Consider the following 288,358-nt stretch of genomic DNA (forward strand, 5'->3'; position numbering starts at 1 on the left):
TGCCCACGTGATTCCCACGTGATGGCCACGTGATTCCCACGTGATTCCCACGTGATTTCCACGTGATTCCCACGTGATTCCCACGTGATGCATACGTGTTTCCCACGTGTTGCCCACGTGATGCCCACATGATTCCCAAGTGATTCCCACGTGTTGCCCACGTGATTCCCATGTGATTCCCACTGTTGCCCACGTGATTCCCACGTGATGCCCACGTGATTCCCATGTGTTGCCCACGTGATGCCCACGTGATGCCCACGTGATACCCTCGTGATTCCCCCGTGATTCCCACGTGATTCCCACGTGATGGCCACCTGATTCCCACGTGATTCCCACGTGTTGCCCACGTGATACCCACCTGATGCCCACATTATTCCCACGTGATTCCCACATGATGGCCACGTGATTCCCACGTGTTTCCCACGTGATTCCCACGTGATTCCCAAGTGATGGCCACGTGATTCTCACGTGATTCCCACGTGATTCCCACGTGATACCCACCTGATGCCCACATTATTCCCACGTGATTCCCACATGATGGCCAGGTGATTCCCACGTGTTGCCCACGTGATTCCCACGTGATTCCCACTTGATGCCCACGTGATTCCCACGTGACTCCCAAGTGATTCTCACGTGATTCCCACGTGATTCCCACGTGATTTCCACGTGTTGCCCACGTGATGCCCACGTGATTCCCATGTGATTCCAACGTGATGCCCACGTGATTCCCACGTGACTCCAAACTGATTCTCACGTGATGCCCACGTGAAGACCACGTGATGCCCACGTTACACCCACGTGATGCCCAAGTGATTCCAACGGGATCAGAGAAGCATAAAAGTGTAAAAATACGAGGAGCAAGAAAAGTGTGAAAAATCCCAGGAGGAGAAATAGGGGAGAAAAATATGAGGAGCGAAAAAAAAAAAAAACACAAAAATACGAGGAGTAGAAAAGTGGGGAAAATAAGTGGAGCCTCAAAAGTGTGAAAATACGAGGAGAAAGAAAATAGTGAAAAACACGAGGAGCAAGAAAAGGGAAGAAATATATGAGGAGCAAAAAACAAAAACAAAAACAAAAAATACGAGGAGCAGAAAAGTGTGAAAAATAAGAGGAGCATCAAACGTGTGAAAATACGAGGAGCAAGAAAAGTGTGAAAAACACGAGGAGCAAGAAAAGGGAAGAAACATACGAGGAGCAAAAAAAAAAAAAAACAGAAAAATACGAGGAGCAGAAAAGTGTGAAAAATAAGAGGAGCATGAAAAGTGTGAAAATACGAGGAGCAACAAATGTGTGAAAAACCTGAGGTTAAGAAAAAGGGGAGAAGAATACGAGGAGCAAGAAAAAAAAGCAAAATACAAAAACGAGGAGAACACAAGGGGCGAAAATCAGAGGAGGATCAACAGTATGCCACTACGAGGAGTAAGAGAAGTGTGAAAAAGCTGATGTGAAGAAACAGGGGAGAAAATACGAGGAGCAGGAAAAAAAAGCAAAAAAAAAAAACGAGGAGAACACAAGGGGCGAAAATCAGAGGAGGATCAACAGTATGCCACTACGAGGAGCAAGAGAAGTGTGAAAAACCCGAGGCGAAGAAACAGCAGAGAAGAATACGAGGAGCAAGAAAAAAAAGCAAAATACAAAAACGAGGAGAACACAAGGGGCGAAAATCAGAGGAGGATCAAAAGTGTGGCACTAGCTGGAGTAAGAGAAGTGTGAAAAACCCGAGGTGAAGAAACAGGGGAGAAGATTACGAGGAGCAAGAAAAAAAAAGCAAAATACAAAAACGAGGAGAACACAAGGGGCGAAAATCAGAGGAGGATCAACAGTATGCCACTACGAGGAGTAAGAGAAGTGTGAAAAAGCTGATGTGAAGAAACAGGGGAGAAAATACGAGGAGCAGGAAAAAAAAGCAAAATACAAAAACGAGGAGAACACAAGGGGCGAAAATCAGAGGAGGATCAACAGTATGCCACTACGAGGAGCAAGAGAAGTGTGAAAAACCCGAGGCGAAGAAACAGGGGAGAAGAATACGAGGAGCAAGAAAAAAAAGCAAAATACAAAAACGAGGAGAACACAAGGGGCGAAAATCAGAGGAGGATCAAAAGTGTGGCACTACGTGGAGTAAGAGAAGTGTGAAAAACCCGAGGCGAAGAAACAGGGGAGAAGAATACGAGGAGCAAGAAAAAAAAAGCAAAATACAAAAACGAGGAGAACACAAGGGGCGAAAATCAGAGGAGGATCAAAAGTGTGGCCCTACAAGGAGCAAGAGCAGTGTGAAAATCCTGATGTGAAGAAACAGGGGAGAAGAATACAAGGAGCAAGAAAAAAAAGCAAAATACATAAACGAGGAGAACACAAGGGGCGAAAATCAGAGGAGGATCAACAATATGCCACTACGAGGAGCAAGAGAAGTGTGAAAAACCCAAGGCGAAAAAACAGGGGAGAAGAATACGAGGAGCAAGAAAAAAAAAGCAAAATACAAAAACGAGGAGAACACAAGGGGCGAAGATCAGAGGAGGATCAACGTGTAGCACTACGAGGAGCAAGAGAAGTGTGAAAAACCCGAAGCGAAGAAACAGGGGAGAAGAATACGAGGAGAAAGAAAATAAAAGCAAAATACAATATCGAGGAGAACACAAGGGGCGAAAATCAGAGGAGGATCAACAGTATGCCACTATGAGGAGCAAGAGAAGAGTGAAAAACCCGAGGTGAAGAAACAGGAGAGAAGAATACGAGGAGCAAGAAAAAAAAAGCAAAATACAAAAACGAAGAGAACACAAGGGGCGAAAATCAGAGGAGGATCAACAGTGTGGCACTACAAGGAGCAAGAGCAGTGTGAAAAACCCGAGGCGAAGAAACAGAGGAGAAGAATACGGGGAGCAAGAAAAAAAAAGCAAAATACAAAAACGAGGAGCAGACAAGTGGGGAAAATCAGAGGAGAATCAAATGTATGCCAATACGAGGAGCAAGAGCAGTGTGAAAAACCCGAGTTGAAGAAACAGGGGAGAAGAATACGAGGAGCAAGAAAGAAAAAGCAAAAGACAAGAACGAGGAGCAGACAAGGGTTGGAAATCATAGGAGAATCAACAGTATGCAACTACGAGGAGCAAGAGCATTGTGAAAAACCCGAGGCGAAGATTCCCACGTGATTCCCAAGTGATTCTCACGTGATGCCCACATGATTCCCACGTAATTCCCACGTGATTCCCACGTGATGCCCACCTGATGCCCACGTGATGCCCACGTGTTGCCCACGTGATGCCCACGTGATTCCCACGTGTTGCCCACGTGATTCCCACGTGATGGCCACGTGATGCCCACGTGATTCTCACGTGATGGCCACGTGATTCCCACGTGATGCCCACGTGATTCCCACGTGATTCCCACGTGATGCCCACGTGATGGCCACTTGATGCCCACGTGATTCCCACGTGATTCCCACGTGATTCCAACGTGATTCCCACGTGATGCCCACGTGATTCCCACGTGATTCCCACGTGATGCCCAAGTGATGCCCACGTGATTCCCACGTGATGGCCACGTGATTCCCACGTGATTCCCACGTGTTGCCCACGTGATTCCCACGTGATTCCCACGTGATGCCCACGTGATGCCCACGTGATTCCCACGTGATGGCCACGTGATGCCCACGTGATTCCCACGTGATGGCCACGTGATGCCCACGTGATGCCCACGTGATGGCCACGTGATTCCCACGTGATGCCCACGTGATTCCCACGTGATGCCCACGTGATGCCTACGTGATTCCCACGTGATTCCCACGTGATGCCACGTGATGCCCATGTGATGGCCACGTGATTCCCACGTGTTGCCCACGTGATTCCCACCTGATTCCCACGTGATTCCCACGTGATGGCCACGTGATTCCCATGTGATGCCCACGTGATGCCCACGTGATTCCCAAGTGATTCCCACGTGATGGCCACGTGATGCCCACGTAATTCCCACGTGATGCCCACGTCATTCCCACGTGATTCCCACGTGATTCCCACATGTTGCCAACGTGATTCTCACGTGATTCCCACGTGATGGCCACGTGTTTCCCACGTGTTGCCCACGTGATGCCCACGTGTTTCCCACATATTGCCCACATGATTCCCACTTGATTCCCACGTGATTCTCACGTGATGCCCACGTGATTCCCACGTGATTCCCACGTGATGGCCACGTGATTTCCACGTGATGCCCACGTGATGCCCACGTGATTCCCACGTGATGCCCACGTGATTCCCACGTGATGGCCACGTGATTCCCACGTGTTGCCCACGTGATTCCCACGTGATGCCGACGTGATTCCCACGTGATTCCCACGTGATGGCCACGTGATTCCCACGTGATGCCCACGTGTTGACCACGTGTTTGCCACGTGATTCCCACGTGATTCACAGGTGATGCCCACGTGATTCCCACGTGATTCCCACATGATGCCCACGTGATTCCCACGTGATGGCCACGTGATTCCCACGTGATTCCCACGTGATTTCCACGTGATTCCCACGTGATTCCCACGTGATGCATACGTGTTTCCCACGTGTTGCCCACGTGATGCCCACATGATTCCCAAGTGATTCCCACGTGTTGCCCACGTGATTCCCATGTGATTCCCACTGTTGCCCACGTGATTCCCACGTGATGCCCACGTGATTCCCATGTGTTGCCCACGTGATGCCCACGTGATGCCCACGTGATACCCTCGTGATTCCCCCGTGATTCCCACGTGATTCCCACGTGATGGCCACCTGATTCCCACGTGATTCCCACGTGTTGCCCACGTGATACCCACCTGATGCCCACATTATTCCCACGTGATTCCCACATGATGGCCACGTGATTCCCACGTGTTTCCCACGTGATTCCCACGTGATTCCCAAGTGATGGCCACGTGATTCTCACGTGATTCCCACGTGATTCCCACGTGATACCCACCTGATGCCCACATTATTCCCACGTGATTCCCACATGATGGCCAGGTGATTCCCACGTGTTGCCCACGTGATTCCCACGTGATTCCCACTTGATGCCCACGTGATTCCCACGTGACTCCCAAGTGATTCTCACGTGATTCCCACGTGATTCCCACGTGATTTCCACGTGTTGCCCACGTGATGCCCACGTGATTCCCATGTGATTCCAACGTGATGCCCACGTGATTCCCACGTGACTCCAAACTGATTCTCACGTGATGCCCACGTGAAGACCACGTGATGCCCACGTTACACCCACGTGATGCCCAAGTGATTCCAACGGGATCAGAGAAGCATAAAAGTGTAAAAATACGAGGAGCAAGAAAAGTGTGAAAAATCCCAGGAGGAGAAATAGGGGAGAAAAATATGAGGAGCGAAAAAAAAAAAAAAACACAAAAATACGAGGAGAAGAAAAGGGGGGAAAATAAGTGGAGCCTCAAAAGTGTGAAAATACGAGGAGAAAGAAAATAGTGAAAAAAACGAGGAGAAAGAAAAGGGAAGAAATATATGAGGAGCAAAAAACAAAAACAAAAACAAAAAGTACGAGGAGCAGAAAAGTGTGAAAAATAAGAGGAGCATCAAACGTGTGAAAATACGAGGAGCAAGAAAAGTGTGAAAAACACGAGGAGCAAGAAAAGGGAAGAAACATACGAGGAGCAAAAAAAAAAAAAACAGAAAAATACGAGGAGCAGAAAAGTGTGAAAAATAAGAGGAGCATGAAAAGTGTGAAAATACGAGGAGCAACAAATGTGTGAAAAACCTGAGGTTAAGAAAAAGGGGAGAAGAATACGAGGAGCAAGAAAAAAAAGCAAAATACAAAAACGAGGAGAACACAAGGGGCGAAAATCAGAGGAGGATCAACAGTATGCCACAACGAGGAGTAAGAGAAGTGTGAAAAAGCTGATGTGAAGAAACAGGGGAGAAAATACGAGGAGCAGGAAAAAAAAGCAAAATACAAAAACGAGGAGAACACAAGGGGCGAAAATCAGAGGAGGATCAACAGTATGCCACTACGAGGAGCAAGAGAAGTGTGAAAAACCCGAGGCGAAGAAACACGGGAGAAGAATACGAGGAGCAAGAAAAAAAAGCAAAATACAAAAACGAGGAGAACACAAGGGGCGAAAATCAGAGGAGGATCAAAAGTGTGGCACTAGCTGGAGTAAGAGAAGTGTGAAAAACGCGAGGTGAAGAAACAGGGGAGAAGATTACGAGGAGCAAGAAAAAAAAAGCAAAATACAAAAACGAGGAGAACACAAGGGGCGAAAATCAGAGGAGGATCAAAAGTGTGGCACTAGGTGGAGTAAGAGAAGTGTGAAAAACCCGAGGCGAAGAAACAGGGGAGAAGAATACGAGGAGCAAGGAAAAAAAAGCAAAATACAAACACGAGGAGAACACAAGGGGCGAAAATCAGAGGAGGATCAACAGTATGCCACTACGAGGAGTAAGACAAGTGTGAAAAAGCTGCTGTGAAGAAACAGGGGAGAAGAATACGAGGAGCAAGAAAAAAAAAGCAAAATACAAAAACGAGGAGAACACAAGGGGCGAAAATCAAAGGAGGATCAACAGTATGCCACTACGAGGAGCAAGAGAAGTGTGAAAAACCCGAGGCAAAGAAACAGGGGAGAAGAATACGAGGAGAAAGAAAAAAAAGCAAAATACAAAAACGAGGAGAACACAAGGGGCGAAAATCAGAGGAGGATCAAAAGTGTGGCACTAGGTGGAGTAAGAGAAGTGTGAAAAACCCTAGGTGAAGAAACAGGGGAGAAGAATACGAGGAGCAAGGAAAAAAAAGCAAAATACAAAAACGAGGAGAACACAAGGGGCGAAAATCAGAGGAGGATCAACAGTATGCCACTACGAGGAGCAAGAGAAGTGTGAAAAACCCGAGGCGAAGAAACAGGGGAGAAGAATACGAGGAGCAAGAAAAAAAAGCAAAATACAAAAACGAGGAGAACACAAGGGGCGAAAATCAGAGGAGGATCAAAAGTGTGGCACTAGCTGGAGTAAGAGAAGTGTGAAAAACCCGAGGCGAAGAAACAGGGGAGAAAAATACGAGGAGCAAGAAAAAAAAAGCAAAATACAAAAATGAGTAGAACACAAGGGGCGAAAATCAGAGGAGGATCAACAGTATGCCACTACGAGGAGTAAGAGAAGTGTGAAAAAGCTGATGTGAAGAAACAGGGAAGAAAATACGAGGAGCAGGAAAAAAAAGCAAAATACAAAAACGAGGAGAACACAAGGGGCGAAAATCAGAGGAGGATCAACAGTATGCCACTACGAGGAGCAAGAGAAGTGTGAAAAACCCAAGGCGAAAAAACAGGGGAGAAGAATACGAGGAGCAAGAAAAAAAAAGCAAAATACAAAAACGAGGAGAACACAAGGGGCGAAGATCAGAGGAGGATCAACGTGTAGCACTACGAGGAGCAAGAGAAGTGTGAAAAACCCGAGTCGAAGAAACAGGGGAGAAGAATACGAGGAGAAAGAAAATAAAAGCAAAATACAATATCGAGGAGAACACAAGGGGCGAAAATCAGAGGAGGATCAACAGTATGCCACTATGAGGAGCAAGAGAAGAGTGAAAAACCCGAGGTGAAGAAACAGGAGAGAAGAATACGAGGAGCAAGAAAAAAAAAGCAAAATACAAAAACGAAGAGAACACAAGGGGCGAAAATCAGAGGAGGATCAACAGTGTGGCACTACATGGAGCAAGAGCAGTGTGAAAAACCCGAGGCGAAGAAACAGAGGAGAAGAATACGGGGAGCAAGAAAAAAAAAGCAAAATACAAAAACGAGGAGCAGACAAGTGGGGAAAATCAGAGGAGAATCAAATGTATGCCAATACGAGGAGCAAGAGCAGTGTGAAAAACCCGAGTTGAAGAAACAGGGGAGAAGAATACGAGGAGCAAGAAAGAAAAAGCAAAAGACAAGAACGAGGAGCAGACAAGGGTTGGAAATCATAGGAGAATCAACAGTATGCAACTACGAGGAGCAAGAGCATTGTGAAAAACCCGAGGCGAAGATTCCCACGTGATTCCCAAGTGATTCTCACGTGATGCCCACATGATTCCCACGTAATTCCCACGTGATTCCCACGTGATGCCCACCTGATGCCCACGTGATGCCCACGTGTTGCCCACGTGATGCCCACGTGATTCCCACGTGTTGCCCACGTGATTCCCACGTGATTCCCACGTGATGGCCACGTGATGCCCACGTGATTCTCACGTGATGGCCACGTGATTCCCACGTGATGCCCACGTGATTCCCACGTGATTCCCACGTGATGCCCACGTGATGGCCACTTGATGCCCACGTGATTCCCACGTGATTCCCACGTGATTCCAACGTGATTCCCACGTGATGCCCACGTGATTCCCACGTGATTCCCACGTGATGCCCAAGTGATGCCCACGTGATTCCCACGTGATGGCCACGTGATTCCCACGTGATTCCCACGTGTTGCCCACGTGATTCCCACGTGATTCCCACGTGATGCCCACGTGATGCCCACGTGATTCCCACGTGATGGCCACGTGATGCCCACGTGATTCCCACGTGATGGCCACGTGATGCCCACGTGATGCCCACGTGATGGCCACGTGATTCCCACGTGATGCCCACGTGATTCCCACGTGATGCCCACGTGATGCCTACGTGATTCCCACGTGATTCCCACGTGATGCCACGTGATGCCCATGTGATGGCCACGTGATTCCCACGTGTTGCCCACGTGATTCCCACCTGATTCCCACGTGATTCCCACGTGATGGCCACGTGATTCCCATGTGATGCCCACGTGATGCCCACGTGATTCCCAAGTGATTCCCACGTGATGGCCACGTGATGCCCACGTAATTCCCACGTGATGCCCACGTGATTCCCACGTGATGGCCACGTGATTTCCACGTGATGCCCACGTGATGCCCACGTGATTCCCACGTGATGCCCACGTGATTCCCACGTGATGGCCACGTGATTCCCACGTGTTGCCCACGTGATTCCCACGTGATGCCGACGTGATTCCCACGTGATTCCCACGTGATGGCCACGTGATTCCCACGTGATGCCCACGTGTTGACCACGTGTTTGCCACGTGATTCCCACGTGATTCACAGGTGATGCCCACGTGATTCCCACGTGATTCCCACATGATGCCCACGTGATTCCCACGTGATGGCCACGTGATTCCCACGTGATTCCCACGTGATTTCCACGTGATTCCCACGTGATTCCCACGTGATGCATACGTGTTTCCCACGTGTTGCCCACGTGATGCCCACATGATTCCCAAGTGATTCCCACGTGTTGCCCACGTGATTCCCATGTGATTCCCACTGTTGCCCACGTGATTCCCACGTGATGCCCACGTGATTCCCATGTGTTGCCCACGTGATGCCCACGTGATGCCCACGTGATACCCTCGTGATTCCCCCGTGATTCCCACGTGATTCCCACGTGATGGCCACCTGATTCCCACGTGATTCCCACGTGTTGCCCACGTGATACCCACCTGATGCCCACATTATTCCCACGTGATTCCCACATGATGGCCACGTGATTCCCACGTGTTTCCCACGTGATTCCCACGTGATTCCCAAGTGATGGCCACGTGATTCTCACGTGATTCCCACGTGATTCCCACGTGATACCCACCTGATGCCCACATTATTCCCACGTGATTCCCACATGATGGCCAGGTGATTCCCACGTGTTGCCCACGTGATTCCCACGTGATTCCCACTTGATGCCCACGTGATTCCCACGTGACTCCCAAGTGATTCTCACGTGATTCCCACGTGATTCCCACGTGATTTCCACGTGTTGCCCACGTGATGCCCACGTGATTCCCATGTGATTCCAACGTGATGCCCACGTGATTCCCACGTGACTCCAAACTGATTCTCACGTGATGCCCACGTGAAGACCACGTGATGCCCACGTTACACCCACGTGATGCCCAAGTGATTCCAACGGGATCAGAGAAGCATAAAAGTGTAAAAATACGAGGAGCAAGAAAAGTGTGAAAAATCCCAGGAGGAGAAATAGGGGAGAAAAATATGAGGAGCGAAAAAAAAAAAAAACACAAAAATACGAGGAGTAGAAAAGTGGGGAAAATAAGTGGAGCCTCAAAAGTGTGAAAATACGAGGAGAAAGAAAATAGTGAAAAACACGAGGAGCAAGAAAAGGGAAGAAATATATGAGGAGCAAAAAACAAAAACAAAAACAAAAAATACGAGGAGCAGAAAAGTGTGAAAAATAAGAGGAGCATCAAACGTGTGAAAATACGAGGAGCAAGAAAAGTGTGAAAAACACGAGGAGCAAGAAAAGGGAAGAAACATACGAGGAGCAAAAAAAAAAAAAAAACAGAAAAATACGAGGAGCAGAAAAGTGTGAAAAATAAGAGGAGCATGAAAAGTGTGAAAATACGAGGAGCAACAAATGTGTGAAAAACCTGAGGTTAAGAAAAAGGGGAGAAGAATACGAGGAGCAAGAAAAAAAAGCAAAATACAAAAACGAGGAGAACACAAGGGGCGAAAATCAGAGGAGGATCAACAGTATGCCACTACGAGGAGTAAGAGAAGTGTGAAAAAGCTGATGTGAAGAAACAGGGGAGAAAATACGAGGAGCAGGAAAAAAAAGCAAAATACAAAAACGAGGAGAACACAAGGGGCGAAAATCAGAGGAGGATCAACAGTATGCCACTACGAGGACCAAGAGAAGCGTGAAAAACCCGAGGCGAAGAAACAGCAGAGAAGAATACGAGGAGCAAAAAAAAAAAGCAAAAAACAAAAACGAGGAGAACACAAGGGGCGAAAATCAGAGGAGGATCAAAAGTGTGGCACTAGGTGGAGTAAGAGAAGTGTGAAAAACCCGAGGTGAAGAAACAGGGGAGAAGATTACGAGGAGCAAGAAAAAAAAAGCAAAATACAAAAACGAGGAGAACACAAGGGGCGAAAATCAGAGGAGGATCAAAAGTGTGGCACTAGGTGGAGTAAGAGAAGTGTGAAAAACCCGAGGCGAAGAAACAGGGGAGAAGAATACGAGGAGCAAGGAAAAAAAAGCAAAATACAAACACGAGGAGAACACAAGGGGCGAAAATCAGAGGAGGGTCAACAGTATGCCACTACGAGGAGTAAGACAAGTGTGAAAAAGCTGCTGTGAAGAAACAGGGGAGAAGAATACGAGGAGCAAGAAAAAAAAAGCAAAATACAAAAACGAGGAGAACACAAGGGGCGAAAATCAAAGGAGGATCAACAGTATGCCACTACGAGGAGCAAGAGAAGTGTGAAAAACCCGAGGCAAAGAAACAGGGGAGAAGAATACGAGGAGAAAGAAAAAAAAGCAAAATACAAAAACGAGGAGAACACAAGGGGCGAAAATCAGAGGAGGATCAAAAGTGTGGCACTAGGTGGAGTAAGAGAAGTGTGAAAAACCCTAGGCGAAGAAACAGGGGAGAAGAATACGAGGAGCAAGGAAAAAAAAGCAAAATACAAAAACGAGGAGAACACAAGGGGCGAAAATCAGAGGAGGATCAACAGTATGCCACTACGAGGAGCAAGAGAAGTGTGAAAAACCCGAGGCGAAGAAACAGGGGAGAAGAATACGAGGAGCAAGAAAAAAAAGCAAAATACAAAAACGAGGAGAACACAAGGGGCGAAAATCAGAGGAGGATCAAAAGTGTGGCACTAGCTGGAGTAAGAGAAGTGTGAAAAACCCGAGGCGAAGAAACAGGGGAGAAAAATACGAGGAGCAAGAAAAAAAAAGCAAAATACAAAAATGAGTAGAACACAAGGGGCGAAAATCAGAGGAGGATCAACAGTATGCCACTACGAGGAGTAAGAGAAGTGTGAAAAAGCTGATGTGAAGAAACAGGGAAGAAAATACGAGGAGCAGGAAAAAAAAGCAAAATACAAAAACGAGGAGAACACAAGGGGCGAAAATCAGAGGAGGATCAACAGTATGCCACTACGAGGAGCAAGAGAAGTGTGAAAAACCCGAGGCGAAGAAACAGCAGAGAAGAATACGAGGAGCAAGAAAAAAAAGCAAAATACAAAAACGAGGAGAACACAAGGGGCGAAAATCAGAGGAGGATCAAAAGTGTGGCACTAGCTGGAGTAAGAGAAGTGTGAAAAACCCGAGGTGAAGAAACAGGGGAGAAGATTACGAGGAGCAAGAAAAAAAAAGCAAAATACAAAAACGAGGAGAACACAAGGGGCGAAAATCAGAGGAGGATCAAAAGTGTGGCACTAGGTGGAGTAAGAGAAGTGTGAAAAACCCGAGGCGAAGAAACAGGGGAGAAGAATACGAGGAGCAAGGAAAAAAAAGCAAAATACAAAAACGAGGAGAACACAAGGGGCGAAAATCAGAGGAGGATCAACAGTATGCCACTACGAGGAGTAAGAGAAGTGTGAAAAAGCTGATGTGAAGAAACAGGGGAGAAGAATACGAGGAGCAAGAAAAAAAAAGCAAAATACAAAAACGAGGAGAACACAAGGGGCGAAAATCAGAGGAGGATCAACAGTATGCCACTACGAGGAGCAAGAGAAGTGTGAAAAACCCGAGGCAAAGAAACAGGGGAGAAGAATACGAGGAGCAAGAAAAAAAAGCAAAATACATGAACGAGGAGAACACAAGGGGCGAAAATCAGAGGAGGATCAAAAGTGTGGCACTAGGTTGAGTAAGAGAAGTGTGAAAAAGCTGATGTGAAGAAACAGGGGAGAAGAATACGTGGAGCAAGAAAAAAAAAGCAAAATACAAAAATGAGGAGAACACAAGGGGCGAAAATCAGAGGAGGATCAAACGTGTGGCACTACGTGGTGTAAGAGAAGTCTGAAAAAGCTGATGTGAAGAAACAGGGGAGAAGAATACGAGGTGCAAGAAAAAAAAAGCAAAATACAAAAACGAGGAGAACACAAGGGGCGAAAATCAGAGGAGGATCAAAAGTGTGGCACTAGGTGGAGTAAGAGAAGTGTGAAAAACCCGAGGTGAAGAAACAGGGGAGAAGAATACGAGGAGCAAGAAAAAAAAAGCAAAATACAAAAACGAGGAGAACACCAGGGGCGAAAATCAGAGGAGGATCAATAGTGTGGCACAACAAGGAGCAAGAGCAGTGTGAAAATCCTGATGTGAAGAAACAGGGGAGAAGAATACGAGGAGCAAGAAAAAAAAAGCAAAATACAAAAACGAGGAGAACACAAGGGGCGAAAATCAGAGGAGGATCAAAAGTGTGGCCCTACAAGGAGCAAGAGCAGTGTGAAAATCCTGATGTGAAGAAACAGGGGAGAAGAATACAAGGAGCAAGAAAAAAAAGCAAAATACATAAACGAGGAGAACACAAGGGGCGAAAATCAGAGGAGGATCAACAATATGCCACTACGAGGAGCAAGAGAAGTGTGAAAAACCCAAGGCGAAGAAACAGGGGAGAAGAATACGAGGAGCAAGAAAAAAAAGCAAAATACAAAAATGAGTAGAACACAAGGGGCGAAAATCAGAGGAGGATCAACAGTATGCCACTACGAGGAGTAAGAGAAGTGTGAAAAAGCTGATGTGAAGAAACAGGGGAGAAAATACGAGGAGCAGGAAAAAAAAGCAAAATACAAAAACGAGGAGAACACAAGGGGCGAAAATCAGAGGAGGATCAACAGTATGCCACTACGAGGAGCAAGAGAAGTGTGAAAAACCCGAGGCGAAGAAACAGCAGAGAAGAATACGAGGAGCAAGAAAAAAAAGCAAAATACAAAAACGAGGAGAACACAAGGGGCGAAAATCAGAGGAGGATCAAAAGTGTGGCACTAGCTGGAGTAAGAGAAGTGTGAAAAACCCGAGGTGAAGAAACAGGGGAGAAGATTACGAGGAGCAAGGAAAAAAAAGCAAAATACAAAAACGAGGAGAACACAAGGGGCGAAAATCAGAGGAGGATCAACAGTATGCCACTACGAGGAGCAAGAGAAGTGTGAAAAATCCGAGGCGAAGAAACAGGGGAGAAGAAAACGAGGAGCAAGAAAAAAAAAGCAAAATACAAAAATGAGGAGAACACAAGGGGCGAAAATCAGAGGAGGATCAAAAGTGTGGCCCTACAAGGAGCAAGAGCAGTGTGAAAATCCTGATGTGAAGAAACAGGGGAGAAGAATACAAGGAGCAAGAAAAAAAAGCAAAATACATAAACGAGGAGAACACAAGGGGCGAAAATCAGAGGAGGATCAACAATATGCCACTACGAGGAGCAAGAGAAGTGTGAAAAACCCAAGGCGAAAAAACAGGGGAGAAGAATACGAGGAGCAAGAAAAAAAAAGCAAAATACAAAAACGAGGAGAACACAAGGGGCGAAGATCAGAGGAGGATCAACGTGTAGCACTACGAGGAGCAAGAGAAGTGTGAAAAACCCGAGTCGAGGAAACAGGGGAGAAGAATACGAGGAGAAAGAAAATGAAAGCAAAATACAATATCGAGGAGAACACAAGGGGCGAAAATCAGAGGAGGATCAACAGTATGCCACTATGAGGAGCAAGAGAAGAGTGAAAAACCCGAGGTGAAGAAACAGGAGAGAAGAATACGAGGAGCAAGAAAAAAAAAGCAAAATACAAAAACGAAGAGAACACAAGGGGCGAAAATCAGAGGAGGATCAACAGTGTGGCACTACAAGGAGCAAGAGCAGTGTGAAAAACCCGAGGCGAAGAAACAGAGGAGAAGAATACGGGGAGCAAGAAAAAAAAAGCAAAATACAAAAACGAGGAGCAGACAAGTGGGGAAAATCAGAGGAGAATCAAATGTATGCCAATACGAGGAGCAAGAGCAGTGTGAAAAACCCGAGTTGAAGAAACAGGGGAGAAGAATACGAGGAGCAAGAAAGAAAAAGCAAAAGACAAGAACGAGGAGCAGACAAGGGTTGGAAATCATAGGAGAATCAACAGTATGCAACTACGAGGAGCAAGAGCATTGTGAAAAACCCGAGGCGAAGATTCCCACGTGATTCCCAAGTGATTCTCACGTGATGCCCACATGATTCCCACGTAATTCCCACGTGATTCCCACGTGATGCCCACCTGATGCCCACGTGATGCCCACGTGTTGCCCACGTGATGCCCACGTGATTCCCACGTGTTGCCCACGTGATTCCCACGTGATGGCCACGTGATGCCCACGTGATTCTCACGTGATGGCCACGTGATTCCCACGTGATGCCCACGTGATTCCCACGTGATTCCCACGTGATGCCCACGTGATGGCCACTTGATGCCCACGTGATTCCCACGTGATTCCCACGTGATTCCAACGTGATTCCCACGTGATGCCCACGTGATTCCCACGTGATTCCCACGTGATGCCCAAGTGATGCCCACGTGATTCCCACGTGATGGCCACGTGATTCCCACGTGATTCCCACGTGTTGCCCACGTGATTCCCACGTGATTCCCACGTGATGCCCACGTGATGCCCACGTGATTCCCACGTGATGGCCACGTGATGCCCACGTGATTCCCACGTGATGGCCACGTGATGCCCACGTGATGCCCACGTGATGGCCACGTGATTCCCACGTGATGCCGACGTGATTCCCACGTGATTCCCACGTGATGGCCACGTGATTCCCACGTGATGCCCACGTGTTGACCACGTGTTTGCCACGTGATTCCCACGTGATTCACAGGTGATGCCCACGTGATTCCCACGTGATTCCCACATGATGCCCACGTGATTCCCACGTGATGGCCACGTGATTCCCACGTGATTCCCACGTGATTTCCACGTGATTCCCACGTGATTCCCACGTGATGCATACGTGTTTCCCACGTGTTGCCCACGTGATGACCACATGATTCCCAAGTGATTCCCACGTGTTGCCCACGTGATTCCCATGTGATTCCCACTGTTGCCCACGTGATTCCCACGTGATGCCCACGTGATTCCCATGTGTTGCCCACGTGATGCCCACATGATGCCCACGTGATACCCTCGTGATTCCCCCGTGATTCCCACGTGATTCCCACGTGATGGCCACCTGATTCCCACGTGATTCCCACGTGTTGCCCACGTGATACCCACCTGATGCCCACATTATTCCCACGTGATTCCCACATGATGGCCACGTGATTCCCACGTGTTTCCCACGTGATTCCCACGTGATTCCCAAGTGATGGCCACGTGATTCTCACGTGATTCCCACGTGATTCCCACGTGATACCCACCTGATGCCCACATTATTCCCACGTGATTCCCACATGATGGCCAGGTGATTCCCACGTGTTGCCCACGTGATTCCCACGTGATTCCCACTTGATGCCCACGTGATTCCCACGTGACTCCCAAGTGATTCTCACGTGATTCCCACGTGATTCCCACGTGATTTCCACGTGTTGCCCACGTGATGCCCACGTGATTCCCATGTGATTCCAACGTGATGCCCACGTGATTCCCACGTGACTCCAAACTGATTCTCACGTGATGCCCACGTGAAGACCACGTGATGCCCACGTTACACCCACGTGATGCCCAAGTGATTCCAACGGGATCAGAGAAGCATAAAAGTGTAAAAATACGAGGAGCAAGAAAAGTGTGAAAAATCCCAGGAGGAGAAATAGGGGAGAAAAATATGAGGAGCGAAAAAAAAAAAAAACACAAAAATACGAGGAGTAGAAAAGTGGGGAAAATAAGTGGAGCCTCAAAAGTGTGAAAATACGAGGAGAAAGAAAATAGTGAAAAACACGAGGAGCAAGAAAAGGGAAGAAATATATGAGGAGCAAAAAACAAAAACAAAAACAAAAAATACGAGGAGCAGAAAAGTGTGAAAAATAAGAGGAGCATCAAACGTGTGAAAATACGAGGAGCAAGAAAAGTGTGAAAAACACGAGGAGCAAGAAAAGGGAAGAAACATACGAGGAGCAAAAAAAAAAAAAACAGAAAAATACGAGGAGCAGAAAAGTGTGAAAAATAAGAGGAGCATGAAAAGTGTGAAAATACGAGGAGCAACAAATGTGTGAAAAACCTGAGGTTAAGAAAAAGGGGAGAAGAATACGAGGAGCAAGAAAAAAAAGCAAAATACAAAAACGAGGAGAACACAAGGGGCGAAAATCAGAGGAGGATCAACAGTATGCCACTACGAGGAGTAAGAGAAGTGTGAAAAAGCTGATGTGAAGAAACAGGGGAGAAAATACGAGGAGCAGGAAAAAAAAGCAAAATACAAAAACGAGGAGAACACAAGGGGCGAAAATCAGAGGAGGATCAACAGTATGCCACTACGAGGAGCAAGAGAAGTGTGAAAAACCCGAGGCGAAGAAACAGCAGAGAAGAATACGAGGAGCAAGAAAAAAAAGCAAAATACAAAAACGAGGAGAACACAAGGGGCGAAAATCAGAGGAGGATCAAAAGTGTGGCACTAGCTGGAGTAAGAGAAGTGTGAAAAACGCGAGGTGAAGAAACAGGGGAGAAGATTACGAGGAGCAAGAAAAAAAAAGCAAAATACAAAAACGAGGAGAACACAAGGGGCGAAAATCAGAGGAGGATCAAAAGTGTGGCACTAGGTGGAGTAAGAGAAGTGTGAAAAACCCGAGGCGAAGAAACAGGGGAGAAGAATACGAGGAGCAAGGAAAAAAAAGCAAAATACAAAAACGAGGAGAACACAAGGGGCGAAAATCAGAGGAGGATCAACAGTATGCCACTACGAGGAGCAAGAGAAGTGTGAAAAACCCGAGGCGAAGAAACAGGGGAGAAGAATACGAGGAGCAAGAAAAAAAAGCAAAATACAAAAACGAGGAGAACACAAGGGGCGAAAATCAGAGGAGGATCAAAAGTGTGGCACTAGCTGGAGTAAGAGAAGTGTGAAAAACCCGAGGCGAAGAAACAGGGGAGAAAAATACGAGGAGCAAGAAAAAAAAAGCAAAATACAAAAATGAGTAGAACACAAGGGGCGAAAATCAGAGGAGGATCAACAGTATGCCACTACGAGGAGTAAGAGAAGTGTGAAAAAGCTGATGTGAAGAAACAGGGAAGAAAATACGAGGAGCAGGAAAAAAAAGCAAAATACAAAAACGAGGAGAACACAAGGGGCGAAAATCAGAGGAGGATCAACAGTATGCCACTACGAGGAGCAAGAGAAGTGTGAAAAACCCAAGGCGAAAAAACAGGGGAGAAGAATACGAGGAGCAAGAAAAAAAAAGCAAAATACAAAAACGAGGAGAACACAAGGGGCGAAGATCAGAGGAGGATCAACGTGTAGCACTACGAGGAGCAAGAGAAGTGTGAAAAACCCGAGTCGAAGAAACAGGGGAGAAGAATACGAGGAGAAAGAAAATAAAAGCAAAATACAATATCGAGGAGAACACAAGGGGCGAAAATCAGAGGAGGATCAACAGTATGCCACTATGAGGAGCAAGAGAAGAGTGAAAAACCCGAGGTGAAGAAACAGGAGAGAAGAATACGAGGAGCAAGAAAAAAAAAGCAAAATACAAAAACGAAGAGAACACAAGGGGCGAAAATCAGAGGAGGATCAACAGTGTGGCACTACAAGGAGCAAGAGCAGTGTGAAAAACCTGAGGCGAAGAAACAGAGGAGAAGAATACGGGGAGCAAGAAAAAAAAAGCAAAATACAAAAACGAGGAGCAGACAAGTGGGGAAAATCAGAGGAGAATCAAATGTATGCCAATACGAGGAGCAAGAGCAGTGTGAAAAACCCGAGTTGAAGAAACAGGGGAGAAGAATACGAGGAGCAAGAAAGAAAAAGCAAAAGACAAGAACGAGGAGCAGACAAGGGTTGGAAATCATAGGAGAATCAACAGTATGCAACTACGAGGAGCAAGAGCATTGTGAAAAACCCGAGGCGAAGATTCCCACGTGATTCCCAAGTGATTCTCACGTGATGCCCACATGATTCCCACGTAATTCCCACGTGATTCCCACGTGATGCCCACCTGATGCCCACGTGATGCCCACGTGTTGCCCACGTGATGCCCACGTGATTCCCACGTGTTGCCCACGTGATTCCCACGTGATTCCCACGTGATGGCCACGTGATGCCCACGTGATTCTCACGTGATGGCCACGTGATTCCCACGTGATGCCCACGTGATTCCCACGTGATTCCCACGTGATGCCCACGTGATGGCCACTTGATGCCCACGTGATTCCCACGTGATTCCCACGTGATTCCCACGTGATGCCCACGTGATTCCCACGTGATGCCCACGTGATTCCCACGTGATTCCCACGTGATGCCCAAGTGATGCCCACGTGATTCCCACGTGATGGCCACGTGATTCCCACGTGATTCCCACGTGTTGCCCACGTGATTCCCACGTGATTCCCACGTGATGCCCACGTGATGCCCACGTGATTCCCACGTGATGGCCACGTGATGCCCACGTGATTCCCACGTGATGGCCACGTGATGCCCACGTGATGCCCACGTGATGGCCACGTGATGCCCACGTGATGCCCACGTGATTCCCACGTGATGCCCACGTGATGCCTACGTGATTCCCACGTGATTCCCACGTGATGCCACGTGATGCCCATGTGATGGCCACGTGATTCCCACGTGTTGCCCACGTGATTCCCACCTGATTCCCACGTGATTCCCACGTGATGGCCACGTGATTCCCATGTGATGCCCACGTGATGCCCACGTGATTCCCAAGTGATTCCCACGTGATGGCCACGTGATGCCCACGTAATTCCCACGTGATGCCCACGTGATTCCCACGTGATGGCCACGTGATTTCCACGTGATGCCCACGTGATGCCCACGTGATTCCCACGTGATGCCCACGTGATTCCCACGTGATGGCCACGTGATTCCCACGTGTTGCCCACGTGATTCCCACGTGATGCCGACGTGATTCCCACGTGATTCCCACGTGATGGCCACGTGATTCCCACGTGATGCCCACGTGTTGACCACGTGTTTGCCACGTGATTCCCACGTGATTCACAGGTGATGCCCACGTGATTCCCACGTGATTCCCACATGATGCCCACGTGATTCCCACGTGATGGCCACGTGATTCCCACGTGATTCCCACGTGATTTCCACGTGATTCCCACGTGATTCCCACGTGATGCATACGTGTTTCCCACGTGTTGCCCACGTGATGCCCACATGATTCCCAAGTGATTCCCACGTGTTGCCCACGTGATTCCCATGTGATTCCCACTGTTGCCCACGTGATTCCCACGTGATGCCCACGTGATTCCCATGTGTTGCCCACGTGATGCCCACGTGATGCCCACGTGATACCCTCGTGATTCCCCCGTGATTCCCACGTGATTCCCACGTGATGGCCACCTGATTCCCACGTGATTCCCACGTGTTGCCCACGTGATACCCACCTGATGCCCACATTATTCCCACGTGATTCCCACATGATGGCCACGTGATTCCCACGTGTTTCCCACGTGATTCCCACGTGATTCCCAAGTGATGGCCACGTGATTCTCACGTGATTCCCACGTGATTCCCACGTGATACCCACCTGATGCCCACATTATTCCCACGTGATTCCCACATGATGGCCAGGTGATTCCCACGTGTTGCCCACGTGATTCCCACGTGATTCCCACTTGATGCCCACGTGATTCCCACGTGACTCCCAAGTGATTCTCACGTGATTCCCACGTGATTCCCACGTGATTTCCACGTGTTGCCCACGTGATGCCCACGTGATTCCCATGTGATTCCAACGTGATGCCCACGTGATTCCCACGTGACTCCAAACTGATTCTCACGTGATGCCCACGTGAAGACCACGTGATGCCCACGTTACACCCACGTGATGCCCAAGTGATTCCAACGGGATCAGAGAAGCATAAAAGTGTAAAAATACGAGGAGCAAGAAAAGTGTGAAAAATCCCAGGAGGAGAAATAGGGGAGAAAAATATGAGGAGCGAAAAAAAAAAAAAACACAAAAATACGAGGAGTAGAAAAGTGGGGAAAATAAGTGGAGCCTCAAAAGTGTGAAAATACGAGGAGAAAGAAAATAGTGAAAAACACGAGGAGCAAGAAAAGGGAAGAAATATATGAGGAGCAAAAAACAAAAACAAAAACAAAAAATACGAGGAGCAGAAAAGTGTGAAAAATAAGAGGAGCATCAAACGTGTGAAAATACGAGGAGCAAGAAAAGTGTGAAAAACACGAGGAGCAAGAAAAGGGAAGAAACATACGAGGAGCAAAAAAAAAAAAAAACAGAAAAATACGAGGAGCAGAAAAGTGTGAAAAATAAGAGGAGCATGAAAAGTGTGAAAATACGAGGAGCAACAAATGTGTGAAAAACCTGAGGTTAAGAAAAAGGGGAGAAGAATACGAGGAGCAAGAAAAAAAAGCAAAATACAAAAACGAGGAGAACACAAGGGGCGAAAATCAGAGGAGGATCAACAGTATGCCACTACGAGGAGTAAGAGAAGTGTGAAAAAGCTGATGTGAAGAAACAGGGGAGAAAATACGAGGAGCAGGAAAAAAAAGCAAAATACAAAAACGAGGAGAACACAAGGGGCGAAAATCAGAGGAGGATCAACAGTATGCCACTACGAGGAGCAAGAGAAGTGTGAAAAACCCGAGGCGAAGAAACAGCAGAGAAGAATACGAGGAGCAAGAAAAAAAAGCAAAATACAAAAACGAGGAGAACACAAGGGGCGAAAATCAGAGGAGGATCAAAAGTGTGGCACTAGCTGGAGTAAGAGAAGTGTGAAAAACCCGAGGTGAAGAAACAGGGGAGAAGATTACGAGGAGCAAGAAAAAAAAAGCAAAATACAAAAACGAGGAGAACACAAGGGGCGAAAATCAGAGGAGGATCAACAGTATGCCACTACGAGGAGTAAGAGAAGTGTGAAAAAGCTGATGTGAAGAAACAGGGGAGAAAATACGAGGAGCAGGAAAAAAAAGCAAAATACAAAAACGAGGAGAACACAAGGGGCGAAAATCAGAGGAGGATCAACAGTATGCCACTACGAGGAGCAAGAGAAGTGTGAAAAACCCGAGGCGAAGAAACAGGGGAGAAGAATACGAGGAGCAAGAAAAAAAAGCAAAATACAAAAACGAGGAGAACACAAGGGGCGAAAATCAGAGGAGGATCAAAAGTGTGGCACTACGTGGAGTAAGAGAAGTGTGAAAAACCCGAGGCGAAGAAACAGGGGAGAAGAATACGAGGAGCAAGAAAAAAAAAGCAAAAAACAAAAACGAGGAGAACACAAGGGGCGAAAATCAGAGGAGGATCAAAAGTGTGGCCCTACAAGGAGCAAGAGCAGTGTGAAAATCCTGATGTGAAGAAACAGGGGAGAAGAATACAAGGAGCAAGAAAAAAAAGCAAAATACATAAACGAGGAGAACACAAGGGGCGAAAATCAGAGGAGGATCAACAATATGCCACTACGAGGAGCAAGAGAAGTGTGAAAAACCCAAGGCGAAAAAACAGGGGAGAAGAATACGAGGAGCAAGAAAAAAAAAGCAAAATACAAAAACGAGGAGAACACAAGGGGCGAAGATCAGAGGAGGATAAACGTGTAGCACTACGAGGAGCAAGAGAAGTGTGAAAAACCCGAATCGAAGAAACAGGGGAGAAGAATACGAGGAGAAAGAAAAAAAAAGCAAAATACAATATCGAGGAGAACACAAGGGGCGAAAATCAGAGGAGGATCAACAGTATGCCACTACGAGGAGCAAGAGAAGAGTGAAAAACCCGAGGTGAAGAAACAGGAGAGAAGAATACGAGGAGCAAGAAAAAAAAAGCAAAATACAAAAACGAAGAGAACACAAGGGGCGAAAATCAGAGGAGGATCAACAGTGTGGCACTACAAGGAGCAAGAGCAGTGTGAAAAACCCGAGGCGAAGAAACAGAGGAGAAGAATACGGGGAGCAAGAAAAAAAAAGCAAAATACAAAAACGAGGAGCAGACAAGGGGGGAAAATCAGAGGAGAATCAAATGTATGCCAATACGAGGAGCAAGAGCAGTGTGAAAAACCCGAGTTGAAGAAACAGGGGAGAAGAATACGAGGAGCAAGAAAGAAAAAGCAAAAGACAAGAACGAGGAGCAGACAAGGGTTGGAAATCATAGGAGAATCAACAGTATGCAACTACGAGGAGCAAGAGCATTGTGAAAAACCCGAGGCGAAGATTCCCACGTGATTCCCAAGTGATTCTCACGTGATGCCCACATGATTCCCACGTAATTCCCACGTGATTCCCACGTGATGCCCACCTGATGCCCACGTGATGCCCACGTGTTGCCCACGTGATGCCCACGTGATTCCCACGTGTTGCCCACGTGATTCCCACGTGATGGCCACGTGATGCCCACGTGATTCTCACGTGATGGCCACGTGATTCCCACGTGATGCCCACGTGATTCCCACGTGATTCCCACGTGATGCCCACGTGATGGCCACTTGATGCCCACGTGATTCCCACGTGATTCCCACGTGATTCCAACGTGATTCCCACGTGATGCCCACGTGATTCCCACGTGATTCCCACGTGATGCCCAAGTGATGCCCACGTGATTCCCACGTGATGGCCACGTGATTCCCACGTGATTCCCACGTGTTGCCCACGTGATTCCCACGTGATTCCCACGTGATGCCCACGTGATGCCCACGTGATTCCCACGTGATGGCCACGTGATGCCCACGTGATTCCCACGTGATGGCCACGTGATGCCCACGTGATGCCCACGTGATGGCCACGTGATTCCCACGTGATGCCCACGTGATTCCCACGTGATGCCCACGTGATGCCTACGTGATGGCCACGTGATTCCCACGTGTTGCCCACGTGATTCCCACCTGATTCCCACGTGATTCCCACGTGATGGCCACGTGATTCCCATGTGATGCCCACGTGATGCCCACGTGATTCCCAAGTGATTCCAACGGGATCAGAGAAGCATAAAAGTGTAAAAATACGAGGAGCAAGAAAAGTGTGAAAAATCCCAGGAGGAGAAATAGGGGAGAAAAATATGAGGAGCGAAAAAAAAAAAAAACACAAAAATACGAGGAGTAGAAAAGTGGGGAAAATAAGTGGAGCCTCAAAAGTGTGAAAATACGAGGAGAAAGAAAATAGTGAAAAACACGAGGAGCAAGAAAAGGGAAGAAATATATGAGGAGCAAAAAACAAAAACAAAAACAAAAAATACGAGGAGCAGAAAAGTGTGAAAAATAAGAGGAGCATCAAACGTGTGAAAATACGAGGAGCAAGAAAAGTGTGAAAAACACGAGGAGCAAGAAAAGGGAAGAAACATACGAGGAGCAAAAAAAAAAAAAAACAGAAAAATACGAGGAGCAGAAAAGTGTGAAAAATAAGAGGAGCATGAAAAGTGTGAAAATACGAGGAGCAACAAATGTGTGAAAAACCTGAGGTTAAGAAAAAGGGGAGAAGAATACGAGGAGCAAGAAAAAAAAAGCAAAATACAAAAACGAGGAGAACACAAGGGGCGAAAATCAGAGGAGGATCAACAGTATGCCACTACGAGGAGTAAGAGAAGTGTGAAAAAGCTGATGTGAAGAAACAGGGGAGAAAATACGAGGAGCAGGAAAAAAAAGCAAAATACAAAAACGAGGAGAACACAAGGGGCGAAAATCAGAGGAGGATCAACAGTATGCCACTACGAGGAGCAAGAGAAGTGTGAAAAACCCGAGGCGAAGAAACAGCAGAGAAGAATACGAGGAGCAAGAAAAAAAAGCAAAATACAAAAACGAGGAGAACACAAGGGGCGAAAATCAGAGGAGGATCAAAAGTGTGGCACTAGCTGGAGTAAGAGAAGTGTGAAAAACCCGAGGAGAAGAAACAGGGGAGAAGATTACGAGGAGCAAGAAAAAAAAAGCAAAATACAAAAACGAGGAGAACACAAGGGGCGAAAATCAGAGGAGGATCAACAGTATGCCACTACGAGGAGTAAGAGAAGTGTGAAAAAGCTGATGTGAAGAAACAGGGGAGAAAATACGAGGAGCAGGAAAAAAAAGCAAAATACAAAAACGAGGAGAACACAAGGGGCGAAAATCAGAGGAGGATCAACAGTATGCCACTACGAGGAGCAAGAGAAGTGTGAAAAACCCGAGGCGAAGAAACAGGGGAGAAGAATACGAGGAGCAAGAAAAAAAAGCAAAATACAAAAACGAGGAGAACACAAGGGGCGAAAATCAGAGGAGGATCAAAAGTGTGGCACTACGTGGAGTAAGAGAAGTGTGAAAAACCCGAGGCGAAGAAACAGGGGAGAAGAATACGAGGAGCAAGAAAAAAAAAGCAAAATACAAAAACGAGGAGAACACAAGGGGCGAAAATCAGAGGAGGATCAAAAGTGTGGCCCTACAAGGAGCAAGAGCAGTGTGAAAATCCTGATGTGAAGAAACAGGGGAGAAGAATACAAGGAGCAAGAAAAAAAAGCAAAATACATAAACGAGGAGAACACAAGGGGCGAAAATCAGAGGAGGATCAACAATATGCCACTACGAGGAGCAAGAGAAGTGTGAAAAACCCAAGGCGAAAAAACAGGGGAGAAGAATACGAGGAGCAAGAAAAAAAAAGCAAAATACAAAAACGAGGAGAACACAAGGGGCGAAGATCAGAGGAGGATCAACGTGTAGCACTACGAGGAGCAAGAGAAGTGTGAAAAACCCGAATCGAAGAAACAGGGGAGAAGAATACGAGGAGCAAGAAAAAAAAAGCAAAATACAATATCGAGGAGAACACAAGGGGCGAAAATCAGAGGAGGATCAACAGTATGCCACTATGAGGAGCAAGAGAAGAGTGAAAAACCCGAGGTGAAGAAACAGGAGAGAAGAATACGAGGAGCAAGAAAAAAAAAGCAAAATACAAAAACGAAGAGAACACAAGGGGCGAAAATCAGAGGAGGATCAACAGTGTGGCACTACAAGGAGCAAGAGCAGTGTGAAAAACCCGAGGCGAAGAAACAGAGGAGAAGAATACGGGGAGCAAGAAAAAAAAAGCAAAATACAAAAACGAGGAGCAGACAAGTGGGGAAAATCAGAGGAGAATCAAATGTATGCCAATACGAGGAGCAAGAGCAGTGTGAAAAACCCGAGTTGAAGAAACAGGGGAGAAGAATACGAGGAGCAAGAAAGAAAAAGCAAAAGACAAGAACGAGGAGCAGACAAGGGTTGGAAATCATAGGAGAATCAACAGTATGCAACTACGAGGAGCAAGAGCATTGTGAAAAACCCGAGGCGAAGATTCCCACGTGATTCCCAAGTGATTCTCACGTGATGCCCACATGATTCCCACGTAATTCCCACGTGATTCCCACGTGATGCCCACCTGATGCCCACGTGATGCCCACGTGTTGCCCACGTGATGCCCACGTGATTCCCACGTGTTGCCCACGTGATTCCCACGTGATGGCCACGTGATGCCCACGTGATTCTCACGTGATGGCCACGTGATTCCCACGTGATGCCCACGTGATTCCCACGTGATTCCCACGTGATGCCCACGTGATGGCCACTTGATGCCCACGTGATTCCCACGTGATTCCCACGTGATTCCAACGTGATTCCCACGTGATGCCCACGTGATTCCCACGTGATTCCCACGTGATGCCCAAGTGATGCCCACGTGATTCCCACGTGATGGCCACGTGATTCCCACGTGATTCCCACGTGTTGCCCACGTGATTCCCACGTGATTCCCACGTGATGCCCACGTGATGCCCACGTGATTCCCACGTGATGGCCACGTGATGCCCACGTGATTCCCACGTGATGGCCACGTGATGCCCACGTGATGCCCACGTGATGGCCACGTGATTCCCACGTGATGCCCACGTGATTCCCACGTGATGCCCACGTGATGCCTACGTGATTCCCACGTGATTCCCACGTGATGCCACGTGATGCCCATGTGATGGCCACGTGATTCCCACGTGTTGCCCACGTGATTCCCACCTGATTCCCACGTGATTCCCACGTGATGGCCACGTGATTCCCATGTGATGCCCACGTGATGCCCACGTGATTCCCAAGTGATTCCCACGTGATGGCCACGTGATGCCCACGTAATTCCCACGTGATGCCCACGTCATTCCCACGTGATTCCCACGTGATTCCCACATGTTGCCAACGTGATTCTCACGTGATTCCCACGTGATGGCCACGTGTTTCCCACGTGTTGCCCACGTGATGCCCACGTGTTTCCCACATATTGCCCACATGATTCCCACTTGATTCCCACGTGATTCTCACGTGATGCCCACGTGATTCCCACGTGATTCCCACGTGATGGCCACGTGATTTCCACGTGATGCCCACGTGATGCCCACGTGATTCCCACGTGATGCCCACGTGATTCCCACGTGATGGCCACGTGATTCCCACGTGTTGCCCACGTGATTCCCACGTGATGCCGACGTGATTCCCACGTGATTCCCACGTGATGGCCACGTGATTCCCACGTGATGCCCACGTGTTGACCACGTGTTTGCCACGTGATTCCCACGTGATTCACAGGTGATGCCCACGTGATTCCCACGTGATTCCCACATGATGCCCACGTGATTCCCACGTGATGGCCACGTGATTCCCACGTGATTCCCACGTGATTTCCACGTGATTCCCACGTGATTCCCACGTGATGCATACGTGTTTCCCACGTGTTGCCCACGTGATGCCCACATGATTCCCAAGTGATTCCCACGTGTTGCCCACGTGATTCCCATGTGATTCCCACTGTTGCCCACGTGATTCCCACGTGATGCCCACGTGATTCCCATGTGTTGCCCACGTGATGCCCACGTGATGCCCACGTGATACCCTCGTGATTCCCCCGTGATTCCCACGTGATTCCCACGTGATGGCCACCTGATTCCCACGTGATTCCCACGTGTTGCCCACGTGATACCCACCTGATGCCCACATTATTCCCACGTGATTCCCACATGATGGCCACGTGATTCCCACGTGTTTCCCACGTGATTCCCACGTGATTCCCAAGTGATGGCCACGTGATTCTCACGTGATTCCCACGTGATTCCCACGTGATACCCACCTGATGCCCACATTATTCCCACGTGATTCCCACATGATGGCCAGGTGATTCCCACGTGTTGCCCACGTGATTCCCACGTGATTCCCACTTGATGCCCACGTGATTCCCACGTGACTCCCAAGTGATTCTCACGTGATTCCCACGTGATTCCCACGTGATTTCCACGTGTTGCCCACGTGATGCCCACGTGATTCCCATGTGATTCCAACGTGATGCCCACGTGATTCCCACGTGACTCCAAACTGATTCTCACGTGATGCCCACGTGAAGACCACGTGATGCCCACGTTACACCCACGTGATGCCCAAGTGATTCCAACGGGATCAGAGAAGCATAAAAGTGTAAAAATACGAGGAGCAAGAAAAGTGTGAAAAATCCCAGGAGGAGAAATAGGGGAGAAAAATATGAGGAGCGAAAAAAAAAAAAAACACAAAAATACGAGGAGTAGAAAAGTGGGGAAAATAAGTGGAGCCTCAAAAGTGTGAAAATACGAGGAGAAAGAAAATAGTGAAAAACACGAGGAGCAAGAAAAGGGAAGAAATATATGAGGAGCAAAAAACAAAAACAAAAACAAAAAGTACGAGGAGCAGAAAAGTGTGAAAAATAAGAGGAGCATCAAACGTGTGAAAATACGAGGAGCAAGAAAAGTGTGAAAAACACGAGGAGCAAGAAAAGGGAAGAAACATACGAGGAGCAAAAAAAAAAAAAACAGAAAAATACGAGGAGCAGAAAAGTGTGAAAAATAAGAGGAGCATGAAAAGTGTGAAAATACGAGGAGCAACAAATGTGTGAAAAACCTGAGGTTAAGAAAAAGGGGAGAAGAATACGAGGAGCAAGAAAAAAAAGCAAAATACAAAAACGAGGAGAACACAAGGGGCGAAAATCAGAGGAGGATCAACAGTATGCCACTACGAGGAGTAAGAGAAGTGTGAAAAAGCTGATGTGAAGAAACAGGGGAGAAAATACGAGGAGCAGGAAAAAAAAGCAAAAAACAAAAACGAGGAGAACACAAGGGGCGAAAATCAGAGGAGGATCAACAGTATGCCACTACGAGGAGCAAGAGAAGTGTGAAAAACCCGAGGCGAAGAAACACGGGAGAAGAATACGAGGAGCAAGAAAAAAAAGCAAAATACAAAAACGAGGAGAACACAAGGGGCGAAAATCAGAGGAGGATCAAAAGTGTGGCACTAGCTGGAGTAAGAGAAGTGTGAAAAACGCGAGGTGAAGAAACAGGGGAGAAGATTACGAGGAGCAAGAAAAAAAAAGCAAAATACAAAAACGAGGAGAACACAAGGGGCGAAAATCAGAGGAGGATCAAAAGTGTGGCACTAGGTGGAGTAAGAGAAGTGTGAAAAACCCGAGGCGAAGAAACAGGGGAGAAGAATACGAGGAGCAAGGAAAAAAAAGCAAAATACAAACACGAGGAGAACACAAGGGGCGAAAATCAGAGGAGGATCAACAGTATGCCACTACGAGGAGTAAGACAAGTGTGAAAAAGCTGCTGTGAAGAAACAGGGGAGAAGAATACGAGGAGCAAGAAAAAAAAAGCAAAATACAAAAACGAGGAGAACACAAGGGGCGAAAATCAAAGGAGGATCAACAGTATGCCACTACGAGGAGCAAGAGAAGGGTGAAAAACCCGAGGCAAAGAAACAGGGGAGAAGAATACGAGGAGCAAGAAAAAAAAGCAAAATACAAAAACGAGGAGAACACAAGGGGCGAAAATCAGAGGAGGATCAAAAGTGTGGCACTAGGTGGAGTAAGAGAAGTGTGAAAAACCCTAGGCGAAGAAACAGGGGAGAAGAATACGAGGAGCAAGGAAAAAAAAGCAAAATACAAAAACGAGGAGAACACAAGGGGCGAAAATCAGAGGAGGATCAACAGTATGCCACTACGAGGAGCAAGAGAAGTGTGAAAAACCCGAGGCGAAGAAACAGGGGAGAAGAATACGAGGAGCAAGAAAAAAAAGCAAAATACAAAAACGAGGAGAACACAAGGGGCGAAAATCAGAGGAGGATCAAAAGTGTGGCACTAGCTGGAGTAAGAGAAGTGTGAAAAACCCGAGGCGAAGAAACAGGGGAGAAAAATACGAGGAGCAAGAAAAAAGAAGCAAAATACAAAAATGAGTAGAACACAAGGGGCGAAAATCAGAGGAGGATCAACAGTATGCCACTACGAGGAGTAAGAGAAGTGTGAAAAAGCTGATGTGAAGAAACAGGGAAGAAAATACGAGGAGCAGGAAAAAAAAGCAAAATACAAAAACGAGGAGAACACAAGGGGCGAAAATCAGAGGAGGATCAACAGTATGCCACTACGAGGAGCAAGAGAAGTGTGAAAAACCCAAGGCGAAAAAACAGGGGAGAAGAATACGAGGAGCAAGAAAAAAAAAGCAAAATACAAAAACGAGGAGAACACAAGGGGCGAAGATCAGAGGAGGATCAACGTGTAGCACTACGAGGAGCAAGAGAAGTGTGAAAAACCCGAGTCGAAGAAACAGGGGAGAAGAATACGAGGAGAAAGAAAATAAAAGCAAAATACAATATCGAGGAGAACACAAGGGGCGAAAATCAGAGGAGGATCAACAGTATGCCACTATGAGGAGCAAGAGAAGAGTGAAAAACCCGAGGTGAAGAAACAGGAGAGAAGAATACGAGGAGCAAGAAAAAAAAAGCAAAATACAAAAACGAAGAGAACACAAGGGGCGAAAATCAGAGGAGGATCAACAGTGTGGCACTACAAGGAGCAAGAGCAGTGTGAAAAACCCGAGGCGAAGAAACAGAGGAGAAGAATACGGGGAGCAAGAAAAAAAAAGCAAAATACAAAAACGAGGAGCAGACAAGTGGGGAAAATCAGAGGAGAATCAAATGTATGCCAATACGAGGAGCAAGAGCAGTGTGAAAAACCCGAGTTGAAGAAACAGGGGAGAAGAATACGAGGAGCAAGAAAGAAAAAGCAAAAGACAAGAACGAGGAGCAGACAAGGGTTGGAAATCATAGGAGAATCAACAGTATGCAACTACGAGGAGCAAGAGCATTGTGAAAAACCCGAGGCGAAGATTCCCACGTGATTCCCAAGTGATTCTCACGTGATGCCCACATGATTCCCACGTAATTCCCACGTGATTCCCACGTGATGCCCACCTGATGCCCACGTGATGCCCACGTGTTGCCCACGTGATGCCCACGTGATTCCCACGTGTTGCCCACGTGATTCCCACGTGATTCCCACGTGATGGCCACGTGATGCCCACGTGATTCTCACGTGATGGCCACGTGATTCCCACGTGATGCCCACGTGATTCCCACGTGATTCCCACGTGATGCCCACGTGATGGCCACTTGATGCCCACGTGATTCCCACGTGATTCCCACGTGATTCCAACGTGATTCCCACGTGATGCCCACGTGATTCCCACGTGATTCCCACGTGATGCCCAAGTGATGCCCACGTGATTCCCACGTGATGGCCACGTGATTCCCACGTGATTCCCACGTGTTGCCCACGTGATTCCCACGTGATTCCCACGTGATGCCCACGTGATGCCCACGTGATTCCCACGTGATGGCCACGTGATGCCCACGTGATTCCCACGTGATGGCCACGTGATGCCCACGTGATGCCCACGTGATGGCCACGTGATTCCCACGTGATGCCCACGTGATTCCCACGTGATGCCCACGTGATGCCTACGTGATTCCCACGTGATTCCCACGTGATGCCACGTGATGCCCATGTGATGGCCACGTGATTCCCACGTGTTGCCCACGTGATTCCCACCTGATTCCCACGTGATTCCCACGTGATGGCCACGTGATTTCCACGTGATACCCACGTGATGCCCACGTGATTCCCAAGTGATTCCCACGTGATGGCCACGTGATGCCCACGTAATTCCCACGTGATGCCCACGTGATTCCCACGTGATGGCCACGTGATTTCCACGTGATGCCCACGTGATGCCCACGTGATTCCCACGTGATGCCCACGTGATTCCCACGTGATGGCCACGTGATTCCCACGTGTTGCCCACGTGATTCCCACGTGATGCCGACGTGATTCCCACGTGATTCCCACGTGATGGCCACGTGATTCCCACGTGATGCCCACGTGTTGACCACGTGTTTGCCACGTGATTCCCACGTGATTCACAGGTGATGCCCACGTGATTCCCACGTGATTCCCACATGATGCCCACGTGATTCCCACGTGATGGCCACGTGATTCCCACGTGATTCCCACGTGATTTCCACGTGATTCCCACGTGATTCCCACGTGATGCATACGTGTTTCCCACGTGTTGCCCACGTGATGCCCACATGATTCCCAAGTGATTCCCACGTGTTGCCCACGTGATTCCCATGTGATTCCCACTGTTGCCCACGTGATTCCCACGTGATGCCCACGTGATTCCCATGTGTTGCCCACGTGATGCCCACGTGATGCCCACGTGATACCCTCGTGATTCCCCCGTGATTCCCACGTGATTCCCACGTGATGGCCACCTGATTCCCACGTGATTCCCACGTGTTGCCCACGTGATACCCACCTGATGCCCACATTATTCCCACGTGATTCCCACATGATGGCCACGTGATTCCCACGTGTTTCCCACGTGATTCCCACGTGATTCCCAAGTGATGGCCACGTGATTCTCACGTGATTCCCACGTGATTCCCACGTGATACCCACCTGATGCCCACATTATTCCCACGTGATTCCCACATGATGGCCAGGTGATTCCCACGTGTTGCCCACGTGATTCCCACGTGATTCCCACTTGATGCCCACGTGATTCCCACGTGACTCCCAAGTGATTCTCACGTGATTCCCACGTGATTCCCACGTGATTTCCACGTGTTGCCCACGTGATGCCCACGTGATTCCCATGTGATTCCAACGTGATGCCCACGTGATTCCCACGTGACTCCAAACTGATTCTCACGTGATGCCCACGTGAAGACCACGTGATGCCCACGTTACACCCACGTGATGCCCAAGTGATTCCAACGGGATCAGAGAAGCATAAAAGTGTAAAAATACGAGGAGCAAGAAAAGTCTGAAAAATCCCAGGAGGAGAAATAGGGGAGAAAAATATGAGGAGCGAAAAAAAAAAAAAACACAAAAATACGAGGAGTAGAAAAGTGGGGAAAAAAAGTGGAGCCTCAAAAGTGTGAAAATACGAGGAGAAAGAAAATAGTGAAAAACACGAGGAGCAAGAAAAGGGAAGAAATATATGAGGAGCAAAAAACAAAAACAAAAACAAAAAATACGAGGAGCAGAAAAGTGTGAAAAATAAGAGGAGCATCAAACGTGTGAAAATACGAGGAGCAAGAAAAGTGTGAAAAACACGAGGAGCAAGAAAAGGGAAGAAACATACGAGGAGCAAAAAAAAAAAAAAAACAGAAAAATACGAGGAGCAGAAAAGTGTGAAAAATAAGAGGAGCATGAAAAGTGTGAAAATACGAGGAGCAACAAATGTGTGAAAAACCTGAGGTTAAGAAAAAGGGGAGAAGAATACGAGGAGCAAGAAAAAAAAGCAAAATACAAAAACGAGGAGAACACAAGGGGCGAAAATCAGAGGAGGATCAACAGTATGCCACTACGAGGAGTAAGAGAAGTGTGAAAAAGCTGATGTGAAGAAACAGGGGAGAAAATACGAGGAGCAGGAAAAAAAAGCAAAATACAAAAACGAGGAGAACACAAGGGGCGAAAATCAGAGGAGGATCAACAGTATGCCACTACGAGGACCAAGAGAAGTGTGAAAAACCCGAGGCGAAGAAACAGCAGAGAAGAATACGAGGAGCAAAAAAAAAAAGCAAAAAACAAAAACGAGGAGAACACAAGGGGCGAAAATCAGAGGAGGATCAAAAGTGTGGCACTAGCTGGAGTAAGAGAAGTGTGAAAAACCCGAGGCGAAGAAACAGGGGAGAAGAATACGAGGAGCAAGAAAAAAAAAGCAAAATACAAAAACGAGGAGAACACAAGGGGCGAAAATCAGAGGAGGATCAAAAGTGTGGCACTAGGTGGAGTAAGAGAAGTGTGAAAAACCCGAGGCGAAGAAACAGGGGAGAAGAATACGAGGAGCAAGAAAAAAAAAGCAAAATACAAACACGAGGAGAACACAAGGGGCGAAAATCAGAGGAGGGTCAACAGTATGCCACTACGAGGAGTAAGACAAGTGTGAAAAAGCTGCTGTGAAGAAACAGGGGAGAAGAATACGAGGAGCAAGAAAAAAAAAGCAAAATACAAAAACGAGGAGAACACAAGGGGCGAAAATCAGAGGAGGATCAACAGTATGCCACTACGAGGAGCAAGAGAAGTGTGAAAAACCCGAGGCAAAGAAACAGGGGAGAAGAATACGAGGAGAAAGAAAAAAAAGCAAAATACAAAAACGAGGAGAACACAAGGGGCGAAAATCAGAGGAGGATCAAAAGTGTGGCACTAGGTGGAGTAAGAGAAGTGTGAAAAACCCTAGGCGAAGAAACAGGGGAGAAGAATACGAGGAGCAAGGAAAAAAAAGCAAAATACAAAAACGAGGAGAACACAAGGGGCGAAAATCAGAGGAGGATCAACAGTATGCCACTACGAGGAGCAAGAGAAGTGTGAAAAACCCGAGGCGAAGAAACAGGGGAGAAGAATACGAGGAGCAAGAAAAAAAAGCAAAATACAAAAACGAGGAGAACACAAGGGGCGAAAATCAGAGGAGGATCAAAAGTGTGGCACTAGCTGGAGTAAGAGAAGTGTGAAAAACCCGAGGCGAAGAAACAGGGGAGAAAAATACGAGGAGCAAGAAAAAAAAAGCAAAATACAAAAATGAGTAGAACACAAGGGGCGAAAATCAGAGGAGGATCAACAGTATGCCACTACGAGGAGTAAGAGAAGTGTGAAAAAGCTGATGTGAAGAAACAGGGAAGAAAATACGAGGAGCAGGAAAAAAAAGCAAAATACAAAAACGAGGAGAACACAAGGGGCGAAAATCAGAGGAGGATCAACAGTATGCCACTACGAGGAGCAAGAGAAGTGTGAAAAACCCGAGGCGAAGAAACAGCAGAGAAGAATACGAGGAGCAAGAAAAAAAAGCAAAATACAAAAACGAGGAGAACACAAGGGGCGAAAATCAGAGGAGGATCAAAAGTGTGGCACTAGCTGGAGTAAGAGAAGTGTGAAAAACCCGAGGTGAAGAAACAGGGGAGAAGATTACGAGGAGCAAGAAAAAAAAAGCAAAATACAAAAACGAGGAGAACACAAGGGGCGAAAATCAGAGGAGGATCAAAAGTGTGGCACTAGGTGGAGTAAGAGAAGTGTGAAAAACCCGAGGCGAAGAAACAGGGGAGAAGAATACGAGGAGCAAGGAAAAAAAAGCAAAACACAAAAACGAGGAGAACACAAGGGGCGAAAATCAGAGGAGGATCAACAGTATGCCACTACGAGGAGTAAGAGAAGTGTGAAAAAGCTGATGTGAAGAAACAGGGGAGAAGAATACGAGGAGCAAGAAAAAAAAAGCAAAATACAAAAACGAGGAGAACACAAGGGGCGAAAATCAGAGGAGGATCAACAGTATGCCACTACGAGGAGCAAGAGAAGTGTGAAAAACCCGAGGCAAAGAAACAGGGGAGAAGAATACGAGGAGCAAGAAAAAAAAGCAAAATACAAGAACGAGGAGAACACAAGGGGCGAAAATCAGAGGAGGATCAAAAGTGTGGCACTAGGTTGAGTAAGAGAAGTGTGAAAAAGCTGATGTGAAGAAACAGGGGAGAAGAATACGTGGAGCAAGAAAAAAAAAGCAAAATACAAAAATGAGGAGAACACAAGGGGCGAAAATCAGAGGAGGATCAAACGTGTGGCACTACGTGGTGTAAGAGAAGTCTGAAAAAGCTGATGTGAAGAAACAGGGGAGAAGAATACGAGGAGCAAGAAAAAAAAAGCAAAATACAAAAACGAGGAGAACACAAGGGGCGAAAATCAGAGGAGGATCAAAAGTGTGGCACTAGGTGGAGTAAGAGAAGTGTGAAAAACCCGAGGCGAAGAAACAGGGGAGAAGAATACGAGGAGCAAGAAAAAAAAAGCAAAATACAAAAACGAGGAGAACACCAGGGGCGAAAATCAGAGGAGGATCAATAGTGTGGCACAACAAGGAGCAAGAGCAGTGTGAAAATCCTGATGTGAAGAAACAGGGGAGAAGAATACGAGGAGCAAGAAAAAAAAAGCAAAATACAAAAACGAGGAGAACACAAGGGGCGAAAATCAGAGGAGGATCAAAAGTGTGGCCCTACAAGGAGCAAGAGCAGTGTGAAAATCCTGATGTGAAGAAACAGGGGAGAAGAATACAAGGAGCAAGAAAAAAAAGCAAAATACATAAACGAGGAGAACACAAGGGGCGAAAATCAGAGGAGGATCAACAATATGCCACTACGAGGAGCAAGAGAAGTGTGAAAAACCCAAGGCGAAGAAACAGGGGAGAAGAATACGAGGAGAAAGAAAAAAAAGCAAAATACAAAAATGAGTAGAACACAAGGGGCGAAAATCAGAGGAGGATCAACAGTATGCCACTACGAGGAGTAAGAGAAGTGTGAAAAAGCTGATGTGAAGAAACAGGGGAGAAAATACGAGGAGCAGGAAAAAAAAGCAAAATACAAAAACGAGGAGAACACAAGGGGCGAAAATCAGAGGAGGATCAACAGTATGCCACTACGAGGAGCAAGAGAAGTGTGAAAAACCCGAGGCGAAGAAACAGCAGAGAAGAATACGAGGAGCAAGAAAAAAAAGCAAAATACAAAAACGAGGAGAACACAAGGGGCGAAAATCAGAGGAGGATCAAAAGTGTGGCACTAGCTGGAGTAAGAGAAGTGAGAAAAACCCGAGGTGAAGAAACAGGGGAGAAGATTACGAGGAGCAAGGAAAAAAAAGCAAAATACAAAAACGAGGAGAACACAAGGGGCGAAAATCAGAGGAGGATCAACAGTATGCCACTACGAGGAGCAAGAGAAGTGTGAAAAATCCGAGGCGAAGAAACAGGGGAGAAGAAAACGAGGAGCAAGAAAAAAAAAGCAAAATACAAAAATGAGGAGAACACAAGGGGCGAAAATCAGAGGAGGATCAACAGTATGTCATTACGAGGAGTAAGAGAAGTGTGAAAAAGCTGATGTGAAGAAACAGGGGAGAAGAATACGAGGAGCAAGAAAAAAAAGCAAAATACAAAAACGAGGAGAACACAAGGGGCGAAAATCAGAGGAGGATCATCAGTATGTCATTACGAGGAGTAAGAGAAGTGTGAAAAAGCTGATGTGAAGAAACAGGGGAGAAGAATACGAGGAGCAAGAAAAAAAAAGCAAAATACAAAAACGAGGAGAACACAAGGGGCGAAAATCAGAGGAGGATCAAAAGTGTGGCACTACGTGGAGTAAGAGAAGTGTGAAAAACCCGAGGTGAAGAAACAGGGGAGAAGAATACGAGGAGCAAGAAAAAAAAAAGCAAAATACAAAAACGAGGAGAACACAAGGGGCGAAAATCAGAGGAGGATCTACCATATGCCACTACGAGAAGTAAGAGAAGTGTGAAAAAGCTGATGTGAAGAAACAGGGGAGAAGAATACGAGGAGCAAGAAAAAAAAAGCAAAAAAAAAAACGAGGAGAACACAAGGGGCGAAAATCAGAGGAGGATCAAAGTATGCCACTACGAGGAGCAAGAGAAGTGTGAAAAACCCGAGGCGAAGAAACAGGGGAGAAGAATACGAGGAGCAAGAAAAAAAAGCAAAATACAAAAACGAGGAGAACACAAGGGGCGAAAATCAGAGGAGGATCAACAGTATGCCACTACGAGGAGTAAGAGAAGTGGGAAAAAGCTGATGTGAAGAAACAGGGGAGAAGAATACGAGGAGCAAGAAAAAAAAGCAAAATACAAAAACGAGGAGAACACAAGGGGCGAAAATCAGAGGAGGATCAAAAGTGTGGCACTACGTGGAGTAAGAGAAGTGTGAAAAACCCGAGGCGAAGAAACAGGGGAGAAGAATACGAGGAGCAAGAAAAAAAAGCAAAATACAAAAACGAGGAGAACACAAGGGGCGAAAATCAGAGGAGGATCAAAAGTGTGGCACTAGGTGGAGTAAGAGAAGTGTGAAAAACCCGAGGTGAAGAAACAGGGGAGAAGAATACGAGGAGCAAGAAAAAAAAAGCAAAATACAAAAAAGAGGAGAACACAAGGGGCGAAAATCAGAGGAGGATCAAAAGTGTGGCACTAGGTGGAGTAACAGAAGTGTGAAAAACCCGAAGCGAAGAAACAGGGGAGAAGAATACGAGGAGCAAGAAAAAAAAAGCCTAATACAAAAACGAGGAGAACACAAGGGGCGAAAATCAGAGGAGGATCAGCAGTATGCCACTACGAGGAGTAAGAGAAGTGTGAAAAAGCTGATGTGAAGAAACAGGGGAGAAGAATACGGGGAGCAAGAAAAAAAAAGCAAAATACAAAAACGAGGAGAACACAAGGGGCGAAAATCAGAGGAGGATCAACAGTATGCCACTACGAGGAGAAAGAGAAGTGTGAAAAACCCGAGGCAAAGAAACAGGGGAGAAGAATACGAGGAGCAAGAAAAAAAAAGCAAAATACAAAAACGAGGAGAACACAAGGGGCGAAAATCAGAGGAGGATCAAAAGTGTGGCACTACGTGGAGTAAGAGAAGTGTGAAAAACCCGAGGTGAAGAAACAGGGGAGAAGAATAGGAGGAGCAAGAAAAAAAAAGCAAAATACAAAAACGAGGAGAACACCAGGGGCGAAAATCAGAGGAGGATCAATAGTGTGGCACAACAAGGAGCAAGAGCAGTGTGAAAATCCTGATGTGAAGAAACAGGGGAGAAGAATACGAGGAGCAAGAAAAAAAAAGCAAAATACAAAAACGAGGAGAACACAAGGGGCGAAAATCAGAGGAGGATCAAAAGTGTGGCCCTACAAGGAGCAAGAGCAGTGTGAAAATCCTGATGTGAAGAAACAGGGGAGAAGAATACAAGGAGCAAGAAAAAAAAGCAAAATACATAAACGAGGAGAACACAAGGGGCGAAAATCAGAGGAGGATCAACAATATGCCACTACGAGGAGCAAGAGAAGTGTGAAAAACCCAAGGCGAAAAAACAGGGGAGAAGAATACGAGGAGCAAGAAAAAAAAAAGCAAAATACAAAAACGAGGAGAACACAAGGGGCGAAGATCAGAGGAGGATCAACGTGTAGCACTACGAGGAGCAAGAGAAGTGTGAAAAACCCGAGTCGAAGAAACAGGGGAGAAGAATACGAGGAGAAAGAAAATAAAAGCAAAATACAATATCGAGGAGAACACAAGGGGCGAAAATCAGAGGAGGATCAACAGTATGCCACTATGAGGAGCAAGAGAAGAGTGAAAAACCCGAGGTGAAGAAACAGGAGAGAAGAATACGAGGAGCAAGAAAAAAAAAGCAAAATACAAAAACGAAGAGAACACAAGGGGCGAAAATCAGAGGAGGATCAACAGTGTGGCACTACAAGGAGCAAGAGCAGTGTGAAAAACCCGAGGCGAAGAAACAGAGGAGAAGAATACGGGGAGCAAGAAAAAAAAAGCAAAATACAAAAACGAGGAGCAGACAAGTGGGGAAAATCAGAGGAGAATCAAATGTATGCCAATACGAGGAGCAAGAGCAGTGTGAAAAACCCGAGTTGAAGAAACAGGGGAGAAGAATACGAGGAGCAAGAAAGAAAAAGCAAAAGACAAGAACGAGGAGCAGACAAGGGTTGGAAATCATAGGAGAATCAACAGTATGCAACTACGAGGAGCAAGAGCATTGTGAAAAACCCGAGGCGAAGATTCCCACGTGATTCCCAAGTGATTCTCACGTGATGCCCACATGATTCCCACGTAATTCCCACGTGATTCCCACGTGATGCCCACCTGATGCCCACGTGATGCCCACGTGTTGCCCACGTGATGCCCACGTGATTCCCACGTGTTGCCCACGTGATTCCCACGTGATTCCCACGTGATGGCCACGTGATGCCCACGTGATTCTCACGTGATGGCCACGTGATTCCCACGTGATGCCCACGTGATTCCCACGTGATTCCCACGTGATGCCCACGTGATGGCCACTTGATGCCCACGTGATTCCCACGTGATTCCCACGTGATTCCAACGTGATTCCCACGTGATGCCCACGTGATTCCCACGTGATTCCCACGTGATGCCCAAGTGATGCCCACGTGATTCCCACGTGATGGCCACGTGATTCCCACGTGATTCCCACGTGTTGCCCACGTGATTCCCACGTGATTCCCACGTGATGCCCACGTGATGCCCACGTGATTCCCACGTGATGGCCACGTGATGCCCACGTGATTCCCACGTGATGGCCACGTGATGCCCACGTGATGCCCACGTGATGGCCACGTGATGCCCACGTGATGCCCACGTGATTCCCACGTGATGCCCACGTGATGCCTACGTGATTCCCACGTGATTCCCACGTGATGCCACGTGATGCCCATGTGATGGCCACGTGATTCCCACGTGTTGCCCACGTGATTCCCACCTGATTCCCACGTGATTCCCACGTGATGGCCACGTGATTCCCATGTGATGCCCACGTGATGCCCACGTGATTCCCAAGTGATTCCCACGTGATGGCCACGTGATGCCCACGTAATTCCCACGTGATGCCCACGTCATTCCCACGTGATTCCCACGTGATTCCCACATGTTGCCAACGTGATTCTCACGTGATTCCCACGTGATGGCCACGTGTTTCCCACGTGTTGCCCACGTGATGCCCACGTGTTTCCCACATATTGCCCACATGATTCCCACTTGATTCCCACGTGATTCTCACGTGATGCCCACGTGATTCCCACGTGATTCCCACGTGATGGCCACGTGATTTCCACGTGATGCCCACGTGATGCCCACGTGATTCCCACGTGATGCCCACGTGATTCCCACGTGATGGCCACGTGATTCCCACGTGTTGCCCACGTGATTCCCACGTGATGCCGACGTGATTCCCACGTGATTCCCACGTGATGGCCACGTGATTCCCACGTGATGCCCACGTGTTGACCACGTGTTTGCCACGTGATTCCCACGTGATTCACAGGTGATGCCCACGTGATTCCCACGTGATTCCCACATGATGCCCACGTGATTCCCACGTGATGGCCACGTGATTCCCACGTGATTCCCACGTGATTTCCACGTGATTCCCACGTGATTCCCACGTGATGCATACGTGTTTCCCACGTGTTGCCCACGTGATGCCCACGTGATTCCCAAGTGATTCCCACGTGTTGCCCACGTGATTCCCATGTGATTCCCACTGTTGCCCACGTGATTCCCACGTGATGCCCACGTGATTCCCATGTGTTGCCCACGTGATGCCCACGTGATACCCTCGTGATTCCCCCGTGATTCCCACGTGATTCCCACGTGATGGCCACCTGATTCCCACGTGATTCCCACGTGTTGCCCACGTGATACCCACCTGATGCCCACATTATTCCCACGTGATTCCCACATGATGGCCACGTGATTCCCACGTGTTTCCCACGTGATTCCCACGTGATTCCCAAGTGATGGCCACGTGATTCTCACGTGATTCCCACGTGATTCCCACGTGATACCCACCTGATGCCCACATTATTCCCACGTGATTCCCACATGATGGCCAGGTGATTCCCACGTGTTGCCCACGTGATTCCCACGTGATTCCCACTTGATGCCCACGTGATTCCCACGTGACTCCCAAGTGATTCTCACGTGATTCCCACGTGATTCCCACGTGATTTCCACGTGTTGCCCACGTGATGCCCACGTGATTCCCATGTGATTCCAACGTGATGCCCACGTGATTCCCACGTGACTCCAAACTGATTCACACGTGATGCCCACGTGAAGACCACGTGATGCCCACGTTACACCCACGTGATGCCCAAGTGATTCCAACGGGATCAGAGAAGCATAAAAGTGTAAAAATACGAGGAGCAAGAAAAGTGTGAAAAATCCCAGGAGGAGAAATAGGGGAGAAAAATATGAGGAGCGAAAAAAAAAAAAAACACAAAAATACGAGGAGTAGAAAAGTGGGGAAAATAAGTGGAGCCTCAAAAGTGTGAAAATACGAGGAGAAAGAAAAGAGTGAAAAACACGAGGAGCAAGAAAAGGGAAGAAATATATGAGGAGCAAAAAACAAAAACAAAAACAAAAAATACGAGGAGCAGAAAAGTGTGAAAAATAAGAGGAGCATCAAACGTGTGAAAATACGAGGAGCAAGAAAAGTGTGAAAAACACGAGGAGCAAGAAAAGGGAAGAAACATACGAGGAGCAAAAAAAAAAAAAAAACAGAAAAATACGAGGAGCAGAAAAGTGTGAAAAATAAGAGGAGCATGAAAAGTGTGAAAATACGAGGAGCAACAAATGTGTGAAAAACCTGAGGTTAAGAAAAAGGGGAGAAGAATACGAGGAGCAAGAAAAAAAAGCAAAATACAAAAACGAGGAGAACACAAGGGGCGAAAATCAGAGGAGGATCAACAGTATGCCACTACGAGGAGTAAGAGAAGTGTGAAAAAGCTGATGTGAAGAAACAGGGGAGAAAATACGAGGAGCAGGAAAAAAAAGCAAAATACAAAAACGAGGAGAACACAAGGGGCGAAAATCAGAGGAGGATCAACAGTATGCCACTACGAGGAGCAAGAGAAGTGTGAAAAACCCGAGGCGAAGAAACAGCAGAGAAGAATACGAGGAGCAAGAAAAAAAAGCAAAATACAAAAACGAGGAGAACACAAGGGGCGAAAATCAGAGGAGGATCAACAGTATGCCACTACGAGGAGCAAGAGAAGTGTGAAAAACCCAAGGCGAAAAAACAGGGGAGAAGAATACGAGGAGCAAGAAAAAAAAAGCAAAATACAAAAACGAGGAGAACACAAGGGGCGAAGATCAGAGGAGGATCAACGTGTAGCACTACGAGGAGCAAGAGTAGTGTGAAAAACCCGAGTCGAAGAAACAGGGGAGAAGAATACGAGGAGAAAGAAAATAAAAGCAAAATACAATATCGAGGAGAACACAAGGGGCGAAAATCAGAGGAGGATCAACAGTATGCCACTATGAGGAGCAAGAGAAGAGTGAAAAACCCGAGGTGAAGAAACAGGAGAGAAGAATACGAGGAGCAAGAAAAAAAAAGCAAAATACAAAAACGAAGAGAACACAAGGGGCGAAAATCAGAGGAGGATCAACAGTGTGGCACTACAAGGAGCAAGAGCAGTGTGAAAAACCCGAGGCGAAGAAACAGAGGAGAAGAATACGGGGAGCAAGAAAAAAAAAGCAAAATACAAAAACGAGGAGCAGACAAGTGGGGAAAATCAGAGGAGAATCAAATGTATGCCAATACGAGGAGCAAGAGCAGTGTGAAAAACCCGAGTTGAAGAAACAGGGGAGAAGAATACGAGGAGCAAGAAAGAAAAAGCAAAAGACAAGAACGAGGAGCAGACAAGGGTTGGAAATCATAGGAGAATCAACAGTATGCAACTACGAGGAGCAAGAGCATTGTGAAAAACCCGAGGCGAAGATTCCCACGTGATTCCCAAGTGATTCTCACGTGATGCCCACATGATTCCCACGTAATTCCCACGTGATTCCCACGTGATGCCCACCTGATGCCCACGTGATGCCCACGTGTTGCCCACGTGATGCCCACGTGATTCCCACGTGTTGCCCACGTGATTCCCACGTGATGGCCACGTGATGCCCACGTGATTCTCACGTGATGGCCACGTGATTCCCACGTGATGCCCACGTGATTCCCACGTGATTCCCACGTGATGCCCACGTGATGGCCACTTGATGCCCAAGTGATTCCCACGTGATTCCCACGTGATTCCAACGTGATTCCCACGTGATGCCCACGTGATTCCCACGTGATTCCCACGTGATGCCCAAGTGATGCCCACGTGATTCCCACGTGATGGCCACGTGATTCCCACGTGATTCCCACGTGTTGCCCACGTGATTCCCACGTGATTCCCACGTGATGCCCACGTGATGCCCACGTGATTCCCACGTGATGGCCACGTGATGCCCACGTGATTCCCACGTGATGGCCACGTGATGCCCACGTGATGCCCACGTGATGGCCACGTGATTCCCACGTGATGCCCACGTGATTCCCACGTGATGCCCACGTGATGCCTACGTGATTCCCACGTGATTCCCACGTGATGCCACGTGATGCCCATGTGATGGCCACGTGATTCCCACGTGTTGCCCACGTGATTCCCACCTGATTCCCACGTGATTCCCACGTGATGGCCACGTGATTCCCATGTGATGCCCACGTGATGCCCACGTGATTCCCAAGTGATTCCCACGTGATGGCCACGTGATGCCCACGTAATTCCCACGTGATGCCCACGTGATTCCCACGTGATGGCCACGTGATTTCCACGTGATGCCCACGTGATGCCCACGTGATTCCCACGTGATGCCCACGTGATTCCCACGTGATGGCCACGTGATTCCCACGTGTTGCCCACGTGATTCCCACGTGATGCCGACGTGATTCCCACGTGATTCCCACGTGATGGCCACGTGATTCCCACGTGATGCCCACGTGTTGACCACGTGTTTGCCACGTGATTCCCACGTGATTCACAGGTGATGCCCACGTGATTCCCACGTGATTCCCACATGATGCCCACGTGATTCCCACGTGATGGCCACGTGATTCCCACGTGATTCCCACGTGATTTCCACGTGATTCCCACGTGATTCCCACGTGATGCATACGTGTTTCCCACGTGTTGCCCACGTGATGCCCACATGATTCCCAAGTGATTCCCACGTGTTGCCCACGTGATTCCCATGTGATTCCCACTGTTGCCCACGTGATTCCCACGTGATGCCCACGTGATTCCCATGTGTTGCCCACGTGATGCCCACGTGATGCCCACGTGATACCCTCGTGATTCCCCCGTGATTCCCACGTGATTCCCACGTGATGGCCACCTGATTCCCACGTGATTCCCACGTGTTGCCCACGTGATACCCACCTGATGCCCACATTATTCCCACGTGATTCCCACATGATGGCCACGTGATTCCCACGTGTTTCCCACGTGATTCCCACGTGATTCCCAAGTGATGGCCACGTGATTCTCACGTGATTCCCACGTGATTCCCACGTGATACCCACCTGATGCCCACATTATTCCCACGTGATTCCCACATGATGGCCAGGTGATTCCCACGTGTTGCCCACGTGATTCCCACGTGATTCCCACTTGATGCCCACGTGATTCCCACGTGACTCCCAAGTGATTCTCACGTGATTCCCACGTGATTCCCACGTGATTTCCACGTGTTGCCCACGTGATGCCCACGTGATTCCCATGTGATTCCAACGTGATGCCCACGTGATTCCCACGTGACTCCAAACTGATTCTCACGTGATGCCCACGTGAAGACCACGTGATGCCCACGTTACACCCACGTGATGCCCAAGTGATTCCAACGGGATCAGAGAAGCATAAAAGTGTAAAAATACGAGGAGCAAGAAAAGTGTGAAAAATCCCAGGAGGAGAAATAGGGGAGAAAAATATGAGGAGCGAAAAAAAAAAAAAACACAAAAATACGAGGAGTAGAAAAGTGGGGAAAATAAGTGGAGCCTCAAAAGTGTGAAAATACGAGGAGAAAGAAAATAGTGAAAAACACGAGGAGCAAGAAAAGGGAAGAAATATATGAGGAGCAAAAAACAAAAACAAAAACAAAAAATACGAGGAGCAGAAAAGTGTGAAAAATAAGAGGAGCATCAAACGTGTGAAAATACGAGGAGCAAGAAAAGTGTGAAAAACACGAGGAGCAAGAAAAGGGAAGAAACATACGAGGAGCAAAAAAAAAAAAAACAGAAAAATACGAGGAGCAGAAAAGTGTGAAAAATAAGAGGAGCATGAAAAGTGTGAAAATACGAGGAGCAACAAATGTGTGAAAAACCTGAGGTTAAGAAAAAGGGGAGAAGAATACGAGGAGCAAGAAAAAAAAGCAAAATACAAAAACGAGGAGAACACAAGGGGCGAAAATCAGAGGAGGATCAAAAGTGTGGCACTAGGTGGAGTAAGAGAAGTGTGAAAAACCCGAGGCGAAGAAACAGGGGAGAAGAATACGAGGAGCAAGGAAAAAAAAGCAAAATACAAACACGAGGAGAACACAAGGGGCGAAAATCAGAGGAGGATAAACAGTATGCCACTACGAGGAGTAAGACAAGTGTGAAAAAGCTGCTGTGAAGAAACAGGGGAGAAGAATACGAGGAGCAAGAAAAAAAAAGCAAAATACAAAAACGAGGAGAACACAAGGGGCGAAAATCAGAGGAGGATCAACAGTATGCCACTACGAGGAGCAAGAGAAGTGTGAAAAACCCGAGGCAAAGAAACAGGGGAGAAGAATACGAGGAGAAAGAAAAAAAAGCAAAATACAAAAACGAGGAGAACACAAGGGGCGAAAATCAGAGGAGGATCAAAAGTGTGGCACTAGGTGGAGTAAGAGAAGTGTGAAAAACCCTAGGCGAAGAAACAGGGGAGAAGAATACGAGGAGCAAGGAAAAAAAAGCAAAATACAAAAACGAGGAGAACACAAGGGGCGAAAATCAGAGGAGGATCAACAGTATGCCACTACGAGGAGCAAGAGAAGTGTGAAAAACCCGAGGCGAAGAAACAGGGGAGAAGAATACGAGGAGCAAGAAAAAAAAGCAAAATACAAAAACGAGGAGAACACAAGGGGCGAAAATCAGAGGAGGATCAAAAGTGTGGCACTAGCTGGAGTAAGAGAAGTGTGAAAAACCCGAGGCGAAGAAACAGGGGAGAAAAATACGAGGAGCAAGAAAAAAAAAGCAAAATACAAAAATGAGTAGAACACAAGGGGCGAAAATCAGAGGAGGATCAACAGTATGCCACTACGAGGAGTAAGAGAAGTGTGAAAAAGCTGATGTGAAGAAACAGGGAAGAAAATACGAGGAGCAGGAAAAAAAAGCAAAATACAAAAACGAGGAGAACACAAGGGGCGAAAATCAGAGGAGGATCAACAGTATGCCACTACGAGGAGCAAGAGAAGTGTGAAAAACCCGAGGCGAAGAAACAGCAGAGAAGAATACGAGGAGCAAGAAAAAAAAGCAAAATACAAAAACGAGGAGAACACAAGGGGCGAAAATCAGAGGAGGATCAAAAGTGTGGCACTAGCTGGAGTAAGAGAAGTGTGAAAAACCCGAGGTGAAGAAACAGGGGAGAAGATTACGAGGAGCAAGAAAAAAAAAGCAAAATACAAAAACGAGGAGAACACAAGGGGCGAAAATCAGAGGAGGATCAAAAGTGTGGCACTAGGTGGAGTAAGAGAAGTGTGAAAAACCCGAGGCGAAGAAACAGGGGAGAAGAATACGAGGAGCAAGGAAAAAAAAGCAAAATACAAAAACGAGGAGAACACAAGGGGCGAAAATCAGAGGAGGATCAACAGTATGCCACTACGAGGAGTAAGAGAAGTGTGAAAAAGCTGATGTGAAGAAACAGGGGAGAAGAATACGAGGAGCAAGAAAAAAAAAGCAAAATACAAAAACGAGGAGAACACAAGGGGCGAAAATCAGAGGAGGATCAACAGTATGCCACTACGAGGAGCAAGAGAAGTGTGAAAAACCCGAGGCAAAGAAACAGGGGAGAAGAATACGAGGAGCAAGAAAAAAAAGCAAAATACAAGAACGAGGAGAACACAAGGGGCGAAAATCAGAGGAGGATCAAAAGTGTGGCACTAGGTTGAGTAAGAGAAGTGTGAAAAAGCTGATGTGAAGAAACAGGGGAGAAGAATACGTGGAGCAAGAAAAAAAAAGCAAAATACAAAAATGAGGAGAACACAAGGGGCGAAAATCAGAGGAGGATCAAACGTGTGGCACTACGTGGTGTAAGAGAAGTCTGAAAAAGCTGATGTGAAGAAACAGGGGAGAAGAATACGAGGTGCAAGAAAAAAAAAGCAAAATACAAAAACGAGGAGAACACAAGGGGCGAAAATCAGAGGAGGATCAAAAGTGTGGCACTAGGTGGAGTAAGAGAAGTGTGAAAAACCCGAGGCGAAGAAACAGGGGAGAAGAATACGAGGAGCAAGAAAAAAAAAGCAAAATACAAAAACGAGGAGAACACCAGGGGCGAAAATCAGAGGAGGATCAATAGTGTGGCACAACAAGGAGCAAGAGCAGTGTGAAAATCCTGATGTGAAGAAACAGGGGAGAAGAATACGAGGAGCAAGAAAAAAAAAGCAAAATACAAAAACGAGGAGAACACAAGGGGCGAAAATCAGAGGAGGATCAAAAGTGTGGCCCTACAAGGAGCAAGAGCAGTGTGAAAATCCTGATGTGAAGAAACAGGGGAGAAGAATACAAGGAGCAAGAAAAAAAAGCAAAATACATAAACGAGGAGAACACAAGGGGCGAAAATCAGAGGAGGATCAACAATATGCCACTACGAGGAGCAAGAGAAGTGTGAAAAACCCGAGGCGAAGAAACAGGGGAGAAGAATACGAGGAGCAAGAAAAAAAAGCAAAATACAAAAATGAGTAGAACACAAGGGGCGAAAATCAGAGGAGGATCAACAGTATGCCACTACGAGGAGTAAGAGAAGTGTGAAAAAGCTGATGTGAAGAAACAGGGGAGAAAATACGAGGAGCAGGAAAAAAAAGCAAAATACAAAAACGAGGAGAACACAAGGGGCGAAAATCAGAGGAGGATCAACAGTATGCCACTACGAGGAGCAAGAGAAGTGTGAAAAACCCGAGGCGAAGAAACAGCAGAGAAGAATACGAGGAGCAAGAAAAAAAAGCAAAATACAAAAACGAGGAGAACACAAGGGGCGAAAATCAGAGGAGGATCAAAAGTGTGGCACTAGCTGGAGTAAGAGAAGTGTGAAAAACCCGAGGTGAAGAAACAGGGGAGAAGATTACGAGGAGCAAGGAAAAAAAAGCAAAATACAAAAACGAGGAGAACACAAGGGGCGAAAATCAGAGGAGGATCAACAGTATGCCACTACGAGGAGCAAGAGAAGTGTGAAAAATCCGAGGCGAAGAAACAGGGGAGAAGAAAACGAGGAGCAAGAAAAAAAAAGCAAAATACAAAAATGAGGAGAACACAAGGGGCGAAAATCAGAGGAGGATCATCAGTATGTCATTACGAGGAGTAAGAGAAGTGTGAAAAAGCTGATGTGAAGAAACAGGGGAGAAGAATACGAGGAGCAAGAAAAAAAAGCAAAATACAAAAACGAGGAGAACACAAGGGGCGAAAATCAGAGGAGGATCATCAGTATGTCATTACGAGGAGTAAGAGAAGTGTGAAAAAGCTGATGTGAAGAAACAGGGGAGAAGAATACGAGGAGCAAGAAAAAAAAAGCAAAATACAAAAACGAGGAGAACACAAGGGGCGAAAATCAGAGGAGGATCAAAAGTGTGGCACTACGTGGAGTAAGAGAAGTGTGAAAAACCCGAGGTGAAGAAACAGGGGAGAAGAATACGAGGAGCAAGAAAAAAAAAAGCAAAATACAAAAACGAGGAGAACACAAGGGGCGAAAATCAGAGGAGGATCTACCATATGCCACTACGAGAAGTAAGAGAAGTGTGAAAAAGCTGATGTGAAGAAACAGGGGAGAAGAATACGAGGAGCAAGAAAAAAAAAGCAAAAAAAAAAACGAGGAGAACACAAGGGGCGAAAATCAGAGGAGGATCAACAGTATGCCACTACGAGGAGCAAGAGAAGTGTGAAAAACCCGAGGCGAAGAAACAGGGGAGAAGAATACGAGGAGCAAGAAAAAAAAGCAAAATACAAAAACGAGGAGAACACAAGGGGCGAAAATCAGAGGAGGATCAACAGTATGCCACTACGAGGAGTAAGAGAAGTGGGAAAAAGCTGATGTGAAGAAACAGGGGAGAAGAATACGAGGAGCAAGAAAAAAAAGCAAAATACAAAAACGAGGAGAACACAAGGGGCGAAAATCAGAGGAGGATCAAAAGTGTGGCACTACGTGGAGTAAGAGAAGTGTGAAAAACCCGAGGCGAAGAAACAGGGGAGAAGAATACGAGGAGCAAGAAAAAAAAGCAAAATACAAAAACGAGGAGAACACAAGGGGCGAAAATCAGAGGAGGATCAAAAGTGTGGCACTAGGTGGAGTAAGAGAAGTGTGAAAAACCCGAGGTGAAGAAACAGGGGAGAAGAATACGAGGAGCAAGAAAAAAAAAGCAAAATACAAAAAAGAGGAGAACACAAGGGGCGAAAATCAGAGGAGGATCAAAAGTGTGGCACTAGGTGGAGTAACAGAAGTGTGAAAAACCCGAAGCGAAGAAACAGGGGAGAAGAATACGAGGAGCAAGATAAAAAAAGCCTAATACAAAAACGAGGAGAACACAAGGGGCGAAAATCAGAGGAGGATCAGCAGTATGCCACTACGAGGAGTAAGAGAAGTGTGAAAAAGCTGATGTGAAGAAACAGGGGAGAAGAATACGGGGAGCAAGAAAAAAAAAGCAAAATACAAAAACGAGGAGAACACAAGGGGCGAAAATCAGAGGAGGATCAACAGTATGCCACTACGAGGAGCAAGAGAAGTGTGAAAAACCCGAGGCAAAGAAACAGGGGAGAAGAATACGAGGAGCAAGAAAAAAAAAGCAAAATACAAAAACGAGGAGAACACAAGGGGCGAAAATCAGAGGAAGATCAAAAGTGTGGCACTACGTGGAGTAAGAGAAGTGTGAAAAACCCGAGGTGAAGAAACAGGGGAGAAGAATAGGAGGAGCAAGAAAAAAAAAGCAAAATACAAAAACGAGGAGAACACCAGGGGCGAAAATCAGAGGAGGATCAATAGTGTGGCACAACAAGGAGCAAGAGCAGTGTGAAAATCCTGATGTGAAGAAACAGGGGAGAAGAATACGAGGAGCAAGAAAAAAAAAGCAAAATACAAAAACGAGGAGAACACAAGGGGCGAAAATCAGAGGAGGATCAAAAGTGTGGCCCTACAAGGAGCAAGAGCAGTGTGGAAATCCTGATGTGAAGAAACAGGGGAGAAGAATACAAGGAGCAAGAAAAAAAAGCAAAATACAAAAACGAGGAGAACACAAGGGGCGAAAATCAGAGGAGGATCAACAATATGCCACTACGAGGAGCAAGAGAAGTGTGAAAAACCCAAGGCGAAAAAACAGGGGAGAAGAATACGAGGAGCAAGAAAAAAAAAAGCAAAATACAAAAACGAGGAGAACACAAGGGGCGAAGATCAGAGGAGGATCAACGTGTAGCACTACGAGGAGCAAGAGAAGTGTGAAAAACCCGAGTCGAAGAAACAGGGGAGAAGAATACGAGGAGAAAGAAAATAAAAGCAAAATACAATATCGAGGAGAACACAAGGGGCGAAAATCAGAGGAGGATCAACAGTATGCCACTATGAGGAGCAAGAGAAGAGTGAAAAACCCGAGGTGAAGAAAAAGGGGAGAAGAAAACGAGGAGCAAAAAAAAAAAAGCAAAATACAAAAACGAAGAGAACACAAGGGGCGAAAATCAGAGGAGGATCAACAGTGTGGCACTACAAGGAGCAAGAGCAGTGTGAAAAACCCGAGGCGAAGAAACAGAGGAGAAGAATACGGGGAGCAAGAAAAAAAAAGCAAAATACAAAAACGAGGAGCAGACAAGTGGGGAAAATCAGAGGAGAATCAAATGTATGCCAATACGAGGAGCAAGAGCAGTGTGAAAAACCCGAGTTGAAGAAACAGGGGAGAAGAATACGAGGAGCAAGAAAGAAAAAGCAAAAGACAAGAACGAGGAGCAGACAAGGGTTGGAAATCATAGGAGAATCAACAGTATGCAACTACGAGGAGCAAGAGCATTGTGAAAAACCCGAGGCGAAGATTCCCACGTGATTCCCAAGTGATTCTCACGTGATGCCCACATGATTCCCACGTAATTCCCACGTGATTCCCACGTGATGCCCACCTGATGCCCACGTGATGCCCACGTGTTGCCCACGTGATGCCCACGTGATTCCCACGTGTTGCCCACGTGATTCCCACGTGATTCCCACGTGATGGCCACGTGATGCCCACGTGATTCTCACGTGATGGCCACGTGATTCCCACGTGATGCCCACGTGATTCCCACGTGATTCCCACGTGATGCCCACGTGATGGCCACTTGATGCCCACGTGATTCCCACGTGATTCCCACGTGATTCCAACGTGATTCCCACGTGATGCCCACGTGATTCCCACGTGATTCCCACGTGATGCCCAAGTGATGCCCACGTGATTCCCACGTGATGGCCACGTGATTCCCACGTGATTCCCACGTGTTGCCCACGTGATTCCCACGTGATTCCCACGTGATGCCCACGTGATGCCCACGTGATTCCCACGTGATGGCCACGTGATGCCCACGTGATTCCCACGTGATGGCCACGTGATGCCCACGTGATGCCCACGTGATGGCCACGTGATGCCCACGTGATGCCCACGTGATTCCCACGTGATGCCCACGTGATGCCTACGTGATTCCCACGTGATTCCCACGTGATGCCACGTGATGCCCATGTGATGGCCACGTGATTCCCACGTGTTGCCCACGTGATTCCCACCTGATTCCCACGTGATTCCCACGTGATGGCCACGTGATTCCCATGTGATGCCCACGTGATGCCCACGTGATTCCCAAGTGATTCCCACGTGATGGCCACGTGATGCCCACGTAATTCCCACGTGATGCCCACGTCATTCCCACGTGATTCCCACGTGATTCCCACATGTTGCCAACGTGATTCTCACGTGATTCCCACGTGATGGCCACGTGTTTCCCACGTGTTGCCCACGTGATGCCCACGTGTTTCCCACATATTGCCCACATGATTCCCACTTGATTCCCACGTGATTCTCACGTGATGCCCACGTGATTCCCACGTGATTCCCACGTGATGGCCACGTGATTTCCACGTGATGCCCACGTGATGCCCACGTGATTCCCACGTGATGCCCACGTAATTCCCACGTGATGGCCACGTGATTCCCACGTGTTGCCCACGTGATTCCCACGTGATGCCACGTGATTCCCACGTGATTCCCACGTGATGGCCACGTGATTCCCACGTGATGCCCACGTGTTGACCACGTGTTTGCCACGTGATTCCCACGTGATTCACAGGTGATGCCCACGTGATTCCCACGTGATTCCCACATGATGCCCACGTGATTCCCACGTGATGGCCACGTGATTCCCACGTGATTCCCACGTGATTTCCACGTGATTCCCACGTGATTCCCACGTGATGCATACGTGTTTCCCACGTGTTGCCCACGTGATGCCCACGTGATTCCCAAGTGATTCCCACGTGATGCCCACGTGATTCCCATGTGATTCCCACTGTTGCCCACGTGATTCCCACGTGATGCCCACGTGATTCCCATGTGTTGCCCACGTGATGCCCACGTGATGCCCACGTGATACCCTCGTGATTCCCCCGTGATTCCCACGTGATTCCCACGTGATGGCCACCTGATTCCCACGTGATTCCCACGTGTTGCCCACGTGATACCCACCTGATGCCCACATTATTCCCACGTGATTCCCACATGATGGCCACGTGATTCCCACGTGTTTCCCACGTGATTCCCACGTGATTCCCAAGTGATGGCCACGTGATTCTCACGTGATTCCCACGTGATTCACACGTGATACCCACCTGATGCCCACATTATTCCCACGTGATTCCCACATGATGGCCAGGTGATTCCCACGTGTTGCCCACGTGATTCCCACGTGATTCCCACTTGATGCCCACGTGATTCCCACGTGACTCCCAAGTGATTCTCACGTGATTCCCACGTGATTCCCACGTGATTTCCACGTGTTGCCCACGTGATGCCCACGTGATTCCCATGTGATTCCAACGTGATGCCCACGTGATTCCCACGTGACTCCAAACTGATTCTCACGTGATGCCCACGTGAAGACCACGTGATGCCCACGTTACACCCACGTGATGCCCAAGTGATTCCAACGGGATCAGAGAAGCATAAAAGTGTAAAAATACGAGGAGCAAGAAAAGTGTGAAAAATCCCAGGAGGAGAAATAGGGGAGAAAAATATGAGGAGCGAAAAAAAAAAAAAAACACAAAAATACGAGGAGTAGAAAAGTGGGGAAAATAAGTGGAGCCTCAAAAGTGTGAAAATACGAGGAGAAAGAAAATAGTGAAAAACACGAGGAGCAAGAAAAGGGAAGAAATATATGAGGAGCAAAAAACAAAAACAAAAACAAAAAATACGAGGAGCAGAAAAGTGTGAAAAATAAGAGGAGCATCAAACGTGTGAAAATACGAGGAGCAAGAAAAGTGTGAAAAACACGAGGAGCAAGAAAAGGGAAGAAACATACGAGGAGCAAAAAAAAAAAAAAAAAGAAAAATACGAGGAGCAGAAAAGTGTGAAAAATAAGAGGAGCATGAAAAGTGGGAAAAAACGAGGAGCAACAAATGTGTGAAAAACCTGAGGTTAAGAAAAAGGGGAGAAGAATACGAGGAGCAAGAAAAAAAAGCAAAATACAAAAACGAGGAGAACACAAGGGGCGAAAATCAGAGGAGGATCAACAGTATGCCACTACGAGGAGTAAGAGAAGTGTGAAAAAGCTGATGTGAAGAAACAGGGGAGAAAATACGAGGAGCAGGAAAAAAAAGCAAAATACAAAAACGAGGAGAACACAAGGGGCGAAAATCAGAGGAGGATCAACAGTATGCCACTACGAGGAGCAAGAGAAGTGTGAAAAACCCGAGGCGAAGAAACAGCAGAGAAGAATACGAGGAGCAAGAAAAAAAAGCAAAATACAAAAACGAGGAGAACACAAGGGGCGAAAATCAGAGGAGGATCAAAAGTGTGGCACTAGCTGGAGTAAGAGAAGTGTGAAAAACCCGAGGTGAAGAAACAGGGGAGAAGATTACGAGGAGCAAGAAAAAAAAAGCAAAATACAAAAACGAGGAGAACACAAGGGGCGAAAATCAGAGGAGGATCAAAAGTGTGGCACTAGGTGGAGTAAGAGAAGTGTGAAAAACCCGAGGCGAAGAAACAGGGGAGAAGAATACGAGGAGCAAGGAAAAAAAAGCAAAATACAAACACGAGGAGAACACAAGGGGCGAAAATCAGAGGAGGATCAACAGTATGCCACTACGAGGAGTAAGACAAGTGTGAAAAAGCTGCTGTGAAGAAACAGGGGAGAAGAATACGAGGAGCAAGAAAAAAAAAGCAAAATACAAAAACGAGGAGAACACAAGGGGCGAAAATCAGAGGAGGATCAACAGTATGCCACTACGAGGAGCAAGAGAAGTGTGAAAAACCCGAGGCAAAGAAACAGGGGAGAAGAATACGAGGAGCAAGAAAAAAAAAGCAAAATACAAAAACGAGGGGAACACAAGGGGCGAAAATCAGAGGAGGATCAAAAGTGTGGCACTAGGTGGAGTAACAGAAGTGTGAAAAACCCGAGGCGAAGAAACAGGGGAGAAGAATACGAGGAGCAAGGAAAAAAAAGCAAAATACAAAAACGAGGAGAACACAAGGGGCGAAAATCAGAGGAGGATCAACAGTATGCCACTACGAGGAGCAAGAGAAGTGTGAAAAACCCGAGGCGAAGAAACAGGGGAGAAGAATACGAGGAGCAAGAAAAAAAAGCAAAATACAAAAACGAGGAGAACACAAGGGGCGAAAATCAGAGGAGGATCAAAAGTGTGGCACTAGCTGGAGTAAGAGAAGTGTGAAAAACCCGAGGCGAAGAAACAGGGGAGAAAAATACGAGGAGCAAGAAAAAAAAAGCAAAATACAAAAATGAGTAGAACACAAGGGGCGAAAATCAGAGGAGGATCAACAGTATGCCACTACGAGGAGTAAGAGAAGTGTGAAAAAGCTGATGTGAAGAAACAGGGAAGAAAATACGAGGAGCAGGAAAAAAAAGCAAAATACAAAAACGAGGAGAACACAAGGGGCGAAAATCAGAGGAGGATCAACAGTATGCCACTACGAGGAGCAAGAGAAGTGTGAAAAACCCGAGGCGAAGAAACAGCAGAGAAGATTACGAGGAGCAAGAAAAAAAAGCAAAATACAAAAACGAGGAGAACACAAGGGGCGAAAATCAGAGGAGGATCAAAAGTGTGGCACTAGGTGGAGTAAGAGAAGTGTGAAAAACCCTAGGCGAAGAAACAGGGGAGAAGAATACGAGGAGCAAGAAAAAAAAAGCAAAATACAAAAATGAGGAGAACACAAGGGGCGAAAATCAGAGGAGGATCAAACGTGTGGCACTACGTGGAGTAAGAGAAGTCTGAAAAAGCTGATGTGAAGAAACAGGGGAGAAGAATACGAGGTGCAAGAAAAAAAAAGCAAAATACAAAAACGAGGAGAACACAAGGGGCGAAAATCAGAGGAGGATCTACAGTATGCCACTACGAGGAGTAAGAGAAGTGTGAAAAAGCTGATGTGAAGAAACAGGGGAGAAGAATACGAGGAGCAAGAAAAAAAAAGCAAAATACAAAAACGAGGAGAACACAAGGGGCGAAAATCAGAGGAGGATCAACAGTATGCCACTACGAGGAGCAAGAGAAGTGTGAAAAACCCGAGGCGAAGAAACAGGGGAGAAGAATACGAGGAGCAAGAAAAAAAAGCAAAATACAAAAACGAGGAGAACACAAGGGGCGAAAATCAGAGGAGGATCAAAAGTGTGGCACTAGGTGGAGTAAGAGAAGTGTGAAAAACCCGAGGCGAAGAAACAGGGGAGAAGAATACGAGGATCAAGAAAAAAAAAGCAAAATACAAAAATGAGTAGAACACAAGGGGCGAAAATCAGAGGAGGATCAACAGTATGCCACTACGAGGAGTAAGAGAAGTATGAAAAAGCTGATGTGAAGAAACAGGGGAGAAAATACGAGGAGCAGGAAAAAAAGCAAAATACAAAAACGAGGAGAACACAAGGGGCGAAAATCAGAGGAGGATCAACAGTATGCCACTACGAGGAGCAAGAGAAGTGTGAAAAACCCGAGGCGAAGAAACAGCAGAGAAGAATACGAGGAGCAAGAAAAAAAAGCAAAATACAAAAACGAGGAGAACACAAGGGGCGAAAATCAGAGGAGGATCAAAAGTGTGGCACTAGCTGGAGTAAGAGAAGTGTGAAAAACCCGAGGTGAAGAAACAGGGGAGAAGATTACGAGGAGCAAGAAAAAAAAAGCAAAATACAAAAACGAGGAGAACACAAGGGGCGAAAATCAGAGGAGGATCAAAAGTGTGGCACTAGGTGGAGTAAGAGAAGTGTGAAAACCGCGAGGCGAAGAAACACGGGAGAAGAATACGAGGAGCAAGAAAAAAAAAGCAAAATACAAAAACGAGGAGAACACAAGGGGCGAAAATCAGAGGAGGATCAAAAGTGTGGCACTAGGTGGAGTAAGAGAAGTGTGAAAAACCCGAGGTGAAGAAACAGGGGAGAAGAATACGAGGAGCAAGGAAAAAAAAGCAAAATACAAAAACGAGGAGAACACAAGGGGCGAAAATCAGAGGAGGATCAACAGTATGCCACTACGAGGAGTAAGAGAAGTGTGAAAAAGCTGATGTGAAGAAACAGGGGAGAAGAATACGGGGAGCAAGAAAAAAAAAGCAAAATACAAAAACGAGGAGAACACAAGGGGCGAAAATCAGAGGAGGATCAACAGTATGCCACTACGAGGAGCAAGAGAAGTGTGAAAAACCCGAGGCAAAGAAACAGGGGAGAAGAATACGAGGTGCAAGAAAAAAAAGCAAAATACAAAAACGAGGAGAACACCAGGGGCGAAAATCAGAGGAGGATCAAAAGTGTGGCACTAGGTGGAGTAAGAGAAGTGTGAAAAACCTGACGCGAAGAAACAGGGGAGAAGAATACGAGGAGCAAGAAAAAAAAAGCAAAATACAAAAATGAGGAGAACACAAGGGGCGAAAATCAGAGGAGGATCAACAGTGTGGCACTACAAGGAGCAAGAGCAGTGTGAAAAACCCGAGGCGAAGAAACAGAGGAGAAGAATACGGGGAGCAAGAAAAAAAAAGCAAAATACAAAAACGAGGAGCAGACAAGTGGGGAAAATCAGAGGAGAATCAAATGTATGCCAATACGAGGAGCAAGAGCAGTGTGAAAAACCCGAGTTGAAGAAACAGGGGAGAAGAATACGAGGAGCAAGAAAGAAAAAGCAAAAGACAAGAACGAGGAGCAGACAAGGGTTGGAAATCATAGGAGAATCAACAGTATGCAACTACGAGGAGCAAGAGCATTGTGAAAAACCCGAGGCGAAGATTCCCTCGTGATTCCCAAGTGATTCTCACCTGATGCCCACATGATTCCCACGTAATTCCCACGTGATTCCCACGTGATGCCCACCTGATGCCCACGTGATGCCCACGTGTTGCCCACGTGATGCCCACGTGATTCCCACGTGTTGCCCACGTGATTCCCACGTGATGGCCACGTGATGCCCACGTGATTCTCACGTGATGGCCACGTGATTCCCACGTGATGCCCACGTGATTCCCACGTGATTCCCACGTGATGCCCACGTGATGGCCACTTGATGCCCACGTGATTCCCAGGTGATTCCCACGTGATTCCAACGTGATTCCCACGTGATGCCCACGTGATTCCCACGTGATTCCCACGTGATGCCCAAGTGATGCCCACGTGATTCCCACGTGATGGCCACGTGATTCCCACGTGATTCCCACGTGTTGCCCACGTGATTCCCACGTGATTCCGACGTGATGCCCACGTGATGCCCACGTGATTCCCACGTGATGGCCACGTGATGCCCACGTGATTCCCACGTGATGGCCACGTGATGCCCACGTGATGCCCACGTGATGGCCACGTGATTCCCACGTGATGCCCACGTGATTCCCACGTGATGCCCACGTGATGCCTACGTGATTCCCACGTGATTCCCACGTGATGCCCACGTGATGCCCATGTGATGGCCACGTGATTCCCACGTGTTGCCCACGTGATTCCCACCTGATTCCCACGTGATTCCCACGTGATGGCCACGTGATTCCCACGTGATTCCCATGTGATGCCCACGTGATGCCCACGTGATTCCCAAGTGATTCCCACGTGATGGCCACGTGATGCCCACGTAATTCCCACGTGATGCCCACGTCATTCCCACGTGATTCCCACGTGATTCCCACATGTTGCCCACGTGATTCTCACGTGATTCCCACGTGATGGCCACGTGTTTCCCACGTATTGCCCACGTGATGCCCACGTGTTTCCCACATATTGCCCACATGATTCCCACTTGATTCCCACGTGATTCTCACGTGATGCCCACGTGATTCCCACGTGATTCCCACGTGATGGCCACGTGATTTCCACGTGATGCCCACGTGATGCCCACGTGATGCCCACGTGATTCCTACGTGATGGCCACGTGATTCCCACGTGTTGCCCACGTGATTCCCACGTGATGCCCACGTGATTCCCACGTGATTCCCACGTGATGGCCACGTGATTCCCACGTGATGCCCACGTGTTGACCACGTGTTTGCCACGTGATTCCCACGTGATTCACAGGTGATGCCCACGTGATTCCCACGTGATTCCCACGTGATGCCCACGTGATGCCCACGTGATTCCCACGTGATGGCCACGTGATTCCCACGTGATTCCCACGTGATGCCCACGTGATTTCCACGTGATTCCCACGTGATGCCCACGTGATGCCTACGTGATTCCCACGTGATTCCCACGTGATGCCCACGTGATGCCCATGTGATGGCCACGTGATTCCCACGTGTTGCCCACGTGATTCCCACCTGATTCCAACGTGATTCCCACGTGATGGCCACGTGATTCCCACGTGATTCCCATGTGATGCCCACGTGATGCCCACGTGATTCCCAAGTGATTCCCACGTGATGGCCACGTGATGCCCACGTAATTCCCACGTGATGCCCACGTCATTCCCACGTGATTCCCACGTGATTCCCACATGTTGCCCACGTGATTCTCACGTGATTCCCACGTGATGGCCACGTGTTTCCCACGTGTTGCCCACGTGATGCCCACGTGTTTCCCACATATTGCCCACGTGATTCCCACTTGATTCCCACGTGATTCTCACGTGATGCCCACGTGATTCCCACGTGATTCCCACGTGATGCCCACGTGATTCCCACGTGATGCCCACGTGATGCCCACGTGATTCCCACGTGATGCCCACGTGATTCCCACGTGTTTCCCACGTGATTCCCACGTGATGCCCACGTGATTCCCACGTGATTCCCACGTGATGGCCACGTGATTCCCACGTGTTGACCACGTGTTTGCCACGTGATTCCCACGTGATTCACAGGTGATGCCCACGTGATTCCCACGTGATGCCCACGTGATGCCCACGTGATTCCCACGTGATGGCCACGTGATTCCCACGTGATGCCCACGTGATTTCCACGTGATTCCCACGTGATGCATACGTGTTTCCCACGTGTTGCCCACGTGATGCCCACGTGATTCCCAAGTGATTCCCACGTGTTGCCCACGTGATTCCCATGTGATTCCCACTGTTGCCCACGTGATTCCCACGTGATGCCCACGTGATTCCCATGTGTTGCCCACGTGATGCCCACGTGATGCCCACGTGATACCCTCGTGATTCCCCCGTGATTCCCACGTGATTCCCACGTGATGGCCACCTGATTCCCACGTGATTCCCACGTGTTGCCCACGTGATACCCACGTGATTCCCAAGTGATGGCCACGTGATTCTCACGTGATTCCCACGTGATTCCCACGTGATACCCACCTGATGCCCACATTATTCCCACGTGATTCCCACATGATGGCCACGTGATTCCCACGTGTTTCCCACGTGATTCCCACGTGATTCCCAAGTGATGGCCACGTGATTCTCACGTGATTCCCACGTGATTCCCACGTGATACCCACCTGATGCCCACATTATTCCCACGTGATTCCCACATGATGGCCAGGTGATTCCCACGTGTTGCCCACGTGATTCCCACGTGATTCCCACTTGATGCCCACGTGATTCCCACGTGACTCCCAAGTGATTCTCACGTGATTCCCACGTGATTCCCACGTGATTTCCACGTGTTGCCCACGTGATGCCCACGTGATGCCCACGTGATTCCCATGTGATTCCAACGTGATGCCCACGTGATTCCCACGTGACTCCAAACTGATTCTCACGTGATGCCCACGTGAAGACCACGTGATGCCCACGTTACACCCACGTGATGCCCAAGTGATTCCAACGGGATCAGAGAAGCATAAAAGTGTAAAAATACGAGGAGCAAGAAAAGTGTGAAAAATCCCAGGAGGAGAAATAGGGGAGAAAAATATGAGGAGCGAAAAAAAAAAAAACACAAAAATACGAGGAGTAGAAAAGTGGGGAAAATAAGTGGAGCCTCAAAAGTGTGAAAATACGAGGAGAAAGAAAATAGTGAAAAACACGAGGAGCAAGAAAAGGGAAGAAATATATGAGGAGCAAAAAACAAAAACAAAAACAAAAAATACGAGGAGCAGAAAAGTGTGAAAAATAAGAGGAGCATCAAACGTGTGAAAATACGAGGAGCAAGAAAAGTGTGAAAAACACGAGGAGCAAGAAAAGGGAAGAAACATACGAGGAGCAAAAAAAAAAAAAACAGAAAAATACGAGGAGCAGAAAAGTGTGAAAAATAAGAGGAGCATGAAAAGTGTGAAAATACGAGGAGCAACAAATGTGTGAAAAACCTGAGGTTAAGAAAAAGGGGAGAAGAATACGAGGAGCAAGAAAAAAAAAGCAAAATACATAAACGAGGAGAACACAAGGGGCGAAAATCAGAGGAGGATCAACAGTATGCCACTACAAGGAGCAAGAGAAGTGTGAAAAACCCGAAGCGAAGAAACAGGGGAGAAGAATACGAGGAGCAAGAAAAAAAGTAAAATACAAAAACGAGGAGAACACAAGGGGCGAAAATCAGAGGAGGATCAAAAGTATGGCACTAGGTGGAGTAAGAGAAGTGTGAAAAACGCGAGGAGAAGAAACAGGGGAGAAGAATACGAGGAGCAAGAAAAAAAAGCAAAATACAAAAACGAGGAGAACACAAGGGGCGAAAATCAGAGGAGGATCAACAGTATGTCATTACGAGGAGTAAGAGAAGTGTGAAAAAGCTGATGTGAAGAAACAGGGGAGAAGAATACGAGGAGCAAGAAAAAAAAAGCAAAATACAAAAACGGGGAGAACACAAGGGGCGAAAATCAGAGGAGGATCAAAAGTGTGGCACTACGTGGAGTAAGAGAAGTGTGAAAAACCCGAGGTGAAGAAACAGGGGAGAAGAATACGAGGAGCAAGAAAAAAAAAAGCAAAATACAAAAACGAGGAGAACACAAGGGGCGAAAATCAGAGGAGGATCTACCATATGCCACTACGAGGAGTAAGAGAAGTGTGAAAAAGCTGATGTGAAGAAACAGGGGAGAAGAATACGAGGATCAAGAAAAAAAAAGCAAAATACAAAAACGAGGAGAACACAAGGGGCGAAAATCAGAGGAGGATCAACAGTATGCCACTACGAGGAGCAAGAGAAGTGTGAAAAACCCGAGGCGAAGAAACAGGGGCGAAGAATACGAGGAGCAAGAAAAAAAAGCAAAATACAAAAACGAGGAGAACAAAAGGGGCGAAAATCAGAGGAGGATCAACAGTATGCCACTACGAGGAGTAAGACAAGTGTGAAAAAGCTGCTGTGAAGAAACAGGGGAGAAGAATACGAGGAGCAAGAAAAAAAAAGCAAAATACAAAAACGAGGAGAACACAAGGGGCGAAAATCAGAGGAGGATCAACAGTATGCCACTACGAGGAGCAAGAGAAGTGTGAAAAACCCGAGGCAAAGAAACAGGGGAGAAGAATACGAGGAGCAAGAAAAAAAAGCAAAATACAAAAACGAGGAGAACACAAGGGGCGAAAATCAGAGGAGGATCAAAAGTGTGGCACTAGGTGGAGTAACAGAAGTGTGAAAAACCCGAGGCGAAGAAACAGGGGAGAAGAATACGAGGAGCAAGGAAAAAAAAGCAAAATACAAAAACGAGGAGAACACAAGGGGCGAAGATCAGAGGAGGATCAACGTGTAGCACTACGAGGAGCAAGAGAAGTGTGAAAAACCCGAGTCGAAGAAACAGGGGAGAAGAATACGAGGAGAAAGAAAATAAAAGCAAAATACAATATCGAGGAGAACACAAGGGGCGAAAATCAGAGGAGGATCAACAGTATGCCACTATGAGGAGCAAGAGAAGAGTGAAAAACCCGAGGTGAAGAAACAGGAGAGAAGAATACGAGGAGCAAGAAAAAAAAAGCAAAATACAAAAACGAAGAGAACACAAGGGGCGAAAATCAGAGGAGGATCAACAGTGTGGCACTACAAGGAGCAAGAGCAGTGTGAAAAACCCGAGGTGAAGAAACAGAGGAGAAGAATACGGGGAGCAAGAAAAAAAAAGCAAAATACAAAAACGAGGAGCAGACAAGTGGGGAAAATCAGAGGAGAATCAAATGTATGCCAATACGAGGAGCAAGAGCAGTGTGAAAAACCCGAGTTGAAGAAACAGGGGAGAAGAATACGAGGAGCAAGAAAGAAAAAGCAAAAGACAAGAACGAGGAGCAGACAAGGGTTGGAAATCATAGGAGAATCAACAGTATGCAACTACGAGGAGCAAGAGCATTGTGAAAAACCCGAGGCGAAGATTCCCACGTGATTCCCAAGTGATTCTCACGTGATGCCCACATGATTCCCACGTAATTCCCACGTGATTCCCACGTGATGCCCACCTGATGCCCACGTGATGCCCACGTGTTGCCCACGTGATGCCCACGTGATTCCCACGTGTTGCCCACGTGATTCCCACGTGATTCCCACGTGATGGCCACGTGATGCCCACGTGATTCTCACGTGATGGCCACGTGATTCCCACGTGATGCCCACGTGATTCCCACGTGATTCCCACGTGATGCCCACGTGATGGCCACTTGATGCCCACGTGATTCCCACGTGATTCCCACGTGATTCCAACGTGATTCCCACGTGATGCCCACGTGATTCCCACGTGATTCCCACGTGATGCCCAAGTGATGCCCACGTGATTCCCACGTGATGGCCACGTGATTCCCACGTGATTCCCACGTGTTGCCCACGTGATGCCCACGTGATTCCCACGTGATGGCCACGTGATGGCCACGTGATTCCCACGTGATGGCCACGTGATGCCCACGTGATTCCCACGTGATGGCCACGTGATGCCCACGTGATGCCCACGTGATGGCCACGTGATGCCCACGTGATGCCCACGTGATTCCCACGTGATGCCCACGTGATGCCTACGTGATTCCCACGTGATTCCCACGTGATGCCACGTGATGCCCATGTGATGGCCACGTGATTCCCACGTGTTGCCCACGTGATTCCCACCTGATTCCCACGTGATTCCCACGTGATGGCCACGTGATTCCCATGTGATGCCCACGTGATGCCCACGTGATTCCCAAGTGATTCCCACGTGATGGCCACGTGATGCCCACGTAATTCCCACGTGATGCCCACGTCATTCCCACGTGATTCCCACGTGATTCCCACATGTTGCCAACGTGATTCTCACGTGATTCCCACGTGATGGCCACGTGTTTCCCACGTGTTGCCCACGTGATGCCCACGTGTTTCCCACATATTGCCCACATGATTCCCACTTGATTCCCACGTGATTCTCACGTGATGCCCACGTGATTCCCACGTGATTCCCACGTGATGGCCACGTGATTTCCACGTGATGCCCACGTGATGCCCACGTGATTCCCACGTGATGCCCACGTGATTCCCACGTGATGGCCACGTGATTCCCACGTGTTGCCCACGTGATTCCCACGTGATGCCCACGTGATTCCCACGTGATTCCCACGTGATGGCCACGTGATTCCCACGTGATGCCCACGTGTTGACCACGTGTTTGCCACGTGATTCCCACGTGATTCACAGGTGATGCCCACGTGATTCCCACGTGATTCCCACATGATGCCCACGTGATTCCCACGTGATTCCCACGTGATGCCCACGTGATTCCCACGTGATGGCCACGTGATTCCCACGTGATTCCCACGTGATTTCCACGTGATTCCCACGTGATTCCCACGTGATGCATACGTGTTTCCCACGTGTTGCCCACGTGATGCCCACGTGATTCCCAAGTGATTCCCACGTGTTGCCCACGTGATTCCCATGTGATTCCCACTGTTGCCCACGTGATTCCCACGTGATGCCCACGTGATTCCCATGTGTTGCCCACGTGATGCCCACGTGATGCCCACGTGATACCCTCGTGATTCCCCCGTGATTCCCACGTGATTCCCACGTGATGGCCACCTGATTCCCACGTGATTCCCACGTGTTGCCCACGTGATACCCACCTGATGCCCACATTATTCCCACGTGATTCCCACATGATGGCCACGTGATTCCCACGTGTTTCCCACGTGATTCCCACGTGATTCCCAAGTGATGGCCACGTGATTCTCACGTGATTCCCACGTGATTCCCACGTGATACCCACCTGATGCCCACATTATTCCCACGTGATTCCCACATGATGGCCAGGTGATTCCCACGTGTTGCCCACGTGATTCCCACGTGATTCCCACTTGATGCCCACGTGATTCCCACGTGACTCCCAAGTGATTCTCACGTGATTCCCACGTGATTCCCACGTGATTTCCACGTGTTGCCCACGTGATGCCCACGTGATTCCCATGTGATTCCAACGTGATGCCCACGTGATTCCCACGTGACTCCAAACTGATTCTCACGTGATGCCCACGTGAAGACCACGTGATGCCCACGTTACACCCACGTGATGCCCAAGTGATTCCAACGGGATCAGAGAAGCATAAAAGTGTAAAAATACGAGGAGCAAGAAAAGTGTGAAAAATCCCAGGAGGAGAAATAGGGGAGAAAAATATGAGGAGCGAAAAAAAAAAAAAAACACAAAAATACGAGGAGTAGAAAAGTGGGGAAAATAAGTGGAGCCTCAAAAGTGTGAAAATACGAGGAGAAAGAAAATAGTGAAAAACACGAGGAGCAAGAAAAGGGAAGAAATATATGAGGAGCAAAAAACAAAAACAAAAACAAAAAATACGAGGAGCAGAAAAGTGTGAAAAATAAGAGGAGCATCAAACGTGTGAAAATACGAGGAGCAAGAAAAGTGTGAAAAACACGAGGAGCAAGAAAAGGGAAGAAACATACGAGGAGCAAAAAAAAAAAAAAAACAGAAAAATACGAGGAGCAGAAAAGTGTGAAAAATAAGAGGAGCATGAAAAGTGTGAAAATACGAGGAGCAACAAATGTGTGAAAAACCTGAGGTTAAGAAAAAGGGGAGAAGAATACGAGGAGCAAGAAAAAAAGCAAAATACAAAAACGAGGAGAACACAAGGGGCGAAAATCAGAGGAGGATCAACAGTATGCCACTACGAGGAGTAAGAGAAGTGTGAAAAAGCTGATGTGAAGAAACAGGGGAGAAAATACGAGGAGCAGGAAAAAAAAGCAAAATACAAAAACGAGGAGAACACAAGGGGCGAAAATCAGAGGAGGATCAACAGTATGCCACTACGAGGAGCAAGAGAAGTGTGAAAAACCCGAGGCGAAGAAACAGCAGAGAAGAATACGAGGAGCAAGAAAAAAAAGCAAAATACAAAAACGAGGAGAACACAAGGGGCGAAAATCAGAGGAGGATCAAAAGTGTGGCACTAGCTGGAGTAAGAGAAGTGTGAAAAACCCGAGGTGAAGAAACAGGGGAGAAGATTACGAGGAGCAAGGAAAAAAAAGCAAAATACAAAAACGAGGAGAACACAAGGGGCGAAAATCAGAGGAGGATCAAAAGTGTGGCACTAGGTGGAGTAAGAGAAGTGTGAAAAACCCGAGGCGAAGAAACAGGGGAGAAGAATACGAGGAGCAAGGAAAAAAAAGCAAAATACAAACACGAGGAGAACACAAGGGGCGAAAATCAGAGGAGGATCAACAGTATGCCACTACGAGGAGTAAGACAAGTGTGAAAAAGCTGCTGTGAAGAAACAGGGGAGAAGAATACGAGGAGCAAGAAAAAAAAAGCAAAATACAAAAACGAGAACACAAGGGGCGAAAATCAGAGGAGGATCAACAGTATGCCACTACGAGGAGCAAGAGAAGTGTGAAAAACCCGAGGCAAAGAAACAGGGGAGAAGAATACGAGGAGCAAGAAAAAAAAGCAAAATACAAAAACGAGGAGAACACAAGGGGCGAAAATCAGAGGAGGATCAAAAGTGTGGCACTAGGTGGAGTAACAGAAGTGTGAAAAACCCGAGGTGAAGAAACAGGGGAGAAGAATACGAGGAGCAAGGAAAAAAAAGCAAAATACAAAAACGAGGAGAACACAAGGGGCGAAAATCAGAGGAGGATCAACAGTATGCCACTACGAGGAGCAAGAGAAGTGTGAAAAACCCGAGGCGAAGAAACAGGGGAGAAGAATACGAGGAGCAAGAAAAAAAAGCAAAATACAAAAACGAGGAGAACACAAGGGGCGAAAATCAGAGGAGGATCAAAAGTGTGGCACTAGCTGGAGTAAGAGAAGTGTGAAAAACCCGAGGCGAAGAAACAGGGGAGAAAAATACGAGGAGCAAGAAAAAAAAAGCAAAATACAAAAATGAGTAGAACACAAGGGGCGAAAATCAGAGGAGGATCAACAGTATGCCACTACGAGGAGTAAGAGAAGTGTAAAAAAGCTGATGTGAAGAAACAGGGAAAAAAATACGAGGAGCAGGAAAATAAAGCAAAATACAAAAACGAGGAGAACACAAGGGGCGAAAATCAGAGGAGGATCAACAGTATGCCACTACGAGGAGCAAGAGAAGTGTGAAAAACCCGAGGCGAAGAAACAGCAGAGAAGAATACGAGGAGCAAGAAAAAAAAGCAAAATACAAAAACGAGGAGAACACAAGGGGCGAAAATCAGAGGAGGATCAAAAGTGTGGCACTAGGTGGAGTAAGAGAAGTGTGAAAAACCCTAGGCGAAGAAACAGGGGAGAAGAATACGAGGAGCAAGAAAAAAAAAGCAAAATACAAAAACGAGGAGAACACAAGGGGCGAAAATCAGAGGAGGATCAAACGTGTGGCACTACGTGGAGTAAGAGAAGTCTGAAAAAGCTGATGTGAAGAAACAGGGGAGAAGAATACGAGGTGCAAGAAAAAAAAAGCAAAATACATAAACGAGGAGAACACAAGGGGCGAAAATCAGAGGAGGATCTACAGTATGCCACTACGAGGAGTAAGAGAAGTGTGAAAAAGCTGATGTGAAGAAACAGGGGAGAAGAATACGAGGAGCAAGAAAAAAAAAGCAAAATACAAAAACGAGGAGAATACAAGGGGCGAAAATCAGAGGAGGATCTACAGTATGCCACTACGAGGAGTAAGAGAAGTGTGAAAAAGCTGATGTGAAGAAACAGGGGAGAAGAATACGAGGAGCAAGAAAAAAAAAGCAAAATACAAAAACGAGGAGAACACAAGGGGCGAAAATCAGAGGAGGATCAACAGTATGCCACTACGAGGAGCAAGAGAAGTGTGAAAAACCCGAGGCGAAGAAACAGGGGAGAAGAATACGAGGAGCAAGAAAAAAAAGCAAAATACAAAAACAAGGAGAACACAAGGGGCGAAAATCAGAGGAGGATCAAAAGTGTGGCACTAGGTGGAGTAAGAGAAGTGTGAAAAACCCGAGGCGAAGAAACAGGGGAGAAGAATACGAGGATCAAGAAAAAAAAAGCAAAATACAAAAATGAGTAGAACACAAGGGGCGAAAATCAGAGGAGGATCAACAGTATGCCACTACGAGGAGTAAGAGAAGTGTGAAAAAGCTGATGTGAAGAAACAGGGGAGAAAATACGAGGAGCAGGAAAAAAAGCAAAATACAAAAACGAGGAGAACACAAGGGGCGAAAATCAGAGGAGGATCAACAGTATGCCACTACGAGGAGCAAGAGAAGTGTGAAAAACCCGAGGCGAAGAAACAGCAGAGAAGAATACGAGGAGCAAGAAAAAAAAGCAAAATACAAAAACGAGGAGAACACAAGGGGCGAAAATCAGAGGAGGATCAAAAGTGTGGCACTAGCTGGAGTAAGAGAAGTGTGAAAAACCCGAGGTGAAGAAACAGGGGAGAAGATTACGAGGAGCAAGAAAAAAAAAGCAAAATACAAAAACGAGGAGAACACAAGGGGCGAAAATCAGAGGAGGATCAAAAGTGTGGCACTAGGTGGAGTAAGAGAAGTGTGAAAAACGCGAGGCGAAGAAACACGGGAGAAGAATACGAGGAGCAAGAAAAAAAAAGCAAAATACAAAAACGAGGAGAACACAAGGGGCGAAAATCAGAGGAGGATCAAAAGTGTGGCACTAGGTGGAGTAAGAGAAGTGTGAAAAACCCGAGGTGAAGAAACAGGGGAGAAGAATACGAGGATCAAGGAAAAAAAAGCAAAATACAAAAACGAGGAGAACACAAGGGGCGAAAATCAGAGGAGGATCAACAGTATGCCACTACGAGGAGTAAGAGAAGTGTGAAAAAGCTGATGTGAAGAAACAGGGGAGAAGAATACGGGGAGCAAGAAAAAAAAAGCAAAATACAAAAACGAGGAGAACACAAGGGGCGAAAATCAGAGGAGGATCAACAGTATGCCACTACGAGGAGCAAGAGAAGTGTGAAAAACCCGAGGCAAAGAAACAGGGGAGAAGAATACGAGGTGCAAGAAAAAAAAGCAAAATACAAAAACGAGGAGAACACAAGGGGCGAAAATCAGAGGAGGATCAAAAGTGTGGCACTAGGTGGAGTAAGAGAAGTGTGAAAAACCCTAGGCGAAGAAACAGGGGAGAAGAATACGAGGAGCAAGAAAAAAAAAGCAAAATACAAAAATGAGGAGAACACAAGGGGCGAAAATCAGAGGAGGATCAACAGTGTGGCACTACAAGGAGCAAGAGCAGTGTGAAAAACCCGAGGCGAAGAAACAGAGGAGAAGAATACGGGGAGCAAGAAAAAAAAAGCAAAATACAAAAACGAGGAGCAGACAAGTGGGGAAAATCAGAGGAGAATCAAATGTATGCCAATACGAGGAGCAAGAGCAGTGTGAAAAACCCGAGTTGAAGAAACAGGGGAGAAGAATACGAGGAGCAAGAAAGAAAAAGCAAAAGACAAGAACGAGGAGCAGACAAGGGTTGGAAATCAGAGGAGAATCAACAGTATGCAACTACGAGGAGCAAGAGCATTGTGAAAAACCCGAGGCGAAGATTCCCACGTGATTCCCAAGTGATTCTCACGTGATGCCCACATGATTCCCACGTAATTCCCACGTGATTCCCACGTGATGCCCACCTGATGCCCACGTGATGCCCACTTGTTGCCCACGTGATGCCCACGTGATTCCCACGTGTTGCCCACGTGATTCCCACGTGATTCCCACGTGATGGCCACGTGATGCCCACGTGATTCTCACGTGATGGCCACGTGATTCCCACGTGATGCCCACGTGATTCCCACGTGATTCCCACGTGATGCCCACGTGATGGCCACTTGATGCCCACGTGATTCCCAGGTGATTCCCACGTGATTCCAACGTGATTCCCACGTGATGCCCACGTGATTCCCACGTGATGCCCAAGTGATGCCCACGTGATTCCCACGTGATGGCCACGTGATTCCCACGTGATTCCCACGTGTTGCCCACGTGATTCCCACGTGATTCCGACGTGATGCCCACGTGATGCCCACGTGATTCCCACGTGATGGCCACGTGATGCCCACGTGATTCCCACGTGATGGCCACGTGATGCCCACGTGATGCCCACGTGATGGCCACGTGATTCCCACGTGATGCCCACGTGATTCCCACGTGATGCCCACGTGATGCCTACGTGATTCCCACGTGATGCCCACGTGATGCCCATGTGATGGCCACGTGATTCCCACGTGTTGCCCACGTGATTCCCACCTGATTCCCACGTGATTCCCACGTGATGGCCACGTGATTCCCACGTGATTCCCATGTGATGCCCACGTGATGCCCACGTGATTCCCAAGTGATTCCCACGTGATGGCCACGTGATGCCCACGTAATTCCCACGTGATGCCCACGTCATTCCCACGTGATTCCCCCGTGATTCCCACATGTTGCCCACGTGATTCTCACGTGATTCCCACGTGATGGCCACGTGTTTCCCACGTGTTGCCCACGTGATGCCCACGTGTTTCCCACATATTGCCCACATGATTCCCACTTGATTCCCACGTGATTCTCACGTGATGCCCACGTGATTCCCACGTGATTCCCACGTGATGGCCACGTGATTTCCACGTGATGCCCACGTGATGCCCACGTGATTCCCACGTGATGCCCACGTGATTCCTACGTGATGGCCACGTGATTCCCACGTGTTGCCCACGTGATTCCCACGTGATGCCCACGTGATTCCCACGTGATTCCCACGTGATGGCCACGTGATTCCCACGTGATGCCCACGTGTTGACCACGTGTTTGCCACGTGATTCCCACGTGATTCACAGGTGATGCCCACGTGATTCCCACGTGATTCCCACGTGATGCCCACGTGATGCCCACGTGATTCCCACGTGATGGCCACGTGATTCCCACGTGATTCCCACGTGATGCCCACGTGATTTCCACGTGATTCCCACGTGATGCCCACGTGATGCCTACGTGATTCCCACGTGATTCCCACGTGATGCCCACGTGATGCCCATGTGATGGCCACGTGATTCCCACGTGTTGCCCACGTGATTCCCACCTGATTCCAACGTGATTCCCACGTGATGGCCACGTGATTCGCACGTGATTCCCATGTGATGCCCACGTGATGCCCACGTGATTCCCAAGTGATTCCCACGTGATGGCCACGTGATGCCCACGTAATTCCCACGTGATGCCCACGTCATTCCCACGTGATTCCCACGTGATTCCCACATGTTGCCCACGTGATTCTCACGTGATTCCCACGTGATGGCCACGTGTTTCCCACGTGTTGCCCACGTGATGCCCACGTGTTTCCCACATATTGCCCACGTGATTCCCACTTGATTCCCACGTGATTCTCACGTGATGCCCACGTGATTCCCACGTGATTCCCACGTGATGGCCACGTGATTTCCACGTGATGCCCACGTGATGCCCACGTGATTCCCACGTGATGGCCACGTGATTCCCACGTGTTGCCCACGTGATTCCCACGTGATGCCCACGTGATTCCCACGTGATTCCCACGTGATGGCCACGTGATTCCCACATGTTGACCACGTGTTTGCCACGTGATTCCCACGTGATTCACAGGTGATGCCCACGTGATTCCCACGTGATTCCCACCTGATTCCCACTGTTGCCCACGTGATTCCCACGTGATGCCCACGTGATTCCCACGTGATTCCCACGTGATGCCCACGTGATTTCCACGTGATTCCCACGTGATGCATACGTGTTTCCCACGTGTTGCCCACGTGATGCCCACGTGATTCCCAAGTGATTCCCACGTGTTGCCCACGTGATTCCCATCTGATTCCCACTGTTGCCCACGTGATTCCCACGTGATGCCCACGTGATTCCCATGTGTTGCCCACGTGATGCCCACGTGATGCCCACGTGATTCCCTCGTGATTCCCCCGTGATTCCCACGTGATTCCCACGTGATGGCCACCTGATTCCCACGTGATTCCCACGTGTTGCCCACGTGATACCCACCTGATGCCCACATTATTCCCACGTGATTCCCACATGATGGCCACGTGATTCCCACGTGTTTCCCACGTGATTCCCACGTGATTCCCAAGTGATGGCCACGTGATTCTCACGTGATTCCCACGTGATTCCCACGTGATACCCACCTGATGCCCACATTATTCCCACGTGATTCCCACATGATGGCCAGGTGATTCCCACGTGTTGCCCACGTGATTCCCACGTGATTCCCACTTGATGCCCACGTGATTCCCACGTGACTCCCAAGTGATTCTCACGTGATTCCCACGTGATTCCCACGTGATTTCCACGTGTTGCCCACGTGATGCCCACGTGATGCCCACGTGATTCCCATGTGATTCCAACGTGATGCCCACGTGATTCCCACGTGACTCCAAACTGATTCTCACGTGATGCCCACGTGAAGACCACGTGATGCCCACGTTACACCCACGTGATGCCCAAGTGATTCCAACGGGATCAGAGAAGCATAAAAGTGTAAAAATACGAGGAGCAAGAAAAGTGTGAGAAATCCCAGGAGGAGAAATAGGGGAGAAAAATATGAGGAGCGAAAAAAAAAAAAAACACAAAAATACGAGGAGGAGAAAAGGGGGGAAAATAAGTGGAGCCTCAAAAGTGTGAAAATACGAGGAGAAAGAAAATAGTGAAAAACACGAGGAGCAAGAAAAGGGAAGAAATATATGAGGAGCAAAAAACAAAAACAAAAACAAAAAATACGAGGAGCAGAAAAGTGTGAAAAATAAGAGGAGCATCAAACGTGTGAAAATACGAGGAGCAAGAAAAGTGTGAAAGACACGAGGAGCAAGAAAAGGGAAGAAACATACGAGGAGCAAAAAAAAAAAAAAACAGAAAAATACGAGGAGCAGAAAAGTGTGAAAAATAAGAGGAGCATGAAAAGTGTGAAAATACGAGGAGCAACAAATGTGTGAAAAACCTGAGGTTAAGAAAAAGGGGAGAAGAATACGAGGAGCAAGAAAAAAAAAGCAAAATACATAAACGAGGAGAACACAAGGGGCGAAAATCAGAGGAGGATCAACAGTATGCCACTACGAGGAGCAAGAGAAGTGTGAAAAACCCGAAGCGAAGAAACAGGGGAGAAGAATACGAGGAGCAAGAAAAAAAGTAAAATACAAAAACGAGGAGAACAAAAGGGGCGAAAATCAGAGGAGGATCAAAAGTGTGGCACTAGGTGGAGTAAGAGAAGTGTGAAAAACGCGAGGAGAAGAAACAGGGGAGAAGAATACGAGGAGCAAGAAAAAAAAGCAAAATACAAAAACGAGGAGAACACAAGTGGCGAAAGTCAGAGGAGGATCAAAAGTGTGGCAATACGTGGAGTAAGAGAAGTGTGAAAAACCCAAGGCGAAGAAACAGGGGAGAAGAATACGAGGATCAAGAAAAAGAAAGCAAAATACAAAAACGAGGAGAACACAAGGGGCGAAAATCAGAGGAGGATCAACAGTGTGCCACTACGAGGAGCATGAGAAGTGTGAAAAACCCAGGGGAAGAAACAGGGGAGAAGAATACGAGGAGCAAGAATAAAAGCAAAATACAAAAACGAGGAGAACACAAGGGGCGAAAATCAGAGGAGGATCAAAAGTGTCGCACTACGTGGAGTAAGAGAAGTGTGAAAAACCCGAGGGGAAGAAACAGGGGAGAAGAATACGAGGAGCAAGAAAAAAAAAGCAAAATACAAAAACGAGGAGAACACAAGGGGCGAAAATCAGAGGAGGATCAAAAGTGTGGCACTACGAGGAGTACGAGAAGTGTGAAAAAGCTGATGTGAAGAAACAGGGGAGAAGAATACGAGGAGCAAGAAAAAAAAGCAAAATACAAAAACGAGGAGAACACAAGGGGTGAAAATCAGAGGAGGATCAAAAGTGTGGCACTACGTGGAGTAAGAGAAGTGTGAAAAACCCGAGGCAAAGAAACAGGGGAGAAGAATACGAGGAGAAAGAAAAAAAAAGCAAAATACAAAAACGAGGAGAACACAAGGGGCGAAAATCAGAGGAGGATCAGCAGTATGCCACTACGAGGAGTAAGAGAAGTGTGAAAAAGCTGATGTGAAGAAACAGGGGAGAAGAATACGAGGAGCAAGAAAAAAAAAGCAAAATACAAAAACGAGGAGAACACAAGGGGCGAAAATCAGAGGAGGATCAACAGTATGCCACTACGAGGAGCAAGAGAAGTGTGAAAAACCCGAGGCGAAGAAACAGGGGAGAAGAAAACGAGGAGCAAGAAAAAAAGCAAAATACAAAAATGAGGAGAACACAAGGGGCGAAAATCAGAGGAGGATCAAAAGTGTGGCACTACGTGGAGTAAGAGACGTGCGAAAAACCCGAGGCGAAGAAACAGGGGAGAAGAATACGAGGAGCAAGAAAAAAAAAGCAAAATACAAAAACGAGGAGAACACAAGGGGCGAAAATCAGAGGAGGATCATCAGTATGTCATTACGAGGAGTAAGAGAAGTGTGAAAAAGCTGATGAGAAGAAACAGGGGAGAAGAATACGAGGAGCAAGAAAAAAAAGCAAAATACAAAAACGAGGAGAACACAAGGGGCGAAAATCAGAGGAGGATCATCAGTATGTCATTACGAGGAGTAAGAGAAGTGTGAAACAGCTGATGTGAAGAAACAGGGGAGAAGAATACGAGGAGCAAGAAAAAAAAAGCAAAATACAAAAACGAGGAGAACACAAGGGGCGAAAATCAGAGGAGGATCAAAAGTGTGGCACTAGGTGGAGTAAGAGAAGTGTGAAAAACCCGAGGTGAAGAAACAGGGGAGAAGAATACGAGGAGCAAAAAAAAAAAAAGCAAAATACAAAAACGAGGAGAACACAAGGGGCGAAAATCAGAGGAGGATCTACCATATGCCACTACGAGGAGTAAGAGAAGTGTGAAAAAGCTGATGTGAAGAAACAGGGGAGAAGAATACGAGGAGCAAGAAAAAAAAAGCAAAATACAAAAACGAGGAGAACACAAGGGGCGAAAATCAGAGGAGGATCAACAGTATGCCACTACGAGGAGCAAGAGAAGTGTGAAAAACCCGAGGCGAAGAAACAGGGGCGAAGAATACGAGGAGCAAGAAAAAAAAGCAAAATACAAAAACGAGGAGAACACAAGGGGCGAAAATCAGAGGAGGATCAACAGTATGCCACTACGAGGAGTAAGACAAGTGTGAAAAAGCTGCTGTGAAGAAACAGGGGAGAAGAATACGAGGAGCAAGAAAAAAAAAGCAAAATACAAAAACGAGGAGAACACAAGGGGCGAAAATCAGAGGAGGATCAACAGTATGCCACTACGAGAAGCAAGAGAAGTGTGAAAAACCCGAGGCAAAGAAACAGGGGAGAAGAATACGAGGAGCAAGAAAAAAAAGCAAAATACAAAAACGAGGAGAACACAAGGGGCGAAAATCAGAGGAGGATCAAAAGTGTGGCACTAGGTGGAGTAACAGAAGTGTGAAAAACCCGAGGCGAAGAAACAGGGGAGAAGAATACGAGGAGCAAGGAAAAAAAAGCAAAATACAAAAACGAGGAGAACACAAGGGGCGAAAATCAGAGGAGGATCAAAAGTGTGGCACTAGCTGGAGTAAGAGAAGTGTGAAAAACCCGAGGCGAAGAAACAGGGGCGAAAAATACGAGGAGCAAGAAAAAAAAAGCAAAATACAAAAATGAGTAGAACACAAGGGGCGAAAATCAGAGGAGGATCAACAGTATGCCACTACGAGGAGTAAGAGAAGTGTGAAAAAGCTGATGTGAAGAAACAGGGAAGAAAATACGAGGAGCAGGAAAAAAAAGCAAAATACAAAAACGAGGAGGACACAAGGGGCGAAAATCAGAGGAGGATCAACAGTATGCCACTACGAGGAGCAAGAGAAGTGTGAAAAACCCGAGGCGAAGAAACAGCAGAGAAGAATACGAGGAGCAAGAAAAAAAAGCAAAATACAAAAACGAGGAGAACACAAGGGGCGAAAATCAGAGGAGGATCAAAAGTGTGGCACTAGCTGGAGTAAGAGAAGTGTGAAAAACCCGAGGTGAAGAAACAGGGGAGAAGATTACGAGGAGCAAGAAAAAAAAAGCAAAATACAAAAACGAGGAGAACACAAGGGGCGAAAATCAGAGGAGGATCAAAAGTGTGGCACTAGGTGGAGTAAGAGAAGTGTGAAAAACCCGAGGCGAAGAAACAGGGGAGAAGAATACGAGGAGCAAGGAAAAAAAAGCAAAATACAAAAACGAGGAGAACACAAGGGGCGAAAATCAGAGGAGGATCAACAGTATGCCACTACGAGGAGTAAGAGAAGTGTGAAAAAGCTGATGTGAAGAAACAGGGGAGAAGAATACGAGGAGCAAGAAAAAAAAAGCAAAATACAAAAACGAGGAGAACACAAGGGGCGAAAATCAGAGGAGGATCAACAGTATGCCACTACGAGGAGCAAGAGAAGTGTGAAAAACCGAGCCAAAGAAACAGGGGAGAAGAATACGAGGAGCAAGAAAAAAAAAGCAAAATACAAAAACGAGGAGAACACAAGGGGCGAAAATCAGAGGAGGATCAAAAGTGTGGCACTAGGTGGAGTAAGAGAAGTGTGAAAAACCCTAGGCGAAGAAACAGGGGAGAAGAATACGAGGAGCAAGAAAAAAAAAGTAAAATACAAAAATGAGGAGAACACAAGGGGCGAAAATCAGAGGAGGATCAAACGTGTGGCACTACGTGGAGTAAGAGAAGTGTGAAAAAGCCGAAGCGAAGAAACAGGGGAGAAGAATACGAGGAGCAAGAAAAAAAAAGCAAAATACAAAAACGAGGAGAACACAAGGGGCGAAAATCAGAGGAGGATCAAACGTGTGGCACTAGCTGGAGTAAGAAAAGTGTGAAAAACCCGAGGCGAAGAAACAGGGGAGAAGATAACGAGGAGCAAGAAAAAAAAAGCAAAATACAAAAACGAGGAGAACACAAGGGGCGAAAATCAGAGGAGGATCAAAAGTGTGGCACTAGGTGGAGTAAGAGAAGTGTGAAAAACGCGAGGCGAAGAAACACGGGAGAAGAATACAAGGAGCAAGAAAAAAAAAGCAAAATACAAAAACGAGGAGAACACAAGGGGCGAAAATCAGAGGAGGATCAACAGTATGCCACTACGAGGAGTAAGAGAAGTGTGAAAAAGCTGATGTGAAGAAACAGGGGAGAAGAATACGAGGAGCAAGAAAAAAAAAGCAAAATACAAAAACGAGGAGAACACAAGGGGCGAAAATCAAAGGAGGATCAACAGTATGCCACTACGAGGAGCAAGAGAAGTGTGAAAAACCCGAGGCGAAGAAACAGGGGAGAAGAATACGAGGTGCAAGAAAAAAAAGCAAAATTCAAAAACGAGGAGAACACAAGGGGCGAAAATCAGAGGAGGATCAAAAGTGTGGCACTAGGTGGAGTAACAGAAGTGTGAAAAACCCAAGGCGAAGAAACAGGGGAGAAGAATACGAGGAGCAAGAAAAAATAAGCAAAATACAAAAATGAGGAGAACACAAGGGGCGAAAATCAGAGGAGGATCAACAGTGTGGCACTACAAGGAGCAAGAGCAATGTGAAAAACCCGAGGCGAAGAAACAGAGGAGAAGAATACGGGGAGCAAGAAAAAAAAAGCAAAATACAAAAACGAGGAGCAGACAAGTGGGGAAAATCAGAGGAGAATCAAATGTATGCCAATACGAGGAGCAAGAGCAGTGTGAAAAACCCGAGTTGAAGAAACAGGGGAGAAGAATACGAGGAGCAAGAAAGAAAAAGCAAAAGACAAGAACGAGGAGCAGACAAGGGTTGGAAATCAGAGGAGAATCAACAGTATGCAACTACGAGGAGCAAGAGCATTGTGAAAAACCCGAGGCGAAGATTCCCACGTGATTCCCAAGTGATTCTCACGTGATGCCCACATGATTCCCACGTAATTCCCACGTGATTCCCACGTGATGCCCACCTGATGCCCACGTGATGCCCACGTGTTGCCCACGTGATGCCCACGTGATTCCCACGTGTTGCCCACGTGATTCCCACGTGATTCCCACGTGATGGCCACGTGATGCCCACGTGATTCTCACGTGATGGCCACGTGATTCCCACGTGATGCCCACGTGATTCCCACGTGATTCCCACGTGATGCCCACGTGATGGCCACTTGATGCCCACGTGATTCCCAGGTGATTCCCACGTGATTCCAACGTGATTCCCTCGTGATGCCCACGTGATTCCCACGTGATTCCCTCGTGATGCCCAAGTGATGCCCACGTGATTCCCACGTGATGGCCACGTGATTCCCACGTGATTCCCACGTGTTGCCCACGTGATTCCCACGTGATTCCGACGTGATGCCCACGTGATGCCCACGTGATTCCCACGTGATGGCCACGTGATGCCCACGTGATTCCCACGTGATGGCCACGTGATGCCCACGTGATGCCCACGTGATGGCCACGTGATTCCCACGTGATGCCCACGTGATTCCCACGTGATGCCCACGTGATGCCTACGTGATTCCCACGTGATTCCCACGTGATGCCCACGTGATGCCCATGTGATGGCCACGTGATTCCCACGTGTTGCCCACGTGATTCCCACCTGATTCCCACGTGATTCCCACGTGATGGCCACGTGATTCCCACGTGATTCCCATGTGATGCCCACGTGATGCCCACGTGATTCCCAAGTGATTCCCACGTGATGGCCACGTGATGCCCACGTAATTCCCACGTGATGCCCACGTCATTCCCACGTGATTCCCACGTGATTCCCACATGTTGCCCACGTGATTCTCACGTGATTCCCACGTGATGGCCACGTGTTTCCCACGTGTTGCCCACGTGATGCCCACGTGTTTCCCACATATTGCCCACATGATTCCCACTTGATTCCCACGTGATTCTCACGTGATGCCCACGTGATTCCCACGTGATTCCCACGTGATGGCCACGTGATTTCCACGTGATGCCCACGTGATGCCCACGTGATTCCCACGTGATGCCCACGTGATTCCTACGTGATGGCCACGTGATTCCCACGTGTTGCCCACGTGATTCCCACGTGATGCCCACGTGATTCCCACGTGATGGCCACGTGATTCCCACGTGATGCCCACGTGTTGACCACGTGTTTGCCACGTGATTCCCACGTGATTCACAGGTGATGCCCACGTGATTCCCACGTGATTCCCACGTGATGCCCACGTGATGCCCACGTGATTCCCACGTGATTGCCACGTGATTCCCACGTGATTCCCACGTGATGCCCACGTGATTCCCACGTGATTCCCACGTGATGCCCACGTGATGCCTACGTGATTCCCACGTGATTCCCACGTGATGCCCACGTGATGCCCATGTGATGGCCACGTGATTCCCACGTGTTGCCCACGTGATTCCCACCTGATTCCAACGTGATTCCCACGTGATGGCCACGTGATTCCCACGTGATTCCCATGTGATGCCCACGTGATGCCCACGTGATTCCCAAGTGATTCCCACGTGATGGCCACGTGATGCCCACGTAATTCCCACGTGATGCCCACGTCATTCCCACGTGATTCCCACGTGATTCCCACATGTTGCCCACGTGATTCTCACGTGATTCCCACGTGATGGCCACGTGTTTCCCACGTGTTGCCCACGTGATGCCCACGTGTTTCCCACATATTGCCCACGTGATTCCCACTTGATTCCCACGTGATTCTCACGTGATGCCCACGTGATTCCCACGTGATTCCCACGTGATGGCCACGTGATTTCCACGTGATGCCCACGTGATGCCCACGTGATTCCCACGTGATGGCCACGTGATTCCCACGTGTTGCCCACGTGATTCCCACGTGATGCCCACGTGATTCCCACGTGATGGCCACGTGATTCCCACGTGATGCCCACGTGTTGCCCACGTGTTTGCCACGTGATTCCCACGTGATTCACAGGTGATGCCCACGTGATTCCCACGTGATGACCACGTGATGCCCACGTGATTCCCACGTGATGGCCACGTGATTCCCACGTGATTCCCACGTGATGCCCACGTGATTTCCACGTGATTCCCACGTGATGCATACGTGTTTCCCACGTGTTGCCCACGTGATGCCCACGTGATTCCCAAGTGATTCCCACGTGTTGCCCACGTGATTCCCATGTGATTCCCACTGTTGCCCACATGATTCCCACGTGATGCCCACGTGATTCCCATGTGTTGCCCACGTGATGCCCACGTGATGCCCACGTGATACCCTCGTCATTCCCCCGTGATTCCCACGTGATTCCCACGTGATGGCCACCTGATTCCCACGTGATTCCCACGTGTTGCCCACGTGATACCCACCTGATGCCCACATTATTCCCACGTGATTCCCACATGATGGCCACGTGATTCCCACGTGTTTCCCACGTGATTCCCACGTGATTCCCAAGTGATGGCCACGTGATTCTCACGTGATTCCCACGTGATTCCCACGTGATACCCACCTGATGCCCACATTATTCCCACGTGATTCCCACATGATGGCCAGGTGATTCCCACGTGTTGCCCACGTGATTCCCACGTGATTCCCACTTGATGCCCACGTGATTCCCACGTGACTCCCAAGTGATTCTCACGTGATTCCCACGTGATTCCCACGTGATTTCCACGTGTTGCCCACGTGATGCCCACGTGATGCCCACGTGATTCCCATGTGATTCCAACGTGATGCCCACGTGATTCCCACGTGACTCCAAACTGATTCTCACGTGATGCCCACGTGAAAACCACGTGATGCCCACGTTACACCCACGTGATGCCCAAGTGATTCCAACGGGATCAGAGAAGCATAAAAGTGTAAAAATACGAGGAGCAAGAAAAGTGTGAAAAATCCCAGGAGGAGAAATAGGGGAGAAAAATATGAGGAGCGAAAAAAAAAAAAAAACACAAAAATACGAGGAGTAGAAAAGTGGGGAAAATAAGTGGAGCCTCAAAAGTGTGAAAATACGAGGAGAAAGAAAATAGTGAAAAACACGAGGAGCAAGAAAAGGGAAGAAATATATGAGGAGCAAAAAACAAAAACAAAAACAAAAAATACGAGGAGCAGAAAAGTGTGAAAAATAAGAGGAGCATCAAACGTGTGAAAATACGAGGAGCAAGAAAAGTGTGAAAAACACGAGGAGCAAGAAAAGGGAAGAAACATACGAGGAGCAAAAAAAAAAAAAACAGAAAAATACGAGGAGCAGAAAAGTGTGAAAAATAAGAGGAGCATGAAAAGTGTGAAAATACGAGGAGCAACAAATGTGTGAAAAACCTGAGGTTAAGAAAAAGGGGAGAAGAATACGAGGAGCAAGAAAAAAAAAGCAAAATACATAAACGAGGAGAACACAAGGGGCGAAAATCAGAGGAGGATCAACAGTATGCCACTACGAGGAGCAAGAGAAGTGTGAAAAACCCGAAGCGAAGAAACAGGGGAGAAGAATACGAGGAGCAAGAAAAAAAGTAAAATACAAAAACGAGGAGAACACAAGGGGCGAAAATCAGAGGAGGATCAAAAGTGTGGCACTAGGTGGAGTAAGAGAAGTGTGAAAAACGCGAGGAGAAGAAACAGGGGAGAAGAATACGAGGAGCAAGAAAAAAAAGCAAAATACAAAAACGAGGAGAACACAAGTGGCGAAAGTCAGAGGAGGATCAAAAGTGTGGCAATACGTGGAGTAAGAGAAGTGTGAAAAACCCAAGGCGAAGAAACAGGGGAGAAGAATACGAGGAGCAAGAAAAAGAAAGCAAAATACAAAAACGAGGAGAACACAAGGGGCGAAAATCAGAGGAGGATCAACAGTGTGCCACTACGAGGAGCATGAGAAGTGTGAAAAACCCGAGGCGAAGAAACAGGGGAGAAGAATACGAGGAGCAAGAAAAAAAGCAAAATACAAAAACGAGGAGAACACAAGGGGCGAAAATCAGAGGAGGATCAAAAGTGTCGCACTACGTGGAGTAAGAGAAGTGTGAAAAACCCGAGGGGAAGAAACAGGGGAGAAGAATACGAGGAGCAAGAAAAAAAAAGCAAAATACAAAAACGAGGAGAACACAAGGGGCGAAAATCAGAGGAGGATCAAAAGTGTGGCACTACGAGGAGTACGAGAAGTGTGAAAAAGCTGATGTGAAGAAACAGGGGAGAAGAATACGAGGAGCAAGAAAAAAAAGCAAAATACAAAAACGAGGAGAACACAAGGGGCGAAAATCAGAGGAGGATCAAAAGTGTGGCACTACGTGGAGTAAGAGAAGTGTGAAAAACCCGAGGCAAAGAAACAGGGGAGAAGAATACGAGGAGAAAGAAAAAAAAAGCAAAATACAAAAACGAGGAGAACACAAGGGGCGAAAATCAGAGGAGGATCAGCAGTATGCCACTACGAGGAGTAAGAGAAGTGTGAAAAAGCTGATGTGAAGAAACAGGGGAGAAGAATACGAGGAGCAAGAAAAAAAAAGCAAAATACAAAAACGAGGAGAACACAAGGGGCGAAAATCAGAGGAGGATCAACAGTATGCCACTACGAGGAGCAAGAGAAGTGTGAAAAATCCGAGGCGAAGAAACAGGGGAGAAGAAAACGAGGAGCAAGAAAAAAAGCAAAATACAAAAATGAGGAGAACACAAGGGGCGAAAATCAGAGGAGGATCAAAAGTGTGGCACTACGTGGAGTAAGAGACGTGCGAAAAACCCGAGGCGAAGAAACAGGGGAGAAGAATACGAGGAGCAAGAAAAAAAAAGCAAAATACAAAAACGAGGAGAACACAAGGGGCGAAAATCAGAGGAGGATCATCAGTATGTCATTACGAGGAGTAAGAGAAGTGTGAAAAAGCTGATGAGAAGAAACAGGGGAGAAGAATACGAGGAGCAAGAAAAAAAAGCAAAATACAAAAACGAGGAGAACACAAGGGGCGAAAATCAGAGGAGGATCATCAGTATGTAATTACGAGGAGTAAGAGAAGTGTGAAAAAGCTGATGTGAAGAAACAGGGGAGAAGAATACGAGGAGCAAGAAAAAAAAAGCAAAATACAAAAACGAGGAGAACACAAGGGGCGAAAATCAGAGGAGGATCAAAAGTATGGCACTACGTGGAGTAAGAGAAGTGTGAAAAACCCGAGGTGAAGAAACAGGGGAGAAGAATACGAGGAGCAAGAAAAAAAAAAGCAAAATACAAAAACGAGGAGAACACAAGGGGCGAAAATCAGAGGAGGATCTACCATATGCCACTACGAGGAGTAAGAGAAGTGTGAAAAAGCTGATGTGAAGAAACAGGGGAGAAGAATACGAGGAGCAAGAAAAAAAAAGCAAAATACAAAAACGAGGAGAACACAAGGGGCGAAAATCAGAGGAGGATCAACAGTATGCCACTACGAGGAGCAAGAGAAGTGTGAAAGACCCGAGGCGAAGAAACAGGGGCGAAGAATACGAGGAGCAAGAAAAAAAAGCAAAATACAAAAACGAGGAGAACACAAGGGGCGAAAATCAGAGGAGGATCAACAGTATGCCACTACGAGGAGTAAGACAAGTGTGAAAAAGCTGCTGTGAAGAAACAGGGGAGAAGAATATGAGGAGCAAGAAAAAAAAAGCAAAATACAAAAACGAGGAGAACACAAGGGGCGAAAATCAGAGGAGGATCAACAGTATGCCACTACGAGGAGCAAGAGAAGTGTGAAAAACCCGAGGCAAAGAAACAGGGGAGAAGAATACGAGGAGCAAGAAAAAAAAGCAAAATACAAAAACGAGGAGAACACAAGGGGCGAAAATCAGAGGAGGATCAAAAGTGTGGCACTAGGTGGAGTAACAGAAGTGTGAAAAACCCGAGGCGAAGAAACAGGGGAGAAGAATACGAGGAGCAAGGAAAAAAAAGCAAAATACAAAAACGAGGAGAACACAAGGGGCGAAAATCAGAGGAGGATCAACAGTATGCCACTACGAGGAGCAAGAGAAGTGTGAAAAACCCGAGGCGAAGAAACAGGGGAGAAGAATACGAGGAGCAAGAAAAAAAAGCAAAATACAAAAACGAGGAGAACACAAGGGGCGAAAATCAGAGGAGGATCAAAAGTGTGGCACTAGCTGGAGTAAGAGAAGTGTGAAAAACCCGAGGCGAAGAAACAGGGGAGAAAAATACGAGGAGCAAGAAAAAAAAAGCAAAATACAAAAATGAGTAGAACACAAGGGGCGAAAATCAGAGGAGGATCAACAGTATGCCACTACGAGGAGTAAGAGAAGTGTGAAAAAGCTGATGTGAAGAAACAGGGAAGAAAATACGAGGAGCAGGAAAAAAAAGCAAAATACAAAAACGAGGAGAACACAAGGGGCGAAAATCAGAGGAGGATCAACAGTATGCCACTACGAGGAGCAAGAGAAGTGTGAAAAACCCGAGGCGAAGAAACAGCAGAGAAGAATACGAGGAGCAAGAAAAAAAAGCAAAATACAAAAACGAGGAGAACACAAGGGGCGAAAATCAGAGGAGGATCAAAAGTGTGGCACTAGCTGGAGTAAGAGAAGTGTGAAAAACCCGAGGTGAAGAAACAGGGGAGAAGATTACGAGGAGCAAGAAAAAAAAAGCAAAATACAAAAACGAGGAGAACACAAGGGGCGAAAATCAGAGGAGGATCAAAAGTGTGGCACTAGGTGGAGTAAGAGAAGTGTGAAAAACCCGAGGCGAAGAAACAGGGGAGAAGAATACGAGGAGCAAGGAAAAAAAAGCAAAATACAGAAACGAGGAGAACACAAGGGGCGAAAATCAGAGGAGGATCAACAGTATGCCACTACGAGGAGTAAGAGAAGTGTGAAAAAGCTGATGTGAAGAAACAGGGGAGAAGAATACGAGGAGCAAGAAAAAAAAAGCAAAATACAAAAACGAGGAGAACACAAGGGGCGAAAATCAGAGGAGGATCAACAGTATGCCACTACGAGGAGCAAGAGAAGTGTGAAAAACCCGAGGCAAAGAAACAGGGGAGAAGAATACGAGGAGCAAGAAAAAAAAGCAAAATACAAAAACGAGGAGAACACAAGGGGCGAAAATCAGAGGAGGATCAAAAGTGTGGCACTAGGTGGAGTAAGAGAAGTGTGAAAAACCCTAGGCGAAGAAACAGGGGAGAAGAATACGAGGAGCAAGAAAAAAAAAGCAAAATACAAAAATGAGGAGAACACAAGGGGCGAAAATCAGAGGAGGATCAAACGTGTGGCACTACGTGGAGTAAGAGAAGTCTGAAAAAGCTGATGTGAAGAAACAGGGGAGAAGAACACGAGGTGCAAGAAAAAAAAAGCAAAATACATAAACGAGGAGAACACAAGGGGCGAAAATCAGAGGAGGATCTACAGTATGCCACTACGAGGAGTAAGAGAAGTGTGAAAAAGCTGATGTGAAGAAACAGGGGAGAAGAATACGAGGAGCAAGAAAAAAAAAGCAAAATACAAAAACGAGGAGAACACAAGGGGCGAAAATCAGAGGAGTATCTACAGTATGCCACTACGAGGAGTAAGAGAAGTGTGAAAAAGCTGATGTGAAGAAACAGGGGAGAAGAATACGAGGAGCAAGAAAAAAAAAGCAAAATACAAAAACGAGGAGAACACAAGGGGCGAAAATCAGAGGAGGATAAACAGTATGCCACTACGAGGAGCAAGAGAAGTGTGAAAAACCCGAGGCGAAGAAACAGGGGAGAAGAATACGAGGAGCAAGAAAAAAAAGCAAAATACAAAAACGAGGAGAACACAAGGGGCGAAAATCAGAGGAGGATCAAAAGTGTGGCACTAGGTGGCGTAAGAGAAGTGTGAAAAACCCGAGGCGAAGAAACAGGGGAGAAGAATACGAGGAGCAAGAAAAAAAAAGCAAAATACAAAAATGAGTAGAACACAAGGGGCGAAAATCAGAGGAGGATCAACAGTATGCCACTACGAGGAGTAAGAGAAGTGTGAAAAAGCTGATGTGAAGAAACAGGGGAGAAAATACGAGGAGCAGGAAAAAAAAGCAAAATACAAAAACGAGGAGAACACAAGGGGCGAAAATCAGAGGAGGATCAACAGTATGCCACTACGAGGAGCAAGAGAAGTGTGAAAAACCCGAGGCGAAGAAACAGCAGAGAAGAATACGAGGAGCAAGAAAAAAAAGCAAAATACAAAAACGAGGAGAACACAAGGGGCGAAAATCAGAGGAGGATCAAAAGTGTGGCACTAGCTGGAGTAAGAGAAGTGTGAAAAACCCGAGGTGAAGAAACAGGGGAGAAGATTACGAGGAGCAAGAAAAAAAAAGCAAAATACAAAAACGAGGAGAACACAAGGGGCGAAAATCAGAGGAGGATCAAAAGTGTGGCACTAGGTGGAGTAAGAGAAGTGTGAAAAACCCGAGGTGAAGAAACAGGGGAGAAGAATACGAGGAGCAAGAAAAAAAAAAGCAAAATACAAAAACGAGGAGAACACAAGGGGCGAAAATCAGAGGAGGATCTACCATATGCCACTACGAGGAGTAAGAGAAGTGTGAAAAACCCGAGGTGAAGAAACAGGGGAGAAGAATACGAGGAGCAAGGAAAAAAAAGCAAAATACAAAAACGAGGAGAACACAAGGGGCGAAAATCAGAGGAGGATCAAAAGTGTGGCACTAGGTGGAGTAAGAGAAGTGTGAAAAACGCGAGGCGAAGAAACACGGGAGAAGAATACGAGGAGCAAGAAAAAAAAAGCAAAATACAAAAACGAGGAGCAGACAAGTGGGGAAAATCAGAGGAGAATCAAATGTATGCCAATACGAGGAGCAAGAGCAGTGTGAAAAACCCGAGTTGAAGAAACAGGGGAGAAGAATACGAGGAGCAAGAAAGAAAAAGCAAAAGACAAGAACGAGGAGCAGACAAGGGTTGGAAATCAGAGGAGAATCAACAGTATGCAACTACGAGGAGCAAGAGCATTGTGAAAAACCCGAGGCGAAGATTCCCACGTGATTCCCAAGTGATTCTCACGTGATGCCCACATGATTCCCACGTAATTCCCACGTGATTCCCACGTGATGCCCACCTGATGCCCACGTGATGCCCACGTGTTGCCCACGTGATGCCCACGTGATTCCCACGTGTTGCCCACGTGATTCCCACGTGATTCCCACGTGATGGCCACGTGATGCCCACGTGATTCTCACGTGATGGCCACGTGATTCCCACGTGATGCCCACGTGATTCCCACGTGATTCCCACGTGATGCCCACGTGATGGCCACTTGATGCCCACGTGATTCCCAGGTGATTCCCACGTGATTCCAACGTGATTCCCACGTGATGCCCACGTGATTCCCACGTGATTCCCACGTGATGCCCAAGTGATGCCCACGTGATTCCCACGTGATGGCCACGTGATTCCCACGTGATTCCCACGTGTTGCCCACGTGATTCCCACGTGATTCCGACGTGATGCCCACGTGATGCCCACGTGATTCCCACGTGATGGCCACGTGATGCCCACGTGATTCCCACGTGATGGCCACGTGATGCCCACGTGATGCCCACGTGATGGCCACGTGATTCCCACGTGATGCCCACGTGATTCCCACGTGATGCCCACGTGATGCCTACGTGATTCCCACGTGATTCCCACGTGATGCCCACGTGATGCCCATGTGATGGCCACGTGATTCCCACGTGTTGCCCACGTGATTCCCACCTGATTCCCACGTGATTCCCACGTGATGGCCACGTGATTCCCACGTGATTCCCATGTGATGCCCACGTGATGCCCACGTGATTCCCAAGTGATTCCCACGTGATGGCCACGTGATGCCCACGTAATTCCCACGTGATGCCCACGTCATTCCCACGTGATTCCCACGTGATTCCCACATGTTGCCCACGTGATTCTCACGTGATTCCCACGTGATGGCCACGTGTTTCCCACGTGTTGCCCACGTGATGCCCACGTGTTTCCCACATATTGCCCACATGATTCCCACTTGATTCCCACGTGATTCTCACGTGATGCCCACGTGATTCCCACGTGATTCCCACGTGATGGCCACGTGATTTCCACGTGATGCCCACGTGATGCCCACGTGATTCCCACGTGATGCCCACGTGATTCCTACGTGATGGCCACGTGATTCCCACGTGTTGCCCACGTGATTCCCACGTGATGCCCACGTGATTCCCACGTGATTCCCACGTGATGGCCACGTGATTCCCACGTGATGCCCACGTGTTGACCACGTGTTTGCCACGTGATTCCCACGTGATTCACAGGTGATGCCCACGTGATTCCCACGTGATTCCCACGTGATGCCCACGTGATGCCCACGTGATTCCCACGTGATGGCCACGTGATTCCCACGTGATTCCCACGTGATGCCCACGTGATTTCCACGTGATTCCCACGTGATGCCCACGTGATGCCTACGTGATTCCCACGTGATTCCCACGTGATGCCCACGTGATGCCCATGTGATGGCCACGTGATTCCCACGTGTTGCCCACGTGATTCCCACCTGATTCCAACGTGATTCCCACGTGATGGCCACGTGATTCCCACGTGATTCCCATGTGATGCCCACGTGATGCCCACGTGATTCCCAAGTGATTCCCACGTGATGGCCACGTGATGCCCACGTAATTCCCACGTGATGCCCACGTCATTCCCACGTGATTCCCACGTGATTCCCACATGTTGCCCACGTGATTCTCACGTGATTCCCACGTGATGGCCACGTGTTTCCCACGTGTTGCCCACGTGATGCCCACGTGTTTCCCACATATTGCCCACGTGATTCCCACTTGATTCCCACGTGATTCTCACGTGATGCCCACGTGATTCCCACGTGATTCCCACGTGATGGCCACGTGATTTCCACGTGATGCCCACGTGATGCCCACGTGATTCCCACGTGATGGCCACGTGATTCCCACGTGTTGCCCACGTGATTCCCACGTGATGCCCACGTGATTCCCACGTGATTCCCACGTGATGGCCACGTGATTCCCACGTGATGCCCACGTGTTGACCACGTGTTTGCCACGTGATTCCCACGTGATTCACAGGTGATGCCCACGTGATTCCCACGTGATGACCACGTGATGCCCACGTGATTCCCACGTGATGGCCACGTGATTCCCACGTGATTCCCACGTGATGCCCACGTGATTTCCACGTGATTCCCACGTGATGCATACGTGTTTCCCACGTGTTGCCCACGTGATGCCCACGTGATTCCCAAGTGATTCCCACGTGTTGCCCACGTGATTCCCATGTGATTCCCACTGTTGCCCACATGATTCCCACGTGATGCCCACGTGATTCCCATGTGTTGCCCACGTGATGCCCACGTGATGCCCACGTGATACCCTCGTCATTCCCCCGTGATTCCCACGTGATTCCCACGTGATGGCCACCTGATTCCCACGTGATTCCCACGTGTTGCCCACGTGATACCCACCTGATGCCCACATTATTCCCACGTGATTCCCACATGATGGCCACGTGATTCCCACGTGTTTCCCACGTGATTCCCACGTGATTCCCAAGTGATGGCCACGTGATTCTCACGTGATTCCCACGTGATTCCCACGTGATACCCACCTGATGCCCACATTATTCCCACGTGATTCCCACATGATGGCCAGGTGATTCCCACGTGTTGCCCACGTGATTCCCACGTGATTCCCACTTGATGCCCACGTGATTCCCACGTGACTCCCAAGTGATTCTCACGTGATTCCCACGTGATTCCCACGTGATTTCCACGTGTTGCCCACGTGATGCCCACGTGATGCCCACGTGATTCCCATGTGATTCCAACGTGATGCCCACGTGATTCCCACGTGACTCCAAACTGATTCTCACGTGATGCCCACGTGAAAACCACGTGATGCCCACGTTACACCCACGTGATGCCCAAGTGATTCCAACGGGATCAGAGAAGCATAAAAGTGTAAAAATACGAGGAGCAAGAAAAGTGTGAAAAATCCCAGGAGGAGAAATAGGGGAGAAAAATATGAGGAGCGAAAAAAAAAAAAAACACAAAAATACGAGGAGTAGAAAAGTGGGGAAAATAAGTGGAGCCTCAAAAGTGTGAAAATACGAGGAGAAAGAAAATAGTGAAAAACACGAGGAGCAAGAAAAGGGAAGAAATATATGAGGAGCAAAAAACAAAAACAAAAACAAAAAATACGAGGAGCAGAAAAGTGTGAAAAATAAGAGGAGCATCAAACGTGTGAAAATACGAGGAGCAAGAAAAGTGTGAAAAACACGAGGAGCAAGAAAAGGGAAGAAACATACGAGGAGCAAAAAAAAAAAAAACAGAAAAATACGAGGAGCAGAAAAGTGTGAAAAATAAGAGGAGCATGAAAAGTGTGAAAATACGAGGAGCAACAAATGTGTGAAAAACCTGAGGTTAAGAAAAAGGGGAGAAGAATACGAGGAGCAAGAAAAAAAAAGCAAAATACATAAACGAGGAGAACACAAGGGGCGAAAATCAGAGGAGGATCAACAGTATGCCACTACGAGGAGCAAGAGAAGTGTGAAAAACCCGAAGCGAAGAAACAGGGGAGAAGAATACGAGGAGCAAGAAAAAAAGTAAAATACAAAAACGAGGAGAACACAAGGGGCGAAAATCAGAGGAGGATCAAAAGTGTGGCACTAGGTGGAGTAAGAGAAGTGTGAAAAACGCGAGGAGAAGAAACAGGGGAGAAGAATACGAGGAGCAAGAAAAAAAAGCAAAATACAAAAACGAGGAGAACACAAGTGGCGAAAGTCAGAGGAGGATCAAAAGTGTGGCAATACGTGGAGTAAGAGAAGTGTGAAAAACCCAACGCGAAGAAACAGGGGAGAAGAATACGAGGAGCAAGAAAAAGAAAGCAAAATACAAAAACGAGGAGAACACAAGGGGCGAAAATCAGAGGAGGATCAACAGTGTGCCACTACGAGGAGCATGAGAAGTGTGAAAAACCCGAGGCGAAGAAACAGGGGAGAAGAATACGAGGAGCAAGAAAAAAAGCAAAATACAAAAACGAGGAGAACACAAGGGGCGAAAATCAGAGGAGGATCAAAAGTGTCGCACTACGTGGAGTAAGAGAAGTGTGAAAAACCCGAGGGGAAGAAACAGGGGAGAAGAATACGAGGAGCAAGAAAAAAAAAGCAAAATACAAAAACGAGGAGAACACAAGGGGCGAAAATCAGAGGAGGATCAAAAGTGTGGCACTACGAGGAGTACGAGAAGTGTGAAAAAGCTGATGTGAAGAAACAGGGGAGAAGAATACGAGGAGCAAGAAAAAAAAGCAAAATACAAAAACGAGGAGAACACAAGGGGCGAAAATCAGAGGAGGATCAAAAGTGTGGCACTACGTGGAGTAAGAGAAGTGTGAAAAACCCGAGGCAAAGAAACAGGGGAGAAGAATACGAGGAGAAAGAAAAAAAAAGCAAAATACAAAAACGAGGAGAACACAAGGGGCGAAAATCAGAGGAGGATCAGCAGTATGCCACTACGAGGAGTAAGAGAAGTGTGAAAAAGCTGATGTGAAGAAACAGGGGAGAAGAATACGAGGAGCAAGAAAAAAAAAGCAAAATACAAAAACGAGGAGAACACAAGGGGCGAAAATCAGAGGAGGATCAACAGTATGCCACTACGAGGAGCAAGAGAAGTGTGAAAAATCCGAGGCGAAGAAACAGGGGAGAAGAAAACGAGGAGCAAGAAAAAAAGCAAAATACAAAAATGAGGAGAACACAAGGGGCGAAAATCAGAGGAGGATCAAAAGTGTGGCACTACGTGGAGTAAGAGACGTGCGAAAAACCCGAGGCGAAGAAACAGGGGAGAAGAATACGAGGAGCAAGAAAAAAAAAGCAAAATACAAAAACGAGGAGAACACAAGGGGCGAAAATCAGAGGAGGATCATCAGTATGTCATTACGAGGAGTAAGAGAAGTGTGAAAAAGCTGATGAGAAGAAACAGGGGAGAAGAATACGAGGAGCAAGAAAAAAAAGCAAAATACAAAAACGAGGAGAACACAAGGGGCGAAAATCAGAGGAGGATCATCAGTATGTCATTACGAGGAGTAAGAGAAGTGTGAAAAAGCTGATGTGAAGAAACAGGGGAGAAGAATACGAGGAGCAAGAAAAAAAAAGCAAAATACAAAAACGAGGAGAACACAAGGGGCGAAAATCAGAGGAGGATCAAAAGTATGGCACTACGTGGAGTAAGAGAAGTGTGAAAAACCCGAGGTGAAGAAACAGGGGAGAAGAATACGAGGAGCAAGAAAAAAAAAAGCAAAATACAAAAACGAGGAGAACACAAGGGGCGAAAATCAGAGGAGGATCTACCATATGCCACTACGAGGAGTAAGAGAAGTGTGAAAAAGCTGATGTGAAGAAACAGGGGAGAAGAATACGAGGAGCAAGAAAAAAAAAGCAAAATACAAAAACGAGGAGAACACAAGGGGCGAAAATCAGAGGAGGATCAACAGTATGCCACTACGAGGAGCAAGAGAAGTGTGAAAGACCCGAGGCGAAGAAACAGGGGCGAAGAATACGAGGAGCAAGAAAAAAAAGCAAAATACAAAAACGAGGAGAACACAAGGGGCGAAAATCAGAGGAGGATAAACAGTATGCCACTACGAGGAGTAAGACAAGTGTGAAAAAGCTGCTGTGAAGAAACAGGGGAGAAGAATATGAGGAGCAAGAAAAAAAAAGCAAAATACAAAAACGAGGAGAACACAAGGGGCGAAAATCAGAGGAGGATCAACAGTATGCCACTACGAGGAGCAAGAGAAGTGTGAAAAACCCGAGGCAAAGAAACAGGGGAGAAGAATACGAGGAGCAAGAAAAAAAAGCAAAATACAAAAACGAGGAGAACACAAGGGGCGAAAATCAGAGGAGGATCAAAAGTGTGGCACTAGGTGGAGTAACAGAAGTGTGAAAAACCCGAGGCGAAGAAACAGGGGAGAAGAATACGAGGAGCAAGGAAAAAAAAGCAAAATACAAAAACGAGGAGAACACAAGGGGCGAAAATCAGAGGAGGATCAACAGTATGCCACTACGAGGAGCAAGAGAAGTGTGAAAAACCCGAGGCGAAGAAACAGGGGAGAAGAATACGAGGAGCAAGAAAAAAAAGCAAAATACAAAAACGAGGAGAACACAAGGGGCGAAAATCAGAGGAGGATCAAAAGTGTGGCACTAGCTGGAGTAAGAGAAGTGTGAAAAACCCGAGGCGAAGAAACAGGGGAGAAAAATACGAGGAGCAAGAAAAAAAAAGCAAAATACAAAAATGAGTAGAACACAAGGGGCGAAAATCAGAGGAGGATCAACAGTATGCCACTACGAGGAGTAAGAGAAGCGTGAAAAAGCTGATGTGAAGAAACATGGAAGAAAATACGAGGAGCAGGAAAAAAAAGCAAAATACAAAAACGAGGAGAACACAAGGGGCGAAAATCAGAGGAGGATCAACAGTATGCCACTACGAGGAGCAAGAGAAGTGTGAAAAACCCGAGGCGAAGAAACAGCAGAGAAGAATACGAGGAGCAAGAAAAAAAAGCAAAATACAAAAACGAGGAGAACACAAGGGGCGAAAATCAGAGGAGGATCAAAAGTGTGGCACTAGCTGGAGTAAGAGAAGTGTGAAAAACCCGAGGTGAAGAAACAGGGGAGAAGATTACGAGGAGCAAGAAAAAAAAAGCAAAATACAAAAACGAGGAGAACACAAGGGGCGAAAATCAGAGGAGGATCAAAAGTGTGGCACTAGGTGGAGTAAGAGAAGTGTGAAAAACCCGAGGCGAAGAAACAGGGGAGAAGAATACGAGGAGCAAGGAAAAAAAAGCAAAATACAGAAACGAGGAGAACACAAGGGGCGAAAATCAGAGGAGGATCAACAGTATGCCACTACGAGGAGTAAGAGAAGTGTGAAAAAGCTGATGTGAAGAAACAGGGGAGAAGAATACGAGGAGCAAGAAAAAAAAAGCAAAATACAAAAACGAGGAGAACACAAGGGGCGAAAATCAGAGGAGGATCAACAGTATGCCACTACGAGGAGCAAGAGAAGTGTGAAAAACCCGAGGCAAAGAAACAGGGGAGAAGAATACGAGGAGCAAGAAAAAAAAGCAAAATACAAAAACGAGGAGAACACAAGGGGCGAAAATCAGAGGAGGATCAAAAGTGTGGCACTAGGTGGAGTAAGAGAAGTGTGAAAAACCCTAGGCGAAGAAACAGGGGAGAAGAATACGAGGAGCAAGAAAAAAAAAGCAAAATACAAAAATGAGGAGAACACAAGGGGCGAAAATCAGAGGAGGATCAAACGTGTGGCACTACGTGGAGTAAGAGAAGTCTGAAAAAGCTGATGTGAAGAAACAGGGGAGAAGAACACGAGGTGCAAGAAAAAAAAAGCAAAATACATAAACGAGGAGAACACAAGGGGCGAAAATCAGAGGAGGATCTACAGTATGCCACTACGAGGAGTAAGAGAAGTGTGAAAAAGCTGATGTGAAGAAACAGGGGAGAAGAATACGAGGAGCAAGAAAAAAAAAGCAAAATACAAAAACGAGGAGAACACAAGGGGCGAAAATCAGAGGAGGATCTACAGTATGCCACTACGAGGAGTAAGAGAAGTGTGAAAAAGCTGATGTGAAGAAACAGGGGAGAAGAATACGAGGAGCAAGAAAAAAAAAGCAAAATACAAAAACGAGGAGAACACAAGGGGCGAAAATCAGAGGAGGATCAACAGTATGCCACTACGAGGAGCAAGAGAAGTGTGAAAAACCCGAGGCGAAGAAACAGCAGAGAAGAATACGAGGAGCAAGAAAAAAAAGCAAAATACAAAAACGAGGAGAACACAAGGGGCGAAAATCAGAGGAGGATCAAAAGTGTGGCACTAGCTGGAGTAAGAGAAGTGTGAAAAACCCGAGGTGAAGAAACAGGGGAGAAGATTACGAGGAGCAAGAAAAAAAAAGCAAAATACAAAAACGAGGAGAACACAAGGGGCGAAAATCAGAGGAGGATCAAAAGTGTGGCACTAGGTGGAGTAAGAGAAGTGTGAAAAACCCGAGGTGAAGAAACAGGGGAGAAGAATACGAGGAGCAAGAAAAAAAAAAGCAAAATACAAAAACGAGGAGAACACAAGGGGCGAAAATCAGAGGAGGATCTACCATATGCCACTACGAGGAGTAAGAGAAGTGTGAAAAACCCGAGGTGAAGAAACAGGGGAGAAGAATACGAGGAGCAAGGAAAAAAAAGCAAAATACAAAAACGAGGAGAACACAAGGGGCGAAAATCAGAGGAGGATCAAAAGTGTGGCACTAGGTGGATTAAGAGAAGTGTGAAAAATGCGAGGCGAAGAAACACGGGAGAAGAATACGAGGAGCAAGAAAAAAAAAAGCAAAATACAAAAACAAGGAGAACACAAGGGGCGAAAATCAGAGGAGGATCAAAAGTGTGGCACTAGGTGGAGTAAGAGAAGTGTGAAAAACCCGAGGTGAAGAAACAGGGGAGAAGAATACGAGAAGCAAGGAAAAAAAAGCAAAATACAAAAACGAGGAGAACACAAGGGGCGAAAATCAGAGGAGGATCAACAGTATGCCACTACGAGGAGTAAGAGAAGTGTGAAAAAGCTGATGTGAAGAAACAGGGGAGAAAAATACGGGGAGCAAGAAAAAAAAAGCAAAATACAAAAACGAGGAGAACACAAGGGGCGAAAATCAGAGGAGGATCAACAGTATGCCACTACGAGGAGCAAGAGAAGTGTGAAAAACCCGAGGCAAAGAAACAGGGGAGAAGAATACGAGGTGCAAGAAAAAAAAGCAAAATACAAAAACGAGGAGAACACAAGGGGCGAAAATCAGAGGAGGATCAAAAGTGTGGCACTAGGTGGAGTAAGAGAAGTGTGAAAAACCCTAGGCGAAGAAACAGGGGAGAAGAATACGAGGAGCAAGAAAAAAAAAGCAAAATACAAAAACGAGGAGAACACAAGGGGCGAAAATCAGAGGAGGATCAAACGTGTGGCACTACGTGGAGTAAGAGAAGTCTGAAAAAGCTGATGTGAAGAAACAGGGGAGAAGAACACGAGGTGCAAGAAAAAAAAAGCAAAATACATAAACGAGGAGAACACAAGGGGCGAAAATCAGAGGAGGATCTACAGTATGCCACTACGAGGAGTAAGAGCAGTGTGAAAAAGCTGATGTGAAGAAACAGGGGAGAAGAATACGAGGAGCAAGAAAAAAAAAGCAAAATACAAAAACGAGGAGAACACAAGGGGCGAAAATCAGAGGAGGATCTACAGTATGCCACTACGAGGAGTAAGAGAAGTGTGAAAAAGCTGATGTGAAGAAACAGGGGAGAAGAATACGAGGAGCAAGAAAAAAAAAGCAAAATACAAAAACGAGGAGAACACAAGGGGCGAAAATCAGAGGAGGATCAACAGTATGCCACTACGAGGAGCAAGAGAAGTGTGAAAAACCCAAGGCGAAGAAACAGGGGAGAAGAATACGAGGAGCAAGAAAAAAAAGCAAAATACAAAAACGAGGAGAACACAAGGGGCGAAAATCAGAGGAGGATCAACAGTATGCCACTACGAGGAGCAAGAGAAGTGTGAAAAACCCGAGGCAAAGAAACAGGGGAGAAGAATACGAGGTGCAAGAAAAAAAAGCAAAATACAAAAACGAGGAGAACACAAGGGGCGAAAATCAGAGGAGGATCAAAAGTGTGGCACTAGGTGGAGTAAGAGAAGAGTGAAAAACCCTAGGCGAAGAAACAGGGGAGAAGAATACGAGGAGCAAGAAAAAAAAAGCAAAATACAAAAACGAGGAGAACACAAGGGGCGAAAATCAGAGGAGGATCAACAGTGTGGCACTACAAGGAGCAAGAGCAGTGTGAAAAACCCGAGGCGAAGAAACAGAGGAGAAGAATACGGGGAGCAAGAAAAAAAAAGCAAAATACAAAAACGAGGAGCAGACAAGTGGGGAAAATCAGAGGAGAATCAAATGTATGCCAATACGAGGAGCAAGAGCAGTGTGAAAAACCCGAGTTGAAGAAACAGGGGAGAAGAATACGAGGAGCAAGAAAGAAAAAGCAAAAGACAAGAACGAGGAGCAGACAAGGGTTGGAAATCAGAGGAGAATCAACAGTATGCAACTACGAGGAGCAAGAGCATTGTGAAAAACCCGAGGCGAAGATTCCCACGTGATTCCCAAGTGATTCTCACGTGATGCCCACATGATTCCCACGTAATTCCCACGTGATTCCCACGTGATGCCCACCTGATGCCCACGTGATGCCCACGTGTTGCCCACGTGATGCCCACGTGATTCCCACGTGTTGCCCACGTGATTCCCACGTGATTCCCACGTGATGGCCACGTAATGCCCACGTGATTCTCACGTGATGGCCACGTGATTCCCACGTGATGCCCACGTGATTCCCACGTGATTCCCACGTGATGCCCACGTGATGGCCACTTGATGCCCACGTGATTCCCAGGTGATTCCCACGTGATTCCAACGTGATTCCCACGTGATGCCCACGTGATTCCCACGTGATTCCCACGTGATGCCCAAGTGATGCCCACGTGATTCCCACGTGATGGCCACGTGATTCCCACGTGATTCCCACGTGTTGCCCACGTGATTCCCACGTGATTCCGACGTGATGCCCACGTGATGCCCACGTGATTCCCACGTGATGGCCACGTGATGCCCACGTGATTCCCACGTGATGGCCACGTGATGCCCACGTGATGCCCACGTGATGGCCACGTGATTCCCACGTGATGCCCACGTGATTCCCACGTGATGCCCACGTGATGCCTACGTGATTCCCACGTGATTCCCACGTGATGCCCACGTGATGCCCATGTGATGGCCACGTGATTCCCACGTGTTGCCCACGTGATTCCCACCTGATTCCCACGTGATTCCCACGTGATGGCCACGTGATTCCCACGTGATTCCCATGTGATGCCCACGTGATGCCCACGTGATTCCCAAGTGATTCCCACGTGATGGCCACGTGATGCCCACGTAATTCCCACGTGATGCCCACGTCATTCCCACGTGATTCCCACGTGATTCCCACATGTTGCCCACGTGATTCTCACGTGATTCCCACGTGATGGCCACGTGTTTCCCACGTGTTGCCCACGTGATGCCCACGTGTTTCCCACATATTGCCCACATGATTCCCACTTGATTCCCACGTGATTCTCACGTGATGCCCACGTGATTCCCACGTGATTCCCACGTGATGGCCACGTGATTCCCACGTGTTGCCCACGTGATTCCCACGTGATGCCCACGTGATTCCCACGTGATTCCCACGTGATGGCCACGTGATTCCCACGTGATGCCCACGTGTTGACCACGTGTTTGCCACGTGATTCCCACGTGATTCACAGGTGATGCCCACGTGATTCCCACGTGATTCCCACGTGATGCCCACGTGATGCCCACGTGATTCCCACGTGATGGCCACGTGATTCCCACGTGATTCCCACGTGATGCCCACGTGATTCCCACGTGATTCCCACGTGATGCATACGTGTTTCCCACGTGTTGCCCACGTGATGCCCACGTGATTCCCAAGTGATTCCCACGTGTTGCCCACGTGATTCCCATGTGATTCCCACTGTTGCCCACGTGATTCCCACGTGATGCCCACGTGATTCCCATGTGTTGCCCACGTGATGCCCACGTGATGCCCACGTGATACCCTCGTGATTCCCCCGTGATTCCCACGTGATTCCCACGTGATGGCCACCTGATTCCCACGTGATTCCCACGTGTTGCCCACGTGATACCCACCTGATGCCCACATTATTCCCCGTGATTCCCACATGATGGCCACGTGATTCCCACGTGTTTCCCACGTGATTCCCACGTGATTCCCAAGTGATGGCCACGTGATTCTCACGTGATTCCCACGTGATTCCCACGTGATACCCACCTGATGCCCACATTATTCCCACGTGATTCCCACATGATGGCCAGGTGATTCCCACGTGTTGCCCACGTGATTCCCACGTGATTCCCACTTGATGCCCACGTGATTCCCACGTGACTCCCAAGTGATTCTCACGTGATTCCCACGTGATTTCCACGTGTTGCCCACGTGATGCCCACGTGATGCGCACGTGATTCCCATGTGATTCCAACGTGATGCCCACGTGATTCCCACGTGACTCCAAACTGATTCTCACGTGATGCCCACGTGAAGACCACGTGATGCCCACGTTACACCCACGTGATGCCCAAGTGATTCCAACGGGATCAGAGAAGCATAAAAGTGTAAAAATACGAGGAGCAAGAAAAGTGTGAAAAATCCCAGGAGGAGAAATAGGGGAGAAAAATATGAGGAGCGAAAAAAAAAAAAAACACAAAAATACGAGGAGTAGAAAAGTGGGGAAAATAAGTGGAGCCTCAAAAGTGTGAAAATACGAGGAGAAAGAAAATAGTGAAAAACACGAGGAGCAAGAAAAGGGAAGAAATATATGAGGAGCAAAAAACAAAAACAAAAACAAAAAATACGAGGAGCAGAAAAGTGTGAAAAATAAGAGGAGCATCAAACGTGTGAAAATACGAGGAGCAAGAAAAGTGTGAAAAACACGAGGAGCAAGAAAAGGGAAGAAACATACGAGGAGCAAAAAAAAAAAAAACAGAAAAATACGAGGAGCAGAAAAGTGTGAAAAATAAGAGGAGCATGAAAAGTGTGAAAATACGAGGAGCAACAAATGTGTGAAAAACCTGAGGTTAAGAAAAAGGGGAGAAGAATACGAGGAGCAAGAAAAAAAAAGCAAAATACATAAACGAGGAGAACACAAGGGGCGAAAATCAGAGGAGGATCAACAGTATGCCACTACGAGGAGCAAGAGAAGTGTGAAAAACCCGAAGCGAAGAAACAGGGGAGAAGAATACGAGGAGCAAGAAAAAAAGTAAAATACAAAAACGAGGAGAACACAAGGGGCGAAAATCAGAGGAGGATCAAAAGTGTGGCACTAGGTGGAGTAAGAGAAGTGTGAAAAACGCGAGGAGAAGAAACAGGGGAGAAGAATACGAGGAGCAAGAAAAAAAAGCAAAATACAAAAACGAGGAGAACACAAGTGGCGAAAGTCAGAGGAGGATCAAAAGTGTGGCAATACGTGGAGTAAGAGAAGTGTGAAAAACCCAAGGCGAAGAAACAGGGGAGAAGAATACGAGGAGCAAGAAAAAGAAAGCAAAATACAAAAACGAGGAGAACACAAGGGGCGAAAATCAGAGGAGGATCAACAGTGTGCCACTACGAGGAGCATGAGAAGTGTGAAAAACCCGAGGCGAAGAAACAGGGGAGAAGAATACGAGGAGCAAAAAAAAAAGCAAAATACAAAAACGAGGAGAACACAAGGGGCGAATATCAGAGGAGGATCAAAAGTGTCGCACTACGTGGAGTAAGAGAAGTGTGAAAAACCCGAGGGGAAGAAACAGGGGAGAAGAATACGAGGAGCAAGAAAAAAAAAGCAAAATACAAAAACGAGGAGAACACAAGGGGCGAAAATCAGAGGAGGATCAAAAGTGTGGCACTACGAGGAGTACGAGAAGTGTGAAAAAGCTGATGTGAAGAAACAGGGGAGAAGAATACGAGGAGCAAGAAAAAAAAGCAAAATACAAAAACGAGGAGAACACAAGGGGCGAAAATCAGAGGAGGATCAAAAGTGTGGCACTACGTGGAGTAAGAGAAGTGTGAAAAACCCGAGGCAAAGAAACAGGGGAGAAGAATACGAGGAGAAAGAAAAAAAAAGCAAAATACAAAAACGAGGAGAACACAAGGGGCGAAAATCAGAGGAGGATCAGCAGTATGCCACTACGAGGAGTAAGAGAAGTGTGAAAAAGCTGATGTGAAGAAACAGGGGAGAAGAATACGAGGAGCAAGAAAAAAAAAGCAAAATACAAAAACGAGGAGAACACAAGGGGCGAAAATCAGAGGAGGATCAACAGTATGCCACTACGAGGAGCAAGAGAAGTGTGAAAAATCCGAGGCGAAGAAACAGGGGAGAAGAAAACGAGGAGCAAGAAAAAAAGCAAAATACAAAAATGAGGAGAACACAAGGGGCGAAAATCAGAGGAGGATCAAAAGTGTGGCACTACGTGGAGTAAGAGACGTGCGAAAAACCCGAGGCGAAGAAACAGGGGAGAAGAATACGAGGAGCAAGAAAAAAAAAGCAAAATACAAAAACGAGGAGAACACAAGGGGCGAAAATCAGAGGAGGATCATCACTATGTCATTACGAGGAGTAAGAGAAGTGTGAAAAAGCTGATGAGAAGAAACAGGGGAGAAGAATACGAGGAGCAAGAAAAAAAAGCAAAATACAAAAACGAGGAGAACACAAGGGGCGAAAATCAGAGGAGGATCATCAGTATGTCATTACGAGGAGTAAGAGAAGTGTGAAAAAGCTGATGTGAAGAAACAGGGGAGAAGAATACGAGGAGCAAGAAAAAAAAAGCAAAATACAAAAACGAGGAGAACACAAGGGGCGAAAATCAGAGGAGGATCAAAAGTGTGGCACTACGTGGAGTAAGAGAAGTGTGAAAAACCCGAGGTGAAGAAACAGGGGAGAAGAATACGAGGAGCAAGAAAAAAAAAAGCAAAATACAAAAACGAGGAGAACACAAGGGGCGAAAATCAGAGGAGGATCTACCATATGCCACTACGAGGAGTAAGAGAAGTGTGAAAAAGCTGATGTGAAGAAACAGGGGAGAAGAATACGAGGAGCAAGAAAAAAAAAGCAAAATACAAAAACGAGGAGAACACAAGGGGCGAAAATCAGAGGAGGATCAACAGTATGCCACTACGAGGAGCAAGAGAAGTGTGAAAAACCCGAGGCGAAGAAACAGGGGCGAAGAATACGAGGAGCAAGAAAAAAAAGCAAAATACAAAAACGAGGAGAACACAAGGGGCGAAAATCAGAGGATGATCAACAGTATGCCACTACGAGGAGTAAGACAAGTGTGAAAAAGCTGCTGTGAAGAAACAGGGGAGAAGAATACGAGGAGCAAGAAAAAAAAAGCAAAATACAAAAACGAGGAGAACACAAGGGGCGAAAATCAGAGGAGGATCAACAGTATGCCACTACGAGGAGCAAGAGAAGTGTGAAAAACCCGAGGCAAAGAAACAGGGGAGAAGAATACGAGGAGCAAGAAAAAAAAGCAAAATACAAAAACGAGGAGAACACAAGGGGCGAAAATCAGAGGAGGATCAAAAGTGTGGCACTAGGTGGAGTAACAGAAGTGTGAAAAACCCGAGGCGAAGAAACAGGGGAGAAGAATACGAGGAGCAAGGAAAAAAAAGCAAAATACAAAAACGAGGAGAACACAAGGGGCGAAAATCAGAGGAGGATCAACAGTATGCCACTACGAGGAGCAAGAGAAGTGTGAAAAACCCGAGGCGAAGAAACAGGGGAGAAGAATACGAGGAGCAAGAAAAAAAAGCAAAATACAAAAACGAGGAGAACACAAGGGGCGAAAATCAGAGGAGGATCAACAGTGTGGCACTAGCTGGAGTAAGAGAAGTGTGAAAAACCCGAGGCGAAGAAACAGGGGAGAAAAATACGAGGAGCAAGAAAAAAAAAGCAAAATACAAAAATGAGTAGAACACAAGGGGCGAAAATCAGAGGAGGATCAACAGTATGCCACTACGAGGAGTAAGAGAAGTGTGAAAAAGCTGATGTGAAGAAACAGGGAAGAAAATACGAGGAGCAGGAAAAAAAAGCAAAATACAAAAACGAGGAGAACACAAGGGGCGAAAATCAGAGGAGGATCAACAGTATGCCACTACGAGGAGCAAGAGAAGTGTGAAAAACCCGAGGCGAAGAAACAGCAGAGAAGAATACGAGGAGCAAGAAAAAAAAGCAAAATACAAAAACGAGTTGAACACAAGGGGCGAAAATCAGAGGAGGATCAAAATGTGGCACTAGCTGGAGTAAGAGAAGTGTGAAAAACCCGAGGTGAAGAAACAGGGGAGAAGATTACGAGGAGCAAGAAAAAAAAAGCAAAATACAAAAACGAGGAGAACACAAGGGGCGAAAATCAGAGGAGGATCAAAAGTGTGGCACTAGGTGGAGTAAGAGAAGTGTGAAAAACCCGAGGCGAACAAACAGGGGAGAAGAATACGAGGAGCAAGGAAAAAAAAGCAAAATACAGAAACGAGGAGAACACAAGGGGCGAAAATCAGAGGAGGATCAACAGTATGCCACTACGAGGAGTAAGAGAAGTGTGAAAAAGCTGATGTGAAGAAACAGGGGAGAAGAATACGAGGAGTAAGAAAAAAAAAGCAAAATACAAAAACGAGGAGAACACAAGGGGCGAAAATCAGAGGAGGATCAACAGTATGCCACTACGAGGAGCAAGAGAAGTGTGAAAAACCCGAGGCAAAGAAACAGGGGAGAAGAATACGAGGAGCAAGAAAAAAAAGCAAAATACAAAAACGAGGAGAACACAAGGGGCGAAAATCAGAGGAGGATCAAAAGTGTGGCACTAGGTGGAGTAAGAGAAGTGTGAAAAACCCTAGGCGAAGAAACAGGGGAGAAGAATACGAGGAGCAAGAAAAAAAAAGCAAAATACAAAAATGAGGAGAACACAAGGGGCGAAAATCAGAGGAGGATCAAACGTGCGGCACTACGTGGAGTAAGAGAAGTCTGAAAATGCTGATGTGAAGAAACAGGGGAGAAGAATACGAGGTGCAAGAAAAAAAAAGCAAAATACATAAACGAGGAGAACACAAGGGGCGAAAATCAGAGGAGGATCTACAGTATGCCACTACGAGGAGTAAGAGAAGTGTGAAAAAGCTGATGTGAAGAAACAGGGGAGAAGAATACGAGGAGCAAGAAAAAAAAAGCAAAATACAAAAACGAGGAGAACACAAGGGGCGAAAATCAGAGGAGGATCTACAGTATGCCACTACGAGGAGTAAGAGAAGTGTGAAAAAGCTGATGTGAAGAAACAGGGGAGAAGAATACGAGGAGCAAGAAAAAAAAAGCAAAATACAAAAACGAGGAGAACACAAGGGGCGAAAATCAGAGGAGGATCAACAGTATGCCACTACGAGGAGCAAGAGAAGTGTGAAAAACCCGAGGCGAAGAAACAGGGGAGAAGAATACGAGGAGCAAGAAAAAAAAGCAAAATACAAAAACGAGGAGAACACAAGGGGCGAAAATCAGAGGAGGATCAAAAGTGTGGCACTAGGTGGCGTAAGAGAAGTGTGAAAAACCCGAGGCGAAGAAACAGGGGAGAAGAATACGAGGAGCAAGAAAAAAAAAGCAAAATACAAAAATGAGTAGAACACAAGGGGCGAAAATCAGAGGAGGATCAACAGTATGCCACTACGAGGAGTAAGAGAAGTGTGAAAAAGCTGATGTGAAGAAACAGGGAAGAAAATACGAGGAGCAGGAAAAAAAAGCAAAATACAAAAACGAGGAGAACACAAGGGGCGAAAATCAGAGGAGGATCAACAGTATGCCACTACGAGGAGCAAGAGAAGTGTGAAAAACCCGAGGCGAAGAAACAGCAGAGAAGAATACGAGGAGCAAGAAAAAAAAGCAAAATACAAAAACGAGGAGAACACAAGGGGCGAAAATCAGAGGAGGATCAAAAGTGTGGCACTAGCTGGAGTAAGAGAAGTGTGAAAAACCCGAGGTGAAGAAACAGGGGAGAAGATTACGAGGAGCAAGAAAAAAAAGCAAAATACAAAAACGAGGAGAACACAAGGGGCGAAAATCAGAGGAGGATCATCAGTATGTCATTACGAGGAGTAAGAGAAGTGTGAAAAAGCTGATGTGAAGAAACAGGGGAGAAGAATACGAGGAGCAAGAAAAAAAAAGCAAAATACAAAAACGAGGAGAACACAAGGGGCGAAAATCAGAGGAGGATCAAAAGTATGGCACTACGTGGAGTAAGAGAAGTGTGAAAAACCCGAGGTGAAGAAACAGGGGAGAAGAATACGAGGAGCAAGAAAAAAAAAAGCAAAATACAAAAACGAGGAGAACACAAGGGGCGAAAATCAGAGGAGGATCTACCATATGCCACTACGAGGAGTAAGAGAAGTGTGAAAAAGCTGATGTGAAGAAACAGGGGAGAAGAATACGAGGAGCAAGAAAAAAAAAGCAAAATACAAAAACGAGGAGAACACAAGGGGCGAAAATCAGAGGAGGATCAACAGTATGCCACAACGAGGAGCAAGAGAAGTGTGAAAGACCCGAGGCGAAGAAACAGGGGCGAAGAATACGAGGAGCAAGAAAAAAAAGCAAAATACAAAAACGAGGAGAACACAAGGGGCGAAAATCAGAGGAGGATCAACAGTATGCCACTACGAGGAGTAAGACAAGTGTGAAAAAGCTGCTGTGAAGAAACAGGGGAGAAGAATATGAGGAGCAAGAAAAAAAAAGCAAAATACAAAAACGAGGAGAACACAAGGGGCGAAAATCAGAGGAGGATCAACAGTATGCCACTACGAGGAGCAAGAGAAGTGTGAAAAACCCGAGGCAAAGAAACAGGGGAGAAGAATACGAGGAGCAAGAAAAAAAAGCAAAATACAAAAACGAGGAGAACACAAGGGGCGAAAATCAGAGGAGGATCAAAAGTGTGGCACTAGGTGGAGTAACAGAAGTGTGAAAAACCCGAGGCGAAGAAACAGGGGAGAAGAATACGAGGAGCAAGGAAAAAAAAGCAAAATACAAAAACGAGGAGAACACAAGGGGCGAAAATCAGAGGAGGATCAACAGTATGCCACTACGAGGAGCAAGAGAAGTGTGAAAAACCCGAGGCGAAGAAACAGGGGAGAAGAATACGAGGAGCAAGAAAAAAAAGCAAAATACAAAAACGAGGAGAACACAAGGGGCGAAAATCAGAGGAGGATCAAAAGTGTGGCACTAGCTGGAGTAAGAGAAGTGTGAAAAACCCGAGGCGAAGAAACAGGGGAGAAAAATACGAGGAGCAAGAAAAAAAAAGCAAAATACAAAAATGAGTAGAACACAAGGGGCGAAAATCAGAGGAGGATCAACAGTATGCCACTACGAGGAGTAAGAGAAGTGTGAAAAAGCTGATGTGAAGAAACAGGGAAGAAAATACGAGGAGCAGGAAAAAAAAGCAAAATACAAAAACGAGGAGAACACAAGGGGCGAAAATCAGAGGAGGATCAACAGTATGCCACTACGAGGAGCAAGAGAAGTGTGAAAAACCCGAGGCGAAGAAACAGCAGAGAAGAATACGAGGAGCAAGAAAAAAAAGCAAAATACAAAAACGAGGAGAACACAAGGGGCGAAAATCAGAGGAGGATCAAAAGTGTGGCACTAGCTGGAGTAAGAGAAGTGTGAAAAACCCGAGGTGAAGAAACAGGGGAGAAGATTACGAGGAGCAAGAAAAAAAAAGCAAAATACAAAAACGAGGAGAACACAAGGGGCGAAAATCAGAGGAGGATCAAAAGTGTGGCACTAGGTGGAGTAAGAGAAGTGTGAAAAACCCGAGGCGAAGAAACAGGGGAGAAGAATACGAGGAGCAAGGAAAAAAAAGCAAAATACAGAAACGAGGAGAACACAAGGGGCGAAAATCAGAGGAGGATCAACAGTATGCCACTACGAGGAGCAAGAGAAGTGTGAAAAAGCTGATGTGAAGAAACAGGGGAGAAGAATACGAGGAGCAAGAAAAAAAAAGCAAAATACAAAAACGAGGAGAACACAAGGGGCGAAAATCAGAGGAGGATCAACAGTATGCCACTACGAGGAGCAAGAGAAGTGTGAAAAACCCGAGGCAAAGAAACAGGGGAGAAGAATACGAGGAGCAAGAAAAAAAAGCAAAATACAAAAACGAGGAGAACACAAGGGGCGAAAATCAGAGGAGGATCAAAAGTGTGGCACTAGGTGGAGTAAGAGAAGTGTGAAAAACCCTAGGCGAAGAAACAGGGGAGAAGAATACGAGGAGCAAGAAAAAAAAAGCAAAATACAAAAATGAGGAGAACACAAGGGGCGAAAATCAGAGGAGGATCAAACGTGTGGCACTACGTGGAGTAAGAGAAGTCTGAAAAAGCTGATATGAAGAAACAGGGGAGAAGAACACGAGGTGCAAGAAAAAAAAAGCAAAATACATAAACGAGGAGAACACAAGGGGCGAAAATCAGAGGAGGATCTACAGTATGCCACTACGAGGAGTAAGAGAAGTGTGAAAAAGCTGATGTGAAGAAACAGGGGAGAAGAATACGAGGAGCAAGAAAAAAAAAGCAAAATACAAAAACGAGGAGAACACAAGGGGCGAAAATCAGAGGAGGATCTACAGTATGCCACTACGAGGAGTAAGAGAAGTGTGAAAAAGCTGATGTGAAGAAACAGGGGAGAAGAATACGAGGAGCAAGAAAAAAAAAGCAAAATACAAAAACGAGGAGAACACAAGGGGCGAAAATCAGAGGAGGATAAACAGTATGCCACTACGAGGAGCAAGAGAAGTGTGAAAAACCCGAGGCGAAGAAACAGGGGAGAAGAATACGAGGAGCAAGAAAAAAAAGCAAAATACAAAAACGAGGAGAACACAAGGGGCGAAAATCAGAGGAGGATCAAAAGTGTGGCACTAGGTGGCGTAAGAGAAGTGTGAAAAACCCGAGGCGAAGAAACAGGGGAGAAGAATACGAGGAGCAAGAAAAAAAAAGCAAAATACAAAAATGAGTAGAACACAAGGGGCGAAAATCAGAGGAGGATCAACAGTATGCCACTACGAGGAGTAAGAGAAGTGTGAAAAAGCTGATGTGAAGAAACAGGGGAGAAAATACGAGGAGCAGGAAAAAAAAGCAAAATACAAAAACGAGGAGAACACAAGGGGCGAAAATCAGAGGAGGATCAACAGTATGCCACTACGAGGAGCAAGAGAAGTGTGAAAAACCCGAGGCGAAGAAACAGCAGAGAAGAATACGAGGAGCAAGAAAAAAAAGCAAAATACAAAAACGAGGAGAACACAAGGGGCGAAAATCAGAGGAGGATCAAAAGTGTGGCACTAGCTGGAGTAAGAGAAGTGTGAAAAACCCGAGGTGAAGAAACAGGGGAGAAGATTACGAGGAGCAAGAAAAAAAAAGCAAAATACAAAAACGAGGAGAACACAAGGGGCGAAAATCAGAGGAGGATCAAAAGTGTGGCACTAGGTGGAGTAAGAGAAGTGTGAAAAACCCGAGGTGAAGAAACAGGGGAGAAGAATACGAGGAGCAAGAAAAAAAAAAGCAAAATACAAAAACGAGGAGAACACAAGGGGCGAAAATCAGAGGAGGATCTACCATATGCCACTACGAGGAGTAAGAGAAGTGTGAAAAACCCGAGGTGAAGAAACAGGGGAGAAGAATACGAGGAGCAAGGAAAAAAAAGCAAAATACAAAAACGAGGAGAACACAAGGGGCGAAAATCAGAGGAGGATCAAAAGTGTGGCACTAGGTGGATTAAGAGAAGTGTGAAAAAGCTGATGTGAAGAAACAGGGGAGAAGAATACGAGGAGCAAGAAAAAAAAAGCAAAATACAAAAACGAGGAGAACACAAGGGGCGAAAATCAGAGGAGGATCAACAGTATGCCACTACGAGGAGCAAGAGAAGTGTGAAAAACCCGAGGCGAAGAAACAGGGGAGAAGAATACGAGGAGCAAGAAAAAAAAGCAAAATACAAAAACGAGGAGAACACAAGGGGCGAAAATCAGAGGAGGATCAACAGTATGCCACTACGAGGAGCAAGAGAAGTGTGAAAAACCCGAGGCAAAGAAACAGGGGAGAAGAATACGAGGTGCAAGAAAAAAAAGCAAAATACAAAAACGAGGAGAACACAAGGGGCGAAAATCAGAGGAGGATCAAAAGTGTGGCACTAGGTGGAGTAAGAGAAGAGTGAAAAACCCTAGGCGAAGAAACAGGGGAGAAGAATACGAGGAGCAAGAAAAAAAAAGCAAAATACAAAAACGAGGAGAACACAAGGGGCGAAAATCAGAGGAGGATCAAAAGTGTGGCACTACAAGGAGCAAGAGCAGTGTGAAAAACCCGAGGCGAAGAAACAGAGGAGAAGAATACGGGGAGCAAGAAAAAAAAAGCAAAATACAAAAACGAGGAGCAGACAAGTGGGGAAAATCAGAGGAGAATCAAATGTATGCCAATACGAGGAGCAAGAGCAGTGTGAAAAACCCGAGTTGAAGAAACAGGGGAGAAGAATACGAGGAGCAAGAAAGAAAAAGCAAAAGACAAGAACGAGGAGCAGACAAGGGTTGGAAATCAGAGGAGAATCAACAGTATGCAACTACGAGGAGCAAGAGCATTGTGAAAAACCCGAGGCGAAGATTCCCACGTGATTCCCAAGTGATTCTCACGTGATGCCCACATGATTCCCACGTAATTCCCACGTGATTCCCACGTGATGCCCACCTGATGCCCACGTGATGCCCACGTGTTGCCCACGTGATGCCCACGTGATTCCCACGTGTTGCCCACGTGATTCCCACGTGATTCCCACGTGATGGCCACGTAATGCCCACGTGATTCTCACGTGATGGCCACGTGATTCCCACGTGATGCCCACGTGATTCCCACGTGATTCCCACGTGATGCCCACGTGATGGCCACTTGATGCCCACGTGATTCCCAGGTGATTCCCACGTGATTCCAACGTGATTCCCACGTGATGCCCACGTGATTCCCACGTGATTCCCACGTGATGCCCAAGTGATGCCCACGTGATTCCCACGTGATGGCCACGTGATTCCCACGTGATTCCCACGTGTTGCCCACGTGATTCCCACGTGATTCCGACGTGATGCCCACGTGATGCCCACGTGATTCCCACGTGATGGCCACGTGATGCCCACGTGATTCCCACGTGATGGCCACGTGATGCCCACGTGATGCCCACGTGATGGCCACGTGATTCCCACGTGATGCCCACGTGATTCCCACGTGATGCCCACGTGATGCCTACGTGATTCCCACGTGATTCCCACGTGATGCCCACGTGATGCCCATGTGATGGCCACGTGATTCCCACGTGTTGCCCACGTGATTCCCACCTGATTCCCACGTGATTCCCACGTGATGGCCACGTGATTCCCACGTGATTCCCATGTGATGCCCACGTGATGCCCACGTGATTCCCAAGTGATTCCCACGTGATGGCCACGTGATGCCCACGTAATTCCCACGTGATGCCCACGTCATTCCCACGTGATTCCCACGTGATTCCCACATGTTGCCCACGTGATTCTCACGTGATTCCCACGTGATGGCCACGTGTTTCCCACGTGTTGCCCACGTGATGCCCACGTGTTTCCCACATATTGCCCACATGATTCCCACTTGATTCCCACGTGATTCTCACGTGATGCCCACGTGATTCCCACGTGATTCCCACGTGATGGCCACGTGATTTCCACGTGATGCCCACGTGATGCCCACGTGATTCCCACGTGATTCCCACGTGATGGCCACGTGATTCCCACGTGATGCCCACGTGTTGACCACGTGTTTGCCACGTGATTCCCACGTGATTCACAGGTGATGCCCACGTGATTCCCACGTGATTCCCACGTGATGCCCACGTGATGCCCACGTGATTCCCACGTGATGGCCACGTGATTCCCACGTGATTCCCACGTGATGCCCACGTGATTTCCACGTGATTCCCACGTGATGCCCACGTGATGCCTACGTGATTCCCACGTGATTCCCACGTGATGCCCACGTGATGCCCATGTGATGGCCACGTGATTCCCACGTGTTGCCCACGTGATTCCCACCTGATTCCAACGTGATTCCCACGTGATGGCCACGTGATTCCCACGTGATTCCCATGTGATGCCCACGTGATGCCCACGTGATTCCCAAGTGATTCCCACGTGATGGCCACGTGATGCCCACGTAATTCCCACGTGATGCCCACGTCATTCCCACGTGATTCCCACGTGATTCCCACATGTTGCCCACGTGATTCTCACGTGATTCCCACGTGATGGCCACGTGTTTCCCACGTGTTGCCCACGTGATGCCCACGTGTTTCCCACATATTGCCCACGTGATTCCCACTTGATTCCCACGTGATTCTCACGTGATGCCCACGTGATTCCCACGTGATTCCCACGTGATGGCCACGTGATTTCCACGTGATGCCCACGTGATGCCCACGTGATTCCCACGTGTTGGCCACGTGATTCCCACGTGTTGCCCACGTGATTCCCACGTGATGCCCACGTGATTCCCACGTGATTCCCACGTGATGGCCACGTGATTCCCACGTGATGCCCACGTGTTGACCACGTGTTTGCCACGTGATTCCCACGTGATTCACAGGTGATGCCCACGTGATTCCCACGTGATTCCCACGTGATGCCCACGTGATGCCCACGTGATTCCCACGTGATGGCCACGTGATTCCCACGTGATTCCCACGTGATGCCCACGTGATTCCCACGTGATTCCCACGTGATGCATACGTGTTTCCCACGTGTTGCCCACGTGATGCCCACGTGATTCCCAAGTGATTCCCACGTGTTGCCCACGTGATTCCCATGTGATTCCCACTGTTGCCCACGTGATTCCCACGTGATGCCCACGTGATTCCCATGTGTTGCCCACGTGATGCCCACGTGATGCCCACGTGATACCCTCGTGATTCCCCCGTGATTCCCACGTGATTCCCACGTGATGGCCACCTGATTCCCACGTGATTCCCACGTGTTGCCCACGTGATACCCACCTGATGCCCACATTATTCCCCGTGATTCCCACATGATGGCCACGTGATTCCCACGTGTTTCCCACGTGATTCCCACGTGATTCCCAAGTGATGGCCACGTGATTCTCACGTGATTCCCACGTGATTCCCACGTGATACCCACCTGATGCCCACATTATTCCCACGTGATTCCCACATGATGGCCAGGTGATTCCCACGTGTTGCCCACGTGATTCCCACGTGATTCCCACTTGATGCCCACGTGATTCCCACGTGACTCCCAAGTGATTCTCACGTGATTCCCACGTGATTTCCACGTGTTGCCCACGTGATGCCCACGTGATGCGCACGTGATTCCCATGTGATTCCAACGTGATGCCCACGTGATTCCCACGTGACTCCAAACTGATTCTCACGTGATGCCCACGTGAAGACCACGTGATGCCCACGTTACACCCACGTGATGCCCAAGTGATTCCAACGGGATCAGAGAAGCATAAAAGTGTAAAAATACGAGGAGCAAGAAAAGTGTGAAAAATCCCAGGAGGAGAAATAGGGGAGAAAAATATGAGGAGCGAAAAAAAAAAAAAACACAAAAATACGAGGAGTAGAAAAGTGGGGAAAATAAGTGGAGCCTCAAAAGTGTGAAAATACGAGGAGAAAGAAAATAGTGAAAAACACGAGGAGCAAGAAAAGGGAAGAAATATATGAGGAGCAAAAAACAAAAACAAAAACAAAAAATACGAGGAGCAGAAAAGTGTGAAAAATAAGAGGAGCATCAAACGTGTGAAAATACGAGGAGCAAGAAAAGTGTGAAAAACACGAGGAGCAAGAAAAGGGAAGAAACATACGAGGAGCAAAAAAAAAAAAAACAGAAAAATACGAGGAGCAGAAAAGTGTGAAAAATAAGAGGAGCATGAAAAGTGTGAAAATACGAGGAGCAACAAATGTGTGAAAAACCTGAGGTTAAGAAAAAGGGGAGAAGAATACGAGGAGCAAGAAAAAAAAAGCAAAATACATAAACGAGGAGAACACAAGGGGCGAAAATCAGAGGAGGATCAACAGTATGCCACTACGAGGAGCAAGAGAAGTGTGAAAAACCCGAAGCGAAGAAACAGGGGAGAAGAATACGAGGAGCAAGAAAAAAAGTAAAATACAAAAACGAGGAGAACACAAGGGGCGAAAATCAGAGGAGGATCAAAAGTGTGGCACTAGGTGGAGTAAGAGAAGTGTGAAAAACGCGAGGAGAAGAAACAGGGGAGAAGAATACGAGGAGCAAGAAAAAAAAGCAAAATACAAAAACGAGGAGAACACAAGTGGCGAAAGTCAGAGGAGGATCAAAAGTGTGGCAATACGTGGAGTAAGAGAAGTGTGAAAAACCCAAGGCGAAGAAACAGGGGAGAAGAATACGAGGAGCAAGAAAAAGAAAGCAAAATACAAAAACGAGGAGAACACAAGGGGCGAAAATCAGAGGAGGATCAACAGTGTGCCACTACGAGGAGCATGAGAAGTGTGAAAAACCCGAGGCGAAGAAACAGGGGAGAAGAATACGAGGAGCAAAAAAAAAAGCAAAATACAAAAACGAGGAGAACACAAGGGGCGAATATCAGAGGAGGATCAAAAGTGTCGCACTACGTGGAGTAAGAGAAGTGTGAAAAACCCGAGGGGAAGAAACAGGGGAGAAGAATACGAGGAGCAAGAAAAAAAAAGCAAAATACAAAAACGAGGAGAACACAAGGGGCGAAAATCAGAGGAGGATCAAAAGTGTGGCACTACGAGGAGTACGAGAAGTGTGAAAAAGCTGATGTGAAGAAACAGGGGAGAAGAATACGAGGAGCAAGAAAAAAAAGCAAAATACAAAAACGAGGAGAACACAAGGGGCGAAAATCAGAGGAGGATCAAAAGTGTGGCACTACGTGGAGTAAGAGAAGTGTGAAAAACCCGAGGCAAAGAAACAGGGGAGAAGAATACGAGGAGAAAGAAAAAAAAAGCAAAATACAAAAACGAGGAGAACACAAGGGGCGAAAATCAGAGGAGGATCAGCAGTATGCCACTACGAGGAGTAAGAGAAGTGTGAAAAAGCTGATGTGAAGAAACAGGGGAGAAGAATACGAGGAGCAAGAAAAAAAAAGCAAAATACAAAAACGAGGAGAACACAAGGGGCGAAAATCAGAGGAGGATCAACAGTATGCCACTACGAGGAGCAAGAGAAGTGTGAAAAATCCGAGGCGAAGAAACAGGGGAGAAGAAAACGAGGAGCAAGAAAAAAAGCAAAATACAAAAATGAGGAGAACACAAGGGGCGAAAATCAGAGGAGGATCAAAAGTGTGGCACTACGTGGAGTAAGAGACGTGCGAAAAACCCGAGGCGAAGAAACAGGGGAGAAGAATACGAGGAGCAAGAAAAAAAAAGCAAAATACAAAAACGAGGAGAACACAAGGGGCGAAAATCAGAGGAGGATCATCACTATGTCATTACGAGGAGTAAGAGAAGTGTGAAAAAGCTGATGAGAAGAAACAGGGGAGAAGAATACGAGGAGCAAGAAAAAAAAGCAAAATACAAAAACGAGGAGAACACAAGGGGCGAAAATCAGAGGAGGATCATCAGTATGTCATTACGAGGAGTAAGAGAAGTGTGAAAAAGCTGATGTGAAGAAACAGGGGAGAAGAATACGAGGAGCAAGAAAAAAAAAGCAAAATACAAAAACGAGGAGAACACAAGGGGCGAAAATCAGAGGAGGATCAAAAGTGTGGCACTACGTGGAGTAAGAGAAGTGTGAAAAACCCGAGGTGAAGAAACAGGGGAGAAGAATACGAGGAGCAAGAAAAAAAAAAGCAAAATACAAAAACGAGGAGAACACAAGGGGCGAAAATCAGAGGAGGATCTACCATATGCCACTACGAGGAGTAAGAGAAGTGTGAAAAAGCTGATGTGAAGAAACAGGGGAGAAGAATACGAGGAGCAAGAAAAAAAAAGCAAAATACAAAAACGAGGAGAACACAAGGGGCGAAAATCAGAGGAGGATCAACAGTATGCCACTACGAGGAGCAAGAGAAGTGTGAAAAACCCGAGGCGAAGAAACAGGGGCGAAGAATACGAGGAGCAAGAAAAAAAAGCAAAATACAAAAACGAGGAGAACACAAGGGGCGAAAATCAGAGGATGATCAACAGTATGCCACTACGAGGAGTAAGACAAGTGTGAAAAAGCTGCTGTGAAGAAACAGGGGAGAAGAATACGAGGAGCAAGAAAAAAAAAGCAAAATACAAAAACGAGGAGAACACAAGGGGCGAAAATCAGAGGAGGATCAACAGTATGCCACTACGAGGAGCAAGAGAAGTGTGAAAAACCCGAGGCAAAGAAACAGGGGAGAAGAATACGAGGAGCAAGAAAAAAAAGCAAAATACAAAAACGAGGAGAACACAAGGGGCGAAAATCAGAGGAGGATCAAAAGTGTGGCACTAGGTGGAGTAACAGAAGTGTGAAAAACCCGAGGCGAAGAAACAGGGGAGAAGAATACGAGGAGCAAGGAAAAAAAAGCAAAATACAAAAACGAGGAGAACACAAGGGGCGAAAATCAGAGGAGGATCAACAGTATGCCACTACGAGGAGCAAGAGAAGTGTGAAAAACCCGAGGCGAAGAAACAGGGGAGAAGAATACGAGGAGCAAGAAAAAAAAGCAAAATACAAAAACGAGGAGAACACAAGGGGCGAAAATCAGAGGAGGATCAACAGTGTGGCACTAGCTGGAGTAAGAGAAGTGTGAAAAACCCGAGGCGAAGAAACAGGGGAGAAAAATACGAGGAGCAAGAAAAAAAAAGCAAAATACAAAAATGAGTAGAACACAAGGGGCGAAAATCAGAGGAGGATCAACAGTATGCCACTACGAGGAGTAAGAGAAGTGTGAAAAAGCTGATGTGAAGAAACAGGGAAGAAAATACGAGGAGCAGGAAAAAAAAGCAAAATACAAAAACGAGGAGAACACAAGGGGCGAAAATCAGAGGAGGATCAACAGTATGCCACTACGAGGAGCAAGAGAAGTGTGAAAAACCCGAGGCGAAGAAACAGCAGAGAAGAATACGAGGAGCAAGAAAAAAAAGCAAAATACAAAAACGAGTTGAACACAAGGGGCGAAAATCAGAGGAGGATCAAAATGTGGCACTAGCTGGAGTAAGAGAAGTGTGAAAAACCCGAGGTGAAGAAACAGGGGAGAAGATTACGAGGAGCAAGAAAAAAAAAGCAAAATACAAAAACGAGGAGAACACAAGGGGCGAAAATCAGAGGAGGATCAAAAGTGTGGCACTAGGTGGAGTAAGAGAAGTGTGAAAAACCCGAGGCGAACAAACAGGGGAGAAGAATACGAGGAGCAAGAAAAAAAAAGCAAAATACAAAAACGAGGAGAACACAAGGGGCGAAAATCAGAGGAGGATCAAAAGTGTGGCACTAGGTGGAGTAAGAGAAGTGTGAAAAAGCTGATGTGAAGAAACAGGGGAGAAGAATACGAGGAGCAAGAAAAAAAAAGCAAAATACAAAAACGAGGAGAACACAAGGGGCGAAAATCAGAGGAGGATCAACAGTATGCCACTACGAGGAGCAAGAGAAGTGTGAAAAACCCGAGGCGAAGAAACAGGGGAGAAGAAGACGAGGAGCAAGAAAAAAAAGCAAAATACAAAAACGAGGAGAACACAAGGGGCGAAAATCAGAGGAGGATCAACAGTATGCCACTACGAGGAGCAAGAGAAGTGTGAAAAACCCGAGGCAAAGAAACAGGGGAGAAGAATACGAGGTGCAAGAAAAAAAAGCAAAATACAAAAACGAGGAGAACACAAGGGGCGAAAATCAGAGGAGGATCAAAAGTGTGGCACTAGGTGGAGTAAGAGAAGAGTGAAAAACCCTAGGCGAAGAAACAGGGGAGAAGAATACGAGGAGCAAGAAAAAAAAAGCAAAATACAAAAACGAGGAGAACACAAGGGGCGAAAATCAGAGGAGGATCAACAGTGTGGAACTACAAGGAGCAAGAGCAGTGTGAAAAACCCGAGGCGAAGAAACAGAGGAGAAGAATACGGGGAGCAAGAAAAAAAAAGCAAAATACAAAAACGAGGAGCAGACAAGTGGGGAAAATCAGAGGAGAATCAAATGTATGCCAATACGAGGAGCAAGAGCAGTGTGAAAAACCCGAGTTGAAGAAACAGGGGAGAAGAATACGAGGAGCAAGAAAGAAAAAGCAAAAGACAAGAACGAGGAGCAGACAAGGGTTGGAAATCAGAGGAGAATCAACAGTATGCAACTACGAGGAGCAAGAGCATTGTGAAAAACCCGAGGCGAAGATTCCCACGTGATTCCCAAGTGATTCTCACGTGATGCCCACATGATTCCCACGTAATTCCCACGTGATTCCCACGTGATGCCCACCTGATGCCCACGTGATGCCCACGTGTTGCCCACGTGATGCCCACGTGATTCCCACGTGTTGCCCACGTGATTCCCACGTGATTCCCACGTGATGGCCACGTAATGCCCACGTGATTCTCACGTGATGGCCACGTGATTCCCACGTGATGCCCACGTGATTCCCACGTGATTCCCACGTGATGCCCACGTGATGGCCACTTGATGCCCACGTGATTCCCAGGTGATTCCCACGTGATTCCAACGTGATTCCCACGTGATGCCCACGTGATTCCCACGTGATTCCCACGTGATGCCCAAGTGATGCCCACGTGATTCCCACGTGATGGCCACGTGATTCCCACGTGATTCCCACGTGTTGCCCACGTGATTCCCACGTGATTCCGACGTGATGCCCACGTGATGCCCACGTGATTCCCACGTGATGGCCACGTGATGCCCACGTGATTCCCACGTGATGGCCACGTGATGCCCACGTGATGCCCACGTGATGGCCACGTGATTCCCACGTGATGCCCACGTGATTCCCACGTGATGCCCACGTGATGCCTACGTGATTCCCACGTGATTCCCACGTGATGCCCACGTGATGCCCATGTGATGGCCACGTGATTCCCACGTGTTGCCCACGTGATTCCCACCTGATTCCCACGTGATTCCCACGTGATGGCCACGTGATTCCCACGTGATTCCCATGTGATGCCCACGTGATGCCCACGTGATTCCCAAGTGATTCCCACGTGATGGCCACGTGATGCCCACGTAATTCCCACGTGATGCCCACGTCATTCCCACGTGATTCCCACGTGATTCCCACATGTTGCCCACGTGATTCTCACGTGATTCCCACGTGATGGCCACGTGTTTCCCACGTGTTGCCCACGTGATGCCCACGTGTTTCCCACATATTGCCGACATGATTCCCACTTGATTCCCACGTGATTCTCACGTGATGCCCACGTGATTCCCACGTGATTCCCACGTGATGGCCACGTGATTTCCACGTGATGCCCACGTGATGCCCACGTGATTCCCACGTGATTCCCACGTGATGGCCACGTGATTCCCACGTGATGCCCACGTGTTGACCACGTGTTTGCCACGTGATTCCCACGTGATTCACAGGTGATGCCCACGTGATTCCCACGTGATTCCCACGTGATGCCCACGTGATGCCCACGTGATTCCCACGTGATGGCCACGTGATTCCCACGTGATTCCCACGTGATGCCCACGTGATTTCCACGTGATTCCCACGTGATGCCCACGTGATGCCTACGTGATTCCCACGTGATTCCCACGTGATGCCCACGTGATGCCCATGTGATGGCCACGTGATTCCCACGTGTTGCCCACGTGATTCCCACCTGATTCCAACGTGATTCCCACGTGATGGCCACGTGATTCCCACGTGATTCCCATGTGATGCCCACGTGATGCCCACGTGATTCCCAAGTGATTCCCACGTGATGGCCACGTGATGCCCACGTAATTCCCACGTGATGCCCACGTCATTCCCACGTGATTCCCACGTGATTCCCACATGTTGCCCACGTGATTCTCACGTGATTCCCACGTGATGGCCACGTGTTTCCCACGTGTTGCCCACGTGATGCCCACGTGTTTCCCACATATTGCCCACGTGATTCCCACTTGATTCCCACGTGATTCTCACGTGATGCCCACGTGATTCCCACGTGATTCCCACGTGATGGCCACGTGATTTCCACGTGATGCCCACGTGATGCCCACGTGATTCCCACGTGTTGGCCACGTGATTCCCACGTGTTGCCCACGTGATTCCCACGTGATGCCCACGTGATTCCCACGTGATTCCCACGTGATGGCCACGTGATTCCCACGTGATGCCCACGTGTTGACCACGTGTTTGCCACGTGATTCCCACGTGATTCACAGGTGATGCCCACGTGATTCCCACGTGATTCCCACGTGATGCCCACGTGATGCCCACGTGATTCCCACGTGATGGCCACGTGATTCCCACGTGATTCCCACGTGATGCCCACGTGATTCCCACGTGATTCCCACGTGATGCATACGTGTTTCCCACGTGTTGCCCACGTGATGCCCACGTGATTCCCAAGTGATTCCCACGTGTTGCCCACGTGATTCCCATGTGATTCCCACTGTTGCCCACGTGATTCCCACGTGATGCCCACGTGATTCCCATGTGTTGCCCACGTGATGCCCACGTGATGCCCACGTGATACCCTCGTGATTCCCCCGTGATTCCCACGTGATTCCCACGTGATGGCCACCTGATTCCCACGTGATTCCCACGTGTTGCCCACGTGATACCCACCTGATGCCCACATTATTCCCCGTGATTCCCACATGATGGCCACGTGATTCCCACGTGTTTCCCACGTGATTCCCACGTGATTCCCAAGTGATGGCCACGTGATTCTCACGTGATTCCCACGTGATTCCCACGTGATACCCACCTGATGCCCACATTATTCCCACGTGATTCCCACATGATGGCCAGGTGATTCCCACGTGTTGCCCACGTGATTCCCACGTGATTCCCACTTGATGCCCACGTGATTCCCACGTGACTCCCAAGTGATTCTCACGTGATTCCCACGTGATTTCCACGTGTTGCCCACGTGATGCCCACGTGATGCGCACGTGATTCCCATGTGATTCCAACGTGATGCCCACGTGATTCCCACGTGACTCCAAACTGATTCTCACGTGATGCCCACGTGAAGACCACGTGATGCCCACGTTACACCCACGTGATGCCCAAGTGATTCCAACGGGATCAGAGAAGCATAAAAGTGTAAAAATACGAGGAGCAAGAAAAGTGTGAAAAATCCCAGGAGGAGAAATAGGGGAGAAAAATATGAGGAGCGAAAAAAAAAAAAAAACACAAAAATACGAGGAGTAGAAAAGTGGGGAAAATAAGTGGAGCCTCAAAAGTGTGAAAATACGAGGAGAAAGAAAATAGTGAAAAACACGAGGAGCAAGAAAAGGGAAGAAATATATGAGGAGCAAAAAACAAAAACAAAAACAAAAAATACGAGGAGCAGAAAAGTGTGAAAAATAAGAGGAGCATCAAACGTGTGAAAATACGAGGAGCAAGAAAAGTGTGAAAAACACGAGGAGCAAGAAAAGGGAAGAAACATACGAGGAGCAAAAAAAAAAAAAACAGAAAAATACGAGGAGCAGAAAAGTGTGAAAAATAAGAGGAGCATGAAAAGTGTGAAAATACGAGGAGCAACAAATGTGTGAAAAACCTGAGGTTAAGAAAAAGGGGAGAAGAATACGAGGAGCAAGAAAAAAAAGCAAAATACAAAAACGAGGAGAACACAAGGGGCGAAAATCAGAGGAGGATCAAAAGTGTGGCACTAGGTGGAGTAACAGAAGTGTGAAAAACCCGAGGCGAAGAAACAGGGGAGAAGAATACGAGGAGCAAGGAAAAAAAAGCAAAATACAAAAACGAGGAGAACACAAGGGGCGAAAATCAGAGGAGGATCAACAGTATGCCACTACGAGGAGCAAGAGAAGTGTGAAAAACCCGAGGCGAAGAAACAGGGGAGAAGAATACGAGGAGCAAGAAAAAAAAGCAAAATACAAAAACGAGGAGAACACAAGGGGCGAAAATCAGAGGAGGATCAACAGTGTGGCACTAGCTGGAGTAAGAGAAGTGTGAAAAACCCGAGGCGAAGAAACAGGGGAGAAAAATACGAGGAGCAAGAAAAAAAAAGCAAAATACAAAAATGAGTAGAACACAAGGGGCGAAAATCAGAGGAGGATCAACAGTATGCCACTACGAGGAGTAAGAGAAGTGTGAAAAAGCTGATGTGAAGAAACAGGGAAGAAAATACGAGGAGCAGGAAAAAAAAGCAAAATACAAAAACGAGGAGAACACAAGGGGCGAAAATCAGAGGAGGATCAACAGTATGCCACTACGAGGAGCAAGAGAAGTGTGAAAAACCCGAGGCGAAGAAACAGCAGAGAAGAATACGAGGAGCAAGAAAAAAAAGCAAAATACAAAAACGAGTTGAACACAAGGGGCGAAAATCAGAGGAGGATCAAAATGTGGCACTAGCTGGAGTAAGAGAAGTGTGAAAAACCCGAGGTGAAGAAACAGGGGAGAAGATTACGAGGAGCAAGAAAAAAAAAGCAAAATACAAAAACGAGGAGAACACAAGGGGCGAAAATCAGAGGAGGATCAAAAGTGTGGCACTAGGTGGAGTAAGAGAAGTGTGAAAAACCCGAGGCGAACAAACAGGGGAGAAGAATACGAGGAGCAAGGAAAAAAAAGCAAAATACAAAAACGAGGAGAACACAAGGGGCGAAAATCAGAGGAGGATCAAAAGTGTGGCACTAGGTGGAGTAAGAGAAGTGTGAAAAAGCTGATGTGAAGAAACAGGGGAGAAGAATACGAGGAGCAAGAAAAAAAAAGCAAAATACAAAAACGAGGAGAACACAAGGGGCGAAAATCAGAGGAGGATCAACAGTATGCCACTACGAGGAGCAAGAGAAGTGTGAAAAACCCGAGGCGAAGAAACAGGGGAGAAGAATACGAGGAGCAAGAAAAAAAAGCAAAATACAAAAACGAGGAGAACACAAGGGGCGAAAATCAGAGGAGGATCAACAGTATGCCACTACGAGGAGCAAGAGAAGTGTGAAAAACCCGAGGCGAAGAAACAGGGGAGAAGAATACGAGGTGCAAGAAAAAAAAGCAAAATACAAAAACGAGGAGAACACAAGGGGCGAAAATCAGAGGAGGATCAAAAGTGTGGCACTAGGTGGAGTAAGAGAAGAGTGAAAAACCCTAGGCGAAGAAACAGGGGAGAAGAATACGAGGAGCAAGAAAAAAAAAGCAAAATACAAAAACGAGGAGAACACAAGGGGCGAAAATCAGAGGAGGATCAACAGTGTGGCACTACAAGGAGCAAGAGCAGTGTGAAAAACCCGAGGCGAAGAAACAGAGGAGAAGAATACGGGGAGCAAGAAAAAAAAAGCAAAATACAAAAACGAGGAGCAGACAAGTGGGGAAAATCAGAGGAGAATCAAATGTATGCCAATACGAGGAGCAAGAGCAGTGTGAAAAACCCGAGTTGAAGAAACAGGGGAGAAGAATACGAGGAGCAAGAAAGAAAAAGCAAAAGACAAGAACGAGGAGCAGACAAGGGTTGGAAATCAGAGGAGAATCAACAGTATGCAACTACGAGGAGCAAGAGCATTGTGAAAAACCCGAGGCGAAGATTCCCACGTGATTCCCAAGTGATTCTCACGTGATGCCCACATGATTCCCACGTAATTCCCACGTGATTCCCACGTGATGCCCACCTGATGCCCACGTGATGCCCACGTGTTGCCCACGTGATGCCCACGTGATTCCCACGTGTTGCCCACGTGATTCCCACGTGATTCCCACGTGATGGCCACGTAATGCCCACGTGATTCTCACGTGATGGCCACGTGATTCCCACGTGATGCCCACGTGATTCCCACGTGATTCCCACGTGATGCCCACGTGATGGCCACTTGATGCCCACGTGATTCCCAGGTGATTCCCACGTGATTCCAACGTGATTCCCACGTGATGCCCACGTGATTCCCACGTGATTCCCACGTGATGCCCAAGTGATGCCCACGTGATTCCCACGTGATGGCCACGTGATTCCCACGTGATTCCCACGTGTTGCCCACGTGATTCCCACGTGATTCCGACGTGATGCCCACGTGATGCCCACGTGATTCCCACGTGATGGCCACGTGATGCCCACGTGATTCCCACGTGATGGCCACGTGATGCCCACGTGATGCCCACGTGATGGCCACGTGATTCCCACGTGATGCCCACGTGATTCCCACGTGATGCCCACGTGATGCCTACGTGATTCCCACGTGATTCCCACGTGATGCCCACGTGATGCCCATGTGATGGCCACGTGATTCCCACGTGTTGCCCACGTGATTCCCACCTGATTCCCACGTGATTCCCACGTGATGGCCACGTGATTCCCACGTGATTCCCATGTGATGCCCACGTGATGCCCACGTGATTCCCAAGTGATTCCCACGTGATGGCCACGTGATGCCCACGTAATTCCCACGTGATGCCCACGTCATTCCCACGTGATTCCCACGTGATTCCCACATGTTGCCCACGTGATTCTCACGTGATTCCCACGTGATGGCCACGTGTTTCCCACGTGTTGCCCACGTGATGCCCACGTGTTTCCCACATATTGCCCACATGATTCCCACTTGATTCCCACGTGATTCTCACGTGATGCCCACGTGATTCCCACGTGATTCCCACGTGATGGCCACGTGATTTCCACGTGATGCCCACGTGATGCCCACGTGATTCCCACGTGATTCCCACGTGATGGCCACGTGATTCCCACGTGATGCCCACGTGTTGACCACGTGTTTGCCACGTGATTCCCACGTGATTCACAGGTGATGCCCACGTGATTCCCACGTGATTCCCACGTGATGCCCACGTGATGCCCACGTGATTCCCACGTGATGGCCACGTGATTCCCACGTGATTCCCACGTGATGCCCACGTGATTTCCACGTGATTCCCACGTGATGCCCACGTGATGCCTACGTGATTCCCACGTGATTCCCACGTGATGCCCACGTGATGCCCATGTGATGGCCACGTGATTCCCACGTGTTGCCCACGTGATTCCCACCTGATTCCAACGTGATTCCCACGTGATGGCCACGTGATTCCCACGTGATTCCCATGTGATGCCCACGTGATGCCCACGTGATTCCCAAGTGATTCCCACGTGATGGCCACGTGATGCCCACGTAATTCCCACGTGATGCCCACGTCATTCCCACGTGATTCCCACGTGATTCCCACATGTTGCCCACGTGATTCTCACGTGATTCCCACGTGATGGCCACGTGTTTCCCACGTGTTGCCCACGTGATGCCCACGTGTTTCCCACATATTGCCCACGTGATTCCCACTTGATTCCCACGTGATTCTCACGTGATGCCCACGTGATTCCCACGTGATTCCCACGTGATGGCCACGTGATTTCCACGTGATGCCCACGTGATGCCCACGTGATTCCCACGTGTTGGCCACGTGATTCCCACGTGTTGCCCACGTGATTCCCACGTGATGCCCACGTGATTCCCACGTGATTCCCACGTGATGGCCACGTGATTCCCACGTGATGCCCACGTGTTGACCACGTGTTTGCCACGTGATTCCCACGTGATTCACAGGTGATGCCCACGTGATTCCCACGTGATTCCCACGTGATGCCCACGTGATGCCCACGTGATTCCCACGTGATGGCCACGTGATTCCCACGTGATTCCCACGTGATGCCCACGTGATTCCCACGTGATTCCCACGTGATGCATACGTGTTTCCCACGTGTTGCCCACGTGATGCCCACGTGATTCCCAAGTGATTCCCACGTGTTGCCCACGTGATTCCCATGTGATTCCCACTGTTGCCCACGTGATTCCCACGTGATGCCCACGTGATTCCCATGTGTTGCCCACGTGATGCCCACGTGATGCCCACGTGATACCCTCGTGATTCCCCCGTGATTCCCACGTGATTCCCACGTGATGGCCACCTGATTCCCACGTGATTCCCACGTGTTGCCCACGTGATACCCACCTGATGCCCACATTATTCCCCGTGATTCCCACATGATGGCCACGTGATTCCCACGTGTTTCCCACGTGATTCCCACGTGATTCCCAAGTGATGGCCACGTGATTCTCACGTGATTCCCACGTGATTCCCACGTGATACCCACCTGATGCCCACATTATTCCCACGTGATTCCCACATGATGGCCAGGTGATTCCCACGTGTTGCCCACGTGATTCCCACGTGATTCCCACTTGATGCCCACGTGATTCCCACGTGACTCCCAAGTGATTCTCACGTGATTCCCACGTGATTTCCACGTGTTGCCCACGTGATGCCCACGTGATGCGCACGTGATTCCCATGTGATTCCAACGTGATGCCCACGTGATTCCCACGTGACTCCAAACTGATTCTCACGTGATGCCCACGTGAAGACCACGTGATGCCCACGTTACACCCACGTGATGCCCAAGTGATTCCAACGGGATCAGAGAAGCATAAAAGTGTAAAAATACGAGGAGCAAGAAAAGTGTGAAAAATCCCAGGAGGAGAAATAGGGGAGAAAAATATGAGGAGCGAAAAAAAAAAAAAACACAAAAATACGAGGAGTAGAAAAGTGGGGAAAATAAGTGGAGCCTCAAAAGTGTGAAAATACGAGGAGAAAGAAAATAGTGAAAAACACGAGGAGCAAGAAAAGGGAAGAAATATATGAGGAGCAAAAAACAAAAACAAAAACAAAAAATACGAGGAGCAGAAAAGTGTGAAAAATAAGAGGAGCATCAAACGTGTGAAAATACGAGGAGCAAGAAAAGTGTGAAAAACACGAGGAGCAAGAAAAGGGAAGAAACATACGAGGAGCAAAAAAAAAAAAAACAGAAAAAAACGAGGAGCAGAAAAGTGTGAAAAATAAGAGGAGCATGAAAAGTGTGAAAATACGAGGAGCAACAAATGTGTGAAAAACCTGAGGTTAAGAAAAAGGGGAGAAGAATACGAGGAGCAAGAAAAAAAAAGCAAAATACATAAACGAGGAGAACACAAGGGGCGAAAATCAGAGGAGGATCAACAGTGTGCCACTACGAGGAGCAAGAGAAGTGTGAAAAACCCGAAGCGAAGAAACAGGGGAGAAGAATACGAGGAGCAAGAAAAAAAGTAAAATACAAAAACGAGGAGAACACAAGGGGCGAAAATCAGAGGAGGATCAAAAGTGTGGCACTAGGTGGAGTAAGAGAAGTGTGAAAAACGCGAGGAGAAGAAACAGGGGAGAAGAATACGAGGAGCAAGAAAAAAAAGCAAAATACAAAAACGAGGAGAACACAAGTGGCGAAAGTCAGAGGAGGATCAAAAGTGTGGCAATACGTGGAGTAAGAGAAGTGTGAAAAACCCAAGGCGAAGAAACAGGGGAGAAGAATACGAGGAGCAAGAAAAAGAAAGCAAAATACAAAAACGAGGAGAACACAAGGGGCGAAAATCAGAGGAGGATCAACAGTGTGCCACTACGAGGAGCATGAGAAGTGTGAAAAACCCGAGGCGAAGAAACAGGGGAGAAGAATACGAGGAGCAAAAAAAAAAGCAAAATACAAAAACGAGGAGAACACAAGGGGCGAATATCAGAGGAGGATCAAAAGTGTCGCACTACGTGGAGTAAGAGAAGTGTGAAAAACCCGAGGGGAAGAAACAGGGGAGAAGAATACGAGGAGCAAGAAAAAAAAAGCAAAATACAAAAACGAGGAGAACACAAGGGGCGAAAATCAGAGGAGGATCAAAAGTGTGGCACTACGAGGAGTACGAGAAGTGTGAAAAAGCTGATGTGAAGAAACAGGGGAGAAGAATACGAGGAGCAAGAAAAAAAAGCAAAATACAAAAACGAGGAGAACACAAGGGGCGAAAATCAGAGGAGGATCAAAAGTGTGGCACTACGTGGAGTAAGAGAAGTGTGAAAAACCCGAGGCAAAGAAACAGGGGAGAAGAATACGAGGAGAAAGAAAAAAAAAGCAAAATACAAAAACGAGGAGAACACAAGGGGCGAAAATCAGAGGAGGATCAGCAGTATGCCACTACGAGGAGTAAGAGAAGTGTGAAAAAGCTGATGTGAAGAAACAGGGGAGAAGAATACGAGGAGCAAGAAAAAAAAAGCAAAATACAAAAACGAGGAGAACACAAGGGGCGAAAATCAGAGGAGGATCAACAGTATGCCACTACGAGGAGCAAGAGAAGTGTGAAAAATCCGAGGCGAAGAAACAGGGGAGAAGAAAACGAGGAGCAAGAAAAAAAGCAAAATACAAAAATGAGGAGAACACAAGGGGCGAAAATCAGAGGAGGATCAAAAGTGTGGCACTACGTGGAGTAAGAGACGTGCGAAAAACCCGAGGCGAAGAAACAGGGGAGAAGAATACGAGGAGCAAGAAAAAAAAAGCAAAATACAAAAACGAGGAGAACACAAGGGGCGAAAATCAGAGGAGGATCATCACTATGTCATTACGAGGAGTAAGAGAAGTGTGAAAAAGCTGATGAGAAGAAACAGGGGAGAAGAATACGAGGAGCAAGAAAAAAAAGCAAAATACAAAAACGAGGAGAACACAAGGGGCGAAAATCAGAGGAGGATCATCAGTATGTCATTACGAGGAGTAAGAGAAGTGTGAAAAAGCTGATGTGAAGAAACAGGGGAGAAGAATACGAGGAGCAAGAAAAAAAAAGCAAAATACAAAAACGAGGAGAACACAAGGGGCGAAAATCAGAGGAGGATCAAAAGTGTGGCACTACGTGGAGTAAGAGAAGTGTGAAAAACCCGAGGTGAAGAAACAGGGGAGAAGAATACGAGGAGCAAGAAAAAAAAAAGCAAAATACAAAAACGAGGAGAACACAAGGGGCGAAAATCAGAGGAGGATCTACCATATGCCACTACGAGGAGTAAGAGAAGTGTGAAAAAGCTGATGTGAAGAAACAGGGGAGAAGAATACGAGGAGCAAGAAAAAAAAAGCAAAATACAAAAACGAGGAGAACACAAGGGGCGAAAATCAGAGGAGGATCAACAGTATGCCACTACGAGGAGCAAGAGAAGTGTGAAAAACCCGAGGCGAAGAAACAGGGGCGAAGAATACGAGGAGCAAGAAAAAAAAGCAAAATACAAAAACGAGGAGAACACAAGGGGCGAAAATCAGAGGATGATCAACAGTATGCCACTACGAGGAGTAAGACAAGTGTGAAAAAGCTGCTGTGAAGAAACAGGGGAGAAGAATACGAGGAGCAAGAAAAAAAAAGCAAAATACAAAAACGAGGAGAACACAAGGGGCGAAAATCAGAGGAGGATCAACAGTATGCCACTACGAGGAGCAAGAGAAGTGTGAAAAACCCGAGGCAAAGAAACAGGGGAGAAGAATACGAGGAGCAAGAAAAAAAAGCAAAATACAAAAACGAGGAGAACACAAGGGGCGAAAATCAGAGGAGGATCAAAAGTGTGGCACTAGGTGGAGTAACAGAAGTGTGAAAAACCCGAGGCGAAGAAACAGGGGAGAAGAATACGAGGAGCAAGGAAAAAAAAGCAAAATACAAAAACGAGGAGAACACAAGGGGCGAAAATCAGAGGAGGATCAACAGTATGCCACTACGAGGAGCAAGAGAAGTGTGAAAAACCCGAGGCGAAGAAACAGGGGAGAAGAATACGAGGAGCAAGAAAAAAAAGCAAAATACAAAAACGAGGAGAACACAAGGGGCGAAAATCAGAGGAGGATCAACAGTGTGGCACTAGCTGGAGTAAGAGAAGTGTGAAAAACCCGAGGCGAAGAAACAGGGGAGAAAAATACGAGGAGCAAGAAAAAAAAAGCAAAATACAAAAATGAGTAGAACACAAGGGGCGAAAATCAGAGGAGGATCAACAGTATGCCACTACGAGGAGTAAGAGAAGTGTGAAAAAGCTGATGTGAAGAAACAGGGAAGAAAATACGAGGAGCAGGAAAAAAAAGCAAAATACAAAAACGAGGAGAACACAAGGGGCGAAAATCAGAGGAGGATCAACAGTATGCCACTACGAGGAGCAAGAGAAGTGTGAAAAACCCGAGGCGAAGAAACAGCAGAGAAGAATACGAGGAGCAAGAAAAAAAAGCAAAATACAAAAACGAGTTGAACACAAGGGGCGAAAATCAGAGGAGGATCAAAATGTGGCACTAGCTGGAGTAAGAGAAGTGTGAAAAACCCGAGGTGAAGAAACAGGGGAGAAGATTACGAGGAGCAAGAAAAAAAAAGCAAAATACAAAAACGAGGAGAACACAAGGGGCGAAAATCAGAGGAGGATCAAAAGTGTGGCACTAGGTGGAGTAAGAGAAGTGTGAAAAACCCGAGGCGAACAAACAGGGGAGAAGAATACGAGGAGCAAGGAAAAAAAAGCAAAATACAGAAACGAGGAGAACACAAGGGGCGAAAATCAGAGGAGGATCAACAGTATGCCACTACGAGGAGTAAGAGAAGTGTGAAAAAGCTGATGTGAAGAAACAGGGGAGAAGAATACGAGGAGTAAGAAAAAAAAAGCAAAATACAAAAACGAGGAGAACACAAGGGGCGAAAATCAGAGGAGGATCAACAGTATGCCACTACGAGGAGCAAGAGAAGTGTGAAAAACCCGAGGCAAAGAAACAGGGGAGAAGAATACGAGGAGCAAGAAAAAAAAGCAAAATACAAAAACGAGGAGAACACAAGGGGCGAAAATCAGAGGAGGATCAAAAGTGTGGCACTAGGTGGAGTAAGAGAAGTGTGAAAAACCCTAGGCGAAGAAACAGGGGAGAAGAATACGAGGAGCAAGAAAAAAAAAGCAAAATACAAAAATGAGGAGAACACAAGGGGCGAAAATCAGAGGAGGATCAAACGTGCGGCACTACGTGGAGTAAGAGAAGTCTGAAAATGCTGATGTGAAGAAACAGGGGAGAAGAATACGAGGTGCAAGAAAAAAAAAGCAAAATACATAAACGAGGAGAACACAAGGGGCGAAAATCAGAGGAGGATCTACAGTATGCCACTACGAGGAGTAAGAGAAGTGTGAAAAAGCTGATGTGAAGAAACAGGGGAGAAGAATACGAGGAGCAAGAAAAAAAAAGCAAAATACAAAAACGAGGAGAACACAAGGGGCGAAAATCAGAGGAGGATCTACAGTATGCCACTACGAGGAGTAAGAGAAGTGTGAAAAAGCTGATGTGAAGAAACAGGGGAGAAGAATACGAGGAGCAAGAAAAAAAAAGCAAAATACAAAAACGAGGAGAACACAAGGGGCGAAAATCAGAGGAGGATCAACAGTATGCCACTACGAGGAGCAAGAGAAGTGTGAAAAACCCGAGGCGAAGAAACAGGGGAGAAGAATACGAGGAGCAAGAAAAAAAAGCAAAATACAAAAACGAGGAGAACACAAGGGGCGAAAATCAGAGGAGGATCAAAAGTGTGGCACTAGGTGGCGTAAGAGAAGTGTGAAAAACCCGAGGAGAAGAAACAGGGGAGAAGAATACGAGGAGCAAGAAAAAAAAAGCAAAATACAAAAATGAGTAGAACACAAGGGGCGAAAATCAGAGGAGGATCAACAGTATGCCACTACGAGGAGTAAGAGAAGTGTGAAAAAGCTGATGTGAAGAAACAGGGGAGAAAATACGAGGAGCAGGAAAAAAAAGCAAAATACAAAAACGAGGAGAACACAAGGGGCGAAAATCAGAGGAGGATCAACAGTATGCCACTACGAGGAGCAAGAGAAGTGTGAAAAACCCGAGGCGAAGAAACAGCAGAGAAGAATACGAGGAGCAAGAAAAAAAAGCAAAATACAAAAACGAGGAGAACACAAGGGGCGAAAATCAGAGGAGGATCAAAAGTGTGGCACTAGCTGGAGTAAGAGAAGTGTGAAAAACCCGAGGTGAAGAAACAGGGGAGAAGATTACGAGGAGCAAGAAAAAAAAAGCAAAATACAAAAACGAGGAGAACACAAGGGGCGAAAATCAGAGGAGGATCAAAAGTGTGGCACTAGGTGGAGTAAGAGAAGTGTGAAAAACGCGAGGCGAAGAAACACGGGAGAAGAATACGAGGAGCAAGAAAAAAAAAGCAAAATACAAAAACGAGGAGAACACAAGGGGCGAAAATCAGAGGAGGATCAAAAGTGTGGCACTAGGTGGAGTAAGAGAAGTGTGAAAAACCCGAGGTGAAGAAACAGGGGAGAAGAATACGAGGAGCAAGGAAAAAAAAGCAAAATACAAAAACGAGGAGAACACAAGGGGCGAAAATCAGAGGAGGATCAACAGTATGCCACTACGAGGAGTAAGAGAAGTGTGAAAAAGCTGATGTGAAGAAACAGGGGAGAAGAATACGGGGAGCAAGAAAAAAAAAGCAAAATACAAAAACGAGGAGAACACAAGGGGCGAAAATCAGAGGAGGATCAACAGTATGCCACTACGAGGAGCAAGAGAAGTGTGAAAAACCCGAGGCAAAGAAACAGGGGAGAAGAATACGAGGTGCAAGAAAAAAAAGCAAAATACAAAAACGAGGAGAACACAAGGGGCGAAAATCAGAGGAGGATCAAAAGTGTGGCACTAGGTGGAGTAAGAGAAGTGTGAAAAACCCTAGGCGAAGAAACAGGGGAGAAGAATACGAGGAGCAAGAAAAAAAAAGCAAAATACAAAAATGAGGAGAACACAAGGGGCGAAAATCAGAGGAGGATCAACAGTGTGGCACTACAAGGAGCAAGAGCAGTGTGAAAAACCCGAGGCGAAGAAACAGAGGAGAAGAATACGGGGAGCAAGAAAAAAAAAGCAAAATACAAAAACGAGGAGCAGACAAGTGGGGAAAATCAGAGGAGAATCAAATGTATGCCAATACGAGGAGCAAGAGCAGTGTGAAAAACCCGAGTTGAAGAAACAGGGGAGAAGAATACGAGGAGCAAGAAAGAAAAAGCAAAAGACAAGAACGAGGAGCAGACAAGGGTTGGAAATCAGAGGAGAATCAACAGTATGCAACTACGAGGAGCAAGAGCATTGTGAAAAACCCGAGGCGAAGATTCCCACGTGATTCCCAAGTGATTCTCACGTGATGCCCACATGATTCCCACGTAATTCCCACGTGATTCCCACGTGATGCCCACCTGATGCCCACGTGATGCCCACGTGTTGCCCACGTGATGCCCACGTGATTCCCACGTGTTGCCCACGTGATTCCCACGTGATTCCCACGTGATGGCCACGTGATGCCCACGTGATTCTCACGTGATGGCCACGTGATTCCCACGTGATGCCCACGTGATTCCCACGTGATTCCCACGTGATGCCCACGTGATGGCCACTTGATGCCCACGTGATTCCCAGGTGATTCCCACGTGATTCCAACGTGATTCCCACGTGATGCCCACGTGATTCCCACGTGATTCCCACGTGATGCCCAAGTGATGCCCACGTGATTCCCACGTGATGGCCACGTGATTCCCACGTGATTCCCACGTGTTGCCCACGTGATTCCCACGTGATTCCGACGTGATGCCCACGTGATGCCCACGTGATTCCCACGTGATGGCCACGTGATGCCCACGTGATTCCCACGTGATGGCCACGTGATGCCCACGTGATGCCCACGTGATGGCCACGTGATTCCCACGTGATGCCCACGTGATTCCCACGTGATGCCCACGTGATGCCTACGTGATTCCCACGTGATTCCCACGTGATGCCCACGTGATGCCCATGTGATGGCCACGTGATTCCCACGTGTTGCCCACGTGATTCCCACCTGATTCCCACGTGATTCCCACGTGATGGCCACGTGATTCCCACGTGATTCCCATGTGATGCCCACGTGATGCCCACGTGATTCCCAAGTGATTCCCACGTGATGGCCACGTGATGCCCACGTAATTCCCACGTGATGCCCACGTCATTCCCACGTGATTCCCACGTGATTCCCACATGTTGCCCACGTGATTCTCACGTGATTCCCACGTGATGGCCACGTGTTTCCCACGTGTTGCCCACGTGATGCCCACGTGTTTCCCACATATTGCCCACATGATTCCCACTTGATTCCCACGTGATTCTCACGTGATGCCCACGTGATTCCCACGTGATTCCCACGTGATGGCCACGTGATTTCCACGTGATGCCCACGTGATGCCCACGTGATTCCCACGTGATGCCCACGTGATTCCTACGTGATGGCCACGTGATTCCCACGTGTTGCCCACGTGATTCCCACGTGATGCCCACGTGATTCCCACGTGATTCCCACGTGATGGCCACGTGATTCCCACGTGATGCCCACGTGTTGACCACGTGTTTGCCACGTGATTCCCACGTGATTCACAGGTGATGCCCACGTGATTCCCACGTGATTCCCACGTGATGCCCACGTGATGCCCACGTGATTCCCACGTGATGCCCACGTGATTCCCACGTGATGCCCACGTGATGCCTACGTGATTCCCACGTGATTCCCACGTGATGCCCACGTGATGCCCATGTGATGGCCACGTGATTCCCACGTGTTGCCCACGTGATTCCCACCTGATTCCAACGTGATTCCCACGTGATGGCCACGTGATTCCCACGTGATTCCCATGTGATGCCCACGTGATGCCCACGTGATTCCCAAGTGATTCCCACGTGATGGCCACGTGATGCCCACGTAATTCCCACGTGATGCCCACGTCATTCCCACGTGATTCCCACGTGATTCCCACATGTTGCCCACGTGATTCTCACGTGATTCCCACGTGATGGCCACGTGTTTCCCACGTGTTGCCCACGTGATGCCCATGTGTTTCCCACATATTGCCCACGTGATTCCCACTTGATTCCCACGTGATTCTCACGTGATGCCCACGTGATTCCCACGTGATTCCCACGTGATGGCCACGTGATTTCCACGTGATGCCCACGTGATGCCCACGTGATTCCCACGTGATGGCCACGTGATTCCCACGTGTTGCCCACGTGATTCCCACGTGATGCCCACGTGATTCCCACGTGATTCCCACGTGATGGCCACGTGATTCCCACGTGATGCCCACGTGTTGACCACGTGTTTGCCACGTGATTCCCACGTGATTCACAGGTGATGCCCACGTGATTCCCACGTGATTCCCACGTGATGCCCACGTGATGCCCACGTGATTCCCACGTGATGGCCACGTGATTCCCACGTGATTCCCACGTGATGCCCACGTGATTTCCACGTGATTCCCACGTGATGCATACGTGTTTCCCACGTGTTGCCCACGTGATGCCCACGTGATTCCCAAGTGATTCCCACGTGTTGCCCACGTGATTCCCATGTGATTCCCACTTTTGCCCACGTGATTCCCACGTGATGCCCACGTGATTCCCATGTGTTGCCCACGTGATGCCCACGTGATTCCCACGTGATACCCTCGTGATTCCCCCGTGATTCCCACGTGATTCCCACGTGATGGCCACCTGATTCCCACGTGATTCCCACGTGTTGCCCACGTGATACCCACCTGATGCCCACATTATTCCCACGTGATTCCCACATGATGGCCACGTGATTCCCACGTGTTTCCCACGTGATTCCCACGTGATTCCCAAGTGATGGCCACGTGATTCTCACGTGATTCCCACGTGATTCCCACGTGATACCCACCTGATGCCCACATTATTCCCACGTGATTCCCACATGATGGCCAGGTGATTCCCACGTGTTGCCCACGTGATTCCCACGTGATTCCCACTTGATGCCCACGTGATTCCCACGTGACTCCCAAGTGATTCTCACGTGATTCCCACGTGATTCCCACGTGATTTCCACGTGTTGCCCACGTGATGCCCACGTGATGCGCACGTGATTCCCATGTGATTCCAACGTGATGCCCACGTGATTCCCACGTGACTCCAAACTGATTCTCACGTGATGCCCACGTGAAGACCACGTGATGCCCACGTTACACCCACGTGATGCCCAAGTGATTCCAACGGGATCAGAGAAGCATAAAAGTGTAAAAATACGAGGAGCAAGAAAAGTGTGAAAAATCCCAGGAGGAGAAATAGGGGAGAAAAATATGAGGAGCGAAAAAAAAAAAAACACAAAAATACGAGGAGTAGAAAAGTGGGGAAAATAAGTGGAGCCTCAAAAGTGTGAAAATACGAGGAGAAAGAAAATAGTGAAAAACACGAGGAGCAAGAAAAGGGAAGAAATATATGAGGAGCAAAAAACAAAAACAAAAACAAAAAATACGAGGAGCAGAAAAGTGTGAAAAATAAGAGGAGCATCAAACGTGTGAAAATACGAGGAGCAAGAAAAGTGTGAAAAACACGAGGAGCAAGAAAAGGGAAGAAACATACGAGGAGCAAAAAAAAAAAAAACAGAAAAATACGAGGAGCAGAAAAGTGTGAAAAATAAGAGGAGCATGAAAAGTGTGAAAATACGAGGAGCAACATATGTGTGAAAAACCTGAGGTTAAGAAAAAGGGGAGAAGAATACGAGGAGCAAGAAAAAAAAAGCAAAATACATAAACGAGGAGAACACAAGGGGCGAAAATCAGAGGAGGATCAACAGTATGCCACTACGAGGAGCAAGAGAAGTGTGAAAAACCCGAAGCGAAGAAACAGGGGAGAAGAATACGAGGAGCAAGAAAAAAAGTAAAATACAAAAACGAGGAGAACACAAGGGGCGAAAATCAGAGGAGGATCAAAAGTGTGGCACTAGGTGGAGTAAGAGAAGTGTGAAAAACGCGAGGAGAAGAAACAGGGGAGAAGAATACGAGGAGCAAGAAAAAAAAGCAAAATACAAAAACGAGGAGAACACAAGTGGCGAAAGTCAGAGGAGGATCAAAAGTGTGGCATTACGTGGAGTAAGAGAAGTGTGAAAAACCCAAGGCGAAGAAACAGGGGAGAAGAATACGAGGAGCAAGAAAAAGAAAGCAAAATACAAAAACGAGGAGAACACAAGGGGCGAAAATCAGAGGAGGATCAACAGTGTGCCACTACGAGGAGCATGAGAAGTGTGAAAAACCCGAGGCGAAGAAACAGGGGAGAAGAATACGAGGAGCAAGAAAAAAAGCAAAATACAAAAACGAGGAGAACACAAGGGGCGAAAATCAGAGGAGGATCAAAAGTGTGGCACTACGAGGAGTACGAGAAGTGGGAAAAAGCTGATGTGAAGAAACAGGGGAGAAGAATACGAGGAGCAAGAAAAAAAAGCAAAATACAAAAACGAGGAGAACACAAGGGGCGAAAATCAGAGGAGGTCAAAAGTGTGGCACTACGTGGAGTAAGAGAAGTGTGAAAAACCCGAGGCAAAGAAACAGGGGAGAAGAATACGAGGAGAAAGAAAAAAAAAGCAAAATACAAAAACGAGGAGAACACAAGGGGCGAAAATCAGAGGAGGATCAGCAGTATGCCACTACGAGGAGTAAGAGAAGTGTGAAAAAGCTGATGTGAAGAAACAGGGGAGAAGAATACGAGGAGCAAGAAAAAAAAAGCAAAATACAAAAACGAGGAGAACACAAGGGGCGAAAATCAGAGGAGGATCAACAGTATGCCACTACGAGGAGCAAGAGAAGTGTGAAAAACCCGAGGCGGAGAAACAGGGGAGAAGAATACGAGGAGCAAGAAAAAAAGCAAAATACAAAAACGAGGAGAACACAAGGGGCGAAAATCAGAGGAGGATCAGCAGTATGCCACTACTAGGAGTAAGAGAAGTGTGAAAAAGCTGATGTGAAGAAACAGGGGAGAAGAATACGAGGAGCAAGAAAAAAAAAGCAAAATACAAAAACGAGGAGAACACAAGGGGCGAAAATCAGAGGAGGATCAACAGTATGCCACTACGAGGAGCAAGAGAAGTGTGAAAAATCCGAGGCGAAGAAACAGGGGAGAAGAAAACGAGGAGCAAGAAAAAAAGCAAAATACAAAAATGAGGAGAACACAAGGGGCGAAAATCAGAGGACGATCAAAAGTGTGGCACTACGTGGAGTAAGAGACGTGCGAAAAACCCGACGCGAAGAAACAGGGGAGAAGAATACGAGGAGCAAGAAAAAAAAAGCAAAATACAAAAACGAGGAGAACACAAGGGGCGAAAATCAGAGGAGGATCATCAGTATGTCATTACGAGGAGTAAGAGAAGTGTGAAAAAGCTGATGTGAAGAAACAGGGGAGAAGAATACGAGGAGCAAGAAAAAAAAGCAAAATACAAAAACGAGGAGAACACAAGGGGCGAAAATCAGAGGAGGATCATCAGTATGTCATTACGAGGAGTAAGGGAAGTGTGAAAAAGCTGATGTGAAGAAACAGGGGAGAAGAATACGAGGAGCAAGAAAAAAAAAGCAAAATACAAAAACGAGGAGAACACAAGGGGCGAAAATCAGAGGAGGATCAAAAGTGTGGCACTACGTGGAGTAAGAGAAGTGTGAAAAACCCGAGGTGAAGAAACAGGGGAGAAGAATACGAGGAGCAAGAAAAAAAAAAGCAAAATACAAAAACGAGGAGAACACAAGGGGCGAAAATCAGAGGAGGATCTACCATATGCCACTACGAGGAATAAGAGAAGTGTGAAAAAGCTGATGTGAAGAAACAGGGGAGAAGAATACGAGGAGCAAGAAAAAAAAAGCAAAATACAAAAACGAGGAGAACACAAGGGGCGAAAATCAGAGGAGGATCAACAGTATGCCACTACGAGGAGCAAGAGAAGTGTGAAAAACCCGAGGCGAAGAAACAAGGGGCGAAGAATACGAGGAGCAAGAAAAAAAAGCAAAATACAAAAACGAGGAGAACACAAGGGGCGAAAATCAGAGGAGGATCAACAGTATGCCACTACGAGGAGTAAGAGAAGTGTGAAAAAGCTGATGTGAAGAAACAGGGGAGAAGAATACGAGGAGCAAGAAAAAAAAGCAAAATACAAAAACGAGGAGAACACAAGGGGCGAAAATCAGAGGAGGATCAAAAGTGTGGCACTACGTGGAGTAAGAGAAGTGTGAAAAACCCGAGGCGAAGAAACAGGGGAGAAGAATACGAGGAGCAAGAAAAAAAAGCAAAATACATAAACGAGGAGAACACAAGGGGCGAAAATCAGAGGAGGATCAAAAGTCTGGCACTCGGTAGAGTAAGAGAAGTGTGAAAAACCCGAGGTGAAGAAACAGGGGAGAAGAATACGAGGAGCAAGAAAAAAAAAGCAAAATACAAAAATGAGGAGAACACAAGGGGCGAAAATCAGAGGAGGATCAAAAGTGTGGCACTAGGTGGAGTAACAGAAGTGTGAAAAACCCGAAGCGAAGAAACAGGGGAGAAGAATACGAGGAGCAAGAAAAAAAAAGCAAAATACAAAAACGAGGAGAACACAAGGGGCGAAAATCAGAGGAGGATCAGCAGTATGCCACTACGAGGAGTAAGAGAAGTGTGAAAAAGCTGATGTGAAGAAACAGGGGAGAAGAATACGGGGAGCAAGAAAAAAAAAGCAAAATACAAAAACGAGGAGAACACAAGGGGCGAAAATCAGAGGAGGATCAACAGTATGCCACTACGAGGAGCAAGAGAAGTGTGAAAAACCCGAGGCAAAGAAACAGGGGAGAAGAATACGAGGAGCAAGAAAAAAAAGCAAAATACAAAAACGAGGAGAACACAAGGGGCGAAAATCAGAGGAGGATCAAAAGTGTGGCACTAGGTGGAGTAAGAGAAGTGTGAAAAACCCTAGGCGAAGAAACAGGGGAGAAGAATACGAGGAGCAAGAAAAAAAAAGCAAAATACAAAAATGAGGAGAACACAAGGGGCGAAAATCAGAGGAGGATCAAACGTGTGGCACTACGTGGAGTAAGAGAAGTCTGAAAAAGCTGATGTGAAGAAACAGGGGAGAAGAATACGAGGAGCAAGAAAAAAAAAGCAAAATACAAAAACGAGGAGAACACAAGGGGCGAAAATCAGAGGAGGATCAACAGTAGGCCACTACGAGGAGCAAAAGAAGTGTGAAAAACACGAGGCGAAGAAACAGGGGAGAAGAATACGAGGAGCAAAGAAACAAAAGCAAAATACAAAAACGAAGAAAACACAAGGGGCGAAAATCAGAGGAGGATCAAAAATGTGGCACTACGTGGAGTCAGAGAAGTGTGAAAAACCCGAGGGGAAGAAACAGGGGAGAAGAATACGAGGAGCAAGAAAAAAAAAGCAAAATACAAAAATGAGGAGAACACAAGGGGCGAAAATCAGAGGAGGATCAAACGTGTGGCACTACGTGGAGTAAGAGAAGTGTGAAAAACCCGAGGTGAAGAAACAGGGGAGAAGAATAGGAGGAGCAAGAAAAAAAAAGCAAAATACAAAAACGAGGAGAACACCAGGGGCGAAAATCAGAGGAGGATCAATAGTGTGGCACAACAAGGAGCAAGAGCAGTGTGAAAATCCTGATGTGAAGAAACAGGGGAGAAAAATACGAGGAGCATGAAAAAAAAAGCAAAATACAAAAACGAGGAGAACACAAGGGGCGAAAATCAGAGGAGGATCAAAAGTGTGGCCCTACAAGGAGCAAGAGCAGTGTGAAATCCTGATGTGAAGAAACAGGGGAGAAGAATACAAGGAGCAAGAAAAAAAAGCAAAATACATAAACGAGGAGAACACAAGGGGCGAAAATCAGAGGAGGATCAACAATATGCCACTACGAGGAGCAAGAGAAGTGTGAAAAACCCAAGGCGAAAAAACAGGGGAGAAGAATACGAGGAGCAAGAAAAAAAAAGCAAAATACAAAAACGAGGAGAACACAAGGGGCGAAGATCAGAGGAGGATCAACGTGTGGCACTACGAGGAGCAAGAGAAGTGTGAAAAACCCGAGTCGAAGAAACAGGGGAGAAGAATACGAGGAGCAAGAAAAAAGAAGCAAAATACAAAAACGAGGAGAACACAAGGGGCGAAAATCAGAGGAGGATCATCAGTATGTCATTACGAGGAGTTAGAGAAGTGTGAAAAAGCTGATGTGAAGAAACAGGGGAGAAGAATACGAGGAGCAAGAAAAAAAAGCAAAATACATAAACGAGGAGAACACAAGGGGCGAAAATCAGAGGAGGATCATCAGTATGTCATTACGAGGAGTAAGGGAAGTGTGAAAAAGCTGATGTGAAGAAACAGGGGAGAAGAATACGAGGAGCAAGAAAAAAAAAGCAAAATACAAAAACGAGGAGAACACAAGGGGCGAAAATCAGAGGAGGATCAAAAGTGTGGCACTACGTGGAGTAAGAGAAGTGTGAAAAACCCGAGGTGAAGAAACAGGGGAGAAGAATACGAGGAGCAAGAAAAAAAAAAGCAAAATACAAAAACGAGGAGAACACAAGGGGCGAAAATCAGAGGAGGATCTACCATATGCCACTACGAGGAATAAGAGAAGTGTGAAAAAGCTGATGTGAAGAAACAGGGGAGAAGAATACGAGGAGCAAGAAAAAAAAAGCAAAATACAAAAACGAGGAGAACACAAGGGGCGAAAATCAGAGGAGGATCAACAGTATGCCACTACGAGGAGCAAGAGAAGTGTGAAAAACCCGAGGCGAAGAAACAAGGGGCGAAGAATACGAGGAGCAAGAAAAAAAAGCAAAATACAAAAACGAGGAGAACACAAGGGGCGAAAATCAGAGGAGGATCAACAGTATGCCACTACGAGGAGTAAGAGAAGTGGGAAAAAGCTGATGTGAAGAAACAGGGGAGAAGAATACGAGGAGCAAGAAAAAAAAGCAAAATACAAAAACGAGGAGAACACAAGGGGCGAAAATCAGAGGAGGATCAAAAGTGTGGCACTACGTGGAGTAAGAGAAGTGTGAAAAACCCGAGGCGAAGAAACAGGGGAGAAGAATACGAGGAGCAAGAAAAAAAAGCAAAATACATAAACGAGGAGAACACAAGGGGCGAAAATCAGAGGAGGATCAAAAGTCTGGCACTCGGTAGAGTAAGAGAAGTGTGAAAAACCCGAGGTGAAGAAACAGGGGAGAAGAATACGAGGAGCAAGAAAAAAAAAGCAAAATACAAAAATGAGGAGAACACAAGGGGCGAAAATCAGAGGAGGATCAAAAGTGTGGCACTAGGTGGAGTAACAGAAGTGTGAAAAACCCGAAGCGAAGAAACAGGGGAGAAGAATACGAGGAGCAAGAAAAAAAAAGCAAAATACAAAAACGAGGAGAACACAAGGGGCGAAAATCAGAGGAGGATCAGCAGTATGCCACTACGAGGAGTAAGAGAAGTGTGAAAAAGCTGATGTGAAGAAACAGGGGAGAAGAATACGGGGAGCAAGAAAAAAAAAGCAAAATACAAAAACGAGGAGAACACAAGGGGCGAAAATCAGAGGAGGATCAACAGTATGCCACTACGAGGAGCAAGAGAAGTGTGAAAAACCCGAGGCAAAGAAACAGGGGAGAAGAATACGAGGAGCAAGAAAAAAAAGCAAAATACAAAAACGAGGAGAACACAAGGGGCGAAAATCAGAGGAGGATCAAAAGTGTGGCACTAGGTGGAGTAAGAGAAGTGTGAAAAACCCTAGGCGAAGAAACAGGGGAGAAGAATACGAGGAGCAAGAAAAAAAAAGCAAAATACAAAAATGAGGAGAACACAAGGGGCGAAAATCAGAGGAGGATCAAACGTGTGGCACTACGTGGAGTAAGAGAAGTCTGAAAAAGCTGATGTGAAGAAACAGGGGAGAAGAATACGAGGAGCAAGAAAAAAAAAGCAAAATACAAAAACGAGGAGAACACAAGGGGCGAAAATCAGAGGAGGATCAACAGTAGGCCACTACGAGGAGCAAAAGAAGTGTGAAAAACCCGAGGCGAAGAAACAGGGGAGAAGAATACGAGGAGCAAAGAAACAAAAGCAAAATACAAAAACGAAGAAAACACAAGGGGCGAAAATCAGAGGAGGATCAAAAATGTGGCACTACGTGGAGTCAGAGAAGTGTGAAAAACCCGAGGGGAAGAAACAGGGGAGAAGAATACGAGGAGCAAGAAAAAAAAAGCAAAATACAAAAATGAGGAGAACACAAGGGGCGAAAATCAGAGGAGGATCAAACGTGTGGCACTACGTGGAGTAAGAGAAGTGTGAAAAACCCGAGGTGAAGAAACAGGGGAGAAGAATAGGAGGAGCAAGAAAAAAAAAGCAAAATACAAAAACGAGGAGAACACCAGGGGCGAAAATCAGAGGAGGATCAATAGTGTGGCACAACAAGGAGCAAGAGCAGTGTGAAAATCCTGATGTGAAGAAACAGGGGAGAAAAATACGAGGAGCATGAAAAAAAAAGCAAAATACAAAAACGAGGAGAACACAAGGGGCGAAAATCAGAGGAGGATCAAAAGTGTGGCCCTACAAGGAGCAAGAGCAGTGTGAAATCCTGATGTGAAGAAACAGGGGAGAAGAATACAAGGAGCAAGAAAAAAAAGCAAAATACATAAACGAGGAGAACACAAGGGGCGAAAATCAGAGGAGGATCAACAATATGCCACTACGAGGAGCAAGAGAAGTGTGAAAAACCCAAGGCGAAAAAACAGGGGAGAAGAATACGAGGAGCAAGAAAAAAAAAGCAAAATACAAAAACGAGGAGAACACAAGGGGCGAAGATCAGAGGAGGATCAACGTGTGGCACTACGAGGAGCAAGAGAAGTGTGAAAAACCCGAGTCGAAGAAACAGGGGAGAAGAATACGAGGAGAAAGAAAATAAAAGCAAAATACAATATCGAGGAGAACACAAGGGGCGAAAATCAGAGGAGGATCAACAGTATGCCACTATGAGGAGCAAGAGAAGAGTGAAAAACCCGAGGTGAAGAAACAGGAGAGAAGAATACGAGGAGCAAGAAAAAAAAAGCAAAATACAAAAACGAAGAGAACACAAGGGGCGAAAATCAGAGGAGGATCAACAGTGTGGCACTACAAGGAGCAAGAGCAGTGTGAAAAACCCGAGGCGAAGAAACAGAGGAGAAGAATACGGGGAGCAAGAAAAAAAAAGCAAAATACAAAAACGAGGAGCAGACAAGTGGGGAAAATCAGAGGAGAATCAAATGTATGCCAATACGAGGAGCAAGAGCAGTGTGAAAAACCCGAGTTGAAGAAACAGGGGAGAAGAATACGAGGAGCAAGAAAGAAAAAGCAAAAGACAAGAACGAGGAGCAGACAAGGGTTGGAAATCAGAGGAGAATCAACAGTATGCAACTACGAGGAGCAAGAGCATTGTGAAAAACCCGAGGCGAAGATTCCCACGTGATTCCCAAGTGATTCTCACGTGATGCCCACATGATTCCCACGTAATTCCCACGTGATTCCCACGTGATGCCCACCTGATGCCCACGTCATGCCCACGTGTTGCCCACGTGATGCCCACGTGATTCCCACGTGTTGCCCACGTGATTCCCACGTGATTCCCACGTGATGGCCACGTGATGCCCACGTGATTCTCACGTGATGGCCACGTGATTCCCACGTGATGCCCACGTGATTCCCACGTGATTCCCACGTGATGCCCACGTGATGGCCACTTGATGCCCACGTGATTCCCACGTGATTCCCACGTGATTCCAACGTGATTCCCACGTGATGCCCACGTGATTCCCACGTGATTCCCACGTGATGCCCAAGTGATGCCCACGTGATTCCCACGTGATGGCCACGTGATTCCCACGTGATTCCCACGTGTTGCCCACGTGATTCCCACGTGATTCCCACGTGATGCCCACGTGATGCCCACGTGATTCCCACGTGATGGCCACGTGATGCCCACGTGATTCCCACGTGATGGCCACGTGATGCCCACGTGATGGCCACGTGATTCCCACGTGATGCCCACGTGATGCCTACGTGATTCCCACGTGATTCCCACGTGATGCCACGTGATGCCCATGTGATGGCCACGTGATTCCCACGTGTTGCCCACGTGATTCCCACCTGATTCCCACGTGATTCCCACGTGATGGCCACGTGATTCCCATGTGATGCCCACGTGATGCCCACGTGATTCCCAAGTGATTCCCACGTGATGGCCACGTGATGCCCACGTAATTCCCACGTGATGCCCACGTCATTCCCACGTGATTCCCACGTGATTCCCACATGTTGCCAACGTGATTCTCACGTGATTCCCACGTGATGGCCACGTGTTTCCCACGTGTTGCCCACGTGATGCCCACGTGTTTCCCACATATTGCCCACATGATTCCCACTTGATTCCCACGTGATTCTCACGTGATGCCCACGTGATTCCCACGTGATTCCCACGTGATGGCCACGTGATTTCCACGTGATGCCCACGTGATGCCCACGTGATTCCCACGTGATGCCCACGTGATTCCCACGTGATGCCCACGTGTTGACCACGTGTTTGCCACGTGATTCCCACGTGATTCACAGGTGATGCCCACGTGATTCCCACGTGATTCCCACATGATGCCCACGTGATTCCCACGTGATGGCCGCGTGATTCCCACGTGATTCCCACGTGATTTCCACGTGATTCCCACGTGATTCCCACGTGATGCATACGTGTTTCCCACGTGTTGCCCACGTGATGCCCACGTGATTCCCAAGTGATTCCCACGTGTTGCCCACGTGATTCCCATGTGATTCCCACTGTTGCCCACGTGATTCCCACGTGATGCCCACGTGATTCCCATGTGTTGCCCACGTGATGCCCACGTGATGCCCACGTGATACCCTCGTGATTCCCCCGTGATTCCCACGTGATTCCCACGTGATGGCCACCTGATTCCCACGTGATTCCCACGTGTTGCCCACGTGATACCCACCTGATGCCCACATTATTCCCACGTGATTCCCACATGATGGCCACGTGATTCCCACGTGTTTCCCACGTGATTCCCACGTGATTCCCAAGTGATGGCCACGTGATTCTCACGTGATTCCCACGTGATTCCCACGTGATACCCACCTGATGCCCACATTATTCCCACGTGATTCCCACATGATGGCCAGGTGATTCCCACGTGTTGCCCACGTGATTCCCACGTGATTCCCACTTGATGCCCACGTGATTCCCACGTGACTCCCAAGTGATTCTCACGTGATTCCCACGTGATTCCCACGTGATTTCCACGTGTTGCCCACGTGATGCCCACGTGATTCCCATGTGATTCCAACGTGATGCCCACGTGATTCCCACGTGACTCCAAACTGATTCTCACGTGATGCCCACGTGAAGACCACGTGATGCCCACGTTACACCCACGTGATGCCCAAGTGATTCCAACGGGATCAGAGAAGCATAAAAGTGTAAAAATACGAGGAGCAAGAAAAGTGTGAAAAATCCCAGGAGGAGAAATAGGGGAGAAAAATATGAGGAGCGAAAAAAAAAAAAAACACAAAAATACGAGGAGTAGAAAAGTGGGGAAAATAAGTGGAGCCTCAAAAGTGTGAAAATACGAGGAGAAAGAAAATAGTGAAAAACACGAGGAGCAAGAAAAGGGAAGAAATATATGAGGAGCAAAAAACAAAAACAAAAACAAAAAATACGAGGAGCAGAAAAGTGTGAAAAATAAGAGGAGCATCAAACGTGTGAAAATACGAGGAGCAAGAAAAGTGTGAAAAACACGAGGAGCAAGAAAAGGGAAGAAACATACGAGGAGCAAAAAAAAAAAAACAGAAAAATACGAGGAGCAGAAAAGTGTGAAAAATAAGAGGAGCATGAAAAGTGTGAAAATACGAGGAGCAACAAATGTGTGAAAAACCTGAGGTTAAGAAAAAGGGGAGAAGAATACGAGGAGCAAGAAAAAAAAAGCAAAATACATAAACGAGGAGAACACAAGGGGCGAAAATCAGAGGAGGATCAACAGTATGCCACTACGAGGAGTAAGAGAAGTGTGAAAAAGCTGATGTGAAGAAACAGGGGAGAAGAATACGAGGAGCAAGAAAAAAAAAGCAAAATACAAAAACGAGGAGAACACAAGGGACGAAAATCAGAGGAGGATCAAAAGTGTGGCACTAGGTGGAGTAAGAGAAGTGTGAAAAACGCGAGGAGAAGAAACAGGGGAGAAGAATACGAGGAGCAAGAAAAAAAAGCAAAATACAAAAACGAGGAGAACACAAGTGGCGAAAGTCAGAGGAGGATCAAAAGTGTGGCATTACGTGGAGTAAGAGAAGTGTGAAAAACCCAAGGCGAAGAAACAGGGGAGAAGAATACGAGGAGCAAGAAAAAGAAAGCAAAATACAAAAACGAGGAGAACACAAGGGGCGAAAATCAGAGGAGGATCAACAGTGTGCCACTACGAGGAGCATGAGAAGTGTGAAAAACCCGAGGTGAAGAAACAGGGGAGAAGAATACGAGGAGCAAGAAAAAAAGCAAAATACAAAAACGAGGAGAACACAAGGGGCGAAAATCAGAGGAGGATCAAAAGTGTGGCACTACGAGGAGTACGAGAAGTGTGAAAAAGCTGATGTGAAGAAACAGGGGAGAAGAATACGAGGAGCAAGAAAAAAAAGCAAAATACAAAAACGAGGAGAACACAAGGGGCGAAAATCAGAGGAGGTCAAAAGTGTGGCACTACGTGGAGTAAGAGAAGTGTGAAAAACCCGAGGCAAAGAAACAGGGGAGAAGAATACGAGGAGAAAGAAAAAAAAAGCAAAATACAAAAACGAGGAGAACACAAGGGGCGAAAATCAGAGGAGGATCAGCAGTATGCCACTACGAGGAGTAAGAGAAGTGTGAAAAAGCTGATGTGAAGAAACAGGGGAGAAGAATACGAGGAGCAAGAAAAAAAAAGCAAAATACATAAACGAGGAGAACACAAGGGGCGAAAATCAGAGGAGGATCAACAGTATGCCACTACGAGGAGCAAGAGAAGTGTGAAAAACCCGAGGCGGAGAAACAGGGGAGAAGAATACGAGGAGCAAGAAAAAAAGCAAAATACAAAAACGAGGAGAACACAAGGGGCGAAAATCAGAGGAGGATCAGCAGTATGCCACTACGAGGAGTAAGAGAAGTGTGAAAAAGCTGATGTGAAGAAACAGGGGAGAAGAATACGAGGAGCAAGAAAAAAAAAGCAAAATACAAAAACGAGGAGAACACAAGGGGCGAAAATCAGAGGAGGATCAACAGTATGCCACTACGAGGAGCAAGAGAAGTGTGAAAAATCCGAGGCGAAGAAACAGGGGAGAAGAAAACGAGGAGCAAGAAAAAAAGCAAAATACAAAAATGAGGAGAACACAAGGGGCGAAAATCAGAGGACGATCAAAAGTGTGGCACTACGTGGAGTAAGAGACGTGCGAAAAACCCGACGCGAAGAAACAGGGGAGAAGAATACGAGGAGCAAGAAAAAAAAAGCAAAATACAAAAACGAGGAGAACACAAGGGGCGAAAATCAGAGGAGGATCATCAGTATGTCATTACGAGGAGTAAGAGAAGTGTGAAAAAGCTGATGTGAAGAAACAGGGGAGAAGAATACGAGGAGCAAGAAAAAAAAGCAAAATACAAAAACGAGGAGAACACAAGGGGCGAAAATCAGAGGAGGATCATCAGTATGTCATTACGAGGAGTAAGGGAAGTGTGAAAAAGCTGATGTGAAGAAACAGGGGAGAAGAATACGAGGAGCAAGAAAAAAAAAGCAAAATACAAAAACGAGGAGAACACAAGGGGCGAAAATCAGAGCAGGATCAACAGTATGCCACTACGTGGAGTAAGAGAAGTGTGAAAAACCCGAGGTGAAGAAACAGGGGAGAAGAATACGAGGAGCAAGAAAAAAAAAAGCAAAATACAAAAACGAGGAGAACACAAGGGGCGAAAATCAGAGGAGGATCTACCATATGCCACTACGAGGAATAAGAGAAGTGTGAAAAAGCTGATGTGAAGAAACAGGGGAGAAGAATACGAGGAGCAAGAAAAAAAAAGCAAAATACAAAAACGAGGAGAACACAAGGGGCGAAAATCAGAGGAGGATCAACAGTATGCCACTACGAGGAGCAAGAGAAGTGTGAAAAACCCGAGGCGAAGAAACAAGGGGCGAAGAATACGAGGAGCAAGAAAAAAAAGCAAAATACAAAAACGAGGAGAACACAAGGGGCGAAAATCAGAGGAGGATCAACAGTATGCCACTACGAGGAGTAAGAGAAGTGGGAAAAAGCTGATGTGAAGAAACAGGGGAGAAGAATACGAGGAGCAAGAAAAAAAAGCAAAATACAAAAACGAGGAGAACACAAGGGGCGAAAATCAGAGGAGGATCAAAAGTGTGGCACTACGTGGAGTAAGAGAAGTGTGAAAAACCCGAGGCGAAGAAACAGGGGAGAAGAATACGAGGAGCAAGAAAAAAAAGCAAAATACATAAACGAGGAGAACACAAGGGGCGAAAATCAGAGGAGGATCAAAAGTCTGGCACTCGGTAGAGTAAGAGAAGTGTGAAAAACCCGAGGTGAAGAAACAGGGGAGAAGAATACGAGGAGCAAGAAAAAAAAAGCAAAATACAAAAATGAGGAGAACACAAGGGGCGAAAATCAGAGGAGGATCAAAAGTGTGGCACTAGGTGGAGTAACAGAAGTGTGAAAAACCCGAAGCGAAGAAACAGGGGAGAAGAATACGAGGAGCAAGAAAAAAAAAGCAAAATACAAAAACGAGGAGAACACAAGGGGCGAAAATCAGAGGAGGATCAGCAGTATGCCACTACGAGGAGTAAGAGAAGTGTGAAAAAGCTGATGTGAAGAAACAGGGGAGAAGAATACGGGGAGCAAGAAAAAAAAAGCAAAATACAAAAACGAGGAGAACACAAGGGGCGAAAATCAGAGGAGGATCAACAGTATGCCACTACGAGGAGCAAGAGAAGTGTGAAAAACCCGAGGCAAAGAAACAGGGGAGAAGAATACGAGGAGCAAGAAAAAAAAGCAAAATACAAAAACGAGGAGAACACAAGGGGCGAAAATCAGAGGAGGATCAAAAGTGTGGTACTAGGTGGAGTAAGAGAAGTGTGAAAAACCCAAGGCGAAGAAACAGGGGAGAAGAATACGAGGAGCAAGAAAAAAAAAGCAAAATACAAAAATGAGGAGAACACAAGGGGCGAAAATCAGAGGAGGATCAAACGTGTGGCACTACGTGGAGTAAGAGAAGTCTGAAAAAGCTGATGTGAAGAAACAGGGGAGAAGAATACGAGGAGCAAGAAAAAAAAAGCAAAATACAAAAACGAGGAGAACACAAGGGGCGAAAATCAGAGGAGGATCAACAGTAGGCCACTACGAGGAGCAAAAGAAGTGTGAAAAACCCGAGGCGAAGAAACAGGGGAGAAGAATACGAGGAGCAAAGAAACAAAAGCAAAATACAAAAACGAAGAAAACACAAGGGGCGAAAATCAGAGGAGGATCAAAAATGTGGCACTACGTGGAGTCAGAGAAGTGTGAAAAACCCGAGGGGAAGAAACAGGGGAGAAGAATACGAGGAGCAAGAAAAAAAAAGCAAAATACAAAAATGAGGAGAACACAAGGGGCGAAAATCAGAGGAGGATAAAACGTGTGGCACTACGTGGAGTAAGAGAAGTGTGAAAAACCCGAGGTGAAGAAACAGGGGAGAAGAATAGGAGGAGCAAGAAAAAAAAAGCAAAATACAAAAACGAGGAGAACACCAGGGGCGAAAATCAGAGGAGGATCAATAGTGTGGCACAACAAGGAGCAAGAGCAGTGTGAAAATCCTGATGTGAAGAAACAGGGGAGAAAAATACGAGGAGCATGAAAAAAAAAGCAAAATACAAAAACGAGGAGAACACAAGGGGCGAAAATCAGAGGAGGATCAAAAGTGTGGCCCTACAAGGAGCAAGAGCAGTGTGAAATCCTGATGTGAAGAAACAGGGGAGAAGAATACAAGGAGCAAGAAAAAAAAGCAAAATACATAAACGAGGAGAACACAAGGGGCGAAAATCAGAGGAGGATCAACAATATGCCACTACGAGGAGCAAGAGAAGTGTGAAAAACCCAAGGCGAAAAAACAGGGGAGAAGAATACGAGGAGCAAGAAAAAAAAAGCAAAATACAAAAACGAGGAGAACACAAGGGGCGAAGATCAGAGGAGGATCAACGTGTGGCACTACGAGGAGCAAGAGAAGTGTGAAAAACCCGAGTCGAAGAAACAGGGGAGAAGAATACGAGGAGAAAGAAAATAAAAGCAAAATACAATATCGAGGAGAACACAAGGGGCGAAAATCAGAGGAGGATCAACAGTATGCCACTATGAGGAGCAAGAGAAGAGTGAAAAACCCGAGGTGAAGAAACAGGAGAGAAGAATACGAGGAGCAAGAAAAAAAAAGCAAAATACAAAAACGAAGAGAACACAAGGGGCGAAAATCAGAGGAGGATCAACAGTGTGGCACTACAAGGAGCAAGAGCAGTGTGAAAAACCCGAGGCGAAGAAACAGAGGAGAAGAATACGGGGAGCAAGAAAAAAAAAGCAAAATACAAAAACGAGGAGCAGACAAGTGGGGAAAATCAGAGGAGAATCAAATGTATGCCAATACGAGGAGCAAGAGCAGTGTGAAAAACCCGAGTTGAAGAAACAGGGGAGAAGAATACGAGGAGCAAGAAAGAAAAAGCAAAAGACAAGAACGAGGAGCAGACAAGGGTTGGAAATCAGAGGAGAATCAACAGTATGCAACTACGAGGAGCAAGAGCATTGTGAAAAACCCGAGGCGAAGATTCCCACGTGATTCCCAAGTGATTCTCACGTGATGCCCACATGATTCCCACGTAATTCCCACGTGATTCCCACGTGATGCCCACCTGATGCCCACGTGATGCCCACGTGTTGCCCACGTGATGCCCACGTGATTCCCACGTGTTGCCCACGTGATTCCCACGTGATTCCCACGTGATGGCCACGTGATGCCCACGTGATTCTCACGTGATGGCCACGTGATTCCCACGTGATGCCCACGTGATTCCCACGTGATTCCCACGTGATGCCCACGTGATGGCCACTTGATGCCCACGTGATTCCCACGTGATTCCCACGTGATTCCAACGTGATTCCCACGTGATGCCCACGTGATTCCCACGTGATTCCCACGTGATGCCCACGTGATGCCCACGTGATTCCCACGTGATGGCCACGTGATTCCCACGTGATTCCCACGTGTTGCCCACGTGATTCCCACGTGATTCCCACGTGATGCCCACGTGATGCCCACGTGATTCCCACGTGATGGCCACGTGATGCCCACGTGATTCCCACGTGATGGCCACGTGATGCCCACGTGATGGCCACGTGATTCCCACGTGATGCCCACGTGATGCCTACGTGATTCCCACGTGATTCCCACGTGATGCCACGTGATGCCCATGTGATGGCCACGTGATTCCCAAGTGTTGCCCACGTGATTCCCACCTGATTCCCACGTGATTCCCACGTGATGGCCACGTGATTCCCATGTGATGCCCACGTGATGCCCACGTGATTCCCAAGTGATTCCCACGTGATGGCCACGTGATGCCCACGTAATTCCCACGTGATGCCCACGTCATTCCCACGTGATTCCCACGTGATTCCCACATGTTGCCAACGTGATTCTCACGTGTTGCCCACGTGATGCCCACGTGTTTCCCACATATTGCCCACATGATTCCCACTTGATTCCCACGTGATTCTCACGTGATGCCCACGTGATTCCCACGTGATTCCCACGTGATGGCCACGTGATTTCCACGTGATGCCCACGTGATGCCCACGTGATTCCCACGTAATGCCCACGTGATTCCCACGTGATGCCCACGTGTTGACCACGTGTTTGCCACGTGATTCCCACGTGATTCACAGGTGATGCCCACGTGATTCCCACGTGATTCCCACATGATGCCCACGTGATTCCCACGTGATGGCCGCGTGATTCCCACGTGATTCCCACGTGATTTCCACGTGATTCCCACGTGATTCCCACGTGATGCATACGTGTTTCCCACGTGTTGCCCACGTGATGCCCACGTGATTCCCAAGTGATTCCCACGTGTTGCCCACGTGATTCCCATGTGATTCCCACTGTTGCCCACGTGATTCCCACGTGATGCCCACGTGATTCCCATGTGTTGCCCACGTGATGCCCACGTGATGCCCACGTGATACCCTCGTGATTCCCCCGTGATTCCCACGTGATTCCCACGTGATGGCCACCTGATTCCCACGTGATTCCCACGTGTTGCCCACGTGATACCCACCTGATGCCCACATTATTCCCACGTGATTCCCACATGATGGCCACGTGATTCCCACGTGTTTCCCACGTGATTCCCACGTGATTCCCAAGTGATGGCCACGTGATTCTCACGTGATTCCCACGTGATTCCCACGTGATACCCACCTGATGCCCACATTATTCCCACGTGATTCCCACATGATGGCCAGGTGATTCCCACGTGTTGCCCACGTGATTCCCACGTGATTCCCACTTGATGCCCACGTGATTCCCACGTGACTCCCAAGTGATTCTCACGTGATTCCCACGTGATTCCCACGTGATTTCCACGTGTTGCCCACGTGATGCCCACGTGATTCCCATGTGATTCCAACGTGATGCCCACGTGATTCCCACGTGACTCCAAACTGATTCTCACGTGATGCCCACGTGAAGACCACGTGATGCCCACGTTACACCCACGTGATGCCCAAGTGATTCCAACGGGATCAGAGAAGCATAAAAGTGTAAAAATACGAGGAGCAAGAAAAGTGTGAAAAATCCCAGGAGGAGAAATAGGGGAGAAAAATATGAGGAGCGAAAAAAAAAAAAAACACAAAAATACGAGGAGTAGAAAAGTGGGGAAAATAAGTGGAGCCTCAAAAGTGTGAAAATACGAGGAGAAAGAAAATAGTGAAAAACACGAGGAGCAAGAAAAGGGAAGAAATATATGAGGAGCAAAAAACAAAAACAAAAACAAAAAATACGAGGAGCAGAAAAGTGTGAAAAATAAGAGGAGCATCAAACGTGTGAAAATACGAGGAGCAAGAAAAGTGTGAAAAACACGAGGAGCAAGAAAAGGGAAGAAACATACGAGGAGCAAAAAAAAAAAAACAGAAAAATACGAGGAGCAGAAAAGTGTGAAAAATAAGAGGAGCATGAAAAGTGTGAAAATACGAGGAGCAACAAATGTGTGAAAAACCTGAGGTTAAGAAAAAGGGGAGAAGAATACGAGGAGCAAGAAAAAAAAAGCAAAATACATAAACGAGGAGAACACAAGGGGCGAAAATCAGAGGAGGATCAACAGTATGCCACTACGAGGAGTAAGAGAAGTGTGAAAAAGCTGATGTGAAGAAACAGGGGAGAAGAATACGAGGAGCAAGAAAAAAAAAGCAAAATACAAAAACGAGGAGAACACAAGGGACGAAAATCAGAGGAGGATCAAAAGTCTGGCACTACGAGGAGCAAGAGAAGTGTGAAAAACCCGAGGCGAAGAAACACGGGAGAAGAATACGAGGAGCAAGAAAAAAAAAGCAAAATACAAAAACGAGGAGAACACAAGGGGCGAAAATCAGAGGAGGATCAAAAGTGTGGCACTAGCTGGAGTAAGAGAAGTGTGAAAAACCCGACGTGAAGAAACAGGGGAGAAGAATACGAGGAGCAAGAAAAAAAAAGCAAAATACAAAAACGAGGAGAACACAAGGGGCGAAAATCAGAGGAGGATCAAAAGTGTGGCACTACGTGGAGTAAGAGAAGTGTGAAAAACCCGAGGTGAAGAAACAGGGGAGAAGAATACGAGGAGCAAGAAAAAAAAAGCAAAATACAAAAACGAGGAGAACACAAGGGGCGAAAATCAGAGGAGGATCAACAGTACGCCACTACGAGGAGTAAGAGAAGTGTGAAAAAGCTGATGTGAAGAAACAGGGGAGAAGAATACGGGGAGCAAGAAAAAACAAGCAAAATACAAAAACGAGGAGAACACAAGGGGCGAAAATCAGAGGAGGATCAACAGTATGCCACTACGAGGAGCAAGAGAAGTGTGAAAAACCCGAGGCAAAGAAACAGGGGAGAAGAATACAAGGAGCAAGAAAAAAAAGCAAAATACAAAAACGAGGAGAACACAAGGGGCGAAAATCAGAGGAGGACCAAAAGTGTGGCACTAGGTGGAGTAAGAGAAGTGTGAAAAACCCGAGGTGAAGAAACAGGGGAGAAGAATACGAGGAGCAAGAAAAAAAAAGCAAAATACAAAAACGAGGAGAACACAAGGGGCGAAAATCAGAGGAGGATCAAAAGTGTGGCACTACGTGGAGTAAGAGAAGTGTGAAAAACCCGAGGTGAAGAAACAGGGGAGAAGAATACGAGGAGCAAGGAAAAAAAAGCAAAATACAAAAACGAGGAGAACACAAGGGGCGAAAATCAGAGGAGGATAAACAGTACGCCACTACGAGGAGTAAGAGAAGTGTGAAAAAGCTGATGTGAAGAAACAGGGGAGAAGAATACGAGGTGCAAGAAAAAAAAAGCAAAATACAAAAACGAGGAGAACACAAGGGGCGGAAATCAGAGGAGGATCAACAGTATGCCACTAGGAGGAGCAAGAGAAGTGTGAAAATCCCGAGGTGAAGAAACAGGGGAGAAGAATACGAGGAGCAAGAAAAAAAAGCAAAATACAAAAACGAGGAGAACACAAGGGGCGAAAATCAGAGGAGGATCAAAAGTGTGGCACTAAGTGGAGTAAGAGAAGTGTGAAAAACCCGAGGCGAAGAAACAGGGGAGAAGAATACGAGGAGCAAGAAAAAAAAAGCAAAATACAAAAACGAGGAGAACACAAGGGGCGGAAATCAGAGGAGGATCAACAGTATGCCACTAGGAGGAGCAAGAGAAGTGTGAAAATCCCGAGGTGAAGAAACAGGGGAGAAGAATACGAGGAGCAAGAAAAAAAAGCAAAATACAAAAACGAGGAGAACACAAGGGGCGAAAATCAGAGGAGGATCAAAAGTGTGGCACTAAGTGGAGTAAGAGAAGTGTGAAAAACCCGAGGCGAAGAAACAGGGGAGAAGAATACGAGGAGCAAGAAAAAAAAAGCAAAATACAAAACTGAGGAGAACACAAGGGGCGAAAATCAGAGGAGGATCAAAAGTGTGGCACTACGTGGAGTAAGAGAAGTCTGAAAAAGCTGATGTGAAGAAACAGGGGAGAAGAATACGAGGAGCAAGAAAAAAAAAGCAAAATACAAAAACGAGGAGAACACAAGGGGCGAAAATCAGAGGAGGATCAACAGTATGCCACTACAAGGAGCAAGAGAAGTGTGAAAAACCCGAGGCGAAGAAACAGGGGCGAAGAATACGAGGAGCAAGAAAAAAAAGCAAAATACAAAAACGAGGAGAACACAAGGGGCGAAAATCAGAGGAGGATCAACAGTATGCCACTACGAGGAGTAAGAAAAGTGTGAAAAAGCTGATGTGAAGAAACAGGGGAGAAGAATACGAGGAGCAAGAAAAAAAAGCAAAATACAAAAACGAGAAGAACACAAGGGGCGAAAATCAGAGGAGGATCAAAAGTGTGGCACTACGTGGAGTAAGAGAAGTGTGAAAAACCCGAGGTGAAGAAACAGGGGAGAAGAATACGAGGAGCAAGAAAAACAAGCAAAATACAAAAACGAGGAGAACACAAGGGGCGAAAATCAGAGGAGGATCAAACTTGTGGCACTACGTGGAGTAAGAGAAGTCTGAAAAAGCTGATGTGAAGAAACAGGGGAGAAGAATACGAGGTGCAAGAAAAAAAAAGCAAAATACAAAAACGAGGAGAACACAAGGGGCGAAAATCAGAGGAAATCAAAAGTGTGGCACTAGGTGGAGTAAGAGAAGTGTGAAAAACCCGAGGCAAAGAAACAGGGGAGAAGAATACAAGGAGCAAGAAAAAAAAGCAAAATACATAAACGAGGAGAACACAAGGGGCGAAAATCAGAGGAGGATCAACAGTACGCCACTACGAGGAGCAAGAGAAGTGTGAAAAACCCGAGGCGAAAAAACAGGGGAGAAGAATACGAGGAGCAAGAAAAAAAAAGCAAAATACAAAAATGAGGAGAACACAAGGGGCGAAGATCAGAGGAGGATCAACGTGTGGCACTACGAGGAGCAATAGAAGTGTGAAAAACCCGAGTCGAAGAAACAGGGGAGAAGAATACGAGGAGAAAGAAAATAAAAGCAAAATACAATATCGAGGAGAACACAAGGGGCGAAAATCAGAGGAGGATCAAAAGTCTGACACTAGTTGGACTAAGAGAAGTCTGAAAAACCCGAGGTGAAGAAACAGGGGAGAAGAATACGAGGAGCAAGGAAAAAAAAGCAAAATACAAAAACGAGGAGAACACAAGGGGCGAAAATCAGAGGAGGATCAACAGTATGCCACTACGAGGAGCAAGAGAAGTGTGAAAAACCCGAGGCGAAGAAACAGGGGAGAAGAATACGAGGAGCAAGGAAAAAAAGCAAAATACAAAAACGAGGAGAACACAAGGGGCGAAAATCAGAGGAGGATCAAAAGTGTGGCACTAGGTGGAGTAAGAGAAGTGTGAAAAACCCGAGGCGAAGAAACAGGGGAGAAGAATACGAGGAGCAAGAAAAAAAAAGCAAAATACAAAAATGAGTAGAACACAAGGGGCGAAAATCAGAGGAGGATCAACAGTATGCCATTACGAGGAGTAAGAGAAGTGTGAAAAAGCTGATGTGAAGAAACAGGGGAGAAAATACGAGGAGCAGGAAAAAAAAGCAAAATACAAAAACGAGGAGAACACAAGGGGCGAAAATCAGAGGAGGATCAACAGTATGCCACTACGAGGAGCAAGAGAAGTGTGAAAAACCAGAGGCGAAGAAACAGCAGAGAAGAATACGAGGAGCAAGAAAAAAAAGCAAAATACAAAAACGAGGAGAACACAAGGGGCGAAAATCAGAGGAGGATCAAAAGTGTGGCACTAGCTGGAGTAAGAGAAGTGTGAAAAACCCGAGGTGAGGAAACAGGGGAGAAGATTACGAGGAGCAAGAAAAAAAAAGCAAAATACAAAAACGAGGAGAACACAAGGGGCGAAAATCAGAGGAGGATCAACAGTATGCCACTACGAGGAGTAAGAGAAGTGTGAAAAAGCTGATGTGAAGAAACAGGGGAGAAGAATAGGGGGAGCAAGAAAAAAAAAGCAAAATACAAAAACGAGGAGAACACAAGGGGCGAAAATCAGAGGAGGATCAACAGTATGCCACTACGAGGAGCAAGAGAAGTGTGAAAAACCCGAGGCAAAGAAACAGGGGAGAAGAATACGAGGAGCAAGAAAAAAAAGCAAAATACAAAAACGAGGAGAACACAAGGGGCGAAAATCAGAGGAGGATCAAAAGTGTGGCACTAGGTGGAGTAAGAGAAGTGTGAAAAACCCTAGGCGAAGAAACAGGGGAGAAGAATACGAGGAGCAAGAAAAAAAAAGCAAAATACAAAAATGAGGAGAACACAAGGGGCGAAAATCAGAGGAGGATCAAACTTGTGGCACTACGTGGAGTAAGAGAAGTCTGAAAAAGCTGATGTGAAGAAACAGGGGAGAAGAATACGAGGTGCAAGAAAAAAAAAGCAAAATACAAAAACGAGGAGAACACAAGGGGCGAAAATCAGAGGAAATCAAAAGTGTGGCACTAGGTGGAGTAAGAGAAGTGTGAAAAACCCGAGGCAAAGAAACAGGGGAGAAGAATACAAGGAGCAAGAAAAAAAAGCAAAATACATAAACGAGGAGAACACAAGGGGCGAAAATCAGAGGAGGATCAACAGTACGCCACTACGAGGAGCAAGAGAAGTGTGAAAAACCCGAGGCGAAAAAACAGGGGAGAAGAATACGAGGAGCAAGAAAAAAAAAGCAAAATACAAAAATGAGGAGAACACAAGGGGCGAAGATCAGAGGAGGATCAACGTGTGGCACTACGAGGAGCAATAGAAGTGTGAAAAACCCGAGTCGAAGAAACAGGGGAGAAGAATACGAGGAGAAAGAAAATAAAAGCAAAATACAATATCGAGGAGAACACAAGGGGCGAAAATCAGAGGAGGATCAACAGTATGCCACTATGAGGAGCAAGAGAAGAGTGAAAAACCCGAGGTGAAGAAACAGGAGAGAAGAATACGAGGAGCAAGAAAAAAAAAGCAAAATACAAAAACGAGGAGAACACAAGGGGCGAAAATCAGAGGAGGATCAACAGTGTGGCACTACAAGGAGCAAGAGCAGTGTGAAAAACCCGAGGCGAAGAAACAGAGGAGAAGAATACGGGGAGCAAGAAAAAAAAAGCAAAATACAAAAACGAGGAGCAGACAAGTGGGGAAAATCAGAGGAGAATCAAATGTATGCCAATACGAGGAGCAAGAGCAGTGTGAAAAACCCGAGTTGAAGAAACAGGGGAGAAGAATACGAGGAGCAAGAAAGAAAAAGCAAAAGACAAGAACGAGGAGCAGACAAGGGTTGGAAATCAGAGGAGAATCAACAGTATGCAACTACGAGGAGCAAGAGCATTGTGAAAAACCCGAGGCGAAGATTCCCACGTGATTCCCAAGTGATTCTCACGTGATGCCCACATGATTCCCACGTAATTCCCACGTGATTCCCACGTGATGCCCACCTGATGCCCACGTGATGCCCACGTGTTGCCCACGTGATGCCCACGTGATTCCCACGTGTTGCCCACGTGATTCCCACGTGATTCCCACGTGATGGCCACGTGATGCCCACGTGATTCTCACGTGATGGCCACGTGATTCCCACGTGATGCCCACGTGATTCCCACGTGATTACCACGTGATGCCCACGTGATGGCCACTTGATGCCCACGTGATTCCCACGTGATTCCCACGTGATTCCAACGTGATTCCCACGTGATGCCCACGTGATTCCCACGTGATTCCCACGTGATGCCCAAGTGATGCCCACGTGATTCCCACGTGATGGCCACGTGATTCCCACGTGTTGCCCACGTGATTTCCACGTGATTCCCACGTGATGCCCACGTGATGCCCACGTGATTCCCACGTGATGGCCACGTGATGGCCACGTGATGCCCACGTGATTCCCACGTGATGGCCACGCGATGCCCACGTGATGGCCACGTGATTCCCACGTGATGCCCACGTGATTCCCACGTGATGCCCACGTGAGGCCTACGTGATTCCCACGTGATTCCCACGTGATGCCCACGTGATGCCCATGTGATGGCCACGTGATTCCCACGTGTTGCCCACGTGATTCCCACCTGATTCCCACGTGATTCCCACGTGATGGCCACGTGATTCCCACGTGATTCCCATGTGATGCCCACGTGATGCCCACGTGATTCCCAAGTGATTCCCACGTGATGGCCACGTGATGCCCACGTAATTCCCACGTGATGCCCACGTCATTCCCACGTGATTCCCACATGTTGCCCACGTGATTCTCACGTGATTCCCACGTGATGGCCACGTGTTTCCCACGTGTTGCCCACGTGATGCCCACGTGTTTCCCACATATTGCCCACATGATTCCCACTTGATTCCCACGTGATTCTCACGTGATGCCCACGTGATTCCCACGTGATTCCCACGTGATGGCCACGTGATTTCCACGTGATGCCCACGTGATGCCCACGTGATTCGCACGTGATGCCCACGTGATTCCCACGTGATGGCCACGTGATTCCCACGTGTTGCCCACGTGATTCCCACGTGATGCCCTCGTGATTCCCACGTGATTCCCACGTGATGGCCACGTGATTCCCACGTGATGCCCACGTGTTGACCACGTGTTTGCCACGTGATTCCCACGTGATTCATAGGTGATGCCCACGTGATTCCCACGTGATGCCCACGTGATGCCCACGTGATTCCCACGTGATGGCCACGTGATGCCCACGTGATTTCCACGTGATTCCCACGTGATGCCCACGTGATGCCTACGTGATTCCCACGTGATTCCCACGTGATGCCCACGTGATGCCCATGTGATGGCCACGTGATTCCCACGTGTTGCCCACGTGATTCCCACCTGATTCCAACGTGATTCCCACGTGATGGCCACGTGATTCCCACAGATTCCCATGTGATGCCCACGTGATGCCCACGTGATTCCCAAGTGATTCCCACGTGATGGCCACGTGATGCCCACGTAATTCCCACGTGATGCCCACGTCATTCCCACGTGATTCCCACGTGATTCCCACATGTTGCCCACGTGATTCTCACGTGATTCCCAAGTGATGGCCACGTGTTTCCCACGTGTTGCCCACGTGATGCCCACGTGTTTCCCACATATTGCCCACGTGATTCCCACTTGATTCCCACGTGATTCTCACGTGATGCCCACGTGATTCCCACGTGATTCCCACGTGATGGCCACGTGATTTCCACGTGATTCCCACGTGATGCCCACGTGATTCCCACGTGATGGCCACGTGATTCCCACGTGTTGCCCACGTGATGCCCACGTGATGCCCACGTGATTCCCACGTGATGGCCACGTGATTCCCACGTGATGCCCACGTGTTGACCACGTGTTTGCCACGTGATTCCCACGTGATTCACAGGTGATGCCCACGTGATTCCCACGTGATTCCCACGTGATGCCCACGTGATGCCCACGTGATTCCCACGTAATGGCCACGTGATGCCCACGTGATTTCCACGTGATTCCCACATGTTGCCAACGTGATTCTCACGTGATTCCCACGTGATGGCCACGTGTTTCCCACGTGTTGCCCACGTGATGCCCACGTGTTTCCCACATATTGCCCACATGATTCCCACTTGATTCCCACGTGATTCTCACGTGATGCCCACGTGATTCCCACGTGATTCCCACGTGATGGCCACGTGATTTCCACGTGATGCCCACGTGATGCCCACGTGATTCCCACGTGATGCCCACGTGATTCCCACGTGATGCCCACGTGTTGACCACGTGTTTGCCACGTGATTCCCACGTGATTCACAGGTGATGCCCACGTGATTCCCACGTGATTCCCACATGATGCCCACGTGATTCCCACGTGATGGCCGCGTGATTCCCACGTGATTCCCACGTGATTTCCACGTGATTCCCACGTGATTCCCACGTGATGCATACGTGTTTCCCACGTGTTGCCCACGTGATGCCCACGTGATTCCCAAGTGATTCCCACGTGTTGCCCACGTGATTCCCATGTGATTCCCACTGTTGCCCACGTGATTCCCACGTGATGCCCACGTGATTCCCATGTGTTGCCCACGTGATGCCCACGTGATGCCCACGTGATACCCTCGTGATTCCCCCGTGATTCCCACGTGATTCCCACGTGATGGCCACCTGATTCCCACGTGATTCCCACGTGTTGCCCACGTGATACCCACCTGATGCCCACATTATTCCCACGTGATTCCCACATGATGGCCACGTGATTCCCACGTGTTTCCCACGTGATTCCCACGTGATTCCCAAGTGATGGCCACGTGATTCTCACGTGATTCCCACGTGATTCCCACGTGATACCCACCTGATGCCCACATTATTCCCACGTGATTCCCACATGATGGCCAGGTGATTCCCACGTGTTGCCCACGTGATTCCCACGTGATTCCCACTTGATGCCCACGTGATTCCCACGTGACTCCCAAGTGATTCTCACGTGATTCCCACGTGATTCCCACGTGATTTCCACGTGTTGCCCACGTGATGCCCACGTGATTCCCATGTGATTCCAACGTGATGCCCACGTGATTCCCACGTGACTCCAAACTGATTCTCACGTGATGCCCACGTGAAGACCACGTGATGCCCACGTTACACCCACGTGATGCCCAAGTGATTCCAACGGGATCAGAGAAGCATAAAAGTGTAAAAATACGAGGAGCAAGAAAAGTGTGAAAAATCCCAGGAGGAGAAATAGGGGAGAAAAATATGAGGAGCGAAAAAAAAAAAAACACAAAAATACGAGGAGTAGAAAAGTGGGGAAAATAAGTGGAGCCTCAAAAGTGTGAAAATACGAGGAGAAAGAAAATAGTGAAAAACACGAGGAGCAAGAAAAGGGAAGAAATATATGAGGAGCAAAAAACAAAAACAAAAACAAAAAATACGAGGAGCAGAAAAGTGTGAAAAATAAGAGGAGCATCAAACGTGTGAAAATACGAGGAGCAAGAAAAGTGTGAAAAACACGAGGAGCAAGAAAAGGGAAGAAACATACGAGGAGCAAAAAAAAAAAACAGAAAAATACGAGGAGCAGAAAAGTGTGAAAAATAAGAGGAGCATGAAAAGTGTGAAAATACGAGGAGCAACAAATGTGTGAAAAACCTGAGGTTAAGAAAAAGGGGAGAAGAATACGAGGAGCAAGAAAAAAAAAGCAAAATACATAAACGAGGAGAACACAAGGGGCGAAAATCAGAGGAGGATCAACAGTATGCCACTACGAGGAGTAAGAGAAGTGTGAAAAAGCTGATGTGAAGAAACAGGGGAGAAGAATACGAGGAGCAAGAAAAAAAAAGCAAAATACAAAAACGAGGAGAACACAAGGGGCGAAAATCAGAGGAGGATCAAAAGTGTGGCACTACGAGGAGCAAGAGAAGTGTGAAAAACCCGAGGCGAAGAAACACGGGAGAAGAATACGAGGAGCAAGAAAAAAAAAGCAAAATACAAAAACGAGGAGAACACAAGGGGCGAAAATCAGAGGAGGATCAAAAGTGTGGCACTAGCTGGAGTAAGAGAAGTGTGAAAAACCCGACGTGAAGAAACAGGGGAGAAGAATACGAGGAGCAAGAAAAAAAAAGCAAAATACAAAAACGAGGAGAACACAAGGGGCGAAAATCAGAGGAGGATCAAAAGTGTGGCACTACGTGGAGTAAGAGAAGTGTGAAAAACCCGAGGTGAAGAAACAGGGGAGAAGAATACGAGGAGCAAGAAAAAAAAAGCAAAATACAAAAACGAGGAGAACACAAGGGGCGAAAATCAGAGGAGGATCAACAGTACGCCACTACGAGGAGTAAGAGAAGTGTGAAAAAGCTGATGTGAAGAAACAGGGGAGAAGAATACCTGGAGCAAGAAAAAACAAGCAAAATACAAAAACGAGGAGAACACAAGGGGCGAAAATCAGAGGAGGATCAACAGTATGCCACTACGAGGAGCAAGAGAAGTGTGAAAAACCCGAGGCAAAGAAACAGGGGAGAAGAATACGAGGAGCAAGAAAAAAAAGCAAAATACAAAAACGAGGAGAACACAAGGGGCGAAAATCAGAGGAGGACCAAAAGTGTGGCACTAGGTGGAGTAAGAGAAGTGTGAAAAACCCGAGGTGAAGAAACAGGGGAGAAGAATACGAGGAGCAAGAAAAAAAAAGCAAAATACAAAAACGAGGAGAACACAAGGGGCGAAAATCAGAGGAGGATCAAAAGTGTGGCACTACGTGGAGTAAGAGAAGTGTGAAAAACCCGAGGTGAAGAAACAGGGGAGAAGAATACGCGGAGCAAGGAAAAAAAAGCAAAATACAAAAACGAGGAGAACACAAGGGGCGAAAATCAGAGGAGGATAAACAGTACGCCACTACGAGGAGTAAGAGAAGTGTGAAAAAGCTGATGTGAAGAAACAGGGGAGAAGAATACGGGGAGCAAGAAAAAACAAGCAAAATACAAAAACGAGGAGAACACAAGGGGCGAAAATCAGAGGAGGATCAACAGTATGCCACTACGAGGAGCAAGAGAAGTGTGAAAAACCCGAGGCAAAGAAACAGGGGAGAAGAATACGAGGAGCAAGAAAAAAAAGCAAAATACAAAAACGAGGAGAACACAAGGGACGAAAATCAGAGGAGGATCAAAAGTGTGGCACTAGGTGGAGTAAGAGAAGTGTGAAAAACGCAAGGAGAAGAAACAGGGGAGAAGAATACAAGGAGCAAGAAAAAAAAAGCAAAATACATAAATGAGGAGAACACCAGGGGCGAAAATCAGAGGAGGATCAAACGTGTGGCACTACGTGGAGTAAGAGAAGTCTGAAAAAGCTGATGTGAAGAAACAGGGGAGAAGAATACGAGGTGCAAGAAAAAAAAAGCAAAATACAAAAACGAGGAGAACACAAGGGGCGGAAATCAGAGGAGGATCAACAGTATGCCACTAGGAGGAGCAAGAGAAGTGTGAAAATCCCGAGGTGAAGAAACAGGGGAGAAGAATACGAGGAGCAAGAAAAAAAAGCAAAATACAAAAACGAGGAGAACACAAGGGGCGAAAATCAGAGGAGGATCAAAAGTGTGGCACTAAGTGGAGTAAGAGAAGTGTGAAAAACCCGAGGCGAAGAAACAGGGGAGAAGAATACGAGGAGCAAGAAAAAAAAAGCAAAATACAAAACTGAGGAGAACACAAGGGGCGAAAATCAGAGGAGGATCAAAAGTGTGGCACTACGTGGAGTAAGAGAAGTCTGAAAAAGCTGATGTGAAGAAACAGGGGAGAAGAATACGAGGAGCAAAAAAAAAAAGCAAAATACAAAAACGAGGAGAACACAAGGGGCGAAAATCAGAGGAGGATCAACAGTATGCCACTACAAGGAGCAAGAGAAGTGTGAAAAACCCGAGGCGAAGAAACAGGGGCGAAGAATACGAGGAGCAAGAAAAAAAAGCAAAATACAAAAACGAGGAGAACACAAGGGGCGAAAATCAGAGGAGGATCAACAGTATGCCACTACGAGGAGTAAGAAAAGTGTGAAAAAGCTGATGTGAAGAAACAGGGGAGAAGAATACGAGGAGCAAGAAAAAAAAGCAAAATACAAAAACGAGAAGAACACAAGGGGCGAAAATCAGAGGAGGATCAAAAGTGTGGCACTACGTGGAGTAAGAGAAGTGTGAAAAACCCGAGGTGAAGAAACAGGGGAGAAGAATACGAGGAGCAAGAAAAACAAGCAAAATACAGAAACGAGGAGAACACAAGGGGCGAAAATCAGAGGAGGATCAAACTTGTGGCACTACGTGGAGTAAGAGAAGTCTGAAAAAGCTGATGTGAAGAAACAGGGGAGAAGAATACGAGGTGCAAGAAAAAAAAAGCAAAATACAAAAACGAGGAGAACACAAGGGGCGAAAATCAGAGGAAATCAAAAGTGTGGCACTAGGTGGAGTAAGAGAAGTGTGAAAAACCCGAGGCAAAGAAACAGGGGAGAAGAATACAAGGAGCAAGAAAAAAAAGCAAAATACATAAACGAGGAGAACACAAGGGGCGAAAATCAGAGGAGGATCAACAGTACGCCACTACGAGGAGCAAGAGAAGTGTGAAAAACCCGAGGCGAAAAAACAGGGGAGAAGAATACGAGGAGCAAGAAAAAAAAAGCAAAATACAAAAATGAGGAGAACACAAGGGGCGAAGATCAGAGGAGGATCAACGTGTGGCACTACGAGGAGCAATAGAAGTGTGAAAAACCCGAGTCGAAGAAACAGGGGAGAAGAATACGAGGAGAAAGAAAATAAAAGCAAAATACAATATCGAGGAGAACACAAGGGGCGAAAATCAGAGGAGGATCAAAAGTCTGACACTAGTTGGACTAAGAGAAGTCTGAAAAACCCGAGGCGAAGAAACAGGGGAGAAGAATACGAGGAGCAAGGAAAAAAAAGCAAAATACAAAAACGAGGAGAACACAAGGGGCGAAAATCAGAGGAGGATCAACAGTATGCCACTACGAGGAGCAAGAGAAGTGTGAAAAACCCGAGGCGAAGAAACAGGGGAGAAGAATACGAGGAGCAAGGAAAAAAAGCAAAATACAAAAACGAGGAGAACACAAGGGGCGAAAATCAGAGGAGGATCAAAAGTGTGGCACTAGGTGGAGTAAGAGAAGTGTGAAAAACCCGAGGCGAAGAAACAGGGGAGAAGAATACGAGGAGCAAGAAAAAAAAAGCAAAATACAAAAATGAGTAGAACACAAGGGGCGAAAATCAGAGGAGGATCAACAGTATGCCATTACGAGGAGTAAGAGAAGTGTGAAAAAGCTGATGTGAAGAAACAGGGGAGAAAATACGAGGAGCAGGAAAAAAAAGCAAAATACAAAAACGAGGAGAACACAAGGGGCGAAAATCAGAGGAGGATCAACAGTATGCCACTACGAGGAGCAAGAGAAGTGTGAAAAACCAGAGGCGAAGAAACAGCAGAGAAGAATACGAGGAGCAAGAAAAAAAAGCAAAATACAAAAACGAGGAGAACACAAGGGGCGAAAATCAGAGGAGGATCAAAAGTGTGGCACTAGCTGGAGTAAGAGAAGTGTGAAAAACCCGAGGTGAGGAAACAGGGGAGAAGATTACGAGGAGCAAGAAAAAAAAAGCAAAATACAAAAATGAGGAGAACACAAGGGGCGAAAATCAGAGGAGGATCAAAAGTGTGGCACTAGGTGGAGTAAGAGAAGTGTGAAAAACCCTAGGCGAAGAAACAGGGGAGAAGAATACGAGGAGCAAGAAAAAAAAAGCAAAATACAAAAATGAGGAGAACACAAGGGGCGAAAATCAGAGGAGGATCAAACTTGTGGCACTACGTGGAGTAAGAGAAGTCTGAAAAAGCTGATGTGAAGAAACAGGGGAGAAGAATACGAGGTGCAAGAAAAAAAAAGCAAAATACAAAAACGAGGAGAACACAAGGGGCGAAAATCAGAGGAAATCAAAAGTGTGGCACTAGGTGGAGTAAGAGAAGTGTGAAAAACCCGAGGCAAAGAAACAGGGGAGAAGAATACAAGGAGCAAGAAAAAAAAGCAAAATACATAAACGAGGAGAACACAAGGGGCGAAAATGAGAGGAGGATCAACAGTACGCCACTACGAGGAGCAAGAGAAGTGTGAAAAACCCGAGGCGAAAAAACAGGGGAGAAGAATACGAGGAGCAAGAAAAAAAAAGCAAAATACAAAAACGAGGAGAACACAAGGGGCGAAGATCAGAGGAGGATCAACGTGTGGCACTACGAGGAGCAATAGAAGTGTGAAAAACCCGAGTCGAAGAAACAGGGGAGAAGAATACGAGGAGAAAGAAAATAAAAGCAAAATACAATATCGAGGAGAACACAAGGGGCGAAAATCAGAGGAGGATCAACAGTATGCCACTATGAGGAGCAAGAGAAGAGTGAAAAACCCGAGGTGAAGAAACAGGAGAGAAGAATACGAGGAGCAAGAAAAAAAAAGCAAAATACAAAAACGAGGAGAACACAAGGGGCGAAAATCAGAGGAGGATCAACAGTGTGGCACTACAAGGAGCAAGAGCAGTGTGAAAAACCCGAGGCGAAGAAACAGAGGAGAAGAATACGGGGAGCAAGAAAAAAAAAGCAAAATACAAAAACGAGGAGCAGACAAGTGGGGAAAATCAGAGGAGAATCAAATGTATGCCAATACGAGGAGCAAGAGCAGTGTGAAAAACCCGAGTTGAAGAAACAGGGGAGAAGAATACGAGGAGCAAGAAAGAAAAAGCAAAAGACAAGAACGAGGAGCAGACAAGGGTTGGAAATCAGAGGAGAATCAACAGTATGCAACTACGAGGAGCAAGAGCATTGTGAAAAACCCGAGGCGAAGATTCCCACGTGATTCCCAAGTGATTCTCACGTGATGCCCACATGATTCCCACGTAATTCCCACGTGATTCCCACGTGATGCCCACCTGATGCCCACGTGATGCCCACGTGTTGCCCACGTGATGCCCACGTGATTCCCACGTGTTGCCCACGTGATTCCCACGTGATTCCCACGTGATGGCCACGTGATGCCCACGTGATTCTCACGTGATGGCCACGTGATTCCCACGTGATGCCCACGTGATTCCCACGTGATTCCCACGTGATGCCCACGTGATGGCCACTTGATGCCCACGTGATTCCCACGTGATTCCCACGTGATTCCAACGTGATTCCCACGTGATGCCCACGTGATTCCCACGTGATTCCCACGTGATGCCCAAGTGATGCCCACGTGATTCCCACGTGATGGCCACGTGATTCCCACGTGTTGCCCACGTGATTTCCACGTGATTCCCACGTGATGCCCACGTGATGCCCACGTGATTCCCACGTGATGGCCACGTGATGGCCACGTGATGCCCACGTGATTCCCACGTGATGGCCACGCGATGCCCACGTGATGGCCACGTGATTCCCACGTGATGCCCACGTGATTCCCACGTGATGCCCACGTGAGGCCTACGTGATTCCCACGTGATTCCCACGTGATGCCCACGTGATGCCCATGTGATGGCCACGTGATTCCCACGTGTTGCCCACGTGATTCCCACCTGATTCCCACGTGATTCCCACGTGATGGCCACGTGATTCCCACGTGATTCCCATGTGATGCCCACGTGATGCCCACGTGATTCCCAAGTGATTCCCACGTGATGGCCACGTGATGCCCACGTAATTCCCACGTGATGCCCACGTCATTCCCACGTGATTCCCACATGTTGCCCACGTGATTCTCACGTGATTCCCACGTGATGGCCACGTGTTTCCCACGTGTTGCCCACGTGATGCCCACGTGTTTCCCACATATTGCCCACATGATTCCCACTTGATTCCCACGTGATTCTCACGTGATGCCCACGTGATTCCCACGTGATTCCCACGTGATGGCCACGTGATTTCCACGTGATGCCCACGTGATGCCCACGTGATTCGCACGTGATGCCCACGTGATTCCCACGTGATGGCCACGTGATTCCCACGTGTTGCCCACGTGATTCCCACGTGATGCCCTCGTGATTCCCACGTGATTCCCACGTGATGGCCACGTGATTCCCACGTGATGCCCACGTGTTGACCACGTGTTTGCCACGTGATTCCCACGTGATTCATAGGTGATGCCCACGTGATTCCCACGTGATTCCCACGTGATGCCCACGTGATGCCCACGTGATTCCCACGTGATGGCCACGTGATTCCCACGTGATGGCCACGTGATGCCCACGTGATTTCCACGTGATGCCTACGTGATTCCCACGTGATTCCCACGTGATGCCCACGTGATGCCCATGTGATGGCCACGTGATTCCCACGTGTTGCCCACGTGATTCCCACCTGATTCCAACGTGATTCCCACGTGATGGCCACCTGATTCCCACAGATTCCCATGTGATGCCCACGTGATGCCCACGTGATTCCCAAGTGATTCCCACGTGATGGCCACGTGATGCCCACGTAATTCCCACGTGATGCCCACGTCATTCCCACGTGATTCCCACGTGATTCCCACATGTTGCCCACGTGATTCTCACGTGATTCCCACGTGATGGCCACGTGTTTCCCACGTGTTGCCCACGTGATGCCCACGTGTTTCCCACATATTGCCCACGTGATTCCCACTTGATTCCCACGTGATTCTCACGTGATGCCCACGTGATTCCCACGTGATTCCCACGTGATGGCCACGTGATTTCCACGTGATTCCCACGTGATGCCCACGTGATTCCCACGTGATGGCCACGTGATTCCCACGTGTTGCCCACGTGATGCCCACGTGTTGCCCACGTGATTCCCACGTGATGGCCACGTGATTCCCACGTGATGCCCACGTGTTGACCACGTGTTTGCCACGTGATTCCCACGTGATTCACAGGTGATGCCCACGTGATTCCCACGTGATTCCCACGTGATGCCCACGTGATGCCCACGTGATTCCCACGTGATGGCCACGTGATGCCCACGTGATTTCCACGTGATTCCCACGTGATTCCCACGTGATGCATACGTGTTCCCACGTGTTGCCCACGTGATGCCCACGTCATTCCCAAGTGATTCCCACGTGTTGCCCACGTGATTCCCATGTGATTCCCACTGTTGCCCACGTGATTCCCACGTGATGCCCACGTGATTCCCATGTGTTGCCCACGTGATGCCCACGTGATGCCCACGTGATACCCTCGTGATTCCCCCGTGATTCCCACGTGATTCCCACGTGATGGCCACCTGATTCCCACGTGATTCCCACGTGTTGCCCACGTGATACCCACCTGATGCCCACATTATTCCCACGTGATTCCCACATGATGGCCACGTGATTCCCACGTGTTTCCCACGTGATTCCCACGTGATTCCCAAGTGATGGCCACGTGATTCTCACGTGATTCCCACGTGATTCCCACGTGATACCCACCTGATGCCCACATTATTCCCACGTGATTCCCACATGATGGCCAGGTGATTCCCACGTGTTGCCCACGTGATTCCCACGTGATTCCCACTTGATGCCCACGTGATTCCCACGTGACTCCCAAGTGATTCTCACGTGATTCCCACGTGATTCCCACGTGATTTCCACGTGTTGCCCACGTGATGCCCACGTGATGCCCACGTGATTCCCATGTGATTCCAACGTGATGCCCACGTGATTCCCACGTGACTCCAAACTGATTCTCACGTGATGCCCACGTGAAGACCACGTGATGCCCACGTTACACCCACGTGATGCCCAAGTGATTCCAACGGGATCAGAGAAGCATAAAAGTGTAAAAATACGAGGAGCAAGAAAAGTGTGAAAAATCCCAGGAGGAGAAATAGGGGAGAAAAATATGAGGAGCGAAAAAAAAAAAAAACACAAAAATACGAGGAGTAGAAAAGTGGGGAAAATAAGTGGAGCCTCAAAAGTGTGAAAATACGAGGAGAAAGAAAATAGTGAAAAACACGAGGAGCAAGAAAAGGGAAGAAATATATGAGGAGCAAAAAACAAAAACAAAAACAAAAAATACGAGGAGCAGAAAAGTGTGAAAAATAAGAGGAGCATCAAACGTGTGAAAATACGAGGAGCAAGAAAAGTGTGAAAAACACGAGGAGCAAGAAAAGGGAAGAAACATACGAGGAGCAAAAAAAAAAAAAACAGAAAAATACGAGGAGCAGAAAAGTGTGAAAAATAAGAGGAGCATGAAAAGTGTGAAAATACGAGGAGCAACAAATGTGTGAAAAACCTGAGGTTAAGAAAAAGGGGAGAAGAATACGAGGAGCAAGAAAAAAAAGCAAAATACAAAAACGAGGAGAACACAAGGGGCGAAAATCAGAGGAGGATCAAAAGTGTGGCACTACGTGGAGTAAGAGAAGTGTGAAAAACCCGAGGGGAAGAAACACGGGAGAAGAATACGAGGAGCAAGAAAAAAAAAGCAAAATACAAAAACGAGGAGAACACAAGGGGCGAAAATCAGAGGAGGATCAAACGTCTGGCACTAGTTGGACTAAGAGAAGTCTGAAAAACCCGAGGCGAAGAAACAGGGGAGAAGAATACGAGGAGCAAGGAAAAAAAAGCAAAATACAAAAACGAGGAGAACACAAGGGGCGAAAATCAGAGGAGGATCAACAGTATGCCACTACGAGGAGCAAGAGAAGTGTGAAAAACCCGAGGCGAAGAAACAGGGGAGAAGAATACGAGGAGCAAGAAAAAAAAGCAAAATACAAAAACGAGGAGAACACAAGGGGCGAAAATCAGAGGAGGATCAAAAGTGTGGCACTAGGTGGAGTAAGAGAAGTGTGAAAAACCCGAGGTGAAGAAACAGGGGAGAAGAATACGAGGAGCAAGAAAAAAAAAGCAAAATACAAAAATGAGTAGAACACAAGGGGCGAAAATCAGAGGAGGATCAACAGTATGCCACTACGAGGAGTAAGAGAAGTGTGAAAAAGCTGATGTGAAGAAACAGGGGAGAAAATACGAGGAGCAGGAAAAAAAAGCAAAATACAAAAACGAGGAGAACACAAGGGGCGAAAATCAGAGGAGGATCAACAGTATGCCACTACGAGGAGCAAGAGAAGTGTGAAAAACCCGAGGTGAAGAAACAGCAGAGAAGAATACGAGGAGCAAGAAAAAAAAGCAAAATACAAAAACGAGGAGAACACAAGGGGCGAAAATCAGAGGAGGATCAAAAGTGTGGCACTAGCTGGAGTAAGAGAAGTGTGAAAAACCCGAGGTGAAGAAACAGGGGAGAAGATTACGAGGAGCAAGAAAAAAAAAGCAAAATACAAAAACGAGGAGAACACAAGGGGCGAAAATCAGAGGAGGATCAAAAGTGTGGCACTAGGTGGAGTAAGAGAAGTGTGAAAAACGCGAGGCGAAGAAACACGGGAGAAGAATACGAGGAGCTGGAAAAAAAAAGCAAAATACAAAAACGAGGAGAACACAAGGGGCGAAAATCAGAGGAGGATCAAAAGTGTGGCACTACGTGGAGTAAGAGAAGTGTGAAAAACCCGAGGTGAAGAAACAGGGGAGAAGAATACGAGGAGCAAGGAAAAAAAAGCAAAATACAAAAACGAGGAGAACACAAGGGGCGAAAATCAGAGGAGGATCAACAGTATGCCACTACGAGGAGTAAGAGAAGTGTGAAAAAGCTGATGTGAAGAAACAGGGGAGAAGAATACGGGGAGCAAGAAAAAAAAAGCAAAATACAAAAACGAGGAGAACACAAGGGGCGAAAATCAGAGGAGGATCAACAGTATGCCACTACGAGGAGCAAGAGAAGTGTGAAAAATCCGAGGCAAAGAAACAGGGGAGAAGAATACGAGGAGCAAGAAAAAAAAGCAAAATACAAAAACGAGGAGAACACAAGGGGCGAAAATCAGAGGAGGATCAAAAGTGTGGCACTAGGTGGCGTAAGAGAAGTGTGAAAAACCCGAGGCGAAGAAACAGGGGAGAAGAATACGAGGAGCAAGAAAAAAAAAGCAAAATACAAAAATGAGTAGAACACAAGGGGCGAAAATCAGAGGAGGATCAACAGTATGCCACTACGAGGAGTAAGAGAAGTGTGAAAAAGCTGATGTGAAGAAACAGGGGAGAAAATACGAGGAGCAGGAAAAAAAAGCAAAATACAAAAACGAGGAGAACACAAGGGGCGAAAATCAGAGGAGGATCAACAGTATGCCACTACGAGGAGCAAGAGAAGTGTGAAAAACCCGAGGTGAAGAAACAGCAGAGAAGAATACGAGGAGCAAGAAAAAAAAAAAAATACAAAAACGAGGAGAACACAAGGGGCGAAAATCAGAGGAGGATCAAAAGTGTGGCACTAGCTGGAGTAAGAGAAGTGTGAAAAACCCGAGTTGAAGAAACAGGGGCGAAGATTACGAGGAGCAAGAAAAAAAAAGCAAAATACAAAAACGAGGAGAACACAAGGGGCGAAAATCAGAGGAGGATCAAAAGTGTGGCACTAGGTGGAGTAAGAGAAGTGTGAAAAACGCGAGGCGAAGAAACACGGGAAAGAATACGAGGAGCAAGAAAAAAAAAGCAAAATACATAAACGAGGAGAACACAAGGGGCGAAAATCAGAGGAAATCAAAAGTGTGGCACTAGGTGGAGTAAGAGAAGTGTGAAAAACCCGAGGCAAAGAAACAGGGGAGAAGAATACAAGGAGCAAGAAAAAAAAGCAAAATACATAAACGAGGAGAACACAAGTGAGGAAAATCAGAGGAGAATCAAATGTATGCCAATACGAGGAGCAAGAGCAGTGTGAAAAACCCGAGGCAAAGAAACAGAGGAGAAGAATACGGGGAGCAAGAAAAAAAAAGCAAAATACAAAAACGAGGAGCAGACAAGTGAGGAAAATCAGAGGAGAATCAAATGTATGCCAATACGAGGAGCAAGAACAGTGTGAAAAACCCGAGTTGAAGAAACAGGGGAGAAGAATACGAGGAGCAAGAAAGAAAAAGCAAAAGACAAGAACGAGGAGCAGACAAGGGTTGGAAATCAGAGGAGAATCAACAGTATGCAACTACGAGGAGCAAGAGCATTGTGAAAAACCCGAGGCGAAGATTCCCACGTGATTCCCAAGTGATTCTCACGTGATGCCCACATGATTCCCACGTAATTCCCACGTGATTCCCACGTGATGCCCACCTGATGCCCACGTGATGCCCACGTGTTGCCCACGTGATGCCCACGTGATTCCCACGTGTTGCCCACGTGATTCCCACGTGATTCCCACGTGATGGCCACGTGATGCCCACGTGATTCTCACGTGATGGCCACGTGATTCCCACGTGATGCCCACGTGATTCCCACGTGATTCCCACGTGATGCCCACGTGATGGCCACTTGATGCCCACGTGATTCCCACGTGATTCCCACGTGATTCCAACGTGATTCCCACGTGATGCCCACGTGATTCCCATGTGATGCCCAAGTGATGCCCACGTGATTCCCACGTGATGGCCACGTGATTCCCACGTGATTCCCACGTGTTGCCCACGTGATTTCCACGTGATGCCCACGTGATGCCCACGTGATTCCCACGTGATGGCCACGTGATGGCCACGTGATGCCCACGTGATTCCCACGTGATGGCCACGCGATGCCCACGTGATGGCCACGTGATTCCCACGTGATGCCCACGTGATTCCCACGTGATGCCCACGTGAGGCCTACGTGATTCCCACGTGATTCCCACGTGATGCCCACGTGATGCCCATGTGATGGCCACGTGATTCCCACGTGTTGCCCACGTGATTCCCACCTGATTCCCACGTGATTCCCACGTGATGGCCACGTGATTCCCACGTGATTCCCATGTGATGCCCACGTGATGCCCACGTGATTCCCAAGTGATTCCCACGTGATGGCCACGTGATGCCCACGTAATTCCCACGTGATGCCCACGTCATTCCCACGTGATTCCCACATGTTGCCCACGTGATTCTCACGTGATTCCCACGTGATGGCCACGTGTTTCCCACGTGTTGCCCACGTGATGCCCACGTGTTTCCCACATATTGCCCACATGATTCCCACTTGATTCCCACGTGATTCTCACGTGATGCCCACGTGATTCCCACGTGATTCCCACGTGATGGCCACGTGATTTCCACGTGATGCCCACGTGATGCCCACGTGATTCGCACGTGATGCCCACGTGATTCCCACGTGATGGCCACGTGATTCCCACGTGTTGCCCACGTGATTCCCACGTGATGCCCTCGTGATTCCCACGTGATTCCCACGTGATGGCCACGTGATTCCCACGTGATGCCCACGTGTTGACCACGTGTTTGCCACGTGATTCCCACGTGATTCATAGGTGATGCCCACGTGATTCCCACGTGATTCCCACGTGATTCCCACGTGATTCCCACGTGATTCCCACGTGATGGCCACGTGATTCCCACGTGATGGCCACGTGATGCCCACGTGATTTCCACGTGATTCCCACGTGATGCCCACGTGATGCCTACGTGATTCCCACGTGATTCCCACGTGATGCCCACGTGATGCCCACGTGATGGCCACGTGATTCCCACGTGTTGCCCACGTGATTCCCACCTGATTCCAACGTGATTCCCACGTGATGGCCACGTGATTCCCACAGATTCCCATGTGATGCCCACGTGATGCCCACGTGATTCCCAAGTGATTCCCACGTGATGGCCACGTGATGCCCACGTAATTCCCACGTGATGCCCACGTCATTCCCACGTGATTCCCACGTGATTCCCACATGTTGCCCACGTGATTCTCACGTGATTCCCACGTGATGGCCACGTGTTTCCCACGTGTTGCCCACGTGATGCCCACGTGTTTCCCACATATTGCCCACGTGATTCCCACTTGATTCCCACGTGATTCTCACCTGATGCCCACGTGATTCCCACGTGATTCCCACGTGATGGCCACGTGATTTCCACGTGATTCCCACGTGATGCCCACGTGATTCCCACGTGATGGCCACGTGATTCCCACGTGTTGCCCACGTGATGCCCACGTGATGCCCACGTGATTCCCACGTGATGGCCACGTGATTCCCACGTGATGCCCACGTGTTGACCACGTGTTTGCCACGTGATTCCCACGTGATTCACAGGTGATGCCCACGTGATTCCCACGTGATTCCCACGTGATGCCCACGTGATGCCCACGTGATTCCCACGTGATGGCCACGTGATGCCCACGTGATTTCCACGTGATTCCCACGTGATTCCCACGTGATGCATACGTGTTCCCACGTGTTGCCCACGTGATGCCCACGTGATTCCCAAGTGATTCCCACGTGTTGCCCACGTGATTCCCATGTGATTCCCACTGTTGCCCACGTGATTCCCACGTGATGCCCACGTGATTCCCATGTGTTGCCCACGTGATGCCCACGTGATGCCCACGTGATACCCTCGTCATTCCCCCGTGATTCCCACGTGATTCCCACGTGATGGCCACCTGATTCCCACGTGATTCCCACGTGTTGCCCACGTGATACCCACCTGATGCCCACATTATTCCCACGTGATTCCCACATGATGGCCACGTGATTCCCACGTGTTTCCCACGTGATTCCCACGTGATTCCCACGTGATGGCCACGTGATTCTCACGTGATTCCCACGTGATTCCCACGTGATACCCACCTGATGCCCACATTATTCCCACGTGATTCCCACATGATGGCCAGGTGATTCCCACGTGTTGCCCACGTGATTCCCACGTGATTCCCACTTGATGCCCACGTGATTCCCACGTGACTCCCAAGTGATTCTCACGTGATTCCCACGTGATTCCCACGTGATTTCCACGTGTTGCCCACGTGATGCCCACGTGATGCCCACGTGATTCCCATGTGATTCCAACGTGATGCCCACGTGATTCCCACGTGACTCCAAACTGATTCTCACGTGATGCCCACGTGAAGACCACGTGATGCCCACGTTACACCCACGTAATGCCCAAGTGATTCCAACGGGATCAGAGAAGCATAAAAGTGTAAAAATACGAGGAGCAAGAAAAGTGTGAAAAATCCCAGGAGGAGAAATAGGGGAGAAAAATATGAGGAGCGAAAAAAAAAAAAAAAACACAAAAATACGAGGAGTAGAAAAGTGGGGAAAATAAGTGGAGCCTCAAAAGTGTGAAAATACGAGGAGAAAGAAAATAGTGAAAAACACGAGGAGCAAGAAAAGGGAAGAAATATATGAGGAGCAAAAAACAAAAACAAAAACAAAAAATACGAGGAGCAGAAAAGTGTGAAAAATAAGAGGAGCATCAAACGTGTGAAAATACGAGGAGCAAGAAAAGTGTGAAAAACACGAGGAGCAAGAAAAGGGAAGAAACATACGAGGAGCAAAAAAAAAAAAAAACAGAAAAATATGAGGAGCAGAAAAGTGTGAAAAATAAGAGGAGCATGAAAAGTGTGAAAATACGAGGAGCAACAAATGTGTGAAAAACCTGAGGTTAAGAAAAAGGGGAGAAGAATACGAGGAGCAAGAAAAAAAAAGCAAAATACATAAACGAGGAGAACACAAGGGGCGAAAATCAGAGGAGGATCAACAGTATGCCACTACGAGGAGCAAGAGAAGTGTGAAAAACCCGAAGCGAAGAAACAGGGGAGAAGAATACGAGGAGCAAGAAAAAAAGTAAAATACAAAAACGAGGAGAACACAAGGGGCGAAAATCAGAGGAGGATCAAAAGTGTGGCACTAGGTGGAGTAAGAGAAGTGTGAAAAACGCGAGGAGAAGAAACAGGGGAGAAGAATACGAGGAGCAAGAAAAAAAAGCAAAATACAAAAACGAGGAGAACACAAGTGGCGAAAATCAGAGGAGGATCAAAAGTGTGGCATTACGTGGAGTAAGAGAAGTGTGAAAAACCCAAGGTGAAAAAACAGGGGAGAAGAATACGAGGAGCACGAAAAAAAGCAAAATACAAAAATGAGGAGAACACAAGGGGCGAAAATCAGAGGAGGATCAAAAGTGTGGCACTACGTGGAGTAAGAGACGTGCGAAAAACCCGAGGCGAAGAAACAGGGGAGAAGAATACGAGGAGCAAGAAAAAAAAAGCAAAATACAAAAACGAGGAGAACACAAGGGGCGAAAATCAGAGGAGGATCAAAAGTGTGGCACTAGGTGGAGTAAGAGAAGTGTGAAAAACCCGAGGTGAAGAAACAGGGGAGAAGAATACGAGGAGCAAGGAAAAAAAAGCAAAATACAAAAACGAGGAGAACACAAGGGGCGAAAATCAGAGGAGGATCAACAGTATGCCACTACGAGGAGTAAGAGAAGTGTGAAAAAGCTGATGTGAAGAAACAGGGGAGAAGAATAGGGGGAGCAAGAAAAAAAAAGCAAAATACAAAAACGAGGAGAACACAAGGGGCGAAAATCAGAGGAGGATCAACAGTATGCCACTACGAGGAGCAAGAGAAGTGTGAAAAACCCGAGGCAAAGAAACAGGGGAGAAGAATACGAGGAGCAAGAAAAAAAAGCAAAATACAAAAACGAGGAGAACACAAGGGGCGAAAATCAGAGGAGGATCAAAAGTGTGGCACTAGGTGGAGTAAGAGAAGTGTGAAAAACCCTAGGCAAAGAAACAGGGGAGAAGAATACGAGGAGCAAGAAAAAAAAAGCAAAATACAAAAATGAGGAGAACACAAGGGGCGAAAATCAGAGGAGGATCAAACTTGTGGCACTACGTGGAGTAAGAGAAGTCTGAAAAAGCTGATGTGAAGAAACAGGGGAGAAGAATACGAGGTGCAAGAAAAAAAAAGCAAAATACAAAAACGAGGAGAACACAAGGGGCGAAAATCAGAGGAAATCAAAAGTGTGGCACTAGGTGGAGTAAGAGAAGTGTGAAAAACCCGAGGCAAAGAAACAGGGGAGAAGAATACAAGGAGCAAGAAAAAAAAGCAAAATACATAAACGAGGAGAACACAAGGGGCGAAAATCAGAGGAGGATCAACAGTACGCCAATACGAGGAGCAAGAGAAGTGTGAAAAACCCGAGGCGAAAAAACAGGGGAGAAGAATACGAGGAGCAAGAAAAAAAAAGCAAAATACAAAAATGAGGAGAACACAAGGGGCGAAGATCAGAGGAGGATCAACGTGTGGCACTACGAGGAGCAATAGAAGTGTGAAAAACCCGAGTCGAAGAAACAGGGGAGAAGAATACGAGGAGAAAGAAAGTAAAAGCAAAATACAATATCGAGGAGAACACAAGGGGCGAAAATCAGAGGAGGATCAACAGTATGCCACTATGAGGAGCAAGAGAAGAGTGAAAAACCCGAGGTGAAGAAACAGGAGAGAAGAATACGAGGAGCAAGAAAAAAAAAGCAAAATACAAAAACGAAGAGAACACAAGGGGCGAAAATCAGAGGAGGATCAACAGTGTGGCACTACAAGGAGCAAGAGCAGTGTGAAAAACCCGAGGCGAAGAAACAGAGGAGAAGAATACGGGGAGCAAGAAAAAAAAAGCAAAATACAAAAACGAGGAGCAGACAAGTGGGGAAAATCAGAGGAGAATCAAATGTATGCCAATACGAGGAGCAAGAGCAGTGTGAAAAACCCGAGTTGAAGAAACAGGGGAGAAGAATACGAGGAGCAAGAAAGAAAAAGCAAAAGACAAGAACGAGGAGCAGACAAGGGTTGGAAATCAGAGGAGAATCAACAGTATGCAACTACGAGGAGCAAGAGCATTGTGAAAAACCCGAGGCGAAGATTCCCACGTGATTCCCAAGTGATTCTCACGTGATGCCCACATGATTCCCACGTAATTCCCACCTGATGCCCACGTGATGCCCACGTGTTGCCCACGTGATGCCCACGTGATTCCCACGTGTTGCCCACGTGATTCCCACGTGATTCCCACGTGATGGCCACGTGATGCCCACGTGATTCTCACGTGATGGCCGCGTGATTCCCACGTGATGCCCACGTGATTCCCACGTGATTCCCACGTGATGCCCACGTGATGGCCACTTGATGCCCACGTGATTCCCACGTGATTCCCACGTGATTCCAACGTGATTCCCACGTGATGCCCACGTGATTCCCACGTGATTAGCACGTGATGCCCAAGTGATGCCCACGTGATTCCCACGTGATGGCCACGTGATTCCCACGTGATTCCCACGTGTTGCCCACGTGATTTCCACGTGATTCCCACGTGATGCCCACGTGATGCCCACGTGATTCCCACGTGGTGGCCACGTGATGGCCACGTGATGCCCACGTGATTCCCACGTGATGGCCACGCGATGCCCACGTGATGGCCACGTGATTCCCACGTGATGCCCACGTAATTCCCACGTGATGCCCACGTGAGGCCTACGTGATTCCCACGTGATTCCCACGTGATGCCCACGTGATGCCCATGTGATGGCCACGTGATTCCCACGTGTTGCCCACGTGATTCCCACCTGATTCCCACGTGATTCCCACGTGATGGCCACGTGATTCCCACGTGATTCCCATGTGATGCCCACGTGATGCCCACGTGATTCCCAAGTGATTCCCACGTGATGGCCACGTGATGCCCACGTAATTCCCACGTGATGCCCACGTCATTCCCACGTGATTCCCACATGTTGCCCACGTGATTCTCACGTGATTCCCACGTGATGGCCACGTGTTTCCCACGTGTTGCCCACGTGATGCCCACGTGTTTCCCACATATTGCCCACATGATTCCCACTTGATTCCCACGTGATTCTCACGTGATGCCCACGTGATTCCCACGTGATTCCCACGTGATGGCCACGTGATTTCCACGTGATGCCCACGTGATGCCCACGTGATTCGCACGTGATGCCCACGTGATTCCCACGTGATGGCCACGTGATTCCCACGTGTTGCCCACGTGATTCCCACGTGATGCCCTCGTGATTCCCACGTGATTCCCACGTGATGGCCACGTGATTCCCACGTGATGCCCACGTGTTGACCACGTGTTTGCCACGTGATTCCCACGTGATTCATAGGTGATGCCCACGTGATTCCCACGTGATTCCCACGTGATGCCCACGTGATGCCCACGTGATTCCCACGTGATGGCCACGTGATTCCCACGTGATGGCCACGTGATGCCCACGTGATTTCCACGTGATTCCCACGTGATGCCCACGTGATGCCTACGTGATTCCCACGTGATTCCCACGTGATGCCCACGTGATGCCCATGTGATGGCCACGTGATTCCCACGTGTTGCCCACGTGATTCCCACCTGATTCCAACGTGATTCCCACGTGATGGCCACGTGATTCCCACAGATTCCCATGTGATGCCCACGTGATGCCCACGTGATTCCCAAGTGATTCCCACGTGATGGCCACGTGATGCCCACGTAATTCCCACGTGATGCCCACGTCATTCCCACGTGATTCCCACGTGATTCCCACATGTTGCCCACGTGATTCTCACGTGATTCCCACGTGATGGCCACGTGTTTCCCACGTGTTGCCCACGTGATGCCCACGTGTTTCCCACGTATTGCCCACGTGATTCCCACTTGATTCCCACGTGATTCTCACGTGATGCCCACGTGATTCCCACGTGATTCCCACGTGATGGCCACGTGATTTCCACGTGATTCCCACGTGATGCCCACGTGATTCCCACGTGATGCCCACGTGATTCCCACGTGTTGCCCACGTGATGCCCACGTGATGCCCACGTGATTCCCACGTGATGGCCACGTGATTCCCACGTGATGCCCACGTGTTGACCACGTGTTTGCCACGTGATTCCCACGTGATTCACAGGTGATGCCCACGTGATTCCCACGTGATTCCCACGTGATGCCCACGTGATGTCCACGTGATTCCCACGTGATGGCCACGTGATGCCCACGTGATTTCCACGTGATTCCCACGTGATTCCCACGTGATGCATACGTGTTCCCACGTGTTGCCCACGTGATGCCCACGTGATTCCCAAGTGATTCCCACGTGTTGCCCACGTGATTCCCATGTGATTCCCCCTGTTGCCCACGTGATTCCCACGTGATGCCCACGTGATTCCCATGTGTTGCCCACGTGATGCCCACGTGATGCCCACGTGATACCCTCGTCATTCCCCCGTGATTCCCACGTGATTCCCACGTGATGGCCACCTGATTCCCACGTGATTCCCACGTGTTGCCCACGTGATACCCACCTGATGCCCACATTATTCCCACGTGATTCCCACATGATGGCCACGTGATTCCCACGTGTTTCCCACGTGATTCCCACGTGATTCCCAAGTGATGGCCACGTGATTCTCACGTGATTCCCACGTGATTCCCACGTGATACCCACCTGATGCCCACATTATTCCCACGTGATTCCCACATGATGGCCAGGTGATTCCCACGTGTTGCCCACGTGATTCCCACGTGATTCCCACTTGATGCCCACGTGATTCCCACGTGACTCCCAAGTGATTCTCACGTGATTCCCACGTGATTCCCACGTGATTTCCACGTGTTGCCCACGTGATGCCCACGTGATGCCCACGTGATTCCCATGTGATTCCAACGTGATGCCCACGTGATTCCCACGTGACTCCAAACTGATTCTCACGTGATGCCCACGTGAAGACCACGTGATGCCCACGTTACACCCACGTGATGCCCAAGTGATTCCAACGGGATCAGAGAAGCATAAAAGTGTAAAAATACGAGGAGCAAGAAAAGTGTGAAAAATCCCAGGAGGAGAAATAGGGGAGAAAAATATGAGGAGCGAAAAAAAAAAAAAAACACAAAAATACGAGGAGTAGAAAAGTGGGGAAAATAAGTGGAGCCTCAAAAGTGTGAAAATACGAGGAGAAAGAAAATACTGAAAAACACGAGGAGCAAGAAAAGGGAAGAAATATATGAGGAGCAAAAAACAAAAACAAAAACAAAAAATACGAGGAGCAGAAAAGTGTGAAAAATAAGAGGAGCATCAAACGTGTGAAAATACGAGGAGCAAGAAAAGTGTGAAAAACACGAGGAGCAAGAAAAGGGAAGAAACATACGAGGAGCAAAAAAAAAAAAAACAGAAAAATACGAGGAGCAGAAAAGTGTGAAAAATAAGAGGAGCATGAAAAGTGTGAAAATACGAGGAGCAACAAATGTGTGAAAAACCTGAGGTTAAGAAAAAGGGGAGAAGAATACGAGGAGCAAGAAAAAAAAAGCAAAATACATAAACGAGGAGAACACAAGGGGCGAAAATCAGAGGAGGATCAACAGTATGCCACTACGAGGAGCAAGAGAAGTGTGAAAAACCCGAAGCGAAGAAACAGGGGAGAAGAATACGAGGAGCAAGAAAAAAAGTAAAATACAAAAACGAGGAGAACACAAGGGGCGAAAATCAGAGGAGGATCAAAAGTGTGGCACTAGGTGGAGTAAGAGAAGTGTGAAAAACGCGAGGAGAAGAAACAGGGGAGAAGAATACGAGGAGCAAGAAAAAAAAGCAAAATACAAAAACGAGGAGAACACAAGTGGCGAAAATCAGAGGAGGATCAAAAGTGTGGCATTACGTGGAGTAAGAGAAGTGTGAAAAACCCAAGGTGAAGAAACAGGGGAGAAGAATACGAGGAGCAAGAAAAAGAAAGCAAAATACAAAAACGAGGAGAACACAAGGGGCGAAAATCAGAGGAGGATCAACAGTGTGCCACTACGAGGAGCATGAGAAGTGTGAAAAACCCGAGGCGAAGAAACAGGGGAGAAGAATACGAGGAGCAAGAAAAAAAGCAAAATACAAAAACGAGGAGAACACAAGGGGCGAAAATCAGAGGAGGATCAAAAGTGTCGCACTACGTGGAGTAAGAGAAGTGTGAAAAACCCGATGGGAAGAAACAGGGGAGAAGAATACGAGGAGCAAGAAAAAAAAAGCAAAATACAAAAACGAGGAGAACACAAGGGGCGAAAATCAGAGGAGGATCAAAAGTGTGGAACTACGAGGAGTACGAGAAGTGTGAAAAAGCTGATGTGAAGAAACAGGGGAGAAGAATACGAGGAGCAAGAAAAAAAAGCAAAATACAAAAACGAGGAGAACACAAGGGGCGAAAATCAGAGGAGGATCAAAAGTGTGGCACTACGTGGAGTAAGAGAAGTGTGAAAAACCCGAGGCAAAGAAACAGGGGAGAAGAATACGAGGAGAAAGAAAAAAAAAGCAAAATACAAAAACGAGGAGAACACAAGGGGCGAAAATCAGAGGAGGATCAGCAGTATGCCACTACGAGGAGTAAGAGAAGTGTGAAAAAGCTGATGTGAAGAAACAGGGGAGAAGAATACGAGGAGCAAGAAAAAAAAAGCAAAATACAAAAACGAGGAGAACACAAGGGGCGAAAATCAGAGGAGGATCAACAGTATGCCACTACGAGGAGCAAGAGAAGTGTGAAAAATCCGAGGCGGAGAAACAGGGGAGAAGAATACGAGGAGCAAGAAAAAAAAGCAAAATACAAAAACGAGGAGAACACAAGGGGCGAAAATCAGAGGAGGATCAAAAGTGTGGCACTAGGTGGAGTAAGAGAAGTGAGAAAAACCCTAGGCAAAGAAACAGGGGAGAAGAATACGAGGAGCAAGAAAAAAAAAGCAAAATACATAAATGAGGAGAACACAAGGGGCGAAAATCAGAGGAGGATCAAACGTGTGGCACTACGTGGAGTAAGAGAAGTCTGAAAAAGCTGATGTGAAGAAACAGGGGAGAAGAATACGAGGTGCAAGAAAAAAAAAGCAAAATACAAAAACGAGGAGAACACAAGGGGCGGAAATCAGAGGAGGATCAACAGTATGCCACTAGGAGGAGCAAGAGAAGTGTGAAAATCCCGAGGCGAAGAAACAGGGGAGAAGAATACGAGGAGCAAGAAAAAAAAGCAAAATACAAAAACGAGGAGAACACAAGGGGCGAAAATCAGAGGAGGATCAAAAGTGTGGCACTAAGTGGAGTAAGAGAAGTGTGAAAAACCCGAGGCGAAGAAACAGGGGAGAAGAATACCAGGAGCAAGAAAAAAAAAGCAAAATACAAAACTGAGGAGAACACAAGGGGCGAAAATCAGAGGAGGATCAAAAGTGTGGCACTACGTGGAGTAAGAGAAGTCTGAAAAAGCTGATGTGAAGAAACAGGGGAGAAGAATACGAGGAGCAAGAAAAAAAAAGCAAAATACAAAAACGAGGAGAACACAAGGGGCGAAAATCAGAGGAGGATTAACCGTATGCCGCTACGAGGAGTAAGAGAAGTGTGAAAAAGCTGATGTGAAGAAACAGGGGAGAAGAATACGAGGAGCAAGAAAAAAAAAGCAAAATACAAAAACGAGGAGAACACAAGGGGCGAAAATCAGAGGAGGATCAACAGTATGCCACTACGAGGAGTAAGAGAAGTGTGAAAAAGCTGATGTGAAGAAACAGGGGAGAAAATACGAGGAGCAGGAAAAAAAAGCAAAATACAAAAACGAGGAGAACACAAGGGGCGAAAATCAGAGGAGGATCAACAGTATGCCACTACGAGGAGCAAGAGAAGTGTGAAAAACCCGAGGCGAAGAAACAGCGGAAAAGAATACGAGGAGCAAGAAAAAAAAGCAAAATACAAAAACGAGGAGAACACAAGGGGCGAAAATCAGAGGAGGATCAAAAGTGTGGTACTAGCTGGAGTAAGAGAAGTGTGAAAAACCCGAGGTGAAGAAACAGGGGAGAATCTTACGAGGAGCAAGAAAAAAAAAGCAAAATACAAAAACGAGGAGAACACAAGGGGCGAAAATCAGAGGAGGATCAAAAGTGTGGCACTAGGTGGAGTAAGAGAAGTGTGAAAAATCCGAGGCGAAGAAACACGGGAGAAGAATACGAGGAGCAAAAAAAAAAAAGCAAAATACAAAAACGAGGAGAACACAAGGGGCGAAAATCAGAGGAGGATCAAAAGTGTGGCACTACGTGGAGTCAGAGAAGTGTGAAAAACCCGAGGCGAAGAAACAGGGGAGAAGAATACGAGGAGCAAAAAAAAAAAGCAAAATACAAAAACGAGGAGAACACAAGGGGCGAAAATCAGAGGAGGATCAACAGTATGCCACTACGAGGAGCAAGAGAAGTGTGAAAAACCCGAGTCGAAGAAACAGGGGAGAAGAATACGAGGAGCAAGAAAAAAAAGCAAAATACAAAAACGAGGAGAACACAAGGGGCGAAAATCAGAGGAGGATCAAAAATGTGGCACTAGCTGGAGTAAGAGAAGTGTGAAAAACCCGAGGCGAAGAAACAGGGGAGAAGAATACGAGGAGCAAGAAAAAAAAGCAAAATACAAAAACGAGGAGAACACAAGGGGCGAAAATCAGAGGAGGATCAAAAGTGTGGCACTAGGTGGAGTAAGAGAAGTGTGAAAAACCCGAGGCGAAGAAACAGGGGAGAAGAATACGAGGAGCAAGGAAAAAAAAGCAAAATACAAAAACGAGGAGAACACAAGGGGCGAAAATCAGAGGAGGATCAACAGTAGGCCACTACGAGGAGTAAGAGAAGTGTGAAAAACCTGAGGTGAAGAAACAGGGGAGAAGAATACGAGGAGCAAGAAAAAAAAAGCAAAATACAAAAACGAGGAGAACACAAGGGGCGAAAATCAGAGGAGGATCAACAGTATGCCACTACGAGGAGCAAGAGAAGTGTGAAAAACCCGAGGTGAAGAAACAGGGGAGAAGAATACGAGGTGCAAGAAAAAAAAGCAAAATACAAAAACGAGGAGAACACAAGGGGCGAAAATCAGAGGAGGATCAAAAGAGTGGCACTAGGTGGAGTAAGAGAAGTGTGAAAAACCCGAGGCGAAGAAACAGGGGAGAAGAATACGAGGAGCAAGAAAAAAAAAGCAAAATACAAAAATGAGGAGAACACAAGGGGCGAAAATCAGAGGAGGATCAAAAGTGTGGCACTACGTGGAGTAAGAGAAGTCTGAAAAAGCTGATGTGAAGAAACAGGGGAGAAGAATACGAGGAGCAAGAAAAAAAAAGCAAAATACATAAACGAGGAGAATACAAGGGGCGAAAATCAGAGGAGGATCAACAGTATGCCACTACGAGGAGTAAGAGAAGTGTGAAAAAGCTGCTGTGAAGAAACAGGGGAGAAGAATACGAGGAGCAAGAAAAAAAAGCAAAATACAAAAACGAGGAGAACACAAGGGGCGAAAATCAGAGGAGGATCAAAAGTGTGGCACTAGGTGGAGTAAGAGAAGTGTGAAAAACCCGAGGCGAAGAAACAGGGGAGAAGAATACGAGAAGCAAGAAAAAAATAGCAAAATACAAAAACGAGGAGAACACAAGGGGCGAAAATCAGAGGAGGATCAACATTATGCCACTACGAGGAGTAAGAGAAGTGTGAAAAAGCTGATATGAAGAAACAGGGGAGAAGAATACGAGGAGCAAGAAAAAAAAAGCAAAATACAAAAACGAGGAGAACACAAGGGGCGAAAATCAGAGGAGGATCAACAGTATGCCACTACGGGGAGCAAGAGAAGTGTGAAAAACCCGAGGCGAAGAAACAGGGGAGAAGAATACGAGGAGCAAGAAAAAAAAGCAAAATACAAAAACGAGGAGAACACAAGGGGCGAAAATCAGAGGAGGATCAAAAGTGTGGCACTACGTGGAGTAAGAGAAGTGTGAAAAATCCGAGGCGAAGTAACAGGGGAGAAGAATACGAGGAGCAAGAAAAAAAAGCAAAATACAAAAACGAGGAGAACACAAGGGGCGAAAATCAGAGGAGGATCAAAAGTGTGGCACCACGTGGAGTAAGAGAAGTGTGAAAAACCCGAGGTGAAGAAACAGGGGAGAAGAATACGAGGAGCAAGAAAAAAAAAGCAAAATACAAAAACGAGGAGAACACAAGGGGCGAAAATCAGAGGAGGATCAAAAGTGTGGCACTAGGTGGAGTAAGAGAAGTGTGAAAAACCCGAGGCGAAGAAACAGGGGAGAAGAATACGAGGAGCAAGGAAAAAAAAGCAAAATACAAAAACGAGAACACAAGGGGCGAAAATCAGAGGAGGATCAACAGTATGCCACTACGAGGAGTAAGAGAAGTGTGAAAAAGCTGATGTGAAGAAACAGGGGAGAAAATACGAGGAGCAGGAAAAAAAAGCAAAATACAAAAACGAGGAGAACACAAGGGGCGAAAATCAGAGGAGGATCAACAGTATGCCACTACGAGGAGCAAGAGAAGTGTGAAAAACCCGAGGCGAAGAAACAGCGGAAAAGAATACGAGGAGCAAGAAAAAAAAGCAAAATACAAAAACGAGGAGAACACAAGGGGCGAAAATCAGAGGAGGATCAAAAGTGTGGTACTAGCTGGAGTAAGAGAAGTGTGAAAAACCCGAGGCGAAGAAACAGGGGAGAAGATTACGAGGAGCAAGAAAAAAAAAGCAAAATACAAAAACGAGGAGAACACAAGGGGCGAAAATCAGAGGAGGATCAAAAGTGTGGCACTAGGTGGAGTAAGAGAAGTGTGAAAAATCCGAGGCGAAGAAACACGGGAGAAGAATACGAGGAGCAAGAAAAAAAAAGCAAAATACAAAAACGAGGAGAACACAAGGGGCGAAAATCAGAGGAGGATCAAAAGTGTGGCACTAGGTGGAGTAAGAGAAGTGTGAAAAATCCGAGGCGAAGAAACAGGGGAGAAGAATACGAGGAGCAAGGAAAAAAAAGCAAAATACAAAAACGAGGAGAACACAAGGGGCGAAAATCAGAGGAGGATCAACAGTATGCCACTACGAGGAGTAAGAGAAGTGTGAAAAAGCTGATGTGAAGAAACAGGGGAGAAGAAAACGAGGAGCAAGAAAAAGAAAGCAAAATACAAAAACGAGGAGAACACAAGGGGCGAAAATCAGAGGAGGATCAACAGTATGCCACTACGAGGAGCAAGAGAAGTGTGAAAAACCCGAGGCAAAGAAACAGGGGAGAAGAATACGAGGAGCAAGAAAAAAAAAGCAAAATACAAAAACGAGGAGAACACAAGGGGCGAAAATCAGAGGAGGATCAAAAGTGTGGCACTACTTGGAGTAAGAGAAGTGTGAAAAACCCAACGCAAAGAAACAGGGGAGAAGAATACGAGGAGCAAGAAAAAAAAAGCAAAATACAAAAACGAGGAGAACATATGGGGCGAAAATCAGAGGAGGATCAAAAGTGTGGCACCACGTGGAGTAAGAGAAGTGTGAAAAACCCGAGGTGAAGAAACAGGGGAGAAGAATACGAGGAGCAAGAAAAAAAAAGCAAAATACAAAAACGAGGAGAACACAAGGGGCGAAAATCAGAGGAGGATCAAAAGTGTGGCACTAGGTGGAGTAAGAGAAGTGTGAAAAACCCGACGCGAAGAAACACGGGAGAAGCATACGAGGAGCAAGGAAAAAAAAGCAAAATACAAAAACGAGGAGAACACAAGGGGCGAAAATCAGAGGAGGATCAACAGTATGCCACTACGAGGAGTAAGAGAAGTGTGAAAAAGCTGATGTGAAGAAACAGGGGAGAAAATACGAGGAGCAGGAAAAAAAAGCAAAATACAAAAACGAGGAGAACACAAGGGGCGAAAATCAGACGAGGATCAACAGTATGCCACTACGAGGAGCAAGAGAAGTGTGAAAAACCCGAGGCGAAGAAACAGGGGAGAAGAATACGAGGAGCAAGAAAAAAAAGCAAAATACAAAAATGAGGAGAACACAAGGGGCGAAAATCAGAGGAGGATCAAAAGTGTGGCACTAGGTGGAGTAAGAGAAGTATGAAAAACCCGAGGCGAAGAAACAGGGGAGAAGAATACGAGGAGCAAGAAACAAAAAGCAAAATACAAAAATGAGCAGAACACAAGGGGCGAAAATCAGAGGAGGATCAAAAGTGTGGCACTACGTGGAGTAAGAGAAGCCTGAAAAAGCTGATGTGAAAAAACAGGGGAGAAGAATACGAGGAGCAAGAAAAAAAAAGCAAAATACAAAAACGAGGAGAACACAAGGGGCGAAAATCAGAGGAGGATCAACAGTATGCCACTACGAGGAGCAAGAGAAGTGTGAAAAACCCGAGGCGAAGAAACAGGGGAGAAGAATACGAGGAGCAAGAAAAAAAAGCAAAATACAAAAACGAGGAGAACACAAGGGGCGAAAATCAGAGGAGGATCAAAAGAGTGGCACTAGGTGGAGTAAGAGAAGTGTGAAAAACCCGAGGCGAAGAAACAGGGGAGAAGAATACGAGGAGCAAGAAAAAAAAAGCAAAATACAAAAATGAGGAGAACACAAGGGGCGAAAATCAGAGGAGGATCAAAAGTGTGGCACTACGTGGAGTAAGATAAGTCTGAAAAAGCTGATGTGAAGAAACAGGGGAGAAGAATACGAGGAGCAAGGAAAAAAAAGCAAAATACAAAAACGAGGAGAACACAAAGGGCGAAAATCAGAGGAGGATCAACAGTATGCCACTACGAGGAGTAAGAGAAGTGTGAAAAAGCTGATGTGAAGAAACAGGGGAGAAAATACGAGGAGCAAGGAAAAAAAAGCAAAATACAAAAACGAGGAGAACACAAGGGGCGAAAATCAGAGGAGGATCAACAGTATGCCACTACGAGGAGCAAGAGAAGTGTGAAAAACCCGAGGCGAAGAAACAGCGGAAAAGAATACGAGGAGCAAGAAAAAAAGGCAAAATACAAAAACGAGAACACAAGGGGCGAAAATCAGAGGAGGATCAAAAGTGTGGTACTAGCTCGAGTAAGAGAAGTGTGAAAAACCCGAGGCGAAGAAACAGGGGAGAAGATTACGAGGAGCAAGAAAAAAAAAGCAAAATACAAAAACGAGGAGAACACAAGGGGCGAAAATCAGAGGAGGATCAAAAGTGTGGCACTAGATGGAGTAAGAGAAGTGTGAAAAACCCGAGGCGAAGAAACAGGGGAGAAGAATACGAGGAGCAAGAAAAAAAAAGCAAAATACAAAAACGAGGAGAACACAAGGAGCGAAAATCAGAGGAGGATCAAAAGTGTGGCACTAGGTGGAGTAAGAGAAGTGTGAAAAACCCGAGGCGAAGAAACAGGGGAGAAGAATACGAGGAGCAAGGAAAAAAAAGCAAAATACAAAAACGAGGAGAACACAAGGGGCGAAAATCAGAGGAGGATCAACAGTATGCCACTACGAGGAGTAAGAGAAGTGTGAAAAAGCTGATGTGAAGAAACAGGGGAGAAGAATACGAGAAGCAAGAAAAAAAAAGCAAAATACAAAAACGAGGAGAACACAAGGGGCGAAAATCAGAGGAGGATCAAAAGTGTGGCACTACGAGGAGCAAGAGAAGTGTGAAAAACCCGAGGCGAAGAAACAGGGGAGAAGAATACGAGGAGCAAGAAAAAAAAGCAAAATACAAAAACGAGGAGAACACAAGGGGCGAAAATCAGAGGAGGATCAAAAGTCTGGCAATAGCTGGAGTAAGAGAAGTGTGAAAAACCCGAGGCGAAGAAACAGGGGAGAAGAATACGAGGAGCAAGAAAAAAAAAGCAAAATACAAAAACGAGGAGAACACAAGGGGCGAAAATCAGAGGAGGATCAACAGTATGCCACTACGAGGAGCAAGAGAAGTGTGAAAAACCCGAGGCGAAGAAACAGGGGAGAAGAATACGAGGAGCAAGAAAAAAAAGCAAAATACAAAAACGAGGAGAACACAAGGGGCGAAAATCAGAGGAGGATCAAAAGTGTGGCACTAGCTGGAGTAAGAGAAGTGTGAAAAACCCGAGGTGAAGAAACAGGGGAGAAGATTACGAGGAGCAAGAAAAAAAAAGCAAAATACAAAAACGAGGAGAACACAAGGGGCGAAAATCAGAGGAGGATCAAAAGTGTGGCACTAGGTGGAGTAAGAGAAGTGTGAAAAACCCGAGGAAAAGAAACAGGGGAGAAGAATACGAGGAGCAAGGAAAAAAAAGCAAAATACAAAAACGAGGAGAACACAAGGGGCGAAAATCAGAGGAGGATCAACAGTATGCCACTACGAGGAGTAAGAGAAGTGTGAAAAAGCTGATGTGAAGAAACAGGGGAGAAGAATACGAGGAGCAAGAAAAAAAAAGCAAAATACAAAAACGAGGAGAACACAAGGGGCGAAAATCAGAGGAGGATCAACAGTATGCCACTACGAGGAGCAAGAGAAGTGTGAAAAACCCGAGGCAAAGAAACAGGGGAGAAGAATACGAGGAGCAAGAAAAAAAAGCAAAATACAAAAACGAGGAGAACACAAGGGACGAAAATCAGAGGAGGATCAAAAGTGTGGCACTAGGTGGAGTAACAGAAGTGTGAAAAACCCGAGGCGAAGAAACAGGGGAGAAGAATACGAGGAGCAAGGAAAAAAAAAGCAAAATACAAAAACGAGGAGAACACAAGGGGCGAAAATCAGAGGAGGATCAACAGTATGCCACTACGAGGAGCAAGAGAAGTGTGAAAAACCCAAGGCGAAGAAACAGGGGAGAAGAATACGAGGAGCAAGAAAAAAAAGCAAAATACAAAAACGAGGAGAACACAAGGGGCGAAAATCAGAGGAGGATCAAAAGTGTGGCACTAGCTGGAGTAAGAGAAGTGTGAAAAACCCGAGGCGAAGAAACAGGGGAGAAAAATACGAGGAGCAAGAAAAAAAAAGCAAAATACAAAAATGAGTAGAACACAAGGGGCGAAAATCAGAGGAGGATCAACAGTATGCCACTACGAGGAGTAAGAGAAGTGTGAAAAAGCTGATGTGAAGAAACAGGGAAGAAAATACGAGGAGCAGGAAAAAAAAGCAAAATACAAAAACGAGGAGAACACAAGGGGCGAAAATCAGAGGAGGATCAACAGTATGCCACTACGAGGAGCAAGAGAAGTGTGAAAAACCCGAGGCGAAGAAACAGCAGAGAAGAATACGAGGAGCAAGAAAAAAAAGCAAAATACAAAAACGACGAGAACACAAGGGGCGAAAATCAGAGGAGGATCAAAAATGTGGCACTAGCTGGAGTAAGAGAAGTGTGAAAAACCCGAGGTGAAGAAACAGGGGAGAAGATTACGAGGAGCAAGAAAAAAAAAGCAAAATACAAAAACGAGGAGAACACAAGGGGCGAAAATCAGAGGAGGATCAAAAGTGTGGCACTAGGTGGAGTAAGAGAAGTGTGAAAAACCCGAGGCGAAGAAACAGGGGAGAAGAATACGAGGAGCAAGGAAAAAAAAGCAAAATACAAAAACGAGGAGAACACAAGGGGCGAAAATCAGAGGAGGATCAACAGTATGCCACTACGAGGAGTAAGAGAAGTGTGAAAAAGTTGATATGAAGAAACAGGGGAGAAGAATACGAGGAGCAAGAAAAAAAAAGCAAAATACAAAAACGAGGAGAACACAAGGGGCGAAAATCAGAGGAGGATCAACAGTATGCCACTACGAGGAGCAAGAGAAGTGTGAAAAACCCGAGGCAAAGAAACAGGGAGAAGAATACGAGGAGCAAGAAAAAAAAGCAAAATACAAAAACGAGGAGAACACAAGGGGCGAAAATCAGAGGAGGATCAAAAGTGTGGCACTAGGTGGAGTAAGAGAAGTGTGAAAAACCCTAGGCGAAGAAACAGGGGAGAAGAATACGAGGAGCAAGAAAAAAAAAGCAAAATACAAAAATGAGGAGAACACAAGGGGCGAAAATCAGAGGAGGATCAAACGTGTGGCACTACGAGGAGTAAGAGAAGTCTGAAAAAGCTGATGTGAAGAAACAGGGGAGAAGAATACGAGGTGCAAGAAAAAAAAAGCAAAATACATAAACGAGGAGAACACAAGGGGCGAAAATCAGAGGAGGATCTACAGTATGCCACTACGAGGAGTAAGAGAAGTGTGAAAAAGCTGATGTGAAGAAACAGGGGAGAAGAATACGAGGAGCAAGAAAAAAAAAGCAAAATACAAAAACGAGGAGAACACAAGGGGCGAAAATCAGAGGAGGATCAAAAGTGTGGCACTAGGTGGAGTAACAGAAGTGTGAAAAACCCGAGGCGAAGAAACAGGGGAGAAGAATACGAGGAGCAAGGAAAAAAAAGCAAAATACAAAAACGAGGAGAACACAAGGGGCGAAAATCAGAGGAGGATCAACAGTATGCCACTACGAGGAGCAAGAGAAGTGTGAAAAACCCGAGGCGAAGAAACAGGGGAGAAGAATACGAGGAGCAAGAAAAAAAAGCAAAATACAAAAACGAGGAGAACACAAGGGGCGAAAATCAGAGGAGGATCAAAAGTGTGGCACTAGCTGGAGTAAGAGAAGTGTGAAAAACCCGAGGCGAAGAAACAGGGGAGAAAAATACGAGGAGCAAGAAAAAAAAAGCAAAATACAAAAATGAGTAGAACACAAGGGGCGAAAATCAGAGGAGGATCAACAGTATGCCACTACGAGGAGTAAGAGAAGTGTGAAAAAGCTGATGTGAAGAAACAGGGAAGAAAATACGAGGAGCAGGAAAAAAAAGCAAAATACAAAAACGAGGAGAACACAAGGGGCGAAAATCAGAGGAGGATCAACAGTATGCCACTACGAGGAGCAAGAGAAGTGTGAAAAACCCGAGGCGAAGAAACAGCAGAGAAGAATACGAGGAGCAAGAAAAAAAAGCAAAATACAAAAACGACGAGAACACAAGGGGCGAAAATCAGAGGAGGATCAAAAATGTGGCACTAGCTGGAGTAAGAGAAGTGTGAAAAACCCGAGGTGAAGAAACAGGGGAGAAGATTACGAGGAGCAAGAAAAAAAAAGCAAAATACAAAAACGAGGAGAACACAAGGGGCGAAAATCAGAGGAGGATCAAAAGTGTGGCACTAGGTGGAGTAAGAGAAGTGTGAAAAACCCGAGGCGAAGAAACAGGGGAGAAGAATACGAGGAGCAAGGAAAAAAAAGCAAAATACAAAAACGAGGAGAACACAAGGGGCGAAAATCAGAGGAGGATCAACAGTATGCCACTACGAGGAGTAAGAGAAGTGTGAAAAAGTTGATATGAAGAAACAGGGGAGAAGAATACGAGGAGCAAGAAAAAAAAAGCAAAATACAAAAACGAGGAGAACACAAGGGGCGAAAATCAGAGGAGGATCAACAGTATGCCACTACGAGGAGCAAGAGAAGTGTGAAAAACCCGAGGCAAAGAAACAGGGGAGAAGAATACGAGGAGCAAGAAAAAAAAGCAAAATACAAAAACGAGGAGAACACAAGGGGCGAAAATCAGAGGAGGATCAAAAGTGTGGCACTAGGTGGAGTAAGAGAAGTGTGAAAAACCCTAGGTGAAGAAACAGGGGAGAAGAATACGAGGAGCAAGAAAAAAAAAGCAAAATACAAAAATGAGGAGAACACAAGGGGCGAAAATCAGAGGAGGATCAAACGTGTGGCACTACGAGGAGTAAGAGAAGTCTGAAAAAGCTGATGTGAAGAAACAGGGGAGAAGAATACGAGGTGCAAGAAAAAAAAAGCAAAATACATAAACGAGGAGAACACAAGGGGCGAAAATCAGAGGAGGATCTACAGTATGCCACTACGAGGAGTAAGAGAAGTGTGAAAAAGCTGATGTGAAGAAACAGGGGAGAAGAATACGAGGAGCAAGAAAAAAAAAGCAAAATACAAAAACGAGGAGAACACAAGGGGCGAAAATCAGAGAGGGATCTACAGTATGCCACTACGAGGAGTAAGAGAAGTGTGAAAAAGCTGATGTGAAGAAACAGGGGAGAAGAATACGAGGAGCAAGAAAAAAAAAGCAAAATACAAAAACGAGGAGAACACAAGGGGCGAAAATCAGAGGAGGATCAACAGTATGCCACTACGAGGAGCAAGAGAAGTGTGAAAAACCCGAGGCGAAGAAACAGGGGAGAAGAATACGAGGAGCAAGAAAAAAAAGCAAAATACAAAAACGAGGAGAACACAAGGGGCGAAAATCAGAGGAGGATCAAAAGTGTGGCACTAGCTGGAGTAAGAGAAGTGTGAAAAACCCGAGGCGAAGAAACAGGGGAGAAGAATACGAGGAGCAAGAAAAAAAAAGCAAAATACAAAAATGAGTAGAACACAAGGGGCGAAAATCAGAGGAGGATCAACAGTATGCCACTACGAGGAGTAAGAGAAGTGTGAAAAAGCTGATGTGAAGAAACAGGGGAGAAAATACGAGGAGCAGGAAAAAAAAGCAAAATACAAAAACGAGGAGAACACAAGGGGCGAAAATCAGAGGAGGATCAACAGTATGCCACTACGAGGAGCAAGAGAAGTGTGAAAAACCCGAGGCGAAGAAACAGCAGAGAAGAATACGAGGAGCAAGAAAAAAAAGCAAAATACAAAAACGAGGAGAACACAAGGGGCGAAAATCAGAGGAGGATCAAAAGTGTGGCACTAGCTGGAGTAAGAGAAGTGTGAAAAACCCGAGGTGAAGAAACAGGGGAGAATATTACGAGGAGCAAGAAAAAAAAAGCAAAATACAAAAACGAGGAGAACACAAGGGGCGAAAATCAGAGGGGGATCAAAAGTGTGGCACTAGGTGGAGTAAGAGAAGTGTGAAAAACGCGAGGCGAAGAAACACGGGAGAAGAATACGAGGAGCAAGAAAAAAAAAGCAAAATACAAAAACGAGGAGAACACAAGGGGCGAAAATCAGAGGAGGATCAAAAGTGTGGCACTAGGTGGAGTAAGAGAAGTGTGAAAAACCCGAGGTGAAGAAACAGGGGAGAAGAATACGAGGAGCAAGGAAAAAAAAGCAAAATACAAAAACGTGGAGAACACAAGGGGCGAAAATCAGAGGAGGATCAACAGTATGCCACTACGAGGAGTAAGAGAAGTGTGAAAAAGCTGATGTGAAGAAACAGGGGAGAAGAATACGGGGAGCAAGAAAAAAAAAGCAAAATACAAAAACGAGGAGAACACAAGGGGCGAAAATCAGAGGAGGATCAACAGTATGCCACTACGAGGCGCAAGAGAAGTGTGAAAAACCCGAGGCAAAGAAACAGGGGAGAAGAATACGAGGTGCAAGAAAAAAAAGCAAAATACAAAAACGAGGAGAACACAAGGGGCGAAAATCAGAGGAGGATCAAAAGTGTGGCACTAGGTGGAGTAAGAGAAGTGTGAAAAACCCGAGGTGAAGAAACAGGGGAGAAGAATACGAGGAGCAAGAAAAAAAAAGCAAAATACAAAAATGAGGAGAACACAGGGGGCGAAAATCAGAGGAGGATCAACAGTGTGGCACTACAAGGAGCAAGAGCAGTGTGAAAAACCCGAGGCGAAGAAACAGAGTAGAAGAATACGGGGAGCAAGAAAAAAAAAGCAAAATACAAAAACGAGGAGCAGACAAGTGGGGAAAATCAGAGGCGAATCAAATGTATGCCAATACGAGGAGCAAGAGCAGTGTGAAAAACCCGAGTTGAAGAAACAGGGGAGAAGAATACGAGGAGCAAGAAAGAAAAAGCAAAAGACAAGAACGAGGAGCAGACAAGGGTTGGAAATCAGAGAGAATCAACAGTATGCAACTACGAGGAGCAAGAGCATTGTGAAAAACCCGAGGCGAAGATTCCCACGTGATTCCCAAGTGATTCTCACGTGATGCCCACATGATTCCCACGTAATTCCCACGTGATTCCCACGTGATGCCCACCTGATGCCCACGTGATGCCCACGTGTTGCCCACGTGATGCCCACGTGATTCCCACGTGTTGCCCACGTGATTCCCACGTGATTCCCACGTGATGGCCACGTGATGCCCACGTGATTCTCACGTGATGGCCACGTGATTCCCACGTGATGCCCACGTGATTCCCACGTGATTCCCACGTGATGCCCACGTGATGGCCACTTGATGCCCACGTGATTCCCAGGTGATTCCCATGTGATTCCAACGTGATTCCCACGTGATGCCCACGTGATTCCCACGTGATTCCCACGTGATGCCCAAGTGATGCCCACGTGATTCCCACGTGATGGCCACGTGATTCCCACGTGATTCCCACGTGTTGCCCACGTGATTCCCACGTGATTCCGACGTGATGCCCACGTGATGCCCACGTGATTCCCACGTGATGGCCACGTGATGCCCACGTGATTCCCACGTGATGGCCACGTGATGCCCACGTGATGCCCACGTGATGGCCACGTGATTCCCACGTGATGCCCACGTGATTCCCACGTGATGCCCACGTGATGCCTACGTGATTCCCACGTGATTCCCACGTGATGCCCACGTGATGCCCATGTGATGGCCACGTGATTCCCACGTGTTGCCCACGTGATTCCCACCTGATTCCCACGTGATTCCCACGTGATGGCCACGTGATTCCCACGTGATTCCCATGTGATGCCCACGTGATGCCCACGTGATTCCCAAGTGATTCCCACGTGATGGCCACGTGATGCCCACGTAATTCCCACGTGATGCCCACGTCATTCCCACGTGATTCCCACGTGATTCCCACATGTTGCCCACGTGATTCTCACGTGATTCCCACGTGATGGCCACGTGTTTCCCACGTGTTGCCCACGTGATGCCCACGTGTTTCCCACATATTGCCCACATGATTCCCACTTGATTCCCACGTGATTCTCACGTGATGCCCACGTGATTCCCACGTGATTCCCACGTGATGGCCACGTGATTTCCACGTGATGCCCACGTGATGCCCACGTGATTCCCACGTGATGCCCACGTGATTCCAACGTGATGGCCACGTGATTCCCACGTGTTGCCCACGTGATTCCCACGTGATGCCCACGTGATTCCCACGTGATTCCCACGTGATGGCCACGTGATTCCCACGTGATGCCCACGTGTTGACCACGTGTTTGCCACGTGATTCCCACGTGATTCACAGGTGATGCCCACGTGATTCCCACGTGATTCCCACGTGATGCCCACGTGATGGCCACGTGATTCCCACGTGATGCCCACGTGATGCCCACGTGATTCCCACGTGATGCCCACGTGATTTCCACGTGATTCCCACGTGATGCCCACGTGATGCCCACGTGATTCCCACGTGATTCCCACGTGATGCCCACGTGATGCCCATGTGATGGCCACGTGATTCCCACGTGTTGCCCACGTGATTCCCACCTGATTCCCACGTGATTCCCACGTGATGGCCACGTGATTCCCACGTGATTCCCATGTGATGCCCACGTGATGCCCACGTGATTCCCAAGTGATTCCCACGTGATGGCCACGTGATGCCCACGTAATTCCCACGTGATGCCCACGTCATTCCCACGTGATTCCCACGTGATTCCCACATGTTGCCCACGTGATTCTCACGTGATTCCCACGTGATGGCCACGTGTTTCCCACGTGTTGCCCACGTGATGCCCACGTGTTTCCCACATATTGCCCACGTGATTCTCACTTGATTCCCACGTGATTCTCACGTGATGCCCACGTGATTCCCACGTGATTCCCACGTGATGGCCACGTGATTTCCACGTGATGCCCACGTGATGCCCACGTGATTCCCACGTGATGGCCACGTGATTCCCACGTGTTGCCCACGTGATTCCCACGTGTTGCCCACGTGATTCCCACGTGATTCCCACGTGATGGCCACGTGATTCCCACGTGATGCCCACGTGTTGACCACGTGTTTGCCACGTGATTCCCACGTGATTCACAGGTGATGCCCACGTGATTCCCACGTGATTCCCACGTGATGCCCACGTGATGCCCACGTGATTCCCACGTGATGGCCACGTGATTCCCACGTGATTCCCACGTGATGCCCACGTGATTTCCACGTGATTCCCACGTGATGCATACGTGTTTCCCACGTGTTGCCCACGTGATGCCCACGTGATTCCCAAGTGATTCCCACGTGTTGCCCACGTGATTCCCATGTGATTCCCACTGTTGCCCACGTGATTCCCACGTGATGCCCACGTGATTCCCATGTGTTGCCCACGTGATGCCCACGTGATGCCCACGTGATACCCTCGTGATTCCCCCGTGATTCCCACGTGATTCCCACGTGATGGCCACCTGATTCCCACGTGATTCCCACGTGTTGCCCACGTGATACCCACCTGATGCCCACATTATTCCCACGTGATTCCCACATGATGGCCACGTGATTCCCACGTGTTTCCCACGTGATTCCCACGTGATTCCCAAGTGATGGCCACGTGATTCTCACGTGATTCCCACGTGATTCCCACGTGATACCCACCTGATGCCCACATTATTCCCACGTGATTCCCACATGATGGCCAGGTGATTCCCACGTGTTGCCCACGTGATTCCCACGTGATTCCCACTTGATGCCCACGTGATTCCCACGTGACTCCCAAGTGATTCTCACGTGATTCCCACGTGATTCCCACGTGATTTCCACGTGTTGCCCACGTGATGCCCACGTGATGCCCACGTGATTCCCATGTGATTCCAACGTGATGCCCACGTGATTCCCACGTGACTCCAAACTGATTCTCACGTGATGCCCACGTGAAGACCACGTGATGCCCACGTTACACCCACGTGATGCCCAAGTGATTCCAACGGGATCAGAGAAGCATAAAAGTGTAAAAATACGAGGAGCAAGAAAAGTGTGAAAAATCCCAGGAGGAGAAATAGGGGAGAAAAATATGAGGAGCGAAAAAAAAAAAAAACACAAAAATACGAGGAGTAGAAAAGTGGGGAAAATAAGTGGAGCCTCAAAAGTGTGAAAATACGAGGAGAAAGAAAATAGTGAAAAACACGAGGAGCAAGAAAAGGGAAGAAATATATGAGGAGCAAAAAACAAAAACAAAAACAAAAAATACGAGGAGCAGAAAAGTGTGAAAAATAAGAGGAGCATCAAACGTGTGAAAATACGAGGAGCAAGAAAAGTGTGAAAAACACGAGGAGCAAGAAAAGGGAAGAAACATACGAGGAGCAAAAAAAAAAAAAAAAAGAAAAATACGAGGAGCAGAAAAGTGTGAAAAATAAGAGGAGCATGAAAAGTGTGAAAATACGAGGAGCAACAAATGTGTGAAAAACCTGAGGTTAAGAAAAAGGGGAGAAGAATACGAGGAGCAAGAAAAAAAAAGCAAAATACATAAACGAGGAGAACACAAGGGGCGAAAATCAGAGGAGGATCAACAGTATGCCACTACGAGGAGCAAGAGAAGTGTGAAAAACCCGAAGCGAAGAAACAGGGGAGAAGAATACGAGGAGCAAGAAAAAAAGTAAAATACAAAAACGAGGAGAACACAAGGGGCGAAAATCAGAGGAGGATCAAAAGTGTGGCACTAGGTGGAGTAAGAGAAGTGTGAAAAACGCGAGGAGAAGAAACAGGGGAGAAGAATACGAGGAGCAAGAAAAAAAAGCAAAATACAAAAACGAGGAGAACACAAGGGGCGAAAATCAGAGGAGGATCAAAAGTGTGGCATTACGTGGAGTAAGAGAAGTGTGAAAAACCCAAGGTGAAAAAACAGGGGAGAAGAATACGAGGAGCAAGAAAAAAAGCAAAATACAAAAATGAGGAGAACACAAGGGGCGAAAATCAGAGGAGGATCAAAAGTGTGGCACTACGTGGAGTAAGAGACGTGCGAAAAACCCGAGGCGAAGAAACAGGGGAGAAGAATACGAGGAGCAAGAAAAAAAAAGCAAAATACAAAAACGAGGAGAACACAAGGGGCGAAAATCAGAGGAGGATCTTCAGTATGTCATTACGAGGAGTAAGAGAAGTGTGAAAAAGCTGATGTGAAGAAACAGGGGAGAAGAATACGAGGAGCAAGAAAAAAAAGCAAAATACAAAAACGAGGAGAACACAAGGGGCGAAAATCAGAGGAGGATCATCAGTATGTCATTACGAGGAGTAAGAGAAGTGTGAAAAAGCTGATGTGAAGAAACAGGGGAGAAGAATACGAGGAGCAAGAAAAAAAAAGCAAAATACAAAAACGAGGAGAACACAAGGGGCGAAAATCAGAGGAGGATCAAAAGTGTGGCACTACGTGGAGTAAGAGAAGTGTGAAAAACCCGAGGTGAAGAAACAGGGGAGAAGAATACGAGGAGCAAGAAAAAAAAAAGCAAAATACAAAAACGAGGAGAACACAAGGGGCGAAAATCAGAGGAGGATCTACCATAGGCCACTACGAGGAGTAAGAGAAGTGTGAAAAAGCTGATGGGAAGAAACAGGGGAGAAGAATACGAGGAGTAAGAAAAAAAAAGCAAAATACAAAAACGAGGAGAACACAAGGGGCGAAAATCAGAGGAGGATCAACAGTATGCCACTACGAGGAGCAAGAGAAGTGTGAAAAACCCGAGGCGAAGAAACAGAGGCAAAGAATACGAGGAGCAAGAAAAAAAAGCAAAATACAAAAACGAGGAGAACACAAGGGGCGAAAATCAGAGGAGGATCAACAGTATGCCACTACGAGGAGCAAGAGAAGTGGGAAAAAGCTGATGTGAAGAAACAGGGGAGAAGAATACGAGGAGCAAGAAAAAAAGCAAAATACAAAAACGAGGAGAACACAAGGGGCGAAAATCAGAGGAGGATCAAAAGTGTGGCACTACGTGGAGTAAGAGAAGTGTGAAAAACCCGAGGCGAAGAAACAGGGGAGAAGAATACGAGGAGCAAGAAAAAAAAGCAAAATACAAAAACGAGGAGAACACAAGGGGCGAAAATCAGAGGAGGATCAAAAGTGTGGCACTAGGTGGAGTAAGAGAAGTGTGAAAAACCCGAGGTGAAGAAACAGGGGAGAAGAATAAGAGGAGCAAGAAAAAAAAAGCAAAATACAAAAATGAGGAGAACACAAGGGGCGAAAATCAGAGGAGGATCAAAAGTGTGGCACTAGGTGGAGTAACAGAAGTGTGAAAAACCCGAAGCGAAGAAACAGGGGAGAAGAATACGAGGAGCAAGAAAAAAAAAGCAAAATACAAAAACGAGGAGAACACAAGGGGCGAAAATCAGAGGAGGATCAGCAGTATGCCACTACGAGGAGTAAGAGAAGTGTGAAAAAGCTGATGTGAAGAAACAGGGGAGAAGAATACGGGGAGCAAGAAAAAAAAGCAAAATACAAAAACGAGGAGAACACAAGGGGCGAAAATCAGAGGAGGATCAAAAGTGTGGCACTAGGTGGAGTAAGAGAAGTGTGAAAAACCCTAGGCGAAGAAACAGGGGAGAAGAATACGAGGAGCAAGAAAAAAAAAGCAAAATACAAAAATGAGGAGAACACAAGGGGCGAAAATCAGAGGAGGATCAAACGTGTGGCACTACGTGGAGTAAGAGAAGTCTGAAAAAGCTGATGTGAAGAAACAGGGGAGAAGAATACGAGGAGCAAGAAAAAAAAAGCAAAATACAAAACCGAGGAGAACACAAGGGGCGAAAATCAGAGGAGGATCACCAGTAGGCCACTACGAGGAGCAAAAGAAGTGTGAAAAACCCGAGGCGAAGAAACAGGGGAGAAGAATACGAGGAGCAAAGAAACAAAAGCAAAATACAAAAACGAAGAAAACACAAGGGGCGAAAATCAGAGGAGGATCAAAAGTGTGGCACTACGTGGAGTGAGAGAAGTGTGAAAAACCCGAGGGGAAGAAACAGGGGAGAAGAATACGAGGAGCAAGAAAAAAAAAGCAAAATACAAAAATGAGGAGAACACAAGGGGCGAAAATCAGAGGAGGATCAAACGTGTGGCACTACGTGGAGTAAGAGAAGTGTGAAAAACCCGAGGTGAAGAAACAGGGGAGAAGAATAGGAGGAGCAAGAAAAAAAAAGCAAAATACAAAAACGAGGAGAACACCAGGGGCGAAAATCAGAGGGGGATCAATAGTGTGGCACAACAAGGAGCAAGAGCAGTGTGAAAATCCTGATGTGAAGAAACAGGGGAGAAGAATACGAGGAGCAAGAAAAAAAAAGCAAAATACAAAAACGAGGAGAACACAAGGGGCGAAAATCAGAGGAGGATCAACAGTATGCCACTACGAGGAGCAAGAGAAGTGTGAAAAAACCGAGGCGAAGAAACAGGGGAGAAGAATACGAGGAGCAAGAAAAAAAAACCAAAATACAAAAACGAGGAGAACACAAGGGGCGAAAATCAGAGGAGGATCAAAAGTGTGGCACTACGTGGAGTAAGAGACGTGTGAAAAACCCCAGGGGAAGAAACACGGGAGAAGAATACGAGGAGCAAGAAAAAAAAAGCAAAATACAAAAACGAGGAGAACACAAGGGGCGAAAATCAGAGGAGGATCAGAAGTCTGGCACTAGGTGGAGTAAGAGAAGTCTGAAAAACCCGAGGCGAAGAAACAGGGGAGAAGAATACGAGGAGCAAGAAAAAAAAAGCAAAATACAAAAACGAGGAGAACACAAGGGGCGAAAATCAGAGGAGGATCAACAGTATGCCACTACGAGGAGTAAGAGAAGTGTGAAAAAGCTGATGTGAAGAAACAGGGGAGAAAATACGAGGAGCAGGAAAAAAAAGCAAAATACAAAAACGAGGAGAACACAAGGGGCGAAAATCAGAGGAGGATCAACAGTATGCCATTACGAGGAGCAAGAGAAGTGTGAAAAACCCGAGGCGAAGAAACAGCGGAAAAGAATACGAGGAGCAAGAAAAAAAAGCAAAATACAAAAACGAGGAGAACACAAGGGGCGAAAATCAGAGGAGGATCAAAAGTGTGGTACTAGCTTGAGTAAGAGAAGTGTGAAAAACCCGAGGCGAAGAAACAGGGGAGAAGAATACGAGGAGCAAGAAAAAAAAAGCAAAATACAAAAACGAGGAGAACACAAGGGGCGAAAATCAGAGGAGGATCAAAAGTGTGGCACTAGGTGGAGTAAGAGAAGTGTGAAAAATCCGAGGCGAAGAAACACGGGAGAAGAATACGAGGAGCAAAAAAAAAAAAGCAAAATACAAAAACGAGGAGAACACAAGGGGCGAAAATCAGAGGAGGATCAAAAGTGTGGCACTACGTGGAGTAAGAGAAGTGTGAAAAACCCGAGGCGAAGAAACAGGGGAGAAGAATACGAGGAGCAAAAAAAAAAAAGCAAAATACAAAAACGAGGAGAACACAAGGGGCGAAAATCAGAGGAGGATCAACAGTATGCCACTACGAGGAGCAAGAGAAGTGTGAAAAACCCGAGTCGAAGAAACAGGGGAGAAGAATACGAGGAGCAAGAAAAAAAAGCAAAATACAAAAACGAGGAGAACACAAGGGGCGAAAATCAGAGGAGGATCAAAAATGTGGCACTAGCTGGAGTAAGAGAAGTGTGAAAAACCCGAGGCGAAGAAACAGGGGAGAAGAATACGAGGAGCAAGAAAAAAAAGCAAAATACAAAAACGAGGAGAACACAAGGGGCGAAAATCAGAGGAGGATCAAAAGTGTGGCACTAGGTGTAGTAAGAGAAGTGTGAAAAACCCGAGGCGAAGAAACAGGGGAGAAGAATACGAGGAGCAAGGAAAAAAAAAGCAAAATACAAAAACGAGGAGAACACAAGGGGCGAAAATCAGAGGAGGATCAACAGTAGGCCACTACGAGGAGTAAGAGAAGTGTGAAAAACCTGAGGTGAAGAAACAGGGGAGAAGAATACGAGGAGCAAGAAAAAAAAAGCAAAATACAAAAACGAGGAGAACACAAGGGGCGAAAATCAGAGGAGGATCAACAGTATGCCACTACGAGGAGCAAGAGAAGTGTGAAAAACCCGAGGCGAAGAAACAGGGGAGAAGAATACGAGGAGCAAGAAAAAAAAGCAAAATACAAAAACGAGGAGAACACAAGGGGCGAAAATCAGAGGAGGATCAAAAGAGTGGCACTAGGTGGAGTAAGAGAAGTGTGAAAAACGCGAGGCGAAGAAACAGGGGAGAAGAATACGAGGAGCAAGAAAAAAAAAGCAAAATACAAAAATGAGGAGAACACAAGGGGCGAAAATCAGAGGAGGATCAAAAGTGTGGCACTACGTGGAGTAAGAGAAGTCTGAAAAAGCTGATGTGAAGAAACAGGGGAGAAGAATACGAGGAGCAAGAAAAAAAAAGCAAAATACATAAACGAGGAGAATACAAGGGGCGAAAATCAGAGGAGGATCAACAGTATGCCACTACGAGGAGTAAGAGAAGTGTGAAAAAGCTGCTGTGAAGAAACAGGGGAGAAGAATACGAGGAGCAAGAAAAAAAAGCAAAATACAAAAACGAGGAGAACACAAGGGGCGAAAATCAGAGGAGGATCAAAAGTGTGGCACTAGGTGGAGTAAGAGAAGTGTGAAAAACCTGAGGCGAAGAAACAGGGGAGAAGAATACGAGAAGCAAGAAAAAAATAGCAAAATACAAAAACGAGGAGAACACAAGGGGCGAAAATCAGAGGAGGATCAACATTATGCCACTACGAGGAGTAAGAGAAGTGTGAAAAAGCTGATATGAAGAAACAGGGGAGAAGAATACGAGGAGCAAGATAAAAAAAGCAAAATACAAAAACGAGGAGAACACAAGGGGCGAAAATCAGAGGAGGATCAACAGTATGCCACTACGGGGAGCAAGAGAAGTGTGAAAAACCCGAGGCGAAGAAATAGGGGAGAAGAATACGAGGAGCAAGAAAAAAAAGCAAAATACAAAAACGAGGAGAACACAAGGGGCGAAAATCAGAGGAGGATCAAAAGTGTGGCACTACGTGGAGTAAGAGAAGTGTGAAAAATCCGAGGCGAAGTAACAGGGGAGAAGAATACGAGGAGCAAGAAAAAAAAGCAAAATACAAAAACGAGGAGAACACAAGGGGCGAAAATCAGAGGAGGATCAAAAGTGTGGCACCACGTGGAGTAAGAGAAGTGTGAAAAACCCGAGGTGAAGAAACAGGGGAGAAGAATACGAGGAGCAAGAAAAAAAAAGCAAAATACAAAAACGAGGAGAACACAAGGGGCGAAAATCAGAGGAGGATCAAAAGTGTGGCACTAGGTGGAGTAAGAGAAGTGTGAAAAACCCGAGGCGAAGAAACAGGGGAGAAGAATACGAGGAGCAAGGAAAAAAAAGCAAAATACAAAAACGAGAACACAAGGGGCGAAAATCAGAGGAGGATCAACAGTATGCCACTACGAGGAGTAAGAGAAGTGTGAAAAAGCTGATGTGAAGAAACAGGGGAGAAAATACGAGGAGCAGGAAAAAAAAGCAAAATACAAAAACGAGGAGAACACAAGGGGCGAAAATCAGAGGAGGATCAACAGTATGCCACTACGAGGAGCAAGAGAAGTGTGAAAAACCCGAGGCGAAGAAACAGCGGAAAAGAATACGAGGAGCAAGAAAAAAAAGCAAAATACAAAAACGAGGAGAACACAAGGGGCGAAAATCAGAGGAGGATCAAAAGTGTGGTACTAGCTGGAGTAAGAGAAGTGTGAAAAACCCGAGGCGAAGAAACAGGGGAGAAGATTACGAGGAGCAAGAAAAAAAAAGCAAAATACAAAAACGAGGAGAACACAAGGGGCGAAAATCAGAGGAGGATCAAAAGTGTGGCACTAGGTGGAGTAAGAGAAGTGTGAAAAATCCGAGGCGAAGAAACACGGGAGAAGAATACGAGGAGCAAGAAAAAAAAAGCAAAATACAAAAACGAGGAGAACACAAGGGGCGAAAATCAGAGGAGGATCAAAAGTGTGGCACTAGGTGGAGTAAGAGAAGTGTGAAAAATCCGAGGCGAAGAAACAGGGGAGAAGAATACGAGGAGCAAGGAAAAAAAAGCAAAATACAAAAACGAGGAGAACACAAGGGGCGAAAATCAGAGGAGGATCAACCGTATGCCACTACGAGGAGTAAGAGAAGTGTGAAAAAGCTGATGTGAAGAAACAGGGGAGAAGAAAACGAGGAGCAAGAAAAAAAAAGCAAAATACAAAAACGAGGAGAACACAAGGGGCGAAAATCAGAGGAGGATCAACAGTATGCCACTACGAGGAGCAAGAGAAGTGTGAAAAACCAGAGGCAAAGAAACAGGGGAGAAGAATACGAGGAGCAAGAAAAAAAAAACAAAATACAAAAACGAGGAGAACACAAGGGGCGAAAATCAGAGGAGGATCAAAAGTGTGGCACTACTTGGAGTAAGAGAAGTGTGAAAAACCCTATGCAAAGAAACAGGGGAGAAGAATACGAGGAGCAAGAAAAAAAAAGCAAAATACAAAAACGAGGAGAACACAAGGGGCGAAAATCAGAGGAGGATCAACAGTATGCCACTACGAGGAGCAAGAGAAGTGTGAAAAACCCGAGGCGAAGAAACAGGGGAGAAGAATACGAGGAGCAAGAAAAAAAAGCAAAATACAAAAATGAGGAGAACACAAGGGGCGAAAATCAGAGGAGGATCCAAAGTGTGGCACTAGGTGGAGTAAGAGAAGTGTGAAAAACCCGAGGCGAAGAAACAGGGGAGAAGAATACGAGGATCAAGAAAAAAAAAGCAAAATACAAAAATGAGCAGAACACAAGGGGCGAAAATCAGAGGAGGATCAAAAGTGTGGCACTACGTGGAGTAAGAGAAGCCTGAAAAAGCTGATGTGAAAAAACAGGGGAGAAGAATACGAGGAGCAAGAAAAAAAAAGCAAAATACAAAAACGAGGAGAACACAAGGGGCGAAAATCAGAGGAGGATCAACAGTATGCCACTACGAGGAGTAAGAGAAGTGTGAAAAAGCTGATGTGAAGAAACAGGGGAGAAGATTACGAGGAGCAAGAAAAAAAAAGCAAAATACAAAAACGAGGAGAACACAAGGGGCGAAAATCAGAGGAGGATCAAAAGTGTGGCACTACGTGGAGTAAGAGAAGTGTGAAAAACCCGAGGCGAAGAAACAGGGGAGAAGAATACGAGGAGCAAGGAAAAAAAAGCAAAATACAAAAACGAGGAGAACACAAGGGGCGAAAATCAGAGGAGGATCAACAGTATGCCACTACGAGGAGTAAGAGAAGTGTGAAAAAGCTGATGTGAAGAAACAGGGGAGAAAATACGAGGAGCAGGAAAAAAAAGCAAAATACAAAAACGAGGAGAACACAAGGGGCGAAAATCAGAGGAGGATCAACAGTATGCCACTACGAGGAGCAAGAGAAGTGTGAAAAACCCGAGGCGAAGAAACAGAGGAAAAGAATACGAGGAGCAAGAAAAAAAAGCAAAATACAAAAACGAGGAGAACACAAGGGGCGAAAATCAGAGGAGGATCAACAGTATGCCACTACGAGGAGTAAGAGAAGTGTGAAAAAGCTGATGTGAAGAAACAGGGGAGAAAATACGAGGAGCAGGAAAAAAAAGCAAAATACAAAAACGAGGAGAACACAAGGGGCGAAAATCAGAGGAGGATCAACAGTATGCCACTACGAGGAGCAAGAGAAGTGTGAAAAACCCGAGGCGAAGAAACAGCGGAAAAGAATACGAGGAGCAAGAAAAAAAAGCAAAATACAAAAACGAGGAGAACACAAGGGGCGAAAATCAGAGGAGGATCAACAGTATGCCACTACGAGGAGCAAGAGAAGTGTGAAAAACCCGAGGCGAAGAAACAGGGGAGAAGAATACGAGGAGCAAGAAAAAAAAGCAAAATACAAAAATGAGGAGAACACAAGGGGCGAAAATCAGAGGAGGATCAAAAGTGTGGCACTACGTGGAGTAAGAGAAGTGTGAAAAACCCGAGGCGAAGAAACAGGGGAGAAGAATACGAGGAGCAAGAAAAAAAAAGCAAAATACAAAAATGAGCAGAACACAAGGGGCGAAAATCAGAGGAGGATCAAAAGTGTGGCACTACGTGGAGTAAGAGAAGCCTGAAAAAGCTGATGTGAAAAAACAGGGGAGAAGAATACGAGGAGCAAGAAAAAAAAAGCAAAATACAAAAACGAGGAGAACACAAGGGGCGAAAATCAGAGGAGAATCAACAGTATGCCACTACGAGGAGTAAGAGAAGTGTGAAAAAGCTGATGTGAAGAAACAGGGGAGAAGATTACGAGGAGCAAGAAAAAAATAGCAAAATACAAAAACGAGGAGAACACAAGGGGCGAAAATCAGAGGAGGATCAAAAGTGTGGCACTACGTGGAGTAAGAGAAGTGTGAAAAACCCGAGGCGAAGAAACAGGGGAGAAGAATACGAGGAGCAAGAAAAAAAAAGCAAAATACAAAAATGAGGAGAACACAAGGGGCGAAAATCAGAGGAGGATCAACAGTATGCCACTACGAGGAGTAAGAGAAGTGTGAAAAAGCTGATGTGAAGAAACAGGGGAGAAAATACGAGGAGCAGGAAAAAAAAGCAAAATACAAAAACGAGGAGAACACAAGGGGCGAAAATCAGAGGAGGATCAACAGTATGCCACTACGAGGAGCAAGAGAAGTGTGAAAAACCCGAGGCGAAGAAACAGCGGAAAAGAATACGAGGAGCAAGAAAAAAAAGCAAAATACAAAAACGAGGAGAACACAAGGGGCGAAAATCAGAGGAGGATCAAAAGTGTGGTACTAGCTGGAGTAAGAGAAGTGTGAAAAACCCGAGGCGAAGAAACAGGGGAGAATCTTACGAGGAGCAAGAAAAAAAAAGCAAAATACAAAAACGAGGAGAACACAAGGGGCGAAAATCAGAGGAGGATCAAAAGTGTGGCACTAGGTGGAGTAAGAGAAGTGTGAAAAATCCGAGGCGAAGAAACACGGGAGAAGAATACGAGGAGCAAAAAAAAAAAAGCAAAATACAAAAACGAGGAGAACACAAGGGGCGAAAATCAGAGGAGGATCAAAAGTGTGGCACTACGTGGAGTAAGAGAAGTGTGAAAAACCCGAGGCGAAGAAACAGGGGAGAAGAATACGAGGAGCAAAAAAAAAAAAGCAAAATACAAAAACGAGGAGAACACAAGGGGCGAAAATCAGAGGAGGATCAACAGTATGCCACTACGAGGAGCAAGAGAAGTGTGAAAAACCCGAGTCGAAGAAACAGGGGAGAAGAATACGAGGAGCAAGAAAAAAAAGCAAAATACAAAAACGAGGAGAACACAAGGGGCGAAAATCAGAGGAGGATCAAAAATGTGGCACTAGCTGGAGTAAGAGAAGTGTGAAAAACCCGAGGCGAAGAAACAGGGGAGAAGAATACGAGGAGCAAGAAAAAAAAGCAAAATACAAAAACGAGGAGAACACAAGGGGCGAAAATCAGAGGAGGATCAAAAGTGTGGCACTAGGTGGAGTAAGAGAAGTGTGAAAAACCCGAGGCGAAGAAACAGGCGAGAAGAATACGAGGAGCAAGGAAAAAAAAGCAAAATACAAAAACGAGGAGAACACAAGGGGCGAAAATCAGAGGAGGATCAACAGTAGGCCACTACGAGGAGTAAGAGAAGTGTGAAAAACCTGAGGTGAAGAAACAGGGGAGAAGAATACGAGGAGCAAGAAAAAAAAAGCAAAATACAAAAACGAGGAGAACACAAGGGGCGAAAATCAGAGGAGGATCAACAGTATGCCACTACGAGGAGCAAGAGAAGTGTGAAAAACCCGAGGCGAAGAAACAGGGGAGAAGAATACGAGGAGCAAGAAAAAAAAGCAAAATACAAAAACGAGGAGAACACAAGGGGCGAAAATCAGAGGAGGATCATAAGAGTGGCACTAGGTGGAGTAAGAGAAGTGTGAAAAACGCGAGGCGAAGAAACAGGGGAGAAGAATACGAGGAGCAAGAAAAAAAAAGCAAAATACAAAAATGAGGAGAACACAAGGGGCGAAAATCAGAGGAGGATCAAACGTGTGGCACTACGTGGAGTAAGAGAAGTCTGAAAAAGCTGATGTGAAGAAACAGGGGAGAAGAATACGAGGAGCAAGAAAAAAAAAGCAAAATACATAAACGAGGAGAATACAAGGGGCGAAAATCAGAGGAGGATCAACAGTATGCCACTACGAGGAGTAAGAGAAGTGTGAAAAAGCTGCTGTGAAGAAACAGGGGAGAAGAATACGAGGAGCAAGAAAAAAAAGCAAAATATAAAAACGAGGAGAACACAAGGGGCGAAAATCAGAGGAGGATCAAAAGTGTGGCACTAGGTGGAGTAAGAGAAGTGTGAAAAACCCGAGGCGAAGAAACAGTGGAGAAGAATACGAGAAGCAAGAAAAAAATAGCAAAATACAAAAACGAGGAGAACACAAGGGGCGAAAATCAGAGGAGGATCAACAGTATGCCACTACGAGGAGTAAGAGAAGTGTGAAAAAGCTGATATGAAGAAACAGGGGAGAAGAATACGAGGAGCAAGAAAAAAAAAGGAAAATACAAAAACGAGGAGAACACAAGGGGCGAAAATCAGAGGAGGATCAACAGTATGCCACTACGGGGAGCAAGAGAAGTGTGAAAAACCCGAGGCGAAGAAACAGGGGAGAAGAATACGAGGAGCAAGAAAAAAAAGCAAAATACAAAAACGAGGAGAACACAAGGGGCGAAAATCAGAGGAGGATCAAAAGTGTGGCACTACGTGGAGTAAGAGAAGTGTGAAAAATCCGAGGCGAAGTAACAGGGGAGAAGAATACGAGGAGCAAGAAAAAAAAGCAAAATACAAAAACGAGGAGAACACAAGGGGCGAAAATCAGAGGAGGATCAAAAGTGTGGCACCACGTGGAGTAAGAGAAGTGTGAAAAACCCGAGGTGAAGAAACATGGGAGAAGAATACGAGGAGCAAGGAAAAAAAAACAAAATACAAAAACGAGGAGAACACAAGGGGCGAAAATCAGAGGAGGATCAAAAGTGTGGCAATAGGTGGAGTAAGAGAAGTGTGAAAAACCCGAGGCGAAGAAACAGGGGAGAAGAATACGAGGAGCAAGGAAAAAAAAGCAAAATACAAAAACGAGAACACAAGGGGCGAAAATCAGAGGAGGATCAACAGTATGCCACTACGAGGAGTAAGAGAAGTGTGAAAAAGCTGATGTGAAGAAACAGGGGAGAAAATACGAGGAGCAGGAAAAAAAAGCAAAATACAAAAACGAGGAGAACACAAGGGGCGAAAATCAGAGGAGGATCAACAGTATGCCACTACGAGGAGCAAGAGAAGTGTGAAAAACCCGAGGCGAAGAAACAGCGGAAAAGAATACGAGGAGCAAGAAAAAAAAGCAAAATACAAAAACGAGGAGAACACAAGGGGCGAAAATCAGAGGAGGATCAAAAGTGTGGCACTACGTGGAGTAAGAGAAGTGTGAAAAACCCGAGGCGAAGAAACAGGGGAGAAGCATACGAGGAGCAAGGAAAAAAAAGCAAAATACAAAAACGAGGAGAACACAAGGGGCGAAAATCAGAGGAGGATCAACAGTATGCCACTACGAGGAGTAAGAGAAGTGTGAAAAAGCTGATGTGAAGAAACAGGGGAGAAAATACGAGGAGCAGGAAAAAAAAGCAAAATACAAAAACGAGGAGAACACAAGGGGCGAAAATCAGAGGAGGATCAACAGTATGCCACTACGAGGAGCAAGAGAAGTGTGAAAAACCCGAGGCGAAGAAACAGGGGAGAAGAATACGAGGAGCAAGAAAAAAAAGCAAAATACAAAAATGAGGAGAACACAAGGGGCGAAAATCAGAGGAGGATCAAAAGTGTGGCACTAGGTGGAGTAAGAGAAGTGTGAAAAACCCGAGGCGAAGAAACAGGGGAGAAGAATACGAGGAGCAAGAAAAAAAAAGCAAAATACAAAAATGAGCAGAACACAAGGGGCGAAAATCAGAGGAGGATCAAAAGTGTGGCACTACGTGGAGTAAGAGAAGCCTGAAAAAGCTGATGTGAAAAAACAGGGGAGAAGAATACGAGGAGCAAGAAAAAAAAAGCAAAATACAAAAACGAGGAGAACACAAGGGGCGAAAATCAGAGGAGGATCAACAGTATGCCACTACGAGGAGTAAGAGAAGTGTGAAAAAGCTGATGTGAAGAAACAGGGGAGAAGATTACGAGGAGCAAGAAAAAAATAGCAAAATACAAAAACGAGGAGAACACAAGGGGCGAAAATCAGAGGAGGATCAAAAGTGTGGCACTACGTGGAGTAAGAGAAGTGTGAAAAACCCGAGGCGAAGAAACAGGGGAGAAGAATACGAGGAGCAAGAAAAAAAAAGCAAAATACAAAAACGAGGAGAACACAAGGGGCGAAAATCAGAGGAGGATCAACAGTATGCCACTACGAGGAGTAAGAGAAGTGTGAAAAAGCTGATGTGAAGAAACAGGGGAGAAAATACGAGGAGCAGGAAAAAAAAGCAAAATACAAAAACGAGGAGAACACAAGGGGCGAAAATCAGAGGAGGATCAACAGTATGCCACTACGAGGAGCAAGAGAAGTGTGAAAAACCCGAGGCGAAGAAACAGCGGAAAAGAATACGAGGAGCAAGAAAAAAAAGCAAAATACAAAAACGAGGAGAACACAAGGGGCGAAAATCAGAGGAGGATCAACAGTATGCCACTACGAGGAGTAAGAGAAGTGTGAAAAAGCTGATGTGAAGAAACAGGGGAGAAAATACGAGGAGCAGGAAAAAAAAGCAAAATACAAAAACGAGGAGAACACAAGGGGCGAAAATCAGAGGAGGATCAACAGTATGCCACTACGAGGAGCAAGAGAAGTGTGAAAAACCCGAGGCGAAGAAACAGCGGAAAAGAATACGAGGAGCAAGAAAAAAAAGCAAAATACAAAAACGAGGAGAACACAAGGGGCGAAAATCAGAGGAGGATCAACAGTATGCCACTACGAGGAGCAAGAGAAGTGTGAAAAACCCGAGGCGAAGAAACAGGGGAGAAGAATACGAGGAGCAAGAAAAAAAAGCAAAATACAAAAATGAGGAGAACACAAGGGGCGAAAATCAGAGGAGGATCAAAAGTGTGGCACTAGGTGGAGTAAGAGAAGTGTGAAAAACCCGAGGCGAAGAAACAGGGGAGAAGAATACGAGGAGCAAGAAAAAAAAAGCAAAATACAAAAATGAGCAGAACACAAGGGGCGAAAATCAGAGGAGGATCAAAAGTGTGGCACTACGTGGAGTAAGAGAAGCCTGAAAAAGCTGATGTGAAAAAACAGGGGAGAAGAATACGAGGAGCAAGAAAAAAAAAGCAAAATACAAAAACGAGGAGAACACAAGGGGCGAAAATCAGAGGAGGATCAACAGTATGCCACTACGAGGAGTAAGAGAAGTGTGAAAAAGCTGATGTGAAGAAACAGGGGAGAAGATTACGAGGAGCAAGAAAAAAATAGCAAAATACAAAAACGAGGAGAACACAAGGGGCGAAAATCAGAGGAGGATCAAAAGTGTGGCACTACGTGGAGTAAGAGAAGTGTGAAAAACCCGAGGCGAAGAAACAGGGGAGAAGAATACGAGGAGCAAGAAAAAAAAAGCAAAATACAAAAACGAGGAGAACACAAGGGGCAAAAAACAGAGGAGGATCAACAGTATGCCACTACGAGGAGTAAGAGAAGTGTGAAAAAGCTGATGTGAAGAAACAGGGGAGAAAATACGAGGAGCAGGAAAAAAAAGCAAAATACAAAAACGAGGAGAACACAAGGGGCGAAAATCAGAGGAGGATCAACAGTATGCCACTACGAGGAGCAAGAGAAGTGTGAAAAACGCGAGGCGAAGAAACAGCGGAAAAGAATACGAGGAGCAAGAAAAAAAAGCAAAATACAAAAACGAGGAGAACACAAGGGGCGAAAATCAGAGGAGGATCAAAAGTGTGGTACTAGCTGGAGTAAGAGAAGTGTGAAAAACCCGAGGCGAAGAAACAGGGGAGAATCTTACGAGGAGCAAGAAAAAAAAAGCAAAATACAAAAACGAGGAGAACACAAGGGGCGAAAATCAGAGGAGGATCAAAAGTGTGGCACTAGGTGGAGTAAGAGAAGTGTGAAAAATCCGAGGCGAAGAAACACGGGAGAAGAATACGAGGAGCAAAAAAAAAAAAAGCAAAATACAAAAACGAGGAGAACACAAGGGTCGAAAATCAGAGGAGGATCAAAAGTGTGGCACTACGTGGAGTAAGAGAAGTGTGAAAAACCCGAGGCGAAGAAACAGGGGAGAAGAATACGAGGAGCAAAAAAAAAAAAAGCAAAATACAAAAACGAGGAGAACACAAGGGGCGAAAATCAGAGGAGGATCAACAGTATGCCACTACGAGGAGCAAGAGAAGTGTGAAAAACCCGAGGCGAAGAAACAGGGGAGAAGAATACGAGGAGCAAGAAAAAAAAGCAAAATACAAAAACGAGGAGAACACAAGGGGCGAAAATCAGAGGAGGATCAAAAATGTGGCACTAGCTGGAGTAAGAGAAGTGTGAAAAACCCGAGGCGAAGAAACAGGGGAGAAGAATACGAGGAGCAAGAAAAAAAAGCAAAATACAAAAACGAGGAGAACACAAGGGGCGAAAATCAGAGGAGGATCAAAAGTGTGGCACTAGGTGGAGTAAGAGAAGTGTGAAAAACCCGAGGCGAAGAAACAGGCGAGAAGAATACGAGGAGCAAGGAAAAAAAAGCAAAATACAAAAACGAGGAGAACACAAGGGGCGAAAATCAGAGGAGGATCAACAGTAGGCCACTACGAGGAGTAAGAGAAGTGTGAAAAAGCTGAGGTGAAGAAACAGGGGAGAAGAATACGAGGAGCAAGAAAAAAAAAGCAAAATACAAAAACGAGGAGAACACAAGGGGCGAAAATCAGAGGAGGATCAACAGTATGCCACTACGAGGAGCAAGAGAAGTGTGAAAAACCCGAGGCGAAGAAACAGGGGAGAAGAATACGAGGAGCAAGAAAAAAAAGCAAAATACAAAAACGAGGAGAACACAAGGGGCGAAAATCAGAGGAGGATCAAAAGAGTGGCACTACGTGGAGTAAGAGAAGTGTGAAAAACGCGAGGCGAAGAAACAGGGGAGAAGAATACGAGGAGCAAGAAAAAAAAAGCAAAATACAAAAATGAGGAGAACACAAGGGGCGAAAATCAGAGGAGGATCAAACGTGTGGCACTACGTGGAGTAAGAGAAGTCTGAAAAAGCTGATGTGAAGAAACAGGGGAGAAGAATACGAGGAGCAAGAAAAAAAAAGCAAAATACATAAACGAGGAGAATACAAGGGGCGAAAATCAGAGGAGGATCAACAGTATGCCACTACGAGGAGTAAGAGAAGTGTGAAAAAGCTGCTGTGAAGAAACAGGGGAGAAGAATACGAGGAGCAAGAAAAAAAAGCAAAATATAAAAACGAGGAGAACACAAGGGGCGAAAATCAGAGGAGGATCAAAAGTGTGGCACTAGGTGGAGTAAGAGAAGTGTGAAAAACCCGAGGCGAAGAAACAGTGGAGAAGAATACGAGAAGCAAGAAAAAAATAGCAAAATACAAAAACGAGGAGAACACAAGGGGCGAAAATCAGAGGAGGATCAACATTATGCCACTACGAGGAGTAAGAGAAGTGTGAAAAAGCTGATATGAAGAAACAGGGGAGAAGAATACGAGGAGCAAGAAAAAAAAAGGAAAATACAAAAACGAGGAGAACACAAGGGGCGAAAATCAGAGGAGGATCAACAGTATGCCACTACGGGGAGCAAGAGAAGTGTGAAAAACCCGAGGCGAAGAAACAGGGGAGAAGAATACGAGGAGCAAGAAAAAAAAGCAAAATACAAAAACGAGGAGAACACAAGGGGCGAAAATCAGAGGAGGATCAAAAGTGTGGCACTACGTGGAGTAAGAGAAGTGTGAAAAATCCGAGGCGAAGTAACAGGGGAGAAGAATACGAGGAGCAAGAAAAAAAAGCAAAATACAAAAACGAGGAGAACACAAGGGGCGAAAATCAGAGGAGGATCAAAAGTGTGGCACCACGTGGAGTAAGAGAAGTGTGAAAAACCCGAGGTGAAGAAACATGGGAGAAGAATACGAGGAGCAAGGAAAAAAAAACAAAATACAAAAACGAGGAGAACACAAGGGGCGAAAATCAGAGGAGGATCAAAAATGTGGCAATAGGTGGAGTAAGAGAAGTGTGAAAAACCCGAGGCGAAGAAACAGGGGAGAAGAATACGAGGAGCAAGGAAAAAAAAGCAAAATACAAAAACGAGAACACAAGGGGCGAAAATCAGAGGAGGATCAACAGTATGCCACTACGAGGAGTAAGAGAAGTGTGAAAAAGCTGATGAGAAGACACAGGGGAGAAAATACGAGGAGCAGGAAAAAAAAGCAAAATACAAAAACGAGGAGAACACAAGGGGCGAAAATCAGAGGAGGATCAACAGTATGCCACTACGAGGAGCAAGAGAAGTGTGAAAAACCCGAGGCGAAGAAACAGCGGAAAAGAAAACGAGGAGCAAGAAAAAAAAGCAAAATACAAAAACGAGGAGAACACAAGGGGCGAAAATCAGAGGAGGATCAAAAGTGTGGCACTAGGTGGAGTAAGAGAAGTGTGAAAAACCCGAGGCGAAGAAACAGGGGAGAAGCATACGAGGAGCAAGGAAAAAAAAGCAAAATACAAAAACGAGGAGAACACAAGGGGCGAAAATCAGAGGAGGATCAACAGTATGCCACTACGAGGAGTAAGAGAAGTGTGAAAAAGCTGATGTGAAGAAACAGGGGAGAAAATACGAGGAGCAGGAAAAAAAAGCAAAATACAAAAACGAGGAGAACACAAGGGGCGAAAATCAGAGGAGGATCAACAGTATGCCACTACGAGGAGCAAGAGAAGTGTGAAAAACCCGAGGCGAAGAAACAGGGGAGAAGAATACGAGGAGCAAGAAAAAAAAGCAAAATACAAAAATGAGGAGAACACAAGGGGCGAAAATCAGAGGAGGATCAAAAGTGTGGCACTAGGTGGAGTAAGAGAAGTGTGAAAAACCCGAGGCGAAGAAACAGGGGAGAAGAATACGAGGAGCAAGAAAAAAAAAGCAAAATACAAAAATGAGCAGAACACAAGGGGCGAAAATCAGAGGAGGATCAAAAGTGTGGCACTACGTGGAGTAAGAGAAGCCTGAAAAAGCTGATGTGAAAAAACAGGGGAGAAGAAGACGAGGAGCAAGAAAAAAAAAGCAAAATACAAAAACGAGGAGAACACAAGGGGCGAAAATCAGAGGAGGATCAACAGTATGCCACTACGAGGAGTAAGAGAAGTGTGAAAAAGCTGATGTGAAGAAACAGGGGAGAAGATTACGAGGAGCAAGAAAAAAATAGCAAAATACAAAAACGAGGAGAACACAAGGGGCGAAAATCAGAGGAGGATCAAAAGTGTGGCACTACGTGGAGTAAGAGAAGTGTGAAAAACCCGAGGCGAAGAAACAGGGGAGAAGAATACGAGGAGCAAGAAAAAAAAAGCAAAATACAAAAACGAGGAGAACACAAGGGGCGAAAATCAGAGGAGGATCAACAGTATGCCACTACGAGGAGTAAGAGAAGTGTGAAAAAGCTGATGTGAAGAAACAGGGGAGAAAATACGAGGAGCAGGAAAAAAAAGCAAAATACAAAAACGAGGAGAACACAAGGGGCGAAAATCAGAGGAGGATCAACAGTATGCCACTACGAGGAGCAAGAGAAGTGTGAAAAACCCGAGGCGAAGAAACAGCGGAAAAGAATACGAGGAGCAAGAAAAAAAAGCAAAATACAAAAACGAGGAGAACACAAGGGGCGAAAATCAGAGGAGGATCAACAGTATGCCACTACGAGGAGTAAGAGAAGTGTGAAAAAGCTGATGTGAAGAAACAGGGGAGAAAATACGAGGAGCAGGAAAAAAAAGCAAAATACAAAAACGAGGAGAACACAAGGGGCGAAAATCAGAGGAGGATCAACAGTATGCCACTAAGAGGAGCAAGAGAAGTGTGAAAAACCCGAGGCGAAGAAACAGCGGAAAAGAATACGAGGAGCAAGAAAAAAAAGCAAAATACAAAAACGAGGAGAACACAAGGGGCGAAAATCAGAGGAGGATCAACAGTATGCCACTACGAGGAGCAAGAGAAGTGTGAAAAACCCGAGGCGAAGAAACAGGGGAGAAGAATACGAGGAGCAAGAAAAAAAAGCAAAATACAAAAATGAGGAGAACACAAGGGGCGAAAATCAGAGGAGGATCAAAAGTGTGGCACTAGGTGGAGTAAGAGAAGTGTGAAAAACCCGAGGCGAAGAAACAGGGGAGAAGAATACGAGGAGCAAGAAAAAAAAAGCAAAATACAAAAATGAGCAGAACACAAGGGGCGAAAATCAGAGGAGGATCAAAAGTGTGGCACTACGTGGAGTAAGAGAAGCCTGAAAAAGCTGATGTGAAAAAACAGGGGAGAAGAATACGAGGAGCAAGAAAAAAAAAGCAAAATACAAAAAACGAGGAGAACACAAGGGGCGAAAATCAGAGGAGGATCAACAGTATGCCACTACGAGGAGTAAGAGAAGTGTGAAAAAGCTGATGTGAAGAAACAGGGGAGAAGATTACGAGGAGCAAGAAAAAAATAGCAAAATACAAAAACGAGGAGAACACAAGGGGCGAAAATCAGAGGAGGATCAAAAGTGTGGCACTACGTGGAGTAAGAGAAGTGTGAAAAACCCGAGGCGAAGAAACAGGGGAGAAGAATACGAGGAGCAAGAAAAAAAAAGCAAAATACAAAAACGAGGAGAACACAAGGGGCAAAAATCAGAGGAGGATCAACAGTATGCCACTACGAGGAGTAAGAGAAGTGTGAAAAAGCTGATGTGAAGAAACAGGGGAGAAAATACGAGGAGCAGGAAAAAAAAGCAAAATACAAAAACGAGGAGAACACAAGGGGCGAAAATCAGAGGAGGATCAACAGTATGCCACTACGAGGAGCAAGAGAAGTGTGAAAAACGCGAGGCGAAGAAACAGCGGAAAAGAATACGAGGAGCAAGAAAAAAAAGCAAAATACAAAAACGAGGAGAACACAAGGGGCGAAAATCAGAGGAGGATCAAAAGTGTGGTACTAGCTGGAGTAAGAGAAGTGTGAAAAACCCGAGGCGAAGAAACAGGGGAGAATCTTACGAGGAGCAAGAAAAAAAAAGCAAAATACAAAAACGAGGAGAACACAAGGGGCGAAAATCAGAGGAGGATCAAAAGTGTGGCACTAGGTGGAGTAAGAGAAGTGTGAAAAATCCGAGGCGAAGAAACACGGGAGAAGAATACGAGGAGCAAAAAAAAAAAAGCAAAATACAAAAACGAGGAGAACACAAGGGGCGAAAATCAGAGGAGGATCAAAAGTGTGGCACTACGTGGAGTAAGAGAAGTGTGAAAAACCCGAGGCGAAGAAACAGGGGAGAAGAATACGAGGAGCAAAAAAAAAAAAGCAAAATACAAAAACGAGGAGAACACAAGGGGCGAAAATCAGAGGAGGATCAACAGTATGCCACTACGAGGAGCAAGAGAAGTGTGAAAAACCCGAGTCGAAGAAACAGGGGAGAAGAATACGAGGAGCAAGAAAAAAAAGCAAAATACAAAAACGACGAGAACACAAGGGGCGAAAATCAGAGGAGGATCAAAAATGTGGCACTAGCTGGAGTAAGAGAAGTGTGAAAAACCCGAGGCGAAGAAACAGGGGAGAAGAATACGAGGAGCAAGAAAAAAAAGCAAAATACAAAAACGAGGAGAACACAAGGGGCGAAAATCAGAGGAGGATCAAAAGTGTGGCACTAGGTGGAGTAAGAGAAGTGTGAAAAACCCGAGGCGAAGAAACAGGCGAGAAGAATACGAGGAGCAAGGAAAAAAAAGCAAAATACAAAAACGAGGAGAACACAAGGGGCGAAAATCAGAGGAGGATCAACAGTAGGCCACTACGAGGAGTAAGAGAAGTGTGAAAAACCTGAGGTGAAGAAACAGGGGAGAAGAATACGAGGAGCAAGAAAAAAAAAGCAAAATACAAAAACGAGGAGAACACAAGGGGCGAAAATCAGAGGAGGATCAAAAGTGTGGCACTAGGTGGAGTAAGAGAAGTGTGAAAAATCCGAGGCGAAGAAACACGGGAGAAGAATACGAGGAGCAAAAAAAAAAAAGCAAAATACAAAAACGAGGAGAACACAAGGGGCGAAAATCAGAGGAGGATCAAAAGTGTGGCACTACGTGGAGTAAGAGAAGTGTGAAAAACCCGAGGCGAAGAAACAGGGGAGAAGAATACGAGGAGCAAAAAAAAAAAAGCAAAATACAAAAACGAGGAGAACACAAGGGGCGAAAATCAGAGGAGGATCAAAAGTGTGGCACTACGTGGAGTAAGAGAAGTGTGAAAAACCCGAGGCGAAGAAACAGGGGAGAAGAATACGAGGAGCAAAAAAAAAAAAGCAAAATACAAAAACGAGGAGAACACAAGGGGCGAAAATCAGAGGAGGATCAACAGTATGCCACTACGAGGAGTAAGAGAAGTGTGAAAAAGCTGATGTGAAGAAACAGGGGAGAAAATACGAGGAGCAGGAAAAAAAAGCAAAATACAAAAACGAGGAGAACACAAGGGGCGAAAATCAGAGGAGGATCAACAGTATGCCACTACGAGGAGCAAGAGAAGTGTGAAAAACCCGAGGCGAAGAAACAGCGGAAAAGAATACGAGGAGCAAGAAAAAAAAGCAAAATACAAAAACGAGGAGAACACAAGGGGCGAAAATCAGAGGAGGATCAACAGTATGCCACTACGAGGAGTAAGAGAAGTGTGAAAAAGCTGATGTGAAGAAACAGGGGAGAAAATACGAGGAGCAGGAAAAAAAAGCAAAATACAAAAACGAGGAGAACACAAGGGGCGAAAATCAGAGGAGGATCAACAGTATGCCACTACGAGGAGCAAGAGAAGTGTGAAAAACCCGAGGCGAAGAAACAGCGGAAAAGAATACGAGGAGCAAGAAAAAAAAGCAAAATACAAAAACGAGGAGAACACAAGGGGCGAAAATCAGAGGAGGATCAACAGTATGCCACTACGAGGAGCAAGAGAAGTGTGAAAAACCCGAGGCGAAGAAACAGGGGAGAAGAATACGAGGAGCAAGAAAAAAAAGCAAAATACAAAAATGAGGAGAACACAAGGGGCGAAAATCAGAGGAGGATCAAAAGTGTGGCACTAGGTGGAGTAAGAGAAGTGTGAAAAACCCGAGGCGAAGAAACAGGGGAGAAGAATACGAGGAGCAAGAAAAAAAAAGCAAAATACAAAAATGAGCAGAACACAAGGGGCGAAAATCAGAGGAGGATCAAAAGTGTGGCACTACGTGGAGTAAGAGAAGCCTGAAAAAGCTGATGTGAAAAAACAGGGGAGAAGAATACGAGGAGCAAGAAAAAAAAAGCAAAATACAAAAACGAGGAGAACACAAGGGGCGAAAATCAGAGGAGAATCAACAGTATGCCACTACGAGGAGTAAGAGAAGTGTGAAAAAGCTGATGTGAAGAAACAGGGGAGAAGATTGCGAGGAGCAAGAAAAAAATAGCAAAATACAAAAACGAGGAGAACACAAGGGGCGAAAATCAGAGGAGGATCAAAAGTGTGGCACTACGTGGAGTAAGAGAAGTGTGAAAAACCCGAGGCGAAGAAACAGGGGAGAAGAATACGAGGAGCAAGAAAAAAAAAGCAAAATACAAAAACGAGGAGAACACAAGGGGCGAAAATCAGAGGAGGATCAACAGTATGCCACTACGAGGAGTAAGAGAAGTGTGAAAAAGCTGATGTGAAGAAACAGGGGAGAAAATACGAGGAGCAGGAAAAAAAAGCAAAATACAAAAACGAGGAGAACACAAGGGGCGAAAATCAGAGGAGGATCAACAGTATGCCACTACGAGGAGCAAGAGAAGTGTGAAAAACCCGAGGCGAAGAAACAGCGGAAAAGAATACGAGGAGCAAGAAAAAAAAGCAAAATACAAAAACGAGGAGAACACAAGGGGCGAAAATCAGAGGAGGATCAAAAGTGTGGTACTAGCTGGAGTAAGAGAAGTGTGAAAAACCCGAGGCGAAGAAACAGGGGAGAATCTTACGAGGAGCAAGAAAAAAAAAGCAAAATACAAAAACGAGGAGAACACAAGGGGCGAAAATCAGAGGAGGATCAAAAGTGTGGCACTAGGTGGAGTAAGAGAAGTGTGAAAAATCCGAGGCGAAGAAACACGGGAGAAGAATACGAGGAGCAAAAAAAAAAAAGCAAAATACAAAAACGAGGAGAACACAAGGGGCGAAAATCAGAGGAGGATCAAAAGTGTGGCACTACGTGGAGTAAGAGAATTGTGAAAAACCCGAGGCGAAGAAACAGGGGAGAAGAATACGAGGAGCAAAAAAAAAAAAGCAAAATACAAAAACGAGGAGAACACAAGGGGTGAAAATCAGAGGAGGATCAACAGTATGCCACTACGAGGAGCAAGAGAAGTGTGAAAAACCCGAGTCGAAGAAACAGGGGAGAAGAATACGAGGAGCAAGAAAAAAAAGCAAAATACAAAAACGAGGAGAACACAAGGGGCGAAAATCAGAGGAGGATCAAAAATGTGGCACTAGCTGGAGTAAGAGAAGTGTGAAAAACCCGAGGCGAAGAAACAGGGGAGAAGAATACGAGGAGCAAGAAAAAAAAGCAAAATACAAAAACGAGGAGAACACAAGGGGCGAAAATCAGAGGAGGATCAAAAGTGTGGCACTAGGTGGAGTAAGAGAAGTGTGAAAAACCCGAGGCGAAGAAACAGGCGAGAAGAATACGAGGAGCAAGGAAAAAAAAGCAAAATACAAAAACGAGGAGAACACAAGGGGCGAAAATCAGAGGAGGATCAACAGTAGGCCACTACGAGGAGTAAGAGAAGTGTGAAAAACCTGAGGTGAAGAAACAGGGGAGAAGAATACGAGGAGCAAGAAAAAAAAAGCAAAATACAAAAACGAGGAGAACACAAGGGGCGAAAATCAGAGGAGGATCAACAGTATGCCACTACGAGGAGCAAGAGAAGTGTGAAAAACCCGAGGCGAAGAAACAGGGGAGAAGAATACGAGGAGCAAGAAAAAAAAGCAAAATACAAAAACGAGGAGAACACATGGGGCGAAAATCAGAGGAGGATCAAAAGAGTGGCACTAGGTGGAGTAAGAGAAGTGTGAAAAACGCGAGGCGAAGAAACAGGGGAGAAGAATACGAGGAGCAAGAAAAAAAAAGCAAAATACAAAAATGAGCAGAACACAAGGGGCGAAAATCAGAGGAGGATCAAAAGTGTGGCACTACGTGGAGTAAGAGAAGCCTGAAAAAGCTGATGTGAAAAAACAGGGGAGAAGAATACGAGGAGCAAGAAAAAAAAAGCAAAATACAAAAACGAGGAGAACACAAGGGGCGAAAATCAGAGGAGGATCAACAGTATGCCACTACGAGGAGTAAGAGAAGTGTGAAAAAGCTGATGTGAAGAAACAGGGGAGAAGATTACGAGGAGCAAGAAAAAAATAGCAAAATACAAAAACGAGGAGAACACAAGGGGCGAAAATCAGAGGAGGATCAAAAGTGTGGCACTACGTGGAGTAAGAGAAGTGTGAAAAACCCGAGGCGAAGAAACAGGGGAGAAGAATACGAGGAGCAAGAAAAAAAAAGCAAAATACAAAAACGAGGAGAACACAAGGGGCGAAAATCAGAGGAGGATCAACAGTATGCCACTACGAGGAGTAAGAGAAGTGTGAAAAAGCTGATGTGAAGAAACAGGGGAGAAAATACGAGGAGCAGGAAAAAAAAGCAAAATACAAAAACGAGGAGAACACAAGGGGCGAAAATCAGAGGAGGATCAACAGTATGCCACTACGAGGAGCAAGAGAAGTGTGAAAAACCCGAGGCGAAGAAACAGCGGAAAAGAATACGAGGAGCAAGAAAAAAAAGCAAAATACAAAAACGAGGAGAACACAAGGGGCGAAAATCAGAGGAGGATCAACAGTATGCCACTACGAGGAGTAAGAGAAGTGTGAAAAAGCTGATGTGAAGAAACAGGGGAGAAAATACGAGGAGCAGGAAAAAAAAGCAAAATACAAAAACGAGGAGAACACAAGGGGCGAAAATCAGAGGAGGATCAACAGTATGCCACTACGAGGAGCAAGAGAAGTGTGAAAAACCCGAGGCGAAGAAACAGCGGAAAAGAATACGAGGAGCAAGAAAAAAAAGCAAAATACAAAAACGAGGAGAACACAAGGGGCGAAAATCAGAGGAGGATCAACAGTATGCCACTACGAGGAGCAAGAGAAGTGTGAAAAACCCGAGGCGAAGAAACAGGGGAGAAGAATACGAGGAGCAAGAAAAAAAAGCAAAATACAAAAATGAGGAGAACACAAGGGGCGAAAATCAGAGGAGGATCAAAAGTGTGGCACTAGGTGGAGTAAGAGAAGTGTGAAAAACCCGAGGCGAAGAAACAGGGGAGAAGAATACGAGGAGCAAGAAAAAAAAAGCAAAATACAAAAATGAGCAGAACACAAGGGGCGAAAATCAGAGGAGGATCAAAAGTGTGGCACTACGTGGAGTAAGAGAAGCCTGAAAAAGCTGATGTGAAAAAACAGGGGAGAAGAATACGAGGAGCAAGAAAAAAAAAGCAAAATACAAAAACGAGGAGAACACAAGGGGCGAAAATCAGAGGAGGATCAAAAGTGTGGCACTACGTGGAGTAAGAGAAGCCTGAAAAAGCTGATGTGAAAAAACAGGGGAGAAGAATACGAGGAGCAAGAAAAAAAAAGCAAAATACAAAAACGAGGAGAACACAAGGGGCGAAAATCAGAGGAGGATCAACAGTATGCCACTACGAGGAGTAAGAGAAGTGTGAAAAAGCTGATGTGAAGAAACAGGGGAGAAGATTACGAGGAGCAAGAAAAAAATAGCAAAATACAAAAACGAGGAGAACACAAGGGGCGAAAATCAGAGGAGGATCAAAAGTGTGGCACTACGTGGAGTAAGAGAAGTGTGAAAAACCCGAGGCGAAGAAACAGGGGAGAAGAATACGAGGAGCAAGAAAAAAAAAGCAAAATACAAAAACGAGGAGAACACAAGGGGCGAAAATCAGAGGAGGATCAACAGTATGCCACTACGAGGAGTAAGAGAAGTGTGAAAAAGCTGATGTGAAGAAACAGGGGAGAAAATACGAGGAGCAGGAAAAAAAAGCAAAATACAAAAACGAGGAGAACACAAGGGGCGAAAATCAGAGGAGGATCAACAGTATGCCACTACGAGGAGCAAGAGAAGTGTGAAAAACCCGAGGCGAAGAAACAGCGGAAAAGAATACGAGGAGCAAGAAAAAAAAGCAAAATACAAAAACGAGGAGAACACAAGGGGCGAAAATCAGAGGAGGATCAACAGTATGCCACTACGAGGAGTAAGAGAAGTGTGAAAAAGCTGATGTGAAGAAACAGGGGAGAAAATACGAGGAGCAGGAAAAAAAAGCAAAATACAAAAACGAGGAGAACACAAGGGGCGAAAATCAGAGGAGGATCAACAGTATGCCACTACGAGGAGCAAGAGAAGTGTGAAAAACCCGAGGCGAAGAAACAGCGGAAAAGAATACGAGGAGCAAGAAAAAAAAGCAAAATACAAAAACGAGGAGAACACAAGGGGCGAAAATCAGAGGAGGATCAACAGTATGCCACTACGAGGAGCAAGAGAAGTGTGAAAAACCCGAGGCGAAGAAACAGGGGAGAAGAATACGAGGAGCAAGAAAAAAAAGCAAAATACAAAAATGAGGAGAACACAAGGGGCGAAAATCAGAGGAGGATCAAAAGTGTGGCACTAGGTGGAGTAAGAGAAGTGTGAAAAACCCGAGGCGAAGAAACAGGGGAGAAGAATACGAGGAGCAAGAAAAAAAAAGCAAAATACAAAAATGAGCAGAACACAAGGGGCGAAAATCAGAGGAGGATCAAAAGTGTGGCACTACGTGGAGTAAGAGAAGCCTGAAAAAGCTGATGTGAAAAAACAGGGGAGAAGAATACGAGGAGCAAGAAAAAAAAAGCAAAATACAAAAACGAGGAGAACACAAGGGGCGAAAATCAGAGGAGGATCAACAGTATGCCACTACGAGGAGTAAGAGAAGTGTGAAAAAGCTGATGTGAAGAAACAGGGGAGAAGATTACGAGGAGCAAGAAAAAAATAGCAAAATACAAAAACGAGGAGAACACAAGGGGCGAAAATCAGAGGAGGATCAAAAGTGTGGCACTACGTGGAGTAAGAGAAGTGTGAAAAACCCGAGGCGAAGAAACAGGGGAGAAGAATACGAGGAGCAAGAAAAAAAAAGCAAAATACAAAAACGAGGAGAACACAAGGGGCAAAAATCAGAGGAGGATCAACAGTATGCCACTACGAGGAGTAAGAGAAGTGTGAAAAAGCTGATGTGAAGAAACAGGGGAGAAAATACGAGGAGCAGGAAAAAAAAGCAAAATACAAAAACGAGGAGAACACAAGGGGCGAAAATCAGAGGAGGATCAACAGTATGCCACTACGAGGAGCAAGAGAAGTGTGAAAAACGCGAGGCGAAGAAACAGCGGAAAAGAATACGAGGAGCAAGAAAAAAAAGCAAAATACAAAAACGAGGAGAACACAAGGGGCGAAAATCAGAGGAGGATCAAAAGTGTGGTACTAGCTGGAGTAAGAGAAGTGTGAAAAACCCGAGGCGAAGAAACAGGGGAGAATCTTACGAGGAGCAAGAAAAAAAAAGCAAAATACAAAAACGAGGAGAACACAAGGGGCGAAAATCAGAGGAGGATCAAAAGTGTGGCACTAGGTGGAGTAAGAGAAGTGTGAAAAATCCGAGGCGAAGAAACACGGGAGAAGAATACGAGGAGCAAAAAAAAAAAAGCAAAATACAAAAACGAGGAGAACACAAGGGGCGAAAATCAGAGGAGGATCAAAAGTGTGGCACTACGTGGAGTAAGAGAAGTGTGAAAAACCCGAGGCGAAGAAACAGGGGAGAAGAATACGAGGAGCAAAAAAAAAAAAGCAAAATACAAAAACGAGGAGAACACAAGGGGCGAAAATCAGAGGAGGATCAAAAGTGTGGCACTACGTGGAGTAAGAGAAGTGTGAAAAACCCGAGGCGAAGAAACAGGGGAGAAGAATACGAGGAGCAAAAAAAAAAAAGCAAAATACAAAAACGAGGAGAACACAAGGGGCGAAAATCAGAGGAGGATCAACAGTATGCCACTACGAGGAGCAAGAGAAGTGTGAAAAACCCGAGTCGAAGAAACAGGGGAGAAGAATACGAGGAGCAAAAAAAAAAAAGCAAAATACAAAAACGAGGAGAACACAAGGGGCGAAAATCAGAGGAGGATCAAAAGTGTGGCACTACGTGGAGTAAGAGAAGTGTGAAAAACCCGAGGCGAAGAAACAGGGGAGAAGAATACGAGGAGCAAAAAAAAAAAAGCAAAATACAAAAACGAGGAGAACACAAGGGGCGAAAATCAGAGGAGGATCAAAAGTGTGGCACTACGTGGAGTAAGAGAAGTGTGAAAAACCCGAGGCGAAGAAACAGGGGAGAAGAATACGAGGAGCAAAAAAAAAAAAGCAAAATACAAAAACGAGGAGAACACAAGGGGCGAAAATCAGAGGAGGATCAACAGTATGCCACTACGAGGAGTAAGAGAAGTGTGAAAAAGCTGATGTGAAGAAACAGGGGAGAAAATACGAGGAGCAGGAAAAAAAAGCAAAATACAAAAACGAGGAGAACACAAGGGGCGAAAATCAGAGGAGGATCAACAGTATGCCACTACGAGGAGCAAGAGAAGTGTGAAAAACCCGAGGCGAAGAAACAGCGGAAAAGAATACGAGGAGCAAGAAAAAAAAGCAAAATACAAAAACGAGGAGAACACAAGGGGCGAAAATCAGAGGAGGATCAACAGTATGCCACTACGAGGAGTAAGAGAAGTGTGAAAAACCTGATGTGAAGAAACAGGGGAGAAAATACGAGGAGCAGGAAAAAAAAGCAAAATACAAAAACGAGGAGAACACAAGGGGCGAAAATCAGAGGAGGATCAACAGTATGCCACTACGAGGAGCAAGAGAAGTGTGAAAAACCCGAGGCGAAGAAACAGCGGAAAAGAATACGAGGAGCAAGAAAAAAAAGCAAAATACAAAAACGAGGAGAACACAAGGGGCGAAAATCAGAGGAGGATCAACAGTATGCCACTACGAGGAGCAAGAGAAGTGTGAAAAACCCGAGGCGAAGAAACAGGGGAGAAGAATACGAGGAGCAAGAAAAAAAAGCAAAATACAAAAATGAGGAGAACACAAGGGGCGAAAATCAGAGGAGGATCAAAAGTGTGGCACTAGGTGGAGTAAGAGAAGTGTGAAAAACCCGAGGCGAAGAAACAGGGGAGAAGAATACGAGGAGCAAGAAAAAAAAAGCAAAATACAAAAATGAGCAGAACACAAGGGGCGAAAATCAGAGGAGGATCAAAAGTGTGGCACTACGTGGAGTAAGAGAAGCCTGAAAAAGCTGATGTGAAAAAACAGGGGAGAAGAATACGAGGAGCAAGAAAAAAAAAGCAAAATACAAAAACGAGGAGAACACAAGGGGCGAAAATCAGAGGAGAATCAACAGTATGCCACTAAGAGGAGTAAGAGAAGTGTGAAAAAGCTGATGTGAAGAAACAGGGGAGAAGATTACGAGGAGCAAGAAAAAAATAGCAAAATACAAAAACGAGGAGAACACAAGGGGCGAAAATCAGAGGAGGATCAAAAGTGTGGCACTACGTGGAGTAAGAGAAGTGTGAAAAACCCGAGGCGAAGAAACAGGGGAGAAGAATACGAGGAGCAAGAAAAAAAAAGCAAAATACAAAAACGAGGAGAACACAAGGGGCGAAAATCAGAGGAGGATCAACAGTATGCCACTACGAGGAGTAAGAGAAGTGTGAAAAAGCTGATGTGAAGAAACAGGGGAGAAAATACGAGGAGCAGGAAAAAAAAGCAAAATACAAAAACGAGGAGAACACAAGGGGCGAAAATCAGAGGAGGATCAACAGTATGCCACTACGAGGAGCAAGAGAAGTGTGAAAAACCCGAGGCGAAGAAACAGCGGAAAAGAATACGAGGAGCAAGAAAAAAAAGCAAAATACAAAAACGAGGAGAACACAAGGGGCGAAAATCAGAGGAGGATCAAAAGTGTGGTACTAGCTGGAGTAAGAGAAGTGTGAAAAACCCGAGGCGAAGAAACAGGGGAGAATCTTACGAGGAGCAAGAAAAAAAAAGCAAAATACAAAAACGAGGAGAACACAAGGGGCGAAAATCAGAGGAGGATCAAAAGTGTGGCACTAGGTGGAGTAAGAGAAGTGTGAAAAATCCGAGGCGAAGAAACACGGGAGAAGAATACGAGGAGAAAAAAAAAAAAAGCAAAATACAAAAACGAGGAGAACACAAGGGGCGAAAATCAGAGGAGGATCAAAAGTGTGGCACTACGTGGAGTAAGAGAAGTGTGAAAAACCCGAGGCGAAGAAAAAGGGGAGAAGAATACGAGGAGCAAAAAAAAAAAAGCAAAATACAAAAACGAGGAGAACACAAGGGGCGAAAATCAGAGGAGGATCAACAGTATGCCACTACGAGGAGCAAGAGAAGTGTGAAAAACCCGAGTCGAAGAAACAGGGGAGAAGAATACGAGGAGCAAGAAAAAAAAGCAAAATACAAAAACGAGGAGAACACAAGGGGCGAAAATCAGAGGAGGATCAAAAATGTGGCACTAGCTGGAGTAAGAGAAGTGTGAAAAACCCGAGGCGAAGAAACAGGGGAGAAGAATACGAGGAGCAAGAAAAAAAAGCAAAATACAAAAACGAGGAGAACACAAGGGGCGAAAATCAGAGGAGGATCAAAAGTGTGGCACTAGGTGGAGTAAGAGAAGTGTGAAAAACCCGAGGCGAAGAAACAGGGGAGAAGAATACGAGGAGCAAGGAAAAAAAAGCAAAATACAAAAACGAGGAGAACACAAGGGGCGAAAATCAGAGGAGGATCAACAGTAGGCCACTACGAGGAGTAAGAGAAGTGTGAAAAACCTGAGGTGAAGAAACAGGGGAGAAGAATACGAGGAGCAAGAAAAAAAAAGCAAAATACAAAAACGAGGAGAACACAAGGGGCGAAAATCAGAGGAGGATCAACAGTATGCCACTACGAGGAGCAAGAGAAGTGTGAAAAACCCGAGGCTAAGAAACAGGGGAGAAGAATACGAGGAGCAAGAAAAAAAAGCAAAATACAAAAACGAGGAGAACACAAGGGGCGAAAATCAGAGGAGGATCAAAAGAGTGGCACTAGGTGGAGTAAGAGAAGTGTGAAAAACGCGAGGCGAAGAAACAGGGGAGAAGAATACGAGGAGCAAGAAAAAAAAAGCAAAATACAAAAATGAGGAGAACACAAGGGGCGAAAATCAGAGGAGGATCAAACGTGTGGCACTACGTGGAGTAAGAGAAGTCTGAAAAAGCTGATGTGAAGAAACAGGGGAGAAGAATACGAGGAGCAAGAAAAAAAAAGCAAAATACATAAACGAGGAGAATAAAAGGGGCGAAAATCAGAGGAGGATCAACAGTATGCCACTACGAGGAGTAAGAGAAGTGTGAAAAAGCTGCTGTGAAGAAACAGGGGAGAAGAATACGAGGAGCAAGAAAAAAAAGCAAAATACAAAAACGAGGAGAACACAAGGGGCGAAAATCAGAGGAGGATCAAAAGTGTGGCACTAGGTGGAGTAAGAGAAGTGTGAAAAACCCGAGGCGAAGAAACAGTGGAGAAGAATACGAGAAGCAAGAAAAAAATAGCAAAATACAAAAACGAGGAGAACACAAGGGGCGAAAATCAGAGGAGGATCAACAGTATGCCACTACGAGGAGTAAGAGAAGTGTGAAAAAGCTGATATGAAGAAACAGGGGAGAAGAATACGAGGAGCAAGAAAAAAAAAGGAAAATACAAAAACGAGGAGAACACAAGGGGCGAAAATCAGAGGAGGATCAACAGTATGCCACTACGGGGAGCAAGAGAAGTGTGAAAAACCCGAGGCGAAGAAACAGGGGAGAAGAATACGAGGAGCAAGAAAAAAAAAAAAATACAAAAACGAGGAGAACACAAGGGGCGAAAATCAGAGGAGGATCAAACGTGTGGCACTACGTGGAGTAAGAGAAGTGTGAAAAATCCGAGGCGAAGTAACAGGGGAGAAGAATACGAGGAGCAAGAAAAAAAAGCAAAATACAAAAACGAGGAGAACACAAGGGGCGAAAATCAGAGGAGGATCAAAAGTGTGGCACCACGTGGAGTAAGAGAAGTGTGAAAAACCCGAGGTGAAGAAACATGGGAGAAGAATACGAGGAGCAAGGAAAAAAAAACAAAATACAAAAACGAGGAGAACACAAGGGGCGAAAATCAGAGGAGGATCAAAAGTGTGGCAATAGGTGGAGTAAGAGAAGTGTGAAAAACCCGAGGCGAAGAAACAGGGGAGAAGAATACGAGGAGCAAGGAAAAAAAAGCAAAATACAAAAACGAGGACACAAGGGGCGAAAATCAGAGGAGGATCAACAGTATGCCACTACGAGGAGTAAGAGAAGTGTGAAAAAGCTGATGTGAAGAAACAGGGGAGAAAATACGAGGAGCAGGAAAAAAAAGCAAAATACAAAAACGAGGAGAACACAAGGGGCGAAAATCAGAGGAGGATCAACAGTATGCCACTACGAGGAGCAAGAGAAGTGTGAAAAACCCGAGGCGAAGAAACAGCGGAAAAGAATACGAGGAGCAAGAAAAAAAAGCAAAATACAAAAACGAGGAGAACACAAGGGGCGAAAATCAGAGGAGGATCAAAAGTGTGGCACTAGGTGGAGTAAGAGAAGTGTGAAAAACCCGAGGCGAAGAAACAGGGGAGAAGCATACGAGGAGCAAGGAAAAAAAAGCAAAATACAAAAACGAGGAGAACACAAGGGGCGAAAATCAGAGGAGGATCAACAGTATGCCACTACGAGGAGTAAGAGAAGTGTGAAAAAGCTGATGTGAAGAAACAGGGGAGAAAATACGAGGAGCAGGAAAAAAAAGCAAAATACAAAAACGAGGAGAACTCAAGGGGCGAAAATCAGAGGAGGATCAACAGTATGCCACTACGAGGAGCAAGAGAAGTGTGAAAAACCCGAGGCGAAGAAACAGGGGAGAAGAATACGAGGAGCAAGAAAAAAAAGCAAAATACAAAAACGAGGAGAACACAAGGGGCGAAAATCAGAGGAGGATCAAAAGTGTGGCACTAGGTGGAGTAAGAGAAGTGTGAAAAACCCGAGGCGAAGAAACAGGGGAGAAGAATACGAGGAGCAAGAAAAAAAAAGCAAAATACAAAAATGAGCAGAACACAAGGGGCGAAAATCAGAGGAGGATCAAAAGTGTGGCACTACGTGGAGTAAGAGAAGCCTGAAAAAGCTGATGTGAAAAAACAGGGGAGAAGAATACGAGGAGCAAGAAAAAAAAAGCAAAATACATAAACGAGGAGAACACAAGGGGCGAAAATCAGAGGAGGATCAACAGTATGCCACTACGAGGAGTAAGAGAAGTGTGAAAAAGCTGATGTGAAGAAACAGGGGAGAAGATTACGAGGAGCAAGAAAAAAATAGCAAAATACAAAAACGAGGAGAACACAAGGGGCGAAAATCAGAGGAGGATCAAAAGTGTGGCACTACGTGGAGTAAGAGAAGTGTGAAAAACCCGAGGCGAAGAAACAGGGGAGAAGAATACGAGGAGCAAGAAAAAAAAAGCAAAATACAAAAACGAGGAGAACACAAGGGGCGAAAATCAGAGGAGGATCAACAGTATGCCACTACGAGGAGTAAGAGAAGTGTGAAAAAGCTGATGTGAAGAAACAGGGGAGAAAATACGAGGAGCAGGAAAAAAAAGCAAAATACAAAAACGAGGAGAACACAAGGGGCGAAAATCAGAGGAGGATCAACAGTATGCCACTACGAGGAGCAAGAGAAGTGTGAAAAACCCGAGGCGAAGAAACAGCGGAAAAGAATACGAGGAGCAAGAAAAAAAAGCAAAATACAAAAACGAGGAGAACACAAGGGGCGAAAATCAGAGGAGGATCAACAGTATGCCACTACGAGGAGTAAGAGAAGTGTGAAAAAGCTGATGTGAAGAAACAGGGGAGAAAATACGAGGAGCAGGAAAAAAAAGCAAAATACAAAAACGAGGAGAACACAAGGGGCGAAAATCAGAGGAGGATCAACAGTATGCCACTACGAGGAGCAAGAGAAGTGTGAAAAACCCGAGGCGAAGAAACAGCGGAAAAGAATACGAGGAGCAAGAAAAAAAAGCAAAATACAAAAACGAGGAGAACACAAGGGGCGAAAATCAGAGGAGGATCAACAGTATGCCACTACGAGGAGCAAGAGAAGTGTGAAAAACCCGAGGCGAAGAAACAGGGGAGAAGAATACGAGGAGCAAGAAAAAAAAGCAAAATACAAAAATGAGGAGAACACAAGGGGCGAAAATCAGAGGAGGATCAAAAGTGTGGCACTAGGTGGAGTAAGAGAAGTGTGAAAAACCCGAGGCGAAGAAACAGGGGAGAAGAATACGAGGAGCAAGAAAAAAAAAGCAAAATACAAAAATGAGCAGAACACAAGGGGCGAAAATCAGAGGAGGATCAAAAGTGTGGCACTACGTGGAGTAAGAGAAGCCTGAAAAAGCTGATGTGAAAAAACAGGGGAGAAGAATACGAGGAGCAAGAAAAAAAAAGCAAAATACAAAAACGAGGAGAACACAAGGGGCGAAAATCAGAGGAGGATCAACAGTATGCCACTACGAGGAGTAAGAGAAGTGTGAAAAAGCTGATGTGAAGAAACAGGGGAGAAGATTACGAGGAGCAAGAAAAAAATAGCAAAATACAAAAACGAGGAGAACACAAGGGGCGAAAATCAGAGGAGGATCAAAAGTGTGGCACTACGTGGAGTAAGAGAAGTGTGAAAAACCCGAGGCGAAGAAACAGGGGAGAAGAATACGAGGAGCAAGAAAAAAAAAGCAAAATACAAAAACGAGGAGAACACAAGGGGCAAAAATCAGAGGAGGATCAACAGTATGCCACTACGAGGAGTAAGAGAAGTGTGAAAAAGCTGATGTGAAGAAACAGGGGAGAAAATACGAGGAGCAGGAAAAAAAAGCAAAATACAAAAACGAGGAGAACACAAGGGGCGAAAATCAGAGGAGGATCAACAGTATGCCACTACGAGGAGCAAGAGAAGTGTGAAAAACGCGAGGCGAAGAAACAGCGGAAAAGAATACGAGGAGCAAGAAAAAAAAGCAAAATACAAAAACGAGGAGAACACAAGGGGCGAAAATCAGAGGAGGATCAAAAGTGTGGTACTAGCTGGAGTAAGAGAAGTGTGAAAAACCCGAGGCGAAGAAACAGGGGAGAATCTTACGAGGAGCAAGAAAAAAAAAGCAAAATACAAAAACGAGGAGAACACAAGGGGCGAAAATCAGAGGAGGATCAAAAGTGTGGCACTAGGTGGAGTAAGAGAAGTGTGAAAAATCCGAGGCGAAGAAACACGGGAGAAGAATACGAGGAGCAAAAAAAAAAAAGCAAAATACAAAAACGAGGAGAACACAAGGGGCGAAAATCAGAGGAGGATCAAAAGTGTGGCACTACGTGGAGTAAGAGAAGTGTGAAAAACCCGAGGCGAAGAAACAGGGGAGAAGAATACGAGGAGCAAAAAAAAAAAAAGCAAAATACAAAAACGAGGAGAACACAAGGGGCGAAAATCAGAGGAGGATCAACAGTATGCCACTACGAGGAGCAAGAGAAGTGTGAAAAACCCGAGGCGAAGAAACAGGGGAGAAGAATACGAGGAGCAAGAAAAAAAAGCAAAATACAAAAACGACGAGAACACAAGGGGCGAAAATCAGAGGAGGATCAAAAATGTGGCACTAGGAGGAGTAAGAGAAGTGTGAAAAACCCGAGGCGAAGAAACAGGGGAGAAGAATACGAGGAGCAAGAAAAAAAAGCAAAATACAAAAACGAGGAGAACACAAGGGGCGAAAATCAGAGGAGGATCAAAAGTGTGGCACTAGGTGGAGTAAGAGAAGTGTGAAAAACCCGAGGCGAAGAAACAGGCGAGAAGAATACGAGGAGCAAGGAAAAAAAAGCAAAATACAAAAACGAGGAGAACACAAGGGGCGAAAATCAGAGGAGGATCAACAGTAGGCCACTACGAGGAGTAAGAGAAGTGTGAAAAACCTGAGGTGAAGAAACAGGGGAGAAGAATACGAGGAGCAAGAAAAAAAAAGCAAAATACAAAAACGAGGAGAACACAAGGGGCGAAAATCAGAGGAGGATCAACAGTATGCCACTACGAGGAGCAAGAGAAGTGTGAAAAACCCGAGGCGAAGAAACAGGGGAGAAGAATACGAGGAGCAAGAAAAAAAAGCAAAATACAAAAACGAGGAGAACACAAGGGGCGAAAATCAGAGGAGGATCAAAAGAGTGGCACTAGGTGGAGTAAGAGAAGTGTGAAAAACGCGAGGCGAAGAAACAGGGGAGAAGAATACGAGGAGCAAGAAAAAAAAAGCAAAATACAAAAATGAGGAGAACACAAGGGGCGAAAATCAGAGGAGGATCAAACGTGTGGCACTACGTGGAGTAAGAGAAGTCTGAAAAAGCTGATGTGAAGAAACAGGGGAGAAGAATACGAGGAGCAAGAAAAAAAAAGCAAAATACATAAACGAGGAGAATACAAGGGGCGAAAATCAGAGGAGGATCAACAGTATGCCACTACGAGGAGTAAGAGAAGTGTGAAAAAGCTGCTGTGAAGAAACAGGGGAGAAGAATACGAGGAGCAAGAAAAAAAAGCAAAATACAAAAACGAGGAGAACACAAGGGGCGAAAATCAGAGGAGGATCAAAAGTGTGGCACTAGGTGGAGTAAGAGAAGTGTGAAAAACCCGAGGCGAAGAAACAGGGGAGAAGAATACGAGAAGCAAGAAAAAAATAGCAAAATACAAAAACGAGGAGAACACAAGGGGCGAAAATCAGAGGAGGATCAAAAGTGTGGCACTAGGTGGAGTAAGAGAAGTGTGAAAAACCCGAGGCGAAGAAACACGGGAGAAGAATACGAGGAGCAAGAAAAAAAAAGCAAAATACAAAAACGAGGAGAACACAAGGGGCGAAAATCAGAGGAGGATCAAAAGTGTGGCACTAGGTGGAGTAAGAGAAGTGTGAAAAATCCGAGGCGAAGAAACAGGGGAGAAGAATACGAGGAGCAAGGAAAAAAAAGCAAAATACAAAAACGAGGAGAACACAAGGGGCGAAAATCAGAGGAGGATCAACCGTATGCCACTACGAGGAGTAAGAGAAGTGTGAAAAAGCTGATGTGAAGAAACAGGGGAGAAGAAAACGAGGAGCAAGAAAAAAAAAGCAAAATACAAAAACGAGGAGAACACAAGGGGCGAAAATCAGAGGAGGATCAACAGTATGCCACTACGAGGAGCAAGAGAAGTGTGAAAAACCCGAGGCAAAGAAACAGGGGAGAAGAATACGAGGAGCAAGAAAAAAAAAGCAAAATACAAAAACGAGGAGAACACAAGGGGCGAAAATCAGAGGAGGATCAAAAGTGTGGCACTACTTGGAGTAAGAGAAGTGTGAAAAACCCAACGCAAAGAAACAGGGGAGAAGAATACGAAGAGCAAGAAAAAAAAAGCAAAATACAAAAACGAGGAGAACACATGGGGCGAAAATCAGAGGAGGATCAAAAGTGTGGCACCACGTGGAGTAAGAGAAGTGTGAAAAACCCGAGGTGAAGAAACAGGGGAGAAGAATACGAGGAGCAAGAAAAAAAAAGCAAAATACAAAAACGAGGAGAACACAAGGGGCGAAAATCAGAGGAGGATCAAAAGTGTGGCACTAGGTGGAGTAAGAGAAGTGTGAAAAATCCGAGGCGAAGAAACAGGGGAGAAGAATACGAGGAGCAAGGAAAAAAAAGCAAAATACAAAAACGAGGAGAACACAAGGGGCGAAAATCAGAGGAGGATCAACAGTATGCCACTACGAGGAGCAAGAGAAGTGTGAAAAACCCGAGTCGAAGAAACAGGGGAGAAGAATACGAGGAGCAAAAAAAAAAAAAGCAAAATACAAAAACGAGGAGAACACAAGGGGCGAAAATCAGAGGAGGATCAAAAGTGTGGCACTACGTGGAGTAAGAGAAGTGTGAAAAACCCGAGGCGAAGAAACAGGGGAGAAGAATACGAGGAGCAAAAAAAAAAAAGCAAAATACAAAAACGAGGAGAACACAAGGGGCGAAAATCAGAGGAGGATCAAAAGTGTGGCACTACGTGGAGTAAGAGAAGTGTGAAAAACCCGAGGCGAAGAAACAGGGGAGAAGAATACGAGGAGCAAAAAAAAAAAAAGCAAAATACAAAAACGAGGAGAACACAAGGGGCGAAAATCAGAGGAGGATCAACAGTATGCCACTACGAGGAGTAAGAGAAGTGTGAAAAAGCTGATGTGAAGAAACAGGGGAGAAAATACGAGGAGCAGGAAAAAAAAGCAAAATACAAAAACGAGGAGAACACAAGGGGCGAAAATCAGAGGAGGATCAACAGTATGCCACTACGAGGAGCAAGAGAAGTGTGAAAAACCCGAGGCGAAGAAACAGCGGAAAAGAATACGAGGAGCAAGAAAAAAAAGCAAAATACAAAAACGAGGAGAACACAAGGGGCGAAAATCAGAGGAGGATCAACAGTATGCCACTACGAGGAGTAAGAGAAGTGTGAAAAACCTGATGTGAAGAAACAGGGGAGAAAATACGAGGAGCAGGAAAAAAAAGCAAAATACAAAAACGAGGAGAACACAAGGGGCGAAAATCAGAGGAGGATCAACAGTATGCCACTACGAGGAGCAAGAGAAGTGTGAAAAACCCGAGGCGAAGAAACAGCGGAAAAGAATACGAGGAGCAAGAAAAAAAAGCAAAATACAAAAACGAGGAGAACACAAGGGGCGAAAATCAGAGGAGGATCAACAGTATGCCACTACGAGGAGCAAGAGAAGTGTGAAAAACCCGAGGCGAAGAAACAGGGGAGAAGAATACGAGGAGCAAGAAAAAAAAGCAAAATACAAAAATGAGGAGAACACAAGGGGCGAAAATCAGAGGAGGATCAAAAGTGTGGCACTAGGTGGAGTAAGAGAAGTGTGAAAAACCCGAGGCGAAGAAACAGGGGAGAAGAATACGAGGAGCAAGAAAAAAAAAGCAAAATACAAAAATGAGCAGAACACAAGGGGCGAAAATCAGAGGAGGATCAAAAGTGTGGCACTACGTGGAGTAAGAGAAGCCTGAAAAAGCTGATGTGAAAAAACAGGGGAGAAGAATACGAGGAGCAAGAAAAAAAAAGCAAAATACAAAAACGAGGAGAACACAAGGGGCGAAAATCAGAGGAGAATCAACAGTATGCCACTACGAGGAGTAAGAGAAGTGTGAAAAAGCTGATGTGAAGAAACAGGGGAGAAGATTACGAGGAGCAAGAAAAAAATAGCAAAATACAAAAACGAGGAGAACACAAGGGGCGAAAATCAGAGGAGGATCAAAAGTGTGGCACTACGTGGAGTAAGAGAAGTGTGAAAAACCCGAGGCGAAGAAACAGGGGAGAAGAATACGAGGAGCAAGAAAAAAAAAGCAAAATACAAAAACGAGGAGAACACAAGGGGCGAAAATCAGAGGAGGATCAACAGTATGCCACTACGAGGAGTAAGAGAAGTGTGAAAAAGCTGATGTGAAGAAACAGGGGAGAAAATACGAGGAGCAGGAAAAAAAAGCAAAATACAAAAACGAGGAGAACACAAGGGGCGAAAATCAGAGGAGGATCAACAGTATGCCACTACGAGGAGCAAGAGAAGTGTGAAAAACCCGAGGCGAAGAAACAGCGGAAAAGAATACGAGGAGCAAGAAAAAAAAGCAAAATACAAAAACGAGGAGAACACAAGGGGCGAAAATCAGAGGAGGATCAAAAGTGTGGTACTAGCTGGAGTAAGAGAAGTGTGAAAAACCCGAGGCGAAGAAACAGGGGAGAATCTTACGAGGAGCAAGAAAAAAAAAGCAAAATACAAAAACGAGGAGAACACAAGGGGCGAAAATCAGAGGAGGATCAAAAGTGTGGCACTAGGTGGAGTAAGAGAAGTGTGAAAAATCCGAGGCGAAGAAACACGGGAGAAGAATACGAGGAGCAAAAAAAAAAAAGCAAAATACAAAAACGAGGAGAACACAAGGGGCGAAAATCAGAGGAGGATCAAAAGTGTGGCACTACGTGGAGTAAGAGAAGTGTGAAAAACCCGAGGCGAAGAAACAGGGGAGAAGAATACGAGGAGCAAAAAAAAAAAAGCAAAATACAAAAACGAGGAGAACACAAGGGGCGAAAATCAGAGGAGGATCAACAGTATGCCACTACGAGGAGCAAGAGAAGTGTGAAAAACCCGAGTCGAAGAAACAGGGGAGAAGAATACGAGGAGCAAGAAAAAAAAGCAAAATACAAAAACGAGGAGAACACAAGGGGCGAAAATCAGAGGAGGATCAAAAATGTGGCACTAGCTGGAGTAAGAGAAGTGTGAAAAACCCGAGGCGAAGAAACAGGGGAGAAGAATACGAGGAGCAAGAAAAAAAAGCAAAATACAAAAACGAGGAGAACACAAGGGGCGAAAATCAGAGGAGGATCAAAAGTGTGGCACTAGGTGGAGTAAGAGAAGTGTGAAAAACCCGAGGCGAAGAAACAGGCGAGAAGAATACGAGGAGCAAGGAAAAAAAAGCAAAATACAAAAACGAGGAGAACACAAGGGGCGAAAATCAGAGGAGGATCAACAGTAGGCCACAACGAGGAGTAAGAGAAGTGTGAAAAAGCTGAGGTGAAGAAACAGGGGAGAAGAATACGAGGAGCAAGAAAAAAAAAGCAAAATACAAAAACGAGGAGAACACAAGGGGCGAAAATCAGAGGAGGATCAACAGTATGCCACTACGAGGAGCAAGAGAAGTGTGAAAAACCCGAGGCGAAGAAACAGGGGAGAAGAATACGAGGAGCAAGAAAAAAAAGCAAAATACAAAAACGAGGAGAACACAAGGGGCGAAAATCAGAGGAGGATCAAAAGAGTGGCACTAGGTGGAGTAAGAGAAGTGTGAAAAACGCGAGGCGAAGAAACAGGGGAGAAGAATACGAGGAGCAAGAAAAAAAAAAGCAAAATACAAAAATGAGGAGAACACAAGGGGCGAAAATCAGAGGAGGATCAAACGTGTGGCACTACGTGGAGTAAGAGAAGTCTGAAAAAGCTGATGTGAAGAAACAGGGGAGAAGAATACGAGGAGCAAGAAAAAAAAAGCAAAATACATAAACGAGGAGAATAAAAGGGGCGAAAATCAGAGGAGGATCAAAAGTGTGGCACCACGTGGAGTAAGAGAAGTGTGAAAAACCCGAGGTGAAGAAACATGGGAGAAGAATACGAGGAGCAAGGAAAAAAAAACAAAATACAAAAACGAGGAGAACACAAGGGGCGAAAATCAGAGGAGGATCAAAAGTGTGGCAATAGGTGGAGTAAGAGAAGTGTGAAAAACCCGAGGCGAAGAAACAGGGGAGAAGAATACGAGGAGCAAGGAAAAAAAAGCAAAATACAAAAACGAGAACACAAGGGGCGAAAATCAGAGGAGGATCAACAGTATGCCACTACGAGGAGTAAGAGAAGTGTGAAAAAGCTGATGTGAAGAAACAGGGGAGAAAATACGAGGAGCAGGAAAAAAAAGCAAAATACAAAAACGAGGAGAACACAAGGGGCGAAAATCAGAGGAGGATCAACAGTATGCCACTACGAGGAGCAAGAGAAGTGTGAAAAACCCGAGGCGAAGAAACAGCGGAAAAGAATACAAGGAGCAAGAAAAAAAAGCAAAATACAAAAACGAGGAGAACACAAGGGGCGAAAATCAGAGGAGGATCAAAAGTGTGGCACTAGGTGGAGTAAGAGAAGTGTGAAAAACCCGAGGCGAAGAAACAGGGGAGAAGCATACGAGGAGCAAGGAAAAAAAAGCAAAATACAAAAACGAGGAGAACACAAGGGGCGAAAATCAGAGGAGGATCAACAGTATGCCACTACGAGGAGTAAGAGAAGTGTGAAAAAGCTGATGTGAAGAAACAGGGGAGAAAATACGAGGAGCAGGAAAAAAAAGCAAAATACAAAAACGAGGAGAACACAAGGGGCGAAAATCAGAGGAGGATCAACAGTATGCCACTAGGAGGAGCAAGAGAAGTGTGAAAAACCCGAGGCGAAGAAACAGGGGAGAAGAATACGAGGAGCAAGAAAAAAAAGCAAAATACAAAAATGAGGAGAACACAAGGGGCGAAAATCAGAGGAGGATCAAAAGTGTGGCACTAGGTGGAGTAAGAGAAGTGTGAAAAACCCGAGGCGAAGAAACAGGGGAGAAGAATACGAGGAGCAAGAAAAAAAAAGCAAAATACAAAAATGAGCAGAACACAAGGGGCGAAAATCAGAGGAGGATCAAAAGTGTGGCACTACGTGGAGTAAGAGAAGCCTGAAAAAGCTGATGTGAAAAAACAGGGGAGAAGAATACGAGGAGCAAGAAAAAAAAAGCAAAATACATAAACGAGGAGAACACAAGGGGCGAAAATCAGAGGAGGATCAACAGTATGCCACTACGAGGAGTAAGAGAAGTGTGAAAAAGCTGATGTGAAGAAACAGGGGAGAAGATTACGAGGAGCAAGAAAAAAATAGCAAAATACAAAAACGAGGAGAACACAAGGGGCGAAAATCAGAGGAGGATCAAAAGTGTGGCACTACGTGGAGTAAGAGAAGTGTGAAAAACCCGAGGCGAAGAAACAGGGGAGAAGAATACGAGGAGCAAGAAAAAAAAAGCAAAATACAAAAACGAGGAGAACACAAGGGGCGAAAATCAGAGGAGGATCAACAGTATGCCACTACGAGGAGTAAGAGAAGTGTGAAAAAGCTGATGTGAAGAAACAGGGGAGAAAATACGAGGAGCAGGAAAAAAAAGCAAAATACAAAAACGAGGAGAACACAAGGGGCGAAAATCAGAGGAGGATCAACAGTATGCCACTACGAGGAGCAAGAGAAGTGTGAAAAACCCGAGGCGAAGAAACAGCGGAAAAGAATACGAGGAGCAAGAAAAAAAAGCAAAATACAAAAACGAGGAGAACACAAGGGGCGAAAATCAGAGGAGGATCAACAGTATGCCACTACGAGGAGTAAGAGAAGTGTGAAAAAGCTGATGTGAAGAAACAGGGGAGAAAATACGAGGAGCAGGAAAAAAAAGCAAAATACAAAAACGAGGAGAACACAAGGGGCGAAAATCAGAGGAGGATCAACAGTATGCCACTACGAGGAGCAAGAGAAGTGTGAAAAACCCGAGGCGAAGAAACAGCGGAAAAGAATACGAGGAGCAAGAAAAAAAAGCAAAATACAAAAACGAGGAGAACACAAGGGGCGAAAATCAGAGGAGGATCAACAGTATGCCACTACGAGGAGCAAGAGAAGTGTGAAAAACCCGAGGCGAAGAAACAGGGGAGAAGAATACGAGGAGCAAGAAAAAAAAGCAAAATACAAAAATGAGGAGAACACAAGGGGCGAAAATCAGAGGAGGATCAAAAGTGTGGCACTAGGTGGAGTAAGAGAAGTGTGAAAAACCCGAGGCGAAGAAACAGGGGAGAAGAATACGAGGAGCAAGAAAAAAAAAGCAAAATACAAAAATGAGCAGAACACAAGGGGCGAAAATCAGAGGAGGATCAAAAGTGTGGCACTACGTGGAGTAAGAGAAGCCTGAAAAAGCTGATGTGAAAAAACAGGGGAGAAGAATACGAGGAGCAAGAAAAAAAAAGCAAAATACAAAAACGAGGAGAACACAAGGGGCGAAAATCAGAGGAGGATCAACAGTATGCCACTACGAGGAGTAAGAGAAGTGTGAAAAAGCTGATGTGAAGAAACAGGGGAGAAGATTACGAGGAGCAAGAAAAAAATAGCAAAATACAAAAACGAGGAGAACACAAGGGGCGAAAATCAGAGGAGGATCAAAAGTGTGGCACTACGTGGAGTAAGAGAAGTGTGAAAAACCCGAGGCGAAGAAACAGGGGAGAAGAATACGAGGAGCAAGAAAAAAAAAGCAAAATACAAAAACGAGGAGAACACAAGGGGCAAAAATCAGAGGAGGATCAACAGTATGCCACTACGAGGAGTAAGAGAAGTGTGAAAAAGCTGATGTGAAGAAACAGGGGAGAAAATACGAGGAGCAGGAAAAAAAAGCAAAATACAAAAACGAGGAGAACACAAGGGGCGAAAATCAGAGGAGGATCAACAGTATGCCACTACGAGGAGCAAGAGAAGTGTGAAAAACGCGAGGCGAAGAAACAGCGGAAAAGAATACGAGGAGCAAGAAAAAAAAGCAAAATACAAAAACGAGGAGAACACAAGGGGCGAAAATCAGAGGAGGATCAAAAGTGTGGTACTAGCTGGAGTAAGAGAAGTGTGAAAAACCCGAGGCGAAGAAACAGGGGAGAATCTTACGAGGAGCAAGAAAAAAAAAGCAAAATACAAAAACGAGGAGAACACAAGGGGCGAAAATCAGAGGAGGATCAAAAGTGTGGCACTAGGTGGAGTAAGAGAAGTGTGAAAAATCCGAGGCGAAGAAACACGGGAGAAAAATACGAGGAGCAAAAAAAAAAAAGCAAAATACAAAAACGAGGAGAACACAAGGGGCGAAAATCAGAGGAGGATCAAAAGTGTGGCACTACGTGGAGTAAGAGAAGTGTGAAAAACCCGAGGCGAAGAAACAGGGGAGAAGAATACGAGGAGCAAAAAAAAAAAAGCAAAATACAAAAACGAGGAGAACACAAGGGGCGAAAATCAGAGGAGGATCAACAGTATGCCACTACGAGGAGCAAGAGAAGTGTGAAAAACCCGAGGCGAAGAAACAGGGGAGAAGAATACGAGGAGCAAGAAAAAAAAGCAAAATACAAAAACGACGAGAACACAAGGGGCGAAAATCAGAGGAGGATCAAAAATGTGGCACTAGCTGGAGTAAGAGAAGTGTGAAAAACCCGAGGCGAAGAAACAGGGGAGAAGAATACGAGGAGCAAGAAAAAAAAGCAAAAGACAAAAACGAGGAGAACACAAGGGGCGAAAATCAGAGGAGGATCAAAAGTGTGGCACTAGGTGGAGTAAGAGAAGTGTGAAAAACCCGAGGCGAAGAAACAGGCGAGAAGAATACGAGGAGCAAGGAAAAAAAAGCAAAATACAAAAACGAGGAGAACACAAGGGGCGAAAATCAGAGGAGGATCAACAGTAGGCCACTACGAGGAGTAAGAGAAGTGTGAAAAACCTGAGGTGAAGAAACAGGGGAGAAGAATACGAGGAGCAAGAAAAAAAAAGCAAAATACAAAAACGAGGAGAACACAAGGGGCGAAAATCAGAGGAGGATCAACAGTATGCCACTACGAGGAGCAAGAGAAGTGTGAAAAACCCGAGGCGAAGAAACAGGGGAGAAGAATACGAGGAGCAAGAAAAAAAAGCAAAATACAAAAACGAGGAGAACACAAGGGGCGAAAATCAGAGGAGGATCAAAAGAGTGGCACTAGGTGGAGTAAGAGAAGTGTGAAAAACGCGAGGCGAAGAAACAGGGGAGAAGAATACGAGGAGCAAGAAAAAAAAAGCAAAATACAAAAAGGAGGAGAACACAAGGGGCGAAAATCAGAGGAGGATCAAACGTGTGGCACTACGTGGAGTAAGAGAAGTCTGAAAAAGCTGATGTGAAGAAACAGGGGAGAAGAATACGAGGAGCAAGAAAAAAAAAGCAAAATACATAAACGAGGAGAATACAAGGGGCGAAAATCAGAGGAGGATCAACAGTATGCCACTACGAGGAGTAAGAGAAGTGTGAAAAAGCTGCTGTGAAGAAACAGGGGAGAAGAATACGAGGAGCAAGAAAAAAAAGCAAAATACAAAAACGAGGAGAACACAAGGGGCGAAAATCAGAGGAGGATCAAAAGTGTGGCACTAGGTGGAGTAAGAGAAGTGTGAAAAACCCGAGGCGAAGAAACAGGGGAGAAGAATACGAGAAGCAAGAAAAAAATAGCAAAATACAAAAACGAGGAGAACACAAGGGGCGAAAATCAGAGGAGGATCAAAAGTGTGGCACTAGGTGGAGTAAGAGAAGTGTGAAAAATCCGAGGCGAAGAAACACGGGAGAAGAATACGAGGAGCAAGAAAAAAAAAGCAAAATACAAAAACGAGGAGAACACAAGGGGCGAAAATCAGAGGAGGATCAAAAGTGTGGCACTAGGTGGAGTAAGAGAAGTGTGAAAAATCCGAGGCGAAGAAACAGGGGAGAAGAATACGAGGAGCAAGGAAAAAAAAGCAAAATACAAAAACGAGGAGAACACAAGGGGCGAAAATCAGAGGAGGATCAACCGTATGCCACTACGAGGAGTAAGAGAAGTGTGAAAAAGCGGAGGTGAAGAAACAGGGGAGAAGAAAACGAGGAGCAAGAAAAAAAAAGCAAAATACAAAAACGAGGAGAACACAAGGGGCGAAAATCAGAGGAGGATCAACAGTATGCCACTACGAGGAGCAAGAGAAGTGTGAAAAACCCGAGGCAAAGAAACAGGGGAGAAGAATACGAGGAGCAAGAAAAAAAAAGCAAAATACAAAAACGAGGAGAACACAAGGGGCGAAAATCAGAGGAGGATCAAAAGTGTGGCACTACTTGGAGTAAGAGAAGTGTGAAAAACCCAACGCAAAGAAACAGGGGAGAAGAATACGAAGAGCAAGAAAAAAAAAGCAAAATACAAAAACGAGGAGAACACATGGGGCGAAAATCAGAGGAGGATCAAAAGTGTGGCACCACGTGGAGTAAGAGAAGTGTGAAAAACCCGAGGTGAAGAAACAGGGGAGAAGAATACGAGGAGCAAGAAAAAAAAAGCAAAATACAAAAACGAGGAGAACACAAGGGGCGAAAATCAGAGGAGGATCAAAAGTGTGGCACTAGGTGGAGTAAGAGAAGTGTGAAAAATCCGAGGCGAAGAAACAGGGGAGAAGAATACGAGGAGCAAGGAAAAAAAAGCAAAATACAAAAACGAGGAGAACACAAGGGGCGAAAATCAGAGGAGGATCAACAGTATGCCACTACGAGGAGTAAGAGAAGTGTGAAAAAGCTGATGTGAAGAAACAGGGGAGAAAATACGAGGAGCAGGAAAAAAAAGCAAAATACAAAAACGAGGAGAACACAAGGGGCGAAAATCAGAGGAGGATCAACAGTATGCCACTACGAGGAGCAAGAGAAGTGTGAAAAACCCGAGGCGAAGAAACAGGGGAGAAGAATACGAGGAGCAAGAAAAAAAAGCAAAATACAAAAATGAGGAGAACACAAGGGGCGAAAATCAGAGGAGGATCAAAAGTGTGGCACTAGGTGGAGTAAGAGAAGTATGAAAAACCCGAGGCGAAGAAACAGGGGAGAAGAATACGAGGAGCAAGAAAAAAAAAGCAAAATACAAAAATGAGCAGAACACAAGGGGCGAAAATCAGAGGAGGATCAAAAGTGTGGCACTACGTGGAGTAAGAGAAGCCTGAAAAAGCTGATGTGAAAAAACAGGGGAGAAGAATACGAGGAGCAAGAAAAAAAAAGCAAAATACAAAAACGAGGAGAACACAAGGGGCGAAAATCAGAGGAGGATCAACAGTATGCCACTACGAGGAGTAAGAGAAGTGTGAAAAAGCTGATGTGAAGAAACAGGGGAGAAGATTACGAGGAGCAAGAAAAAAATAGCAAAATACAAAAACGAGGAGAACACAAGGGGCGAAAATCAGAGGAGGATCAAAAGTGTGGCACTACGTGGAGTAAGAGAAGTGTGAAAAACCCGAGGCGAAGAAACAGGGGAGAAGAATACGAGGAGCAAGAAAAAAAAAGCAAAATACAAAAACGAGGAGAACACAAGGGGCGAAAATCAGAGGAGGATCAACAGTATGCCACTACGAGGAGTAAGAGAAGTGTGAAAAAGCTGATGTGAAGAAACAGGGGAGAAAATACGAGGAGCAGGAAAAAAAAGCAAAATACAAAAACGAGGAGAACACAAGGGGCGAAAATCAGAGGAGGATCAACAGTATGCCACTACGAGGAGCAAGAGAAGTGTGAAAAACCCGAGGCGAAGAAACAGCGGAAAAGAATACGAGGAGCAAGAAAAAAAAGCAAAATACAAAAACGAGGAGAACACAAGGGGCGAAAATCAGAGGAGGATCAAAAGTGTGGTACTAGCTGGAGTAAGAGAAGTGTGAAAAACCCGAGGCGAAGAAACAGGGGAGAATCTTACGAGGAGCAAGAAAAAAAAAGCAAAATACAAAAACGAGGAGAACACAAGGGGCGAAAATCAGAGGAGGATCAAAAGTGTGGCACTAGGTGGAGTAAGAGAAGTGTGAAAAATCCGAGGCGAAGAAACACGGGAGAAGAATACGAGGAGCAAAAAAAAAAAAAGCAAAATACAAAAACGAGGAGAACACAAGGGGCGAAAATCAGAGGAGGATCAAAAGTGTGGCACTACGTGGAGTAAGAGAAGTGTGAAAAACCCGAGGCGAAGAAACAGGGGAGAAGAATACGAGGAGCAAAAAAAAAAAAGCAAAATACAAAAACGAGGAGAACACAAGGGGCGAAAATCAGAGGAGGATCAACAGTATGCCACTACGAGGAGCAAGAGAAGTGTGAAAAACCCGAGTCGAAGAAACAGGGGAGAAGAATACGAGGAGCAAGAAAAAAAAGCAAAATACAAAAACGAGGAGAACACAAGGGGCGAAAATCAGAGGAGGATCAAAAATGTGGCACTAGCTGGAGTAAGAGAAGTGTGAAAAACCCGAGGCGAAGAAACAGGGGAGAAGAATACGAGGAGCAAGAAAAAAAAGCAAAATACAAAAACGAGGAGAACACAAGGGGCGAAAATCAGAGGAGGATCAAAAGTGTGGCACTAGGTGGAGTAAGAGAAGTGTGAAAAACCCGAGGCGAAGAAACAGGGGAGAAGAATACGAGGAGCAAGGAAAAAAAAGCAAAATACAAAAACGAGGAGAACACAAGGGGCGAAAATCAGAGGAGGATCAACAGTAGGCCACTACGAGGAGAAAGAGAAGTGTGAAAAACCTGAGGTGAAGAAACAGGGGAGAAGAATACGAGGAGCAAGAAAAAAAAAGCAAAATACAAAAACGAGGAGAACACAAGGGGCGAAAATCAGAGGAGGATCAACAGTATGCCACTACGAGGAGCAAGAGAAGTGTGAAAAACCCGAGGCGAAGAAACAGGGGAGAAGAATACGAGGAGCAAGAAAAAAAAGCAAAATACAAAAACGAGGAGAACACAAGGGGCGAAAATCAGAGGAGGATCAAAAGAGTGGCACTAGGTGGAGTAAGAGAAGTGTGAAAAACCCGAGGCGAAGAAACAGGGGAGAAGAATACGAGGAGCAAGAAAAAAAAAGCAAAATACAAAAATGAGGAGAACACAAGGGGCGAAAATCAGAGGAGGATCAAAAGTGTGGCACTACGTGGAGTAAGATAAGTCTGAAAAAGCTGATGTGAAGAAACAGGGGAGAAGAATACGAGGAGCAAGAAAAAAAAAGCAAAATACATAAACGAGGAGAATACAAGGGGCGAATATCAGAGGAGGATCAACAGTATGCCACTACGAGGAGTAAGAGAAGTGTGAAAAACCCGAGGTGAAGAAACAGGGGAGAAAATACGAGGAGCAGGAAAAAAAAGCAAAATACAAAAACGAGGAGAACACAAGGGGCGAAAATCAGAGGAGGATCAACAGTATGCCACTACGAGGAGCAAGAGAAGTGTGAAAAACCCGAGGCGAAGAAACAGCGGAAAAGAATACGAGGAGCAAGAAAAAAAAGCAAAATACAAAAACGAGGAGAACACAAGGGGCGAAAATCAGAGGAGGATCAAAAGTGTGGTACTAGCTGGAGTAAGAGATGTGTGAAAAACCCGAGGCGAAGAAACAGGGGAGAAGATTACGAGGAGCAAGAAAAAAAAAGCAAAATACAAAAACGAGGAGAACACAAGGGGCGAAAATCAGAGGAGGATCAAAAGTGTGGCACTAGGTGGAGTAAGAGAAGTGTGAAAAATCCGAGGCGAAGAAACACGGGAGAAGAATACGAGGAGCAAGAAAAAAAAAGCAAAATACAAAAACGAGGAGAACACAAGGGGCGAAAATCAGAGGAGGATCAAAAGTGTGGCACTAGGTGGAGTAAGAGAAGTGTGAAAAATCCGAGGCGAAGAAACAGGGGAGAAGAATACGAGGAGCAAGGAAAAAAAAGCAAAATACAAAAACGAGGAGAACACAAGGGGCGAAAATCAGAGGAGGATCAACAGTATGCCACTACGAGGAGTAAGAGAAGTGTGAAAAAGCTGATGTGAAGAAACAGGGGAGAAGAAAACGAGGAGCAAGAAAAAAAAAGCAAAATACAAAAACGAGGAGAACACAAGGGGCGAAAATCAGAGGAGGATCAACAGTATGCCACTACGAGGAGCAAGAGAAGTGTGAAAAACCCGAGGCAAAGAAACAGGGGAGAAGAATACGAGGAGCAAGAAAAAAAAAGCAAAATACAAAAACGAGGAGAACACAAGGGGCGAAAATCAGAGGAGGATCAAAAGTGTGGCACTACTTGGAGTAAGAGAAGTGTGAAAAACCCAACGCAAAGAAACAGGGGAGAAGAATACGAGGAGCAAGAAAAAAAAAGCAAAATACAAAAACGAGGAGAACACATGGGGCGAAAATCAGAGGAGGATCAAAAGTGTGGCACCACGTGGAGTAAGAGAAGTGTGAAAAACCCGAGGTGAAGAAACAGGGGAGAAGAATACGAGGAGCAAGAAAAAAAAAGCAAAATACAAAAACGAGGAGAACACAAGGGGCGAAAATCAGAGGAGGATCAAAAGTGTGGCACTAGGTGGAGTAAGAGAAGTGTGAAAAACCCGAGGCGAAGAAACAGGGGAGAAGCATACGAGGAGCAAGGAAAAAAAAGCAAAATACAAAAACGAGGAGAACACAAGGGGCGAAAATCAGAGGAGGATCAACAGTATGCCACTACGAGGAGTAAGAGAAGTGTGAAAAAGCTGATGTGAAGAAACAGGGGAGAAAATACGAGGAGCAGGAAAAAAAAGCAAAATACAAAAACGAGGAGAACACAAGGGGCGAAAATCAGAGGAGGATCAACAGTATGCCACTACGAGGAGCAAGAGAAGTGTGAAAAACCCGAGGCGAAGAAACAGCGGAAAAGAATACGAGGAGCAAGAAAAAAAGGCAAAATACAAAAACGAGAACACAAGGGGCGAAAATCAGAGGAGGATCAAAAGTGTGGTAGTAGCTGGAGTAAGAGAAGTGTGAAAAACCCGAGGCGAAGAAACAGGGGAGAAGATTACGAGGAGCAAGAAAAAAAAAGCAAAATACAAAAACGAGGAGAACACAAGGGGCGAAAATCAGAGGAGGATCAAAAGTGTGGCACTAGATGGAGTAAGAGAAGTGTGAAAAATCCGAGGCGAAGAAACACGGGAGAAGAATACGAGGAGCAAGAAAAAAAAAGCAAAATACAAAAACGAGGAGAACACAAGGGGCGAAAATCAGAGGAGGATCAAAAGTGTGGCACTAGGTGGAGCAAGAGAAGTGTGAAAAACCCGTGGTGAAGAAACAGGGGAGAAGAATACGAGGAGCAAGGAAAAAAAAGCAAAATACAAAAACGAGGAGAACACAAGGGGCGAAAATCAGAGGAGGATCAACAGTATGCCACTACGAGGAGTAAGAGAAGTGTGAAAAAGCTGATGTGAAGAAACAGGGGAGAAGAATACGAGGAGCAAGAAAAAAAAAGCAAAATACAAAAACGAGGAGAACACAAGGGGGGAAAATCAGAGGAGGATCAAAAGTGTGGCACTACGAGGAGCAAGAGAAGTGTGAAAAACCCGAGGCGAAGAAACAGGGGAGAAGAATACGAGGAGCAAGAAAAAAAAGCAAAATACAAAAACGAGGAGAACACAAGGGGCGAAAATCAGAGGAGGATCAAAAGTCTGGCAATAGCTGGAGTAAGAGAAGTGTGAAAAACCCGAGGCGAAGAAACAGGGGAGAAGAATACGAGGAGCAAGAAAAAAAAAGCAAAATACAAAAACGAGGAGAACACAAGGGGCGAAAATCAGAGGAGGATCAACAGTATGCCACTACGAGGAGCAAGAGAAGTGTGAAAAACCCGAGGCGAAGAAACAGGGGAGAAGAATACGAGGAGCAAGAAAAAAAAGCAAAATACAAAAACGAGGAGAACACAAGGGGCGAAAATCAGAGGAGGATCAAAAGTGTGGCACTAGCTGGAGTAAGAGAAGTGTGAAAAACCCGAGGTGAAGAAACAGGGGAGAAGATTACGAGGAGCAAGAAAAAAAAAGCAAAATACAAAAACGAGGAGAACACAAGGGGCGAAAATCAGAGGAGGATCAAAAGTGTGGCACTAGGTGGAGTAAGAGAAGTGTGAAAAACCCGAGGCAAAGAAACAGGGGAGAAGAATACGAGGAGCAAGGAAAAAAAAGCAAAATACAAAAACGAGGAGAACACAAGGGGCGAAAATCAGAGGAGGATCAACAGTATGCCACTACGAGGAGTAAGAGAAGTGTGAAAAAGCTGATGTGAAGAAACAGGGGAGAAGAATACGAGGAGCAAGAAAAAAAAAGCAAAATACAAAAACGAGGAGAACACAAGGGGCGAAAATCAGAGGAGGATCAACAGTATGCCACTACGAGGAGCAAGAGAAGTGTGAAAAACCCGAGGCGAAGAAACAGGGGAGAAGAATACGAGGAGCAAGAAAAAAAAGCAAAATACAAAAACGAGGAGAACACAAGGGGCGAAAATCAGAGGAGGATCAAAAGAGTGGCACTAGGTGGAGTAAGAGAAGTGTGAAAAACCCGAGGCGAAGAAACAGGGGAGAAGAATACGAGGAGCAAGAAAAAAAAAGCAAAATACAAAAATGAGGAGAACACAAGGGGCGAAAATCAGAGGAGGATCAAAAGTGTGGCACTACGTGGAGTAAGATAAGTCTGAAAAAGCTGATGTGAAGAAACAGGGGAGAAGAATACGAGGAGCAAGAAAAAAAAAGCAAAATACATAAACGAGGAGAATACAAGGGGCGAAAATCAGAGGAGGATCAACAGTATGCCACTACGAGGAGTAAGAGAAGTGTGAAAAACCCGAGGTGAAGAAACAGGGGAGAAAATACGAGGAGCAGGAAAAAAAAGCAAAATACAAAAACGAGGAGAACACAAGGGGCGAAAATCAGAGGAGGATCAACAGTATGCCACTACGAGGAGCAAGAGAAGTGTGAAAAACCCGAGGCGAAGAAACAGCGGAAAAGAATACGAGGAGCAAGAAAAAAAAGCAAAATACAAAAACGAGGAGAACACAAGGGGCGAAAATCAGAGGAGGATCAAAAGTGTGGTACTAGCTGGAGTAAGAGAAGTGTGAAAAACCCGAGGCGAAGAAACAGGGGAGAAGATTACGAGGAGCAAGAAAAAAAAAGCAAAATACAAAAACGAGGAGAACACAAGGGGCGAAAATCAGAGGAGGATCAAAAGTGTGGCACTAGGTGGAGTAAGAGAAGTGTGAAAAATCCGAGGCGAAGAAACACGGGAGAAGAATACGAGGAGCAAGAAAAAAAAAGCAAAATACAAAAACGAGGAGAACACAAGGGGCGAAAATCAGAGGAGGATCAAAAGTGTGGCACTAGGTGGAGTAAGAGAAGTGTGAAAAATCCGAGGCGAAGAAACAGGGGAGAAGAATACGAGGAGCAAGGAAAAAAAAGCAAAATACAAAAACGAGGAGAACACAAGGGGCGAAAATCAGAGGAGGATCAACAGTATGGCACTACGAGGAGTAAGAGAAGTGTGAAAAAGCTGATGTGAAGAAACAGGGGAGAAGAAAACGAGGAGCAAGAAAAAAAAAGCAAAATACAAAAACGAGGAGAACACAAGGGGCGAAAATCAGAGGAGGATCAACAGTATGCCACTACGAGGAGCAAGAGAAGTGTGAAAAATCCGAGGCGAAGAAACAGGGGAGAAGAATACGAGGAGCAAGGAAAAAAAAGCAAAATACAAAAACGAGGAGAACACAAGGGGCGAAAATCAGAGGAGGATCAACAGTATGCCACTACGAGGAGTAAGAGAAGTGTGAAAAAGCTGATGTGAAGAAACAGGGGAGAAAATACGAGGAGCAGGAAAAAAAAGCAAAATACAAAAACGAGGAGAACACAAGGGGCGAAAATCAGAGGAGGATCAACAGTATGCCACTACGAGGAGCAAGAGAAGTGTGAAAAACCCGAGGCGAAGAAACAGGGGAGAAGAATACGAGGAGCAAGAAAAAAAAGCAAAATACAAAAAAGAGGAGAACACAAGGGGCGAAAATCAGAGGAGGACCAAAAGTGTGGCACTAGGTGGAGTAAGAGAAGGATGAAAAACCCGAGGCGAAGAAACAGGGGAGAAGAATACGAGGAGCAAGAAAAAAAAAGCAAAATACAAAAATGAGCAGAACACAAGGGGCGAAAATCAGAGGAGGATCAAAAGTGTGGCACTACGTGGAGTAAGAGAAGCCTGAAAAAGCTGATGTGAAAAAACAGGGGAGAAGAATACGAGGAGCAAGAAAAAAAAAGCAAAATACAAAAACGAGGAGAACACAAGGGGCGAAAATCAGAGGAGGATCAACAGTATGCCACTACGAGGAGTAAGAGAAGTGTGAAAAAGCTGATGTGAAGAAACAGGGGAGAAGATTACGAGGAGCAAGAAAAAAATAGCAAAATACAAAAACGAGGAGAACACAAGGGGCGAAAATCAGAGGAGGATCAAAAGTGTGGCACTACGTGGAGTAAGAGAAGTGTGAAAAACCCGAGGCGAAGAAACAGGGGAGAAGAATACGAGGAGCAAGAAAAAAAAAGCAAAATACAAAAACGAGGAGAACACAAGGGGCGAAAATCAGAGGAGGATCAACAGTATGCCACTACGAGGAGTAAGAGAAGTGTGAAAAAGCTGATGTGAAGAAACAGGGGAGAAAATACGAGGAGCAGGAAAAAAAAGCAAAATACAAAAACGAGGAGAACACAAGGGGCGAAAATCAGAGGAGGATCAACAGTATGCCACTACGAGGAGCAAGAGAAGTGTGAAAAACCCGAGGCGAAGAAACAGCGGAAAAGAATACGAGGAGCAAGAAAAAAAAGCAAAATACAAAAACGAGGAGAACACAAGGGGCGAAAATCAGAGGAGGATCAAAAGTGTGGTACTAGCTGGAGTAAGAGAAGTGTGAAAAACCCGAGGCGAAGAAACAGGGGAGAATCTTACGAGGAGAAAGAAAAAAAAAGCAAAATACAAAAACGAGGAGAACACAAGGGGCGAAAATCAGAGGAGGATCAAAAGTGTGGCACTAGGTGGAGTAAGAGAAGTGTGAAAAACCCGAGGCGAAGAAACACGGGAGAAGAATACGAGGAGCAAAAAAAAAAAAGCAAAATACAAAAACGAGGAGAACACAAGGGGCGAAAATCAGAGGAGGATCAAAAGTGTGGCACTACGTGGAGTAAGAGAAGTGTGAAAAACCCGAGGCGAAGAAACAGGGGAGAAGAATACGAGGAGCAAAAAAAAAAAAGCAAAATACAAAAACGAGGAGAACACAAGGGGCGAAAATCAGAGGAGGATCAACAGTATGCCACTACGAGGAGCAAGAGAAGTGTGAAAAACCCGAGTCGAAGAAACAGGGGAGAAGAATACGAGGAGCAAGAAAAAAAAGCAAAATACAAAAACGAGGAGAACACAAGGGGCGAAAATCAGAGGAGGATCAAAAATGTGGCACTAGCTGGAGTAAGAGAAGTGTGAAAAACCCGAGGCGAAGAAACAGGGGAGAAGAATACGAGGAGCAAGAAAAAAAAGCAAAATACAAAAACGAGGAGAACACAAGGGGCGAAAATCAGAGGAGGATCAAAAGTGTGGCACTAGGTGGAGTAAGAGAAGTGTGAAAAACCCGAGGCGAAGAAACAGGGGAGAAGAATACGAGGAGCAAGGAAAAAAAAGCAAAATACAAAAACGAGGAGAACACAAGGGGCGAAAATCAGAGGAGGATCAACAGTAGGCCACTACGAGGAGAAAGAGAAGTGTGAAAAACCTGAGGTGAAGAAACAGGGGAGAAGAATACGAGGAGCAAGAAAAAAAAAGCAAAATACAAAAACGAGGAGAACACAAGGGGCGAAAATCAGAGGAGGATCAACAGTATGCCACTACGAGGAGCAAGAGAAGTGTGAAAAACCCGAGGCGAAGAAACAGGGGAGAAGAATACGAGGAGCAAGAAAAAAAAGCAAAATACAAAAACGAGGAGAACACAAGGGGCGAAAATCAGAGGAGGATCAAAAGAGTGGCACTAGGTGGAGTAAGAGAAGTGTGAAAAACCCGAGGCGAAGAAACAGGGGAGAAGAATACGAGGAGCAAGAAAAAAAAAGCAAAATACAAAAATGAGGAGAACACAAGGGGCGAAAATCAGAGGAGGATCAAAAGTGTGGCACTACGTGGAGTAAGATAAGTCTGAAAAAGCTGATGTGAAGAAACAGGGGAGAAGAATACGAGGAGCAAGAAAAAAAAAGCAAAATACATAAACGAGGAGAATACAAGGGGCGAATATCAGAGGAGGATCAACAGTATGCCACTACGAGGAGTAAGAGAAGTGTGAAAAACCTGAGGTGAAGAAACAGGGGAGAAAATACGAGGAGCAGGAAAAAAAAGCAAAATACAAAAACGAGGAGAACACAAGGGGCGAAAATCAGAGGAGGATCAACAGTATGCCACTACGAGGAGCAAGAGAAGTGTGAAAAACCCGAGGCGAAGAAACAGCGGAAAAGAATACGAGGAGCAAGAAAAAAAAGCAAAATACAAAAACGAGGAGAACACAAGGGGCGAAAATCAGAGGAGGATCAAAAGTGTGGTACTAGCTGGAGTAAGAGATGTGTGAAAAACCCGAGGCGAAGAAACAGGGGAGAAGATTACGAGGAGCAAGAAAAAAAAAGCAAAATACAAAAACGAGGAGAACACAAGGGGCGAAAATCAGAGGAGGATCAAAAGTGTGGCACTAGGTGGAGTAAGAGAAGTGTGAAAAATCCGAGGCGAAGAAACACGGGAGAAGAATACGAGGAGCAAGAAAAAAAAAGCAAAATACAAAAACGAGGAGAACACAAGGGGCGAAAATCAGAGGAGGATCAAAAGTGTGGCACTAGGTGGAGTAAGAGAAGTGTGAAAAATCCGAGGCGAAGAAACAGGGGAGAAGAATACGAGGAGCAAGGAAAAAAAAGCAAAATACAAAAACGAGGAGAACACAAGGGGCGAAAATCAGAGGAGGATCAACAGTATGCCACTACGAGGAGTAAGAGAAGTGTGAAAAAGCTGATGTGAAGAAACAGGGGAGAAGAAAACGAGGAGCAAAAAAAAAAAAGCAAAATACAAAAACGAGGAGAACACAAGGGGCGAAAATCAGAGGAGGATCAACAGTATGCCACTACGAGGAGCAAGAGAAGTGTGAAAAACCCGAGGCAAAGAAACAGGGGAGAAGAATACGAGGAGCAAGAAAAAAAAAGCAAAATACAAAAACGAGGAGAACACAAGGGGCGAAAATCAGAGGAGGATCAAAAGTGTGGCACTACTTGGAGTAAGAGAAGTGTGAAAAACCCAACGCAAAGAAACAGGGGAGAAGAATACGAGGAGCAAGAAAAAAAAAGCAAAATACAAAAACGAGGAGAACACATGGGGCGAAAATCAGAGGAGGATCAAAAGTGTGGCACCACGTGGAGTAAGAGAAGTGTGAAAAACCCGAGGTGAAGAAACAGGGGAGAAGAATACGAGGAGCAAGAAAAAAAAAGCAAAATACAAAAACGAGGAGAACACAAGGGGCGAAAATCAGAGGAGGATCAAAAGTGTGGCACTAGGTGGAGTAAGAGAAGTGTGAAAAACCCGAGGCGAAGAAACAGGGGAGAAGCATACGAGGAGCAAGGAAAAAAAAGCAAAATACAAAAACGAGGAGAACACAAGGGGCGAAAATCAGAGGAGGATCAACAGTATGCCACTACGAGGAGTAAGAGAAGTGTGAAAAAGCTGATGTGAAGAAACAGGGGAGAAAATACGAGGAGCAGGAAAAAAAAGCAAAATACAAAAACGAGGAGAACACAAGGGGCGAAAATCAGAGGAGGATCAACAGTATGCCACTACGAGGAGCAAGAGAAGTGTGAAAAACCCGAGGCGAAGAAACAGCGGAAAAGAATACGAGGAGCAAGAAAAAAAGGCAAAATACAAAAACGAGAACACAAGGGGCGAAAATCAGAGGAGGATCAAAATTGTGGTAGTAGCTGGAGTAAGAGAAGTGTGAAAAACCCGAGGCGAAGAAACAGGGGAGAAGATTACGAGGAGCAAGAAAAAAAAAGCAAAATACAAAAACGAGGAGAACACAAGGGGCGAAAATCAGAGGAGGATCAAAAGTGTGGCACTAGATGGAGTAAGAGAAGTGTGAAAAATCCGAGGCGAAGAAACACGGGAGAAGAATACGAGGAGCAAGAAAAAAAAAGCAAAATACAAAAACGAGGAGAACACAAGGGGCGAAAATCAGAGGAGGATCAAAAGTGTGGCACTAGGTGGAGTAAGAGAAGTGTGAAAAACCCGAGGCGAAGAAACAGGGGAGAAGAATACGAGGAGCAAGGAAAAAAAAGCAAAATACAAAAACGAGGAGAACACAAGGGGCGAAAATCAGAGGAGGATCAACAGTATGCCACTACGAGGAGTAAGAGAAGTGTGAAAAAGCTGATGTGAAGAAACAGGGGAGAAGAATACGAGGAGCAAGAAAAAAAAAGCAAAATACAAAAACGAGGAGAACACAAGGGGCGAAAATCAGAGGAGGATCAAAAGTGTGGCACTACGAGGAGCAAGAGAAGTGTGAAAAACCCGAGGCGAAGAAACACGGGAGAAGAATACGAGGAGCAAGAAAAAAAAGCAAAATACAAAAACGAGGAGAACACAAGGGGCGAAAATCAGAGGAGGATCAAAAGTCTGGCAATAGCTGGAGTAAGAGAAGTGTGAATAACCCGAGGCGAAGAAACAGGGGAGAAGAATACGAGGAGCAAGAAAAAAAAAGCAAAATACAAAAACGAGGAGAACACAAGGGGCGAAAATCAGAGGAGGATCAACAGTATGCCACTACGAGGAGCAAGAGAAGTGTGAAAAACCCGAGGCGAAGAAACAGGGGAGAAGAATACGAGGAGCAAGAAAAAAAAGCAAAATACAAAAACGAGGAGAACACAAGGGGCGAAAATCAGAGGAGGATCAAAAGTGTGGCACTAGCTGGAGTAAGAGAAGTGTGAAAAACCCGAGGTGAAGAAACAGGGGAGAAGATTACGAGGAGCAAGAAAAAAAAAGCAAAATACAAAAACGAGGAGAACACAAGGGGCGAAAATCAGAGGAGGATCAAAAGTGTGGCACTAGGTGGAGTAAGAGAAGTGTGAAAAACCCGAGGCAAAGAAACAGGGGAGAAGAATACGAGGAGCAAGGAAAAAAAAGCAAAATACAAAAACGAGGAGAACACAAGGGGCGAAAATCAGAGGAGGATCAACAGTATGCCACTACGAGGAGTAAGAGAAGTGTGAAAAAGCTGATGTGAAGAAACAGGGGAGAAGAATACGAGGAGCAAGAAAAAAAAAGCAAAATACAAAAACGAGGAGAACACAAGGGGCGAAAATCAGAGGAGGATCAACAGTATGCCACTACGAGGAGCAAGAGAAGTGTGAAAAACCCGAGGCGAAGAAACAGGGGAGAAGAATACGAGGAGCAAGAAAAAAAAGCAAAATACAAAAACGAGGAGAACACAAGGGGCGAAAATCAGAGGAGGATCAAAAGAGTGGCACTAGGTGGAGTAAGAGAAGTGTGAAAAACCCTAGGCGAAGAAACAGGGGAGAAGAATACGAGGAGCAAGAAAAAAAAAGCAAAATACAAAAATGAGGAGAACACAAGGGGCGAAAATCAGAGGAGGATCAAAAGTGTGGCACTACGTGGAGTAAGATAAGTCTGAAAAAGCTGATGTGAAGAAACAGGGGAGAAGAATACGAGGAGCAAGAAAAAAAAAGCAAAATACATAAACGAGGAGAATACAAGGGGCGAAAATCAGAGGAGGATCAACAGTATGCCACTACGAGGAGTAAGAGAAGTGTGAAAAACCTGAGGTGAAGAAACAGGGGAGAAAATACGAGGAGCAGGAAAAAAAAGCAAAATACAAAAACGAGGAGAACACAAGGGGCGAAAATCAGAGGAGGATCAACAGTATGCCACTACGAGGAGCAAGAGAAGTGTGAAAAACCCGAGGCGAAGAAACAGCGGAAAAGAATACGAGGAGCAAGAAAAAAAAGCAAAATACAAAAACGAGGAGAACACAAGGGGCGAAAATCAGAGGAGGATCAAAAGTGTGGTACTAGCTGGAGTAAGAGAAGTGTGAAAAACCCGAGGCGAAGAAACAGGGGAGAAGATTACGAGGAGCAAGAAAAAAAAAGCAAAATACAAAAACGAGGAGAACACAAGGGGCGAAAATCAGAGGAGGATCAAAAGTGTGGCACTAGGTGGAGTAAGAGAAGTGTGAAAAATCCGAGGCGAAGAAACACGGGAGAAGAATACGAGGAGCAAGAAAAAAAAAGCAAAATACAAAAACGAGGAGAACACAAGGGGCGAAAATCAGAGGAGGATCAAAAGTGTGGCACTAGGTGGAGTAAGAGAAGTGTGAAAAATCCGAGGCGAAGAAACAGGGGAGAAGAATACGAGGAGCAAGGAAAAAAAAGCAAAATACAAAAACGAGGAGAACACAAGGGGCGAAAATCAGAGGAGGATCAACAGTATGGCACTACGAGGAGTAAGAGAAGTGTGAAAAAGCTGATGTGAAGAAACAGGGGAGAAGAAAACGAGGAGCAAGAAAAAAAAAGCAAAATACAAAAACGAGGAGAACACAAGGGGCGAAAATCAGAGGAGGATCAACAGTATGCCACTACGAGGAGCAAGAGAAGTGTGAAAAACCCGAGGCAAAGAAACAGGGGAGAAGAATACGAGGAGCAAGAAAAAAAAAGCAAAATACAAAAACGAGGAGAACACAAGGGGCGAAAATCAGAGGAGGATCAAAAGTGTGGCACTACTTGGAGTAAGAGAAGTGTGAAAAACCCAACGCAAAGAAACAGGGGAGAAGAATACGAGGAGCAAGAAAAAAACAGCAAAATACAAAAACGAGGAGAACACATGGGGCGAAAATCAGAGGAGGATCAAAAGTGTGGCACCACGTGGAGTAAGAGAAGTGTGAAAAACCCGAGGCGAAGAAACAGGGGAGAAGAATACGAGGAGCAAGAAAAAAAAAGCAAAATACAAAAACGAGGAGAACACAAGGGGCGAAAATCAGAGGAGGATCAAAAGTGTGGCACTAGGTGGAGTAAGAGAAGTGTGAAAAACCCGAGGCGAAGAAACAGGGGAGAAGCATACGAGGAGCAAGGAAAAAAAAGCAAAATACAAAAATGAGGAGAACACAAGGGGCGAAAATCAGAGGAGGATCAACAGTATGCCACTACGAGGAGTAAGAGAAGTGTGAAAAAGCTGATGTGAAGAAACAGGGGAGAAAATACGAGGAGCAGGAAAAAAAAGCAAAATACAAAAACGAGGAGAACACAAGGGGCGAAAATCAGAGGAGGATCAACAGTATGCCACTACGAGGAGCAAGAGAAGTGTGAAAAACCCGAGGCGAAGAAACAGCGGAAAAGAATACGAGGAGCAAGAAAAAAAGGCAAAATACAAAAACGAGAACACAAGGGGCGAAAATCAGAGGAGGATCAAAAGTGTGGTAGTAGCTGGAGTAAGAGAAGTGTGAAAAACCCGAGGCGAAGAAACAGGGGAGAAGATTACGAGGAGCAAGAAAAAAAAAGCAAAATACAAAAACGAGGAGAACACAAGGGGCGAAAATCAGAGGAGGATCAAAAGTGTGGCACTAGGTGGAGTAAGAGAAGTGTGAAAAATCCGAGGCGAAGAAACACGGGAGAAGAATACGAGGAGCAAGAAAAAAAAAGCAAAATACAAAAACGAGGAGAACACAAGGGGCGAAAATCAGAGGAGGATCAAAAGTGTGGCACTAGGTGGAGTAAGAGAAGTGTGAAAAATCCGAGGCGAAGAAACAGGGGAGAAGAATACGAGGAGCAAGGAAAAAAAAGCAAAATACAAAAACGAGGAGAACACAAGGGGCGAAAATCAGAGGAGGATCAACAGTATGCCACTACGAGGAGTAAGAGAAGTGTGAAAAAGCTGATGTGAAGAAACAGGGGAGAAGAAAACGAGGAGCAAGAAAAAAAAAGCAAAATACAAAAACGAGGAGAACACAAGGGGCGAAAATCAGAGGAGGATCAACAGTATGCCACTACGAGGAGCAAGAGAAGTGTGAAAAACCCGAGGCAAAGAAACAGGGGAGAAGAATACGAGGAGCAAGAAAAAAAAAGCAAAATACAAAAACGAGGAGAACACAAGGGGCGAAAATCAGAGGAGGATCAAAAGTGTGGCACTACTTGGAGTAAGAGAAGTGTGAAAAACCCAACGCAAAGAAACAGGGGAGAAGAATACGAGGAGCAAGAAAAAAAAAGCAAAATACAAAAACGAGGAGAACACATGGGGCGAAAATCAGAGGAGGATCAAAAGTGTGGCACCACGTGGAGTAAGAGAAGTGTGAAAAACCCGAGGTGAAGAAACAGGGGAGAAGAATACGAGGAGCAAGAAAAAAAAAGCAAAATACAAAAACGAGGAGAACACAAGGGGCGAAAATCAGAGGAGGATCAAAAGTGTGGCACTAGGTGGAGTAAGAGAAGTGTGAAAAACCCGAGGCGAAGAAACAGGGGAGAAGCATACGAGGAGCAAGGAAAAAAAAGCAAAATACAAAAACGAGGAGAACACAAGGGGCGAAAATCAGAGGAGGATCAACAGTATGCCACTACGAGGAGTAAGAGAAGTGTGAAAAAGCTGATGTGAAGAAACAGGGGAGAAAATACGAGGAGCAGGAAAAAAAAGCAAAATACAAAAACGAGGAGAACACAAGGGGCGAAAATCAGAGGAGGATCAACAGTATGCCACTACGAGGAGCAAGAGAAGTGTGAAAAACCCGAGGCGAAGAAACAGCGGAAAAGAATACGAGGAGCAAGAAAAAAAGGCAAAATACAAAAACGAGAACACAAGGGGCGAAAATCAGAGGAGGATCAAAAGTGTGGTAGTAGCTGGAGTAAGAGAAGTGTGAAAAACCCGAGGCGAAGAAACAGGGGAGAAGATTACGAGGAGCAAGAAAAAAAAAGCAAAATACAAAAACGAGGAGAACACAAGGGGCGAAAATCAGAGGAGGATCAAAATTGTGGCACTAGATGGAGTAAGAGAAGTGTGAAAAATCCGAGGCGAAGAAACACGGGAGAAGAATACGAGGAGCAAGAAAAAAAAAGCAAAATACAAAAACGAGGAGAACACAAGGGGCGAAAATCAGAGGAGGATCAAAAGTGTGGCACTAGGTGGAGTAAGAGAAGTGTGAAAAACCCGAGGCGAAGAAACAGGGGAGAAGAATACGAGGAGCAAGGAAAAAAAAGCAAAATACAAAAACGAGGAGAACACAAGGGGCGAAAATCAGAGGAGGATCAACAGTATGCCACTACGAGGAGTAAGAGAAGTGTGAAAAAGCTGATGTGAAGAAACAGGGGAGAAGAATACGAGGAGCAAGAAAAAAAAAGCAAAATACAAAAACGAGGAGAACACAAGGGGCGAAAATCAGAGGAGGATCAAAAGTGTGGCACTACGAGGAGCAAGAGAAGTGTGAAAAACCCGAGGCGAAGAAACACGGGAGAAGAATACGAGGAGCAAGAAAAAAAAGCAAAATACAAAAACGAGGAGAACACAAGGGGCGAAAATCAGAGGAGGATCAAAAGTCTGGCACTAGGTGGAGTAAGAGAAGTGTGAAAAACCCGAGGTGAAGAAACAGGGGAGAAGAATACGAGGAGCAAGAAAAAAAAAGCAAAATACAAAAATGAGGAGAACACAGGGGGCGAAAATCAGAGGAGGATCAACAGTGTGGCACTACAAGGAGCAAGAGAAGTGTGAAAAACCCGAGGCGAAGAAACAGAGGAGAAGAATACGGGGAGCAAGAAAAAAAAAGCAAAATACAAAAACGAGGAGCAGACAAGTGGGGAAAATCAGAGGAGAATCAAATGTATGCCAATACGAGGAGCAAGAGCAGTGTGAAAAACCCGAGTTGAAGAAACAGGGGAGAAGAATACGAGGAGCAAGAAAGAAAAAGCAAAAGACAAGAACGAGGAGCAGACAAGGGTTGGAAATCAGAGAGAATCAACAGTATGCAACTACGAGGAGCAAGAGCATTGTGAAAAACCCGAGGCGAAGATTCCCACGTGATTCCCAAGTGATTCTCACGTGATGCCCACATGATTCCCACGTAATTCCCACGTGATTCCCACGTGATGCCCACCTGATGCCCACGTGATGCCCACGTGTTGCCCACGTGATGCCCACGTGATTCCCACGTGTTGCCCACGTGATTCCCACGTGATTCCCACGTGATGGCCACGTGATGCCCACGTGATTCTCACGTGATGGCCACGTGATTCCCACGTGATGCCCACGTGATTCCCACGTGATTCCCACGTGATGCCCACGTGATGGCCACTTGATGCCCACGTGATTCCCAGGTGATTCCCATGTTATTCCAACGTGATTCCCACGTGATGCCCACGTGATTCCCACGTGATTCCCACGTGATGCCCAAGTGATGCCCACGTGATTCCCACGTGATGGCCACGTGATTCCCACGTGATTCCCACGTGTTGCCCACGTGATTCCCACGTGATTCCGACGTGATGCCCACATGATGCCCACGTGATTCCCACGTGATGGCCACGTGATGCCCACGTGATTCCCACGTGATGGCCACGTGATGCCCACGTGATGCCCACGTGATGGCCACGTGATTCCCACGTGATGCCCACGTGATTCCCACGTGATGCCCACGTGATGCCTACGTGATTCCCACGTGATTCCCACGTGATGCCCACGTGATGCCCATGTGATGGCCACGTGATTCCCACGTGTTGCCCACGTGATTCCCACCTGATTCCCACGTGATTCCCACGTGATGGCCACGTGATTCCCACGTGATTCCCATGTGATGCCCACGTGATGCCCACGTGATTCCCAAGTGATTCCCACGTGATGGCCACGTGATGCCCACGTAATTCCCACGTGATGCCCACGTCATTCCCACGTGATTCCCACGTGATTCCCACATGTTGCCCACGTGATTCTCACGTGATTCCCACGTGATGGCCACGTGTTTCCCACGTGTTGCCCACGTGATGCCCACGTGTTTCCCACATATTGCCCACATGATTCCCACTTGATTCCCACGTGATTCTCACGTGATGCCCACGTGATTCCCACGTGATTCCCACGTGATGGCCACGTGATTTCCACGTGATGCCCACGTGATGCCCACGTGATTCCCACGTGATGCCCACGTGATTCCTACGTGATGGCCACGTGATTCCCACGTGTTGCCCACGTGATTCCCACGTGATTCCCACGTGATGGCCACGTGATTCCCACGTGATGCCCACGTGTTGACCACATGTTTGCCACGTGATTCCCACGTGATTCACAGGTGATGCCCACGTGATTCCCACGTGATTCCCACGTGATGCCCACGTGATGGCCACGTGATTCCCACGTGATGGCCACGTGATGCCCACGTGATTCCCACGTGATGCCCACGTGATTTCCACGTGATTCCCACGTGATGCCCACGTGATGCCTACGTGATTCCCACGTGATTCCCACGTGATGCCCACGTGATGCCCATGTGATGGCCACGTGATTCCCACGTGTTGCCCACGTGATTCCCACCTGATTCCCACGTGATTCCCACGTGATGGCCACGTGATTCCCACGTGATTCCCATGTGATGCCCACGTGATGCCCACGTGATTCCCAAGTGATTCCCACGTGATGGCCACGTGATGCCCACGTAATTCCCACGTGATGCCCACGTCATTCCCACGTGATTCCCACGTGATTCCCACATGTTGCCCACGTGATTCTCACGTGATTCCCACGTGATGGCCACGTGTTTCCCACGTGTTGCCCACGTGATGCCCACGTGTTTCCCACATATTGCCCACGTGATTCCCACGTGATTCCCATGTGATTCTCACGTGATGCCCACGTGATTCCCACGTGATGCCCACGTGATTCCCATGTGTTGCCCACGTGATGCCCACGTGATGCCCACGTGATACCCTCGTGATTCCCCCGTGATTCCCACGTGATTCCCACGTGATGGCCACCTGATTCCCACGTGATTCCCACGTGTTGCCCACGTGATTCCCACCTGATGCCCACATTATTCCCACGTGATTCCCACATGATGGCCACGTGTTTCCCACGTGATTCCCACGTGATTCCCAAGTGATGGCCACGTGATTCTCACGTGATTCCCACGTGATTCCCACGTGATACCCACCTGATGCCCACATTATTCCCACGTGATTCCCACATGATGGCCAGGTGATTCCCACGTGTTGCCCACGTGATTCCCACGTGATTCCCACTTGATGCCCACGTGATTCCCACGTGACTCCCAAGTGATTCTCACGTGATTCCCACGTGATTCCCACGTGATTTCCACGTGTTTCCCACGTGATGCCCACGTGATGCCCACATGATTCCCATGTGATTCCCACGTGATGCCCACGTGATTCCCACGTGACTCCAAACTGATTCTCACGTGATGCCCACGTGAAGACCACGTGATGCCCACGTTACACCCACGTGATGCCCAAGTGATTCCAACGGGATCAGAGAAGCATAAAAGTGTAAAAATACGAGGAGCAAGAAAAGTGTGAAAAATCCCAGGAGGAGAAATAGGGGAGAAAAATATGAGGAGCGAAAAAAAAAAAAAACACAAAAATACGAGGAGTAGAAAAGTGGGGAAAATAAGTGGAGCCTCAAAAGTGTGAAAATACGAGGAGAAAGAAAATAGTGAAAAACACGAGGAGCAAGAAAAGGGAAGAAATATATGAGGAGCAAAAAACAAAAACAAAAAATACGAGGAGCAGAAAAGTGTGAAAAATAAGAGGAGCATCAAACGTGTGAAAATACGAGGAGCAAGAAAAGTGTGAAAAACACGAGGAGCAAGAAAAGGGAAGAAACATACGAGGAGTAAAAAAAAAAAAAAACAGAAAAATACGAGGAGCAGAAAAGTGTGAAAAATAAGAGGAGCATGAAAAGTGTGAAAATACGAGGAGCAACAAATGTGTGAAAAACCTGAGGTTAAGAAAAAGGGGAGAAGAATACGAGGAGCAAGAAAAAAAAAGCAAAATACATAAACGAGGAGAACACAAGGGGCGAAAATCAGAGGAGGATCAACAGTATGCCACTACGAGGAGCAAGAGAAGTGTGAAAAACCCGAAGCGAAGAAACAGGGGAGAAGAATACGAGGAGCAAGAAAAAAAGTAAAATACAAAAACGAGGAGAACACAAGGGGCGAAAATCAGAGGAGGATCAAAAGTGTGGCACTAGGTGGAGTAAGAGAAGTGTGAAAAACGCGAGGAGAAGAAACAGGGGAGAAGAATACGAGGAGCAAGAAAAAAAAGCAAAATACAAAAACGAGGAGAACACAAGTGGCGAAAATCAGAGGAGGATCAAAAGTGTGGCATTACGTGGAGTAAGAGAAGTGTGAAAAACCCAAGGTGAAAAAACAGGGGAGAAGAATACGAGTAGCAAGAAAAAAAGCAAAATACAAAAATGAGGAGAACACAAGGGGCGAAAATCAGAGGAGGATCAAAAGTGTGGCACTACGTGGAGTAAGAGACGTGCGAAAAACCCGAGGCGAAGAAACAGGGGAGAAGAATACGAGGAGCAAGAAAAAAAAAGCAAAATACAAAAACGAGGAGAACACAAGGGGCGAAAATCAGAGGAGGATCATCAGTATGTCATTACGAGGAGTAAGAGAAGTGTGAAAAAGCTGATGTGAAGAAACAGGGGAGAAGAATACGAGGAGCAAGAAAAAAAAGCAAAATACAAAAACGAGGAGAACACAAGGGGCGAAAATCAGAGGAGGATCATCAGTATGTCATTACGAGGAGTAAGAGAAGTGTGAAAAAGCTGATGTGAAGAAACAGGGGAGAAGAATACGAGGAGCAAGAAAAAAAAAGCAAAATACAAAAACGAGGAGAACACAAGGGGCGAAAATCAGAGGAGGATCAAAAGTGTGGCACTACGTGGAGTAAGAGAAGTGTGAAAAACCCGAGGTGAAGAAACAGGGGAGAAGATTACGAGGAGCAAGAAAAAAAAAAGCAAAATACAAAAACGAGGAGAACACAAGGGGCGAAAATCAGAGGAGGATCTACCATAGGCCACTACGAGGAGTAAGAGAAGTGTGAAAAAGCTGATGTGAAGAAACAGGGGAGAAGAATACGAGGAGCAAGAAAAAAAAAGCAAAATACAAAAACGAGGAGAACACAAGGGGCGAAAATCAGAGGAGGATCAACAGTATGCCACTACGAGGAGCAAGAGAAGTGTGAAAAACCCGAGGCGAAGAAACAGAGGCAAAGAATACGAGGAGCAAGAAAAAAAAGCAAAATACAAAAACGAGGAGAACACAAGGGGCGAAAATCAGAGGAGGATCAACAGTATGCCACTACGAGGAGCAAGAGAAGTGGGAAAAAGCTGATGTGAAGAAACAGGGGAGAAGAATACGAGGAGCAAGAAAAAAAAGCAAAATACAAAAACGAGGAGAACACAAGGGGCGAAAATCAGAGGAGGATCAAAAGTGTGGCACTACGTGGAGTAAGAGACGTGTGAAAAACCCGAGGCGAAGAAACAGGGGAGAAGAATACGAGGAGCAAGAAAAAAAAGCAAAATACAAAAACGAGGAGAACACAAGGGGCGAAAATCAGAGGAGGATCAAAAGTGTGGCACTAGGTGGAGTAAGAGAAGTGTGAAAAATCCGAGGTGAAGAAACAGGGGAGAAGAATAAGAGGAGCAAAAAAAAAAAAGCAAAATACAAAAATGAGGAGAACACAAGGGGCGAAAATCAGAGGAGGATCAAAAGTGTGGCACTAGGTGGAGTAACAGAAGTGTGAAAAACCCGAAGCGAAGAAACAGGGGAGAAGAATACGAGGAGCAAGAAAAAAAAAGCAAAATACAAAAACGAGGAGAACACAAGGGGCGAAAATCAGAGGAGGATCAGCAGTATGCCACTACGAGGAGTAAGAGAAGTGTGAAAAAGCTGATGTGAAGAAACACAGGAGAAGAATACGGGGAGCAAGAAAAAAAAGCAAAATACAAAAACGAGGAGAACACAAGGGGCGAAAATCAGAGGAGGATCAAAAGTGTGGCACTAGGTGGAGTAAGAGAAGTGTGAAAAACCCGAGGTGAAGAAACAGGGGAGAAGAATAAGAGGAGCAAGAAAAAAAAAGCAAAATACAAAAATGAGGAGAACACAAGGGGCGAAAATCAGAGGAGGATCAAAAGTGTGGCACTAGGTGGAGTAACAGAAGTGTGAAAAACCCGAAGCGAAGAAACAGGGGAGAAGAATACGAGGAGCAAGAAAAAAAAAGCAAAATACAAAAACGAGGAGAACACAAGGGGCGAAAATCAGAGGAGGATCAGAAGTATGCCACTACGAGGAGTAAGAGAAGTGTGAAAAAGCTGATGTGAAGAAACAGGGGAGAAGAATACGGGGAGCAAGAAAAAAAAAGCAAAATACAAAAACGAGGAGAACACAAGGGGCGAAAATCAGAGGAGGATCAACAGTATGCCACTACGAGGAGCAAGAGAAGTGTGAAAAACCCGAGGCAAAGAAACAGGGGAGAAGAATACGAGGAGCAAGAAAAAAAAGCAAAATACAAAAACGAGGAGAACACAAGGGGCGAAAATCAGAGGAGGATCAAAAGTGTGGCACTAGGTGGAGTAAGAGAAGTGTGAAAAACCCTAGGCGAAGAAACAGGGGAGAAGAATACGAGGAGCAAGAAAAAAAAAGCAAAATACAAAAATGAGGAGAACACAAGGGGCGAAAATCAGAGGAGGATCAAACGTGTGGCACTACGTGGAGTAAGAGAAGTCTGAAAAAGCTGATGTGAAGAAACAGGGGAGAAGAATACGAGGAGCAAGAAAAAAAAAGCAAAATACAAAAACGAGGAGAACACAAGGGGCGAAAATCAGGGGAGGTTCAACAGTAGGCCACTACGAGGAGCAAAAGAAGTGTGAAAAACCCGAGGCGAAGAAACAGGGGAGAAGAATACGAGGAGCAAAGAAACAAAAGCAAAATACAAAAACGAAGAAAACACAAGGGGCGAAAATCAGAGGAGGATCAAAAGTGTGGCACTACGTGGAGTCAGAGAAGTGTGAAAAACCCGAGGGGAAGAAACAGGGGAGAAGAATACGAGGAGCAAGAAAAAAAAAGCAAAATACAAAAATGAGGAGAACACAAGGGGCGAAAATCAGAGGAGGATCAAACGTGTGGCACTACGTGGAGTAAGAGAAGTGTGAAAAACCCGAGGTGAAGAAACAGGGGAGAAGAATAGGAGGAGCAAGAAAAAAAAAGCAAAATACAAAAACGAGGAGAACACCAGGGGCGAAAATCAGAGGAGGATCAATAGTGTGGCACAACAAGGAGCAAGAGCAGTGTGAAAATCCTGATGTGAAGAAACAGGGGAGAAGAATACGAGGAGCAAGAAAAAAAAAGCAAAATACAAAAACGAGGAGAACACAAGGGGCGAAAATCAGAGGAGGATCAAAAGTGTGGCCCTACAAGGAGCAAGAGCAGTGTGAAAATCCTGATGTGAAGAAACAGGGGAGAAGAATACAAGGAGCAAGAAAAAAAAGCAAAATACATAAACGAGGAGAACACAAGGGGCGAAAATCAGAGGAGGATCAACAATATGCCACTACGAGGACCAAGAGAAGTGTGAAAAACCCAAGGCGAAAAAACAGGGGAGAAGAATACGAGGAGCAAGAAAAAAAAAGCAAAATACAAAAACGAGGAGAACACAAGGGGCGAAGATCAGAGGAGGATCAACGTGTGGCACTACGAGGAGCAAGAGAAGTGTGAAAAACCCGAGTCGAAGAAACAGGGGAGAAGAATACGAGGAGAAAGAAAATAAAAGCAAAATACAATATCGAGGAGAACACAAGGGGCGAAAATCAGAGGAGGATCAACAGTATGCCACTATGAGGAGCAAGAGAAGAGTGAAAAACCCGAGGTGAAGAAACAGGAGAGAAGAATACGAGGAGCAAGAAAAAAAAAGCAAAATACAAAAACGAAGAGAACACAAGGGGCGAAAATCAGAGGAGGATCAACAGTGTGGCACTACAAGGAGCAAGAGCAGTGTGAAAAACCCGAGGCGAAGAAACAGAGGAGAAGAATACGGGGAGCAAGAAAAAAAAAGCAAAATACAAAAACGAGGAGCAGACAAGTGGGGAAAATCAGAGGAGAATCAAATGTATGCCAATACGAGGAGCAAGAGCAGTGTGAAAAACCCGAGTTGAAGAAACAGGGGAGAAGAATACGAGGAGCAAGAAAGAAAAAGCAAAAGACAAGAACGAGGAGCAGACAAGGGTTGGAAATCAGAGGAGAATCAACAGTATGCAACTACGAGGAGCAAGAGCATTGTGAAAAACCCGAGGCGAAGATTCCCACGTGATTCCCAAGTGATTCTCACGTGATGCCCACATGATTCCCACGTAATTCCCACGTGATTCCCACGTGATGCCCACCTGATGCCCACGTGATGCCCACGTGTTGCCCACGTGATGCCCACGTGATTCCCACGTGTTGCCCACGTGATTCCCACGTGATTCCCACGTGATGGCCACGTGATGCCCACGTGATTCTCACGTGATGGCCACGTGATTCCCACGTGATGCCCACGTGATTCCCACGTGATTCCCACGTGATGCCCACGTGATGGCCACTTGATGCCCACGTGATTCCCACGTGATTCCCACGTGATTCCAACGTGATTCCCACGTGATGCCCACGTGATTCCCACGTGATTCCCACGTGATGCCCAAGTGATGCCCACGTGATTCCCACGTGATGGCCACGTGATTCCCACGTGATTCCCACGTGTTGCCCACGTGATCCCCACGTGATTCCCACGTGATGCCCACGTGATGCCCACGTGATTCCCACGTGATGGCCACGTGATGCCCACGTGATTCCCACGTGATGGCCACGTGATGCCCACGTGATGCCCACGTGATGCCCACGTGATTCCCACGTGATGCCCACGTGATTCGCACGTGATGCCCACGTGATGCCTACGTGATTCCCACGTGATTCCCACGTGATGCCACATGATGCCCATGTGATGGCCACGTGATTCCCACGTGTTGCCCACGTGATTCCCACCTGATTCCCACGTGATTCCCACGTGATGGCCACGTGATTCCCATGTGATGCCCACGTGATGCCCACGTGATTCCCAAGTGATTCCCACGTGATGGCCACGTGATGCCCACGTAATTCCCACGTGATGCCCACGTCATTCCCACGTGATTCCCACGTGATTCCCACATGTTGCCAACGTGATTCTCACGTGATTCCCACGTGATGGCCACGTGATTCCCACGTGATGCCCACGTGATGCCCACGTGTTTCCCACATATTGCCCACATGATTCCCACTTGATTCCCACGTGATTCTCACGTGATGCCCACGTGATTCCCACGTGATTCCCACGTGATGGCCACGTGATTTCCACGTGATGCCCACGTGATGCCCACGTGATTCCCACATATTGCCCACATGATTCCCACTTGATTCCCACGTGATTCTCACGTGATGCCCACGTGATTCCCACGTGATTCCCACGTGATGGCCACGTGATTTCCACGTGATGCCCACGTGATGCCCACGTGATTCCCACGTGATGCCCACGTGATTCCTACGTGATGGCCACGTGATTCCCACGTGTTGCCCACGTGATTCCCACGTGATGCCCACGTGATTCCCACGTGATTCCAACGTGATGGCCACGTGATTCCCACGTGATGCCCACGTGTTGACCACGTGTTTGCCACGTGATTCCCACGTGATTCACAGGTGATGCCCACGTGATTCCCACGTGATTCCCACGTGATGCCCACGTGATGCCCACGTGATTCCCACGTGATGGCCACGTGATTCCCACGTGATTCCCACGTGATGCCCACGTGATTTCCACGTGATTCCCACGTGATGCCCACGTGATGCCTACGTGATTCCCACGTGATTCCCACGTGATGCCCACGTGATGCCCATGTGATGGCCACGTGATTCCCACGTGTTGCCCACGTGATTCCCACCTGATTCCCACGTGATTTCCACGTGATGGCCACGTGATTCCCACGTGATTCCCATGTGATGCCCACGTGATGCCCACGTGATTCCCAAGTGATTCCCACGTGATGGCCACGTGATGCCCACGTAATTCCCACGTGATGCCCACGTCATTCCCACGTGATTCCCACGTGATTCCCACATGTTGCCCACGTGATTCTCACGTGATTCCCACGTGATGGCCACGTGTTTCCCACGTGTTGCCCACGTGATGCCGACGTGTTTCCCACATATTGCCCACGTGATTCCCACTTGATTCCCACGTGATTCTCACGTGATGCCCACGTGATTCCCACGTGATTCCCACGTGATGGCCACGTGATTTCCACGTGATGCCCACGTGATGCCCACGTGATTCCCACGTGATGGCCACGTGATTCCCACGTGTTGCCCACGTGATTCCCACGTGATTCCCACGTGATTCCCACGTGATGGCCACGTGATTCCCACGTGATGCCCACGTGTTGACCACGTGTTTGCCACGTGATTCCCACGTGATTCACAGGTGATGCCCACGTGATTCCCACGTGATTCCCACGTGATGCCCACGTGATGCCCACGTGATTCCCACGTGATGCCCACGTGATTCCCACGTGATGCCCACGTGATGCCCACGTGATTTCCACGTGATTCCCACGTGATGCATACGTGTTTCCCACGTGTTGCCCACGTGATGCCCACGTGATTCCCAAGTAATTCCCACGTGTTGCCCACGTGATTCCCATGTGATTCCCACTGTTGCCCACGTGATTCCCACGTGATGCCCACGTGATTCCCATGTGTTGCCCACGTGATGCCCACGTGATGCCCACGTGATACCCTCGTGATTCCCCCGTGATTCCCACGTGATTCCCACGTGATGGCCACCTGATTCCCACGTGATTCCCACGTGTTGCCCACGTGATACCCACCTGATGCCCACATTATTCCCACGTGATTCCCACATGATGGCCACGTGATTCCCACGTGTTTCCCACGTGATTCCCACGTGATTCCCAAGTGATGGCCACGTGATTCTCACGTGATTCCCACGTGATTCACACGTGATACCCACCTGATGCCCACATTATTCCCACGTGATTCCCACATGATGGCCAGGTGATTCCCACGTGTTGCCCACGTGATTCCCACGTGATTCCCACGTGATGCCCACGTGATTCCCACGTGACTCCCAAGTGATTCTCACGTGATTCCCACGTGATTCCCACGTGATTTCCACGTGTTGCCCACGTGATGCCCACGTGATGCCCACGTGATTCCCATGTGATTCCAACGTGATGCCCACGTGATTCCCACGTGACTCCAAACTGATTCTCACGTGATGCCCACGTGAAGACCACGTGATGCCCACGTTACACCCACGTGATGCCCAAGTGATTCCAACGGGATCAGAGAAGCATAAAAGTGTAAAAATACGAGGAGCAAGAAAAGTGTGAAAAATCCCAGGAGGAGAAATAGGGGAGAAAAATATGAGGAGCGAAAAAAAAAAAAAAACACAAAAATACGAGGAGTAGAAAAGTGGGGAAAATAAGTGGAGCCTCAAAAGTGTGAAAATACGAGGAGAAAGAAAATAGTGAAAAACACGAGGAGCAAGAAAAGGGAAGAAATATATGAGGAGCAAAAAACAAAAACAAAAACAAAAAATACGAGGAGCAGAAAAGTGTGAAAAATAAGAGGAGCATCAAACGTGTGAAAATACGAGGAGCAAGAAAAGTGTGAAAAACACGAGGAGCAAGAAAAGGGAAGAAACATACGAGGAGCAAAAAAAAAAAAAAACAGAAAAATACGAGGAGCAGAAAAGTGTGAAAAATAAGAGGAGCATGAAAAGTGTGAAAATACGAGGAGCAACAAATGTGTGAAAAACCTGAGGTTAAGAAAAAGGGGAGAAGAATACGAGGAGCAAGAAAAAAAAAGCAAAATACAAAAACGAGGAGAACAAAAGGGGCGAAAATCAGAGGAGGATCAAAAGTGTGGCACTACGTGGAGTAAGAGAAGTGTGAAAAACGCGAGGAGAAGAAACAGGGGAGAAGAATACGAGGAGCAAGAAAAAAAAGTAAAATACAAAAACGAGGAGAACACAAGTGGCGAAAATCAGAGGAGGATCAAAAGTGTGGCATTACGTGGAGTAAGAGAAGTGTGAAAAACCCAAGGCGAAGAAACAGGGGAGAAGAATAGGAGGAGCAAGAAAAAGAAAGCAAAATACAAAAATGAGGAGAACACAAGGGGCGAAAATCAGAGGAGGATCAACAGTGTGCCACTACGAGGAGCATGAGAAGTGTGAAAAACCCGAGGCGAAGAAACAGGGGAGAAGAATACGAGGAGCAAGAAAAAAAGCAAAATACAAAAACGAGGAGAACACAAGGGGCGAAAATCAGAGGAGGATCAAAAGTGTCGCACTACGTGGAGTAAGAGAAGTGTGAAAAACCCAAGGCAAGAAACAGGGGAGAAGAATACGAGGAGCAAGAAAAAAAAAGCAAAATACAAAAACGAGGAGAACACAAGGGGCGAAAATCAGAGGAGGATCAAAAGTGTGGCACTAGATGGAGTAAGAGAAGTGTGAAAAATCCGAGGTGAAGAAACAGGGGAGAAGAATACGAGGAGCAAGAAAAAAAAAGCAAAATACAAAAACGAGGAGAACACAAGGGGCGAAAATCAGAGGAGGATCAAAAGTGTGGCACTAGGTGGAGTAAGAGAAGTGTGAAAAACCCGACGCGAAGAAACAGGGGAGAAGAATACGAGGAGCAAGGAAAAAAAAGCAAAATACAAAAACGAGGAGAACACAAGGGGCGAAAATCAGAGGAGGATCAACAGTATGCCACTACGAGGAGTAAGAGAAGTGTGAAAAAGCTGATGTGAAGAAACAGGGGAGAAGAATACGAGGAGCAAGAAAAAAAAAGCAAAATACAAAAACGAGGAGAACACAAGGGGCGAAAATCAGAGGAGGATCAAAAGTGTGGCACTACGAGGAGCAAGAGAAGTGTGAAAAACCCGAGGCGAAGAAACACGGGAGAAGAATACGAGGAGCAAGAAAAAAAAGCAAAATACAAAAACGAGGAGAACACAAGGGGCGAAAATCAGAGGAGGATCAAAAGTCTGGCACTAGCTGGAGTAAGAGAAGTGTGAAAAACCCGAGGCGAAGAAACAGGGGAGAAGAATACGAGGAGCAAGAAAAAAAAAGCAAAATACAAAAACGAGGAGAACACAAGGGGCGAAAATCAGAGGAGGATCAACAGTATGCCACTACGAGGAGCAAGAGAAGTGTGAAAAACCCGAGGCGAAGAAACAGGGGAGAAGAATACGAGGAGCAAGAAAAAAAAGCAAAATACAAAAACGAGGAGAACACAAGGGGCGAAAATCAGAGGAGGATCAAAAGTGTGGCACTAGGTGGAGTAAGAGAAGTGTGAAAAACCCGAGGCGAAGAAACAGGGGAGAAGAATACGAGGAGCAAGCAAAAAAAGCAAAATACAAAAATGAGCAGAACACAAGGGGCGAAAATCAGAGGAGGATCAAAAGTGTGGCACTACGTGGAGTAAGAGAAGCCTGAAAAAGCTGATGTGAAAAAACAGGGGAGAAGAATACGAGGAGCAAGAAAAAAAAAGCAAAATACAAAAACGAGAAGAACACAAGGGGCGAAAATCAGAGGAGGATCAACAGTATGCCACTACGAGGAGTAAGAGAAGTGTGAAAAAGCTGATGTGAAGAAACAGGGGAGAAGAATACAAGGAGCAAGAAAAAAATAGCAAAATACAAAAACGAGGAGAACACAAGGGGCGAAAATCAGAGGAGGATCAAAAGTGTGGCACTACGTGGAGTAAGAGAAGTGTGAAAAACCCGAGGCGAAGAAACAGGGGAGAAGAATACGAGGAGCAAGAAAAAAAAGCAAAATACAAAAACGAGGAGAACACAAGGGGCGAAAATCAGAGGAGGATCAACAGTATGCCACTACGAGGAGCAAGAGAAGTGTGAAAAACCCGAGTCGAAGAAACAGGGGAGAAGAATACGAGGAGCAAGAAAAAAAAGCAAAATACAAAAACGAGGAGAACACAAGGGGCGAAAATCAGAGGAGGATCAAAAGTGTGGCACTAGCTGGAGTAAGAGAAGTGTGAAAAACCCGAGGCGAAGAAACAGGGGAGAAGAATACGAGGAGCAAGAAAAAAAAGCAAAATACAAAAACGAGGAGAACACAAGGGGCGAAAATCAGAGGAGGATCAAAAGTGTGGCACTAGGTGGAGTAAGAGAAGTGTGAAAAACCCGAGGCGAAGAAACAGGGGAGAAGAATACGAGGAGCAAGGAAAAAAAAGCAAATACAAAAACGAGGAGAACACAAGGGGCGAAAATCAGAGGAGGATCAACAGTAGGCCACTACGAGGAGTAAGAGAAGTGTGAAAAACCCGAGGTGAAGAAACAGGGGAGAAGAATACGAGGAGCAAGAAAAAAAAAGCAAAATACAAAAACGAGGAGAACACAAGGGGCGAAAATCAGAGGAGGATCAAAAGTGTGGCACTAGGTGGAGTAACAGAAGTGTGAAAAACCCGAAGCGAAGAAACAGGGGAGAAGAATACGAGGAGCAAGAAAAAAAAAGCAAAATACAAAAACGAGGAGAACACAAGGGGCGAAAATCAGAGGAGGATCAGCAGTATGCCACTACGAGGAGTAAGAGAAGTGTGAAAAAGCTGATGTGAAGAAACAGGGGAGAAGAATACGGGGAGCAAGAAAAAAAAAGCAAAATACAAAAACGAGGAGAACACAAGGGGCGAAAATCAGAGGAGGATCAGCAGTATGCCACTACGAGGAGCAAGAGAAGTGTGAAAAACCCGAGGCAAAGAAACAGGGGAGAAGAATACGAGGAGCAAGAAAAAAAAGCAAAATACAAAAACGAGGAGAACACAAGGGGCGAAAATCAGAGGAGGATCAAAAGTGTGGCACTAGGTGGAGTAAGAGAAGTGTGAAAAACCCTAGGCGAAGAAACAAGGGAGAAGAATACGAGGAGCAAGAAAAAAAAAGCAAAATACAAAACTGAGGAGAACACAAGGGGCGAAAATCAGAGGAGGATCAAACGTCTGGCACTACGTGGAGTAAGAGAAGTCTGAAAAAGCTGATGTGAAGAAACAGGGGAGAAGAATACGAGGAGCAAGAAAAAAAAAGCAAAATACAAAAACGAGGAGAACACAAGGGGCGAAAATCAGAGGAGGATCAACAGTAGGCCACTACGAGGAGCAAAAGAAGTGTGAAAAACCCGAGGCGAAGAAACAGGGGAGAAGAATACGAGGAGCAAAGAAACAAAAGCAAAATACAAAAACGAAGAAAACACAAGGGGCGAAAATCAGAGGAGGATCAAAAGTGTGGCACTACGTGGAGTCAGAGAAGTGTGAAAAACCCGAGGCGAAGAAACAGGGGAGAAGAATACGAGGAGCAAGAAAAAAAAAGCAAAATACAAAATGAGGAGAACACAAGGGGCGAAAATCAGAGGAGGATCAAACGTGTGGCACTACGTGGAGTAAGAGAAGTGTGAAAAACCCGAGGTGAAGAAACAGGGGAGAAGAATAGGAGGAGCAAGAAAAAAAAAGCAAAATACAAAAACGAGGAGAACACCAGGGGCGAAAATCAGAGGAGGATCAATAGTGTGGCACAACAAGGAGCAAGAGCAGTGTGAAAATCCTGATGTGAAGAAACAGGGGAGAAGAATACGAGGAGCAAGAAAAAAAAAGCAAAATACAAAAACGAGGAGAACACAAGGGGCGAAAATCAGAGGAGGATCAAAAGTGTGGCACTAGGTGGAGTAAGAGAAGTGTGAAAAACCCTAGGCGAAGAAACAAGGGAGAAGAATACGAGGAGCAAGAAAAAAAAAGCAAAATACAAAACTGAGGAGAACACAAGGGGCGAAAATCAGAGGAGGATCAAACGTCTGGCACTACGTGGAGTAAGAGAAGTCTGAAAAAGCTGATGTGAAGAAACAGGGGAGAAGAATACGAGGAGCAAGAAAAAAAAAGCAAAATACAAAAACGAGGAGAACACAAGGGGCGAAAATCAGAGGAGGATCAACAGTAGGCCACTACGAGGAGCAAAAGAAGTGTGAAAAACCCGAGGCGAAGAAACAGGGGAGAAGAATACGAGGAGCAAAGAAACAAAAGCAAAATACAAAAACGAAGAAAACACAAGGGGCGAAAATCAGAGGAGGATCAAAAGTGTGGCACTACGTGGAGTCAGAGAAGTGTGAAAAACCCGAGGCGAAGAAACAGGGGAGAAGAATACGAGGAGCAAGAAAAAAAAAGCAAAATACAAAATGAGGAGAACACAAGGGGCGAAAATCAGAGGAGGATCAAACGTGTGGCACTACGTGGAGTAAGAGAAGTGTGAAAAACCCGAGGTGAAGAAACAGGGGAGAAGAATAGGAGGAGCAAGAAAAAAAAAGCAAAATACAAAAACGAGGAGAACACCAGGGGCGAAAATCAGAGGAGGATCAATAGTGTGGCACAACAAGGAGCAAGAGCAGTGTGAAAATCCTGATGTGAAGAAACAGGGGAGAAGAATACGAGGAGCAAGAAAAAAAAAGCAAAATACAAAAACGAGGAGAACACAAGGGGCGAAAATCAGAGGAGGATCAAAAGTGTGGCCCTACAAGGAGCAAGAGCAGTGTGAAAATCCTGATGTGAAGAAACAGGGGAGAAGAATACAAGGAGCAAGAAAAAAAAGCAAAATACATAAACGAGGAGAACACAAGGGGCGAAAATCAGAGGAGGATCAACAATATGCCACTACGAGGAGCAAGAGAAGTGTGAAAAACCCAAGGCGAAAAAACAGGGGAGAAGAATACGAGGAGCAAGAAAAAAAAAGCAAAATACAAAAACGAGGAGAACACAAGGGGCGAAGATCAGAGGAGGATCAACGTGTGGCACTACGAGGAGCAAGAGAAGTGTGAAAAACCCGAGTCGAAGAAACAGGGGAGAAGAATACGAGGAGAAAGAAAATAAAAGCAAAATACAATATCGAGGAGAACACAAGGGGCGAAAATCAGAGGAGGATCAACAGTATGCCACTATGAGGAGCAAGAGAAGAGTGAAAAACCCGAGGTGAAGAAACAGGAGAGAAGAATACGAGGAGCAAGAAAAAAAAAGCAAAATACAAAAACGAAGAGAACACAAGGGGCGAAAATCAGAGGAGGATCAACAGTGTGGCACTACAAGGAGCAAGAGCAGTGTGAAAAACCCGAGGCGAAGAAACAGAGGAGAAGAATACGGGGAGCAAGAAAAAAAAAGCAAAATACAAAAACGAGGAGCAGACAAGTGGGGAAAATCAGAGGAGAATCAAATGTATGCCAATACGAGGAGCAAGAGCAGTGTGAAAAACCCGAGTTGAAGAAACAGGGGAGAAGAATACGAGGAGCAAGAAAGAAAAAGCAAAAGACAAGAACGAGGAGCAGACAAGGGTTGGAAATCAGAGGAGAATCAACAGTATGCAACTACGAGGAGCAAGAGCATTGTGAAAAACCCGAGGCGAAGATTCCCACGTGATTCCCAAGTGATTCTCACGTGATGCCCACATGATTCCCACGTAATTCCCACGTGATTCCCACGTGATGCCCACCTGATGCCCACGTGATGCCCACGTGTTGCCCACGTGATGCCCACGTGATTCCCACGTGTTGCCCACGTGATTCCCACGTGATTCCCACGTGATGGCCACGTGATGCCCACGTGATTCTCACGTGATGGCCACGTGATTCCCACGTGATGCCCACGTGATTCCCACGTGATTCCCACGTGATGCCCACGTGATGGCCACTTGATGCCCACGTGATTCCCACGTGATTCCCACGTGATTCCAACGTGATTCCCACGTGATGCCCACGTGATTCCCACGTGATTCCCACGTGATGCCCAAGTGATGCCCACGTGATTCCCACGTGATGGCCACGTGATTCCCACGTGATTCCCACGTGTTGCCCACGTGATTCCCACGTGATTCCCACGTGATGCCCACGTGATTCCCACGTGATGGCCACGTGATGCCCACGTGATTCCCACGTGATGGCCACGTGATGCCCACGTGATGCCCACGTGATTCCCACGTGATGCCCACGTGATGCCTACGTGATTCCCACGTGATTCCCACGTGATGCCACGTGATGCCCATGTGATGGCCACGTGATTCCCACGTGTTGCCCACGTGATTCCCACCTGATTCCCACGTGATTCCCACGTGATGGCCACGTGATTCCCATGTGATGCCCACGTGATGCCCTCGTGATTCCCAAGTGATTCCCACGTGATGGCCACGTGATGCCCACGTAATTCCCACGTGATGCCCACATCATTCCCACGTGATTCCCACGTGATTCCCACATGTTGCCAACGTGATTCTCACGTGATTCCCACGTGATGGCCACGTGTTTCCCACGTGTTGCCCACGTGATGCCCACGTGTTTCCCACATATTGCCCACATGATTCCCACTTGATTCCCACGTGATTCTCACGTGATGCCCACGTGATTCCCACGTGATTCCCACGTGATGGCCACGTGATTTCCACGTGATGCCCACGTGATGCCCACGTGATTCCCACGTGATGCCCACGTGATTCCCACGTGATGGCCACGTGATTCCCACGTGTTGCCCACGTGATTCCCACGTGATGCCCACGTGATTCCCACGTGATTCCCACGTGATGGCCACGTGATTCCCACGTGATGCCCACGTGTTGACTACGTGTTTCCCACGTGATTCCCACGTGATTCACAGGTGATGCCCACGTGATTCCCACGTGATTCCCACATGATGCCCACGTGATTCCCACGTGATGGCCACGTGATTCCCACGTGATTCCCACGTGATTTCCACGTGATTCCCACGTGATTCCCACGTGATGCATACGTGTTTCCCACGTGTTGCCCACGTGATGCCCACGTGATTCCCAAGTGATTCCCACGTGTTGCCCACGTGATTCCCATGTGATTCCCACTGTTGCCCACGTGATTCCCATGTGTTGCCCACGTGATGCCCACGTGATGCCCACGTGATACCCTCGTGATTCCCCCGTGATTCCCACGTGATTCCCACGTGATGGCCACCTGATTCCCACGTGATTCCCACGTGTTGCCCACGTGATACCCACCTGATGCCCACATTATTCCCACGTGATTCCCACATGATGGCCACGTGATTCCCACGTGTTTCCCACGTGATTCCCACGTGATTCCCAAGTGATGGCCACGTGATTCTCACGTGATTCCCACGTGATTCCCACGTGATACCCACCTGATGCCCACATTATTCCCACGTGATTCCCACATGATGGCCAGGTGATTCCCACGTGTTGCCCACGTGATTCCCACGTGATTCCCACTTGATGCCCACGTGATTCCCACGTGACTCCCAAGTGATTCTCACGTGATTCCCACGTGATTCCCACGTGATTTCCACGTGTTGCCCACGTGATGCCCACGTGATGCCCACGTGATTCCCATGTGATTCCAACGTGATGCCCACGTGATTCCCACGTGACTCCAAACTGATTCTCACGTGATGCCCACGTGAAGACCACGTGATGCCCACGTTACACCCACGTGATGCCCAAGTGATTCCAACGGGATCAGAGAAGCATAAAAGTGTAAAAATACGAGGAGCAAGAAAAGTGTGAAAAATCCCAGGAGGAGAAATAGGGGAGAAAAATATGAGGAGCGAAAAAAAAAAAAAACACAAAAATACGAGGAGTAGAAAAGTGGGGAAAATAAGTGGAGCCTCAAAAGTGTGAAAATACGAGGAGAAAGAAAATAGTGAAAAACACGAGGAGCAAGAAAAGGGAAGAAATATATGAGGAGCAAAAAACAAAAACAAAAACAAAAAATACGAGGAGCAGAAAAGTGTGAAAAATAAGAGGAGCATCAAACGTGTGAAAATACGAGGAGCAAGAAAAGTGTGAAAAACACGAGGAGCAAGAAAAGGGAAGAAACATACGAGGAGCAAAAAAAAAAAAAACAGAAAAATACGAGGAGCAGAAAAGTGTGAAAAATAAGAGGAGCATGAAAAGTGTGAAAATACGAGGAGCAACAAATGTGTGAAAAACCTGAGGTTAAGAAAAAGGGGAGAAGAATACGAGGAGCAAGAAAAAAAAAGCAAAATACATAAACGAGGAGAACACAAGGGGCGAAAATCAGAGGAGGATCAACAGTATGCCACTACGAGGAGCAAGAGAAGTGTGAAAAACCCGAAGCGAAGAAACAGGGGAGAAGAATACGAGGAGCAAGAAAAAAAGTAAAATACAAAAACGAGGAGAACACAAGGGGCGAAAATCAGAGGAGGATCAAAAGTGTGGCACTAGGTGGAGTAAGAGAAGTGTGAAAAACGCGAGGAGAAGAAACAGGGGAGAAGAATACGAGGAGCAAGAAAAAAAAGCAAAATACAAAAACGAGGAGAACACAAGTGGCGAAAATCAGAGGAGGATCAAAAGTGTGGCATTACGTGGAGTAAGAGAAGTGTGAAAAACCCAAGGCGAAGAAACAGGGGAGAAGAATACGAGGAGCAAGAAAAAGAAAGCAAAATACAAAAACGAGGAGAACCAAAGGGGCGAAAATCAGAGGAGGATCAAAAGTGTGGCACTAGGTGGAGTAAGAGAAGTGTGAAAAACCCTAGGCGAAGAAACAGGGGAGAAGAATACGAGGAGCAAGAAAAAAAAAGCAAAATACATAAATGAGGAGAACACAAGGGGCGAAAATCAGAGGAGGATCAAACGTGTGGCACTACGTGGAGTAAGAGAAGTCTGAAAAAGCTGATGTGAAGAAACAGGGGAGAAGAATACGAGGTGCAAGAAAAAAAAAGCAAAATACAAAAACGAGGAGAACACAAGGGGCGGAAATCAGAGGAGGATCAACAGTATGCCACTAGGAGGAGCAAGAGAAGTGTGAAAATCCCGAGGCGAAGAAACAGGGGAGAAGAATACGAGGAGCAAGAAAAAAAAAGCAAAATACAAAAACGAGGAGAACACAAGGGGCGAAAATCAGAGGAGGATCAAAAGAGTGGCACTAAGTGGAGTAAGAGAAGTGTGAAAAACCCGAGGCGAAGAAACAGGGGAGAAGAATACGAGGAGCAAGAAAAAAAAAGCAAAATACAAAACTGAGGAGAACACAAGGGGCGAAAATCAGAGGAGGATCAAAAGTGTGGCACTACGTGGAGTAAGAGAAGTCTGAAAAAGCTGATGTGAAGAAACAGGGGAGAAGAATACGAGGAGCAAGAAAAAAAAAGCAAAATACAAAAACGAGGAGAACACAAGGGGCGAAAATCAGAGGAGGATCAACCATATGCCACTACGAGGAGTAAGAGAAGTGTGAAAAAGCTGATGTGAAGAAACAGGGGAGAAGAATACGAGGAGCAAGAAAAAAAAAGCAAAATACAAAAACGAGGAGAACACAAGGGGCGAAAATCAGAGGAGGATAAAAAGTCTGGCACTAGGTGGAGTAAGAGAAGTGTGAAAAACCCGTGCCGAAGAAACAGGGGAGAAGAATACGAGGAGCAAGAAAAAAAAAGCAAAATACAAAAACGAGGAGAACACAAGGGGCGAAAATCAGAGGAGGATCAACAGTATGCCACTACGAGGAGTAAGAGAAGTGTGAAAAAGCTGATATGAAGAAACAGGGGAGAAGAATACGAGGAGCAAGAAAAAAAAAGCAAATTACAAAAACGAGGAGAACACAAGGGGCGAAAATCAGAGGAGGATCAACAGTATGCCACTACGAGGAGCAAGAGAAGTGTGAAAAACCCGAGGCGAAGAAACAGGGGAGAAGAATACGAGGAGCAAGAAAAAAAAACCAAAATACAAAAACGAGGAGAACACAAGGGGCGAAAATCAGAGGAGGATCAAAAGTGTGGCACTACGTGGAGTAAGAGAAGTGTGAAAAACCCGAGGGGAAGAAAGACGGGAGAAGAATACGAGGAGCAAGAAAATAAAAGCAAAATACAAAAACGAGGAGAACACAAGGGGCGAAAATCAGAGGAGGATCAAAAGTCTGGCACTAGGTGGAGTAAGAGAAGTCTGAAAAACCCGAGGCGAAGAAACAGGGGAGAAGAATACGAGGAGCAAGAAAAAAAAAGCAAAATACAAAAACGAGGAGAACACAAGGGGCGAAAATCAGAGGAGGATCAACAGTATGCCACTACGAGGAGCAAGAGAAGTGTGAAAAACCCGAGGGGAAGAAACACGGGAGAAGAATACGAGGAGAAAGAAAAAAAAGCAAAATACAAAAATGAGGAGAACACAAGGGGCGAAAATCAGAGGAGGATCAAAAGTGTGGCACTACGGTAAGTAAGAGAAGCCTGAAAAAGCTGATGTGAAAAAAAAGGGGAGAAGAATACGAGGAGCAAGAAAAAAAAAGCAAAATACAAAAACGAGGAGAACACAAGGGGCGAAAATCAGAGGAGGATCAACAGTATGCCACTACGAGGAGTAAGAGAAGTGTGAAAAAGCTGATGTGAAGAAACAGGGGAGAAGAATACGAGGAGCAAGAAAAAAATAGCAAAATACAAAAACGAGGAGAACACAAGGGGCGAAAATCAGAGGAGGATCAAAAGTGTGGCACTACGTGGAGTAAGAGAAGTGTGAAAAACCCGAGGCGAAGAAACAGGGGAGAAGAATACGAGGAGCAAGAAAAAAAAAGCAAAATACAAAAACGAGGAGAACACAAGGGGCGAAAATCAGAGGAGGATCAACAGTATGCCACTACGAGGAGTAAGAGAAGTGTGAAAAAGCTGATGTGAAGAAACAGGGGAGAAAATACGAGGAGCAGGAAAAAAAAGCAAAATACAAAAACGAGGAGAACACAAGGGGCGAAAATCAGAGGAGGATCAACAGTATGCCACTACGAGGAGCAAGAGAAGTGTGAAAAACCCGAGGCGAAGAAACAGCGGAAAAGAATACGAGGAGCAAGAAAAAAAAGCAAAATACAAAAACGAGGAGAACACAAGGGGCGAAAATCAGAGGAGGATCAAAAGTGTGGTACTAGCTGGAGTAAGAGAAGTGTGAAAAACCCGAGGCGAAGAAACAGGGGAGAATCTTACGAGGAGCAAGAAAAAAAAAGCAAAATACAAAAACGAGGAGAACACAAGGGGCGAAAATCAGAGGAGGATCAAAAGTGTGGCACTAGGTGGAGTAAGAGAAGTGTTAAAAATCCGAGGCGAAGAAACACGGGAGAAGAATACGAGGAGCAAGAAAAAAAAAGCAAAATACAAAAACGAGGAGAACACAAGGGGCGAAAATCAGAGGAGGATCAAAAGAGTGGCACTAGGTGGAGTAAGAGAAGTGTGAAAAACCCGAGGCGAAGAAACAGGGGAGAAGAATACGAGGAGCAAGAAAAAAAAAGCAAAATACAAAAACGAGGAGAACACAAGGGGCGAAAATCAGAGGAGGATCAAAAGTGTGGCACTACGTGGAGTAAGAGAAGTCTGAAAAAGCTGATGTGAAGAAACAGGGGAGAAGAATACGAGGAGCAAGAAAAAAAAAGCAAAATACATAAACGAGGAGAATACAAGGGGCGAAAATCAGAGGAGGATCAACAGTATGCCACTACGAGGAGTAAGAGAAGTGTGAAAAAGCTGCTGTGAAGAAACAGGGGAGAAGAATACGAGGAGCAAGAAAAAAAAGCAAAATACAAAAACGAGGAGAACACAAGGGGCGAAAATCAGAGGAGGATCAAAAGTGTGGCACTATGTGGAGTAAGAGAAGTGTGAAAAACCCGAGGCGAAGAAACAGGGGAGAAGAATACGAGAAGCAAGAAAAAAATAGCAAAATACAAAAACGAGGAGAACACAAGGGGCGAAAATCAGAGGAGGATCAACATTATGCCACTACGAGGAGTAAGAGAAGTGTGAAAAAGTTGATATGAAGAAACAGGGGAGAAGAATACGAGGAGCAAGAAAAAAAAAGCAAAATACAAAAACGAGGAGAACACAAGGGGCGAAAATCAGAGGAGGATCAACAGTATGCCACTACGAGGAGCAAGAGAAGTGTGAAAAACCCGAGGCGAAGAAACAGGGGAGAAGAATACGAGGAGCAAGAAAAAAAAGCAAAATACAAAAACGAGGAGAACACAAGGGGCGAAAATCAGAGGAGGATCAAAAGTGTGGCACTACGTGGAGTAAGAGAAGTGTGAAAAATCCGAGGCGAAGTAACAGGGGAGAAGAATACGAGGAGCAAGAAAAAAAAGCAAAATACAAAAACGAGGAGAACACAAGGGGCGAAAATCAGAGGAGGATCAAAAGTGTGGCACTAGGTGGAGTAAGAGAAGTGTTAAAAACCCGAGGCGAAGAAACACGGGAGAAGAATACGAGGAGCAAGAAAAAAAAAGCAAAATACAAAAACGAGGAGAACACAAGGGG

This window comes from Cervus elaphus, chromosome 22 (genome assembly GCF_910594005.1).
Source record: "Cervus elaphus chromosome 22, mCerEla1.1, whole genome shotgun sequence".
NCBI classification, from domain to species: domain Eukaryota; kingdom Metazoa; phylum Chordata; class Mammalia; order Artiodactyla; family Cervidae; genus Cervus; species Cervus elaphus.